At 51.3% G+C, this 235,000-nt stretch overlaps 1 protein-coding gene across 3 annotated transcripts; it reads right to left on the bottom strand.

Annotated features, from left to right (window-relative positions):
- Window positions 1-92,931: 92,931 nt before the first annotated feature.
- Window positions 92,932-213,529, bottom strand: LOC121269399 (ABC transporter G family member 27-like). 3 transcript variants are annotated; one of them, XM_041173997.1, is made up of 14 exons: window positions 213,378-213,529; window positions 211,675-211,823; window positions 128,689-128,858; window positions 128,090-128,195; window positions 112,818-112,918; window positions 107,252-107,413; window positions 106,892-106,985; window positions 104,465-104,528; window positions 103,357-103,481; window positions 100,121-100,341; window positions 96,932-96,989; window positions 94,777-94,991; window positions 93,998-94,206; window positions 92,932-93,173 (listed from the first exon to the last, which is right to left on the bottom strand). In XM_041173997.1, exons 1-14 carry the CDS (start codon window positions 213,428-213,430, stop codon window positions 92,969-92,971), a joined length of 1,932 nt encoding a protein of 643 aa, XP_041029931.1. In that variant the 5' UTR covers window positions 213,431-213,529; the 3' UTR covers window positions 92,932-92,968. The 3 variants fall into 3 exon arrangements, with proteins under 3 accessions (XP_041029931.1, XP_041029932.1, XP_041029933.1); XM_041173998.1 differs by lacking the exon at window positions 107,252-107,413; XM_041173999.1 differs by lacking the exon at window positions 93,998-94,206 and having other exon boundaries at window positions 93,040-93,173.
- Between the last annotated feature and the right edge of the window lie 21,471 nt (window positions 213,530-235,000).

Below are 235,000 nucleotides of genomic sequence, written 5' to 3'. Positions count from 1 at the left end.
ATCTCCCTCTTCCTGTTCTCTCAAGCAGAGACACACACAAACACTAACAATCTCCCCTCTGCTGCAATCTGTATCACTCTGTCCACACACACACACGCACTAACAATGTCCCCTGAGCTGGAATCTGTATCACACTGTCGACACACACTCATTAACAATCTCCTCTCTGCTGGAATCTGTATCACGCTGTCCACACACACACACACTAACAATCTCCCCTCTGCTGGAATCTCCCTTTTACTGTTCTCACACACACACTAACAATCTCCCCTCTGCTGGAATCTGTATCACACTGTCCACATACACACACACACACTAACAATCTCCCCTGTGCCGGAATCTGTATCACACTGTCCACACACACACACTAACAATCTCCCCTCGGCCGGACTATGTATCTCACTGTCCACACACGCACACACACACACACACACACACACGAACAATCTCCGCTCTGCTGGAATCTGTATCACATTGTCCACACACACACACTAACTATCTTCACTCCTCTGGAATCTGTATCACACTGACAACACACACACACACTAACAATCTCCCCTGTGCTGCACTCTATATCACATTGTCCACACACACACACTAACAATCTCCCCTCTGCTGGAATCTGTATCACACTGTCCACACACACACGCACACACTAACAATCTCCCCTCTGCTTGAATCTGTGTCACACTGTCCACACACACACACAAACAATCACCCCTCTGCTGGAATCTGTATCACACTGTCCACACACACTCAAACTCACAATTTCCCCTCTGCTGGAATCTGTATCACACTGTCCGCACGCACACACACACACACGCACACACTAACAATCTCCCCTCTGTTGGAATCTGTATCACACTGTACACACACAATCACACTAACAATCTCCCCTCTGCTGGAATCTGTATCACACTGTCCACGCACACACACACACACACACATTATCAATCTCCCTTCTGCTGGACTCGTTATCACACTGTCGTCACACACACACACACACACAAACACACACACACTCACTAACAATCTCCTCTCTGCTGGAATCTGTATCATACTGTCCACCCACACACACACTAACAATCTTCCCTCCGCTGGAATCTCCCTCTTACTGTTCACACACACACACACGCACTCACACACACACTAACAATCTCCCCACTGCTGGACTCTGTAACACACTGTCCACACACACACACACTCACAATCTTCCCTCCGCTGGAAACTCCCTCTTACTGTTCACACACACACACACACACACACACACACACAAACACTCTCCTCTCTGCTGGACTCGGTAACACACTGTCCACACACACACACACACACTAACAATCTTCCCTCTGCTGGAATCTGTATCACACTGTCCCCACACTTAAGCTAACCATCTGCCATCTGCTGGAATCTGTATCACACTGTCCACACACACACATTAACAATCTCCCCTGTGCTGGAAGCTGTATCACACTGTCCACACACACACATTTTAACAATCTCCCCTCTGCTGGAGTCTGTAACACACTGTCCCTATACACACACTAACACTCTCCCCGCGGCCGGACTATATATCTCACTGTCCACACACACACACACACACACGAACAATCTACCCTGTGCTGGAATCTCCCTCTTCCTGTTCTCTCAAACAGAGACACACACAAACACTAACAATCTCCCCTCTGCTGCAATCTGTATCACTCTGTCCACACACACACACGCACTAACAATCTCCCCTGAGCTGGAATCTGTATCACACTGTCGACACACACTCATTAACAATCTCCCCTCTGCTGCAATCTGTATCACACTGTCCACACACACACACACACTAACAATCTCCCCTGTGCCGGAATCTGTATCACACTGTCCCTACACACACACTAACAATCTCCCCTCGGCCGGACTATGTGTCTCACTGTCCACACACACACACGAACAATCTCCGCTCTGCTGGAATCTGTATCACATTGTCCACACACACACACTAACTATCTTCACTCCTCTGGAATCTGTATCACATTGTCCACACACACACACACACACACACTAACAATCCACCCTCTGCTGGAATCTGTATCACACTGTCCCCACACTTACGCTAACCATCTGCCATCTGCTGGAATCTGTATCACACTGTCCACACACACACACACACACACTAACAATCTCCCCTGTGCTGGAATCTGTATCACACTGTCCACACACACACATTTTAACAATCTCCCCTCTGCTGGAAACTGTATCACACTGTCCACACACACACAAACTCACAATTTCCCCTCTGCTGAAATCTGTATCACACTGTTCACACACACACACACTAACAATCTCACCTCTCCTGGACTCTCTATCTCACTGTCCCCATACACACGTTAACAATCTCTCCTCTGGACTCTCCATTACACTGTCCACACACACTCACTAACAATCTCCTCTCTGCTGGAATCTGTATCATACTGTCCACACACACACACACTAACAATCTCCCCTCCGCTGGAATCTCCCTCTTACTGTTCTCACACACACACGCACACACACAAACACTCTCCTCTCTGCTGGACTCGGTAACACACTGTCCACACACATACACACACACATTATCAATCAGCCTTCTGCTGGACTCATTATCACACTGTCCTCACACACACACACACACACAAACACACACACACACACACACACACACAAACACACACGCACACACTATCAATCTCCCCTATGTTGGAATCTGTGTCACACTGTCCACATACACACACAAACACTCTCCTCTCTCCTGGACTCGGTAACACACTGTCCACACACACACACACACACTAACAATCTCCCCTATGTTGGAATCTGTATCACACTGTCCCCACACTTACGCTAACCATCTGCCATCTGTTGGAATCTGTATCACGCTGTCCACACACACACACACACACACACACACAAACACACAAACAATCCACCCTCTGCTGGAATCTGTATCACACTGTCCACACACTTACGCTAACCATCTGCCATCTGCTGGAATCTGTATCACACTGTCCACACACGCACACATTAACAATCTCCCCTGTGCTGGAATCTGTATCACACTGTCCATACGCGCACACACTAACAATCTCCCCTCTGCTGGAATCTGTATCACACTGTCCACACACACACACACTAACAATCTCCCCTCTGCTTGAATCTGTGTCACACTGTCCACACACACACACAAACAATCGCCCCTCTGCTGGAATCTGTATCACACTGTCCACACACACTCAAACTCACAATTTCCCCTCTGCTGGAATCTGTATCACACTGTCCGCACACACACACACACACACACACACACACACAAACACACTAACAATCTCCCCTCTGCTGGAATCTGTATCACACTGTCCACGCACACACACAAACACACACATTATCAATCTCCCTTCTGCTGGACTCGTTATCACACTGTCGTCACACACACACACACACACACACACACACACACACACACTCACTAACAATCTCCTCTCTGCTGGAATCTGTATCATACTGTCCACACACACACACACTAATAATCTCCCCTCCGCTGGAATCTCCCTCTTACTGTTCACACACACACACACACGCACTCACACACACACTAACAATCTCCCCACTGCTGGACTCGGTAACACAATGTCCACACACACACACTAACAATCTCCCCTCCGCTGGAATCTCATCTTACTGTTCACACACACACACACACACACACACACACACACACACACACACACACAAACACTCTCCTCTCTGCTGGTCTCGGTAACACACTGTCCACACACACACACACACACTAACAATCTTCCCTCTGCTGGAATCTGTATCACACTGTCGACACACACTCATTAACAATCTCCTCTCTGCTGGAATCTGTATCACGCTGTCCACACACACACACACTAACAATCTCCCCTCTGCTGGAATCTCCCTTTTACTGTTCTCACACACACACTAACAATCTCCCCTCTGCTGGAATCTGTATCACACTGTCCACATACACACACACACACTAACAATCTCCCCTGTGCCGGAATCTGTATCACACTGTCCACACACACACACTAACAATCTCCCCTCGGCCGGACTATGTATCTCACTGTCCACACACGCACACACACACACACACACACACACGAACAATCTCCGCTCTGCTGGAATCTGTATCACATTGTCCACACACACACACTAACTATCGTCACTCCTCTGGAATCTGTATCACACTGACAACACACACACACACTAACAATCTCCCCTGTGCTGCACTCTATATCACATTGTCCACACACACACACTAACAATCTCCCCTCTGTTGGAATCTGTATCACACTGTACACACACAATCACACTAACAATCTCCCCTCTGCTGGAATCTGTATCACACTGTCCACACACACACACACACACTAACAATCTCCCCTCTGCTTGAATCTGTGTCACACTGTCCACACACACACACAAACAATCACCCCTCTGCTGGAATCTGTATCACACTGTCCACACACACTCAAACTCACAATTTCCCCTCTGCTGGAATCTGTATCACACTGTCCGCACGCACACACACACACACGCACACACTAACAATCTCCCCTCTGTTGGAATCTGTATCACACTGTACACACACAATCACACTAACAATCTCCCCTCTGCTGGAATCTGTATCACACTGTCCACGCACACACACACACACACATTATCAATCTCCCTTCTGCTGGACTCGTTATCACACTGTCGTCACACACACACACACACACACAAACACACACACACTCACTAACAATCTCCTCTCTGCTGGAATCTGTATCATACTGTCCACCCACACACACACTAACAATCTTCCCTCCGCTGGAATCTCCCTCTTACTGTTCACACACACACACACGCACTCACACACACACTAACAATCTCCCCTCTGCTGGACTCTGTAACACACTGTCCACACACACACACACTCACAATCTTCCCTCCGCTGGAATCTCCCTCTTACTGTTCACACACACACACACACACACACACACACACACACACAAACACTCTCCTCTCTGCTGGACTCGGTAACACACTGTCCACACACACACACACACACTAACAATCTTCCCTCTGCTGGAATCTGTATCACACTGTCCCCACACTTAAGCTAACCATCTGCCATCTGCTGGAATCTGTATCACACTGTCCACACACACACATTAACAATCTCCCCTGTGCTGGAAGCTGTATCACACTGTCCACACACACACATTTTAACAATCTCCCCTCTGCTGGAGTCTGTAACACACTGTCCCTATACACACACTAACAAACTCCCCGCGGCCGGACTATGTATCTCACTGTCCACACACACACACACACACACGACCAATCTACCCTGTGCTGGAATCTCCCTCTTCCTGTTCTCTCAAACAGAGACACACACAAACACTAACAATCTCCCCTCTGCTGCAATCTGTATCACTCTGTCCACACACACACACGCACTAACAATCTCCCCTGAGCTGGAATCTGTATCACACTGTCGACACACACTCATTAACAATCTCCCCTCTGCTGCAATCTGTATCACACTGTCCACACACACACACACACTAACAATCTCCCCTGTGCCGGAATCTGTATCACACTGTCCACACACACACACTAACAATCTCCCCTCGGCCGGACTATGTATCTCACTGTCCACACACACACACACACACACACACACACACGAACAATCTCCGCTCTGCTGGAATCTGTATCACATTGTCCACACACACACACTAACTATTTTCACTCCTCTGGAATCTGTATCACACTGACAACACACACACACACTAACAATCTCCCCTGTGCTGGACTCTATATCACATTGTCCACACACACACACTAACAATCTCCCCTCTGCTGGAATCTGTATCACACTGTCCACACACACACACACTAACAATCTCACCTCTGCTGGAATCTGTATCACACTGTCCGCACACACACATTATCAATCTGCCTTCTGCTGGACTCGTTATCACACTGTCCTCACACACACACACACACACACACACACACACACACACAAACACACACGCACACACTAACAATCTCCCCGATGTTGGAATCTGTATCACACTGACCCCAAACTTACGCTAACCATCTGCCATCTACTGGAATCTGTATCACGCTGTCCACACACACACACACTAACAATCTCCCCTGTGCTGGAATCTGTATCACACTGTCCACACACACACATTTTAACAATCTCCCCTCTGCTGGACTCTGTAACACACTGTCCCTATACACACACTAACAATCTCCCTGCGGCCGGACTATGTATCTCACTGTCCCCACACACACACACACACACGCACTAACAATTTCCCCTGAGCTGGAATCTGTATCACACTGTCGACACACACTCATTAACAATCTCCTCTCTGCTGGAACCTGTATCACGCTGTCCACACACACACACACACTAACAATCTCCCCTCTGCTGGAATCTGTATCACACTGTCCACATACACACACACACACTAACAATCTCCCCTCTGCTGGAATCTATATCACACTGTCCACACACACACACACTAACAATCTCCCCTCGGCCGGACTATGTATCTCACTGTCCACACACACACACACACACACACACACACGAACAATCTCCGCTCTGCTGGAATCTGTATCACATTGTCCACACACACACACACACTAACAATCTCCCCTGTGCTGGACTCTATATCACATTGTCCACACACACACACTAACAATCTCCCCTCTGCTGGAATCTGTATCACACTGTCCACACACACACACACTAACAATCTCCCCTCTGCTGGAATCTGTATCACACTGTCCACCCACGCACACACTAACAATCACCCCTCTGCTGGAATCTGTATCACACTGTCCACACACACTCAAACTCACAATTTCCCCTCTGCTGGAATCTGTATCACACTGTCCGCACACACACACACACACACACACACACACACACACACACACAAACACACACGCACACACTAACAATCTCCCCTCTGTTGGAATCTGTATCACATTGTCCACACACACACTAACAATCTCCCCTCTGCTGGAATCTGTATCACACTGTCCACGCACACACACACACACACACACATTATCAATCTCCCTTCTGCTGGACTCGTTATCACACTGTCGTCTCACACACACACACACACACACACACACACACACACACACACACACTCACTAACAATCTCCTCTCTGCTGGAATCTGTATCATACTGTCCACACACACACACACACACTAACAATCTCCCCTCCGCTGGAATCTCCCTCTTACTGTTCACACACACACACACACCCACGCACTCACACACACACTAACAATCTCCCCACTGCTGGACTCTGTAACACACTGTCCACACACACACACTAACAATCTCCCCTCCGCTGGAATCTCCCTCTTACTGTTCACACACACGCACACACACTCACACACAAACACTCTCCTCTCTGCTGGACTCGGTAACACACTGTCCACACACACACACTAACAATCTTCCCTCTGCTGGAATCTGTATCACACTGTCCCCACACTTAAGCTAACCATCTGCCATCTGCTGGAATCTGTATCACACTGTCCACACACACACATTAACAATCTCCCCTGTGCTGGAATCTGTATCACACTGTCCACACACACACATTTTAACAATCTCCCCTCTGCTGGACTCTGTAACACACTGTCCCTATACACACACTAACAATCTCCCCGCGGCCGGACTATGTATCTCACTGTCCACACACACACACGAACAATCTACCCTGTGCTGGAATCTCCCTCTTCCTGTTCTCTCAAACAGAGACACACACAAACACTAACAATCTCCCCTCTGCTGCAATCTGTATCACTCTGTCCACACACACACACGCACTAACAATTTCCCCTGAGCTGGAATCTGTATCACACTGTCGACACACACTCATTAACAATCCTCTCTCTGCTGGAATCTGTATCACGCTGTCCACACACACACACACACACTAACAATCTCCCCTCTGCTGGAATCTGTATCACACTGTCCACATACATACACACTAACAATCTCCCCTCTGCTGAATCTGTATCACACTGTCCACATACACACACACTAACAATCTCCCCTCTGCTGGAATCTGTATCACACTGTCCACACACACACACACACACTAACAATCTCCCCTGTGCCGGAATCTGTATCACACTGTCCACACATACACACTAACTATCTCCCCTCGGCCGGACTATGTATCTCACTGTCCACACACACACACACACACACGAACAATCTCCGCTCTGCTGGAATCTGTATCACATTGTCCACACACACACACTAACTATCTTCACTCCTCTGGAATCTGTATCACACTGACCACACACACACACACACTAACAATCTCCCCTGTGCTGGACTCTATATCACATTGTCCCCACACAAACACACTAACAATCTCCCCTCTGCTGGAATCTGTATCACACTGTCCCCACACAAACACACTAACAATCTCCCCTCTGCTGGAATCTGTATCACACTGTCCGCACACACACATTATCAATCTGCCTTCTGCTGGACTCGTTATCACACTGTCCTCACACACACACACAAACACACACGCACACACTAACAATCTCCCCTATGTTGGAATCTGTATCACACTGTCCCCACACTTACGCTAACCATCTGCCATCTGCTGGAATCTGTATCACACTGTCCCCACACACACATTAACAATCTCCCCTGTACTGGAATCTGTATCACACTGTCCACATACACACATTTTAACAATCTCCCCTCTGCTGGACTCTGTAACACACTGTCCACACACACACACTAACTATCTTCACTCCTCTGGAATCTGTATCACATTGTCCACACACACACACACACACACTAACAATCAGCCTTCTGCTGGACTCGTTATCACACTGTCCTCACACACACACACACACACACAAACACACAAACAATCCACCCTCTGCTGGAATCTGTATCACACTGTCCCCACACTTAGGCTAACCATCTGCCATCTGCTGGAATCTGTATCACACTGTCCACACACACACACACACACACACACTAACAATCTCCCCTGTGCTGGAATCTGTATCACACTGTCCACACACACACATTTTAACAATCTCCCCTCTGCTGGAATCTGTATCACACTGTCCACACACACACAAACTCACAATTTCCCCTCTGCTGGAATCTGTATCACACTGTTCACACACACACACACTAACAATCTCCCCTCTGTTGGAATCTTTATCACACTGTCCCCACACACAGACACACACACACTCACTTACTAACAATCTCACCTCTCCTGGACTCTCTATCTCACTGTCCCCATACACGCGTTAACAATCTCTCCTCTGGACTCTCCATTACACTGTCCACACACACTCACTAACAATCTCCTCTCTGCTGGAATCTGTATCATACTGTCCACACACACACACACTAACAATCTCCCCTCCGCTGGAATCTCCCTCTTACTGTTCTCACACACACACACACACACACGCACACACACAAACACTCTCCTCTCTGCTGGACTCGGTAACACACTGTCCACACACATACACACACACATTATCAATCAGCCTTCTGCTGGACTCATTATCACACTGTCCTCACACACACACACACACACACACACACACACACACAAACACACACGCACACACTATCAATCTCCCCTATGTTGGAATCTGTGTCACACTGTCCCCACACTTACGCTAACCATCTGCCATCTGTTGGAATCTGTATCACGCTGTCCACACACACACACACACACACACACACAAACACACAAACAATCCACCTTCTGCTGGAATCTGTATCACACTGTCCCCACACTTACGCTAACCATCTGCCTTCTGCTGGAATCTGTATCACACTGTCCACACACACACACATTAACAATCTCCCCTGTGCTGGAATCTGTATCACACTGTCCATACGCGCACACACTAACAATCTCCCCTCTGCTGGAATCTGTATCACACTGTCCACACACACACACACTAACAATCTCCCCTCTGCTTGAATCTGTGTCACACTGTCCACACACACACACAAACAATCACCCCTCTGCTGGAATCTGTATCACACTGTCCCCACACACACGCACACTAACAATCTCCCCTCTGCTTGAATCTGTGTCACACTGTCCACACACACACACAAACAATCACCCCTCTGCTGGAATCTGTATCACACTGTCCACACACACTCAAACTCACAATTTCCCCTCTGCTGGAATCTGTATCACACTGTCCGCACACGCACACACACACACACACACACACACACACACACAAACACACTAACAATCTCCCCTCTGTTGGAATCTGTATCACACTGTACACACACAATCACACTAACAATCTCCCCTCTGCTGGAATCTGTATCACACTGTCCACGCACACACACACACACACACATTATCAATCTCCCTTCTGCTGGACTCGTTATCACACTGTCGTCACACACACACACACACACACTCACTAACAATCTCCTCTCTGCTGGAATCTATCATACTGTCCACACACACACACACTAACAATCTCCCCTCCGCTGGAATCTCCCTCTTACTGTTCACACACACACACACACACACGCACTCACACACATACTAACAATCTCCCCACTGCTGGACTCTGTAACACACTGTCCACACACACACACTAACAATCTCTCCTCCGCTGGAATCTCCCTCTTACTGTTCACACACACACACACACACACACACACACACACAAACACGCTCCTCTCTGCTGGACTCGGTAGCACACTGTCCACACACACACACACACACTAACAATCTTCCCTCTGCTGGAATCTGTATCACACTGTCCCCACACTTAAGCTAACCATCTGCCATCTGCTGGAATCTGTATCACACTGTCCACACACACACATTAACAATCTCCCCTGTGCTGGAATCTGTATCACACTGTCCACACACACACATTTTAACAATCTCCCCTCTGCTGGACTCTGTAACACACTGTCCCTATACACACACTAACAATCTCCCCACGGCCGGACTATGTATCTCACTGTCCACACACACACACACACGAACAATCTACCCTGTGCTGGAATCTCCCTCTTCCTGTTCTCTCAAACAGAGACACACACAAACACTAACAATCTCCCCTCTGCTGCAATCTGTATCACTCTGTCCACACACACACACGCACTAACAATTTCCCCTGAGCTGGAATCTGTATCACACTGTCGACACACACTCATTAACAATCTCCTCTCTGCTGGAATCTGTATCACGCTGTCCACACACACACACACTAACAATCTCCCCTCTGCTGGAATCTCCCTTTTACTGTTCTCACACACACACTAACAATCTCCCCTCTGCTGGAATCTGTATCACACTGTCCACATACACACACTAACAATCTCCCCTCGGCCGGACTATGTATCTCACTGTCCACACACACACACACACACACACACACACACACACACACGAACAATCTCCGCTCTGCTGGAATCTGTATCACATTGTCCACACACACACACTAACTATCTTCACTCCTCTGGAATCTGTATCACACTGACAACACACACACACACTAACAATCTCCCCTCTGCTGGAATCTGTATCACACTGTCCACACACACACACACACACTAACTATCTCCCCTCTGCTTGAATCTGTGTCACACTGTCCACACACACACACAAACAATCACCCCTCTGCTGGAATCTGTATCACACTGTCCACACACACTCAAACTCACAATTTCCCCTCTGCTGGAATCTGTATCACACTGTCCGCACACACACACACACACACACACAAACACAAAAATACACGCACACACTAACAATCTCCCCTCTGTTGGAATCTGTATCACACTGTACACACACAATCACACTAACAATCTCCCCTCTGCTGGAATCTGTATCACACTGTCCACGCACACACACACACACACATTATCAATCTCCCTTCTGCTGGACTCGTTATCACACTGTCGTCACACACACACACACACACACACACACACACACAAACACACACACACTCACTAACAATCTCCTCTCTGCTGGAATCTGTATCATACTGTCCACACACACACACACTAACAATCTTCCCTCCGCTGGAATCTCCCTCTTACTGTTCACACACACACACACACATACACACGCACTCACACACACACTAACAATCTCCCCACTGCTGGACTCTGTAACACACTGTCCACACACACACACACTAACAATCTCCCCTCCGCTGGAATCTCCCTCTTACTGTTCACACACACACACACGCACACACACACACACACACAAACACTCTCCTCTCTCCTGGACTCGGTAACACACTGTCCACACACACACACACACACTAACAATCTTCCCTCTGCTGGAATCTGTATCACACTGTCCCCACACTTAAGCTAACCATCTGCCATCTGCTGGAATCTGTATCACACTGTCCACACACACACATTAACAATCTCCCCTGTGCTGGAATCTGTATCACACTGTCCACACACACACACATTTTAACAATCTCCCCTCTGCTGGACTCTGTAACACACTGTCCCTATACACACACTAACAATCTCCCCGCGGCCGGACTATGTATCTCACTGTCCACACACACACACGAACAATCTACCCTGTGCTGGAATCTCCCTCTTCCTGTTCTCTCAAACAGAGACACACACAAACACTAACAATCTCCCCTCTGCTGCAATCTGTATCACTCTGTCCACACACACACACGCACTAACAATCTCCCCTGAGCTGGAATCTGTATCACACTGTCGACACACACTCATTAACAATCTCCCCTCTGCTGCAATCTGTATCACACTGTCCACACACACACACTAACAATCTCCCCTCGGCCGGACTATGTATCTCACTGTCCACACACACACACACACACACACACACACACACACGAACAATCTCCGCTCTGCTGGAATCTGTATCACATTGTCCACACACACACACACTCACTATCTTCACTCCTCTGGAATCTGTATCACACTGACAACACACACACACACTAACAATCTCCCCTGTGCTGGACTCTATATCACATTGTCCACACACACACACTAACAATCTCCCCTCTGCTGGAATCTGTATCACACTGTCCACACACACACACACAAACAATCTCCCCTCTGCTGGAATCTTTATCACACTGTCTCCACACACACACACACTAACAATCTCCCCTCTGCTGGAATCTGTATCACACTGTCCACACACACACACACACACTAACAATCTCCCCTCTGCTGGAATCTGTGTCACGCTGTCCACACACACACAAACTCACAATTTCCCCTCTGCTGGAATCTGTATCACACTGTCAGCACACTTACGCTAACCATCTGCCATCTGCTGGAATCTGTATCACACTGTCCACACACACACACACACTAAAAATCTCCCCTCTGCTGGAATCTGTATCACACTGTCCACACACACTCAAACTCACAATCTCCCCTCTGCTGGAATCTGTATCACACTGTCAGCACACACACATTATCAATCTCCCTTCTGCTGGACTCGTTATCACACTGTCCTCACACACACACACACACACACACACACACAAACACACACACACACACTAACAATCTCCCCTCTGCTGGAATCCGCATCACGCTGTCTACACACACACACAAACACACTAACAATCTCCCCTCTGTTGGCACCTGCATCACACTGTCCACACACACTCACTAACAATCTCCTCTCTGCTGGAATCTGTATCATACTGTCAACACACACACACTAACAATCTCCCTTCTGCTGGAATCTGCATCACACTGTCCACACACACACACTAACAATCTCCCCTCCGCTGGAATCTCCCTCTTACTGTTCACACACACACACACACACACACACACACACACACAAACACGCTCCTCTCTGCTGGACTCGGTAGCACACTGTCCACACACACACACACACACTAACAATCTTCCCTCTGCTGGAATCTGTATCACACTGTCCCCACACTTAAGCTAACCATCTGCCATCTGCTGGAATCTGTATCACACTGTCCACACACACACATTAACAATCTCCCCTGTGCTGGAATCTGTATCACACTGTCCACACACACACATTTTAACAATCTCCCCTCTGCTGGACTCTGTAACACACTGTCCCTATACACACACTAACAATCTCCCCGCGGCCGGACTATGTATCTCACTGTCCACACACACACACACACGAACAATCTACCCTGTGCTGGAATCTCCCTCTTCCTGTTCTCTCAAACAGAGACACACACAAACACTAACAATTTCCCCTGAGCTGGAATCTGTATCACACTGTCGACACACACTCATTAACAATCTCCTCTCTGCTGGAATCTGTATCACGCTGTCCACACACACACACACTAACAATCTCCCCTCTGCTGGAATCTCCCTTTTACTGTTCTCACACACACACTAACAATCTCCCCTCTGCTGGAATCTGTATCACACTGTCCACATACACACACTAACAATCTCCCCTCGGCCGGACTATGTATCTCACTGTTCACACACACACACACACACACACACACACACACGAACAATCTCCGCTCTGCTGGAATCTGTATCACATTGTCCACACACACACACTAACTATCTTCACTCCTCTGGAATCTGTATCACACTGACAACACACACACACACTAACAATCTCCCCTGTGCTGGACTCTATATCACATTGTCCACACACACACACTAACAATCTCCCCTCTGCTGGAATCTGTATCACACTGTCCACACACACACACACACACTAACTATCTCCCCTCTGCTTGAATCTGTGTCACACTGTCCACACACACACACAAACAATCACCCCTCTGCTGGAATCTGTATCACACTGTCCACACACACTCAAACTCACAATTTCCCCTCTGCTGGAATCTGTATCACACTGTCCGCACACACACACACACACACACACACACACACACACACAAACACACACGCACACACTAACAATCTCCCCTCTGTTGGAATCTGTATCACACTGTACACACACAATCACACTAACAATCTCCCCTCTGCTGGAATCTGTATCACACTGTCCACGCACACACACACACACACATTATCAATCTCCCTTCTGCTGGACTCGTTATCACACTGTCGTCACACACACACACACACACACACACACACACAAACACACACACACTCACTAACAATCTCCTCTCTGCTGGAATCTGTATCATACTGTCCACACACACACACACTAACAATCTTCCCTCCGCTGGAATCTCCCTCTTACTGTTCTCACACACACACACACACACACACACACACGCACTCACACACACACTAACAATCTCCCCACTGCTGGACTCTGTAACACACTGTCCACACACACACACACTAACAATCTCCCCTCCGCCGGAATCTCCCTCTTACTGTTCACACACACACACACGCACACACACACACACACACAAACACTCTCCTCTCTCCTGGACTCGGTAACACACTGTCCACACACACACACACACACTAACAATCTTCCCTCTGCTGGAATCTGTATCACACTGTCCCCACACTTAAGCTAACCATCTGCCATCTGCTGGAATCTGTATCACACTGTCCACACACACACATTAACAATCTCCCCTGTGCTGGAATCTGTATCACACTGTCCACACACACACACATTTTAACAATCTCCCCTCTGCTGGACTCTGTAACACACTGTCCCTATACACACACTAACAATCTCCCCGCGGCCGGACTATGTATCTCACTGTCCACACACACACACACACGAACAATCTACCCTGTGCTGGAATCTCCCTCTTCCTGTTCTCTCAAACAGAGACACACACAAACACTAACAATCTCCCCTCTGCTGCAATCTGTATCACTCTGTCCACACACACACACGCACTAACAATCTCCCCTGAGCTGGAATCTGTATCACACTGTCGACACACACTCATTAACAATCTCCCCTCTGCTGCAATCTGTATCACACTGTCCACACACACACACTAACAATCTCCCCTCGGCCGGACTATGTATCTCACTGTCCACACACACACACACACACACACACACACACTCACTATCTTCACTCCTCTGGAATCTGTATCACACTGACAACACACACACACACTAACAATCTCCCCTGTGCTGGACTCTATATCACATTGTCCACACACACACACTAACAATCTCCCCTCTGCTGGAATCTTTATCACACTGTCTCCACACACACACACACTAACAATCTCCCCTCTGCTGGAATCTGTATCACACTGTCCACACACACACACACACACTAACAATCTCCCCTCTGCTGGAATCTGTGTCACGCTGTCCACACACACACAAACTCACAATTTCCCCTCTGCTGGAATCTGTATCACACTGTCAGCACACTTACGCTAACCATCTGCCATCTGCTGGAATCTGTATCACACTGTCCACACACACACACACACTAAAAATCTCCCCTCTGCTGGAATCTGTATCACACTGTCCACACACACTCAAACTCACAATCTCCCCTCTGCTGGAATCTGTATCACACTGTCAGCACACACACATTATCAATCTCCCTTCTGCTGGACTCGTTATCACACTGTCCTCACACACACACACAAACACACACACACACACTAACAATCTCCCCTCTGCTGGAATCTGCATCACGCTGTCTACACACACACACAAACACACTAACAATCTCCCCTCTGTTGGCACCTGCATCACACTGTCCACACACACTCACTAACAATCTCCTCTCTGCTGGAATCTGTATCATACTGTCAACACACACACACTAACAATCTCCCTTCTGCTGGAATCTGCATCACACTGTCCACACACACACACTAACAATCTCCCCTCTGCTGGAATCTGCATCACGCTGTCTACACACACACACAAACACACTAACAATCTCCCCTCTGTTGGCACCTGCATCACACTGTCCACACACACTCACTAACAATCTCCTCTCTGCTGGAATCTGTATCATACTGTCAACACACACACACTAACAATCTCCCTTCTGCTGGAATCTGCATCACACTGTCCACACACACACACTAACAATCTCCCCTCTGCTGGAATCTGTATCTCACAGTCCACACACACACACACTGGAACAATCTCCCCTCCACTGGAATCTCCCTCTTCCTGTTCACACACACAAACACAGACACACACAATAACAATCTCCCCTTGGCTGGACTCTGTAACACACTGTCCACACACTGACACTAACACTCTCCCCTCTGCTGGACTCTGTAACACACTGTCCCTACACACACACTAACAATCTCCCCTCGGCCGGACTATGTATCTCACTGTCCACACACAGACACACACGAGCAATGGCCCCTCTGCTGGAATCTCCCTTTTACTGATCTCACACACACACTAACAATCTCCCCTCTGCTGGAATCTGTATCACACTGTCTCCACACACACACACTAACAATCTCCCCTCTGCTGGAATCTGTATCACACTGTCCACACACACACTAACAATCTCCCTTCTGCTGGACTCTGTATCACACTGTGCCCACACACACACTAACAATCTCCCCTCTGCTGGAATCTGTATCAGACTGTCCACACACACACACACACACGCACACCCACAAACAATCTTTCCTCTGCTGGAATCTGTATCACACTGTACACACACACCCACACACACACACACACACACATACACACGCTAACAATTTCCCCTCTGCTGGAATCTGTATCACACTGTCCACACACACACACACACTAGCAATCTCCCCTCCGCTGGAATCTCCCTCTTACTGTTCACACACACACACACACAAACTAACACTCTCCCCTCTGCTGGACTCGGTATCACACTGTCCACATGAACACACTAACTAACTCCCCTCGGCCGGTCTATGTATCTCACTGTCCAAACACACACACACACACACACACGAACAATCTCCGCTCTGCTGGATTCTGTATCACACTGTCCACACACACACACCAGCTATCTCCATTCCTCTGGAATCTGTATCACGCTGTCCACATACACACACACTAACAATCTCCCCTCCTCTGGAATCTGTATCACACTGTCCACACACACACGAACAATCTACCCTGTGCTGGAATCTCCCTCTTCCTGTTCTCTCAAACAGAGACACACACAAACACTAACAATCTCCCCTCTGCTGCAATCTGTATCACTCTGTCCACACACACTAACAATTTCCCCTGAGCTGGAATCTGTATCACACTGTCGACACACACTCATTAACAATCTCCCCTCTGCTGGAATCTGTATCACACTGTCCACACACACACTCATTAACAATCTCCCCTCTGCTGGAATCTGTATCACACTGTCCACATACACACTCATTAACAATCTCCCCTCTGCTGGAATCTGTATCACACTGTCCACATACACACACACTAACAATCTCCCCTCTGCTGGAATCTGTATCACACTGTCTCCACACAAACACACATTAACAATCTCCCCTCTGCTGCAATCTCTCTATCAAACTGTCCACACACACTCTCAATCTCCCCTCTGCGGGACTCTGTATCACACTGTCCACACACACACTAACAATCTCCCCCCTGCTGGAATCTGTATCTTACTGTCCCCACACACAAACATTGACAATCTCCCCTCTGCTGCAATCACTCTATCAAACTGTCCACACAGTCTCTCAATCTCCCCTCTGCGGGACTCTGTAACACACTGTCCCCACACACAGACACACACACGCTCACTAACAATCTCCCCTCCGCTGGACTCTGTATCTCACTGTCCCCATACACACATTAACTATCTCTCCTCTGGACTCTCCATCACACTGTCCACACACACTCACTAACAATCTCCTCTCTGCTGGAGTCTGTATCACACTGTCCACACACACACACTAACAATCTCCCCTCTGCTGGAATCCGTATCACACTGTTCTCACACACACACACACACACACACACACACACACACACACACACACACACACACACACACACACACACACACACACACACACACACACACACACTAAAAATCTCCCCTCTGCCGGAATCTGTGTCACACTGCCCACACACACTAAAAATCTCCCCTCCGCTGGAATCTGTATCACACTGTCCACACACACACAAGCTAACAATCTCGCCTCTGCTGGAATCTGTATCTCACTGTCCCCACACACAAACATTAACATTCTCTCCCCTGCTGCAATCACTCTATCAAACTGTCCACACAGTCTCTCAATCTCCCCTCTGCAGGTCTCTGTAACACACTGTCCCCACACACAGCCACACACACACTCACTAACAATCTCCCCTCTGCTGGACTCTCTATCTCACTGTACCCATACGCACGTTAACAATCTCTCCTCTGGACTCTCCATTACACTGTCCACACACACTCACTAACAATCTCCTCTCTGCTGGAATCTGTATCATACTGTCCACACACACACACACTAACAATCTCCCCTCTGCTGGACTGTGTAACACACTGTCCACACACACACACTAACAATCTCCCCTCCGCTGGAATCTCCCTCTTACTGTTCACACACACACACTCACACACAAACTAACACTCTCCCCTCTGCTGGACTCGGTAACACACTGTCCACACACACACACTAACTAATTCCCCTCGGCCGGACTATGTATCTCACTGTCCAAACACACACACACACACACACGAACAATCTCCGCTCTGCTGGAATCTGTATCACACGGTCCACACACACACACTAACTATCTCCCCTCTGCTGGAATCTGTATCACACTGTCCACACACACACACTAACTATCTCCCCTCCTCTGGAATCTGTATCACACTGTCCACACACACATGAACAATCTACCCTGTGCTGGAATCTCCCTCTTCCTATTCTCTCAAACAGAGACACACACAAACACTAACAATCTCCCCTCTGCTGCAATCTGTATCACTCTGTCCACACACACTAACAATTTCCCCTGTGCTGGAATCTGTATCACACTGTCCACACACACACATTTTAACAATCTCCCCTCTGCTGGACTCTGTAACACACTGTCCCTACACACACACTGACAATCTCGCCTCGGCCGGACTATGTATCTCACTGTCCACACACACACACACTCATGAGCGATCTCCGCTCTGCTGGAATCTGTATCACATTGTCCACACACACTAACTATCTTCACTCCTCTGGAATCTGTATCACACCGTCCATACACACACACACTAACAATCTCCCCTCTGCTGGAATCTGTATCACACTGTCGGCACACACACGTTATCAATCTCCCTTCTGCTGGAATCACTATCACACTGTCCACACACACACACTAACAATCTCCTCTCTGCTGGAATCTCCCATTTACTGTTCTCACACACACACTAACAATCTCCCCTCCTCTGGAATCTGTATCACACTGTCCACACACACACGAACAATCTACCCTGTGCTGGAATCACCCTCTTCCTGTTCTCTCAAACAGAGACACACACAAACACTAACAATCTCCCCTCTGCTGCAATCTGTATCACTAGAGTGACACACACACACACACACACACACTAACAATTTCCCCTGAGCTGGAATCTGTATCTCACTGTCCCCACACACAAACATTAACAATCTCCCCTCTGCTGCAATCACTCTATCAAACTGTCCACACAGTCTCTCAATCTCCCCTCTGCGGGTCTCTGTAACACACTGTCCCCACACACAGACACACACACACTCACTAACAATCTCCCCTCTGCTGGTCTTTGTAACACACTGTCCCCACATACAGACACACACACACTCACTAACAATCTCCCCTCTGCTGGACTCTGTATCTCACTGTCCCCATACACACGTTAATTATCTGTCCTCTGGACTCTCCATCACACTGTCCACATACACACACTAACAATCTCCTCTCTGCTGGAATCTGTATCATATTGTCCATACACACACAGACACATTCTAACAATCTCCGCTCTGCTGGGATCTGTATCACACTGTCCACACACACACACATTAACAATCTCCCCTCTGCTGCAATCTCTCTATCAAACTGTCCACACACACTCTCAATCTCCCCTCTGCGGGACTCTGTAACACACTGTCCCTACACACACACAACAATCTCCCCTCGGCCGGACTATGTATCTAACTGTCCACACACACACGAACAATCTCCGCTCTGCTGGAATCTGTATCACACTGTCCACACACACACACTAACTATCTCCCCTCCTCTGGAATCTGTATCACACTGTCCACACACAAACACACACAGACACACACACAAGGACAATCTCCCCTGTGCTGAACTCTATATCACACTGTCCACACACACACTAAGACTCTCCCCTCGGCTGGATTCTGGAACACACTGTCCACACACACCCATTAACACTCTCCCCTCTGCTGCAATCTCTCAATCAAGCTGTCCACACTCACTAACAATCTCTCCTCTGCTGGGATCTGTATCACACTGTCCACACACAGACACTAACAATCTCCACTCTGCTGCAATCTCTCTATCAAACTGTCCACACACACTCACAATCTCCTCTCTGCAGGACTCTGTATCACACTGTCCACACACACACACTAACAATCTCCCCTCTGCAGGAATCTGTATCACACTGTCCACACACACACACTAACAATCTCCCCTCTGCTGGAATCTGTATCACACTGTCCACACACACACACTAACAATCTCCCCTGTGCTGGAATCTCCCTCTTACTGTTCTCACACACACACACACACACACACACACACACACACACACACACACACAAACTAACAACCTCACCTCTGCTGGACTCTGTAACACACTATCCACACACACACACTAACAATTTCCCCCTGCTGGAATCTGTATCACACTGTCCACACACTCTCACTAACAATCTCCCCTCTGCTGGAATCTCTAGCACACCGTCCACACACACACGCAAACAGTCTCCGGTCTGCTGTACTCTGTAACACAATGTCCACACACACACACACACACACACACACTAAAAATCTCCCCTCTGCTGGAATCTCTTTCTCACTGTCCTCACACACACACACTAACAATCTCCCCTCTGCTGAAATCTGTATCACACTGTCCACACACACACACTAACAATCTCCCCTCTGCTGGAATCTGTATCACACTGTCCACACACACACACTAACAATCTCCCCTGTGCTGGAATCTCCCTCTTACTGTTCTCACTCACACACACACACACACACACACACACACACACACACACAAACTAACAACCTCACCTCTGCTGGACTCTGTAACACACTATCCACACACACACACTAACAATTTCCCCCTGCTGGAATCTGTATCACACTGTCCACACACTCTCACTAACAATCTCCCCTCTGCTGGAATCTCTAGCACACCGTCCACACACACACGCAAACAGTCTCCGGTCTGCTGTACTCTGTAACACAATGTCCACACACACACACACACACACACACACACTAAAAATCTCCCCTCTGCTGGAATCTCTTTCTCACTGTCCTCACACACACACACTAACAATCTCCCCTCTGCTGAAATCTGTATCACACTGTCCACACACACACACTAACAATCTCCCCTCTGCTGGAATCTGTATCACACTGTCCACACACACGCACACTAACAATCTCCCTTCTGCTGGACTCGTTATAAAACTGTCCACACACACGCACATACACACACAAACACACACGCACACACTAACAATCTCCCCTCTGTGGGAACCTGCATCACACTGTCCACACACACTCACTAACAATCTCCTCTCTGCTGGAATCTGTACCAAACTGTCAACACACACACACTAACAATCTCCCCTCTGCTGGAATCTGCGTCACACAGTCCACACACACACACTAACAATCTCACCTCTGCTGGAATCTGTATCACACTGTCCACACACACACACTAACAATCTCCCCTTGGCTGGACTCTGTAACACACTGTCCACACACACACACTAACACTCTCCCCTCCGCTGGAATCTCCCTCTCACTGTTCACACACACCCACACACATTAACAATCTCCCCTTGGCTAGACTTTGTAACACACTGTCCACACACACACTAACAATCTCCCCTGTGCTGGAATCTGTATCACACTGTCCACACACAAGCACACGCACACATTAACAATCTCCCCTCTGCTGCAATCTCTCTATCAAACTGTCCACACACACTCTCAATCTCCCCTCTGCGGGACTCTGTAACACACTGTCCCTACACACACACAACAATCTCCCCTCGGCCGGACTATGTATCTAACTGTCCACACACACACGAACAATCTCCACTCTGCTGGAATCTGTATCACACTGTCCACACACAGACACTAACAATCTCCACTCTGCTGCAATCTCTCTATCAAACTGTCCACACACACTCACAATCTCCCCTCTGCAGGAATCTGTATCACACTGTCCACACACACACACGGACAATCTCCCCTGTGCTGGAATCTCCCTCTTACTGCTCTCACACACACACACAAACTAACAATCGCTGCTCTGCTGGGATCTGTATCACACTGTCCACACACACACACTAACAATCTCACCTCTGCTGGAATCTGTATCACACTGTCCACACACACACACTAACAATCTCACCTCTGCTGGACTCTGTAACACACTGTCCACACACACACACACTAACAATTTCCCCCTGCTGGAATCTGTATCACACTGTCCACACACACACTCACTAACAATCTCCCCTCTGCTGGAATCTCTAGCACACCGTCCACACACACACGCAAACAGTCTCCGGTCTGCTGTACTCTGTAACACAATGTCCACACACACACACACACACACTAAAAATCTCCCCTCTGCTGGAATCTCTTTCTCACTGTCCTCACACACACATACTAACAATCTCCCCACTGCTGGAATGTGTATCACACTGTCCACACACACACACACTAACAATCTCCCCTCGGCTGGAATGTGTATCACACTGTCCACACACACACACTAACAATCTCCGCTCTGCTGCAATCTGTATCACACTGTCCACACACACACACTAACAATCTCCCCTCTGCTGGAATCTGTATCACACTGTCCACTCACACACACACTAACAATCTCCCTTCTGCCTGACTCGTTATAAAACTGTCCACACACACGCACATACACACACAAACACACACGCACACACTAACAATCTCCCCTCTGTTGGAATCTGTATCACACTGCATACACACACACACACACTAACAATCTCCCCTCGGCTGGAATGTGTATCACACTGTCCACACACACACACTAACAATCTCCCCTCTGCTGGAATCTGTATCACACTGTCCACACACACTCACTAACAATCTCCTCTCTGCTGGAATCTGTACCATACTGTCAACACACACACACTAACAATCTCCCCTCTGCTGGATTCTGCGTCACACAGTCCACACACACACACTCGAACAATCTCCCCTCCGCTGGAATCTCCCTCTCACTGTTCACACACACCCACACACACTAACAATATCCCCTTGGCTGGACTTTGTAACACACTGTCCACACACACACTAACAATCTCCACTCTGCTGGAATCTGTATCACACTGTTCACACACAAGCACACGCACACATTAACAATCTCCCCTCTGCTGCAATCTCTCTATCAAACTGTCCACACACACTCTCAATCTCCCGTCTGCGGGACTCTGTAACACACTGTCCCTACACACACACAACAATCTCCCCTCGGCCGGACTATGTATCTAACTGTCCACACACACACGAACAATCTCCGCTCTGCTGGAATCTGTATCACATTGTCCATACACATACACACACTAACTATCTCCCCTCCTCTGGAATCTGTATCACACTGTCCACACACAAACACACACACACACACACACACAAGGACAATCTCCCCTGTGCTGAACTCTATATCACACTGTCCACACACACTAAGACTCTCCCCTCGGCTGGATTCTGGAACACACTGTCCACACACACCCATTAACACTCTCCCCTCTGCTGCAATCTCTCAATCAAGCTGTCCACACTCACTAACAATCTCTCCTCTGCTGGCATCTGTATCACACTGTCCACACACAGACACTAACAATCTCCACTCTGCTGCAATCTCTCTATCAAACTGTCCACACACACTCACAATCTCCCCTCTGCAGGAATCTGTATCACACTGTCCACACACACACACGAACAATCTCCCCTGTGCTGGAATCTCCCTCTTACTGTTCTCACACACACACACACACACACACACACACACACACACACACACACAAACTAACAATCGCTGCTCTGCTGGAATCTGTATCACACTGTCCACACACACACACTAACAACCTCACCTCTGCTGGACTCTGTAACACACTATCCACACACACACACTAACAATTTCCCCCTGCTGGAATCTGTATCACACTGTCCCCACACACACACTCACTAACAATCTCCCCTCTGCTGGAATCTCTAGCACACCGTCCACACACACACGCAAACAGTCTCCGGTCTGCTGTACTCTGTAACACAATGTCCACACACACACACACTAAAAATCTCCCCTCTGCTGGAATCTCTTTCTCACTGTCCTCACACACACATACTAACAATCTCCACCCTGCTGGAATCTGTATCACACTGTCCACACGCACACACTAACAAACTCCTCTCTGCTGGAATCTGTATCACACTGTCCACACACACACACACACTAACAATCTCCCCTCTGCTGGAATCTGTATCACACTGTCCACACACACACGCTAACAATCTCCCCTCTGCTGGACTCGTTATAAAACTGTCCACACACACGCACATACACACACAAACACACACGCACACACTAACAATCTCCCCTCTGCAGGAATCTGTATCACATTGTCCACTCACACACACGAACAATCTCCCCTCTGCTGGAATCTCCCTCTTACTGTTCACACACACAAACACACACACACACACTAACAATCTCCCCTTGGCTGGACTCTGTAACACACTGTCCACACACACACACTAACACTCTCCCCTCCGCTGGAATCTCCCTCTTACTGTTCACACACACCCACACACACTAACAATCTCCCCTTGGCTGGACTTTGTAACACACTGTCCACACACACACTAACAATCTCCACTCTGCTGGAATCTGTATCACACTGTCCACACACACACACTAACAATCTCCCCTCTGCTGGAATCTGTATCTCACTGTCCACACACGAACAATCTCCGCTCTGCTGGACTCTCTATCTCACTTTCCCCATACACACGTTAACAATCTCTCCTCTGGACTCTCGATTACACTGTCCACACACACTCACTAACAATCTCATCTCTGCTGGAATCTGTATCATACTGTCCACACACACACACACTAACAATCTCCCCTCCGCTGCAATCTCCCTCTTACTGTTCACACACACACACACACACACACACACACACACACTAACAATCTCCCTACTGCTGGACTCTGTAAGACACTGTCCACACACACACACTAACAATCTCCCCTCCGCTGGAATCTCCCTCTTACTGTTCTCACACACACACACACACACTAACACTCTCCTCTCTGCTGGACTCGGTAACACACTGTCCACACACACACACTAACAATCTCCGCTCTGCTGGACTCTCTATCTCACTGTCCCCATACACATGTTAACAATCTCTCCTCTGGACTCTCGATTACACTGTCCACACACACTCACTAACGATCTCCCCTCCTCTGGAATCTGTATCACACTGTCCACAAACACACACACTAACAATCTCCCCTCTGTTGGAATCTCTATCACACTCTCCCCACATACACACTCATTAACAATCTCCCCTCTGCTGGACTCTCTATCTCACTGTCCCCAAACAAACGTTAACAATCTCTCCTCTGGACTCTGTATCACATTGTCCACACACACACACACACACACACAAACAATCTCCCTTCTGCTAGACTCGTTATCACACAGTCTTCATACACACACACACACACACACACACACACACACACGCACACACTAACAATCTCCCCTCTGCTGGAATCTGTATCACACTGTCCACACACACACGCACTAACAATCTCCCCTCTGCTGGACTCGTTATCACACAGTCTTCACACACACACTAACAATCTCCCTTCTGCTGGATTCGTTATCACACAGTCTTCACACACACACGCACACAAACACACACGCACACACTAACCATCTCCCTTCTGCTGGAATCTCTACCTCACGGTCCACACACACACACTAACAATCTCCCCTCTGCCTGAATCTGTATCACACTGTCCCCACACACACACTAACAATCTCCCCTCTGCTGGAATCTGTACCACACTGTCTCCACACACACACACACACACACACACACACATACTAACAATCTCCCCTCTGCTGGAATCTGTATCACACTGTCCGCACACACACACTAACAATCTCCCCTCTGCAGGAATCTATATCACACTGTCTACACACACACACTAACAATCTCCCCTGTGCCGTAATCTCCCTCTTACCATTCTCACACACACACACACACACACACACACACACACACACGATCAATCTCCCCTCTGCTGGAATCTGTATCACACTGTCCACACACACACACACACACACACACACACACACACACTAACAATCTCCCCTCTGCTGGAATCTGTATGACACTGTCCCCACGCACAGACACACACACACTCATTAACAATCTCCGCTGTGTTGGAATTTGTATCACACTGTCCCCATACACAAGTTAACAATATCTCCTCTGGACTCTCCACCACACTGTCCACACACACTCACTAACAATCTCCCCTCTGCTGGAATCTGCATCACACTGTCCACACACACACACTAACACTCTCCCCTTTGCTGGACTCTGTAACACACTGTCCACACACACACACTAACACTCTCCCCTCGGCTGGACTAATTATCTCACTGTCCACACACACGCAAACACACGCACACACACTAACAATCTCCCCTCTGCTGGACTCTGTAACACACAGTCCACACACACACACTAACAATCTCCCTCTGCTGGAATCTGTATCACACTGTCCCCACACACACACACACACTAACAATCTCCCCTCTGCTGGACTCTGTATCACACTCTCCCCACACACACACACACTAACAATCTCCTCTCTGCTGGACTCTGTAACACACTGTCCACACACACACACTTAGAATCTCCTCTCTGCTGGACTCTGTATCATACTGTCCACACACACCCACTAACAATCGCCCCTCTGCTGGAATCTCCCTCTTACTGTTCTCACACACACTAACAATCTCCCCTCTGCTGGAATCTGTATCACACTGTCCACACACACACACACCAACAACCTCCCCTCTGCTGGAATCTGTATCACACTGTCCACACACATACACACAAACAATCCACCCTCTGCTGGAATCTGTATCACACTGTCCACACACACACTAACAATCCCCCCTCTGCTGGAATCTGTATCACACTGTCCACACACACACACACAAACAATCCACCCTCTGCTGGAATCTGTATCACACTGTCCACACACACACAAACAATCTCCCTTCTGCTGGTACCTGTATCAGACTGTCCACACACACACACTAACAATCTCCCTTCTGCCTGAATCTGTATCACACTGTCCACACACACACACTAACAATCTCCCCTCTGCTGGAAACTGTATCACACTGTCCACACACACGCACACGCACACATTAACAATCTCCCCTCTGCTGCAATTTCCCTATCAAACTGTCCACACACACTCTCAATCTCTCCTCTGCGGGACTCTGTAACACACTGTCCCCACATACAGACTCACACACACTAACAATCTCCCCTCTGCTGGAATCTGTATCACACTGTCCCCACACACACAAATTTTAACAATCTCCCCTCTGCTGGACTCTGTATCACACTGTCCACACACACACACACACACACACACACTAACAATCTCCCCTCTGCTGGAATTGTATCACACTGTCCACGCACACACGAACTATCTCCCTTGTGCTGGAAACTGTATCACACTGTCCACACATACACATAAAATCTCCCCTGTGTTGGAATCTCACTTACTGTTCTCACTCACACACACAAACACACACACACGCTAACAATCTCCCTTTTGCTGGAATCTGTATGACACTGTCCACACACACACACACACACACACTAACCATCTCCCCTCTGCTGGAATCTGTTTCACACTGTCCCCACACACACACACAAACACACACACAAACAATCTCTCCTCTGCTGGACTCTGTAACACACTGTCCCCACACACACACTAACACTCTCCCCTCTGCTGGACTCTGTCACACACAGTCCCTACTCACAGACTAACAATCTCCCCTCGGTCGGAAGATGTATCTCACTGTCCACACACACGCACACACACATACCCACTAACAATCTTCGCTCTGCTGGAATCTGTATCACACTGTCCCCACACACACATTAACTATCTCCCCTCCTCTGGAATCTGTATCAGGCTGTGCAAACACACACGAACAATCTCCCCTGTGCTGGAACCTCCCTCTTACTGTTCTCTCTCTCACGCACACACACACGCACACACGCTAACAATCTCCCTCTGCTGGAATCTGTATTAGACTGTCCACACACACACACACAGACTAACAATCTCCCCTCTGCTGGACTCTGTATCACACTCTCCCCACACACACACACTAACAGTCTTCTCTCTGCTGGACTCTGTAACACACTGTCCACACACACACTCACACCAACAATCTCCCCTCTGCTGGAATCTGTATCACACTGTCCACACACATACACACAAACAATCCACCCTCTGCTGGAATCTGTATCACACTGTCCACACACACACTAACAATCTCCCCTCTGCTGGAATCTATACCACACTGTCCGAACACACACACTAACAATCCCCCCTCTGCTGGAATCTGTATCACACTGTCCACACACATACACACAAACAATCCACCCTCTGCTGGAATCTGTATCACACTGTCCACACACACACAAACAATCTCCCTTCTGCTGGTACCTGTATCAGACTGTCCACACACACACACTAACAATCTCCCTTCTGCCTGAATCTGTATCACACTGTCCACACACACACACTAACAATCTCCCCTCTGCTGGAAACTGTATCACACTGTCCACACACACGCACACGCACACATTAACAATCTCCCCTCTGCTGCAATTTCCCTATCAAACTGTCCACACACACTCTCAATCTCTCCTCTGCGGGACTCTGTAACACACTGTCCCCACATACAGACTCACACACACTAACAATCTCCCCTCTGCTGGAATCTGTATCACACTGTCCCCACACACACAAATTTTAACAATCTCCCCTCTGCTGGACTCTGTATCACACTGTCCATACACACACACACACACACTAACAATCTCCCCTCTGCTGGAATTGTATCACACTGTCCACACACACACGAACTATCTCCCTTGTGCTGGAAACTGTATCACACTGTCCACACATACACATAAAATCTCCCCTGTGTTGGAATCTCACTTACTGTTCTCACTCACACACACAAACACACACACACGCTAACAATCTCCCTTTTGCTGGAATCTGTATGACACTGTCCACACACACACTAACAATCTCCCCTCTGCTGGAATCTATACCACACTGTCCGAACACACACACTAACAATCCCCCCTCTGCTGGAATCTGTATCACACTGTCTCCACACACACACACACACACCAACAATCTCCCCTCTGCTGGAATCTGTATCACACTGTCCACACACACACACACAAACAATCCACCCTCTGCTGGAATCTGTATCACACTGTCCACACACACACAAACAATCTCCCTTCTGCTGGTACCTGTATCAGACTGTCCACACACACACACTAACAATCTCCCTTCTGCCTGAATCTGTATCACACTGTCCACACACACACACTAACAATCTCCCCTCTGCTGGAAACTGTATCACACTGTCCACACACACGCACACGCACACATTAACAATCTCCCCTCTGCTGCAATTTCCCTATCAAACTGTCCACACACACTCTCAATCTCTCCTCTGCGGGACTCTGTAACACACTGTCCCCACATACAGACTCACACACACTAACAATCTCCCCTCTGCTGGAATCTGTATCACACTGTCCCCACACACACAAATTTTAACAATCTCCCCTCTGCTGGACTCTGTATCACACTGTCCACACACACACACACACACACACTAACAATCTCCCCTCTGCTGGACTCTGTAACACACTGTCCACACACACACACTTAGAATCTCCTCTCTGCTGGACTCTGTATCATACTGTCCACACACACCCACTAACAATCGCCCCTCTGCTGGAATCTCCCTCTTACTGTTCTCACACACACTAACAATCTCCCCTCTGCTGGAATCTGTATCACACTGTCCACACACACACACACACACCAACAATCTCCCCTCTGCTGGAATCTGTATCACACTGTCCACACACACACTAACAATCTCCCCTCTGCTGGAATCTATACCACACTGTCCGAACACACACACTAACAATCCCCCCTCTGCTGGAATCTGTATCACACTGTCTCCACACACACACACACACCAACAATCTCCCCTCTGCTGGAATCTGTATCACACTGTCCACACACACACACACAAACAATCCACCCTCTGCTGGAATCTGTATCACACTGTCCACACACACACAAACAATCTCCCTTCTGCTGGTACCTGTATCAGACTGTCCACACACACACACTAACAATCTCCCTTCTGCCTGAATCTGTATCACACTGTCCACACACACACACTAACAATCTCCCCTCTGCTGGAAACTGTATCACACTGTCCACACACACGCACACGCACACATTAACAATCTCCCCTCTGCTGCAATTTCCCTATCAAACTGTCCACACACACTCTCAATCTCTCCTCTGCGGGACTCTGTAACACACTGTCCCCACATACAGACTCACACACACTAACAATCTCCCCTCTGCTGGAATCTGTATCACACTGTCCCCACACACACAAATTTTAACAATCTCCCCTCTGCTGGACTCTGTGTCACACTGTCCATACACACACACACACACACTAACAATCTCCCCTCTGCTGGAATTGTATCACACTGTCCACACACACACGAACTATCTCCCTTGTGCTGGAAACTGTTTCACACTGTCCACACATACACATAAAATCTCCCCTGTGTTGGAATCTCACTTACTGTTCTCACTCACACACACAAACACACACACACGCTAACAATCTCCCTTTTGCTGGAATCTGTATGACACTGTCCACACACACACACACAATAACAATCTTCCCTCTGCTGTAATATGTATCACACTGTCTCCACACACATACACTAACAATCACCTCTCTGCTGGAATCTGTATCATACTGCCCACACACACATACACACTAACCATCTCCCCTCTGCTGGAATCTGTTTCACACTGTCCCCACACACACACACAAACACACACACAAACAATCTCTCCTCTGCTGGACTCTGTAACACACTGTCCCCACACACACACTAACACTCTCCCCTCTGCTGGACTCTGTCACACACAGTCCCTACTCACAGACTAACAATCTCCCCTCGGTCGGAAGATGTATCTCACTGTCCACACACACGCACACACACATACCCACTAACAATCTTCGCTCTGCTGGAATCTGTATCACACTGTCCCCACACACACATTAACTATCTCCCCTCCTCTGGAATCTGTATCAGGCTGTGCAAACACACACGAACAATCTCCCCTGTGCTGGAACCTCCCTCTTACTGTTCTCTCTCTCACGCACACACACACGCACACACGCTAACAATCTCCCTCTGCTGGAATCTGTATTAGACTGTCCACACACACACACACACACACACACACACACACTAACAATCTCCCTCTGCTGGAATCTGTATCACACTGTCCACACACACACACACAGACTAACAATCTCCCCTCTGCTGGACTCTGTATCACACTCTCCCCACACACACACACTAACAGTCTCCTCTCTGCTGGACTCTGTAACACACTGTCCACACACACCCACTAACAATCGCCCCTCTGCTGGAATCTCCCTCTTAATGTTCTCACACACACTCTAACAATCTCCCCTCTGCTGGAATCTGTATCACTCTGTCCACACACACACTCACACCAACAATCTCCCCTCTGCTGGAATCTGTAACACACTGTCCACACACACACACAAACAATCCACTCTCTGTTGGAATCTATATCACACTGTCCACACACACACTAACAATCTCCCCTCTGCTGGAATCTATATCACACTGTCCACACACACACACTAACAATCTCCCTTCTGCCTGAATCTGTATCACACTGTCCACACACACACACTAACAATCTCCCCTCTGATGGAATCTGTATCACAATGTCCGCACACACACACTAGCAATCTCCCCTCTGCAGGAATCTATATCACACTGTCCACACACACACACTAACAATCTCCTCTGTGCTGTAATCTCCCTCTTACCGTTCTCACACACACACACACACACACACACACACACACACAAATAAAACAATCTCCCCTCTGCTGGAATCTCTACCTCACTGTCCACACACACACTAACAATCTCCCCTCTGCTGGAATCTGTATCACACTGTCCACACACACACACAGACACACACTCTCTAACAATCTCCCCTCTGCTGGACTCTGTATCTCACCGTCCCCATACACAAGTTAACAATATCTCCTCTGGACTCTCCACCACACTGTCCACACACACTCACTAACAATCTCCCCTCTGCTGGAATCTGTATCACACTGTCCACACACGCACACTAACAATCTGCCTCTGCTGGACTCTGTATGACACCGTCCCCACGCACAGACACACACACACTCATTAACAATCTCCGCTGTGTTGGAATCTGTATCACACTGTCCCCACACACACAGACACACACTCTCTAACAATCTTCCCTCTGCTGGACTCTGTATCTCACTGTCCCCATACACAAGTTAACTATATCTCCTCTGGACTCTCCACCACACTGTCCACACACACTCACTAACAATCTCCCCTCTGCTGGAATGTGTATCACACTGCCTACACACACACACACTACAATCTCCCCTTTGCTGGAATCTGTATCAGGCTGTCCAGACACACACGAACAGTCTCCCTTGTGCTGGAAACTCCCTCTTACTGTTCTCTCACACACACATACACACACACACACTAACAAACTCACCTCTGCTGCAATCCAAATCACACTGTCCACACACAATAACAGTCTCCCCTCTGCTGAAATCTGTATCACACTGTCCACACACGCACTCACTAACATTCTCCCCTCTGCTGGAATCTCTATCACAACGTCCACACACACACACGCTAACAGTCTCCAGTCTGCTGTACTCTGTAACACGCTGTGCATACACATGTACAGTAACAATCTCCCCCTATGCTGCAATCTCTCTATCAAACTGTCCACACACACTCACAATCTCCCATCTGCTGGTCTATTTAAAACACTGTCCCCAAACACAGACACACACACACTAACAATCTCCCATCTGCTGGACTCTGTAACACACAGACCCTACACACACACTAACAATCTCCCCTCTGCTGGAATCTGTACCACAATGTCCACACACACACTAACAATTTCCCCTCTGCAGGAATCTATATCACACTGTCCACACACACACATTAACAATCTCCCCTGTGCTGTAATCTCCCTCTTACCGTTCTCACACACACACACACACACACACACACACACACACACACACACACACACTAACAATCTCCCCTCTGCTGGAATCAGTATCACAATGTCCACACACACACACTAACAACCTCCCCTCTGCTGAACTCTGTATCATACTGTCCCCACACACAGAGACACGCACTCACCAACAATCTCCCCTCTGCTGGAATCTGTATCACACTTTCCACACACACACACTAACAATCTCCCCTCTGCTGGAATCTTTATCAAACTGTCCGCACACAAACGCTAACAATCTCCCTTCTGCTGGAATCTGCATCACGCTGTCCACACACACACTAACAATCTCCCACGTGCTGGATTCTCACTCTTACTGTTCTCACTCACTCACTCAAACACACACACACACACATACAGTCAGACGCTAACAATCTCCCCTCTGCTGGAATCTGTATCACACTGTCCAAACACACACGCACTCACAATCTCCCCTCTGCGGGACTCGGTAACACACTGTCCACACACACAAACACACACACACACACACTAACTATCTCCCCTCCTCTGGAATCTGTATCAGGCTGTCCACACACACACACGAACAATCTCCTCTGTGCTGGAATCTCCCTCTTACTGTTCTCTCTCTCTCACACACACACGCACACACACTAACAATCTCCCTCTGCTGGAATCACTATCACACTGTCCACACACACACACACTAACAATCTCCCCTCTGCTGGACTCTGTATCACACTCTCCCCACACACACACACACTAACAATCTCCCCTCTGCTGGACTCTGTATCATACTGTCCACACAAACCCACTAACAATCGCCCCTCTGCTGGAATCTCCCTCTTACTGTTCTCACACACACTAACAATCTCCCCTCTGCTGGAATCTGTATCACTCTGTCCACACACACACTCACACCAACAATCTCCCCTCTGCTGGAATCTGTATCACACTGTCCACACACATACACACAAACAATCTCCCCTCTGCTGGAATCTATATCACACTGTCCACACACACCCACTAACAATCTCCCCTGTGCTGTAATCTCCCTATTACCGTTCTCACACACACACACACACACACGCACGCACACGATCAGTCTCCCCTCTGCGGGAATCTGTATCACACTGTCCACACACACACACACACACACACACACACACACACACACACACTAACAATCTCCCCTCTGCTGGAATCTGTATCACACTGTCTCCACACACACACAAACTAACAATCTCCCCTCTGCTGGAATCTGCATCATGCTGTCCACACACACACACACACTAACAATCTCCCACGTGCTGGATTCTCACTCTTACTGTTCTCACTCACTCACTCACTCACACACACACACACACACACACACACAGACGCGAACAATCTCCCCGCTGCTGGAATCTGTATCATACTGTCCACACACACACACTCACAATCTCCCCTCTGCGGGACTCTGTAACACACTGTCCACACACACGCACACTAACAATCTCCCCTCTGCTGGAATCTGTATCAGGCTGTCCACACACACACACGAACAATCTCCTCTGTGCTGGAATCTCCCTCTTACTGTTCTCTCTCTCACACACACACACACACACACACACGCACACACGCTAACAATCTCCCTCTGCTGGAATCTGTATCACACTCTCCCCACACACACACACTAACAATCTCCCCTCTGCTGGACTCTGTATCATACTGTCCACACACACCCACTACCAATCGCCCCTCTGCTGGAATCTCCCTCTTACTGTTCTCACACACACTCTAACAATCTCCCCTCTGCTGGAATCTGTATCACTCTGTCCACACACACACACTAACAATCTCCCCTCTGCTGGAATCTGTATCACACTGTCCACACACACACACAAACAATCCACCCTCTGCTGGAATCTGTATCACACTGTCCACACACACACACTAACAATCTCCCCTCTGCTGGAATCTGTATCACACTGTCCGCACACACACACTAACAATCTCCCCGCTGCAGGAATCTATATCACACTGTCCACACACACACATTAACAATCTCCCCTGTGCTGTAATCTCCCTCTTACCGTTCTCTCACACACACACACACACACACACACACGCACACGATCAATCTCACCTCTGCTGGAATCTGTATCACAGTGTCCCCACACACACACTAACAATCTCGCCTCTGCTGGAATCTGTATCACACTGTCCCCACACACACACTAACAATCTCCACTCTGCTGGAATCTCTACCTCACTGTCCACACACACACTAACAATCTCCCCTCTGCTGGAATCTCTACCTCACTGTCCACACACACACACTAACAATCTCCCCTCTGCTGGAATCTGTATCACAATGTCCGCACACACACACTAACACTCTCCCTTCTGCTGGAATCTGTATCACACTGTCCACACACACACTAAAAATCTCCCCTCTGCTGGAATCTGTATCACACTGTCCGCACACACACACTAACACTCTCCCTTCTGCTGGAATCTGTATCACACTGTCCACACACACACTAACAATCTCCCCTCTGCTGGAATCTCTACCTCACTGTCCACACACACACACACTAACAATCTCCCCTCTGCTGGAATCTCTACCTCACTGTCCACACACACACACTAACAATCTCCCCTCTGCTGGAATCTGTATCACACTGTCCACACACACACACTAACAATCTCCCCTCTGCTGGAATCTGTATCACACTGTCCACTCACACACACTAACAAACTGCCTCTGCTGGACTGTGTATGACACTGTCCCCACGCACAGACACACACACACTCATTAACAATCTCGGCTGTGTTGGAATCTGTATCACACTGTCCCCACACACACAGACACAAACTCTCTAACAATCACCCCTCTGCTGGACTCTGTAACACACAGTCCACACACACACACTAACAATCTCCCCTCCGCTGGACTCTCCCTCTTACTGTTCACACACACACACACACACACACACACACACATACACACTAACAATCTCCCCTTTGCTGGACTCTGTAACACACTGTCCACACACACACTCTAACACTCTCCCCTCGGCTGGACTAATTATCTCACTGTCCACACACACACGCACACTCACACACACACACACACACACACTAACCATCTCCCCTCTGCTGGAATGTGTATCACACTGTCTATACACACACACACTACAATCTCTCCTTTGCTGGAATCTGTATCAGGCTGTCCAGACACACACGAACAGTCTCCCTTGTGCTGGAATCTCCCTCTTACTGTTCTCTCACACACACATACACACACACACACTAACAAACTCACCTCTGCTGCAATCCAAATCACACTGTCCACACACAATAACAATCTCCCCTCTGCTGAAATCTGTATCACACTGTCCACACACACACTCACTAACAATCTCCCCTCTGCTGGAATCTCTATCACACCGTCCACACACACACGCGCTAACAGTCTCCAATCTGCTGTACTCTGTAACACGCTGTGCATACACAAGTACAGTAACAATCTCCCCCTATGCTGCAATCTCTCTATCAAACTGTCCACACACACTCACAATCTCCCATCTGCTGGTCTATTTAAAACACTGTCCCCAAACACAGACACACACACACTAACAATCTCCCCTCTGCTGGACTCTGTAACACACAGACCCTACACACACACTAACAATCTCCCCTCTGCTGGAATCTGTATAACACTGTCCACACACACACACTAACAATGTCCCTTCTGCTGGAATCTGTATGCCCCTGTCCACTCACACACACACACACCAACAATCTTCCCTCCTCTGGAATCTGTATCAGGCTGTCCACACACACACGAACAATCTCCCCTGTTCTGGAATCTCCCTCTTATTGTTCTCACTCACACACACACACACACACTAACAATCTCCCCTCTGCTAGAATCTGTATCACACTGTCCAAACACATACACACACACTAACATTCGCTCCTCTGCTGGAATCTGTATCACACTGTCCACACACAGACACTAACAATCTCCCCTCTGCTGCAATCTCTCTAACACACTGTCCACACACACTCACAATCTCCCCTCTGCGGGACTCTGTAATACACTGTCCCCACACACAGACACACGCACGCACACGAACAATCTCCCCTCTGCTGGAATCTGTAACATACTGTCCCCACACACACACTAACACTCTCCCCTCTGCTGGACTCTGTCACACACAGTCCCTACTCACAGACTAACAATCTCCCCTCGATCGGACGATGTATCTCACTGTCCACACACACACACACACACACACACACACACACACATACCCACTAACAATCTCCGCTCTATTGGAATCTGTATCACACTGTCCCCAAACACACATTAACTATCTCCCCTCCTCTGGAATCTGTATCAGGCTGTGCACACACACACACTAACAATCTCCCCTCTGCTGGAATCTGTATCTCACTGACCACACACACACACTAACAATCTCCCCTCTGCTGGACTCTGTATCACAATGTCCACATGCACACACTAACAATCTCCCCTCTGCTGGAATCTGTATCATGCTGTCCCCACACACACACTAACAATCTCCCCTCTGCTGGAATCTGTATCACATTGTCCACACACACACTAACAGTCTCCCCTCTGCTGGAATCTGTATCACACTGTCCACACACACACACACTAACAATCTCCCCTCTGCTGGAATCTGTATCACACTGTCCACTGACACACACACTAACAATCTCCCCTGTGCTGGAATCTGCATCACACTGTCCACACACACACACACACACACTCACACTAACAATCTCCCCTCTGCTGGAATCTGCATCACACTGTCCACACACACACACACACACACTAACAATCTCCCCTCTGCTGGAATCTGTATCTCACTGTCCCCGCATACACGCGCTAACAATCTCCCCTCTGCTGGAATCTGTATCACACTGTCCACACACACACTCACTAACAATCTCCCCTCTGCTGGAATCTTTATCACACCGTCCACACACACACACGCTAACAGTCTCCAGTCTGCTGTACTCTGTAACACGCTGTGCCTACACACGTACAGTAACAATCTCCCCCTATGCTGCAATCTCTCTATCAAACTGTCCACACACACACACTATCTCCCATCTGCTGGTCTATTTAAAACACTGTCCCCAAACACAGACACACACACACTAACAATTTCCCCTCTGCTGGAATCTGTATCACACTGTCCACACACACACACACAAACACACACACACACACTAACAATCTTCCCTCTGCTGGAATCTGTATCACACTGTCTCCACACACACACACACTTACAATCTCCCCTCTGCTGAAATCTGTATCACACTGTCCACACACACACACACACTAACAATCTCCCCTCTGCTGGAATCTGTATCACACTGTCCACACACATACACACATACACACACACACACACTAACAATCTCCCCTCTGCTGGAATCTGTATCACACTGTCCACACACACACACACTAACAATCTGCCTCTGCTGGACTGTGTATGATACTGTCCCCACGCACAGACACACACACACTCATTAACAATCTCCGCTGTGTTGGAATCTGTATCACACTGTCCCCACACACACACACACACACACATACACACTAACAATCTCCCCTTTGCTGGAATCTGTAACACACTGTCCACACGCACACACACACTAACACTCTCCCATCGGCTGGACTAATTATCTCACTGTCCACACACACGCACACACACGCACACACACTAACAATCTCCCCTCTGCCGGAATCTGTATCACACTGTCCACACACACACACTAACAATCTCCCCTCTGCTGGACTCTGTAACACACATTCCACACACACGCACTAAAAATCTCCCCTCCGCTGGACTCTCCCTCTTACTGTTCACACACACATACACACTAACAATCTCCCCTTTGCTGGACTCTGTAACACACTGTCCACACACACACTCTGACACTCTCCCCTCGGCTGGACTAATTATCTCACTGTCCTCACACACACACACACACACACACTAACTACCTCCCCTCTGCTGGAATCAGTATCACACTGTCCACACACACACACTAACTATCTCCCCTCTGCTGGAATCAGTATCACAATGTCCACACACACACACACACACTAACAACCTCCCCTCTGCTGAACTCTGTATCATACTGTCCCCACACACAGAGACACGCACTCACCAACAATCTCCCCTCTGCTGGAATCTGTATCACACTTTCCACGCACACACACTAACAATCTCGCCTCTGCTGAAATCTTTATCAAACTGTCCGCACACAAACGCTAACAATCTCCCTTCTGCTGGAATCTGCATCACGCTGTCCACATACACACTAACAATCTCCCACGTGCTGGATTCTCACTCTTACTGTTCTCACTCACTCACTCACACACACACACACACACACACACACACACACACACACACACACACACACAGACGCTAACAATCACCCCTCTGCTGGACTCTGTAACACACAGTCCACACACGCACACTAACAATCTCCCCTCCGCTGGGCTCTCCCTCTTACTGTTCACACACACACACACACACACCCACACACACATACACACTAACAATCTCCCCTTTGCTGGACTCTGTAACACACTGTCCACACACACACTCTAACACTCTCCCCTCGGCTGGACTAATTATCTCACTGTCCACACACACACGCACACTCACACACACACACACACACTAACAATCTCCCCTCTGCTGGAATGTGTATCACACTGTCTATACACACACACACTACAATCTCTCCTTTGCTGGAATCTGCATCACACTGTCCACACACACACACACACACACTCACACTAACACTTTCCCCTCTGCTGGACTCTGTCACACACAGTCCCTAATCACAGACTAACAATCTCCCCTCGGTCGGACGATGTATCTCACTGTCCACACACACATACACACACACATACCCACTAACAATCTCCGCTCTATTGGAATCTGTATCACACTGTCCCCACACACACATTAACTATCTCCCCTCCTCTGGAATCTGTATCAGGCTGTGCACACACACACACTAACAATCTCCCCTCTGCTGGACTCTGTATCACAATGTCCGCATGCACACACTAACAGTCTCCCCTCTGCTGGAATCTGTATCACACTGTCCACACACACACACTAACAATCTCCCCTCTGCTGGAATCTGTATCACACTGTCCACACACACACACTAACAATCTCCCCTCTGCTGGAATCTGTATCACACTGTCCCCACACACACACTAACAATCTCCCCTCTGCTGGAATCTGTATCACACTGTCCACACACACACACACTAACAATCTCCCCTCTGCTGGAATCTGCATCACACTGTCCACACACACACACACACACACTCACACTAACAATCTCCCCTCTGCTGGAATCTGCATCACACTGTCCACACACACACACACACACACACACACACACACACTAACAATCTCCCCTCTTCTGGAATCTGTATCTCACTGTCCCCACATACACGCACTAACAATCTCCCCTCTTCTGGAATCTGTATCACACTGTCCACACACACACTCACTAACAATCTCCCCTCTGCTGGAATCTCTATCACACCGTCCACACACACACACGCTAACAGTCTCCAGTCTGCTGTACTCTGTAACACGCTGTGCATACACTCGTACAGTAACAATCTCCCCCTATGCTGCAATCTCTCTATCAAACTGTCCACACACACTCACAATCTCCCATCTGCTGGTCTATTTAAAACACTGTCCCCAAACACAGACACACACACACTAACAATTTCCCCTCTGCTGGAATCTGTATCACACTGTCCACACACACACACACACACACACACACACATACACACTAACAATCTCCCCTCTGCTGGAATCTGTATCACACTGTCTCCACACACACACACACACTAACAATCTCCCCTCTGCTGAAATCTGTATCACACTGTCCACACACACACACACTAACAATCTCCCCTCTGCTGGAATCTGTATCACACTGTCCACACACATACACACATACACACACACACACACACACTAACAATCTCCCCTCTGCTGGAATCTGTATCACACTGTCCACACACACACACACTAACAATCTGCCTCTGCTGGACTGTGTATGATACTGTCCCCACACACAGACACACACACACTCATTAACAATCTCCGCTGTGTTGGAATCTGTATCACACTGTCTCCCCACTCACACACACAGACATACACACTAACAATCTCCCCTTTGCTGGAATCTGTAACACACTGTCCACACACACTAACACTCTCCCATCGGCTGGACTAATTATCTCACTGTCCACACACACGCACACACACGCACACACACTAACAATCTCCCCTCTGCCGGAATCTGTATCACACTGTCCACACACACACACTAACAATCTCCCCTCTGCTGGACTCTGTAACACACATTCCACACACACGCACTAAAAATCTCCCCTCCGCTGGACTCTCCCTCTTACTGTTCACACACACATACACACTAACAATCTCCCCTTTGCTGGACTCTGTAACACACTGTCCACACACACACACTCTGACACTCTCCCCTTGGCTGGACTAATTATCTCACTGTCCACACACACACACACACACACACTAACTATATCCCCTCTGCTGGAATCAGTATCACAATGTCCACACACACACTAACAACCTCCCCTCTGCTGAACTCTGTATCATACTGTCCCCACACACAGAGACACGCACTCACCAACAATCTCCCCTCTGCTGGAATCTGTATCACACTGTCCACACACACACACACACACACACACACACACACACTCACTAACAATCTCCCCTCTGCTGGAATCTGTATCACACTGTCTCCACACACACACACACACTAACAATCTCCCCTCTGCTGGAATGTGTATCACACTGTCTATACACACACACACTACAATCTCTCCTTTGCTGGAATCTGTATCAGGCTGTCCAGACACACACGAACAGTCTCCCTTGTGCTGGAATCTCCCTCTTACTGTTCTCTCACACACACATACACACACACACACACACTAACAAACTAACCTCCGCTGCAATCCAAATCACACTGTCCACACACAATAACAATCTCCCCTCTGCTGAAATCTGTATCACACTGTCCACACACACACTCACTAACAATCTCCCCTCTGCTGGAATCTCTATCACACCGTCCACACACACACGCGCTAACAGTCTCCAATCTGCTGTACTCTGTAACACGCTGTGCATACACAAGTACAGTAACAATCTCCCCCTATGCTGCAATCTCTCTATCAAACTGTCCACAAACACTCACAATCTCCCATCTGCTGGTCTATTTAAAACACTGTCCCCAAACGCAGACACACACACACTAACAAACTCCCCTCTGCTGGACTCTGTAACACACAGACCCTACACACACACTAACAATCTCCCCTCTGCTGGAATCTGTATCACACTGTCCCCACACACACACACACACACACACACACACACACTAACAATCTCTCCTCTGCTGGAATCTGTATAACACAGTCCACACACACACACTAACAATCTCCCTTCTGCTGGAATCTGTATGCCCCTGTCCACTCACGCACACACACACCAACAATCTTCCCTCCTCTGGAATCTGTATCAGGCTCCCCACATACACGCACTAACAATCTCCCCTCTGCTGGAATCTGTATCACACTGTCCACACACACACTCACTAACAATCTCCCCTCTGCTGGAATCTCTATCACACCGTCCACACACACACACGCTAACAGTCTCCAGTCTGCTGTACTCTGTAACACGCTGTGCATACGCACGTACAGTAACAATCTCCCCCTATGCTGCAATCTCTCTATCAAACTGTCCACAAACACACACAATCTCCCATCTGCTGGTCTATTTAAAACACTGTCCCCAAACAGAGACACACACACACTAACAATTTCCCCTCTGCTGGAATCTGTATCACACTGTCCACACACACAAACACTAACAATCTCCCCTCTGCTGGAATCTGTATCACACTGTCTCCACACACATACACACATACACACACACACACACTAACAATCTCCCCTCTGCTGAAATCTGTATCACACTGTCCACACACACACACACTAACAATCTCCCCTCTGCTGGAATCTGTATCACACTGTCCACACACATACACACATACACACACACACACACTAACAATCTCCCCTCTGCTGGAATCTGTATCACACTGTCCACACACATACACACATACACACACACACACACTAACAATCTCCCCTCTGCTGGAATCTGTATCACACTGTCCACACACATACACACATACACACACACACACACTAACAATCTCCCCTCTGCTGGAATCTGTATCACACTGTCCACACACACACACACACTAACAATCTGCCTCTGCTGGACTGTGTATGATACTGTCCCCACGCACAGACACACACACACTCATTAACAATCTCCGCTGTGTTGGAATCTGTATCACACTGTCCCCACACACACACACACACACATACACACTAACAATCTCCCCTTTGCTGGAATCTGTAACACACTGTCCAAACACACATTCTAACACTCTCCCATCGGCTGGACTAATTATCTCACTGTCCACACACGCGCACACACACGCACACACACTAACAATCTCCCCTCTGCCGGAATCTGTATCACACTGTCCACACACACACACTAACAATCTCCCCTCTGCTGGACTCTGTAACACACATTCCACACACACGCACTAAAAATCTCCCCTCCGCTGGACTCTCCCTCTTACTGTTCACACACACATACACACTAACAATCTCCCCTTTGCTGGACTCTGTAACACACTGTCCACACACACACACTCTGACAGTCTCCCCTCGGCTGGACTAATTATGTCACTGTCCACACACACACACACACACACACACACACACACTAGCTATCTCCCCTCTGCTGGAATCAGTATCACAATGTCCACACACACACACACTAACAACCTCCCCTCTGCTGAACTCTGTATCATACTGTCCCCACACACAGAGACACGCACTCACCAACAATCTCCCCTCTGCTGGAATCTGCATCACGCTGTCCACACACACACTAACAATCTCCCACGTGCTGGATTCTCACTCTTACTGTTCTCACTCACTCACTCACTCACACACACACACACAAACACACACACACACACACACACAGACGCTAACAATCTCCCCGCTGCTGGAATCTGTATCACACTGTCCACACACGCACACTCACAATCTCCCCTCTGCTGGAATCTGTATCAGGCTGTCCACACACACACACGAACAATCTCCTCTGTGCTGGAATCTCCCTCTTACTGTTCTCTCTCTCTCACACACACACACACACACGCTAACAATCTCCCTCTGCTGGAATCTGTATCACACTCTCCCCACACACACACACTAACAATCTCCCCTGTGCTGGACTCTGTATCATACTGTCCACACACACCCACTACCAATCGCCCCTCTGCTGGAATCTCCCTCTTACTGTTCTCACACACACTCTAACAATCTCCCCTCTGCTGGAATCTGTATCACTCTGTCCACACACACATTCACACCAACAATCTCCCCTCTGCTGCAATCTGTATCACACTTTCCACGCACACACACTAACAATCTCGCCTCTGCTGAAATCTTTATCAAACTGTCCGCACACAAATGCTAACAATCTCCCTTCTGCTGGAATCTGCATCACGCTGTCCACACACGCACTAACAATCTCCCACGTGCTGGATTCTCACTCTTACTGTTCTCACTCACTCACTCACACACACACACACACACACACACACACACACACAGACGCTAACAATCTCCCCGCTGCTGGAATCTGTATCACAATGTCCGCACACACACACACTAACACTCTCCCTTCTGCTGGAATCTGTATCACACTGTCCACACACACACTAACAATCTCCCCTCTGCTGGAATCTGTATCAAACTGTCCGCACACCCACACTAACACTCTCCCTTCTGCTGGAATCTGTATCACACTGTCCACACACACACTAACAATCTCCCCTCTGCTGGAATCTCTACCTCACTGTCCACACACACACACTAAAAATCTCCCCTCTGCTGGAATCTCTACCTCACTGTCCACACACACACTAACAATCTCCCCTCTGCTGGAATCTGTATCACACTGTCCACACACACACACTAACAATCTCCCCTCTGCTGGAATCTGTATCACACTGTCCACTCACACACACTAACAAACTGCCTCTGCTGGACTGTGTATGACACTGTCCCCACGCACAGACACACACACACTCATTAACAATCTCGGCTGTGTTGGAATCTGTATCACACTGTCCCCACACACACAGACACACACTCTCTAACAATCACCCCTCTGCTGGACTCTGTAACACACAGTCCACACACACACACTAACAATCTCCCCTCCGCTGGACTCTCCCTCTTACTGTTCACACACACACACACACACACACACACACACACACACTAACAATCTCCCCTTTGCTGGACTCTGTAACACACTGTCCACACACACACTCTAACACTCTCCCCTTGGCTGGACTAATTATCTCACTGTCCACACACACACGCACACACACACACACACACACACACACACACACTAACAATCTCCCCTCTGCTGGAATGTGTATCACACTGTCTATACACACACATACTACAATCTCTCCTTTGCTGGAATCTGTATCTGGCTGTCCAGACACACACGAACAGTCTCCCTTGTGCTGGAATCTCCCTCTTACTGTTCTCTCACACACACATACACACACACACACTAACAAACTCACCTCTGCTGCAATCCAAATCACACTGTCCACACACAATAACAATCTCCCCTCTGCTGGAATCTGTATCACACTGTCCACACACACACTCACTAACAATCTCCCCTCTGCTGGAATCTCTATCACACCGTCCACACACACACGCGCTAACAGTCTCCAATCTGCTGTACTCTGTAACACGCTGTGCATACACAAGTACAGTAACAATCTCCCCCTATGCTGCAATCTCTCTATCAAACTGTCCACAAACACTCACAATCTCCCATCTGCTGGTCTATTTAAAACACTGTCCCCAAACACAGACACACACACACTAACAATCTCCCCTCTGCTGGACTCTGTAACACACAGACCCTACACACACACTAACAATCTCCCCTCTGCTGGAATCTGTATCACACTGTCCCCACACACACACACACACACACACACACACACACTAACAATCTCCCTTCTGCTGGAATCTGTATGCCCCTGTCCACTCACACACACACACACGCCAACAATCTTCCCTCCTCTGGAATCTGTATCAGGCTGTCCACACACACACGAACAATCTCCCCTGTGCTGGAATCTCCCTCTTATTGTTCTCACTCACACACACACACACACTAACAATCTCCCCTCTGCTAGAATCTGTATCACACTGTCCAAACACATACACACACAGTAACATTCGCTCCTCTGCTGGAATCTGTATCACACTGTCCACACACAGACACTAACAATCTCCCCTCTGCTGCAATCTCTCTAACACACTGTCCACACACACTCACAATCTCCCCTCTGCGGGACTCTGTAATACACTGTCCCCACACACAGACACACGCACGCACACGAACAATCTCCCCTCTGCTGGAATCTGTAACATACTGTCCCCACACACACACTAACACTCTCCCCTCTGCTGGACTCTGTCACACACAGTCCCTACTCACAGACTAACAATCTCCCCTCGGTCGGACGATGTATCTCACTGTCCACACACACACACACACACACATACCCACTAACAATCTCCGCTCTATTGGAATCTGTATCACACTGTCCCCACACACACATTAACTATCTCCCCTCCTCTGGTATCTGTATCAGGCTGTGCACACACACACACTAACAATCTCCCCTCTGCTGGAATCTGTATCTCACTGACCACACACACACACTAACAATCTCCCCTCTGCTGGACTCTGTATCACAATGTCCACACGCACACACTAACAATCTCCCCTTTGCTGGAATCTGTATCACGCTGTCCCCACACACACACTAACAATCTCCCCTCTGCTGGAATCTGTATCACATTGTCCACACACACACTAACAGTCTCCCCTCTGCTGGAATCTGTATCACACTGTCCCCACACACACACTAACAATCTCCCCTCTGCTGGAATCTGTATCACACTGTCCACACACACACACACTAACAATCTCCCCTCTGCTGGAATCTGTATCACACTGTCCACTGACACACACACTAACAATCTCCCCTGTGCTGGAATCTGCATCACACTGTCCACACACACACACACACACACACTCACACTAACAATCTCCCCTCTGCTGGAATCTGCATCACACTGTCCACACACACACACACTAACAATCTCGCCTCTGCTGGAATCTGTATCTCACTGTCCCCACATACACGCACTAACAATCTCCCCTCTGCTGGAATCTGTATCACACTGTCCACACACACACTCACTAACAATCTCCCCTCTGCTGGAATCTCTATCACACTGTCCACACACACACACACATTAACAATCTCCCCTCTGCTGGAATCTCTATCACACCGTCCACACACACACACGCTAACAGTCTCCAGTCTGCTGTACTCTGTAACACGCTGTGCATACACACGTACAGTAACAATCTCCCCCTATGCTGCAATCTCTCTATCAAACTGTCCACACACACACACAATCTCCCATCTGCTGGTCTATTTAAAACACTGTCCCCAAACACAGACACACACACACTAACAATTTCCCCTCTCCTGGAATCTGTATCACACTGTCCACACACACACACACAAACACTAACAATCTCCCCTCTGCTGGAATCTGTATCACACTGTCTCCACACACACACACACTAACAATCTCCCCTCTGCTGAAATCTGTATCACACTGTCCACACACACACACACTAACAATCTCCCCTCTGCTGGAATCTGTCTCACACTGTCCACACACATACACACATACACACACACACACACTAACAATCTCCCCTCTGCTGGAATCTGTATCACACTGTCCACACACACACACTAACAATCTCCCCTCTGCTGGAATCTGTATCACACTGTCCACACACATACACACATACACACACACACACACTAACAATCTCCCCTCTGCTGGAATCTGTATCACACTGTCCACACACACACACACTAACAACCTCCCCTCTGCTGGAATCTGTATCTCACTGTCCCCACATACACGCACTAACAATCTCCCCTCTGCTGGAATCTGTATCACACTGTCCACACACACACTCACTAACAATCTCCCCTCTGCTGGAATCTCTATCACACCGTCCACACACACACACGCTAACAGTCTCCAGTCTGCTGTACTCTGTAACACGCTGTGCATACACACGTACAGTAACAATCTCCCCCTATGCTGCAATCTCTCTATCAAACTGTCCACACACACACACAATCTCCCATCTGCTGGTCTATTTAAAACACTGTCCCCAAACACAGACACACACACACTAACAATTTCCCCTCTCCTGGAATCTGTATCACACTGTCCACACACACACACACAAACACTAACAATCTCCCCTCTGCTGGAATCTGTATCAGGCTGTCCACACACACACACGAACAATCTCCTCTGTGCTGGAATCTCCCTCTTACTGTTCTCTCTCTCTCACACACACACACACACACGCACACACGCTAACAATCTCCCTCTGCTGGAATCTGTATCACACTCTCCCCACACACACACACTAACAATCTCCCCTCTGCTGGACTCTGTATCATACTGTCCACACACACCCACTACCAATCGCCCCTCTGCTGGAATCTCCCTCTTACTGTTCTCACACACACTCTAACAATCTCCCCTCTGCTGGAATCTGTATCACTCTGTCCACACACACATTCACACCAACAATCTCCCCTCTGCTGGAATCTGTATCACACTTTCCACGCACACACACTAACAATCTCGCCTCTGCTGAAATCTTTATCAAACTGTCCGCACACAAATGCTAACAATCTCCCTTCTGCTGGAATCTGCATCACGCTGTCCACATACACACTAACAATCTCCCACGTGCTGGATTCTCACTCTTACTGTTCTCACTCACTCACTCACTCACACACACACACACACACACACACACACACACACACACACACACACACACACACACACACACACACAGACGCTAACAATCTCCCCGCTGCTGGAATCTGTATCACACTGTCCACACACACACACTCACAATCTCCCCTCTGCGGGACTCTGTAACACACTGTCCACACACACGCACACTAACAATCTCCCCTCTGCTGGAATCTGTATCAGGCTGTCCACACACACACACACGAACAATCTCCTCTGTGCTGGAATCTCCCTCTTACTGTTCTCTCTCTCACACACACACACACACGCACACACGCTAACAATCTCCCTCTGCTGGAATCTGTATCACACTCTCCCCACACACACACACTAACAATCTCCCCTCTGCTGGACTCTGTATCATACTGTCCACACACACCCACTAACAATCGCCCCTCTGCTGGAATCTCCCTCTTACTGTTCTAACACACACTCTAACAATCTCCACTCTGCTGGAATCTGTATCACACTGTCCACACACACACACACACAAACAATCTCCCTTCTGCTGGAACCTGTATCAGACTGTCCACACACACACACTAACAATCTCCCTTCTGCCTGAATCTGTATCACACTGTCCACACACACACACACACAATCAATCTCCCCTCTGCTGGAATCTGTATCACACTGTCCACACACACACACACACACACTAACAATCTCCCCTCTGCTGAAATCTGTATCACACTGTCCGCACACACACACTAACACTCTCCCTTCTGCTGGAATCTGTATCACCCTGTCCACACACACACTAACAATCTCCCCTCTGCTGGAATCTCTACCTCACTGTCCACACACACACACTAACAATCTCCCCTCTGCTGGAATCTCTACCTCACTGTCCACACACACACACTAACAATCTCCCCTCTGCTGGAATCTGTATCACACTGTCCCCAAACACACACTAACAATCTCCCCTCTACTGGAATCTGTATCACAATGTCCGCACACACACACTAACACTCTCCCTTCTGCTGGAATCTGTATCACACTGTCCACACACACACTAACAATCTCCCCTCTGCTGGAATCTGTATCACACTGTCCGCACACACACACTAACACTCTCCCTTCTGCTGGAATCTGTATCACACTGTCCACACACACACTAACAATCTCCCCTCTGCTGGAATCTCTACCTCACTGTCCACACACACACACTAACAATCTCCCCTCTGCTGGAATCTCTACCTCACTGTCCACACACACACTAACAATCTCCCCTCTGCTGGAATCTCTACCTCACTGTCCACACACACACACTAACAATCTCCCCTCTGCTGGAATCTGTATCACACTGTCCACACACACACACTAACAATCTCCCCTCTGCTGGAATCTGTATCACACTGTCCACTCACACACACTAACAATCTCCCCTCTGCTGGAATCTGTATCACACTGTCCACTCACACACACTAACAAACTGCCTCTGCTGGACTGTGTATGACACTGTCCCCACGCACAGACACACACACACTCATTAACAATCTCGGCTGTGTTGGAATCTGTATCACACTGTCCCCACACACACAGACACACACTCTCTAACAATCACCCCTCTGCTGGACTCTGTAACACACAGTCCACACACACACACTAACAATCTCCCCTCCGCTGGACTCTCCCTCTTACTGTTCACACACACACACACACACACACACACACATACACACTAACAATCTCCCCTTTGCTGGACTCTGTAACACACTGTCCACACACACACTCTAACACTCTCCCCTTGGCTGGACTAATTATCTCACTGTCCACACACACACGCACACTCACACACACACACACACACACACACTAACAATCTCCCCTCTGCTGGAATGTGTATCACACTGTCTATACACACACACACACTACAATCTCTCCTTTGCTGGAATCTGTATCAGGCTGTCCAGACACACACGAACAGTCTCCCTTGTGCTGGAATCTCCCTCTTACTGTTCTCTCACACACACATACACACACACACACTAACAAACTCACCTCTGCTGTAATCCAAATCACACTGTCCACACACAATAACAATCTCCCCTCTGCTGAAATCTGTATCACACTGTCCACACACACACTCACTAACAATCTCCCCTCTGCTGGAATCTCTATCACACCGTCCACACACACACGCGCTAACAGTCTCCAATCTGCTGTACTCTGTAACACGCTGTGCATACACAAGTTCAGTAACAATCTCCCCCTATGCTGCAATCTCTCTATCAAACTGTCCACAAACACTCACAATCTCCCATCTGCTGGTCTATTTAAAACACTGTCCCCAAACACAGACACACACACACTAACAATCTCCCCTCTGCTGGACTCTGTAACACACAGACCCTACACACACACTAACAATCTCCCCTCTGCTGGAATCTGTATCACACTGTCCCCACACACACACACACACACACACACACACACACCCACACACACTAACAATCTCTCCTCTGCTGGAATCTGTATAACACTGTCCACACACACACACTAACAATCTCCCTTCTGCTGGAATCTGTATGCCCCTGTCCACTCACACACACACACACCAACAATCTTCCCTCCTCTGGAATCTGTATCAGGCTGTCCACACACACACGAACAATCTCCCCTGTGCTGGAATCTCCCTCTTATTGTTCTCACTCACACACACACACACACTAACAATCTCCCCTCTGCTAGAATCTGTATCACACTGTCCAAACACATACACACACACTAACATTCGCTCCTCTGCTGGAATCTGTATCACACTGTCCACACACAGACACTAACAATCTCCCCTCTGCTGCAATCTCTCTAACACACTGTCCACACACACTCACAATCTCCCCTCTGCGGGACTCTGTAACATACTGTCCCCACACACACACTAACACTCTCCCCTCTGCTGGACTCTGTCACACACAGTCCCTACTCACAGACTAACAATCTCCCCTCGGTCGGACGATGTATTTCACTGTCCACACACACACACACACACACACACACCCACTAACAATCTCCGCTCTATTGGAATCTGTATCACACTGTCCCCACACACACATTAACTATCTCCCCTCCTCTGGAATCTGTATCAGGCTGTGCACACACACACACACTAACAATCTCCCCTCTGCTGGACTCTGTATCACAATGTCCGCATGCACACACTAACAATCTCCCCTCTGCTGGAATCTGTATCACGCTGTCCCCACACACACACTAACAATCTCCCCTCTGCTGGAATCTGTATTAAATTGTCCACACACACACTAACAGTCTCCCCTCTGCTGGAATCTGTATCATACTGTCCACACACACACACTAACAATCTCCCCTCTGCTGGAATCTGTATCACACTGTCCACACACACACACTAACAATCTCCCCTCTGCTGGAATCTGTATCACACTGTCCCCACACACACACCAACATTCTCCCCTCTGCTGGAATCTGTATCACACTGTCCACACACACACACACTAACAATCTCCCCTCTGCTGGAATCTGTATCACACTGTCCACTGACACACACACTAACAATCTCCCCTGTGCTGGAATCTGCATCACACTGTCCACACACACACACACACACACACTCACACTAACACTCTCCCCTCTGCTGGAGTCTGTCACACACAGTCCCTACTCACAGACTAACAATCTCCCCTCGGTCGGACGATGTATCTCACTGTCCACACACACACACACACACACATACCCACTAACAATCTCCGCTCTATTGGAATCTGTATCACACTGTCCCCAAACACACATTAACTATCTCCCCTCCTCTGGAATCTGTATCAGGCTGTGCACACACACACACTAACAATCTCCCCTCTGCTGGAATCTGCATCACACTGTCCACACACACACACACACACACACACACACACACACACACTAACAATCTCCCCTCTTCTGGAATCTGTATCTCACTGTCCCCACATACACGCACTAACAATCTCCCCTCTGCTGGAATCTGTATCACACTGTCCACACACACACTCACTAACAATCTCCCCTCTGCTGGAATGTGTATCACACTGTCTATACACACACACACTACAATCTCTCCTTTGCTGGAATCTGTATCTGGCTGTCCAGACACACACGAACAGTTACCCTTGTGCTGGAATCTCCCTCTTACTGTTCTCTCACACACACATACACACACACACACTAACAAACTCACCTCTGCTGCAATCCAAATCACACTGTCCACACACAATAACAATCTCCCCTCTGCTGAAATCTGTATCACACTGTCCACACACACACTCACTAACAATCTCCCCTCTGCTGGAATCTCTATCACACCGTCCACACACACACGCGCTAACAGTCTCCAATCTGCTGTACTCTGTAACACGCTGTGCATACACAAGTACAGTAACAATCTCCCCCTATGCTGCAATCTCTCTATCAAACTGTCCACAAACACTCACAATCTCCCATCTGCTGGTCTATTTAAAACACTGTCCCCAAACACAGACACACACACACTAACAATCTCCCCTCTGCTGGACTCTGTAACACACAGACCCTACACACACACTAACAATCTCCCCTCTGCTGGAATCTGTATCACACTGTCCCCACACACACACACACACACACACACACACACACACCCACACACACTAACAATCTCTCCTCTGCTGGAATCTGTATAACACTGTCCACACACACACACTAACAATCTCCCTTCTGCTGGAATCTGTATGCCCCTGTCCACTCACACACACACACACCAACAATCTTCCCTCCTCTGGAATCTGTATCAGGCTGTCCACACACACACGAACAATCTCCCCTGTGCTGGAATCTCCCTCTTATTGTTCTCACTCACACACACACACACACTAACAATCTCCCCTCTGCTAGAATCTGTATCACACTGTCCAAACACATACACACACACTAACATTCGCTCCTCTGCTGGAATCTGTATCACACTGTCCACACACAGACACTAACAATCTCCCCTCTGCTGCAATCTCTCTAACACACTGTCCACACACACTCACAATCTCCCCTCTGCGGGACTCTGTAACATACTGTCCCCACACACACACTAACACTCTCCCCTCTGCTGGACTCTGTCACACACAGTCCCTACTCACAGACTAACAATCTCCCCTCGGTCGGACGATGTTTTTCACTGTCCACACACACACACACACACACACATACCCACTAACAATCTCCGCTCTATTGGAATCTGTATCACACTCTCCCCACACACACATTAACTATCTCCCCTCCTCTGGAATCTGTATCAGGCTGTGCACACACACACACTAACAATCTCCCCTCTGCTGGACTCTGTATCACAATGTCCGCATGCACACACTAACAATCTCCCCTCTGCTGGAATCTGTATCACGCTGTCCCCACACACACACTAACAATCTCCCCTCTGCTGGAATCTGTATTAAATTGTCCACACACACACTAACAGTCTCCCCTCTGCTGGAATCTGTATCATACTGTCCACACACACACAATAACAATCTCCCCTCTGCTGGAATCTGTATCACACTGTCCACACACACACACTAACAATCTCCCCTCTGCTGGAATCTGTATCACACTGTCCCCACACACACACTAACATTCTCCCCTCTGCTGGAATCTGTATCACACTGTCCACACACACACAAACTAACAATCTCCCCTCTGCTGGAATCTGTATCACACTGTCCACACACACACACACACACACACACACACACACACACTAACAATCTCCCCTCTTCTGGAATCTGTATCTCACTGTCCCCACATACACGCACTAACAATCTCCCCTCTGCTGGAATCTGTATCACACTGTCCACACACACACTCACTAACAATCTCCCCTCTGCTGGAATCTCTATCACACCGTCCACACACACACACGCTAACAGTCTCCAGTCTGCTGTACTCTGTAACACGCTGTGCATACACACGTACAGTAACAATCTCCCCCTATGCTGCAATCTCTCTATCAAACTGTCCACACACACTCACAATCTCCCATCTGCTGGTCTATTTAAAACACTGTCCCCAAACACAGACACACACACACTAACAATTTCCCCTCTGCTGGAATCTGTATCACACTGTCCACACACACACACACACACACACACACACACACACACTAACAATCTCCCCTCTGCTGGAATCTGTATCACACTGTCTCCACACACACACACACACTAACAATCTCCCCTCTGCTGAAATCTGTATCACACTGTCCACACACACACACACTAACAATCTCCCCTCTGCTGGAATCTGTATCACACTGTCCACACACATACACACATACACACACACACACACACTAACAATCTCCCCTCTGCTGGAATCTGTATCACACTGTCCACATACACACACACTAACAATCTCCCCTCTGCTGGAATCTGTATCACACTGTCCACACACACACACTAACAATCTGCCTCTGCTGGACTGTGTATGATACTGTCCCCACACACAGACACACACACAGTCATTAACAATCTCCGCTGTTTTGGAATCTGTATCACACTGTCCCCACACACACACACACAGACATACACACTAACAATCTCCCCTTTGCTGGAATCTGTAACACACTGTCCACACACACACACTAACACTCTCCCATCGGCTGGACTAATTATCTCACTGTCCACACACACACACTAACAATCTCCCCTCTGCTGGACTCTGTAACACACATTCCACACACACGCACTAAAAATCTCCCCTCCGCTGGACTCTCCCTCTTACTGTTCACACACACATACACACTAACAATCTCCCCTTTGCTGGACTCTGTAACACACTGTCCGCACACACACACTCTGACACTCTCCCCTTGGCTGGACTAATTATCTCACTGTCCACACACACACGCACACACACACACTAACTATCTCCCCTCTGCTGGAATCAGTATCACAATGTCCACACACACACACACTAACAACCTCCCCTCTGCTGAACTCTGTATCATACTATCCCCACACACAGAGACACGCACTCACCAACAATCTCCCCTCTGCTGGAAACTGTATCACACTTTCCACGCACACACACTAACAATCTCGCCTCTGCTGAAATCTTTATCAAACTGTCCGCACACAAACGCTAACAATCTCCCTTCTGCTGGAATCTGCATCACGCTGTCCACATACACACTAACAATCTCCCACGTGCTGGATTCTCACTCTTACTGTTCTCACTCACTCACTCACTCACACACACACACACACACACACACACACACACACACACACACACACACACACAGACGCTAACAATCTCCCCGCTGCTGGAATCTGTATCACACTGTCCACACACGCACACTCACAATCTCCCCTCTGCGGGACTCTGAACACACTGTCCACACACACGCACACTAACAATCTCCCCTCTGCTGGAATCTGTATCAGGCTGTCCACACACACACACGAACAATCTCCTCTGTGCTGGAATCTCCCTCTTACTGTTCTCTCTCTCACACACACACACACACACGCACACACGCTAACAATCTCCCTCTGCTGGAATCTGTATCACACTCTCCCCACACACACACACTAACAATCTCCCCTCTGCTGGACTCTGTATCATACTGTCCACACACACCCACTACCAATCGCCCCTCTGCTGGAATCTCCCTCTTACTGTTCTCACACACACTCTAACAATCTCCCCTCTGCTGGAATCTGTATCACTCTGTCCACACACACACTCACACCAACAATCTCCCCTCTGCTGGAATCTGTATCACACTTTCCACGCACACACACTAACAATCTCGCCTCTGCTGAAATCTTTATCAAACTGTCCGCACACAAATGCTAACAATCTCCCTTCTGCTGGAATCTGCATCACGCTGTCCACACACGCACTAACAATCTCCCACGTGCTGGATTCTCAATCTTACTGTTCTCACTCACTCACTCACACACACACATACACACACACACACACACACACACAGACGCTAACAATCTCCCCGCTGCTGGAATCTGTATCACACTGTCCACACACACACACTCACAATCTCCCCTCTGCGGGACTCTGTAACACACTGTCCACACACACGCACACTAACAATCTCCCCTCTGCTGGAATCTGTATCAGGCTGTCCACACACACACACGAAAAATCTCCTCTGTGCTGGAATCTCCCTCTTACTGTTCTCTCTCTCACACACACACACACACACGCACACACGCTAACAATCTCCCTCTGCTGGAATCTGTATCACACTCTCCCCACACACACACACTAACAATCTCCCCTCTGCTGGACTCTGTATCATACTGTCCACACACACCCACTAACAATCGCCCCTCTGCTGGAATCTCCCTCTTACTGTTCTCACACACACTCTAACAATCTCCCCTCTGCTGGAATCTGTATCACTCTGTCCACACACACACTCACACCAACAATCTCCCCTCTGCTGGAATCTGTATCACACTGTCCACACACACACACAAACAATCCACCCTCTGCTGGAATCTGTATCACACTGTCCACACACACACACACACACAAACAATCTCCCTTCTGCTGGAACCTGTATCAGACTGTCCAAACACACACGAACAATCTCCCCTGTGCTGGAATCTCCCTCTTATTGTTCTCACTCACACACACACACACGCACACACACTAACAATCTCCCCTCTGCTGGAATCTGTATCACACTGTCCGCACACACACACTAACACTCTCCCTTCTGCTGGAATCTGTATCACCCTGTCCACACACACACTAACAATCTCCCCTCTGCTGGAATCTCTACCTCACTGTCCACACACACACACTAACAATCTCCCCTCTGCTGGAATCTCTACCTCACTGTCCACACACACACACACTAACAATCTCCCCTCTGCTGGAATCTGTATCACACTGTCCCCAAACACACACTAACAATCTCCCCTCTGCTGGAATCTGTATCACACTGTCCACACACACACACTAACAATCTCCCCTCTGCTGGAATCTGTATCACACTGTCCACTCACACACACTAACAATCTCCCCTCTGCTGGAATCTGTATCACACTGTCCACTCACACACACTAACAAACTGCCTCTGCTGGACTGTGTATGACACTGTCCACACACACACACACACACACACACACACACACTAACAATCTCCCCTCTGCTGGAATCTGTATCACACTGTCCACACACACACTCACTAACAATCTCCCCTCTGCTGGAATCTCTATCACACCGTCCACACACACACACACGCTAACAGTCTCCAGTCTGCTGTACTCTGTAACACGCTGTGCATACACACGTACAGTAACAATCTCCCCCTATGCTGCAATCTCTCTATCAAACTGTCCACACACACTCACAATCTCCCATCTGCTGGTCTATTTAAAACACTGTCCCCAAACACAGACACACAAACACTAACAATCTTCCCTCTGCTGGAATCTGTATCACACTGTCTCCACACACACACACTAACAATCTCCTCTCTGCTGGAATCTGTATCATACTTTCCACAAACACACACACACTAACCATCTCCCCTCCGCTGGACTCTGTTTCACACTGTCCCCACACACACACACACACACACACACACACACACACACACACACACACACACTAACAATCTCTCCTCTGCTGGAATCTGTATAACACTGTCCAAACACATACACACACACTAACATTCGCTCCTCTGCTGGAATCTATATCACACTGTCCCCACACAGACACTAACAATCTCCCCTCTGCTGCAATCTCTCTAACACACTGTCCACACACATTCACAATTTCCCCTCTGCGGGACTCTGTAATACACTGTCCCCACACACACACTAACACTCTCCCCTCTGCTGGACTCTGTCACACACAGTCCCTACTCACAGACTAACAATCTCCCCTCGGTCGGACGATGTATCTCACTGTCCACACACACACACATACCCACTAACAATCTCCGCTCTATTGGAATCTGTATCACACTGTCCCCACACACACATTAACGATCTCCCCTCCTCTGGAATCTGTATCAGGCTGTGCACACACACACACTAACAATCTCCCCTCTGCTGGAATCTGTATCACGCTGTCCCCACACACACTAACAATCTCCCCTCTGCTGGAATCTGTATCACCTTGTCCACACACACACTAACAGTCTCCCCTCTGCTGGAATCTGTATCACACTGTCCACACACACACACTAACAATATCCCCTCTGCTGGAATCTGTATCACACTGTCCCCACACACACACTAACACTCTCCCCTCTGCTGGAATCTGTATCACACTGTCCACACACACACACACACTAACAATCTCCCCTCTGCTGGAATCTGTATCACACTGTCCACTGACCACACACTAACAATCTCCCCTGTGCTGGAATCTGCATCACACTGTCCACACACACACACACACACACACACACTAACAATCTCCCCTCTGCTGGAATCTGCATCACACTATCCACACACACACACTAACAATCTCCCCTCTGCTGGAATCTGTATCACACTGTCCACACACACACACACACACACACACACTAACAATCTCCCCTCTGCTGGAATCTGTATCACACTGTCCACACACACACTCACTAACAATCTCCCCTCTGCTGGAATCTCTATCACACCGTCCACACACACACACACGCTAACAGTCTCCAGTCTGCTGTACTCTGTAACACGCTGTGCATACACACGTACAGTAACAATCTCCCCCTATGCTGCAATCTCTCTATCAAACTGTCCACACACACTCACAATCTCCCATCTGCTGGTCTATTTAAAACACTGTCCCCAAACACAGACACACAAACACTAACAATCTTCCCTCTGCTGGAATCTGTATCACACTGTCTCCACACACACACACTAACAATCTCCTCTCTGCTGGAATCTGTATCATACTTTCCACAAACACACACACACTAACCATCTCCCCTCCGCTGGAATCTGTTTCACACTGTCCCCACACACACACACACACACACACACACACACACACACTAACAATCTCTCCTCTGCTGGAATCTGTATAACACTGTCCGCACACACACACTAACAATCTCCCTTCTGCTGGAATCTGTATGCCCCTGTCCACTCACACACACACACACACACCAACAATCTCCCCTCCTCTGGAATCTGTATCAGGCTGTCCACACACACACGAACAATCTCCCCTGTGCTGGAATCTCCCTCTTATTGTTCTCACTCACACACACACACACACACTAACAATCTCCCATCTGCTAGAATCCGTATCACACTGTCCAAACACATACACACACACTAGCAATCGCTCCTCTGCTGGAATCTGTATCACACTGTCCACAGACAGACACTAACAATCTCCCCTCTGCTGCAATCTCTCTAACACACTGTCCACACACACTCAAAATCTCCCCTCTGCGGGACTCTGTAATACACTGTCCCCACACACAGACACATGCACGCACACGAACAATCTCCCCTCTGCTGGAATCTGTAACATACTGTCCCCACACAAACACTAACACTCTCCCCTCTGCTGGACTCTGTCACACACAGTCCCTACTCACAGACTAACAATCTCCCCTCGGTCGGACGATGTATCTCACTGTCTCCACACACACACACACACACACACACACACACATACCCACTAACAATCTCCGATCTATTGGAATCTGTATCACACTGTCCCCACACACACATTAACTATCTCCCCTCCTCTGGAATCTGTATCAGGCTGTGCACACACACACACACTAACAATCTCCCCTCTGCTGGAATCTGTATCACACTGTCCACACACACACAAACACAAACAATCTCCCTTCTGCTGGAACCTGTATCAGACTGTCCACTCACACACACTAACAATCTCCCTTCTGCCTGAATCTGTATCACACTGTCCACACACACTCACACGATCAATCTCCCCTCTGCTGGAATCTGTATCACACTGTCCACACACACACACACACTAACAATCTCCCCTCTGCTGGAATCTGTATCACACTGTCCGCACACACACACTAACACTCTCCCTTCTGCTGGAATCTGTATCACCCTGTCCACACACACACTAACAATCTCCCCTCTGCTGGAATCTCTACCTCACTGTCCACACACACACACTAACAATCTCCCCTCTGCTGGAATCTCTACCTCACTGTCCACACACACACTAACAATCTCCCCTCTGCTGGAATCTCTACCTCACTGTCCACACACACACACTAACAATCTCCCCTCTGCTGGAATCTCTACCTCACTGTCCACACACACACTAACAATCTCCCCTCTGCTGGAATCTGTATCACACTGTCCACACACACACACTAACAATCTCCCCTCTGCTGGAATCTGTATCACACTGTCCACTCACACACACTAACAATCTCCCCTCTGCTGGAATCTGTATCACACTGTCCACTCACACACACTAACAAACTGCCTCTGCTGGACTGTGTATGACACTGTCCACACACACACACACACACACACACACTAACAATCTCCCCTCTGCTGGAATCTGTATCACACTGTCCACACACACACTCACTAACAATCTCCCCTCTGCTGGAATCTCTATCACACCGTCCACACACACACACACACGCTAACAGTCTCCAGTCTGCTGTACTCTGTAACACGCTGTGCATACACACGTACAGTAACAATCTCCCCCTATGCTGCAATCTCTCTATCAAACTGTCCACACACACTCACAATCTCCCATCTGCTGGTCTATTTAAAACACTGTCCCCAAACACAGACACACAAACACTAACAATCTTCCCTCTGCTGGAATCTGTATCACACTGTCTCCACACACACACACTAACAATCTCCTCTCTGCTGGAATCTGTATCATACTTTCCACAAACACACACACACTAACCATCTCCCCTCCGCTGGACTCTGTTTCACACTGTCCCCACACACACACACACACACACACACACACACACACACACTAACAATCTCTCCTCTGCTGGAATCTGTATAACACTGTCCAAACACATACACACACACTAACATTCGCTCCTCTGCTGGAATCTATATCACACTGTCCCCACACAGACACTAACAATCTCCCCTCTGCTGCAATCTCTCTAACACACTGTCCACACACATTCACAATTTCCCCTCTGCGGGACTCTGTAATACACTGTCCCCACACACACACTAACACTCTCCCCTCTGCTGGACTCTGTCACACACAGTCCCTACTCACAGACTAACAATCTCCCCTCGGTCGGACGATGTATCTCACTGTCCACACACGCACACACACACACATACCCACTAACAATCTCCGCTCTATTGGAATCTGTATCACACTGTCCCCACACACACATTAACGATCTCCCCTCCTCTGGAATCTGTATCAGGCTGTGCACACACACACACTAACAATCTCCCCTCTGCTGGAATCTGTATCACGCTGTCCCCACACACACTAACAATCTCCCCTCTGCTGGAATCTGTATCACCTTGTCCACACACACACTAACAGTCTCCCCTCTGCTGGAATCTGTATCACACTGTCCACACACACACACTAACAATATCCCCTCTGCTGGAATCTGTATCACACTGTCCCCACACACACACTAACACTCTCCCCTCTGCTGGAATCTGTATCACACTGTCCACACACACACACACACTAACAATCTCCCCTCTGCTGGAATCTGTATCACACTGTCCACTGACCACACACTAACAATCTCCCCTGTGCTGGAATCTGCATCACACTGTCCACACACACACACACACACACACACACTAACAATCTCCCCTCTGCTGGAATCTGCATCACACTATCCACACACACACACTAACAATCTCCCCTCTGCTGGAATCTGTATCACACTGTCCACACACACACACACACACACACACACTAACAATCTCCCCTCTGCTGGAATCTGTATCACACTGTCCACACACACACTCACTAACAATCTCCCCTCTGCTGGAATCTCTATCACACCGTCCACACACACACACACGCTAACAGTCTCCAGTCTGCTGTACTCTGTAACACGCTGTGCATACACACGTACAGTAACAATCTCCCCCTATGCTGCAATCTCTCTATCAAACTGTCCACACACACTCACAATCTCCCATCTGCTGGTCTATTTAAAACACTGTCCCCAAACACAGACACACAAACACTAACAATCTTCCCTCTGCTGGAATCTGTATCACACTGTCTCCACACACACACACTAACAATCTCCTCTCTGCTGGAATCTGTATCATACTTTCCACAAACACACACACACTAACCATCTCCCCTCCGCTGGAATCTGTTTCACACTGTCCCCACACACACACACACACACACACACACACACACACACACACTAACAATCTCTCCTCTGCTGGAATCTGTATAACACTGTCCGCACACACACACTAACAATCTCCCTTCTGCTGGAATCTGTATGCCCCTGTCCACTCACACACACACACACACACCAACAATCTCCCCTCCTCTGGAATCTGTATCAGGCTGTCCACACACACATGAACAATCTCCCCTGTGCTGGAATCTCCCTCTTATTGTTCTCACTCACACACACACACACACACTAACAATCTCCCATCTGCTAGAATCCGTATCACACTGTCCAAACACATACACACACACTAGCAATCGCTCCTCTGCTGGAATCTGTATCACACTGTCCACAGACAGACACTAACAATCTCCCCTCTGCTGCAATCTCTCTAACACACTGTCCACACACACTCAAAATCTCCCCTCTGCGGGACTCTGTAATACACTGTCCCCACACACAGACACATGCACGCACACGAACAATCTCCCCTCTGCTGGAATCTGTAACATACTGTCCCCACACAAACACTAACACTCTCCCCTCTGCTGGACTCTGTCACACACAGTCCCTACTCACAGACTAACAATCTCCCCTCGGTCGGACGATGTATCTCACTGTCTCCACACACACACACACACACACACACACACATACCCACTAACAATCTCCGATCTATTGGAATCTGTATCACACTGTCCCCACACACACATTAACTATCTCCCCTCCTCTGGAATCTGTATCAGGCTGTGCACACACACACACACTAACAATCTCCCCTCTGCTGGAATCTGTATCACACTGTCCACACACACACACACACAAACAATCTCCCTTCTGCTGGAACCTGTATCAGACTGTCCACTCACACACACTAACAATCTCCCTTCTGCCTGAATCTGTATCACACTGTCCACACACACTCACACGATCAATCTCCCCTCTGCTGGAATCTGTATCACACTGTCCACACACACACACACACTAACAATCTCCCCTCTGCTGGAATCTGTATCACACTGTCCGCACACACACACTAACACTCTCCCTTCTGCTGGAATCTGTATCACCCTGTCCACACACACACTAACAATCTCCCCTCTGCTGGAATCTCTACCTCACTGTCCACACACACACACTAACAATCTCCCCTCTGCTGGAATCTCTACCTCACTGTCCACACACACACTAACAATCTCCCCTCTGCTGGAATCTCTACCTCACTGTCCACACACACACACTAACAATCTCCCCTCTGCTGGAATCTCTACCTCACTGTCCACACACACACTAACAATCTCCCCTCTGCTGGAATCTGTATCACACTGTCCACACACACACACTAACAATCTCCCCTCTGCTGGAATCTGTATCACACTGTCCACTCACACACACTAACAATCTCCCCTCTGCTGGAATCTGTATCACACTGTCCACTCACACACACTAACAAACTGCCTCTGCTGGACTGTGTATGACACTGTCCACACACACACACACACACACACACACTAACAATCTCCCCTCTGCTGGAATCTGTATCACACTGTCCACACACACACTCACTAACAATCTCCCCTCTGCTGGAATCTCTATCACACCGTCCACACACACACACACGCTAACAGTCTCCAGTCTGCTGTACTCTGTAACACGCTGTGCATACACACGTACAGTAACAATCTCCCCCTATGCTGCAATCTCTCTATCAAACTGTCCACACACACTCACAATCTCCCATCTGCTGGTCTATTTAAAACACTGTCCCCAAACACAGACACACAAACACTAACAATCTTCCCTCTGCTGGAATCTGTATCACACTGTCTCCACACACACACACTAACAATCTCCTCTCTGCTGGAATCTGTATCATACTTTCCACAAACACACACACACTAACCATCTCCCCTCCGCTGGACTCTGTTTCACACTGTCCCCACACACACACACACACACACACACACACTAACAATCTCTCCTCTGCTGGAATCTGTATAACACTGTCCAAACACATACACACACACTAACATTCGCTCCTCTGCTGGAATCTATATCACACTGTCCCCACACAGACACTAACAATCTCCCCTCTGCTGCAATCTCTCTAACACACTGTCCACACACATTCACAATTTCCCCTCTGCGGGACTCTGTAATACACTGTCCCCACACACACACTAACACTCTCCCCTCTGCTGGACTCTGTCACACACAGTCCCTACTCACAGACTAACAATCTCCCCTCGGTCGGACGATGTATCTCACTGTCCACACACGCACACACACACACATACCCACTAACAATCTCCGCTCTATTGGAATCTGTATCACACTGTCCCCACACACACATTAACGATCTCCCCTCCTCTGGAATCTGTATCAGGCTGTGCACACACACACACTAACAATCTCCCCTCTGCTGGAATCTGTATCACGCTGTCCCCACACACACTAACAATCTCCCCTCTGCTGGAATCTGTATCACCTTGTCCACACACACACTAACAGTCTCCCCTCTGCTGGAATCTGTATCACACTGTCCACACACACACACTAACAATATCCCCTCTGCTGGAATCTGTATCACACTGTCCCCACACACACACTAACACTCTCCCCTCTGCTGGAATCTGTATCACACTGTCCACACACACACACACACTAACAATCTCCCCTCTGCTGGAATCTGTATCACACTGTCCACTGACCACACACTAACAAACTCCCCTGTGCTGGAATCTGCATCACACTGTCCACACACACACACACACACACACACACTAACAATCTCCCCTCTGCTGGAATCTGCATCACACTATCCACACACACACACTAACAATCTCCCCTCTGCTGGAATCTGTATCACACTGTCCACACACACACACACACACACACACACTAACAATCTCCCCTCTGCTGGAATCTGTATCACACTGTCCACACACACACTCACTAACAATCTCCCCTCTGCTGGAATCTCTATCACACCGTCCACACACACACACACGCTAACAGTCTCCAGTCTGCTGTACTCTGTAACACGCTGTGCATACACACGTACAGTAACAATCTCCCCCTATGCTGCAATCTCTCTATCAAACTGTCCACACACACTCACAATCTCCCATCTGCTGGTCTATTTAAAACACTGTCCCCAAACACAGACACACAAACACTAACAATCTTCCCTCTGCTGGAATCTGTATCACACTGTCTCCACACACACACACTAACAATCTCCTCTCTGCTGGAATCTGTATCATACTTTCCACAAACACACACACACTAACCATCTCCCCTCCGCTGGACTCTGTTTCACACTGTCCCCACACACACACACACACACACACACACACACACACACACACACACACACACTAACAATCTCTCCTCTGCTGGAATCTGTATAACACTGTCCAAACACATACACACACACTAACATTCGCTCCTCTGCTGGAATCTATATCACACTGTCCCCACACAGACACTAACAATCTCCCCTCTGCTGCAATCTCTCTAACACACTGTCCACACACATTCACAATTTCCCCTCTGCGGGACTCTGTAATACACTGTCCCCACACACACACTAACACTCTCCCCTCTGCTGGACTCTGTCACACACAGTCCCTACTCACAGACTAACAATCTCCCCTCGGTCGGACGATGTATCTCACTGTCCACACACACACACATACCCACTAACAATCTCCGCTCTATTGGAATCTGTATCACACTGTCCCCACACACACATTAACGATCTCCCCTCCTCTGGAATCTGTATCAGGCTGTGCACACACACACACTAACAATCTCCCCTCTGCTGGAATCTGTATCACGCTGTCCCCACACACACTAACAATCTCCCCTCTGCTGGAATCTGTATCACCTTGTCCACACACACACTAACAGTCTCCCCTCTGCTGGAATCTGTATCACACTGTCCACACACACACACTAACAATATCCCCTCTGCTGGAATCTGTATCACACTGTCCCCACACACACACTAACACTCTCCCCTCTGCTGGAATCTGTATCACACTGTCCACACACACACACACACTAACAATCTCCCCTCTGCTGGAATCTGTATCACACTGTCCACTGACCACACACTAACAATCTCCCCTGTGCTGGAATCTGCATCACACTGTCCACACACACACACACACACACACACACTAACAATCTCCCCTCTGCTGGAATCTGCATCACACTATCCACACACACACACTAACAATCTCCCCTCTGCTGGAATCTGTATCACACTGTCCACACACACACACACACACACACACACTAACAATCTCCCCTCTGCTGGAATCTCTATCACACCGTCCACACACACACACACGCTAACAGTCTCCAGTCTGCTGTACTCTGTAACACGCTGTGCATACACACGTACAGTAACAATCTCCCCCTATGCTGCAATCTCTCTATCAAACTGTCCACACACACTCACAATCTCCCATCTGCTGGTCTATTTAAAACACTGTCCCCAAACACAGACACACAAACACTAACAATCTTCCCTCTGCTGGAATCTGTATCACACTGTCTCCACACACACACACTAACAATCTCCTCTCTGCTGGAATCTGTATCATACTTTCCACAAACACACACACACTAACCATCTCCCCTCCGCTGGAATCTGTTTCACACTGTCCCCACACACACACACACACACACACACACACACACACACTAACAATCTCTCCTCTGCTGGAATCTGTATAACACTGTCCGCACACACACACTAACAATCTCCCTTCTGCTGGAATCTGTATGCCCCTGTCCACTCACACACACACACACACACCAACAATCTCCCCTCCTCTGGAATCTGTATCAGGCTGTCCACACACACATGAACAATCTCCCCTGTGCTGGAATCTCCCTCTTATTGTTCTCACTCACACACACACACACACACTAACAATCTCCCATCTGCTAGAATCCGTATCACACTGTCCAAACACATACACACACACTAGCAATCGCTCCTCTGCTGGAATCTGTATCACACTGTCCACAGACAGACACTAACAATCTCCCCTCTGCTGCAATCTCTCTAACACACTGTCCACACACACTCAAAATCTCCCCTCTGCGGGACTCTGTAATACACTGTCCCCACACACAGACACATGCACGCACACGAACAATCTCCCCTCTGCTGGAATCTGTAACATACTGTCCCCACACAAACACTAACACTCTCCCCTCTGCTGGACTCTGTCACACACAGTCCCTACTCACAGACTAACAATCTCCCCTCGGTCGGACGATGTATCTCACTGTCTCCACACACACACACACACACACACACACACATACCCACTAACAATCTCCGATCTATTGGAATCTGTATCACACTGTCCCCACACACACATTAACTATCTCCCCTCCTCTGGAATCTGTATCAGGCTGTGCACACACACACACACTAACAATCTCCCCTCTGCTGGAATCTGTATCACACTGTCCACACACACACAAACACAAACAATCTCCCTTCTGCTGGAACCTGTATCAGACTGTCCACTCACACACACTAACAATCTCCCTTCTGCCTGAATCTGTATCACACTGTCCACACACACTCACACGATCAATCTCCCCTCTGCTGGAATCTGTATCACACTGTCCACACACACACACACACTAACAATCTCCCCTCTGCTGGAATCTGTATCACACTGTCCGCACACACACACTAACACTCTCCCTTCTGCTGGAATCTGTATCACCCTGTCCACACACACACTAACAATCTCCCCTCTGCTGGAATCTCTACCTCACTGTCCACACACACACACTAACAATCTCCCCTCTGCTGGAATCTCTACCTCACTGTCCACACACACACTAACAATCTCCCCTCTGCTGGAATCTCTACCTCACTGTCCACACACACACACTAACAATCTCCCCTCTGCTGGAATCTCTACCTCACTGTCCACACACACACTAACAATCTCCCCTCTGCTGGAATCTGTATCACACTGTCCACACACACACACTAACAATCTCCCCTCTGCTGGAATCTGTATCACACTGTCCACTCACACACACTAACAATCTCCCCTCTGCTGGAATCTGTATCACACTGTCCACTCACACACACTAACAAACTGCCTCTGCTGGACTGTGTATGACACTGTCCACACACACACACACACACACACACACTAACAATCTCCCCTCTGCTGGAATCTGTATCACACTGTCCACACACACACTCACTAACAATCTCCCCTCTGCTGGAATCTCTATCACACCGTCCACACACACACACACACGCTAACAGTCTCCAGTCTGCTGTACTCTGTAACACGCTGTGCATACACACGTACAGTAACAATCTCCCCCTATGCTGCAATCTCTCTATCAAACTGTCCACACACACTCACAATCTCCCATCTGCTGGTCTATTTAAAACACTGTCCCCAAACACAGACACACAAACACTAACAATCTTCCCTCTGCTGGAATCTGTATCACACTGTCTCCACACACACACACTAACAATCTCCTCTCTGCTGGAATCTGTATCATACTTTCCACAAACACACACACACTAACCATCTCCCCTCCGCTGGACTCTGTTTCACACTGTCCCCACACACACACACACACACACACACACACACACACACACTAACAATCTCTCCTCTGCTGGAATCTGTATAACACTGTCCAAACACATACACACACACTAACATTCGCTCCTCTGCTGGAATCTATATCACACTGTCCCCACACAGACACTAACAATCTCCCCTCTGCTGCAATCTCTCTAACACACTGTCCACACACATTCACAATTTCCCCTCTGCGGGACTCTGTAATACACTGTCCCCACACACACACTAACACTCTCCCCTCTGCTGGACTCTGTCACACACAGTCCCTACTCACAGACTAACAATCTCCCCTCGGTCGGACGATGTATCTCACTGTCCACACACGCACACACACACACATACCCACTAACAATCTCCGCTCTATTGGAATCTGTATCACACTGTCCCCACACACACATTAACGATCTCCCCTCCTCTGGAATCTGTATCAGGCTGTGCACACACACACACTAACAATCTCCCCTCTGCTGGAATCTGTATCACGCTGTCCCCACACACACTAACAATCTCCCCTCTGCTGGAATCTGTATCACCTTGTCCACACACACACTAACAGTCTCCCCTCTGCTGGAATCTGTATCACACTGTCCACACACACACACTAACAATATCCCCTCTGCTGGAATCTGTATCACACTGTCCCCACACACACACTAACACTCTCCCCTCTGCTGGAATCTGTATCACACTGTCCACACACACACACACACTAACAATCTCCCCTCTGCTGGAATCTGTATCACACTGTCCACTGACCACACACTAACAATCTCCCCTGTGCTGGAATCTGCATCACACTGTCCACACACACACACACACACACACACACTAACAATCTCCCCTCTGCTGGAATCTGCATCACACTATCCACACACACACACTAACAATCTCCCCTCTGCTGGAATCTGTATCACACTGTCCACACACACACACACACACACACACACTAACAATCTCCCCTCTGCTGGAATCTGTATCACACTGTCCACACACACACTCACTAACAATCTCCCCTCTGCTGGAATCTCTATCACACCGTCCACACACACACACACGCTAACAGTCTCCAGTCTGCTGTACTCTGTAACACGCTGTGCATACACACGTACAGTAACAATCTCCCCCTATGCTGCAATCTCTCTATCAAACTGTCCACACACACTCACAATCTCCCATCTGCTGGTCTATTTAAAACACTGTCCCCAAACACAGACACACAAACACTAACAATCTTCCCTCTGCTGGAATCTGTATCACACTGTCTCCACACACACACACTAACAATCTCCTCTCTGCTGGAATCTGTATCATACTTTCCACAAACACACACACACTAACCATCTCCCCTCCGCTGGAATCTGTTTCACACTGTCCCCACACACACACACACACACACACACACACACACACACACACTAACAATCTCTCCTCTGCTGGAATCTGTATAACACTGTCCGCACACACACACTAACAATCTCCCTTCTGCTGGAATCTGTATGCCCCTGTCCACTCACACACACACACACACACCAACAATCTCCCCTCCTCTGGAATCTGTATCAGGCTGTCCACACACACATGAACAATCTCCCCTGTGCTGGAATCTCCCTCTTATTGTTCTCACTCACACACACACACACACACTAACAATCTCCCATCTGCTAGAATCCGTATCACACTGTCCAAACACATACACACACACTAGCAATCGCTCCTCTGCTGGAATCTGTATCACACTGTCCACAGACAGACACTAACAATCTCCCCTCTGCTGCAATCTCTCTAACACACTGTCCACACACACTCAAAATCTCCCCTCTGCGGGACTCTGTAATACACTGTCCCCACACACAGACACATGCACGCACACGAACAATCTCCCCTCTGCTGGAATCTGTAACATACTGTCCCCACACAAACACTAACACTCTCCCCTCTGCTGGACTCTGTCACACACAGTCCCTACTCACAGACTAACAATCTCCCCTCGGTCGGACGATGTATCTCACTGTCTCCACACACACACACACACACACACACACACATACCCACTAACAATCTCCGATCTATTGGAATCTGTATCACACTGTCCCCACACACACATTAACTATCTCCCCTCCTCTGGAATCTGTATCAGGCTGTGCACACACACACACACTAACAATCTCCCCTCTGCTGGAATCTGTATCACACTGTCCACACACACACACACACAAACAATCTCCCTTCTGCTGGAACCTGTATCAGACTGTCCACTCACACACACTAACAATCTCCCTTCTGCCTGAATCTGTATCACACTGTCCACACACACTCACACGATCAATCTCCCCTCTGCTGGAATCTGTATCACACTGTCCACACACACACACACACTAACAATCTCCCCTCTGCTGGAATCTGTATCACACTGTCCGCACACACACACTAACACTCTCCCTTCTGCTGGAATCTGTATCACCCTGTCCACACACACACTAACAATCTCCCCTCTGCTGGAATCTCTACCTCACTGTCCACACACACACACTAACAATCTCCCCTCTGCTGGAATCTCTACCTCACTGTCCACACACACACTAACAATCTCCCCTCTGCTGGAATCTCTACCTCACTGTCCACACACACACACTAACAATCTCCCCTCTGCTGGAATCTCTACCTCACTGTCCACACACACACTAACAATCTCCCCTCTGCTGGAATCTGTATCACACTGTCCACACACACACACTAACAATCTCCCCTCTGCTGGAATCTGTATCACACTGTCCACTCACACACACTAACAATCTCCCCTCTGCTGGAATCTGTATCACACTGTCCACTCACACACACTAACAAACTGCCTCTGCTGGACTGTGTATGACACTGTCCACACACACACACACACACACACACACTAACAATCTCCCCTCTGCTGGAATCTGTATCACACTGTCCACACACACACTCACTAACAATCTCCCCTCTGCTGGAATCTCTATCACACCGTCCACACACACACACACGCTAACAGTCTCCAGTCTGCTGTACTCTGTAACACGCTGTGCATACACACGTACAGTAACAATCTCCCCCTATGCTGCAATCTCTCTATCAAACTGTCCACACACACTCACAATCTCCCATCTGCTGGTCTATTTAAAACACTGTCCCCAAACACAGACACACAAACACTAACAATCTTCCCTCTGCTGGAATCTGTATCACACTGTCTCCACACACACACACTAACAATCTCCTCTCTGCTGGAATCTGTATCATACTTTCCACAAACACACACACACTAACCATCTCCCCTCCGCTGGACTCTGTTTCACACTGTCCCCACACACACACACACACACACACACACACACACACACACTAACAATCTCTCCTCTGCTGGAATCTGTATAACACTGTCCAAACACATACACACACACTAACATTCGCTCCTCTGCTGGAATCTATATCACACTGTCCCCACACAGACACTAACAATCTCCCCTCTGCTGCAATCTCTCTAACACACTGTCCACACACATTCACAATTTCCCCTCTGCGGGACTCTGTAATACACTGTCCCCACACACACACTAACACTCTCCCCTCTGCTGGACTCTGTCACACACAGTCCCTACTCACAGACTAACAATCTCCCCTCGGTCGGACGATGTATCTCACTGTCCACACACGCACACACACACACATACCCACTAACAATCTCCGCTCTATTGGAATCTGTATCACACTGTCCCCACACACACAATAACGATCTCCCCTCCTCTGGAATCTGTATCAGGCTGTGCACACACACACACTAACAATCTCCCCTCTGCTGGAATCTGTATCACGCTGTCCCCACACACACTAACAATCTCCCCTCTGCTGGAATCTGTATCACCTTGTCCACACACACACTAACAGTCTCCCCTCTGCTGGAATCTGTATCACACTGTCCACACACACACACTAACAATATCCCCTCTGCTGGAATCTGTATCACACTGTCCCCACACACACACTAACACTCTCCCCTCTGCTGGAATCTGTATCACACTGTCCACACACACACACACACTAACAATCTCCCCTCTGCTGGAATCTGTATCACACTGTCCACTGACCACACACTAACAAACTCCCCTGTGCTGGAATCTGCATCACACTGTCCACACACACACACACACACACACTAACAATCTCCCCTCTGCTGGAATCTGCATCACACTATCCACACACACACACTAACAATCTCCCCTCTGCTGGAATCTGTATCACACTGTCCACACACACACACACACACACACACACTAACAATCTCCCCTCTGCTGGAATCTGTATCACACTGTCCACACACACACTCACTAACAATCTCCCCTCTGCTGGAATCTCTATCACACCGTCCACACACACACACACGCTAACAGTCTCCAGTCTGCTGTACTCTGTAACACGCTGTGCATACACACGTACAGTAACAATCTCCCCCTATGCTGCAATCTCTCTATCAAACTGTCCACACACACTCACAATCTCCCATCTGCTGGTCTATTTAAAACACTGTCCCCAAACACAGACACACAAACACTAACAATCTTCCCTCTGCTGGAATCTGTATCACACTGTCTCCACACACACACACTAACAATCTCCTCTCTGCTGGAATCTGTATCATACTTTCCACAAACACACACACACTAACCATCTCCCCTCCGCTGGAATCTGTTTCACACTGTCCCCACACACACACACACACACACACACACACACACACTAACAATCTCTCCTCTGCTGGAATCTGTATGCCCCTGTCCACTCACACACACACACACACACCAACAATCTCCCCTCCTCTGGAATCTGTATCAGGCTGTCCACACACACATGAACAATCTCCCCTGTGCTGGAATCTCCCTCTTATTGTTCTCACTCACACACACACACACACACTAACAATCTCCCATCTGCTAGAATCCGTATCACACTGTCCAAACACATACACACACACTAGCAATCGCTCCTCTGCTGGAATCTGTATCACACTGTCCACAGACAGACACTAACAATCTCCCCTCTGCTGCAATCTCTCTAACACACTGTCCACACACACTCAAAATCTCCCCTCTGCGGGACTCTGTAATACACTGTCCCCACACACAGACACATGCACGCACACGAACAATCTCCCCTCTGCTGGAATCTGTAACATACTGTCCCCACACAAACACTAACACTCTCCCCTCTGCTGGACTCTGTCACACACAGTCCCTACTCACAGACTAACAATCTCCCCTCGGTCGGACGATGTATCTCACTGTCTCCACACACACACACACACACACACACACACACACATACCCACTAACAATCTCCGATCTATTGGAATCTGTATCACACTGTCCCCAAACACACATTAACTATCTCCCCTCCTCTGGAATCTGTATCAGGCTGTGCACACACACACACACTAACAATCTCCCCTCTGCTGGAATCTGTATCACACTGTCCACACACACACACACACAAACAATCTCCCTTCTGCTGGAACCTGTATCAGACTGTCCACTCACACACACTAACAATCTCCCTTCTGCCTGAATCTGTATCACTCTGTCCACACACACTCACACGATCAATCTCCCCTCTGCTGGAATCTGTATCACACTGTCCACACACACACACACACTAACAATCTCCCCTCTGCTGGAATCTGTATCACACTGTCCGCACACACACACTAACACTCTCCCTTCTGCTGGAATCTGTATCACCCTGTCCACACACACACTAACAATCTCCCCTCTGCTGGAATCTCTACCTCACTGTCCACACACACACACTAACAATCTCCCCTCTGCTGGAATCTCTACCTCACTGTCCACACACACACACACTAACAATCTCCCCTCTGCTGGAATCTGTATCACACTGTCCCCAAACACACACTAACAATCTCCCCTCTGCTGGAATCTGTATCACACTGTCCACACACACACTAACAATCTCCCCTCTGCTGGAATCTGTATCACACTGTCCGCACACACACACTAACACTCTCCCTTCTGCTGGAATCTGTATCACACTGTCCACACACACACTAACAATCTCCCCTCTGCTGGAATCTCTACCTCACTGTCCACACACACACACTAACAATCTCCCCTCTGCTGGAATCTCTACCTCACTGTCCACACACACACTAACAATCTCCCCTCTGCTGGAATCTCTACCTCACTGTCCACACACACACACTAACAATCTCCCCTCTGCTGGAATCTGTATCACACTGTCCACACACACACACTAACAATCTCCCCTCTGCTGGAATCTGTATCACACTGTCCACTCACACACACTAACAATCTCCCCTCTGCTGGAATCTGTATCACACTGTCCACTCACACACACTAACAAACTGCCTCTGCTGGACTGTGTATGACACTGTCCACACACACACACACACACACACACACTAACAATCTCCCCTCTGCTGGAATCTGTATCACACTGTCCACACACACACTCACTAACAATCTCCCCTCTGCTGGAATCTCTATCACACCGTCCACACACACACACACGCTAACAGTCTCCAGTCTGCTGTACTCTGTAACACGCTGTGCATACACACGTACAGTAACAATCTCCCCCTATGCTGCAATCTCTCTATCAAACTGTCCACACACACTCACAATCTCCCATCTGCTGGTCTATTTAAAACACTGTCCCCAAACACAGACACACAAACACTAACAATCTTCCCTCTGCTGGAATCTGTATCACACTGTCTCCACACACACACACTAACAATCTCCTCTCTGCTGGAATCTGTATCATACTTTCCACAAACACACACACACTAACCATCTCCCCTCCGCTGGACTCTGTTTCACACTGTCCCCACACACACACACACACACACACACACACACACACACACACACACACTAACAATCTCTCCTCTGCTGGAATCTGTATAACACTGTCCGCACACACACACTAACAATCTCCCTTCTGCTGGAATCTGTATGCCCCTGTCCACTCACACACACACACACACACCAACAATCTCCCCTCCTCTGGAATCTGTATCAGGCTGTCCACACACACATGAACAATCTCCCCTGTGCTGGAATCTCCCTCTTATTGTTCTCACTCACACACACACACACACACTAACAATCTCCCATCTGCTAGAATCCGTATCACACTGTCCAAACACATACACACACACTAGCAATCGCTCCTCTGCTGGAATCTGTATCACACTGTCCACAGACAGACACTAACAATCTCCCCTCTGCTGCAATCTCTCTAACACACTGTCCACACACACTCAAAATCTCCCCTCTGCGGGACTCTGTAATACACTGTCCCCACACACAGACACATGCACGCACACGAACAATCTCCCCTCTGCTGGAATCTGTAACATACTGTCCCCACACAAACACTAACACTCTCCCCTCTGCTGGACTCTGTCACACACAGTCCCTACTCACAGACTAACAATCTCCCCTCGGTCGGACGATGTATCTCACTGTCTCCACACACACACACACACACACACACACACACACACACATACCCACTAACAATCTCCGATCTATTGGAATTTGTATCACACTGTCCCCACACACACATTAACTATCTCCCCTCCTCTGGAATCTGTATCAGGCTGTGCACACACACACACACTAACAATCTCCCCTCTGCTGGAATCTGTATCACACTGTCCACACACACACACACACAAACAATCTCCCTTCTGCTGGAACCTGTATCAGACTGTCCACTCACACACACTAACAATCTCCCTTCTGCCTGAATCTGTATCACACTGTCCACACACACACTCACTAACAATCTCCCCTCTGCTGGAATCTCTATCACACCGTCCACACACACACACACGCTAACAGTCTCCAGTCTGCTGTACTCTGTAACACGCTGTGCATACACACGTACAGTAACAATCTCCCCCTATGCTGCAATCTCTCTATCAAACTGTCCACACACACTCACAATCTCCCATCTGCTGGTCTATTTAAAACACTGTCCCCAAACACAGACACACAAACACTAACAATCTTCCCTCTGCTGGAATCTGTATCACACTGTCTCCACACACACACACTAACAATCTCCTCTCTGCTGGAATCTGTATCATACTTTCCACAAACACACACACACTAACCATCTCCCCTCCGCTGGACTCTGTTTCACACTGTCCCCACACACACACACACACACACACACACACACACACACACACACTAACAATCTCTCCTCTGCTGGAATCTGTATAACACTGTCCAAACACATACACACACACTAACATTCGCTCCTCTGCTGGAATCTATATCACACTGTCCCCACACAGACACTAACAATCTCCCCTCTGCTGCAATCTCTCTAACACACTGTCCACACACATTCACAATTTCCCCTCTGCGGGACTCTGTAATACACTGTCCCCACACACACACTAACACTCTCCCCTCTGCTGGACTCTGTCACACACAGTCCCTACTCACAGACTAACAATCTCCCCTCGGTCGGACGATGTATCTCACTGTCCACACACGCACACACACACACATACCCACTAACAATCTCCGCTCTATTGGAATCTGTATCACACTGTCCCCACACACACATTAACGATCTCCCCTCCTCTGGAATCTGTATCAGGCTGTGCACACACACACACTAACAATCTCCCCTCTGCTGGAATCTGTATCACGCTGTCCCCACACACACTAACAATCTCCCCTCTGCTGGAATCTGTATCACCTTGTCCACACACACACTAACAGTCTCCCCTCTGCTGGAATCTGTATCACACTGTCCACACACACACACTAACAATATCCCCTCTGCTGGAATCTGTATCACACTGTCCCCACACACACACTAACACTCTCCCCTCTGCTGGAATCTGTATCACACTGTCCACACACACACACACACTAACAATCTCCCCTCTGCTGGAATCTGTATCACACTGTCCACTGACCACACACTAACAATCTCCCCTGTGCTGGAATCTGCATCACACTGTCCACACACACACACACACACACACACACTAACAATCTCCCCTCTGCTGGAATCTGCATCACACTATCCACACACACACACTAACAATCTCCCCTCTGCTGGAATCTGTATCACACTGTCCACACACACACACACACACACACACTCTAACAATCTCCCCTCTGCTGGAATCTGTATCACACTGTCCACACACACACTCACTAACAATCTCCCCTCTGCTGGAATCTCTATCACACCGTCCACACACACACACACGCTAACAGTCTCCAGTCTGCTGTACTCTGTAACACGCTGTGCATACACACGTACAGTAACAATCTCCCCCTATGCTGCAATCTCTCTATCAAACTGTCCACACACACTCACAATCTCCCATCTGCTGGTCTATTTAAAACACTGTCCCCAAACACAGACACACAAACACTAACAATCTTCCCTCTGCTGGAATCTGTATCACACTGTCTCCACACACACACACTAACAATCTCCTCTCTGCTGGAATCTGTATCATACTTTCCACAAACACACACACACTAACCATCTCCCCTCCGCTGGAATCTGTTTCACACTGTCCCCACACACACACACACACACACACACACACACACACTAACAATCTCTCCTCTGCTGGAATCTGTATGCCCCTGTCCACTCACACACACACACACACACCAACAATCTCCCCTCCTCTGGAATCTGTATCAGGCTGTCCACACACACATGAACAATCTCCCCTGTGCTGGAATCTCCCTCTTATTGTTCTCACTCACACACACACACACACACTAACAATCTCCCATCTGCTAGAATCCGTATCACACTGTCCAAACACATACACACACACTAGCAATCGCTCCTCTGCTGGAATCTGTATCACACTGTCCACAGACAGACACTAACAATCTCCCCTCTGCTGCAATCTCTCTAACACACTGTCCACACACACTCAAAATCTCCCCTCTGCGGGACTCTGTAATACACTGTCCCCACACACAGACACATGCACGCACACGAACAATCTCCCCTCTGCTGGAATCTGTAACATACTGTCCCCACACAAACACTAACACTCTCCCCTCTGCTGGACTCTGTCACACACAGTCCCTACTCACAGACTAACAATCTCCCCTCGGTCGGACGATGTATCTCACTGTCTCCACACACACACACACACACACACACACACACACATACCCACTAACAATCTCCGATCTATTGGAATCTGTATCACACTGTCCCCACACACACATTAACTATCTCCCCTCCTCTGGAATCTGTATCAGGCTGTGCACACACACACACACTAACAATCTCCCCTCTGCTGGAATCTGTATCACACTGTCCACACACACACACACACAAACAATCTCCCTTCTGCTGGAACCTGTATCAGACTGTCCACTCACACACACTAACAATCTCCCTTCTGCCTGAATCTGTATCACACTGTCCACACACACTCACACGATCAATCTCCCCTCTGCTGGAATCTGTATCACACTGTCCACACACACACACACACTAACAATCTCCCCTCTGCTGGAATCTGTATCACACTGTCCGCACACACACACTAACACTCTCCCTTCTGCTGGAATCTGTATCACCCTGTCCACACACACACTAACGATCTCCCCTCTGCTGGAATCTCTACCTCACTGTCCACACACACACACTAACAATCTCCCCTCTGCTGGAATCTCTACCTCACTGTCCACACACACACACACTAACAATCTCCCCTCTGCTGGAATCTGTATCACACTGTCCCCAAACACACACTAACAATCTCCCCTCTGCTGGAATCTGTATCACACTGTCCACACACACACTAACAATCTCCCCTCTGCTGGAATCTGTATCACACTGTCCGCACACACACACTAACACTCTCCCTTCTGCTGGAATCTGTATCACACTGTCCACACACACACTAACAATCTCCCCTCTGCTGGAATCTCTACCTCACTGTCCACACACACACACTAACAATCTCCCCTCTGCTGGAATCTCTACCTCACTGTCCACACACACACTAACAATCTCCCCTCTGCTGGAATCTCTACCTCACTGTCCACACACACACACTAACAATCTCCCCTCTGCTGGAATCTGTATCACACTGTCCACACACACACACTAACAATCTCCCCTCTGCTGGAATCTGTATCACACTGTCCACTCACACACACTAACAATCTCCCCTCTGCTGGAATCTGTATCACACTGTCCACTCACACACACTAACAAACTGCCTCTGCTGGACTGTGTATGACACTGTCCACACACACACACACACACACACACACACTAACAATCTCCCCTCTGCTGGAATCTGTATCACACTGTCCACACACACACTCACTAACAATCTCCCCTCTGCTGGAATCTCTATCACACCGTCCACACACACACACACGCTAACAGTCTCCAGTCTGCTGTACTCTGTAACACGCTGTGCATACACACGTACAGTAACAATCTCCCCCTATGCTGCAATCTCTCTATCAAACTGTCCACACACACTCACAATCTCCCATCTGCTGGTCTATTTAAAACACTGTCCCCAAACACAGACACACAAACACTAACAATCTTCCCTCTGCTGGAATCTGTATCACACTGTCTCCACACACACACACTAACAATCTCCTCTCTGCTGGAATCTGTATCATACTTTCCACAAACACACACACACTAACCATCTCCCCTCCGCTGGACTCTGTTTCACACTGTCCCCACACACACACACACACACACACACACACACACACACTAACAATCTCTCCTCTGCTGGAATCTGTATAACACTGTCCGCACACACACACTAACAATCTCCCTTCTGCTGGAATCTGTATGCCCCTGTCCACTCACACACACACACACACACCAACAATCTCCCCTCCTCTGGAATCTGTATCAGGCTGTCCACACACACATGAACAATCTCCCCTGTGCTGGAATCTCCCTCTTATTGTTCTCACTCACACACACACACACACACTAACAATCTCCCATCTGCTAGAATCCGTATCACACTGTCCAAACACATACACACACACTAGCAATCGCTCCTCTGCTGGAATCTGTATCACACTGTCCACAGACAGACACTAACAATCTCCCCTCTGCTGCAATCTCTCTAACACACTGTCCACACACACTCAAAATCTCCCCTCTGCGGGACTCTGTAATACACTGTCCCCACACACAGACACATGCACGCACACGAACAATCTCCCCTCTGCTGGAATCTGTAACATACTGTCCCCACACAAACACTAACACTCTCCCCTCTGCTGGACTCTGTCACACACAGTCCCTACTCACAGACTAACAATCTCCCCTCGGTCGGACGATGTATCTCACTGTCTCCACACACACACACACACACACACACACACACACACATACCCACTAACAATCTCCGATCTATTGGAATCTGTATCACACTGTCCCCACACACACATTAACTATCTCCCCTCCTCTGGAATCTGTATCAGGCTGTGCACACACACACACACTAACAATCTCCCCTCTGCTGGAATCTGTATCACACTGTCCACACACACACACACACAAACAATCTCCCTTCTGCTGGAACCTGTATCAGACTGTCCACTCACACACACTAACAATCTCCCTTCTGCCTGAATCTGTATCACACTGTCCACACACACTCACACGATCAATCTCCCCTCTGCTGGAATCTGTATCACACTGTCCACACACACACTAACAATCTCCCCTCTGCTGGAATCTGTATCACACTGTCCGCACACACACACTAACACTCTCCCTTCTGCTGGAATCTGTATCACACTGTCCACACACACACTAACAATCTCCCCTCTGCTGGAATCTCTACCTCACTGTCCACACACACACACTAACAATCTCCCCTCTGCTGGAATCTCTACCTCACTGTCCACACACACACTAACAATCTCCCCTCTGCTGGAATCTCTACCTCACTGTCCACACACACACACTAACAATCTCCCCTCTGCTGGAATCTGTATCACACTGTCCACACACACACACTAACAATCTCCCCTCTGCTGGAATCTGTATCACACTGTCCACTCACACACACTAACAATCTCCCCTCTGCTGGAATCTGTATCACACTGTCCACTCACACACACTAACAAACTGCCTCTGCTGGACTGTGTATGACACTGTCCCCACGCACAGACACACACACACTCATTAACAATCTCGGCTGTGTTGGAATCTGTATCACACTGTCCCCACACACACAGACACACACTCTCTAACAATCACCCCTCTGCTGGACTCTGTAACACACAGTCCATACACACACACTAACAATCTCCCCTCCGCTGGACTCTCCCTCTTACTGTTCACACACACACACACACACATACACACTAACAATCTCCCCTTTGCTGGACTCTGTAACACACTGTCCACACACACACTAACACTCTCCCCTCGGCTGGACTAATTATCTCACTGTCCACACACACACGCACACTCACACACACACACACACACTAACAATCTCCCCTCTGCTGGAATGTGTATCACACTGTCTATACACACACACACTACAATCTCTCCTTTGCTGGAATCTGTATCAGGCTGTCCAGACACACACGAACAGTCTCCCTTGTGCTGGAATCTCCCTCTTACTGTTCTCTCACACACACATACACACACACACACTAACAAACTCACCTCTGCTGCAATCCAAATCACACTGTCCACACACAATAACAATCTCCCCTCTGCTGAAATCTGTATCACACTGTCCACACACACACTCACTAACAATCTCCCCTCTGCTGGAATCTCTATCACACCGTCCACACACACACGCGCTAACAGTCTCCAATCTGCTGTACTCTGTAACACGCTGTGCATACACACGTACAGTAACAATCTCCCCCTATGCTGCAATCTCTCTATCAAACTGTCCACACACACTCACAATCTCCCATCTGCTGGTCTATTTAAAACACTGTCCCCAAACACAGACACACACACACTAACAATCTCCCCTCTGCTGGACTCTGTAACACACAGACCCTACACACACACTAACAATCTCCCCTCTGCTGGAATCTGTATCACACTGTCCATACGCACACACTAACAATTTCCCCTCCTCTGGAATCTGTATCACACTGTCCCCACACACACACACACTAACAATCTCCCCTGTGCTGGAATCTGTATGACACTGTCCACACACACAGGCACTACCAATCTTCCCTCTGCTGTAATATGTATCACACTGTATCCACACACACACACTAACAATCTCCTCTCTGCTGGAATCTGTATCATACTGTCCACAAACACACACACACTAACCATCTCCCCTCTGCTGGAATCTGTTTCACACTGTCCCCACACACACACACACACACACTAACAATCTCTCCTCTTCTGGAATCTGTATAACACTATCCACACACACACTAACAATCTCCCTTCTGCTGGAATCTGTATGCCCCTGTCCACTCACACACACACACACCAACAATCTTCCCTCCTCTGGAATCTGTATCAGGCTGTCCAAACACACACGAACAATCTCCCCTGTGCTGGAATCTCCCTCTTATTGTTCTCACTCACACACACATACACTAACAATCTCCCCTCTGCTAGAATCTGTATCACACTGTCCAAACACATACACACACACTAACATTCGCTCCTCTGCTGGAATCTATATCACACTGTCCCCACACAGACACTAACAATCTCCCCTCTGCTGCAATCTCTCTAACACACTGTCCACACACATTCACAATCTCCCCTCTGCGGGACTCTGTAATACACTGTCCCCACACACAGACACATGCACGCACACGAACAATCTCCCCTCTGCTGGAATCTGTAACATACATTCCCCACACACACACTAACACTCTCCCCTCTGCTGGACTCTGTCACACACAGTCCCTACTCACAGACTAACAATCTCCCCTCGGTCGGACGATGTATCTCACTGTCCACACACACACACACACACACACACACATACCCACTAACAATCTCCGCTCTATTGGAATCTGTATCACACTGTCCCCACACACACATTAACTATCTCCCCTCCTCTGGAATCTGTATCAGGCTGTGCACACACACACACTAACAATCTCCCCTCTGCTGGAATCTGTATCACAATGTCCGCATGCACACACTAACAATCTCCCCTCTGCTGGAATCTGTATCACAATGTCCACATGCACACACTAACAATCTCCCCTCTGCTGGAATGTGTATCACCTTGTCCACACACACACTAACAGTCTCCCCTCTGCTGGAATCTGTATCACACTGTCCACACACACACACTAACAGTCTCCCCTCTGCTGGAATCTGTATCACACTGTCCCCACACACACACTAACAATCTCCCCTCTGCTGGAATCTGTATCACACTGTCCATACACACACACACTAACAATCTCCCCTCTGCTGGAATCTGTATCACACTGTCCACTGACACACACACTAACAATCTCCCCTGTGCTGGAATCTGCATCACACTGTCCACACACACACACACACACTAACAATCTCCCCTCTGCTGGAATCTGCATCACACTGTCCACACACACACACACACACACACACTAACAATCTCCCCTCTGCTGGAATCTGTATCACACTGTCCCCACACACACACTAACAATCTCCCCTCTGCTGGAATCTGTATCACACTGTCCACACACACACACACTAACAATCTCCCCTCTGCTGGAATCTGTATCACACTGTCCACTGACACACACACTAACAATCTCCCCTGTGCTGGAATCTGCATCACACTGTCCACACACACACACACACACACACTAACAATCTCCCCTCTGCTGGAATCTGTATCACACTGTCCACACACACACTCACTAACAATCTCCCCTCTGCTGGAATCTCTATCACACCATCCACACACACACACACGCTAACAGTCTCCAGTCTGCTGTACTCTGTAACACGCTGTGCATACACACGTACAGTAACAATCTCCCCCTATGCTGCAATCTCTCTATCAAACTGTCCACACACACTCACAATCTCCCATCTGCTGGTCTATTTAAAACACTGTCCCCAAACACAGACACACACACTAACAATTTCCCCTCTGCTGGAATCTGTATCACACTGTCCCCACACACACACACTAACAATCTCCCCTGTGCTGGAATCTGTATGACACTGTCCACACACACAGACACTAACAATCTTCCCTCTGCTGTAATATGTATCACACTGTCTCCACACACACACACTAACAATCTCCTCTCTGCTGGAATCTGTATCATACTGTCCACAAACACACACACACTAACCATCTCCGTTCCGCTGGAATCTGTTTCACACTGTCCCCACACACACACACACACACACTAACAATCTCCCCTCTGCTGGAATCTGTATCATACTGTCCCCACACACACACACACACACGCACACACACACACACTAACAATCTCTCCTCTGCTGGAATCTGTATAACACTGTCCGCACACACACACTAACAATCTCCCTTCTGCTTGAATCTGTATGCCCCTGTCCACTCACACACACACACACCAACAATCTCCCCTCCTCTGGAATCTGTATCAGGCTGTCCACACACACACGAACAATCTCCCCTGTGCTGGAATCTCCCTCTTATTGTTCTCACTCACACACACACACACACTAACAATCTCCCCTCTGCTAGAATCTGTATCACACTGTCCAAACACATACACACACACTAACATTCGCTCCTCTGCTGGAATCTGTATCACACTTTCCACACACAGACACTAACAATCTCCCCTCTGCTGCAATCTCTCTAACACACTGTCCACACACACTCACAATCTCCCCTCTGCGGGACTCTGTAATACACTGTCCCCACACACAGACACACGCACGCACACGAACAATCTCCCCTCTGCTGGAATCTGTAACATACTGTCCCCACACAAACACTAACACTCTCCTCTCTGCTGGACTCTGTCACACACAGTCCCTACTCACAGACTAACAATCTCCCCTCGGTCGGACGATGTATCTCACTGTCCACACACACACACACACACACATACCCACTTAAAATCTCCGCTCTATTGGAATCTGCATCACACTGTCCCCACACACACATTAACTATCTCCCCTCCTCTGGAATCTGTATCAGGCTGTGCACACACACACACTAACAATCTCCCCTCTGCTGGACTCTGTATCACACTGTCCCCACGCACACACTAACAATCTCCCCTCTGCTGGAATCTGTATCACGCTGTCCCCACACACACACTAACAATCACCCCTCTGCTGGAATCTGTATCACATTGTCCACACACACACTAACAATCTCCCCTCTGCTGGAATCTGTATCACACTGTCCCCACACACACATTAACTATCTCCCCTCCTCTGGAATCTGTATCAGGCTGTCCACACACACACTAACAATCTCCCCTCTGCTGGAATCTGTATCACACTGTCCCCACACACACACTAACAATCTCCCCTCTGCTGGAATCTGTATCACACTGTCCCCACACACACACTAACAATCTCCCCTCTGCTGGAATCTGTATCACACTGTCCACACACACACTCACACACACTAACAATCTCCCCTCTGCTGGAATCTATATCACACTGTCCATACACACACACTAACAATCTCCCCTCTGCTGGAATCTGTATCACACTGTCCACACACACACTCACACACACTAACAATCTCCCCTCTGCTGGAATCTATATCACACTGTCCATACACACACACTAACAATCTCCCCTCTGCTGGAATCTGTATCACACTGTCCCCACACACACACTAACAATCTCCCCTCTGCTGGAATCTGTATCACACTGTCCACACACACACTCACACACACTAACAATCTCCCCTCTGCTGGAATCTATATCACACTGTCCATACACACACACTAACAATCTCCCCTCTGCTGGAATCTGTATCTCACTCTTCCCACATACATGCACTAACAATCTCCCCTCTCTTGGAATCTGTATCACACTGTCCACACACACACTAACAATCTTCCCTCTGCTGGACTCTGTATCACACTGTCCACTCACACACACACACTAACAATCTCCCCTCTGCTGGAATCTGTATCTCACTCTTCCCACATACATGCACTAACAATCTCCCCTCTCTTGGAATCTGTATCACACTGTCCACACACACACTAACAATCTTCCCTCTGCTGGACTCTGTATCACACTGTCCACACACACACACTAACAATCTCCCCTCTGCTGGAATCTGTATCTCACTGTCCCCACACACACACTACCAATCTCCCCTCTGCTGGAACCTGTATCACACTGTGCACAAACACACAGACACACACTTACAGTCTCCCCTCTGCTGGAATCCGCATCACGCTGTCCACACACACACACACTAACAATCTCCCCTCTGCTGGAATCTGTATCACACTGTCCGCATACACACACACTAACAATCTCCCCTCTGCTGGAATCTGTATCTCACTGACCACACACACACACTAACAATCTCCCCTCTGCTGGAATCTGTATCACATTGTCCACACACACTCACACACGCTAACAATCTCCCCTCTGCTGGACTCTAACACACAGACACACACACACTCACTAATAATCTCCGCTGTGCTGGTATCTGTATCACACTTTCCCCACACACAAACAATCTCCCTTCTGTTGAAATCTCTGTAATACAGTGTCAACACACACACACACTAACTACCTCCCCTCCTCTGGAATCTCTATCACACTGTCCACACAAACACACTAACAATCTTCCCTCTGCTGGACTCTGTATCACACTGTCCACACACACACACTAACAATCTCCTCTCTGCTGGACACTGTATCACACTGTCCCCACACACTCACTAACAATCTCCCCTCTGCTGGAATCTGTATCACACTGTCTCCACACACACACACACACACTTTAACAGTCTCTCCTCTGGACTGTCACACTGTCCACACACACACACTCACTAACAATCTCCCCTCTGCTGCAATCTGTATCACACTGTCCACACACACAAACAATCTCCCCTCTGCTGGAATCTGTATCACACTGTCCACTCACACACACACTTGAACAATCTCTCCTCTGGACTCTCACACTGTCCACACGCAAACACACACACACTCTAACCATCTCCCCTCTTCTGGACTCTCATTAACCACACACACACACCCATATGCACATTTTAACAATCTCTCCCCTGCTGGACTCTTTCACACGCTGTCCAGACACACGGGCGCGCAGAGGCTCTCCATCTCCCCTCTGGACATTGTAATAAGTTGTCCCCACGCACACATTAAACATACTCTCTCTACCCCCCCCACCCCCCCGACACCCTCCATTGCGGTCGGTATCACACTGTTCACCACCCCCCACACACACACACACAAACACCTTTCACAATCTCCCTCCGCTGAAACTCTCCATCACGTAACACCGTACACACGCACACGGCGAACGTTATCTCCTCGGTCCCTCCGCAGTCTCCCACCCGCTTCACAGAGAACGCACGAATGACTCAACAGCTCTCGAGATGAGTTTTAAAAAAAGGATCTTTTTATTGCACTGGTCTGGTACGGACTGACAAAACTCTATTCCTGGCTTGACTATCTCACAGCCGTCGCTCCGACTGGGTTCGTGCTGGACGTCTCGTACGTTCAAGGGGTTTTGGTTTGAGCGACATTCACAGATTAAAGTGCAGTTAAAGCCACCTCTCTAGCTGGAGCGTTGGGGTTTCGACAGTGCGGAAGGTCGGGTGTGGGGTGGGTGTTGGGGATGAAACCTCCATCCCAAGGCACGTTGATCGGGTCAAGTCCGGAACGTCTGACCGGTTTGTCGCTTTGGTGACCCCGCCAGTGTTTCCAACCCATCCTCGGAATCTAGACGTTCGGGTGGGTGGCGAGCTTCCGATTTCTCACCCCCGCCCGCACACCCGTTCCCCCTTCCGACCCCCTCTTCCTCGCCACCCCCTACCTCCCCAAACCACCCCCCCCCAACAAAACCAAACAGGGCCTGCCCTTCGCCCACTGCCCCTTTCCCTTCACTCCTCCCTCTCTCTGAAGAACTGCGGTGTAGGTTCCTGAAGAGATGGGTGATGGACGGGGCTCTACTGCTCCCTTCAAGAGCACTAGCTTGGACCCGATTTGGTGGGGACAGGGGTTGGGGTGGTGCAGACAGCGGGGATGCCAGAGACAACAGATTCCTGACCCCCCCACCCCCCCCTTCTTGGGCAAAGAGCTAATTGAATGTCGGAGCAGGCTGAAGGTTGAACGGTCCTCCTGTTCCTGTGTAACAGGCTCGAGGGGCTGAATGGGGCCTCCTCCTGTTCCTGTGTAACAGGCTCGAGGAGGAGGGGGGCTGAATGGGGCCTCCTCCTGTTCCTGTGTAACAGGCTCGAGGAGGGGGCTGAATGGGGCCTCCTCCTGTCCCTGTGTAACAGGCTCGAGGAGGAGGGGGGCTGAATGGGGCCTCCTCCTGTTCCTGTGTAACAGGCTCGAGGAGGAGGGGGGCTGAATGGGGCCTCCTCCTGTCCCTGTGTAACAGGCTCGAGGAGGAGGGGACTGAATGGGGCCTCCTCCTGTTCCTGTGTAACAGGCAACTGATTCTGTTCAGCGTTGAGTTCTCTTGTGACAGACAGGAGCGTGGGTGAGGTATATTCCCGCCCCGGGGTGGTCCCAGAGGGTGAAAGGTGAGGTCTGACCCACTCCCCTTCTTCGCCGCACCCCAACCCCCGACAACCCCGCTTCCCCGCCCCCCTCCCACCCCGCCCCCAACAAAAGGATCAAAAGGCGAGCAGGCCATGGTGAGGTTCACGGCTTGCGGTAGAATCTGAGGAGAAGGTAGCAGGCCACCCGAAAGGCCACCAGAAACAGGAGAAGAATTAAGACATCGGCCCAGATCGGGAGTGTGACCTCGAAATAGGCCAGGATCTCGTCCCTGGGGATGTAGACGGAGGCGTTGGTGGTGTTCCTGACCATGTTGCAGTGCCGATAGGCTGAGTTCTCCTCTTTACATCTGCAATGCAAGCAATCAAACGATTTAGGGACGGCCCCTAACTCTCCGGCAGGTAACCCCACCCTCCCCGGGCGAGGTAGGGTGCAAGTGTTTTGGGGACTGACCCTCACAGGGCACACGGAGGGGTGGTGGTTGAGCGAGCTGATTCCAGGAGCGCTTGCTTCGGGATTGGTCCCCATCTCGGCGCAAGGGAGTACGCGGAGTTGGGGTTTGAGGGGGGTGGGGGGGGATTGCGTGGAAACTTGATTCAGGCGTGCGAGAGATTTGATTGAGTGATGGTCCCTAACTGTCGCGGTGCACCGTGGGTGGGAGAAACTGAAGGAGGGGCCGGAGGTTGAGGGACGGGGTTCCTTGCTATCGGAGACAGGGGTGCAGTTGGCGAGAGCGAGCTGGTGGCGGGGTGGGGGGGGCGGGGAATGGACCCTCGGTGTCAGGTACAGGGGAGAATTGATTGAGGAGTGTGTGTGTGTGTGTGTTTAGGGACGGTCCCTAACCAGGGGTGCAGTTGCCGAAGGGTGAGGAGTGAGAAAGAGCTGGTGGGGGACGGTCCCTTGGTGTCAGGTACAGGGGAGAATTGATTGAGGAGTGTGTGTGTGTGTGTGTGTGTTTAGGGACGGTCCCTAACCGCTGGAGCGCAGGCAGGAGAGTGTGCGACAATTCGGAGAGGGTCCCTAACTGGAAAAGGTCGGTCGGAGGGTTGGGGGGGCGGGGGGAGGGCGGTGGAAGGAACGGACTGAGGAGGGTTTGCAGTGAGTTGAGTTGAGTTGAACTGAGGGCCAGTCCGCGACTTCACTCTGGGATTGGGGAGGGCCGCTGCTACTCACAGGATGGTGTGGTTATTGGAAAACTCAAAGCTCAGCATCACGTGGAAGGGGTAGATGACAAAAGCCAGGTAGCGAGCCCAGGTGAGCCAAGCCGGCAGCCGCTGGATGTAGAAGCCTCCGAGGAGCAGGGTGCTCAGCATGAAGATGGTGGCGAAGATGATGGACTGGTCAATCCTGAGGAAGAGAGCGCTGGCAAAGAGACCGATGGACTGCGGACAAATCGAGAGAGAGAGAGAGAGAGAGATGAGATGAGATGAGAGGAAGCATTAATCGCGAGGTCTTGCCACTATCTGGGGGCGATCAGAGGGATTCACTCTCCCCTCAAGGTTCGGAGGATGTCAGGCAGGTTAGAAGGTCCCTCGCCTGCGACACACCGACCCCCGACACACACACACACACACACACATAACCCCGAAATCTAAGGCCAGCACTCCTGTGAGACACTCGAGGGACTGTTTGGTCCCCCTTTCCTAAATTTTATATTCTAATTACACACCGTCAGTGTAATGTAGAGGGAGCTCTACACTGTATCTAACCCGTGCTATACCTGCCCTGGGAGCGCTCGATGCTGACAGTAGGTATAAAATGGGGGGAGGGACACACTGTCAGGGTAACGTAGAGGCAGCTCTACACTGTATCTAACCCGTGCTGTACCTGCTCTGGGAGCACTTGATGCTGACACTAGGTATAAAGTGGGGGGAGGGACACACACTGTCAGGGTAACGTAGAGGCAGCTCTACACTGTATCTAACCCGTGCTGTACCTGCCCTTTCACTTACTTGTGCTGTGATTGATCCGAGCATTATCATTGCCAAGCCGACAAAGTAAGCAATGACACCATTAAGACCACCCATCCAGAAGGCAATGGTCAGGCTGATGAGAGGCTGGATGATCGTCAGGGGCAACTCGCTTGTCATTTTGGCCAGATAGTAGGCGGAGAGGCGATAGGAGCCAGACAGCCTCTCCTTGTTGATGACTGGGCGTTCCAGTGGGACTGAAAGGCACAAGAGGAGTTGTGAGACATGCACACGCACAGCAGCAGCAGCAGCAACACACCCCACCATCCACTGAACCCACAATAACCGACAGCTCTCACACACACACTTGTATACACACTCAAATAAACACTGTCTCCCGCACACACACACACACACACACACTGACTCTCACTCACCGGAGCACTCAAACCTCCTCACACACCCCAATACCCACCCGCACTCTCAGACACACTCACTCTTACACACACGCACACACACACACACACACACACACACACACACACACTGACTCTCACTCACCGGAGCACTCAAACCTCCTCACACACTCCAATACCCACCTGCACTCTCAGACACACTCACTCTTACACACACACACACACACACACACACTGACTCTCACTCACCAGAGCACTCAAACCTCCTCACACACCCCAATACCCACCCGCACTCTCAGACACACTCACTCTTACACACACACACACACACACACACACTGACTCTCTCTCACCAGAGCACCCAAACTTCCTCACACACCCCAATACCCACCCGCACTCTCAGACACACACACACACATTTGCACAAGACAAACACACTCACTCACTCTTGCACACACTCAGACACAGTCACTTGCGCGCGCGCACACACACAAACACACTCAGACTCACAGACACTCGCACGCACTAACACACACACGGTCACTCTCACGCACACACTCAGTCTCACTCCCTCTCACCATAGCACCCAAACCTCTACACACACCCCAACACCCACCTGCACTCTCAGACACGCTCACTCTTGCGCTCACACACACCCACGCACACACACTCACTCAGACACACAGTCACTCGCACACATTAACAGTCACTCTCACGCGCACACACACACACACAAACTCGCGTGGGTGCACACACACGCAGACCAGTTGATACTTGATCTCGATGCACTGAGAAACGTTTTCGAAACAATAACAATCACAGCAAAAGGGCAAACCCATTGAGTCAGGCGCTGGCTGGCAAGGGACCATCGGCCTAATCCCGCTTCCCAGCCCTTGGTCCCGCAGGGTTAGGACACCTCACGTGCATCTCCCGGTGCTTTTTAAATGTGATGAGCGTTTACGCCTCTAATGCCCTTTCAGGCAGAGAGTCCCAGACCCTCGCCACCTCCGGGTGAGAAAAATCTCCCTCTCGGATCCCCTCTTGCCCTGAATTTTCCCTCCCACCGGGATATGAAGCCCTCGACTGAGGGGAATAGGCCCTTCCTACCCACTCGGAATTTAATGCCCCTCTGTTAAACCCTCCCCTCGGCCTCCTCTGCCCCAAAGCCCCTCCAGTCTGTCTCCTCCTCGCTGAAAACCTCCAATCCCGGCGACGACCCTCTGTAAGCCCCTTCTGTACCCTCTCCAGGGTGATCACGTCGCTCTGATAGTCCCGGTGACCGGGACTGTACACAGGACCCCAGCTGTGGCCTAACCAGTGTTTTATACACTTCAGGCATAACCCCCCCACCCCCCTCCGCCGGCCCTTAGATTCTGCACCTCGGCCTATGGAGGCATCTTCTCCACCTCCCAGTCCGCCTGTCCAGGCACCTTCAGGGATACAACACCACCACCCCCCCCTCCAAGGAGCCTCTGTCCCATCTACACTCCTCGGTGTCCCACCATTTACTGAACCTTGTTAGCCCTCCCCCAAATCCATTGACCCTCGCTTCCCCAGATTAAACTGCGTTGGCCGCTGCTCTGCCCTCCTGACCAGTCCACCGATACCGTCCGGCAGCCCACGGCTTCCCATCTCGGCCATCGGCCGCGCAGGTCGGCTTTTGCACTGTCCACAAAGTTTTCAGTCCTGCTGACCACATTTGAGTCTCCATAATTGACATACACCGCAACAGCCTTAGTACTGGGGTGCGCGACTGTGGTTAGTGTTGTCTTCATACTTACATGTGCTTAAGGTGTGGAAGATTGGGGTGAACGCCCAATAGAGCAGAATAAAATAAATCTAAAACAGCAAAAAAAAAGCACCAGGATTAGAAATGGAACATGTTCAAACTTACTCTACATTGTCCCCAGGTGACAATCCATCCACTCTGTGGGCGGACCACAGGTCAAATGCCTCTCGGTCCCTGAGGGTGAGGGTCAGTGTCTGTGTGAGGGAGACAGGAGCCTCTCGGTCCCTGAGGGTGAGGGTCAGTGTCCGTGTGAGGGAGACAGGAGCCTCTCGGTCCCTGAGGGTGAGGGTCACTGTCTGCGTGAGGGAGACAGGAGCCTCTCGGACCCTGAGGTTGAGGGTCAGTGTCTGTGTCAGGGAGACAGGAGTCTCTCAGTCCCTGAGGGTGAGGGTCAGTGTCTGTGTGAGGGAGACAGGAGCCTCTCGGTCCCTGAGGGTGAGGGTCAGTGTCTGTGTGAGGGAGACAGGAGCCTCTCGGTCCCTGAGGGTGAGGGTCAGTGTCTGTGTGAGGGAGACAGGAGCCTCTCGGTCCCTGAGGGTGAGGGTCAGTGTCTGTGTGAGGGAGACAGGAGCCTCTCGGTCCCTGAGGGTGAGGGTCAGTGTCTGTGTGAGGGAAACAGGAGCCTCTCGGTCCCTGAGGGTGAGGGTCGCTGTCTGTGTGAGGGAGACAGGAGCCTCTCGGTCCCTGAGGGTGAGGGTCACTGTCTGCGTGAGGGAGACAGGAGCCTCTCGGACCCTGAGGTTGAGGGTCAGTGTCTGTGTCAGGGAGACAGGAGTCTCTCAGTCCCTGAGGGTGAGGGTCAGTGTCTGTGTGAGGGAGACAGGAGCCTCTCGGTCCCTGAGGGTGAGGGTCAGTGTCTGTGTGAGGGAGACAGGAGCCTCTCGGTCCCTGAGGGTGAGGGTCAGTGTCTGTGTGAGGGAGACAGGAGCCTCTCGGTCCCTGAGGGTGAGGGTCAGTGTCTGTGTGAGGGAGACAGGAGCCTCTCGGTCCCTGAGGGTGAGGGTCAGTGTCTGTGTGAGGGAAACAGGAGCCTCTCGGTCCCTGAGGGTGAGGGTCGCTGTCTGTGTGAGGGAGACGGGAGCCTCTCGGTCCCTGAAGGTGAGAGTCAGTGTCTGTGTGAGGGAGACAGGAGCCTCTCGGTCCCTGAGGGTGAGGGTCAGTGTCTGTGTGAGGGAGACAGGAGCCTCTCGGGCCCTGAGGGTGAGGGTCAGTGTCTGTGTGAGGGAGACAGGAGCCTCTCGGTCCCTGAGGGTGTGGGTCAGTGTCTGTGTGAGGGAGACAGGAGCCTCCCGGTCCCTGAGGGTGAGGGTCAGTGTCTGTGTGAGGGAGACAGGAGCCTCTCGGTCCCTGAGGGTGAGGGTCAGTGTCTGTATGAGGGAGACAGGAGCCTCTCGGTCCCTGAGGGTGAGGGTCAGTGTTTGTGTGAGGGAGACAGGAGCCTCTCGGTCCCTGAGGGTGAGGGTCACAATTTGAGGGAGACAGGAGCCTCTCGGGCCATGGGGGTGAGGGTCAGTGTCTGTGTGAGGGAGACAGGAGCCTCTCGGTCCAAGGGTGAGGGTCACTGTGTGAGGGAGACAGGAGTCTCTCGGTCCCTGAGGGTGAAGGTCACTGTCTGTGTGAGGGAGACGGGAGCCTCTGGGTCCCTGAGGGTGAGGGTCAGTGTATGTGTGAGGGAGACAGGAGCCTCTCGGGCCCTGAGGTTGAGGGTCAGTGTCTGTGTGAGGGAGACAGGAGCCTCTCGGTCCCTGAGGGTGAGGGTCACTGTCTGCGTGAGGGAGACAGGAGCCTCTCGGACCCTGAGGTTGAGGGTCAGTGTCTGTGTCAGGGAGACAGGAGTCTCTCAGTCCCTGAGGGTGAGGGTCAGTGTCTGTGTGAGGGAGACAGGAGCCTCTCGGTCCCTGAGGGTGAGGGTCAGTGTCTGTGTGAGGGAGACAGGAGCCTCTCGGTCCCTGAGGGTGAGGGTCGCTGTCTGTGTGAGGGAGACAGGAGCCTCTCGGTCCCTGAAGGTGAGAGTCAGTGTCTGTGTGAGGGAGACAGGAGCCTCTCGGTCCCTGAGGGTGAGGGTCAGTGTTTGTGTGAGGGAGACGGGAGCTAATTTCTGGCAATCTCACAAAAATATCAATGAGATTGTGACAATGATCGCATTTCTAAGTGATATTTCTTGAGGTACATGAGATAGAAATCACTCATTCCTCCTCCTCCAATGTCGGTGGGTCAGGACTAAGGGAGCGCCGCACTGTCGGAGGGTCAGTGCTGTGGGAGTGCCGCACTGTCAGAGGGTCAGTACTGAGGGAGTGCCGCACTGTCAGAGGGTCAGTACTGAGGGAGTGCCGCACTGTCGGAGGGTCAGTGCTGTGGGAGTGCCGCACTGTCAGAGGGTCAGTACTGAGGGAGTGCCGCATTGTCAGAGGGTCAGTACTGAGGGAGCGCCGCACTGTCGGAGGTTCAGTACCAAGGGAGTGCCGCACTGTCAGAGGGTCAGTACTGAGGGAATGCCGCACTGTCGGAGGGTCAGTACTGAGGGAGTGCCGCACTGTCGGGTGTCAGTACTGAGGGAGTGCCGCACTGTCGGAGGGTCAGTACTGAGGGAGCGCCGCACTGTCGGGGGGTCAGTACTGAGGGAGCGCCGCACTGTCGGGGGGTCAATACTGAGGGAGTGCTGCACTGTCGGAGTGTCAGTACTGAGGGAGTGCCGCACTGTCAGAGGGTCAGTACTGAGGGAATGCCGCACTGTCGGAGGGTCAGTACTGAGGGAGTGCTGCACTGTCGGAGTGTCAGTACTGAGGGAGCGCCGCACTGTCAGAGGGTCAGTACTGAGGGAGCGCTGCACTGTCGGAGGGTCAGTACTGAGGGAGTGCTGCACTGTCAGAGGGTCAGTACTGAGGGAGTGCCGCACTGTCGGAGGGTCAGTACTGAGGGAGTGCCGCACTGTCGGAGGGTCAGTACTGAGGGAGTGCTGCACTGTCGGAGTGTCAGTACTGAGGGAGTGCCGCACTGTCGGAGGGTCAGTACTGAGGGAATGCCGCACTGTCGGAGGGTCAGTACTGAGGGAATGCCGCACTGTCGGAGGGTCAGTACTGAGGGAGCGCCACACTGTCGGAGGGTCAGTACTGAGGCAGTGTCACTACCCCTTTTGTATACTCATCTTTTGAAGTGATAGGGGGTGAGAGGGTGGACATACCAGTCCTGACCTGGCGTAGATCTGTTCTTCCACCTTCGGCAGCTGCCACCAGATGATGCCAGGGACAAACGCCATGGTCAATGTCTGGACGATATTCAGCCAGGAGAGGATCACTGCCCGTTGCTGCTTGAAGTTGCGTGAGGTCAGAGTGGAATACTGAGTCCAAAAGGAGGAGGGCCATTTTCTGCTCGAGTCCTTTTCTAAAGCCACAGAGTACTCACCTGGCCCAGGGAGTAGCAACGTGTTATTCATGCTCTTAGAAAAAAGGACAGGGTTCTGATACCCAGTGTCAGCATCGAGCGCTCCCAGGGCAGGTACAGCACAGGTTAGATACAGTGTAGATCTCCCTCTACATTACAAAAACAGAATTACCTGGAAAAACTCAGCAGGTCTGGCAGCATCGGCGGAGAAGAAAAGAGTTGACGTTTCGAGTCCTCATGACCCTTCGACAGAACTTGCGTTCGAGTCCAAGAAAGAGTTGAAATATAAACTGGTTTAAGGTGTGTGTGTGGGGGGCGGAGAGATAGAGAGACAAAGAGGTGGAGGGGGGGGCGGGGGTGTGGTTGTAGGGACAAACAAGCAGTGATAGAAGCAGATCATCAAAAGATGTCAACAACAATAGTACAATAGAACACATAGGTGTTAAAATTAAAGTTGGTGATATTATCTAAACGAATGTGCTAATTAAGAATGGATGGTAGGGCACTCAAGGTATAGCTCTAGTGGGGTTTTTTTTTTATTTATATAATGGAAATAGGTGGGAATCTTCACCATGGACATCCAATCCCTCTACACCTCCATCCCCCACCAGGATGGTCTGAGGGCCCTTAGCTTCTTCCTCGAACAGAGGCCCGAACAATCCCCATCCACCACTACTCTCCTCCGTCTGGCTGAACTTGTTCTCACACTGAACAACTTCTCCTTCAACTCCTCTCACTTCCTCCAAATAAAAGGTGTGGCTATGGGTACCTGCATGGGCCCCAGCTATGCCTGTCTCTTTATGGGGTATGTGGAACATTCCTTGTTACAGTCCTACTCCGGCCCCCTTCCACAACTCTTTCTCCGGTACATCGATGATTACTTCGGTGCCGCTTCATGCTCTCGTCAGGACTTGGAAAAACTTATTAATTTTGCTTCCAATCTCCACCCCTCCATCATTTTCACGTGGTCCATCTCTGACACTTCCCTTCCCTTCCTTGACCTCTCTGTCTCAATCTCTGGTGATAGACTGTCCACCAATATCCATTACAAACCCACCGACTCCCACAGCTATCTCGACTACAGCTCCTCACACCCCGCTTCCTGTAAGGACTCCATCCCATTCTCTCAGTTCCTTCGCCTCCGTCGCATCTGTTCCGATGATGCTACATTCAAAAACAGTTCCTCCGACATGTCCTCCTTCTTCCTTAACCGAGGTTTTCCACCCACGGTCGTTGACAGGGCCCTCAACCGTGTCCGGCCCATCTCCCGCGCATCCGCCCTCACGCCTTCTCCTCCCTCCCAGAAACATGATAGGGTCCCCCTTGTCCTCACTTATCACCCCACCAGCCTCCGCATTCAAAGGATCATCCTCCGCCATTTCCGCCAACTCCAGCATGATGCCACCACCAAACACATCTTCCCTTCACCCCCCTTATCGGCATTCCGTAGGGATCGCTCCCTCCATGACACCCTGGTCCACTCCTCCATCACCCCCTACTCCTCAACCCCCTCCTATGGCACCACCCCATGCCCACGCAAAAGATGCAACACCTGCCCCTTCACTTCCTCTCTCCTCACCGTCCAAGGACCCAAACACTCCTTTCAAGTGAAGCAGCATTTCACTTGCATTTCCCCCAACTTAGTCTACTGCATTCGTTGCTCCCAATGTGGTCTCCTCTACATTGGAGAGACCAAACGTAAACTGGGCGACCGCTTTGCAGAACACCTGCGGTCTGTCCGCAAGAATGACCCAAACCTCCCTGTCGCTTGCCATTTCAACACTCCACCCTGCTCTCTTGCCCACATGTCTGTCCTTGGCTTGCTGCATTGTTCCAGTGAAGCCCAACGCAAACTGGAGGAACAACACCTCATCTTCCGACTAGGGACTTTACAGCCTTCCGGACTGAATATTGAATTCAACAACTTTAGGTCGTAAGCTCCCTCCCCCATCCCCACCCCCTTTCTGTTTCCCCCTTCCCTTTTTTTTCCAATAATTTATAAAGATTTTCCTTTTCCCACCTATTTCCATTATATAAAAAAAAACCCCACTAGAGCTATACCTTGAGTGCCCTACCATCCATTCTTAATTAGCACATTCGTTTAGATAATATCACCAACTTTAATTTTAACACCTATGTGTTCTATTGTACTATTGTTGTTGACATCTTTTGATGATCTGCTTCTATCACTGCTTGTTTGTCCCTACAACCACACCCCCGCCCCCCCCCTCCACCTCTTTGTCTCTCTATCTCTCCGCCCCCCACACACACACCTTAAACCAGTTTATATTTCAACTCTTTCTTGGACTCGAATGCAAGTTCTGTCGAAGGGTCATGAGGACTCGAAACGTCAACTCTTTTCTTCTCCGCCGATGCTGCCAGACCTGCTGAGTTTTTCCAGGTAATTCTGTTTTTGTTTTGGATTTCCAGCATCCGCAGTTTTTTTGTTTTTATCCCTCTACATTACCCTGACAGTGTGTGTCCCCCACTTTATACCCAGTATCAGCATCGAGCTCTCCCAGGGCAGGTACAGCACGGGTTAGATACAGTGTAGAGCTCCCTCTACATTACCCTGACAGTGTGTCCGTCCCCAATTTATACCCAGTATCAGCATCGAGCGCTCCCAGGGCAGGTACAGCACGGGTTAGATACAGTGTAGAGCTCCCTCTACATTACCCTGACAGTGTGTCCCTCCCACTTTATACCCAGTGTCAGCATCGAGCTCTCCCAGGGCAGGTACAGCACGGGTTAGATACAGTGTAGATCTCCCTCTACATTACCCTGATAGTGTGTCCCTCCCCCCACTTTATACCCAGTGTCAGCATCGAGCGCTCCCAGGGCAGGTACAGCACGGGTTAGATACAGTGTAGAGTTCCCTCTACATTACCTTGACAGTGTGTGTCCCTCTCCCACTTTATACCCAGTGTCAGCTTCGAGCGCTCCCAGGACAGGTACAGCACGGGTTAGATACAGTGTAGATCTCCCTCTACATGACCCCGGCAGTGTGCCTGCAGTGTCCCCGGGAATATCCGTTACCTTGCTTCAGTGCGTATTTGGATAATTTCCATTGACCTTCCTTCTTGATAGTGAGACCGTTTGGACGTTTCTCATCGGGATCATCTGTGAACTCCGGGTCCAGAGGGGATTCCAAGCTGGTTTTCCTGGGAATGTGGATGAAGTGGGTCACTAACCGGAGTGTTGCTGCATGCATCGAATAGGCACAAGGATGAAATTGCACCTCAACATTAGGTCATTCTAACCCCTTGCAGAAGGCCGTGTCCTTCCTCAGCTGCAGTATTGTGTACAACTGTGGGCAACTGATCTAGGAATCGCTAATAGGGGCGCGGACAGGGAGTGAGGAGAGACCTGGCACGATTGGTACCAGTGAGACTCGAATCCGGTCAATGTGGAGAGGCTGGAAGAGGTAGGATTGTTCTCCTTGGAGAGACAGAGAGAGAGAGAGAGAGAGAGAGAGAGACTCCCTCTTTAAACAGGGTCCCCGAGGGAGAGACTCCCTCTTTAAACAGGGTCCCTGAGGGAGAGACTCCCTCTTTAAACAGGGTCCCCGACGGAGAGGCTCCCTCTTTAAACAGGGTCCCCGAGGGAGAGGCTCCCTCTTTAAACAGGGTCCCCGAGGGAGAGACTATCTCTTTAAACAGGGTCCCCGAGGGAGAGACTCCCTCTTTAAACAGGGTCCCTGAGGGAGAGACTCCCTCTTTGAACAGGGTCCCTGAGGGAGAGACTCCCTTTTTAAACAGGGTCCCCGAGGGAGAGACTCCCTTTTTAAACAGGGTCCCTGACGGAGAGACTCCCTCTTTAAACAGGGTCCCTGAGGGAGAGACTCCCCCTTTAAACAGGGTCCCCAAGGGAGAGACTCCCCCTTTAAACAGGGTCCCCGAGGGAGAGGCTCCCCTTTTAAACAGGGTCCCCGAGGGAGAGACTCCCTCTTTAAACAGGGTCCCTGAGGGAGAAACTCCCCCTTTAAACAGGGTCCCAGAGGGAGAGGCTCCCCGTTTAAACAGGGTCCCCGAGGGAGAGACTCCCTCTTTAAACAGGGTCCCCGAGGGCTGGTGAGTTTAGTGAGACAGGGGAGTGAAGGGCTGAATCCCGGAGGCGAGTAGTTAGCGAGAGGTCGGTAACTTACCGTAACTCATTTGCAGACGCCACTATTCTCCGTCTCACTTCAGAAGACTCCTTGACTTTATCCACTGTTGGGAATAATATTGGGAAAGGAGAGAGAGAGAGAGAGAGAGAGGTTAGCTGGGAATCGTTGTGCTGATACGAGCGTGGACGAGGTGTGCGCTGGGATTTAGCCCATGTTTTGTGCTTCGTCCCGATCTCTCCCTGTGTTTTCCTGAATTCTCAGGTTTCCCAGGTCTTGGTTTTCTAACTCTCTCCCAGCCCGAAAATTCCCAACCGCCGTGTGATTCAGCCTCCGGCAGAACAGCCGCTCGCTATCCCGAACCAGACTCACACCGAGTCCCGTTCACCCATCATCACCCAACCCCCCCTGCCACCTCCTAGTAGTGACCTCCACCGACTGCTGGATCAGCAGCACCTTGAGATAAAAACTCACATCCTCATTCCCGAATCCACACCTGGCCTCACTCCCCCTCCCTATCTCTATAACCTCCTCCAGCCCCTACACCCCTCCCTATCTCTGTAACCTCCTCCAGCCTCTACACCCCTCCCTATCTCTGTAACCTCCTCCAGCCCCTACACCCCTCCCTATCTCTGTAACCTCCTCCAGCCCCTACACCCCTCCCTATCTCTGTAACCTCCTCCAGCCTCTACACCCCTCCCTACCTCTGTAACCTCCTCCAGCCCCTACACCCCTCCCTATCTCTGTAACCTCCTCCAGCCCCTACACCCCTCCCTATCTCTGTAACCTCCTCCAGCCCCTACAACCCTCCCTGTCTCTGTAACCTCCTCCAGTCCCTACACCCCGCCCTATCTCTGTAACCTCCTCCAGCCCCTACACCCCTCCCTATCTCTGTAACCTCCTCCAGCCCCTACACCCCTCCCTATCTCTGTAACCTCCTCCAGCCTCTACACCCCTCCCTATCTCTATAACCTCCTCCAGCCCCTACACCCCTCCCTATCTCTTTAACCTCCTCCAGCCCCTACACCCCTCCCTATCTCTATAACCTCCTCCAGCCCCTACAACCCTCCCTGTCTCTGTAACCTCCTCCAGTCCCTACACCCCTCCCTATCTCTGTAATCTCCTCCAGCCCCTACACCCCTCCCTATCTCTGTAACCTCCTCCAGTCCCTACACCCCTCCCTATCTCTGTAACCTCCAACAGCCCCAACACCCCTCCCTATCTCTGTAACCTCCTCCAACCCCTACACCCCTCCCTATCTATGTAACCTCCACCAGCACCTACAACCCTCCCTATCTCTGTAACCTCCTCCAGACGCTACAGCCCTCCCTATCTCTGTAACCTCCTCCAGCCCCTACACCCCTCCCTATCTCTGTAACCTCCTCCAGCCCCTACAACCCTCCCTATATCTGTAACCTCCTCCAGCCCCTACAACCCTCCCTATATCTGTAACCTCCTCCAGCCCCTACAACCCTCCCTATCTCTGTAACGTCCTCCAGCCCCTACACCCCCTCCCTATCTCTGTAACGTCCTCCAGCCCCTACACCCCCTCCCTATCTCTGTAACCTCCTCCAACCCCTACACCCCTCCCTATCTCTGTAACATCCTCCAGCCCTTACAACCCTCCCTATCTCTGTAACCTCCTCCAGCCCCGACAACCACCCCACCTTTTCCAGATGTTAAGAGGAACAGGTAGGGTCGATGGAGAGAAACTATTCCCCTCGGTTGGGGAGTCGAGGACTGGGGGGCGTGGGTGGGATGGGGGGGCGGTGGGGGGGTGGTGTGGGGGGTTGGGGGGGGGTGGTCGTGGGGACTGGGGGGGGCTGGTCAGAGTCCGATAAATCCGAGCCGGATCTTCCCGGAGTGAAATTAGGAAACACGTCTCCACACAAGAGGGAGGCGGAAGTTTGGAACTCTTTCCCCCCCGGCAAACGGCAATCGACGCCGGATCGATTGTTCGTTTTAAATCCCAGATCGATGGGTTTTTGTTATCCGGAGGCGTTAAGGGATATCGGTTAGGGCACGGTCCGACCAGTGGAGGGAGGTGCTGGTGTAGCGATATTGTCCGGAACCCCAGGGGTAATGTTCCCGATGGTGGAATTTGAATCGTGCAGAGATCTGGAATTAAGATTCTGCTGGTGACCATGAAACTATTGTGGATTGTCGTAAAACCTCATTGAGGGAGGCGCAGCAGGAGGCAGCGCGAGACTCTTAAACGCCCAGTCGGACGAATAAACCCAGGAGAAGGATAAACCGAATGGCCGGGCTGCCTCGAGGAGGGGCTGAATGGCCTCCTCCTGTTCCCGGGCTCCGGGCTCCCACCACCACGACCGGCCACGTTGCGAGCTTCCCGAGTCTCTCTGATGGACCTGGCTGAGTTCCGATTCCCCAAAGGACAATTGCGGCCTGCGGCCCACCCCCATCAAACTGACCCGGGGGCTGGGCCAGGCCGGACATTCGGATACTCACAAATGAAGTCAGCGGGATTGTAGTGCGGGGTGCAATACAGGCCAAGGGCGGCAAAGAATTCCAGGATTTTGCTTGAAGCTCCATAGTAGGCAATCTAGGAAAGATTGGATCACAAATTACTCAATAATAATAATTATAATTATACAATGCTCACTGTATCTAACCCGTGCTGTACCTGCCCTGGGAGCGCTCGATGCTGACACTGGGTATAATTTGGGGGACACACTGTCAGGGTAATGTAGAGGGAGATCTACACTGTATCTAACCCGTGCTGTACCTGCCCTGGGAGCGCTCGATGCTGACACCAGGCCTGTTGGTGTTTGAGGCTCGGAGTTGACTCTGATGTGTAGGTGCACGTACCTCTCCCTCACTCATGAGAAGGAGTTTGTCGAACATGTGGTAAATCTGTGACGACGGCTGGTGGATCGATGAAACGACGGTCTTCCGATGCTTTTCCACGTATCGTTTCAGTGTAAAGCACAGGCTGTAGGCCGTACTCGAGTCCAGTCCCGAGGTCGGTTCCTGGAGAAGATCAGCAAGTGTCAGCTCACCCTTACAAACTCCGCTGCGAGATGGGGCAGCTGGGGACGCGGGACAAGGCATGAAGGACAGTCGTAGGGATATGTGCTGGTGGGGGGGGGGAGGAGTAAGAAGGGGAGAGCGAATGGGAGCGTGAGGGAGGGAAAGGCGGTGGAGAGATATAGGGGCCCGAACAAAGTTCATTACACAAAATAAGATTTCGGGTCTCATGGAGCTGGGGTGTGGGGGGAGGTAACAGATGGGCTTGAATAATGCGAAAGCAAAACACTGCAGATGCTGGATTCCCGAAATAAAAACTGGAAGCGCCGGGACAACTCAACAGGCTTGGCTGTACCCATGGAGCAAGAAACAGAGGTAACATCTCCAGTCCCTATGGCTCCACAGCCGAGCTGTTCTGTTCGAGGCACAGGCACTGGAAACGTTAGCTCTGCTTCTCACTCCACAGGCACTGTCCAGCCTGCTGAGTCATTCCAGCATTTCCTGTGTTTGATGTCACATGAACAAAGGGTCAGCGAGCTCACCGGAAACCGAGAGTAAGTATAAATGGGCCTTTTCTCAGGATGGTGAGCTGAGACAAGTGGAGTGCCCCAGGGATCGGGCGCTGGGGCCTCAGTTACTTACCCTCTCTATTAATGATTTGGATGAAGGGACCGAAGGAAGGGTTGCTAAATTGGCTGACGACGCCACAATAGGTGGGACAGTGAGTGGCAAAGAAGAGATAGAGAGTCTGCAAAGGGACGCAGACAGGTTAAGTGAGTGGGCAAAGGTCTGGCCGATGGAGTAGAATGTGGGTAAACGTGAACTCGTCCACTTTGGCAGGAAGAGTAGGAAAGCAGAATATTATTTAAGTGGGGAGTGATTGTAGGACTCTGAGGTGCAGAGGGATCTGGGTGTCCTAGTGCATGAATCATAAGAAGTTCGTATGCAGGTGCAGCGGGTGATTAAGGCAAATGGAGAGTTGGCCTTTATTGTGATGGGGGGGGTGGTGGTGGAGTATAAAAGTGGGGAAGTCTCACTCCGGCTGTACAGGGCATTGGTGAGACCGCTCCTGGAGCACCTGCGGACAGTTTCAGTCTCCTTACTTAAGGATCGATACACTCGCATCGGAGGCCGATCAGAGGAGGTTCACTCGGCCGATTCCTGGGACGAAGGGGGTTTGTCTTGTGAGGAGAGGGTGAGCAGGTTGGGCCCTGTACCCATTGGGGTTTAGAAGAATGAGGGGGTGGTCTTATTGAAACATATCAGATTCTGAGGGAGGGAGGGGGCTTGACAGGATGGATGCTGGGAGGGGGGGAATCTAGAACGAGGGGAGGGGGGCACAGTTTCAGAATGAGGGGTCTCCCATTGAAGAGGGAGACGAGGAGGAATTTCCTCTCTCGGAGGGTCGTGAGTCTGTGGAAATCCACCCCCCCGCCCCCCCCCCAACCTCCCACCCACCCAGAGAGCAGTGGAGGCCGGGTCACTGAATATATTCAAGGCTGAGTTAGACAGGTTTCTGATCGACAAGGTAGGGAGTCGAGGGTTATGGGGGGACAGACAGGAAATTGGAGTCGAGCCCACGATCAGATCAGCCCCGATCTTATTGAGCGGTGGAGCAGGCTCGAGGGGCTGAATGGCCTCCTCCTGGTCCTAAGCTCTTGTTCCTATGCAGGGATGGGAGAGGGAGGGAGTGGCTGAGGGAGGGATAGTGAAGGGCAAGGGGGTGGGGGTGGAGATGGAAAATGAAGGAGGGAAACAGTGAGGGAGGGAGACTGAGATGGGGAGGTAGCAGGAGAGGGAGGATTGAGCGTGAAGGAGGGGGGAGAGTGAAGGGGAGAGGGATTGAGGGAGGGAGGGAGGGAGGGAGAGAGAATGAAGATGAGGCAGAACACGGGAGGGTGAGCGGGAGGGAAAGAATGAGGGGGAGAGTGAGGTGGAGAGGGAGTGAGGGAGGGTGAAAGGGGAAGAGAGAGGAGAGGGAGGGAGGCAGTGAGAGGGAAGGAGGGAGAGAGTGAGGGAGGGGAGAGGGGAAAGTGAGGGGGAGGGAGGGAGGAGAGATGGAGAGGGGGAGCGAGAAAGCGAGGGAGAGAGGAGAGATGGAGAGGGGGAGAGAGAGAGGGAGGGAGGGAGGAGAGATGGAGAGGGGGAGAGAGAGAGGGAGGGAGGGAGGAGAGATGGAGAAGGGGAGAGAGAGAGGGAGGGAGGGAGGAGAGATGGAGAGGGGGAGCGAGAAAGCGAGGGAGAGAGGAGAGATGGAGAGGGGGAGAGAGAGGGAGAGAGGAGAGATGGAGGGGGGGAGAGAGAGAGAGGGAGGGAGGAGAGATGGAGGAGCTGGGGTAAGAAGGGGAGGAGAGCGAGAGAGGGTGCGGACTGGGGGTAGACGGAGGGAGGGGTCGAGGTGGGGGATGAGGAGGAGGGAGGGAGAAAGACGCACAAGGGGGAGATCAAAGGCAAGATATCAGGGTAAAGAGGGGAGAGGAGAAAGGAGGGATGTGTGAATGGGACAGAGAGAGTCAGAGATGGGGCAGTGGGAGAGAGAGAGAGAGAGAGAGAGGGGGAGTGAGGGAGAGGAGGAGTGAGAGAGTGAGTGAGAGAGAGAGAGGGGGAGTGAGGGAGAGGAGGAGTGAGAGAATGGGAGTGAGAGGGGAAGTGAGGGAGAAGGGCAAATGAGAGAGGGGTGAATTAGAAAGAGAGAGGGGGAGTGAGATAGAGAGGGAGAGTGAGAGAGAGAGAGAGTGAGTGAGAGAGAGAGGGGGAGTGAGAGAGAGAGGGGGAGTGAGAGAGAGAGAAGGGGAGTGAGGGAGAGAGAGGAGGAGTGAGAGAGAGAGAGAGGGGGTGAGTGAGAGAGAGGGGGTGAGTGAGAGAGAGGGGGTGAGTGAGAGAGAGGGGGAGTGAGAGAGAGGAGGAGTGAGGGAGAGAGAGGAAGAGTGAGAGAGAGAGGGGGAGTGAGTGAGAGAGAGGAGGAGTGAGAGAGAGAGGGAGTGAGTGAGAGAGAGGGGGAGTGAGAGAGAGAGGGGGAGTGAGAGAGAGAGGGGGGAGTGAGAGAGAGGGGGAGTGAGTGAGAGAGAGGGGGAGTGAGTGAGAGAGAGGGGGAGTGAGTGAGAGAGAGGGGAGTGAAAGAGAGAGAGGCGAGTGAGAGAGCGAGAGGGGGAGTGACAGAGAGGTGAGTGAGAGAGAGAGAGGAGGAGTGAGATAGAGAGGGGGGAGTGAGAGAGAGAGAGGGGGAGTGAGAGAGAGGGAGTGAGAGAGAGAGAGAAGGGTGAGTGAGAGAGGGGGAAGTGGGAGAGAGAGGGAGAGAGAGAGAGGGGGAGTGAGGGAGAGAGGGGGAGTGAGAGAGAGAGACGTGAGTGAGAGAGAGAGAGAGGTGAGTGAGAGAGATGTGAGAGAGAGAGAGAGGGAATGAGAGAGAGAGAAAGAGAAGGGTGAGTGAGAGGGGAAAGTGGGAGAGAGAGGGGGAGTGGGAGAGAGAGGTGAGTGAGAGAGAGGGGGTGTGAGGGAGGGAGTGAGAGAGAGAGGGAGAGTGTGGGAGAGAGGGGGAGTGAGAGAAGGGGGAGTGAGAGAGACAGGGGGAGTGAGAGAGAGAGGGGGGGAGTGAGAGAGGGGGGGAGTGAGAGAGAGGGGGAGTGAGGGAGAGAGGGGGAGTGAGAGAGAGAGGGGGAGTGAGAGAGAGAGAGGGGGAGTGAGAGTGAGAGGGAGTGAGAGAGAGGAGTAGTGAGAGAAAGAGAGAGTGAGAGAGAGAGAGGGAGAGAGAGAGAGTGAGAGAGAGGGAGTGAGAGAGAGAGAGGCGAGTGAGAGAGCGAGAGGGGGAGTGACAGAGAGAGGTGAGTGAGAGAGAGAGGAGGAGTGAGATAGAGAGAGGGGGAGTGAGAGAGAGAGAGGGGGAGTGAGAGAGAGAGGGAGTGAGAGAGAGAGGGAGTGAGAGAGAGAGGAGGAGTGAGATAGAGAGAGGGGGAGTGAGAGAGAGAGAGAGGGGGAGTGAGAGAGAGAGAGGGAGTGAGAGAGAGAGGGAGTGAGAGAGAGAGGGGGGAGTGAGAGAGAGGGGGTGAGTGAGAGAGAGGGAGTGAGAGAGAGAGAGAGAGAAGGGTGAGTGAGAGAGCGGGAAGTGGGAGAGAGAGTAGGAGTGAGAGAGAGGGGGAGTGACGGAGAGAGGGGGAGTGAGAGAGAGAGACGTGAGTGAGAGAGAGAGAGGTGAGCGAGAGAGGGAGGTGAGTAAGAGAGAGAGGGGGAGTGAGAGAGAGAGAGGGAGTGAGAGAGAGAGAGAGAAGGGTGAGAGAGAGAGGGGGAGTGGGAGAGAGAGGGGGAGTGAGAGAGAGAGGGGGAGTGGGAGAGAGAGGGGGAGTGAGAGAGAGAGGTGAGTGAGAGAGAGAGAGGTGAATAAGAGAGAGAGAGGGGGAGTGAGGGAGAGAGAGAGGGAAGGGTGAGTGAGAGAGGGGGAAGTGGGAGAGAGAAGGGGAGTGAGAGAGGGGGAGTGAGAGAGAGAGGAGGAGTGAGAGAGGGAGTGAGAGAGAAAGGGAGAGTGTGGGAGAGAGGCGGAGTGAGAGAGAGAGGGGAAGTGACAGAGGGGGAGTGAGAGAGAGAGACGTGAGTGAGAGAGAGGTGAGTGGGAGTGAGAGAGGGGAGTGTGGGAGAGAGGGGGAGTGAGAGAGAGAGAGTGAGAGAGAGAGAGTGAGAGAGAGGGGGAGTGAGGGAGGGGGAGTGAGAGAGAGAGACGTGAGTGAGAAAGAGAGAGGTGAGTGTGAGAGAGAGAGAGACGGGGAGTGAGAGAGAGCGAGAGGGAGAGTGTGGGAGAGAGGGGGAGTTGAGAGAGAAGGGGAGTGAGAGATAGACGGAGTGAGAGGGAGAGTGAGAGAGGGGGAGTGAGAGAGAGAGAGGAAGAGTGTGAGAGAGAGAGTGTGTCAGAGGGAGAGTCTGAGAGAGGGAGAGTGTGAGAGAGGGAGAGGGAGAGAGAGAGGGAGAGAGAGAGAGAGGCAGAGTGTGTTTGAGGGAGAGTGTGAGAGAGAGAGAGGGAGAGTGTGAGAGAGGCAGAGTGTGTCAGAGGGAGAGTGTGAGAGAGAGGGAGTGTGTTCAGAGGGAGAGTGTGAGAGAGGGAGAGTGTGAGAGAGAGAGGGAGAGTGTGAGAGAGGCAGATTGTGTCAGAGGGAGAGTGTGAGAGAGAGAGTGTGTCAGAGGGAGAGTGTGAGAGAGGGAGAGTGTGAGAGAGGGAGAGTGTGAGAGAGGGAGAGTGTGTCAGAGGGAGAGTGTGTCAGAGGGAGAGTGTGTCAGAGGGAGAGTGTGAGAGAGGGAAACAGAGGGGATGATGGGGAGAGGGAGAGTTGCACAGTGAAGGAGAATGGAAGGGGGGGACGAGAGGGAAATTGGGAGAGATGTAGAGTGAGAGAGAGTGAACGGGAGAAGGGGAGAGACTTACATCTAACAGCATGAGAGCAGGATCCGATAGCAGCTCGCAGGCAATATTAGCTCGTTTGCGTTCTCCTCCTGAGAGACCACGTAAATATTCATCACCAATAACTGTCAGCGAGAGGGAGAGGGAGAAAGAGACCAACATTAGAAACACAATGTCGGGGTTACATTATCGGAATAATAATCCAGGGTACAGTAGCGTAGGGGTTACGTTACTGGACTAATAATGCAGGGTACAGTAGTGTAGGGGTTACGTTACTAGACTGATAATGCAGGGTACAGTAGTGTAGGGGTTACGTTACTGGAGTAATAATCCAGGGTACAGTAGTGTAGGAGTTACGTTACTGGGACTAATAATCCAGTGTACAGTAGTGTAGGGGTTATGTTACTGGACTAATAATCCAGGGTACAGTAGTGTAGGGGATACATTACTGGGACTAATAATCCAGGGTACAGTAGTGTAGGGGTAACGTTACTGGGACTAATAATCCAGGGTACAGTAGTGTAGGGGTTACGTTACTGGACTAATACTCCAGGGTACAGTAGTGTAGGGGTTACGTTACTGGACTAATGATCCAGGGTACAATAGTGTAGGGGTTACGTTACTTGACTAATAATGCAGGGTACAGTAGTGTAGGGGTTACATTACTGGACTAATAATCCAGTGTACAGTAGTGGAGTGGTTACGTTACAGGAACTAATAATCCAGGGTACAGTAGTGTAGGGGTTACGTTACTGGACTAATAATGCAGGGTACAGTAGTGTAGGGGTTACGTTACTGGACTAATAATCCAGGGTACATTAGTGTAGGGGTAACGTTACTGGACTAATAATGCAGGGTAGAGTAGTGTAGGGGTTACGTTACTGGACTAATAATCCAGGGTACAGTAGTGTAGGGGTTATGTTACTGGACTAATAATCCAGGGTACAGTAGTGTAGGGGATACATTACTGGACTAATAATCCAGGGTACAGTAGTGTAGGGGTTACGTTACTGGGACTAATAATCCAGGGTACAGTAGTGTAGAGGTTACGTTACTGGAACTAATAATCCAGGGTACAGTAGTGTAGAAGTTATGTAACTGGACTAATAATCCAGGGTACAGTAGTGTAGGGGTTACGTTACAGGGACTAATAGTCCAAGATACAGTAGTGTAGGGGTTAAATTACTGGGACTAATAATCCAGGGTAAAGTAGTGTAGGGGTTACGTTACTGGACTAATAATCCAGGGTACAGTAGTGTAGGGTTACGTTACTGGGACTAATAATGCAGGGTACAGTAGTGTAGGGGTTATGTTACTGGACTAATAATCCAGGGTACAGTAGTGTAGTGGATACATTACTGGGACTAATAATCCAGGGTACAGTAGTGTAGGGGTTATGTTACTGGACTAATAATCCAGGGTACAGTAGTGTAGTGGATACATTACTGGGACTAATAATCCAGTGTACAGTAGTGTAGGGGTTATGTTACTGGACTAATAATCCAGGCTACAGTAGTGTAGGGGATACATTACTGGGACTAATAATCCAGGGTACAGTAGTGTAGGGGTAACGTTACTGGGACTAATAATCCAGGGTACAGTAGTGTAGGGGTTACGTTACTGGACTAATACTCCAGGGTACAGTAGTGTAGGGGTTACGTTACTGGACTAATGATCCAGGGTACAGTAGTGTAGGGGTTACGTTACTTGACTAATAATGCAGGGTACAGTAGTGTAGGGGTTACATTACTGGACTAATAATCCAGTGTACAGTAGTGGAGTGGTTACGTTACAGGAACTAATAATCCAGGGTACACTAGTGTAGGGGTTACGTTAATGGACTAATAATGCAGGATACAGTAGTGTAGGGGTTACGTTACTGGACTAATAATCCAGGGTACAGTAGTGTAGGGGTAACGTTACTAGACTAATAATGCAGGGTACAGTAGTGTAGGGGTTACGTTACTGGACTAATAATCCAGGGTACAGTAGTGTAGGTGTTACATAACTGGGACTAATAATCCAGGGTACAGTAGTGTAGGGTTATGCTACTGGACTAATAATCCAGGGTACAGCAGTGTAGGGGTTATTTTACTGGACTAATAATCCAGGATACAGTAGTGTAGGGGTTACGTTACAGGGACTAATAATCCAGGGTACAGTAGTGTAGGGGTTACATTACTGGGATCAATAATCCAGGGTAAAGTAGTGTAGGGGTTACGTTACTGGACTAATAATGCAGGGTACAGTAGTGGAGGGGTTACGTTACTGGACTAATGATCCAGGGTACAGTAGTGTAGGGGTTACGTTACTTGACTAATAATGCAGGGTACAGTAGTGTAGGGGTTACGTTACTGGACTAATAATCCCTTGTACAGTAGTGGAGTGGTTACGTTACAGGAACTAATAATCCAGGGTACACCAGTGTAGGGGTTACGTTACTGGACTAATAATGCAGGGTACAGTAGTGTAGGGGTTACGTTACTGGACTAATAATCCAGGGTACAGTAGTGTAGGGGTAACGTTACTGGACTAATAATGCAGGGTACAGTAGCGTAGGGGTTACGTTACTGGACGAATGATCCAGGGTACAGTAGTGCAGGGGTTATGTTACTGGACTAATAATCCAGGGTACAGTAGTGTAGGGGATACATTACTGGGACTAATAATCCAGGGTACAGTAGTGTAGGGGTTACGTTACTGGACTAATAATCAAGGATACAGTAGTGGAGTGGTTACGTTACAGGGACTAATAATCCAGGGTGCAGTAGTGTTGGGGTTACATTACTGGACTAATAATCCAGCGTACAGTAACGTAGGGTTACGTTACTTGACTAATAATCCAGGGTACAGTAGAGTAGGGGTTATGTTAATGGACTAATAATCCAGGGTACAGTAGTGTATGGGTTACATTACAGAAATAATAATCCAGGGTACAGTAGTGTAGGGGTTATGTTACAGGGACTAATAATCCAGGGTACGGTAGTGTAGGGGTTATGTTACTGGACTAATAATCCAGGGTACAGTAGTGTAGTGGATACATTACTGGGACTAATAATCCAGTGTACAGTAGTGTAGGGGTTATGTTACTGGACTAATAATCCAGGGTACAGTAGTGTAGGGGATACATTACTGGGACTAATAATCCAGGGTACAGTAGTGTAGGGGTAACGTTACTGGGACTAATAATCCAGGGTACAGTAGTGTAGGGGTTACGTTACTGGACTAATACTCCAGGGTACAGTAGTGTAGGGGTTACGTTACTGGACTAATGATCCAGGGTACAGTAGTGTAGGGGTTACGTTACTTGACTAATAATGCAGGGTACAGTAGTGTAGGGGTTACATTACTGGACTAATAATCCAGTGTACAGGAGTGGAGTGGTTACGTTACAGGAACTAATAATCCAGGGTACACTAGTGTAGGGGTTACGTTACTGGACTAATAATGCAGGATACAGTAGTGTAGGGGTTACGTTACTGGACTAATAATCCAGGGTACAGTAGTGTAGGTGTTACATAACTGGGACTAATAATCCAGGGTACAGTAGTGTAGGGTTATGCTACTGGACTAATAATCCAGGGTACAGCAGTGTAGGGGTTATTTTACTGGACTAATAATCCAGGATACAGTAGTGTAGGGGTTACGTTACAGGGACTAATAATCCAGGGTACAGTAGTGTAGGGGTTACATTACTGGGACCAATAATCCAGGGTAAAGTAGTGTAGGGGTTACGTTACTGGACTAATAATGCAGGGTACAGTAGTGGAGGGGTTACGTTACTGGACTAATGATCCAGGGTACAGTAGTGTAGGGGTTACGTTACTTGACTAATAATGCAGGGTACAGTAGTGTAGGGGTTACGTTACTGGACTAATAATCCCTTGTACAGTAGTGGAGTGGTTACGTTACAGGAACTAATAATCCAGGGTACTCCAGTGTAGGGGTTACGTTACTGGACTAATATTGCAGGATACAGTAGTGTAGGGGTTACGTTACTGGACTAATAATCCAGGGTACAGTAGTGTAGGGGTAACGTTACTGGACTAATAATGCAGGGTACAGTAGCGTAGGGGTTACGTTACTGGACGAATGATCCAGGGTACAGTAGTGCAGGGGTTATGTTACTGGACTAATAATCCAGGGTACAGTAGTGTAGGGGATACATTACTGGGACTAATAATCCAGGGTACAGTAGTGTAGGGGTTACGTTACTGGACTAATAATCAAGGATACAGTAGTGGAGTGGTTACGTTACAGGGACTAATAATCCAGGGTGCAGTAGTGTTGGGGTTACATTACTGGACTAATAATCCAGCGTACAGTAACGTAGGGTTACGTTACTTGACTAATAATCAAGGGTACAGTAGTGTATGGGTTACGTTACAGAAATAATAATCCAGGGTACAGTAGTGTAGGGGTTATGTTACAGGGACTAATAATCCAGGGTACGGTAGTGTAGGGGTTATGTTACTGGACTAATAATCCAGGGTACAGTAGTGTAGTGGATACATTACTGGGACTAATAATCCAGTGTACAGTAGTGTAGGGGTTATGTTACTGGACTAATAATCCAGGGTACAGTAGTGTAGGGGATACATTACTGGGACTAATAATCCAGGGTACAGTAGTGTAGGGGTAACGTTACTGGGACTAATAATCCAGGGTACAGTAGTGTAGGAGTTACGTTACTGGGATAATACTCCAGGGTACAGTAGTGTAGGGGTTACGTTACTGGACTAATGATCCAGGGTACAGTAGTGTAGGGGTTACGTTACTTGACTAATAATGCAGGGTACAGTAGTGTAGGGGTTACATTACTGGACTAATAATCCAGTGTACAGTAGTGGAGTGGTTACGTTACAGGAACTAATAATCCAGGGTACACTAGTGTAGGGGTTTCGTTACTGGACTAATAATGCAGGATACAGTAGTGTAGGGGTTACGTTACTGGACTAATAATCCAGGGTACAGTAGTGTAGGGGTAACGTTACTAGACTAATAATGCAGGGTACAGTAGTGTAGGGGTTACGTTACTGGACTAATAATCCAGGGTACAGTAGTGTAGGTGTTACATAACTGGGACTAATAATCCAGGGTACAGTAGTGTAGGGTTATGCTACTGGACTAATAATCCAGGGTACAGCAGTGTAGGGGTTATTTTACTGGACTAATAATCCAGGATACAGTAGTGTAGGGGTTACGTTACAGGGACTAATAATCCAGGGTACAGTAGTGTAGGGGTTACATTACTGGGACCAATAATCCAGGGTAAAGTAGTGTAGGGGTTACGTTACTGGACTAATAATGCAGGGTACAGTAGTGGAGGGGTTACGTTACTGGACTAATGATCCAGGGTACAGTAGTGTAGGGGTTACGTTACTTGACTAATAATGCAGGGTACAGTAGTGTAGGGGTTACGTTACTGGACTAATAATCCCTTGTACAGTAGTGGAGTGGTTACGTTACAGGAACTAATAATCCAGGGTACACCAGTGTAAGGGTTATGTTACTGGACTAATAATGCAGGGTACAGTAGTGTAGGGGTTACGTTACTGGACTAATAATCTAGGGTACAGTAGTGTAGGGGTAACGTTACTGGACTAATAATGCAGGGTACAGTAGCATAGGGGTTACGTTACTGGACGAATGATCCAGGGTACAGTAGTGCAGGGGTTATGTTACTGGACTAATAATCCAGGGTACAGTAGTGTAGGGGATACATTACTGGGACTAATAATCCAGGGTACAGTAGTGTAGGGGTTACGTTACTGGACTAATAATCAAGGATACAGTAGTGGAGTGGTTACGTTACAGGGACTAATAATCCAGGGTGCAGTAGTGTTGGGGTTACATTACTGGACTAATAATCCAGCGTACAGTAACGTAGGGTTACGTTACTTGACTAATAATCCAGGGTACAGTAGAGTAGGGGTTATGTTAATGGACTAATAATCCAGGGTACAGTAGTGTATGGGTTACGTTACAGAAATAATAATCCAGGGTACAGTAGTGTAGGGGTTATGTTACAGGGACTAATAATCCAGGGTACGGTAGTGTAGGGGTTACGTTATTGGACTAATAATCCAGGGTACAGTAGTGTAGGGGTTACATTACCGGACAAACAATCCAGGGTACAGTAGTGTAGGGGTTACATTACTGGACTAATAATCCAGGGTACAGTAGTGTAGGGGTTACATTACTGGACTAATAATCCAGGGTACAGTAGTGTAGGGGTTACGTTACTGGACTAATAATGCAGGGTAGAGTAGTGTAGGGGTTACGTTACTGGACTAATACTCCAGGGTACAGTAGTGTAGGGGTTACGTTACTGGACTAATGATCCAGGGTACAGTAGTGTAGGGGTTACGTTACTTGACTAATAATGCAGGGTACAGTAGTGTAGGGGTTACGTTACTGGACTAATAATCCAGTGTCCAGTAGTGGAGTAGTTACGTTACAGGAAGTAATAATCCAGGGTACAGTAGTGTAGGGGTTACGTTACTGGACTAATAATCCAGGGTACATTAGTGTAGGGGTAACGTTACTGGACTAATAATCCAGGGAACAGTAGTGTAGGGGATACATTACTGGGACTAATAATCCAGGGTACAGTAGTGTAGGGGATACATTACTGGGACTAATAATCCAGGGTACAGTAGTGTAGGGGTTATGTTACTGAACTAATAATCCAGGGAACAGTAGTGTAGGGGATACATTACTGGGACTAATAATCCAGGGTACAGTAGTGTAGGGGTTACGTTACTGGACTAATAATGCAGGGTACAGTAGTGTAGGGGTTATGTTACTGGACTAATAATCCAGGGTACAGTAGTGTAGGGGTAACGTTACTGGACTAATAATGCAGGGTAGAGTAGTGTAGGGGTTATGTTACTGGACTAATAATCCAGGGTACAGTAGTGTAGTGGATACACTACTGGGACTAATAATCCAGGGTACAGTAGTGTAGGGGTTATGTTACTGGACTAATAATCCAGGGTACAGTAGTGTATGGGATACATTACTGGGACTAATAATCCAGGGTACAGTAGTGTAGGGGTTATGTTACTGGACTAATAATCCAGGGTACAGTAGGGTAGGGGATACATTACTGGGACTAATAATCCAGGGTACAGTAGTGTAGAGGTTATGTAACTGGACTAATAATCCAGGGTACAGTAGTGTAGGGGTTACGAAACAGGGACTAATAATCCAGGGAACAGTAGTGTAGGCGTTACATTACTGGGACTAATAATCCAGGATGAAGTAGTGTAGGGGTTACGTTACTGGACTAATAATCCAGGGTACAGTAGTGGAGTGGTTACGTTACAGGGACTCATAATCCAGGGTACAGTAGTGTAGGGGTTACATTACTGGGACTAATAATGCAGGGTACAGTAGTGTAGGGGTTACGTTACTGGACAAATAATCCAGCGTACAGTAGTGTAGGGGTTATGTTACTGGACTAATAATCCAGGGTACAGTAGTGTAGGGGTTACGTTACTGGACTAATAATCCAGGGTACAGTAGTGTAGGGGTTAATTTACTGGACTAATAATCCAGCGTACAGTAGTGTAGGGTTATGTTACTGGACTAATAATCCAGGGTACACTAGTGTAGGGGTTACGTTACTGGACTAATAATGCAGGGTACAGTAGTGTTAGTGGATACATTACTGGGACTAATAATCCAGAAAACAGTAGTGTAGGGGATACATTACTGGGACTAATAATCCAGGGTACAGTAGTGTAGGGGTTACGTTACTGGACTAATAATGCAGGGTACAGTAGTGTAGGGGTTACGTTACTGGACTAATAATCCAGGGTACAGTAGTGTAGGGGTAACGTTACTGGACTAATAATGCAGGGTAGAGTAGTGTAGGGGTTATGTTACTGGACTAATAATCCAGGGTACAGTAGTGTAGTGGATACATTACTGGGACTAATAATCCAGGGTACAGTAGTGTAGGGGTTATGTTACTGGACTAATAATCCAGGGTACAGTAGTGTATGGGATACATTACTGGGACTAATAATCCAGGGTACAGTAGTGTAGGGGTTATGTTACTGGACTAATAATCCAGGGTACAGTAGGGTAGGGGATACATTACTGGGACTAATAATCCAGGGTACAGTAGTGTAGAGGTTATGTAACTGGACTAATAATCCAGGGTACAGTAGTGTAGGGGTTACGTTACAGGGACTAATAATCCAGGGAACAGTAGTGTAGGCGTTACATTACTGGGACTAATAATCCAGGATGAAGTAGTGTAGGGGTTACGTTACTGGACTAATAATCCAGGGTACAGTAGTGGAGTGGTTACGTTACAGGGACTCATAATCCAGGGTACAGTAGTGTAGGGGTTACATTACTGGGACTAATAATGCAGGGTACAGTAGTGTAGGGGTTACGTTACTGGACTAATAATCCAGCATACAGTAGTGTAGGGGTTATGTTACTGGACTAATAATCCAGGGTACAGTAGTGTAGTGGATACATTACTGGGACTAATAATCCAGGGTACCGTAGTGTAGGGTTTACATTACTGGGACTAATAATTCAGGGTACAATAGTGTAGGGGTTATGTTACTGGACTAATAATCCAGGGTACAGTAGTGTCGGGGTTAATTTACTGGACTAATAATCCAGCGTACAGTAGTGTAGGGGTTATGCCACTGGACTAATAATCCAGGGTACAGTAGTGTAGTGGATACGTTACCTGGACTAATAATCCAGGGTACAGTAGTGTAGGGGTTATGTTACTGAACTAATAATCGAGGGAACAGTAGTGTAGGGGATACATTACTGGGACTAATAATCCAGGGTACAGTAGTGTAGGGGTTACATTACTGGACTAATAATGCAGGGTACAGTAGTGTAGGGGTTACGTTACTGGACTAATAATCCAGGGTACAGTAGTGTAGGGGTTATGTTACTGGACTAATAATCCAGGGTACAGTAGTGTAGTGGATACATTACTGGGACTAATAATCCAGGGTACAGTAGTGTAGGGGATACATTACTGGGACTAATACTCCAGGGTACAGTAGTGTAGAGGTTATGTAACTGGACTAATAATCCAGGGTACAGTAGTGTAGGGGTTACATTACTGGGACTAATAATGCAGGGTACAGTAGTGTAGGGGTTACATTACTGGACTAATAATCCAGCGTACAGTAGTGTAGGGGTTATGTTACTGGACTAATAATCCAGGGTACAGTAGTGTAGTGGATACATTACTGGGACTAATAAACCAGGGTACAGTAATGTAGGGGTAACGTTACTGGGACTAATAATCCAGGGTGCAGTAGGGTTGGGGTTACTTTACTGGACTAATAATCCAGGATACAGAAGTGGAGTGGTTACGTGACAGGGACTAATAATCCAGGGTGCAGTAGTGTTGGGGTTACATTACTGGACTAATAATCCAGGGCACAGTAGTGTAGGGTTACGTTACTTGACTAATAATCCAGGGTACAGTAGAGTAGGGGTTATGTTAATGGACTAATAATCCAGGGTAAAGTAGTGTAGGGGTTACGTTACTGGAATAATAATCCAGGGTACAGTAGTGTAGGGGTTATGTTACAGGGACTAATAATCCAGGGTACAGTAGTGTAGGGGTTACGTTATTGGACTAATAATCCAGGGTACAGTAGTGTAGGGTTTACATTATCGGACTAATAATCCTGGGTACAGTAATGTAGGGGTTACATTACCGGACTAATAATCCAGGGTACAGTAGTGTAGCGGTTATGTTACTGGACTAATAATCCAGGGTACAGTAGTGTAGGGGTTATGTTACTGGACTAATAATCCAGGGTACAGTAGTGTAGGGGTTACGTTACTGGGACTAATAATCCAGGGTACAGTAGTGTAGGGGTTATGTTACTGGACTAATAATCCAGGGTACAGTAGTGTAGGGGTTATGTTACTGGACTAATAATCCAGGGTACAGTAGTGTACGGGTTACGTTACTGGACTAATAATCCAGAGTACAGCAGTGTAGGGATTATGTTACTGGGACTAATAATCCAGGGTACAGTAGTGTAGGGGTTATGTTACTGAACTAATAATCGAGGGAACAGTAGTGTAGGGGATACATTACTGGGACTAATAATCCAGGGTACAGTAGTGTAGGGGTTACATTACTGGACTAATAATGCAGGGTACAGTAGTGTAGGGGTTACGTTACTGGACTAATAATCCAGGGTACAGTAGTGTAGGGGTTATGTTACTGGACTAATAATCCAGGGTACAGTAGTGTAGTGGATACATTACTGGGACTAATAATCCAGGGTACAGTAGTGTAGGGGATACATTACTGGGACTAATACTCCAGGGTACAGTAGTGTAGAGGTTATGTAACTGGACTAATAATCCAGGGTACAGTAGTGTAGGGGTTACATTACTGGGACTAATAATGCAGGGTACAGTAGTGTAGGGGTTACATTACTGGACTAATAATCCAGCGTACAGTAGTGTAGGGGTTATGTTACTGGACTAATAATCCAGGGTACAGTAGTGTAGTGGATACATTACTGGGACTAATAAACCAGGGTACAGTAATGTAGGGGTAACGTTACTGGGACTAATAATCCAGGGTGCAGTAGGGTTGGGGTTACTTTACTGGACTAATAATCCAGGATACAGAAGTGGAGTGGTTACGTGACAGGGACTAATAATCCAGGGTGCAGTAGTGTTGGGGTTACATTACTGGACTAATAATCCAGGGCACAGTAGTGTAGGGTTACGTTACTTGACTAATAATCCAGGGTACAGTAGAGTAGGGGTTATGTTAATGGTCTAATAATCCAGGGTAAAGTAGTGTAGGGGTTACGTTACTGGAATAATAATCCAGGGTACAGTAGTGTAGGGGTTATGTTACAGGGACTAATAATCCAGGGTACAGTAGTGTAGGGGTTACGTTATTGGACTAATAATCCAGGGTACAGTAGTGTAGGGTTTACATTATCGGACTAATAATCCTGGGTACAGTAATGTAGGGGTTACATTACCGGACTAATAATCCAGGGTACAGTAGTGTAGCGGTTATGTTACTGGACTAATAATCCAGGGTACAGTAGTGTAGGGGTTATGTTACTGGACTAATAATCCAGGGTACAGTAGTGTAGGGGTTACGTTACTGGGACTAATAATCCAGGGTACAGTAGTGTAGGGGTTATGTTACTGGACTAATAATCCAGGGTACAGTAGTGTAGGGGTTATGTTACTGGACTAATAATCCAGGGTACAGTAGTGTACGGGTTACGTTACTGGACTAATAATCCAGAGTACAGCAGTGTAGGGATTATGTTACTGGGACTAATAATCCAGGGTACAGTAGTGTAGGGGTTACGTTATTGGACTAATAATCCAGGGTACAGTAGTGTAGGGGTTACGTTACTGGACTAATAATGCAGGGTACAGTAGTGTAGGGGTTACGTTACTGGACTAATAATCCAGGGTACAGTAGTGTAGGGTTATGCTACTGGACTAATAATCCAGGGTACAGCAGTGTAGGGGTTACGTTACAGGGACTAATAATCCAGGGTACAGTAGTGTAGTGGTTACATTACAGGGACTAATAATCCAGGGTAAAGTAGTGTAGGGGTTACGTTACTGGACTAATAATCCAGGATACAGTAGTGGAGTGGTTACGTTACTGGGACTAATAATCCAGGGTGCAGTAGTGTTGGGGTGACGTTACTGGACTAATAATCCAGGGTACAGTAGTGTAGGGTTACGTTAAATGACTAATAATCCAGTGTACAGTAGAGTAAGGGTTATGTTAATGGACTAATAATCCAGGGTACAGTAGTGTAGGGGTTACGTTATTGGACTAATAATCCAGGGTACAGTAGTGTAGGGGTTACATTACCGGACTAATAATCCAGGGTACTGTAGTGTAGGGGTTACATTACCGGTCTAATAATCCAGGGTACAGTAGTGTAGGGGTTATGTTACTGGACTAATAATCCAGGGTACAGTAGTGTAGGGGTTACGTTATTGGACTAATAATCCAGAGTACAGCAGTGTAGGGGTTATGTTACTGGGACTAATAATCCAGGGTACGGTAGAGTAGGGGTTACGTTATTGGACTAATACTCCAGGGTACGGTAGTGTAGGGGTTACATTACTGGACTAATAATCCAGGGTACAGTAGTGTATGGGTTACATTACTGGACTAATAATCCAGGGTACAGTAGAGTAGGGGTTATGTTACTGGACTAATAATCCAGGGTACAGTAGTGTAGGGGTTATGTTACTGGACTAATAATCCAGGGTACAGTAGTGTAGGGGTTACGTTATTGGACTAATAATCCAGGGTACAGTAGTGTAGGGGTTACATTACCGGACTAATAATCCAGGGTACTGTAGTGTAGGGGTTACATTACCGGTCTAATAATCCAGGGTACAGTAGTGTAGGGGTTATGTTACTGGACTAATAATCCAGGGTACAGTAGTGTAGGGGTTACGTTATTGGACTAATAATCCAGAGTACAGCAGTGTAGGGGTTATGTTACTGGGACTAATAATCCAGGGTACGGTAGAGTAGGGGTTACGTTATTGGACTAATACTCCAGGGTACGGTAGTGTAGGGGTTACATTACTGGACTAATAATCCAGGTACAGTAGTGTATGGGTTACATTACTGGACTAATAATCCAGGGTACAGTAGAGTAGGGGTTATGTTACTGGACTAATAATCCAGGGTACAGTAGTGTAGGGGTTATGTTACTGGACTAATAATCCAGGGTAAAGTAGTGTAGGGGTTATGTTACTGGACTAATAATCCAGGGTACAGTAGTGTAGGGGTTACGTTACTGGACTAATAATCCACAGTACAGCAGTGTAAGGGTTATGTTACTGGACTAATAATCCAGGGTACAGTAGTGTAGGGGTTACGTTACCGGACTAATAATCCAGGATACAGTAGAGTAGGGGTTATGTTACTGGACTAATAATCCAGGCTACAGTAGTGTAGGGATTATGTTACTGGACTAATAATCCAGGGTAAAGTAGTGTAGGGGTTATGTTACTGGACTAATAATCCAGGGTACAGTAGTGTAGGGGTTACGTTACTGGACTAATAATCCACAGTACAGCAGTGTAAGGGTTATGTTACTGGACTAATAATCCAGGGTACAGTAGTGTAGGGGTTACATTACCGGACTAATAATCCAGGATACAGTAGAGTAGGGGTTATGTTACTGGACTAATAATCCAGGGTAAAGTAGTGTAGGGGTTATGTTACTGGACTAATAATCCAGGGTACAGTAGTGTAGGGGTTATGTCACTGGACTAATAATCCACAGTACAGCAGTGTAGGGGTTACGTTACTGGACTAATGATCCAGGGTATAGTAGTGTAGGGGTTACATTACTGGGACTAATAATCCAGGGTACAGTAGTGTAGGGGTTACGTTACTGAACTAATAATCCAGGGTACAGTATTGTAGGGGTAACGTTACTGGACTAATAATCCAGGGTACAGTAGTGTAGGGGTTACGTTACTGGACTAATAATCCAGAGTACAGCAGTGTAGGGGTTACATTACCGGACTAATAATCCAGGATACAGTAGAGTAGGGGTTATGTTACTGGACTAATAATCCAGGGTAAAGTAGTGTAGGGGTTATGTTACTGGACTAATAATCCAGGGTACAGTAGTGTAGGGGTTACGTTACTGGACTAATAATCCGGGGTACAGTAGTGTAAGGGTTATGTTACTGGACTAATAATCCAGGGTACAGTAGTGTAGGGGTTACATTACTGGGACTAATAATCCAGGGTACAGTAGTGTAGGGGTTACGTTACTGGACTAATAATCCAGGGTACAGTAGTGTAGGGGTTACGTTACTGGACTAATAATCCAGGGTACAGTAGTGTAGGGGTTACGTTACAGGATTAATAATCCAGGGTACAGTAGTGTAGGGGATACATTACTGGACTAATAATCCAGGGTACAGTAGTGTAGGGGTTACATTACTGGACTAATAATCCAGGGTACAGTAGTGTAGGGGTTACATTTCTGTACTAATAATCCAGGGTACAGTAGTGTAGGGGATACATTACTGGACTAATAATCCAGGGTACAGTAGTGTAGGGGATACATTACTGGACTAATAATCCAGGGTACAGTAGTGTAGGGGTTACATTTCTGTACTAATAATCCAGGGTACAGTAGTGTAGGGGTTACATTACTGGACTAATAATCCAGTGTACAGTGGTGTAGGGGTTACATTACTGGACTAATAATCCAGGGTACAGTAGTGTAGGGGTTACGTTACTGGACTAATAATCCAGGGGACAGTAGTGGAGGGGTTACGTTACTGGACTAATAATCCAGGGTACAGTAGTGTAGGGGTTACATTTCTGTACTAATAATCCAGGGTACAGTAGTGTAGGGGTTACATTACTGGACTAATAATCCAGTGTACAGTGGTGTAGGGGTTACATTACTGGACTAATAATCCAGGGTACAGAAGTGTAGGGGTTACGTTACTGGACTAATAATCTAGGGTAAAAGTAATGCATGTTTTATGTACCTCTTGCAGTCCCTACAACCCTCGCTATCTCTGTAACCTCCTCCAGCCCCTACAACCCTCCCTATCTTTGTAACCTCCTCCAGCCCCTACAACCCTCCCTATCTCTGTAACCTCCTCCAGCCCCTACACCCCTCCCTATCTCTGTAACCTCCTCCAGCCCCTACAACCCTCCCTATCTCAGCAACCTCCTCCAGCCCCTACAACCCTCCCTATCTCTGTAACCTCCTCCAACCCCTTCACCCCTCCCTATCTCTGTAACCTCTTCCAGCCCCTACACCTCTCCCTATCTCTGTAACCCTCCTATGACCCTCCGAGATCTCTGCGCTCCTCCAATTCCGGCCTCTTGACCATCCCCCCGATTTTAATCGCTCTACCATTGGCGGCTGTGCCTTCAGCTGCCTGGGGTCCCTGAGCGCTGGAATTCTCTCCTTGAACTTCCCCACCTCCCTCTTTCTCTTTCTCGCTCTCTCTACTCCTTTAGAACCTCCACATTTGACCAAGCTATCGGTCACCAGTCCTCCTGTCTCCTTCTGAGTGTCAGCTGTCATATTGCATCGCTCCTGTTGATGTGCCCAGTGCTGCTCCTTGACACGCAGTCATTGAATGAATTGACTGCTCTTGCCTCATACTCAAGTGCCCTCAGTCAGGGCAAGAACCCTGATCTCCTTTTCTCTGCTCTTGGATTTGAGATTCAGTCCCCTGTCTGAGATCAACGGGATCTCCTTGCCTGGCGGACGGCCGGTACTTACTGGTGTTGTAGCACTTCTTGATGTCCAACTCTTCGACAAGGTTGGTCACAATCTGCTCCTTCTCCTGCAGCTTCATCGAGCTGGGCAATTTCAGGTGGGCCTGGTACTGTAAGGGTTAAAAGGATGACAAAGAGGCAAGGAGTCAGCGCGGCATCACACCGCAGGAAAACCCCAGGCTTCATTTCTGGCCTAGTTAGCCAGATTCCGCCCTCTGTGTACCACAGAGCAAAAATGGCCCATACGCAGACTTTACCTTTGTGGCCTACAGCTGTGGTTAGCCTGATCTCACACCCAATGTATATGTGGTACTGACCTCCCCACACGAACCGAGCAGGAAAAGCCCAGGCTTCATTCGCGGCCTAGTGAATTAGCTGTGATTCCTCATGCACTTGTTGTGGTTGAGGCCCACACCAGCTGAACAGGAAAAGCCCAGGCTTCACTTGCGGCCTAGTGGATTAGCCGTGATTCCACACGCACTCGACGTGGTCGAGACCCCGCACCAGCTGAGCAGGAAAAGCCCAGGCTTCACTTGCGGCCTAGTGGATTTCACACACCCCCTTCCCACCCCGCAGCTCCCATGCCCCGGCCCTCCCACTCACCATGAGCGTGTCCTTGAGCGTCAGGTTGGGGAAGAAGATGTCTTGCTGCATGACGTAGCAGATAGTGCGGCGCAGTTGTTTGTTGAGCGGCACCCCGTTCACCTTGATAGTGCCCGACTTCACGGGCTGCCTCCCGGAGAGGGCACTGAGGAGTGTGGTCTTACCCGAGCCTGCAAACGAACGATGCGTCAACGGTCAATGGTGAGAGCCACAGCTCCTCGTCCCCGACCCCACTCACCACCCCCCACCGGCTCCCACCCACCCCCCAATCTCCCACCCAACCCGGCCCTCTTGCTCCCCACCTCCCTCCCTCCCCCCAACCCCAGCATCACTCTTCCTCCCCTACCTCGCTCCCACGTTCCCTACTCTTTTCCCCCTTCTCCCCACCACCCCCCCACCCCCCACTTACTTGTGCCCCTCCCCACATGACTTCCCACCCCCCCACCCCTCCTCCTCCAAACAGCCGGCCATTCAGCCCATCTTCGTTGCTTCTTTGGCTGGGCTAGCCCGGCAATTAAGTCGCGCGTTCCCCATCCCCCTGCAAATTTTTCCCCCTTCAAGTATCGAGGCAGGTCCCCCATGTCGAGGCGTCCCTATCGAATCTGCTTCCGCCGCCCTTTCGGGCAGTGCCTCCCAGATCACAACAACTCGCTGTGTGGGTGAAAAAACATCTCTCCTCATCTCCAACCCCCAACCCCGCCCCCCACCCCATTCCGGTTCTATCCCATAAATCCCTAAGACATAGTAGCATGACCTCATCGAACAGTGGAGCAGGCTCAATGGTCCTCTCTGACAACGCTCAACTCTACTTTCCTGCCTCCTCCCCATAACTCTCGATTCCCTGACTGATTAATAATCTCTCTCTATCTCAGCCTTGAATATACTCAATGACCCAGCCTCTACAGCTCTCTGCGGTAAAGAATTCCACACATTCACTACCCTCTGAGAGAAGAAATTCCTCCTCATCTCTCTCTTAAATGGGTGACCCCTTACTCTGAGATTATGCCCTCTGGTCCTAGACTCTCCCACAAGGGGAAACAACCTCTCAGTATCTACCCTGTCAAGCCCCCTAAGAATCTTCTATGTTTCAATAAGGTCGCCTCTCATTCTTCTAAACTCCAATGAGTACAGGCCCAACCTACTCAACCTCTCCTCATAAGAAAATCCCTCCATGCCCGGGATTAACCTAGTGAACCTTCTCTGGATTGTCTCCAATGCCAGTATATCTTTCCTTAGATAAAGGGACCAAAACTGTTCACAGTATTCTAGATAAAAACAAAAAAACTGCGGATGCTGGAAATCCAAAACAAAAACAGAATTACCTGGAAAAACTCAGCAGGTCTGGCAGCATCGGCGGAGAAGAAAAGAGTTGACGTTTCGAGTCCTCATGACCCTTCGACAGAACTAGGTGTGGTCTAACTAGTGCCTTGTATAGTTTTAGCAAGACTTCCCCATCTTTATACTCCATTCCCTTTGAAATAAAGGCCAACATTCCACTTGCCTTCCCTATTACCTGCTGAACTGGTAAGTTAGCTTTTTGGGATTCATGCACGAGGACCCCCAAATCCCTCTGTGCTGCAGCTTTCTGCAGTCTTTCTCCATTTAAATAATATTCAGCTCCTCTATTCTCTTATTCAAGCTCTTACTCCTATCTGAATGGTGCAGTAGCCGAATGGCCTACTCCTGCTCCTAGTTTCTATGTTTCTTCAATCTGAGTCCCCCCCACACCCACCCCACCCAAACCAACCACACCACCCCACCCCCCACCGACCCCCCCAACACTCTGCACCCCGATACCCCACCCCACCCTGGTGACCAAGCCCCTCCCTAGGTTTCTCCCTGCTTTACCCGATCGAAAAACCTTCGCCATTCGTCACGCCTCGACTCAATCTCCCCCTTGACCTTCTCTGCTCCCCGGCAGAACCACCCCGGACTCTCCACGTTGACTGGAGAGTCCCCCAACCCCCCACCCCACCGGCAGCCCCCCTCCCCCCCTCCCCCCCACCCCCCAACACCCCCACCCACCCCCCCCACACCCCGTGTCTCATCGCTGGTGCCTTTCTGGTTGCGCATCCTCTCTGAGGCCTTGACAACCCTCCTGAAGCGGGCTGCCCGGAAGCGGGGGCAGGTTTGGCCGTGGATTTGATGCCCGCCTCTGAGGGGGAGGGGGGGGTGAATGGGCACTCGCTCAGTGCCTGTGACGACGGAACCACCGCAGCAGAAAGGCGGAGTTGGGGGTAGGGGTGGGAGGGAGCGTTGACAGGCAGTCCCCCTGCCCTCGTTGCCGATTTCATCCCTCCCACCACACGGACAAAACCCTGGAACTCCCTGCCTAACAGCGCTGTGGGATGTCTGGCCCACCGCCCCCAACAAAGCCTGTCCACCATCTACAAGGCACAAGTCAGGAGTGGGATGGGACACTCCCCACTTGCCTGGATGAGTTGCAGCTCCCGCAACACTCAAGAAGCTCGACACCGTCCAGGACAAAGCAGCCCCGCTTGATCGGCCCCCCATCCACAAACATTCACTCCCTCCCCCACCGACGCACAGTAGCAGCAGCGTGTGTACCATCTACAAGATGCACTGCAGCAACTCACCAAGGCTCCTTCGACAGCGCCTTCCAAACCCACCACCTCTACCATCTAGAAGGACAAGGGCAGCAGACACATGGGGAACACCCACCGCCTGGAAGTTCAAATCAGAGCCGCTCACCATCCCGACCTGGAAATATATCGGCCGTTACTTCACTGTCGCTGAGGTCAAAATCCTGGGACTCCCTCCCTAACAGCGCTGTGGGTGTACCTACACCACACGGGACAAAATCCTGGAACTCCCTCCCTAATAGCACCGTGGGTGTATCTACACTACACGGACAAAATCCTGGAACTCCCTCCCTAACAGCACTGTGGGTGTACCTACACCACACGGGACAAAATCCTGGAACTCCCTCCCTAATAGCACCGTGGGTGTATCTACACTACACGGACAAAATCCTGGAACTCCCTCCCTAACAGCACTGTGGGTGTACCTACACCACACGGGACAAAATCCTGGAACTCCCTCCCTAACAGCGCTGTGGGTGTACCTAAACCACACGGGACAAAATCCTGGAACACCCTCCCTAACAGCGCCGTGGGTGTACATACACCACACGGGGACAAAATCCTGCAACTCCCTCTCTAACAGCGCTGTGGGTTTACCTACACCTCATGGATAAAATCCTGGAACTCCCTCCCTAACAGCGCTGTGGGTGAACCTACACCACACGGACAAAATCCTGGAACTCCCTCCCTAACAGCGCTGTGGGTATACCTACACCACACAGCGGACAAAATCCTGGTACACCATCCCTAACAGCACTGTGGGTGTACCAACACCACAGGGACAAATTCCTTGAACACCCTCCCTAACAGCACTGAGGGAGTACCTAAACCACACGGACAAAATCCTGTAACTCCCTCCCTAACAGCGCTGTGCGTGTACCTACGCCACACGGACAAAATCCTGGAACTCCCTCCCTAACAGCGCCGTGGGTTTAACTACACGACACGGGAAAAGATCCTGGAACTCCCTCGCTAACAGTGCCGTGGGTGTACCTACAACAAACGGACAAAACCCTGGAAATCCCTCCATAACAGCGCCGTGGGTGTACCTACAACACACACAGGGACAAAATCCTGGAACACCCTCCCTAACAGCGCTGTGGGTGTACCTACACTACACGGACAAAATCCTGGAACACCCTCCCTAACAGCGCCGTGGGTGTACCTACACCACAGGGGACAAAATCCAGGAACACCCTCCCTAACAGCGCCGTGGGAGTACCTACACCACATGGACAAAATCCTGGAACTCCCTCCCTAACAACACTTTGGGTGTACCTACAACACACGAGACAAAATCCTGGAACTCCCTCCCTAACAGCACTGTGGGTGTACCTACACCACACGTGACAAAATCCTGGAACTCCCTCTCTAACAGCGCCGTGGGAGTACATACACCACACGGGGACAAAATCCTGCAACTCCCTCTCTAACAGCGCTGTGGGTTTACCTACACCTCACGGACAACATCCTGGAACTCCCTCCCAAACTGCGCCGTGGGTGTACCTACACCACACGGGACAAAATCCTGGAACTCCCTCCGTAACAGCGCTGTGGGTGTACCTACACCACACGGACAAATTCCTGGAACTCCCTCCCTAACAGCGCTGTTGGTATACCTACACCACACAGCGGACAAAATCCTGGTACACCCTCCCTAACAGCACTGTGGGAGTACCAACACCACAGGTACAAATTCCAGGAACACCCTCCCTAACAGCACTGACGCAGTACCTAAACCACACGGACAAAATCCTGTAACTCCCTCCCTAACAGCGCTGTGGGTGTACCTAAACCACACGGACAAAATCCTGGAACTCCCTCCCTAACAGCGCAGTTGGTGTACCTACACCACACGGGACAAGATCATGGAACTCCATCCCTAACAGCGCTGTGGGTGTACCTACACCACACAGACAAAATCCTGCAACTCCCTCCCTAACAGCGCTGTGGGTGTACCTACACCACACGGGACAAAATCCTGGAACTCGCACACTAACAGCGCCGTGGGTTTACCTACACCACACAGGGGACAAAATCCTGGAACTCACTCCCTAACAGCACTGTGGGTGTACCTACACCTCAAGGACCAAACCCTGGAACTCCCTCCTTAACAGCACTGTGGGTGTACCTACACCACACAGACAAAATCCTGGAACTCCCTCCCTAACAGCGCTTTGGGCGTACCTACACCACAGGGACAAAATCCTGGAACTCCCTCCCTAACAGAGCTGTGGGTGTACCTACACCACAGGGACAAAATCCTGGAACTCCCTCCCTAACAGAGCTGTGGGTGTACCTACACCACAGGGACAAAATCCTGGAACTCGCTCCATAACAGCGCCGTGGGTGTACCTACACCACATGGGGACAAAATCCTGGAACACCCAGCCTAACAGCGCCGTGGGTTTACCTACACCACACGGGACAAAATCCTGGAAATCCCTCGCTAACAGTGCCGTGGGTGTACCTACACCACACAGAAAAAATCCTGGAACTGTCTCCCTAACAACACTGTGGGTGTACCTACACCACAGGGACAAAATCCTGCAACACCCTCTCTAACAGCGCTGTGGGTTTACCTACACCACACGGACAAAATCCTGGAACTCCCTCCCTAACAGCGCCATGGGTGTACTTACACCACACAGGACAAAATCCTGCAACTCCCTCCCTAACAGCGCTTTGAGTGTACCGATACCACAGGGACAAAACCCTGGAACACCCTCCTTAACAGCGCTGTGGGTGTACCTACACCACACGGACAAATTCTTGGAACTCCCTCCCTAACAGCGCTGTGGGTGCACCTACACCACACGGACAAATTCCTGGAACTACCTACCTAACAGCGCTGTGGGTGTACCTACACCACACGGACAAAACCCTGGAAATAGCTACCTAACAGCGCCGTGGTGTACCTACACCACAGGCAGAAAACCCCGGAACACCATCCGTAATAGCGCTGTGGGTGTACCTACACCACAGGGACAAAATCCTGGAAACCCTCCCTAACAGTGCCGTGGGTGTACATACACCACACGGGGACAAAATCCTACAACTCCCTCTCTAACAGCGCTGTGGGTTTACCTACACCTCATGGATAAAATCCTGGAACTCCCTCCCTAACAGCGCCTTGGGTGTACCTAAACCACACGGGACACAATCCTGGAACTCCCTCCCTAACAGCATTGTGGGTATACCTACACCACACAGCGGACAAAATCCTGGTACACCCTCCCTAACAGCACTGTGGGTGTAACTACACCACATGGACAAAATCCTGGAACTCCCTCCCTAACAGCACTGTGGGTATACCTACACCACACAGCGGACAAAATCCTGGTACACCCTCCCTAACAGCACTGTGGGTGTACCAACACCACAGGGACAAATTCCTGGAACACCCTCCCTAACAGCACTGAGGGAGCACCTAAACCACACGGACAAAAACATGTAACTCCCTCCCTAACAGCGCTGTGCGTGCACCTACACCACACGGACAAAATCCTGGAACTCCCTCCCTAACAGTGCCGTGGGTTTAACTACACGACACGGGAAAATATCCTGGAACTCCCTCCCTAACAGCGCTGTGGGTGTATCTACACCACACGGGGACAAAATTCTGGAACTCCCTCGCTAACAGTGCCGTGGGTGTACCTACAACACACGGACAAAACCCTGGAACTCCCTCCCTAACAGCGCTGTGGGTGTACCTACAACACACACAGGGACAAAAACCTGGAACACCCTCCCTAACAGCGCTGTGGGTCTACCTACACCACAGGGATAAAATCCTGGAACTCCCTCCCTAACAGCGCTGTGGGTGTACCTACACTACACGGACAAAATCCTGGAACTCCCTCCCTAACAGCACCGTGGGTGTATCTACACTACACGGACAAAATCCTGGAACTCCCTCCCGAACAACACTGTGGGTGTACCTACAACACACGGACAAAATCCTGGAACTCCCTCCCTAACAGCGCCGTGGGTGTACCTACACCACAGGGGACAAAATCCTGGAACTCCCTCCCTAACAGCGCCGTGGGTGTACCTACACCACATGGACAAAATCCTGGAACTCCCTCCCTAACAACACTGTGGGTGTACCTACACCAAACGTGACAAAATCCTGGAACTCCCTCTCTAACAGTGCCGTGGGTGTACATACACCACACGGGGACAAAATCCTGCAACTTCCTCTCTAACAGCGCTGTGGGTTTACCAACACCTCACGGACAACATCCTGGAACTCCCTCCCTAACTGCTCTGTGGGTGTACCAACAACACAGGGACAAATTCCTGGAACGCCCTCCCTAACAGCACTGACGGAGTACCTAAACCACACGGACAAAATCCTGTAACACCCTCCCTAACAGCGCTGTGCGTGTACCTACACCACACGGACAAAATCCTGGAACTCCCTCCCTAACAGCGCAGTGGGTGTACATACACCACACGGGGACAAAATCCTGCAACTCCCTCTCTAACAGCGCTGTGGGTTTACCTACACCTCATGGATAAAATCCTGGAACTCCCTCCCTAACAGCGCCGTGGGTGTACCTGAACCACACGGGACAAAATCCTGGAACTCCCTCCCTAACAGCGCTGTGGGTGAACCTACACCACACGGACAAAATCCTGGAACTCCCTCCCTAACAGCACTGTGGGTATACCTACACCACACAGCGGACAAAATCCTGGTACACCCTCCCTAACAGCACTGTGGGTGTACCAACACCACAGGGACAAATTCCTGGAACACCCTCCCTAACAGCACTGAGGGAGTACCTAAACCACACGGACAAAATCCTGTAACTCCCTCCCTAACAGCGCTGTGGGTGTATCTAAACCACACGGGGACAAAATTCCGGAACTCCCTCGCTAACAGCGCCGTGGGTGTACATACACCACACGGGGACAAAATCCTGTAACTCCCTCTCTAACAGCGCTGTGGGTTTACCTACACCTCACGGACAACATCCTGGAACTCCCTCCCTAAATGCGCTGTGGGAGTACCTACACCACACGGACAAATTCCAGGAACTCCCTCCCTAACAGCGCTGTTGGAATACGTACACCACACAGCGGACAAAATACTGGTACAACCTCCCTAACAGCACTGACGGAGTACCTAAACCACACGGACAAAATCCTGCAACTCCCTCTCTAACAGCGCTGTGGGTTTACCTACACCTCATGGATAAAATCCTGGAACTCCCTCCCTAACAGCGCCGTGGGTGAACCTACACCACACGGACAAAATCCTGGAACTCCCTCCCTAACAGTGCCGTGGGTGTACCTACACCACAGGGACAAATTCCTGGAACACCCTCCCTAACAGCACTGTGGGTATACCTACACCACAGGGACAAATTCCTGGAACACCCTCCCTAACAGCACTGAGGGAGTACCTAAACCACACGGACAAAATCCTGTAACTCCCTCCCTAACAGCGCTGTGCGGGTACCTACACCACACGGACAAAATCCTGGAACTCCCTCCCTAACAGTGCCGTGGGTTTAACTACACGACACGGGAAAAGATCCTGGAACTCCCTCCCTAACAGCGCTGTGGGTGTATCTACACCACACGGGGACAAAATTCTGGAACTCCCTCGCTAACAGTGCCGTGGGTGTACCTACAACACACGGACAAAACCCTGGAACTCCCTCCCTAACAGCGCTGTGGGTGTACCTACAACACACACAGGGACAAAAACCTGGAACACCCTCCCTAACAGCGCTGTGGGTCTACCTACACCACACAGATAAAATCCTGGAACTCCCTAACAGCACCGTGGGTGTATCTACACTACACGGACAAAATCCTGGAACTCCCTCCCGAACAACACTGTGGGTGTACCTACAACACACGGACAAAATCCTGGAACTCCCTCCCTAACAGCGCCGTGGGTGTACCTACACCACAGAGGACAAACTCCTGGAACTCCCTCCCTAACAGCGCCGTGGGTGTACCTACACCACGTGGACAAAATCCTGGAACTCCCTCCCTAACAACACTGTGGGTGTACCTACACCAAACGTGACAAAATCCTGGAACTCCCTCTCTAACAGCGCCGTGGGTGTACATACACCACACGGGGACAAAATCCTGTAACTCCCTCTCAAACAGCGCTGTGGGTTTACCTACACCTCACGGACAACATCCTGGAACTCCCTCCCTAAATGCGCTGTGGGTGTACCTACACCACACGGACAAATTCCTGGAACTCCCTCCCTAACAGCGCTGTTGGAATACCTACACCACACAGCGGACAAAATCCTGGTACAACCTCCCTAACAGCACTGTGGGTGTACCAACACCACAGGGACAAATTCCTGGAACACCCTCCCTAACAGCGCTGTGGGTGTACCTACACCACACGGACAAAATCCTGGAACTACCTCTCTAACAGCGCTGTGGGTGTACCTACACCACAGACAAAATACTGGAAATCCCTCCCTAACAGCACTGTGGGTGTACCTACACCACACGGACAAAATCCTGGAACTCGCTCCCTAACAGCACCATGGGTGTACTTACACCACACGGGACAAAATCCTGCAACTCCCTCCCTAACAGCGCTGTGAGTGTACCTATGCCACAGGCACAAAACCCTGGAACTCCCTCCTTAACAGCCCTGTGGGTGCACCTACACCACACGGACAAAACCCTGGAACTCCCTCCTTAACAGCCCTGTGGGTGCACCTACACCACATGGACAAAACCCTGGAACTCCCTCCCTAACAGCGCTGTGGGTGTACCTACACCACAGGCAGAAAAACCCGGAACACCATCCGTAATAGCGCTGTGGGTGTACCTACACCACAGGGACAAAATCCTGGAAACCCTCCCTAACAGCGCCGTGGGGGTACCTACACCACACGGGGACAAAATCCTGGAACTCCCTCCCTAACAGCACTGTGGGTGTACCTACACCAAATGGACAAAATCCTGGAACTCCCTCGCTAACAGCACTGTGGGTGTACCTACACCACAAGGGACAAAATCCTGGAACTCCCTCCCTAACAGCGCCGTGGGTGTACATACACCACACGGGGACAAAATCCTGCAACTCCCTCTGAAACAGCGCTGTGGGTTTCCCTACACCTCACGGACAAAATCCCAGAACTCCCTCCATAACAGAGCCGTGGGTGTACCTACACCACGCGGGACAAAATCCTGCAACTCCCTCCCAAACAGCGCTGAGGGTGAACCTACACCACACGGACAAAATCCTGGAACTCCCTCACTAACAGCGCTGTGGGTATACCTACACCACACAGCGGACAAAATCCTGGTACACCCTCAATAACAGCACTGTGGGTGTACCAACACCACAGGGACAAATTCCTGGAACTCCCTGCCTAACAGTGCAGTGGGAGTACCTACACCACACAGGGACAAAATCCTCGAACAACCCCCCTAACAGCGCCATGGGTTTACCTACACCACACGGGACAAAATCCAGGAACTCCCTCCCTAACAGCGCCGTGGGTTTACCTACACCACACAGGGGATAAAATCCTGAAACTCACTCCCTAACAGCACTGTGAGTGTACCTATACCACAGGGACAAAACCCTGGAACTCCCTCCTTAACAGCGCTGTGGGTGTACCTACACCACACGGACAAATTCTTGGAACTCCCTCCCAAACAGCGCTGTGGGTGCACCTACACCACACGGACAAAACCCTGGAACTCCCTCCCTAACAGCGCCGTGGGTGTACATACACCACACGGGGACAAAATCCTGCAACTCCCTCTCCAACAGCGCTATGGGTTTACCTACACCTCATGGATAAAATCCTGGAACTCCCTCCCTAACAGCGCCGTGGGTGTACCTAAACCACACGGGACAAAATCCTGGAACTCCCTCCGTAACAGCGCTGTGGGTGAACCTACACCACACGGACAAAATCCTGGAACTCCCTCCCTAACAGCGCTGTGGGTATACCTACACCACACAGCGGACTAAATCCTGGTACACCCTCCCTAACAGCACTGTGGGTGTACCAACACCACAGGGACAAATTCCTGGAACACCCTCCCTAACAGCACTGAGGGAGTTCCTCCACCACATGGGACAAGATCCTGCAACTCTATCCCTAACTGCGCTGTGGGTGTACCTACACCACAAGGACAAAATCCTGGAACTACCCCCTAACAGCGCTGTGGGTGTATCTACACCACACAGACAAAATCCTGGAACTCCCGCCTAACAGCGCTGTGGGTGTACCTACACCACACAGACAAAATCCTGGAACTCACTCCCCAACAGCACTGTGAGAGTACCTACACCACACGGACAAAAACCTGGAACTCCCTCCCTAACAGCGCCGTGGGTGTACTTACACCACAAGGGACAAAATCCTGCAACTCCCTCCCTAACAGCGCTGTGGGTGTACCTACAACACACGGGACAAAATCCTGGAACTCGCACCCTAACAGCGCGGTGGGTTTACCTACACCACACAGGGGACAAAATCCTGGAACTCACTCCCTAACAGCACTGTGGGTGTACCTACACCAGACGGACAAAATCTTGGAACTCCATACCTAACAGCGCTGTTGGTGTACCTACACCACACGGACAAAACCATGGAACTCCTTCCCTAACAGCGCTGTGGGTCTACCAACACCACACGGGGACAAAATCCTGGAACACCCTCCCGAACAGCGCTGTGGATGTACCTACACCACAGGGACAAAATCCTGGAACTCCCTGCCTAACAGTGCAGTGGGAGTACCTACACCACACAGGGACAAAATCCTCGAACAACCCCCCTAACAGCGCCATGGGTTTACCTACACCACACGGGACAAAACCCAGGAACTCCCTCCCTAACAGCGCCGTGGGTTTACCTACACCACACAGTGGATAAAATCCTGAAACTCACTCCCTAACAGCACTGTGAGTGTACCTATACCACAGGGACAAAACCCTGGAACTCCCTCCTTAACAGCGCTGTGGGTGTACCTACACCACACGGACAAATTCTTGGAACTCCCTCCCAAACAGCGCTGTGGGTGCACCTACACCACACGGACAAAACCCTGGAACTCCCTCCCTAACAGCGCCGTGGGTGTACATACACCACACGGGGACAAAATCCTGCAACTCCCTCTCCAACAGCGCTATGGGTTTACCTACACCTCATGGATAAAATCCTGGAACTCCCTCCCTAACAGCGCCGTGGGTGTACCTAAACCACACGGGACAAAATCCTGGAACTCCCTCCGTAACAGCGCTGTGGGTGAACCTACACCACACGGACAAAATCCTGGAACTCCCTCCCTAACAGCGCTGTGGGTATACCTACACCACACAGCGGACTAAATCCTGGTACACCCTCCCTAACAGCACTGTGGGTGTACCAACACCACAGGGACAAATTCCTGGAACACCCTCCCTAACAGCACTGAGGGAGAACCTAAACCACACGGACAAAATCCTAAAACTCCCTCCCTAACAGCGCTGTGGGTGTACCTACACCGCACGGACAAAATCCAAGAACTCCCTCCCTAACAGCGCTGTGGGTGTACCTACACCGCACGGACAAAATCCAAGAACTCCCTCCCTAACAGCGCTGTTGGTGTACCTACACCACACGGCACAAAATCCTGGAACTACATCCCTAACAGCACTGTGGGTGTACCTACACAACATGGACAAAATCCAGGAGCTCCCTCTCTCACAGCGCTCTGGGTGTACCTACACCACACAGACAAAATCCTGGAACTCCCTCCCTAACAGCGGCATGGGTGTACCTGCACCACAAGGACAAAATCCTGGAACTCCCTCCCTAACAGCGCTGTGGGTGTACCTACACCACACGGACAAATCCTGGAACTACCTCTCTAACAGCGCTGTGGGTGTACCTACACCACAGACAAAATCCTGGAAATCCCTCCCTAACAGCACTGTGGGTGTACCTACACCACAAGGACAAAATCCTGGAACTCGCTCCCTAACAGCGCCATGGGTGTACTTACACCACACGGGACAAAATCCTGCAACTCCCTCCCTAACAGCGCTGTGAGTGTACCTATGCCACAGGGACAAAACCCTGGAACTCGCACACTAACAGCGCCGTGGGTTTACCTACACCACACAAGGGACAAAATCCTGGAACTCACTCCCTAACAGCATTGTTGGTGTACCTATACCACACGGACAAAATCTTGGAACTCCATCCCTAACAGCGCTGTGGGTGTACCTACACCTCACGGACCAAACCCTGGAACTCCCTCCCTAACAGCACTTTGGGTGTACCTACACCACAGGGACAAAATCCTGGAACTCCCTCCCTAAAAGCGCTGTGGGTGTACCTACACCACAGGGACAAAATCCTGGAACTCACTCCATAACAGCGCCGTGGGTGTACCTACACCACACGGGGACAAAATCCTGGACCACCCTGCCTAACAGCACCGTGGGTTTACCTACACAACACGGGGACAAAATCCTGGAAATCCCTCGCTAACAGTGCCGTGGGTGTACCTACTCCACACAGAAAAATTCCTGGAACTGTCTCCCTAACAACACTGTGGGTGTACCTACACCACACGGACAAAATCCTGGAACTCCCTCCCTAACAACACTGTGGGTGTAGATACACCACACGGGACAAAATCCTGGAACTCCATCCCTAACAGCACCCTGGGTGTACGAAAATCACATGGACAAAATCCTGGAACTCCCTCCCGAACAGCACTGTGTGTGTACCTACACCACACGGACAAAATCCTGGAACTCCCTCCCTAACAGTGCTGCGGGTATAACTACACCACACAGCGGACAAAATCCTGGAACACCCTCCCTAACAGCACTTTGGGTGTACCAACACCACAGGGACAAATTCCTGGAACACCCTCCCTAACAGCACTAAGGGAGAACCTAAACCACACGGACAAAATCCTAAAACTCACTCCCTAACAGCGCTGTGGGTGTACCTACACCGCACGGACAAAATCCAAGAACTCCCTCCCTAACAGCGCTGTTGGTGCACCTACACCACACGGACAAAATCCTGGAACTCCATCCCTAACAGCACTGTGGGTGTACCTACACAACATGGACAAAATCCAGGAGCTCCCTCTCTCACGGCGCTCTGGGTGTACCTACACCACACAGACAAAATCCTGGTACTCCCTCCCTAACAGCGCCGTGGGTGTACCGACACCACACAGACAAAATCCTGGAACTCCCTCCCTAACAGCGGCGTGGGTGTACCTACACCACAAGGACAAAATCCTGGAACTCCCTCCCTAACAGCACTGTGGGTGTACCTACACCACACGGACAAAATCCTGGAACTCCCTCTCTAACAGCGCTGTGGGTGTACCTACACCACAGACAAAATCCTGGAAATCCCTCCCTAACAGCACTGTGGGTGTACCTACACCACACGGACAAAATCCTGGAACTCGCTCCCGAACAGCGCCATGGGTGTACTTACACCACACGGGACAAAATCCTGCAACTCCCTCCCTAACAGCGCTGTGAGTGTACCTATGCCACAGGGACAAAACCCTGGAACTCCCTCCTTAACAGCCCTGTGGGTGCACCTACACCACACGGACAAAACCCTGGAACTCCCTCCTTAACAGCGCTGTGGGTGTACCTACACCACAGGGACAAATTCCTGGAACTACCTACCTAACAGCGCTGTGGGTGTACCTACACCACATGGACAAAACCCTGGAACTCCCTCCCTAACAGCGCTGTGGGTGTACCTACACCACAGGCAGAAAACCCCGGAACACCATCCGTAATAGCGCTGTGGGTGTACCTACACCACAGGGACAAAATCCTGGAAACCCTCCCTAACAGCGCCGTGGGGGTACCTACACCACACGGGGACAAAATCCTGGAACTCCCTCCCTAACAGCACCGTGGGTGTACCTACACCAAATGGACAAAATCCTGGAACTCCCTCGCTAACAGCACTGTGGGTGTACCTACACCACAGGGGACAAAATCCTGGAACTCCCTCCCTAACAGCGCCGTGGGTGTACACACACCACACGGGGACAAAATCCTGCAACTCCCTCTGAAACAGCGCTGTGGGTTTCCCTACACCTCACGGACAAAATCCCAGAACTCCCTCCCTAACAGAGCCGAGGGTGTACCTACACCACGCGGGACAAAATCCTGCAACTCCCTCCCAAACAGCGCTGTGGGTGAACCTACACCACACGGACAAAATCCTGGAACTCCCTCACTAACAGCACTGTGGGTGTACCTATACCACACAGACAAAATCCTGGAACTCACTCCCCAACAGCACTGTGAGAGTACCTACACCACACGGACAAAAACCTGGAACTCCCTCCCTAACAGCCCCGTGGGTGTACTTACACCACAAGGGACAAAATCCTGCAACTCCCTCCCTAACAGCGCTGTGGGTGTACCTACAACACACGGGACAAAATCCTGGAACTCGCACCCTAACAGCGCAGTGGGTTTACCTACACCACACAGGGGACAAAATCCTGGAACCCGCACCCTAACAGTGCCGTGGGTGTACCTACACCAGACGGACAAAATCTTGGAACTCCATCCCTAACAGCGCTGTTGGTGTACCTACACCACACAGACAAAACCATGGAACTCCCTCCCTAACAGCGCCGTGGGTTTACCTACACCACATGGGACAAAATCCTGGAACTCCCTCCTTAACAGTGCTGTGGGTTTTCTACAACACACGGGGACAAAATCCTGGAAATGCCTCGCTAACGGTGCCGTGGGTGTACCTACACCACACGGACAAAACCCTGGAACTCCCTCCCTAACAGCGCTGTGGATGTACCTACACCACAGGGACAAAATCCTGGAACTCCCTGCCTAACAGCGCTGTGGGAGTACCTACACCACACAGGGACAAAATCCTCGAACAACCCCCCTGACAGCGCCATGGGTTTACCTACACCACACGGGACAAAATCCAGGAACTCCCTCCCTAACACGCCGTGGGTTTACCTACACCACACAGGGGATAAAATCCTGAAACTCACTCCCTAACAGCACTGTGAGTGTACCTATACCACAGGGACAAAACCCTGCAACTGCCTCTCTAACAGCGCTATGGGTGTACCTACACCTCATGGATAAAATCCTGGAACTCCCTCCCTAACAGCGCCATGGGTGTACCTAAACCACACGGGACAAAATCCTGGAACTCCCTCCGTAACAGCGCTGTGGGTGAACCTACACCACACGGACAAAATCCTGGAACTCCCTCCCTAACAGCACTGTGGGTATACCTACACCACACAGCGGACTAAATCCTGGTACACCCTCCCTAACAGCACTGTGGGTGTACCAACACCACAGGGACAAATTCCTGGAACACCCTCCCTAACAGCACTGAGGGAGTACCTAAACCACACGGACAAAATCATGTAACTCCCTCCCTAACAGCGCTGTGCGTGTACCTACACCACAAGGACAAAATCCTGGAACTCCCTCCCTAACAGCGCAGTGGGTTTAACTACACGACACGGGAAAAGATCATGGAACTCCCTCCCTAACAGCGCTGTGGGTGTATCTACACCACACGGGGACAAAATTCTGGAACTCCCTCGCTAACAGTGCCGTGGGTGTACCTACAACACACGGACAAAACCCTGGAACTCCCTCCCTAACAGCGCTGTGGGTGTACCTACAACACACACAGGGACAAAAGGCTGGAACACCCTCCCTAACAGCGCTGTGGGTGTACCTACACCACACGGATAAAGTCGTGGAACTCCCTCCCTAACAGCGCTGTGGGTGTACCTACACTACACGGACAAAATCCTGGAACTGCCTCGCTAACAGCGCTGTGGGAGTACCTACACCACACGGACAAAATCCTGGAACTCCCTCCCTAACAGCGCCGTGGGTGTACCTACACCACACACGGGGACAAAATCCTGGAACTCCCCCCCTCACAGCGCCGTGGGTGTACATACACCACACAGACAAAATCCTGGAACTCCCTCCCTAACAGCACTGTGGGTGTACATACACCACACGGACAAAATCCTGGAATTCCCTCCCTAACAGCGCAGTGGGTGTACCTACACCACACGGACAAAACCCTGGAACTCCCTCCCTAACAGCGCTGTGGGTGCACCTACACCACAGGGAAAATATCCTGGAACTCCCTCCCTAACAGCGCCGTGGGTTTACCTACACCACACAGGGGATAAAATCCTGGAACTCACTCCCAAACAGCGCTATGGGTGCACCTACACCACACGGACAAAACCCTGGAACTCCCTCCTTAACAGTGCTGTGGGTGTACCTACACCACAGGGACAAATTCCTGGAACTACCTACCTAACAGCACTGTGGGTGTACCTACACCACACGGACAAAACCCTGGAACTCCCTCCCTAAGAGCGCTGTGGGTGTAGCTACACCACACGGACAAAACCCTGGAACTCCCTCCCCAACAGCGCTGTGGGTGTACCTACACCACAGTCAGAAAATCCTGGAACTCCCTCCCTAACAGCGCCGTGGGTGTACCTACTACACATGGGGACAAAATCCTGGAACTCCCTCCCTAACAGCACCGTGGGTGTACCTACACCACATGGACAAAATCCAGGAACTCCCTCGCTAACAGCACTGTGGGTGTACCTACACCACACGGAGACATAATCCTGCAACTCCCTCTGAACCAGCGCTCTGGGTTTACCTACACCTCACGGACAAATTCCTGGAACTGCCTCCCTAACAGCACCCTGGGTGTAACTACACCACACGGACAAAATCCTAGAACTCGCTCGCTAACAGCGCCATGGGTGTACTTACACAACACGGGAAAAAATCTTGCAACTCGCTCCCTAACAGCGCTGTGAGTGTACCTATACCACAGGGACAAAATCCTGGACCTCCCTCCTTAACAGCGCTGTGGGTGTACCTACACCACACGGACAACATCCTGGAACTCACTCCCTAACAGCACTGTGTGTGTACCTATACCACAGGGACAAAATCCTGGACCAAATAGCCAAGTGGTTATGGTACTGGGTTTATAACCCCGAGATCAAGAGTTCAAATCTCACAAAGGCAAACTATGAAACAATGTAACTTCATCTGAAACAGATGGAAACAGGTTTGTACTCAAAAGAGTTACACCACACGGACAAAACCCTGGAACACCCTCCCTAAGAGCACTGTGGGAGTACCTACACCACACAGACAAAATCCTGGAACTCTCTCCCTAACAACACTGTGGGTGTACCTACACCACACACGGGGACGAAATCCTGGAACTCCCTCCCTAACAGCGCCGTGGGTGTACCTACACCATACGGTCAAAATCCTGGAACTCCCTCCCTAACAGCACTGTCGGTGTACCTACACCACACGGTCAAAACCCTGGAACTCCCTCCTTAACAGCATTGTGGGTGTACCTACACCACAGGGACAAAATCCTGCAACTCCCTCCCTAACAGCGCTGTGGGTTTACCTACACCTCACGGACAAAATCCTGGAACTCCCTCCCTAACAGCGACGTGGGTGTACCTACACCACACGGACAAAACCCTGGAACTCCCTCCCCAACAGCGCTGTGGGTGTACCTACACCACAGTCAGAAAATCCTGGAACTCCCACCGTAACAGCGCTGTGGGTGTACATACACAACAGGGACAAAATCCTGGAACACCATCCCTAACAGCGCCGTGGGTGGACCTACACCTCACGGGGACAAAATCCTGGAACTCCCTCCCTAACATCACCGTGGATGTACCTACACCACATGGACAAAATCCACGAACTCCCTCGCTAACAGCACTGTGGGTGTACCTACACCACACAGACAAAATCCTGGAACTCCCACAATAACAGGGCCGTGGGTTTACCTAAACCACACGGGACAAAATCCTGGAATTCAATCCCTAAACGCCCTGTGGGTGTATCTACACCGCACGGGGACAAAATCCAGGAACACCCTCCCTAACAGTGCCGTGGGTGCTCCTACACCACATGGACAAAACCCTGGAACACCCTCCCCAAGAGCGCTGTGGGAGTACCTACACCACACAGACAAAATCCTGGAACTCTCTCCCTAACAACACTGTGGGTGTACCTACACCACACACGGGGACGAAATCCTGGAAGTCCCTCCCTAACAGCGCCGTGGGTGTACCTACACCATACGGTCAAAATCCTGGAACTCCCTCCCTAACAGCGCCGTGGGTGTACATACATGACACGGGGACAAAATCCTGCAACTCTCTCCCTAACAGCGCTGTGGGTTTACCTACACCTCACGGACAAAATCCTGGAACTCCCTCCCTAACAGTGACGTGGGTGTACCTAAACCACACGGACAAAATCCTGTAACTCCCTCCCTAACAGCGCTGTGGGTGTACCTACACCACACGGACAAAATCCTGGAACTCCCTCCCTAACAGCGCCGTAGGTGTACCTACACCGCACGGACAAATCCCTGGAACTCCCTCACTAACAGCGCTATGGGTGTATGTACTCCACACAGAAAAAATCCTGGAACTCTCTCCCTAACAACACTGTGGGTGTACCTACACCACACGGGACAAAATCCTGGAACTCCCTCCCTAACAGCACCCTGGGTGTAACTACACCACATGGACAAAATCCTGGAACTGCCTCGCTAACAGCGCTGTGGGAGTACCTACACCACACAGACAAAATCCTGGAACTCCCCCACTAACAGCGCCGTGGGTGTACATACACCATACGGGGACAAAATCCTGCAACTCCCTCTCTAACAGCGCTGTGGGTTTACCTACACCACACGGACAAAATCCTGGAACTCCCTCCCTAACAGCGCCGTGGGTGTACCTACACCACACACGGGGACAAAATCCTGGAACTCCCTCCCTCACAGCGCCGTGGGTGTACCTACACCATACAGTCAAAATCCTAGAACTCCCTCCCTAATAGCGCTGTGGGTGCATCTACACCACACAGACAAAATCCTGGAACTCCCTCCCTAACAGCACTGTGGGTGTACATACACCACACGGACAAAATCCTGGAATTCCCTCCCTAACAGCGCTGTGGGTATACCTACACCACAGGAAAAAAATCCTGGAACTCCCTCCCTAACAGCGTCGTGGGTTTACCTACACCACACGGGACAAAATCCTGGAACTCCCGCCCTAACAGCGCTGTGGGTGTACCTACACCACACAGGGGACAAAATCCTGGAACTCGCTCCCTAACAACACTGTGGGTGTACCTACACTACACGGACAAAATCCTGGAACACCCTCCCTAACAGTGCCGTGGGTGTACCTACACCACACAGACAAAATCCTGGAACTCGCTCCCTAACAACACTGTGGGTGTACCTACACTACACGGACAAAATCCTGGAACACCCTCCCTAACAGTGCCGTGGGTGTACCTACACCACACGGACAAAACCCTGGAACTCCCTCCCTAACAGCGCTGTGGGTGTACCTACACCACAGGCACAAAATCCTGGAACTCCCAACCTAACAGCGCTGTGGGTGTACCTACACCACGGGGACAAAATCCTGGAACTCCCTCCCTAACAGCACTGTGGGTGTACCTACACCACACGGACAAAACCCTGGAACTCCCTCCCCAACAGCGCTGTGGGTGTACCTACACCACAGTCAGAAAATCCTGGAACTCCCTCCGTAACAGCGCTGTGGGTGTACCTACACCACAGGGACAAAATCCTGGAAAACCCTCCCTAACAGCGCCGTGGGTGTACCTACTACACACGGGGACAAAATCCTGGAACTCCCTCCCTAACAGCACCGTAGGTGTACCTACACCACATGGACAAAATCCAGGAACTCCCTCGCTAACAGCACTGTGGGTGTACCTACACCACACGGAGACAAAATCCTGCAACTCCCTCTGAACCAGCGCTCTGGGTTTACCTACACCTCACGGACAAATTCCTGGAACTGCCTCCCTAACAGCACCCTGGGTGTAACTACACCACACGGACAAAATCCTAGAACTCGCTCGCTAACAGCGCCATGGGTGTACTTACACAACACGGGACAAAATCTTGCAACTCGCTCCCTAACAGCGCTGTGAGTGTACCTATACCACAGGGACAAAATCCTGGACCTCCCTCCTTAACAGCGCTGTGGGTGTACCTACACCACACGGACAACATCCTGGAACTCACTCCCTAACAGCACTGTGAGTGTACCTATACCACAGGGAGAAAATCCTGGACCTCCCTCCTTAACAGCGCTCTGGGTTTACCTACACCTCACGGACAAATTCCTGGAACTGCCTCCCTAACAGCACCCTGGGTGTAACTACACCACACGGACAAAATCCTAGAACTCGCTCGCTAACAGCGCCATGGGTGTACATACACAACACGGGACAAAATCTTGCAACTCGCTCCCTAACAGCGCTGTGAGTGTACCTAAACAACAGGGACAAAATCCTGTACCTCCCTCCCTAACAGCGCTGTGGGTGTACCTGCACCACACGGGACAAAATCCTGCAACTCCCTCCCTAACAGCGCCGTGGGAGTACCTACACCACACAGGGGACAAAATCCTGGAACTCACTCCCTAACAGCACTGTGGGTGTACGTAAACCACAGGGACAAAATCCTGGAACTCCCTCCCGAACAGCGCTGTGGGTGTACCTACACCACACGGGACAAGATCCTGGAACTCCCTCCCTAACAGCACTGTGGGTGTACCTACACCACACGGACAATATCCTGGAAGTCCCTCCCTAACAGCGCTGTGGGTGTACCTACACCACAGGGACAAAATCCTGGAACTCCCTCTCTAACAGCGCCGTGGGTGTACCTACACCACACAGGGGACAAAATCCTGAAACTCCCTCCCTCACAGCGCCGTGGGTGTACCTACACCACACGGACAAAATCCTGGAACTCCCTCCCTAACAGCACTGTGGGTGTACCTACACCACACGGACAAAATCCTGTAACTCCCTCCCTAACAGCGCTGTGGGTGTACCTACACCACATGGACAAAATCCTTGAACTCCCTCCCTAACAGCGCCGTGGGTGTACGTAAACCACACGGACAAAATCCTGGAACTCCCTCCCTAACAGCGCTGTGGGTGTACCGACGTCACACAGACAAAATCCTGGAACACCCTCCCTAACAGCGCCGTGGGGGTACCTACACCACACGGGACAAAGTCCTCGAACTCCCTCCACAACAGCGCCGTGGGTGTACCTACACCACACGGACAAAATCCTGGAACTCCCTCCCTAACTGGGCCGTGGGTGTACCTACACCACACAGGGGAAAAAATCCTGGAACTCCCTCCCTAACAGCACTGAGGGAGTACCAACACCACTGGGACAAAATCCTAGAACTCCCTCCCTAACAGCGCTGTGGGTGTTCCCACACCACATGGACAAAATGCTGGAACTCCCTCCCTAACAGCGCTGTGGGTGTACCTACACCACACGGACAAAATCCTGGAACTCCCTCCCTAAATGCGCCGTGGGTGTAGCTACACCACACAGGGGACAAAATCCTGGAACTCCCTCCCTAACAGCACTGTGGGTGTTCCTACACCACATGGACAAAATCCTGGAACTCCCTCCCTAATAGAGCCGTGGGTGTATCTACACCACACGGACAGAACCCTGGAACTCCCTCCCTAACAGCGCTGTGTGTGTACCTACACCACACGGACAAAATCCTGGAACTCCCTCCCTAACAGCACTGTGGGTGTACATACACCACACGGACAAAATCCTGTAACTCCCTCCCTAACAGCACTGTGGGTGTACCTACACCACACTGACAAAATCCTGTAACTCCCTCCCTAACAGCGCCGTGGGTGTACCTACACCACACGGGACAAAATCCTGCAACTCCCTCCCTAACAGCGCTGTGGGTGTTCCAACACCACACGGGACAAAATCCTGGAACTCCCTCCCTAACAGCGCTGTGGATGTACCTACACCACACAGGGGACAAAATCCTGGAACTCACTCCCTAACAGCACTGTGGGTGTACCTACATCACAGTGACAAAATCCTGGAAAACCCTCCCTAACAGCGCCGTGCGTGTACCTACTACACATGGACAAAATCCAGGAACTCCCTCGCTAACAGCACTGTGGGTGTACCTACACCACACGGAGACAAAATCCTGCAACTCCCTCTGAACCAGCGCTCTGGGTTTACCTACACCTCACGGACAAATTCCTGGAACTGCCTCCCTAACAGCACCCTGGGTGTAACTACACCACACGGACAAAATCCTAGAACTCGCTCGCTAACAGCGCCATGGGTGTACTTACACAACACAGGACAAAATCTTGCAACTCGCTCCCTAACAGCGCTGTGAGTGTACCTATACCACACGGGACAAAATCCTGGACCTCCCTCCTTAACAGCGCTGTGGGTGTACCTGCACCACACAGACAAAGTCCTGCAACTCCCTCCCTAACAGCACTGTGGGTGTAACTACACCACACGGGACAAAATCCTGGAACTCCCTCCCTAAAGGCGCCGTGGGTGTACCTACACCACACATGGGACAAAATCCTGGAACTCACTCCCTAACAGCACTGTGGGTGTACGTAAACCACAGGGACAAAATCCTGGAACTCCCTCCCTAACAGCGCTGTGGGTGTACCTACACCACACGGGACAAGATCCTGGAACTCCCTACCTAACAGCACTGTGGGTGTACCTACACCACACAGACAATATCCTGGAAATCCCTCCCTAACAGCGCTGTGGGTGTACCTACACCACAGGGACAAAATCCTGGAACTCCCTCTCTAACAGCGCCGTGGGTGTACCTACACCACACAGGGGACAAAATCCTGAAACTCCCTCCCTCACAGCGCCGTGGGTGTACCTACACCACACGGACAAAATCCTGGAACTCCCTCCCTAACAGCACTGTGGGTGTACCTACACCACACGGACAAAATCCTGGAACTCCCTCCCTAACAGCACTGTGGGTGTACCTACACCACACGGACAAAATCCTGTAACTCCCTCCCTAACAGCGCTGTGGGTGTACCTACACCACATGGACAAAATCCTTGAACTCCCTCCCTAACAGCGCCGTGGGTGTACGTAAACCACACGGACAAAATCCTGGAACTCCCTCCCTAACAGCGCTGTGGGTGTACCGACGTCACACAGACAAAATCCTGGAACACCCTCCCTAACAGCGCCGTGGGGGTACCTACACCACACGGGACAAAGTCCTCGAACTCCCTCCACAACAGCGCCGTGGGTGTACCTACACCACACGGACAAAATCCTGGAACTCCCTCCCTAACTGGGCCGTGGGTGTACCTACACCACACAGGGGAAAAAATCCTGGAACTCCCTCCCTAACAGCACTGAGGGAGTACCAACACCACTGGGACAAAATCCTAGAACTCCCTCCCTAACAGCGCTGTGGGTGTTCCCACACCACATGGACAAAATGCTGGAACTCCCTCCCTAACAGCGCTGTGGGTGTACCTACACCACACGGACAAAATCCTGGAACTCCCTCCCTAAATGCGCCGTGGGTGTAGCTACACCACACAGGGGACAAAATCCTGGAACTCCCTCCCTAACAGCACTGTGGGTGTTCCTACACCACATGGACAAAATCCTGGAACTTCCTCCCTAATAGAGCCGTGGGTGTATCTACACCACACGGACAGAACCCTGGAACTCCCTCCCTAACAGCGCTGTGTGTGTACCTACACCACACGGACAAAATCCTGGAACTCCCTCCCTAACAGCACTGTGGGTGTACATACACCACACGGACAAAATCCTGTAACTCCCTCCCTAACAGCACTGTGGGTGTACCTACACCACACTGACAAAATCCTGTAACTCCCTCCCTAACAGCGCCGTGGGTGTACCTACACCACACGGGACAAAATCCTGCAACTCCCTCCCTAACAGCGCTGTGGGTGTTCCAACACCACACGGGACAAAATCCTGGAACTCCCTCCCTAACAGCGCTGTGGGTGTACCTACACCACACAGGGGACAAAATCCTGGAACTCACTCCCTAACAGCACTGTGGGTGTACGTACATCACAGTGACAAAATCCTGGAACTCCCTCCCTAACTGCGCTTTGGGTGTACCTGCACCACACGGACAAAATCCTGGAACTCCCTCCCTTACAGATCTGTGGGTGTACCTACACAACACGGACAAAACCCTGGAACTCCCTCCTTAACAGCACTGTGGGTGTACCTACACCACAGGGACAAAATCTTGGAACTCACTTTCTAACAGCGCTGTGGGTGTACCTACACCATACGGACAAAATCCTGGAAAACCCTCCCTAACAGCGCCGTGTGTGTACCTACTACACATGGACAAAATCCAGGAACTCCCTCGCTAATAGCACTGTGGGTGTACCTACACCGCACGGAGACAAAATCCTGCAACTCCCTCTGAACCAGCGCTCTGGGTTTACCTACACCTCACGGACAAATTCCTGGAACTGCCTCCCTAACAGCACCCTGGGTGTAACTACACCACACGGACAAAATCCTAGAACTCGCTCGCTAACAGCGCCATGGGTGTACTTACACAACACAGGACAAAATCTTGCAACTCGCTCCCTAACAGCGCTGTGAGTGTACCTATACCACACGGGACAAAATCCTGGACCTCCCTCCTTAACAGCGCTGTGGGTGTACCTGCACCACACAGACAAAATCCTGCAACTCCCTCCCTAACAGCGCTGTGGGTGTACCTACACCACACGGGACAAGATCCTGGAACTCCCTCCCTAACAGCACTGTGGGTGTACCTACACCACACGGACAATATCCTGGAAATCCCTCCCTAACAGCGCTGTGGGTGTACCTACACCACAGGGACAAAATCCTTGAACTCCCTCTCTAACAGCGCCGTGGGTGTACCTACACCACACAGGGGACAAAATCCTGAAACTCCCTCCCTCACAGCGCCGTGGGTGTACCTACACCACACGGACAAAATCCTGGAACTCCCTCCCTAACAGCGCCGTGGGTGTACCTACACCACACGGACAAAATCCTGTAACTCCCTCCCTAACAGCGCTGTGGGTGTACCTACACCACATGGACAAAATCCTTGAACTCCCTCCCTAACAGCGCCGTGGGTGTACGTAAACCACACGGACAAAATCCTGGAACTCCCTCCCTAACAGCGCTTTGGGTGTACCGACGTCACACAGACAAAATCCTGGAACACCCTCCCTAACAGCGCCGTGGGGGTACCTACACCACACGGGACAAAGTCCTCGAATTCCCTCCACAACAGCGCCGTGGGTGTACCTACACCACACGGACAAAATCCTGCAACACCCTCCCTAACTGGGCCGTGGGTGTACCTACACCACACAGGGGAAAAAATCCTGGAACTCCCTCCCTAACAGCACTGAGGGAGTACCAACACCACTGGGACAAAATCCTAGAACTCCCTCCCTAACAGCGCTGTGGGTGTTCCCACACCACATGGACAAAATGCTGGAACTCCCTCCCTAACAGCGCTGTGTGTGTACCTACACCACACGGACAAAATCCTGGAACTCCCTCCCTAACAGCACTGTGGGTGTACATACACCACATGGACAAAATCCTGCAACTCCCTCCCTAACAGCACTGTGGGTTTACCTACACCACACGGACAAAATCCTGGAACTCCCTCCCTAACAGTGCCGTGGGTGTACCTACACCACACAGGGGACAAAATCCTGGAACTCCCTCCCTAACAGCGCCATGGGTTTACCTACACCACAATGGACAAAATCCTGGAACTCCCTCCCTAACAGCGCCGTGGGTGTACCTACACCACACAGGGGACAAAATCCTGGAACTCCCTCCCTAACAGCGCCATGGGTTTACCTACACCACAATGGACAAAATCCTGGAACTCCCTCCCTAACAGCACTGTGGGAGTACGTACACCACACGGGAGAAAATCCTGGAATTCCCTCCCCAACAGCGCCGTGGGTGTACGTAAACCACAGGGACAAAATCCTGGAACTCCCTCCCTAACAACACTGTGGGTGTACCTACACCACGCCGGACAAAATCCTGGAACTTCCTCCCTAACGGCACTGTGGGTGTACCTACACCACACGGACAAAATCCTGGTACTCCCTCCCTAACAACACTGTGGATGTACCTACACCACACGGGACATAATCCTGGAAATCCCTCCCTAACTGCGCTGTGGGTGTACCTACACCACACAGGGGACAAAATCCTGGAACTCACTCCCTAACAGCACTGTGGGTGTACCTACATCACAGTGAAAAAATCCTGGAAAACCCTCCCTAACAGCGCCGTGCGTGTACCTACTACACATGGACAAAATCCAGGAACTCCCTCGCTAACAGCACTGTGGGTGTACCTACACCACACGGAGACAAAATCCTGCAACTCCCTCTGAACCAGCGCTCTGGGTTTACCTACACCTCACGGACAAATTCCTGGAACTGCCTCCCTAACAGCACCCTGGGTGTAACTACACCACACGGACAAAATCCTAGAACTCGCTCGCTAACAGCGCCATGGGTGTACTTACACAACACAGGACAAAATCTTGCAACTCGCTCCCTAACAGCGCTGTGAGTGTACCTATACCACACGGGACAAAATCCTGGACCTCCCTCCTTAACAGCGCCGTGGGTGTAGCTACACCACACAGACAAAATCCTGCAACTCCCTCCCTAACAGCGCTGTGGGTGTACCTGCACCACACAGACAAAATCCTGCAACTCCCTCCCTAACAGCGCTGTGGGTGTACCTACACCACACGGGACAAAATCCTGGAACTCCCTCCCTAACAGCGCCGTGGGTGTAGCTACACCACACATGGGACAAAATCCTGGAACTCACTCCCTAACAGCACTGTGGGTGTACGTAAACCACAGGGACAAAATCCTGGAACTCCCTCCCTAACAGCGCTGTGGGTGTACCTACACCACACGGGACAAGATCCTGGAACTCCCTCCCTAACAGCACTGTGGGTGTACCTACACCACACGGACAATATCCTGGAAATCCCTCCCTAACAGCGCTGTGGGTGTACCTACACCACAGGGACAAAATCCTGGAACTCCCTCTCTAACAGCGCCGTGGGTGTACCTACACCACACAGGGGACAAAATCCTGAAACTCCCTCCCTCACAGCGCCGTGGGTGTACCTACACCACACGGACAAAATCCTGGAACTCCCTCCCTAACAGCACTGTGGGTGTACCTACACCACACGGACAAAATCCTGTAACTCCCTCCCTAACAGCGCTGTGGGTGTACCTACACCACATGGACAAAATCCTTCAACTCCCTCCCTAACAGCGCCGTGGGTGTACGTAAACCACACGGACAAAATCCTGGAACTCCCTCCCTAACAGCGCTGTGGGTGTACCGACGTCACACAGACAAAATCCTGGAACACCCTCCCTAATAGCGCCGTGGGGGTACCTACACCACACGGGACAAAGTCCTCGAACTCCCTCCACAACAGCGCCGTGGGTGTACCTACACCACACGGACAAAATCCTGGAACTCCCTCCCTAACTGGGCCGTGGGTGTACCTACACCACACAGGGGAAAAAATCCTGGAACTCCCTCCCTAACAGCACTGAGGGAGTACCAACTCCACTGGGACAAAATCCTAGAACTCCCTCCCTAACAGCGCTGTGGGTGTTCCCACACCACATGGACAAAATGCTGGAACTCCCTCCCTAACAGCGCTGTGGGTGTACCTACACCACACGGACAAAATCCTGGAACTCCCTCCCTAAATGCGCCGTGGGTGTAGCTACACCACACAGGGGACAAAATCCTGGAACTCCCTCCCTAACAGCACTGTGGGTGTTCCTACACCACATGGACAAAATCCTGGAACTCCCTCACTAATAGAGCCGTGGGTGTATCTACACCACACGGACAGAGCCCTGGAACTCCCTCCCTAACAGCGCTGTGTGTGTACCTACACCACACGGAGAAAATCCTGGAACTCCCTCCCTAACAGCACTGTGGGTGTACATACACCACACGGACAAAATCCTGTAACTCCCTCCCTAACAGCACTGTGGGTGTACCTACACCACACTGACAAAATCCTGTAACTCCCTCCCTAACAGCGCCGTGGGTGTACCTACACCACACGGGACAAAATCCTGCAACTCCCTCCCTAACAGCGCTGTGGGTGTTCCAACACCACACGGGACAAAATCCTGGAACTCCCTCCCTAACAGCGCTATGGGTGTACCTACACCACACAGGGGACAAAATCCTGGAACTCACTCCCTAACAGCACTGTGGGTGTACCTACATCACAGTGACAAAATCCTGGAACTCCCTCCTTAACAGCACTGTGGGTGTACCTACACCACACGGACAAAATCCTGGAACTCCCTCCTTAACAGCGCTGTGGGTGTACCTACACCACACAGGGGACAAAATCCTGGAACTCACTCCCTAACAGCACTGTGGGTGTACCTACATCACAGTGACAAAATCCTGGAACTCCCTCCTTAACAGCGCTGTGGGTGTACCTACACCACACAGGGGACAAAATCCTGGAACTCCCTCCCTAACAGCACTGTGGGTGTACCTACACCACAGGGACAAAATCTTGGAACTCACTTTCTAACAGCGCTGTGGGTGTACCTACACCATACGGACAAAATCCTGGAAAACCCTCCCTAACAGCGCCGTGCGTGTACCTACTACACATGGACAAAATCCAGGAACTCCCTCGCTAACAGCACTGTGGGTGTACCTACACCGCACGGAGACAAAATCCTGCAACTCCCTCTGAACCAGCGCTCTGAGTTTACCTACACCTCACGGACAAATTCCTGGAACTGCCTCCCTAACAGCACCCTGGGTGTAACTACACCACACGGACAAAATCCTAGAACTCGCTCGCTAACAGCGCCATGGGTGTACTTACACAACACAGGACAAAATCTTGCAACTCGCTCCCTAACAGCGCTGTGAGTGTACCTATACCACACGGGACAAAATCCTGGACCTCCCTCCTTAACAGCGCTGCGGGTGTACCTGCACCACACAGACAAAATCCTGCAACTCCCTCCCTAACAGCGCTGTGGGTGTACCTACACCACACGGGACAAAATCCTGGAACTCCCTCCCTAACTGCGCCGTGGGTGTACCTACACCACACATGGGACAAAATCCTGGAACTCACTCCCTAACAGCACTGTGGGTGTACGTAAACCACAGGGACAAAATCCTGGAACTCCCTCCCTAACAGCGCTGTGGGTGTACCTACACCACACGGGACAAGATCCTGGAACTCCCTCCCTAACAGCACTGTGGGTGTACCTACACCACACGGACAATATCCTGGAAATCCCTCCCTAACAGCGCTGTGGGTGTACCTACACCACAGGGACAAAATCCTGGAACTACCTCTCTAACAGCGCCGTGGGTGTACCTACACCACACAGGGGACAAAATCCTGAAACTCCCTCCCTCACAGCGCCGTGGGTGTACCTACACCACACGGACAAAATCCTGGAACTCCCTCCCTAACAGCACTGTGGGTGTACCTACACCACACGGACAAAATCCTGTAACTCCCTCCCTAGCAGCGCTGTGGGTGTACCTACACCACATGGACAAAATCCTTGAATTCCCTCCCTAACAGCGCCGTGGGTGTACGTAAACCACACGGACAAAATCCTGGAACTCCCTCCCTAACAGCGCTGTGGGTGTACCGACGTCACACAGACAAAATCCTGGAACACCCTCCCTAACAGCGCCGTGGGGGTACCTACACCACACGGGACAAAGTCCTCGAACTCCCTCCACAACAGCGCCGTGGGTGTACCTACACCACACGGACAAAATCCTGGAACTCCCTCCCTAACTGGGCCGTGGGTGTACCTACATCACACAGGGGAAAAAATCCTGGAACTCCCTCCCTAACAGCACTGAGGGAGTACCAACACCACTGGGACAAAATCCTAGAACTCCCTCCCTAACAGCGCTGTGGGTGTTCCCACACCACACGGACAAAATGCTGGAACTCCCTCCCTAACAGCGCTGTGGGTGTACCTACACCACACGGACAAAATCCTGGAACTCCCTCCCTAAATGCGCCGTGGGTGTAGCTACACCACACAGGGGACAAAATCCTGGAACTCCCTCCCTAACAACACTGTGGGTGTTCCTACACCACATGGACAAAATCCTGGAACTCCCTCTCTAATAGCGCCGTGGGTTTATCTACACCACACGGACAGAACCCTGGAACTCCCTCCCTATCAGCGCTGTGTGTGTACCTACACCACACGGACAAAATCCTGGAAGTCCCTCCCTAACAGCACTGTGGGTGTACATACACCACACGGACAAAATCCTGAAACTCCCTCCCTAACAGCACTGTGGGTGTACCTACACCACACTGACAAAATCCTGTAACTCCCTCCCTAACAGCGCCGTGGGTGTACTTACAGCACATGGACAAAATCCTGGAACTCCCTCCCTAACAGCACTGTGGGTTTACCTACACCACACGGACAAAATCCTGGAACTCCCTCCCTAACAGCGCCGTGGGTGTACCTACACCACACAGGGAACAAACTCCTGGAACTCCCTCCCTAACAGCGCCGTGGGTGTACCTAAACCACAGGGACAAAATCCTGGAACTCCCTCCCTAACAACACTGTGGGTGTACCTACACCACGCCGGACAAAATCCTGGAACTTCCTCCCTAACGGCACTGTGGGTGTACCTACACCACACGGACAAAATCCTGGAACTCCCTCCCTAACAGCACTGTGGGTGTACCTACACCACACGGACAAAATCCTGTAACACCCTCCCTAACAGCGCTGTGGGTGTACCTACACCAAATGGACAAAATCCTGGAACTCCCTCCCTAACAGTGCCGTGGGTGTACCTACACCACAGGGACAAAATCTTGGAACTCCCTTCCTAACAGCGCTGTGGGAGTACCTACACCACACGGACAAAATCCTGGAACTCCCTCCCTAACAGCGCTGTGGGTGTACCTACACCACACGGCCAAAATCCTGGAACTCCCTCCCTAACAGCGCAGTGGGTGTACCTACACCACACTGGACAAAATCCTGGAACTCCCTCCCTAACAGCACTGTGGGAGTACCTACACCACACGAGAGAAAATCCTGGAATTCCCTCCCTAACAGCGCCGTGGGTGTACCTAAACCACACGGACAAAATCCTGGAACTCCCTGCCTAACAACACTGTGGGTGTACCTACACCATACCGGACAAAATCCTGGAAATCCCTCCCTAACGGCACTGTGGGTGTACCTACACCACACGGACAAAATCCTGGAACTCCCTCCCTAACAACACTGTGGGTGTACCTACACCACACGGGACATAATCCTGGAACTCCATCCCTAACTGCGCTGTGGGTGTACCTACACCACACAGGGGAAAAAATCCTGGAACTCCATCCCTAACAGCACTGTGGGTGTTCCTACACCACACGGACAAAATCCTGGAACTCCCTCCCTAACAGCGCCGTGGGTTAACCTACACCACACGGACAAAATGTTGTAACTCCCTCCCTAACAGCGCTGTGGGTGTAACGACACCATATGGACAAAATCCTGGAACTCCCTCCCTAACAGCACCATGGGTGTACGTAAACCAAACGGACAAAATCCTGGAACTCCCTCCCTAACAATGCCGTGGGTGTACCTACACCACAGGGACAAAATCTTGGAACTCCCTCCCTAACAGCACTGTGGGTGTACCTACACCATACGGACAAAATCCAGGAACTCCCTCGCTAACAGCACTGTGGGTGTACCTACACCGCACGGAGACAAAATCCTGCAACTCCCTCTGAACCAGCGCTCTGGGTTTACCTACACCTCACGGACAAATTCCTGGAACTGCCTCCCTAACAGCACCCTGGGTGTAACTACACCACACGGACAAAATCCTAGAACTCGCTCGCTAACAGCGCCATGGGTGTACCTACACCACACGGACAAAATCCTGGAACTCCCTCCCTAACAGCGCTGTGGGTGTACCGACGTCACACAGACAAAATCCTGGAACACCCTCCCTAACAGCGCCGTGGGGGTACCTACACCACACGGGACAAAGTCCTCGAACTCCCTCCACAACAGCGCCGTGGGTGTACCTACACCACACGGACAAAATCCTGGAACTCCCTCCCTAACTGGGCCGTGGGTGTACCTACACCACACAGGGGAAAAAATCCTGGAACTCCCTCCCTAACAGCACTGAGGGAGTACCAACACCACTGGGACAAAATCCTAGAACTCCCTCCCTAACAGCGCTGTGGGTGTTCCCACACCACATGGACAAAATGCTGGAACTCCCTCCCTAACAGCGCTGTGGGTGTACCTACACCACACGGACAAAATCCTGGAACTCCCTCCCTAAATGCGCCGTGGGTGTAGCTACACCACACAGGGGACAAAATCCTGGAACTCCCTCCCTAACAGCACTGTGGGTGTTCCTACACCACATGGACAAAATACTGGAACTCCCTCTCTAATAGCGCCGTGGATGTATCTACACCACACGGACAGAACCCTGGAACTCCCTCCCTAACAGCGCTGTGTGTGTACCTACACCACACGGACAAAATCCTGGAACTCCCTCCCTAACAGCACTGTGGGTGTACATACACCACACGGACAAAATCCTGTAACTCCCTCCCTAACAGCACTGTGGGTGTACCTACACCACACTGACAAAATACTGTAACTCCCTCCCTAACAGCGCCCTGGGTGTACTTACAGCACATGGACAAAATCCTGGAACTCCCTCCCTAACAGCGCCGTGGGTTTACCTACACCACACGGACAAAATCCTGGAACTCCCGCCCTAACAGCGCCGTGGGTGTACCTACACCACACAGGGGACAAAATCCTGGAACTCCCTCCCTAACAGCACCGTGGGTGTACCTACACCACACGGACAAAATCCTGGAACTCCCTCCCTAACAGCACTGTGGGAGTACCTACACCACACGGGAGAAAATCCTGGAATTCCCTCCCCAACAGCGCCGTGGGTGTACCTAAACCACAGGGACAAAATCCTGGAACTCCCTCCCTAACAACACTGTGGGTGTACCTACACCACGCCGGACAAAATCCTGGAACTTCCTCCCTAACGGCACTGTGGGTGTACCTACACCACACGGACAAAATCCTGGTACTCCCTCCCTAACAACACTGTGGATGTACCTACACCACACGGGACATAATCCTGGAACTCCCTCCCAAACTGCGCTGTGGGTGTACCTACACCACACAGGGGAAAAAATCCTGGAACTCCCTCCCTAACAGCTCTGTGGGTGTACCTACACCACACGGACAAAATCCTGGAACTCCCTCCCTAACAGCACTGTGGGTGTACCTACACCACACGGACAAAATCCTGTAACTCCCTCCCTAAGAGCGCTGTGGGTGTACCTACACCACACGGACAAAATCCTGGAACTCCCTCCCTAACAGCGCTGTGGGTGTACCTACACCACACGGACAAAATCCTGGAACTCCCTCCCTAACAGCGCAGTGGGTGTACCTACACCACACAGGGGACAAAATCCTGGAACTCCCTCCCTAACAGCGCCGTGGGTGTACCTACACCACACGGGAGAAAATCCTGGAATTCCCTCCCTAACAGCGCCGTGGGTGTACCTAAACCACACGGACAAAATCCTGGAACTCCCTGCCTAACAACACTGTGGGTGTACCTACACCACACCGGACAAAATCCTGGAAAGCCCTCCCTAACGGCACTGTGGGTGTACCTACACCACACGGACAAAATCCTGGAACTCCCTCCCTAACAACACTGTGGGTGTACCTACACCACACGGGACATAATCCTGGAACTCCATCCCTAACTGCGCTGTGGGTGTACCTACACCACACAGGGGAAAAAATCCTGGAACTCCATCCCTAACAGCACTGTGGGTGTTCCTACACCACACGGACAAAATCCTGGAACTCCCTCCCTAACAGCGCCGTGGGTTAACCTACACCACACGGACAAAATGTTGTAACTCCCTCCCTAACAGCGCTGTGGGTGTAACGACACCACATGGACAAAATCCTGGAACTCCCTCCCTAACAGCACCATGGGTGTACGTAAACCAAACGGACAAAATCCTGGAACTCCCTCCCTAACAATGCCGTGGGTGTACCTACACCACAGGGACAAAATCTTGGAACTCCCTCCCTAACAGCACTGTGGGTGTACCTACACCATACGGACAAAATCCTGGAAAACCCTCCCTAACAGCGCCGTGCGTGTACCTACTACACATGGACAAAATCCAGGAACTCCCTCGCTAACAGCACTGTGGGTGTACCTACACCGCACGGAGACAAAATCCTGCAACTCCCTCTGAACCAGCGCTCTGGGTTTACCTACACCTCACGGACAAATTCCTGGAACTGCCTCCCTAACAGCACCCTGGGTGTAACTACACCACACGGACAAAATCCTAGAACTCGCTCGCTAACAGCGCCATGGGTGTACTTACACAACACAGGACAAAATCTTGCAACTCGCTCCCTAACAGCGCTGTGAGTGTACCTATACCACACGGGACAAAATCCTGGACCTCCCTCCTTAACAGCGCTGTGGGTGTACCTGCACCACACAGACAAAATCCTGGAACTCCCTCCCTAACAGCGCCGTGGGTGTACCTATACCACACATGGGACAAAATCCTGGAACTCACTCCCTAAAAGCACTATGGGTGTACGTAAACCACAGGGACAAAATCCTGGAATTCCCTCCCTAACAGCGCTGTGGGTGTACCTACACCACACGGGACAAGATCCTGGAACTCCCTCCCTAACAGCACTGTGGGTGTACCTACACCACACGGACAATATCCTGGAAATCCCTCCCTAACAGCGCTGTGGGTGTACCTACACCACAGGGACAAAGTCCTGGAACTCCCTCTCTAACAGCGCCGTGGGTGTACCTACACCACACAGGGGACAAAATCCTGAAACTCCCTCCCTCACAGCACCGTGGGTGTACCTACACCACATGGACAAAATCCTGGAACTCCCTCCCTAACAGCACTGTGGGTGTACCTACACCACACGGACAAAATCCTGTAACTCCCTCCCTAACAGCGCTGTGGGTGTACCTACACCACATGGACAAAATCCTTCAACTCCCTCCCTAACAGCGCCGTGGGTGTACGTAAACCACACGGACAAAATCCTGGAACTCCCTCCCTAACAGCGCTGTGGGTGTACCGACGTCACACAGACAAAATCCTGGAACACCCTCCCTAACAGCGCCGTGGGGGTACCTACACCACACGGGACAAAGTCCTCGAATTCCCTCCACAACAGCGCCGTGGGTGTACCTACACCACACGGACAAAATCCTGCAACACCCTCCCTAACTGGGCCGTGGGTGTACCTACACCACACAGGGGAAAAAATCCTGGAACTCCCTCCCTAACAGCACTGAGGGAGTACCAACACCACTGGGACAAAATCCTAGAACTCCCTCCCTAACAGCGCTGTGGGTGTTCCCACACCACATGGACAAAATGCTGGAACTCCCTCCCTAACAGCGCTGTGGGTGTACCTACACCACACGGACAAAATCCTGGAACTCCCTCCCTAAATGCGCCGTGGGTGTAGCTACACCACACAGGGGACAAAATCCTGGAACTCCCTCCCTAACAGCACTGTGGGTGTACCTACACCACATGGACAAAATCCTGTAACTCCCTCCCTAACAGCGCTGTGGGTGTACCTACACCACATGGACAAAATCCTTGAACTCCCTCCCTAACAGCGCCGTGGGTGTACGTAAACCACACGGACAAAATCCTGGAACTCCCTCCCTAACAGCGCTGTGGGTGTACCGACGTCACACAGACAAAATCCTGGAACACCCTCCCTAACAGCGCCGTGGGGGTACCTACACCACACGGGACAAAATCCTCGAACTCCCTCCACAACAGCGCCGTGGGTGTACCTACACCACACGGACAAAATCCTGGAACACCCTCCCTAACTGGGCCGTGGGTGTACCTACACCACACAGGGGAAAAAATCCTGGAACTCCCTCCCTAACAGCACTGAGGGAGTACCAACACCACTGGGACAAAATCCTAGAACTCCCTCCCTAACAGCGCTGTGGGTGTTCCCACACCACATGGACAAAATGCTGGAACTCCCTCCCTAACAGCGCTGTGGGTGTACCTACACCACACGGACAAAATCCTGGAACTCCCTCCCTAAATGCGCCGTGGGTGTAGCTACACCACACAGGGGACAAAATCCTGGAACTCCCTCCCTAACAGCACTGTGGATGTACCTACACCACATGGACAAAATCCTGGAACTCCCTCCCTAACAGCGCAGTGGGTGTACCTACACCACAGGGACAAAATCTTGGAACTCCCTTCCTAACAGCGCTGTGGGAGTACCTACACCACACGGACAAAATCCTGGAACTCCCTCCCTAACAGCGCTGTGGGTGTACCTACACCACACGGACAAAATCCTGGAACTCCCTCCCTAACAGCGCAGTGGGTGTACCTACACCACACAGGGGACAAAATCCTGGAACTCCCTCCCTAACAGCGCAGTGGGTGTACCTACACCACACCGGACAAAATCCTGGAACTCCCTCCCTAACAGCACTGTGGGAGTACCTACACCACACGGGAGAAAATCCTGGAATTCCCTCCCTAACAGCGCCGTGGGTGTACCTAAACCACACGGACAAAATCCTGGAACTCCCTGCCTAACAACACTGTGGGTGTACCTACACCACACCGGACAAAATCCTGGAAAGCCCTCCCTAACGGCACTGTGGGTGTACCTACACCACACGGACAAAATCCTGGAACTCCCTCCCTAACAACACTGTGGGTGTACCTACACCACACGGGACATAATCCTGGAACTCCATCCCTAACTGCGCTGTGGGTGTACCTACACCACACAGGGGAAAAAATCCTGGAACTCCATCCCTAACAGCACTGTGGGTGTTCCTACACCACACGGACAAAATCCTGGAACTCCCTCCCTAACAGCGCCGTGGGTTAACCTACACCACACGGACAAAATGTTGTAACTCCCTCCCTAACAGCGCTGTGGGTGTAACGACACCACATGGACAAAATCCTGGAACTCCCTCCCTAACAGCACCATGGGTGTACGTAAACCAAACGGACAAAATCCTGGAACTCCCTCCCTAACAATGCCGTGGGTGTACCTAAACCACAGGGACAAAATCTTGGAACTCCCTCCCTAACAGCACTGTGGGTGTACCTACACCATACGGACAAAATCCTGGAAAACCCTCCCTAACAGCGCCGTGCGTGTACCTACTACACATGGACAAAATCCAGGAACTCCTTCGCTAACAGCACTGTGGGTGTACCTACACCGCACGGAGACAAAATCCTGCAACTCCGTCTGAACCAGCGCTCTGGGTTTACCTACACCTCACGGACAAATTCCTGGAACTGCCTCCCTAACAGCACCCTGGGTGTAACTACACCACACGGACAAAATCCTAGAACTCGCTCGCTAACAGCGCCATGGGTGTACTTACACAACACAGCACAAAATCTTGCAACTCGCTCCCTAACAGCGCTGTGAGTGTACCTATACCACACGGGACAAAATCCTGGACCTCCCTCCTTAACAGCGCTGTGGGTGTACCTGCACCACACAGACAAAATCCTGCAACTCCCTCCCTAACAGCGCTGTGGGTGTACCTACACCACACGGGACAAAATCCTGGAACTCCCTCCCTAACAGCGCTGTGGGTGTACCTACACCACACATGGGACAAAATCCTGGAACTCATTCCCTAACAGCACTGTGGGTGTACGTAAACCACAGGGACAAAATCCTGGAACTCCCTCCCTAACAGCGCTGTGGGTGTACCTACACCACACGGGACAAGATCCTGGAACTCCCTCCCTAACAGCACTGTGGGTGTACCTACACCATACGGACAATATCCTGGAAATCCCTCCCTAACAGCGCTGTGGGTGTACCTACACCACAGGGACAAAATCCTGGAACTCCCTCTCTAACAGCGCCGTGGGTGTACCTACACCACACAGGGGACAAAATCCTGAAACTCCCTCCCTCACAGCGCCGTGGGTGTACCTACACCACACGGACAAAATCCTGGAACTCCCTCCCTAACAGCACCGTGGGTGTACCTACACCACACGGACAAAATCCTGTAACTCCCTCCCTAACAGCGCTGTGGGTGTACCTACACCACATGGACAAAATCCTTGAACTCCCTCCCTAACAGCGCCGTGGGTGTACGTAAACCACACGGACAAAATCCTGGAACTCCCTCCCTAACAGCGCTGTGGGTGTACCGACGTCACACAGACAAAATCCTGGAACACCCTCCCTAACAGCGCCGTGGGGGTACCTACACCACACGGGACAAAGTCCTCGAACTCCCTCCACAACAGCGCCGTGGGTGTACCTACACCACACGGACAAAATCCTGGAACTCCCTCCCTAACTGGGCCGTGGGTGTACCTACACCACACAGGGGAAAAAATCCTGGAACTCCCTCCCTAACAGCACTGAGGGAGTACCAACACCACTGGGACAAAATCCTAGAACTCCCTCACTAACAGCGCTGTGGGTGTTCCCACACCACATGGACAAAATGCTGGAACTCCCTCCCTAACAGCGTTGTGGGTGTACCTACACCACACGGACAAAATCCTGGAACTCCCTCCCTAACAGCACTGTGGGTGTTCCTACACCACATGGACAAAATCCTGGAACTCCATCTCTAATAGCGCCGTGGGTGTATCTACACCACACGGACAGAAACCTGGAACTCCCTCCCTAACAGCGCTGTGTGTGTACCTACACCACACGGACAAAATCCTGGAACTCCCTCCCTAACAGCACTGTGGGTGTACATACACCACACGGACAAAATCCTGAAACTCCCTCCCTAACAGCACTGTGGGTGTACCTACACCACACTGACAAAATCCTGTAACTCCCTCCCTAACAGCGCCGTGGGTGTACTTACAGCACATGGACAAAATCCTGGAACTCCCTCCCTAACAGCGCCGTGGGTTTACCTACACCACACGGACAAAATCCTGGAACTCCCTCCCTAACAGCGCCGTGGGTGTACCTACACCACACAGGGGACAAAATCCTGGAACTCCCTCCCTAACAGCACTGTGGGTGTACCTACACCACACGGACAATATCCTGGAAATCCCTCCCTAACAGCGCTGTGGGTGTACCTACACCACAGGGACAAAATCCTGGAACTCCCTCTCTAACAGCGCCGTGGGTGTACCTACACCACACAGGGGACAAAATCCTGAAACTCCCTCCCTCACAGCGCCGTGGGTGTACCTACACCACACGGACAAAATCCTGGAACTCCCTCCCTAACAGCACTGTGGGTGTACCTACACCACACGGACAAAATCCTGTAACTCCCTCCCTAACAGCGCTGTGGGTGTACCTACACCACACGGACAAAATCCTTGAACTCCCTCCCTAACAGCGCCGTGGATGTACGTAAACCACACGGACAAAATCCTGGAACTCCCTCCCTAACAGCGCTGTGGGTGTACCGACGTCACACAGACAAAATCCTGGAACACCCTCCCTAACAGCGCCGTGGGGGTACCTACCCCACACGGCACAAAGTCCTCGAATTCCCTCCACAACAGCGCCGTGGGTGTACCTACACCACACGGACAAAATCCTGGAACACCCTCCCTAACTGGGCCGTGGGTGTACCTACACCACATAGGGGAAAAAATCCTGGAACTCCCTCCCTAACAGCACTGAGGGAGTACCAACACCACTGGGACAAAATCCTAGAACTCCCTCCCTAACAGCGCTGTGGGTGTTCCCACACCACATGGACAAAATGCTGGAACTCCCTCCCTAACAGCGCTGTGGGTGTACCTACACCACACGGACAAAATCCTGGAACTCCCTCCCTAAATGCGCCGTGGGTGTAGCTACACCACACAGGGGACAAAATCCTGGAACTCCCTCACTAACAGCACTGTGGGTGTACCTACACCACATGGACAAAATCCTGTAACTCCCTCCCTAACAGCGCTGTGGGTGTACCTACACCACAGGGACAAAATCCTTGAACTCCCTCCCTAACAGCGCCGTGGGTGTACGTAAACCACACGGACAAAATCCTGGAACTCCCTCCCTAACAGCGCCGTGGGTGTACCGACGTCACACAGACAAAATCCTGGAACACCCTCCCTAACAGCGCCGTGGGGGTACCTACACCACACGGGACAAAATCCTCGAACTCCCTCCACAACAGCGCCGTGGGTGTACCTACACCACACGGACAAAATCCTGCAACACCCTCCCTAACTGGGCCGTGGGTGTACCTACACCACACAGGGGAAAAAATCCTGGAACTCCCTCCCTAACAGCACTGAGGGAGTACCAACACCACTGGGACAAAATCCTAGAACTCCCTCCCTAACAGCGCTGTGGGTGTTCCCACACCACATGGACAAAATGCTGGAACTCCCTCCCTAACAGCGCTGTGGGTGTACCTACACCACACGGACAAAATCCTGGAACTCCCTCCCTAAATGCGCCGTGGGTGTAGCTACACCACACAGGGGACAAAATCCTGGAACTCCCTCCCTAACAGCACTGTGGATGTACCTACACCACATGGACAAAATCCTGGAACTCCCTCCCTAACAGTGCCGTGGGTGTACCTACACCACAGGGACAAAATCTTGGAACTCCCTTCCTAACAGCGCTGTGGGAGTACCTACACCACACGGACAAAATCCTGGAACTCCCTCCCTAACAGCGCTGTGGGTGTACCTACACCACACGGACAAAATCCTGGAACTCCCTCCCTAACAGCGCAGTGGGTGTACCTACACCACACAGGGGACAAAATCCTGGAACTCCCTCCCTAACAGCGCAGTGGGTGTACCTACACCACACCGGACAAAATCCTGGAACTCCCTCCCTAACAGCACTGTGGGAGTACCTACACCACACGGGAGAAAATCCTGGAATTCCCTCCCTAACAGCGCCGTGGGTGTACCTAAACCACACGGACAAAATCCTGGAACTCCCTGCCTAACAACACTGTGGGTGTACCTACACCACACCGGACAAAATCCTGGAAAGCCCTCCCTAACGGCACTGTGGGTGTACCTACACCACACGGACAAAATCCTGGAACTCCCTCCCTAACAACACTGTGGGTGTACCTACACCACACGGGACATAATCCTGGAACTCCATCCCTAACTGCGCTGTGGGTGTACCTACACCACACAGGGGAAAAAATCCTGGAACTCCATCCCTAACAGCACTGTGGGTGTTCCTACACCACACGGACAAAATCCTGGAACTCCCTCCCTAACAGCGCCGTGGGTTAACCTACACCACACGGACAAAATGTTGTAACTCCCTCCCTAACAGCGCTGTGGGTGTAACGACACCACATGGACAAAATCCTGGAACTCCCTCCCTAACAGCACCATGGGTGTACGTAAACCAAACGGACAAAATCCTGGAACTCCCTCCCTAACAATGCCGTGGGTGTACCTAAACCACAGGGACAAAATCTTGGAACTCCCTCCCTAACAGCACTGTGGGTGTACCTACACCATACGGACAAAATCCTGGAAAACCCTCCCTAACAGCGCCGTGCGTGTACCTACTACACATGGACAAAATCCAGGAACTCCTTCGCTAACAGCACTGTGGGTGTACCTACACCGCACGGAGACAAAATCCTGCAACTCCGTCTGAACCAGCGCTCTGGGTTTACCTACACCTCACGGACAAATTCCTGGAACTGCCTCCCTAACAGCACCCTGGGTGTAACTACACCACACGGACAAAATCCTAGAACTCGCTCGCTAACAGCGCCATGGGTGTACTTACACAACACAGCACAAAATCTTGCAACTCGCTCCCTAACAGCGCTGTGAGTGTACCTATACCACACGGGACAATATCCTGGACCTCCCTCCTTAACAGCGCTGTGGGTGTACCTGCACCACACAGACAAAATCCTGCAACTCCCTCCCTAACAGCGCTGTGGGTGTACCTACACCACACGGGACAAAATCCTGGAACTCCCTCCCTAACAGCGCCGTGGGTGTACCTACACCACACATGGGACAAAATCCTGGAACTCATTCCCTAACAGCACTGTGGGTGTACGTAAACCACAGGGACAAAATCCTGGAACTCCCTCCCTAACAGCGCTGTGGGTGTACCTACACCACACGGGACAAGATCCTGGAACTCCCTCCCTAACAGCACTGTGGGTGTACCTACACCATACGGACAATATCCTGGAAATCCCTCCCTAACAGCGCTGTGGGTGTACCTACACCACAGGGACAAAATCCTGGAACTCCCTCTCTAACAGCGCCGTGGGTGTACCTACACCACACAGGGGACAAAATCCTGAAACTCCCTCCCTCACAGCGCCGTGGGTGTACCTACACCACACGGACAAAATCCTGGAACTCCCTCCCTAACAGCACCGTGGGTGTACCTACACCACACGGACAAAATCCTGTAACTCCCTCCCTAACAGCGCTGTGGGTGTACCTACACCACATGGACAAAATCTTTGAACTCCCTCCCTAACAGCGCCGTGGGTGTACGTAAACCACACGGACAAAATCCTGGAACTCCCTCCCTAACAGCGCTGTGGGTGTACCGACGTCACACAGACAAAATCCTGGAACACCCTCCCTAACAGCGCCGTGGGGGTACCTACACCACACGGGACAAAGTCCTCGAACTCCCTCCACAACAGCGCCGTGGGTGTACCTACACCACACGGACAAAATCCTGGAACTCCCTCCCTAACTGGGCCGTGGGTGTACCTACACCACACAGGGGAAAAAATCCTGGAACTCCCTCCCTAAAAGCACTGAGGGAGTACCAACACCAATGGGACAAAATCCGAGAACTCCCTCACTAACAGCGCTGTGGGTGTTCCCACTCCACATGGACAAAATGCTGGAACTCCCTCCCTAACAGCGCTGTGGGTGTACCTACACCACACGGACAAAATCCTGGAACTCCCTCCCTAACAGCACTGTGGGTGTTCCTACACCACATGGACAAAATCCTCGAACTCCATCTCTAATAGCGCCGTGGGTGTATCTACACCACACGGACAGAACCCTGGAACTCCCTCCCTAACAGCGCTGTGTGTGTACCTACACCACACGGACAAAATCCTGGAACTCCCTCCCTAACAGCGCTGTGGGTGTACCTACACCACACGGACAAAATCCTGAAACTCCCTCCCTAACAGCACTGTGGGTGTACCTACACCACACTGACAAAATCCTGTAACTCCCTCCCTAACAGCGCCGTGGGTGTACTTACAGCACATGGACAAAATCCTGGAACTCCCTCCCTAACAGCGCCGTGGGTTTACCTACACCACACGGACAAAATCCTGGAACACCCTCCCTAACAGCGCCGTGGGTGTACCTACACCACACAGGGGACAAAATCCTGGAACTCCCTCCCTAACAGCGCCATGGGTTTACCTACACCACAATGGACAAAATCCTGGAACTCCCTCCCTAACAGCACTGTGGGAGTACCTACACCACACGGGAGAAAATCCTGGAATTCCCTCCCCAACAGCGCCGTGGGTGTACCTAAACCACAGGGACAAAATCCTGGAACTCCCTCCCTAACGGCACTGTGGGTGTACCTACACCACACGGACAAAATCCTGGTACTCCCTCCCTAACAACACTGTGGATGTACCTACACCACACGGGACATAATCCTGGAACTCCCTCCCTAACTGCGCTGTGGGTGTACCTACACCACACAGGGGAAAAAATCCTGGAACTCCCTCCCTAACAGCACTGTGGGTGTACCTACACCGCACGGACAAAATCCTGGAACTCCCTCCCTAACAGCACTGTGGGTGTACCTACACCACACGGACAAAATCCTGTAACTCCATCCCTAACAGCGCTGTGGGTGTACCTACACCACATGGACAAAATCCTGGAACTCCCTCCCTAACAGTGCCGTGGGTGTACCTACACCACAGGGACAAAATCTTGGAACTCCCTTCCTAACAGCGCTGTGGGAGTACCTACACCACACGGACAAAATCCTGGAACTCCCTCCCTAACAGCGCAGTGGGTGTACCTACACCACACCGGACAAAATCCTGGAACTCCCTCCCTAACAGCACTGAGGGAGTACCTACACCACACGGGAGAAAATCCTGGAATTCCCTCCCTAACAGCGCCGTGGGTGTACCTAAACCACACGGACAAAATCCTGGAACTCCCTGCCTAACAACACTGTGGGTGTACCTACACCACACCGGACAAAATCCTGGAAAGCCCTCCCTAACGGCACTGTGGGTGTACCTACACCACACGGCCAAAATCCTGGAACTCCCTCCCTAACAACACTGTGGGTGTACCTACACCACACGGGACATAATCCTGGAACTCCATCCCTAACTGAGCTGTGGGTGTACCTACACCACACAGGGGAAAAAATCCTGGAACTCCATCCCTAACAGCACTGTGGGTGTTCCTACACCACACGGACAAAATCCTGGAATCCCTCCCTAACAGCGCCGTGGGTTAACCTACACCACACGGACAAAATGTTGTAACTCCCTCCCTAACAGCGCTGTGGGTGTAACGACACCACATGGACAAAATCCTGGAACTCCCTCCCTAACAGCACCATGGGTGTACGTAAACCACACGGACAAAATCCTGGAACTCTCTCCCTAACAATGCCGTGGGTGTACCTACACCACAGGGACAAAATCTTGGAACTCCCTCCCTAACAGCACTGTGGGTGTACCTACACCACACGGACAAAATCCTGGAACTCCCTCCCTAACAGCGCTGTGGGTGTACCTACATCACACGGACAAAATCCTGGAACTCCCTCCCTAACAGCACTGTGGGTTTACCTACACCACACGGACAAAATCCTGGAACTCCCTCCCTAACAGCGCCGTGGGTGTACCTACACCACACGGGACAAAATCCTGTAACTCCCTCCCTAAGAGCGCTGTGGGTGTACCAACACCACACGGGACAAAATCCTGGAACTCCCTCCCTAACAGCGCTGTGGGTGTACCTACACCACACAGGGGACAAAATCCTGGAACTCACTCCCTAACAGCACTGTGGGTGTACCTACATCACAGTGACAAAATCCTGGAACTCCCTACCTAACAGCGCTTTGGGTGTACCTGCACCACACGGACAAAATCCTGGAACTCCCTCCCTTACAGATCTGTGGGTGTACCTACACAACACGGACAAAACCCTGGAACTCCCTCCTTAACAGCACCGTGGGTGTACCTACACCACAGGGACAAAATCTTGGAACTCACTTTCTAACAGCGCTGTGGGTGTACCTACACCATACGGACAAAATCCTGGAACTCCCTCCCTAACAGCGCTGTGGGTGTACCTACACCACACGGACAAAATCCTGGAGCTCCCTCCCTAACAGCCCCATGGGTGTACCTACACCACACGGACAAAATCCTGGAAGTCCCTCCCTAACAGCGCCATGGGTGTACCTACACCACACGGGACAAAATCCTGCAACTCCCTCACTAACAGCGCTGTGGGTGTACCTACACCACACGGGACAAAATCCTGGAACTCCCTCCCTAAGAGCGCCTTGGGTGTACCTACACCACAGAGGGGACTAAATCCTGTAACTCCCTCCCTAACAGCAATGTGGGTGTACCTACACCACACTGACAAAATCCTGTAACTCCCTCCCTAACAGCGCCGAAGGGTGTACTTACAGCACATGGACAAAATCCTGGAACTCCCTCCCTAACAGCGCCGTGGGTTTACCTACACAACACGGACAAAACCCTGGAACTCCCTCCTTAACAGCACTGTGGGTGTACCTACACCACAGGGACAAAATCTTGGAACTCACTTTCTAACAGCGCTGTGGGTGTACCTACACCATACGGACAAAATCCTGGAACTCCCTCCCTAACAGCACTGTGGGTGTACCTACACCACCGGACAAAATCCTGGAACTCCCTCCCTAACAGCCCCGTGGGTGTACCTACACCACACGGACAAAATCCTGGAAGTCCCTCCCTAACAGCGCCGTGGGTGTACCTACACCACACGGGACAAAATCCTGCAACTCTCTCCCTAACAGCGCCGTGGGTGTACCTACACCACACGGGACATAATCCTGGAACTCCCTCCCTAACAGCGCTGTGGGTGTACCTACACCACACGGGACAAAATCCTGGAACTCCCTCCCTAACAGCGCCGTGGGTGTACCTAAACCACACGGACAAAATCCTGGAACTCCCTCCCTAACAGCACTGTGGGTGTACCTACACCACACGGACAAAATCCTGGAACTCCCTCCCTAACAGCGCCGTGGGTGTACCTACACCACACGGACAAAATCCTGGAACTCCCTCCCTAACAACACTGTGGATGTACCTACACCACACGGGACATAATCCTGGAACTCCCTCCCTAACTGCGCTGTGGGTGTACCTACACCACACAGGGGAAAAAATCCTGGAACTCCCTCCCTAACAGCACTGTGGGTGTACCTACACCACACGGACAAAATCCTGGAACTCCCTCCCTAACAGCGCCGTGGGTGTACCTACACCACACGGACAAAATCCTGGAACACCCTCCCTAACAGTGCCGTGGGAGTACCTACACCGCACGGACAAAATCTTGGAACTCCCTTCCTAACAGCGCTGTGGGTGTACCTACACCACACGGACAAAATCCTGGAACTCCCTCCCTAACAGCGCTGTGGGTGTACCTACACCACACGGACAAAATCCTGGAACTCCCTCCCCAACAGCGCTGTGGGTGTACCTACACCACACAGGGGACAAAATCCTGGAACTCCCTCCCTAACAGCGCCGTGGGTGTACCTACACCACACCGGACAAAATCCTGGAACTCCCTCCCTAACAGCGCTGTGGGGGTACCTACACCACACGGGAGAAAATCCTGGAATTCCCTCCCTAACAGCGCCGTGGGTGTACCTAAACCACACGGACAAAATCCTGGAACTCCCTGCCTAACAACACAGTGGGTGTACCTACACCACACCGGACAAAATCCTGGAAATCCTTCCCTAACGGCACTGTGGGTGTACCTACACCACACGGACAAAATCCTGGAACTCCCTCCCTAACAACACTGTGGGTGTACCTACACCACACGGGACATAATCCTGGAACTCCATCCCTAACTGCGCTGTGGGTGTACCTACACCACACAGGGGAAAAAATCCTGGAACTCCCTCCCTAACAGCACTGTGGGTGTACCTACACCACACGGACAAAATCCTGGAACTCCCTCCCTAACAGCGCTGTGGGTGTACCTACATCACACGGACAAAATCCTGGAACTCCCTCCCTAACAGCACTGTGGGTTTACCTACACCACACGGACAAAATCCTGGAACTCCCTCCCTAACAGCGCCGTGGGTGTACCTACACCACACGGGACAAAATCCTGCAACTCCCTCCCTAACAGCGCTGTGGGTGTACCAACACCACACGGGACAAAATCCTGGAACTCCCTCCCTAACAGCGCTGTGGGTGTACCTACACCACACAGGGGACAAAATCCTGGAACTGACTCCCTAACAGCACTGTGGGTGTACCTACATCACAGTGACAAAATCCTGGAACTCCCTCCCTAACAGCGCTTTGGGTTTACCTGCACCACACGGACAAAATCCTGGAACTCCCTCCCTTACAGATCTGTGGGTGTACCTACACAACACGGACAAAACCCTGGAACTCCCTCCTTAACAGCACTGTGGGTGTACCTACACCACAGGGACAAAATCTTGGAACTCACTTTCTAACAGCGCTGTGGGTGTACCTACACCATACGGACAAAATCCTGGAACTCCCTCCCTAACAGCACTGTGGGTGTGTACCTACACCACACGGACAAAATCCTGGAACTCCCTCCCTAACAGCCCCGTGGGTGTACCTACACCACACAGACAAAATCCTGGAAGTCCTTCCCTAACAGCGCCGTGGGTGTACCTACACCACACGGGACAAAATCCTGCAACTCCCTCACTAACAGCGCTGTGGGTGTACCTACACCACACGGGACAAAATCCTGGAACTCGCTCCCTAACAGCGCCGTGGGTGTACCTACACCACAGACGGGAAAAAATCCTAGAACTCACTCCCTAACAGCACTGTGGATGTACGTAAACCACAGGGACAAAATCCTGGAACTCCCTCCCTAACAGCACCATGGGTGTACCTACACCACACGGGACAAGATCCTGGAACTCCCTCCCTAACAGCACTGTGGGTGTACCTACACCACACGGACAAAATCCTGGAACTCCCTCCCTAACAGCGCTGTGGGTGTACCTACACCACAGGGACAAAATCCTGGAACTCCCTCTCTAACAGCGCCGTGGGTGTACCTACACCACACAGGAGACAAAATCCTGAAACTCCCTCCCTCACAGCGCCGTGGGTGTACCTACACCACACGGACAAAATCCTGGAACTCCCTCCCTAACAGCACTGTGGGTGTACCTACACCACACGGACAAAATCCTGTAACTCCCTCCCTAAAAGCGCTGTGGGTGTACCTACACCACATGGACAAACTCCTTGAACTCCCTCCCTAACAGCGCCATGGGTGTACGTAAACCACACGGACAAAATCCTGGAACTCCCTCCCTAACAGCGCTGTGGGTGTACCGACGTCACACAGACAAAATCCTGGAACACCCTCCCTAACAGCGCCGTGGGGGTACCTACTCCACACGGGACAAAGTCCTCGAACTCCCTCCACAACAGCGCCGTGGGTGTACCTACACCACACGGACAAAATCCTGGAACTCCCTCCCTAACTGGGCCGTGGGTGTACCTACACCACACAGGGGAAAAAATCCTGAAACTCCCGCCCTAACAGCACTGAGGTAATACCAACACCACTGGGACAAAATCCTAGAACTCCCTCCCTAACAGCGCTGTGGGTGTACCTACACCACACGGACAAAATCCTGGAACTCCCTCCCTAAATGCGCCGTGGGTCTAGCTACACCACACAGGGGACAAAACCCTGGAACTCACTCCCTAACAGCACTGTGGGAATAAACACACCACACGGACAAAATCCTGGAACTCCCTCCCTAACAGCGCTGTGGGTGTTCCCACACCACACTGACAAAATCCTGTAACTCCCTCCCTAACAGCGCCGTGAGTGTACTTACAGCACATGGACAAAATCCTGGAACTCCCTCCCTAACAGCGCCGTGGGTTTACCTACACCACACAGAAAAAATCCTGGAACTCACTCCCTAATAGCGCCGTGGGTGTACCTACGCCACACAGGGGACAAAATCCTGGAACTCCCTCCCTAACAGCACTGTGGGAGTACCTACACCACACGGGAGAAAATCCTGGAATTCCCTCCCCAACAGCGCAGTGGGTGTACCTAAACCACACGGACAAAATCCTGGAACTTCCTCCCCAACGGCACTGTGGGTGTACCTACACCACACGGACAAAATCCTGGTACTCCCTCCCTAACAACACTGTGGATGTACCTACACCACACGGGACATAATCCTGGAACTCCTCCCTAACAGCACTGTGGGTGTACCTACACCACACGGACAAAATCCTGGAACTCCCTCCCTAACAGCGCCGTTGGTGTACCTACACCACACGGACAAAATCATGGAACTCCCTCCTTAACAGCACTGTGGGTGTACCTACACCACACGGACAAAATCCTGTAACTCCCTCCCTAACAGCGCTGTGGGTGTACCTACACCACATGGACAAATTCCTGGAACTCCCTCCCTAACAGCGCCGTGGGTGTACCTACACCACACGGACAAAATGTTGCAACTCCCTCCCTAACAGCGCTGTGGGTGTACCTACACCACATGGACAAAATCCTGGAACTCCCTCCCTAACAGCACCATGGGTGTACATAAACCACACGGACAAAATCCTGGAACTCCCTCCCTAACAGTGCCGTGGGTGTACCTACACCACAGGGACAAAATCTTGGAACTCCCTTCCTAACAGCGCTGTGGGTGTACCTACACCACACAGACAAAATCCTGGAACTCCCTCCCTAACAGCGCTGTGGATGTACCTACACCACACGGACAAAATCCTGGAACTCCCTTTCTAACAGCGCCGTGGGTGTACCTACACCACAGAGGGGACAAAATCCTGGAACTCCCTCCCTAACAGCGCCGTGGGTGTACCTACACCACACCAGACAAAATCCTGGAACTCCCTCCCTAACAGCACTGTGGGAGTACCTACACCACACGGGAGAAAATCCTGGAATTCCCTCCCTAACAGCGCCGTGGGTGTACCTAAACCACACGGACAAAATCCTGGAACTCCCTCCCTAACAGCGCTGTGGGTGTACCTACACCACAGGGAGAAAATCCTGGAACTCCCTCCCTAACAACACTGTGGGTGTACCTACACCACACGGACAAAATCCTGGAACTCCCTCCCTAACAGCACTGTGGGTGTATCTACAACACACAGACAATGTCCTGTAACTCCCTCCCTAAAAGCGCTGTGGGTGTACCTACACCACGTGGACAAAATCCTGGAACTCCCTCCCTAACAGCGCCGTGGGTTTACCTACACCACACGGACAAAATCCTGGAACACCCTCCCTAACAGCGCCGTGGGAGTACCTACACCACACAGGGGACAAAATCCTGGAACTCCCTCCCTAACAGCACTGTGGGTGTACCTACACCACTCTGACAAAATCCTGTAACTCCCTCCCTAACAGCGCCGTGGGTGTACGTAAACCACACGGACAAAATCCTGGAACTCCCTCCCTAACAGCGCTGTGGGTGTACCGACGTCACACAGACAAAATCCTGGAACACCCTCCCTAACAGTGCCGTGGGGGTACCTACACCACACGGGACAAAGTCCTCGAACTCCCTCCACAACAGCGCCGTGGGTGTACCTACACCACACGGACAAAATCCTGGAACTCACTCCCTAACTGGGCCGTGGGTGTACCTACACCACACAGGGGAAATAATCCTGGAACTCCCTCAATAACAGCACTGAGGGAGTACCAACACCACTGGGACAAAATCCTAGAACTCCCTCCCTAACAGCGCTGTGGGTGTTCCCACACCACATGGACAAAATGCTGGAACTCCCTCCCTAACAGCGCTGTGGGTGTACCTACACCACACGGACAAAATCCTGGAACACCCGCCCTAAATGCGCCGTGGGTGTATCTACACCACACGGACAGAAACCTGGCACTCCCTCCCTAACAGCGCTGTGTGTGTACCTACACCACACGGACAAAATCCTGGAACTCCCTCCCTAACAGCACTCTGGGTGTACATACACCACACGGACAAAATCCTGTAACTCCCTCCCTAACAGCACTGTGGGTGTACCTACACCACACTGACAAAATCCTGTAACTCCCTCCCTAACAGCGCCGTGGGTGTACCTACAGCACATGGACAAAATCCTGGAACTCCCTCCCTAACAGCGCCGTGGGTTTACCTACACCACACGGACAAAATCCTGGAACTACCTCCCTAACAGCGCCATGGGTTTACCTACACCACAATGGACAAAATCCTGGAACTCCCTCCCTAACAGCACCGTGGGAGTACCTACACCACACAGGGAACAAACTCCTGGAACTCCCTCCCTAACAGCGCCGTGGGTGTACCTAAACCACACGGACAAAATCCTGGAACTCCCTCCCTAACAACACTGTGGGTGTACCTACACCACGCCGGAAAAAATCCTGGAACTTCCTCCCCATCGGCACTGTGGGTGTACCTACACCACACGGACAAAATCCTGGTACTCCCTCCCTAACAACACTGTGGGTGTACCTACACCACACTGACAAAATCCTGTAACTCCCTCCCTAACAGCGCCGTGGGTGTACGTAAACCACACGGACAAAATCCTGGAACTCCCTCCCTAACAGCGCTGTGGGTGTACCTACACCACAGGGACAAAATCTTGGATCTCCCTTCCTAACATCACTGTGGGTGTACCTACACCACACGGACAAAATCCTGGAACTCCCTCCCTAACAGCGCTGTGGATGTACCTACACCACACGGACAAAATCCTGGAACTCCCTCCCTAACAGCGCCGTGGGTGTACCTACACCACACAGGGGACAAAATCCTGGAACTCCCTCCCTAACAGCGCCGTGGGTGTACCTACACCACACCGGACAAAATCCTGGAACTCCCTCCCTAACAGCACTGTGGGAGTACCTACAACACACGGGAGAAAATCCTGGAATTCCCTCCCTAACAGCGCCGTGGGTGTACCTAAACCACACAGAGAAAATCCTGGAACTCCCTGCCTAACAACACTGTGGGTGTACCTACACCACACCGGACAAAATCCTGGAACTCCCTCCCTAACGGCACTGTGGGTGTACCTACACCACACGGACAAAATCCTGGAACTCCCTCCCTAACAACACTGTGGGTGTACCTACACCACACGGGACATAATCCTGGAACTCGCTCCCTAACTGCGCTGTGGGAGTACCTACACCACACAGGGGAAAAAATCCTGGAACTCCCTCCTTAACAGCACTGTGGGTTTACTTACACCACACGGACAAAATGTTGTAACTCCCTCCCCAACAGCGCTGAGTGTACCTACACCACATGGACAAAATCCTGGAACTCCCTCCCTAACAGCACCATGGGTGTACGTAAACCACACGGACAAAATCCTGGAACTCCCTCCGTAACAGCGCTGTGGGTGTACCTACACCACACAGGGGACAAAATCCTGGAACTCCCTCCCTAACAGTTCCGTGGGTGTACCTACACCACACCGGACAAAATCCTGGAACTCCCTCCCTAACAGCACTGTGGGAGTATCTACACCACACGGGAGAAAATCCTGGAATTCCCTCCCTAACAGCGCGTGGGTGTACCTAAACCACATGGACAAAATCCTGGAACTCCCTGCCGAACAACCCTGTGGGTGTACCTACACCACACCGGAAAAAATCCTGGAACTCCCTCCCTAACGGCACTGTGGGTGTACCTACACCACACGGACAAAATCCTGGAACTCCCTCCCTAACAACACTGTGGGTTTACCTACACCACACGGGACATAATCCTGGAACTCCCTCCCTAACTGCGCGGTGGGTGTACCTACACCACACAGGGGAAAAAATCCTGGAACTCCCTCCCTAACAGCACTGTGGGTGTACCTACACCACACGGACAAAATCGTGGAACTCCCTCCCTAACAGCGCCGTGGGTTAACCTACACCACACGGACAAAAAGTTGTAACTCCCTCCCTAACAGCGCTGTGGGTGTACCTACATCACACGGACAAAATCCTGGAACTCCCTCCCTAACAGCGCTGTGGGCTAACCTACACCACACGGACAAAATCCTGGAACTCCCTCCCTAACAGCGCCGTGGGTGTACCTACACCACACGGGACAAATTCCTGCAACTCCCTCCCTAACAGTGCTGTGGGTGTACCAACACCACACGGGACAAAATCCTGGAACTCCCTCCCTAACAGCGCTGTGGGTGTACCTACACCACACAGGGGACAAAATCCTGGAACTCACTCCCTAACGGCACTGTGGGTGTACCTACACCACAGTGACAAAATCCTGGAACTCCCTCCCTAACAGCGCTGTGGGTGTACCTGCACCACACGGACAAAATCCTGGAACTCCCTCCCTTACAGATCTGTGGGTGTACCTACACAACACGGACAAAACCCTGGAACTCCCTCCTTAACAGCACTGTGAGTGTACCTACACCACAGGGACAAAATCTTGGAACTCCCTCCCTCACAGCGCTGTGGGTGTACCTACACCACACGGACAAAATCCTGGAACTCCCTCCCTAACAGCCCCGTGGGTGTACCTACGCCACACGGACAAAATCCTGGAACTCCCTCCCTAACAGCGCCGTGGGTGTACCTACACCACACAGGACAAAATCCTGCAACTCCCTCGCTAACAGCGCTGTGGGTGTACCTACACCACACGGGACAAAATCCTGGAACTCCCTCCCTAACAGCGCCGTGGGTGTACCTACACCACACAGGGGACAAAATCCTGGAATCACTCCCTAACAGCACTGTGGGTGTACGTAAACCACAGGGATAAAATCCTGGAACTCCCTCCCTAACAGCGCTGTGGGTGTACCTACACCACACGGGACAAGATCCTGGAACTCCCTCCCTAACAGCACTGTGGGTGTACCTACACCACACGGACAATATCCTGGAACTCCCTCCCTAACAGCGCTGTGGGTGTACCTACACCACAGGTACAAAATCCTGGAACTCCCTCTCTAACAGCGCCGTGGGCGTACCTACACCATACAGGGGACAAAATCCTGAAACTCCCTCCCTAACAGCGCCGTGGGTGTACCTACACCACACGGACAAAATCCTGGAACTCCCTCCCTCACAACACTGTGGGTGTACCTACACCACACGGACAAAATCCTGGAACTCCCTCTCTAACAGCGCTGTGGGTATACCTACACCACAGGGACAAAATCCTGGAACTCCCTCCCTAACAACACTGTGGGTGTACCTACACCACACGGACAAAATCCTGGAACTCGCTCCCTAACAGCACTGTGGGTGTACCTACAACACACAGACAATGTCCTGTAACTCCCTCCCTAACAGCGCTGTGGGTGTACCTACACCACGTGGACAAAATCCTGGAACTCCCGCCCTAACAGCGCCGTGGGTTTACCTACACCACACGGACAAAATTCTGGAACTCCCTCCCTAACAGCGCCGTGGGTGTACCTACACCACACAGGGGACAAAATCCTGGAACTCCCTCCCTAACAGCGCCATGGGTGTACCTACACCACACGGACAAAATCCTGGAACTCCCTCCCTAACAGCGCCGTGGGTGTACCGACGTCACACAGACAAAATCCTGGAACACCCTCCCTAACAGCGCCGTGGGAGTACCTACACCACACGGGACAAAGTCCTCGAACTCCCTCCACAAAAGCGCCGTGGGTGTACCTACACCACACAGACAAAATCCTGGAACTCCCTCCCTAACTGGGCCGTGGGTGTACCTACACCACACAGGGGAAAAAATCCTAGAACTCCCTCCCTAACAGCACTGAGGGAGTACCAACACTACTGGGACAAAATCCTAGAACTCCCTCCCGAACAGCGCTGTGGATGTTCCCACAACACATGGACAAAATGCTGGAACTCCCACCCTAACAGCGCTGTGGGTGTACCTACACCACACGGACAAAATCCTGGAACTCCCGCCCTAAATGCGCCGTGGGTGTAGCTACACCACACAGGGGACAAAATCCTGGAACTCTCTCCCTAACAGCGCCGTGGGTGTACCTACACCACACAGGGGACAAAATCCTGGAACTCCCTCCCTAACAGCGCCGTGGGTCTACCTACACCACACCGGACAAAATCCTGGAACTCCCTCCCTAACAGCACTGTGGGAGTACCTACACCACACGGGAGAAAATCCTGGAATTCCCTCCCTAACAGCGCCGTGGGTGTACCTAAACCACATGGACAAAATCCTGGAACTCCCTGCCGAACAACCCTGTGGGTGTACCTACACCACACCGGAAAAAATCCTGGAACTCCCTCCCTAACGGCACTGTGGGTGTACCTAGACCACACGGACAAAATCCTGGAACTCCCTCCCTAACAACACTGTGGGTTTACCTACACCACACGGGACATAATCCTGGAACTCCCTCCCTAACTGCGCGGTGGGTGTACCTACACCACACAGGGGAAAAAATCCTGGAACTCCCTCCCTAACAGCACTGTGGGTGTACCTGCACCACACGGACAAAATCGTGGAACTCCCTCCCTAACAGCGCCGTGGGTTAACCTACACCACACGGACAAAAAGTTGTAACTCCCTCCCTAACAGCGCTGTGGGTGTACCTACATCACACGGACAAAATCCTGGAACTCCCTCCCTAACAGCGCTGTGGGCTAACCTACACCACACGGACAAAATCCTGGAACTCCCTCCCTAACAGCGCCGTGGGTGTACCTACACCACACGGGACAAAATCCTGGAACTCCCTCCCTAACAGCGCTGTGGGTGTACCTACACCACACAGGGGACAAAATCCTGGAACTCACTCCCTAACAGCACTGTGGGTGTACCTACACCACAGTGACAAAATCCTGGTACTCCCTCCCTAACAGCGCTGTGGGTGTACCTGCACCACACGGACAAAATCCTGGAACTCCCTCCCTTACAGATCTGTGGGTGTACCTACACAACACGGACAAAACCCTGGAACTCCCTCCTTAACAGCACTGTGAGTGTACCTACACCACAGGGACAAAATCTTGGAACTCCCTCCCTCACAGCGCTGTGGGTGTACCTACACCACACGGACAAAATCCTGGAACTCCCTCCCTAACAGCCCCGTGGGTGTACCTACGCCACACGGACAAAATCCTGGAACTCCCTCCCTAACAGCGCCGTGGGTGTACCTACACCACACGGGACAAAATCCTGCAACTCCCTCGCTAACAGCGCTGTGGGTGTACCTACACCACACGGGACAAATTCCTGGAACTCCCTCCCTAACAGCGCCGTGGGTGTACCTACACCACACAGGGGACAAAATCCTGGAATCACTCCCTAACAGCACTGTGGGTGTACGTAAACCACAGGGACAAAATCCTGGAACTCCCTCCCTAACAGCGCTGTGGGTGTACCTACACCACACGGGACAAGATCCTGGAACTCCCTCCCTAACAGCACTGTGGGTGTACCTACACCACACGGACAATATCCTGGAACTCCCTCCCTAACAGCGCTGTGGGTGTACCTACACCACAGGTACAAAAACCTGGAACTCCCTCTCTAACAGCGCCGTGGGCGTACCTACACCATACAGGGGACAAAATCCTGAAACTCCCTCCCTAACAGCGCCGTGGGTGTACCTACACCACATGGACAAAATCCTGGAACTCCCTCCCTCACAACACTGTGGGTGTACCTACACCACACGGACAAAATCCTGGAACTCCCTCTCTAACAGCGATGTGGGTATACCTACACCACAGGGACAAAATCCTGGAACTCCCTCCCTAACAACACTGTGGGTGTACCTACACCACACGGACAAAATCCTGGAACTCGCTCCCTAACAGCACTGTGGGTGTACCTACAACACACAGACAATGTCCTGTAACTCCCTCCCTAACAGCGCTGTGGGTGTACCTACACCACGTGGACAAAATCCTGGAACTCCCGCCCTAACAGCGCCGTGGGTTTACCTACACCACACGGACAAAATCCTGGAACTCCCTCCCTAACAGCGCCGTGGGTGTACCTACACCACACAGGGGACAAAATCCTGGAACTCCCTCCCTAACAGCGCCATGGGTGTACCTACACCACACAGACAAAATCCTGGAACACCCTCCCTAACAGCGCCGTGGGAGTACCTACACCACACGGGACAAAGTCCTCGAACTCCCTCCACAAAAGCGCCGTGGGTGTACCTACACCACACAGACAAAATCCTGGAACTCCCTCCCTAACTGGGCCATGGGTGTACCTACACCACCAAGGGGAAAAAATCCTGGAACTCCCTCCCTAACAGCACTGAGGGAGTACCAACACTACTGGGACAAAATCCTAGAACTCCCTCCCGAACAGCGCTGTGGGTGTTCCCACAACACATGGACAAAATGCTGGAACTCCCTCCCTAACAGCGCTGTGGGTGTACCTACACCACACGGACAAAATCCTGGAACTCCCGCCCTAAATGCGCCGTGGGTGTAGCTACACCACACAGGGGACAAAATCCTGGAACTCTCTCCCTAACAGCACTGTGGGTCTTCCTACACCACATGGACAAAATCCTGGAACTCCCTCCCTAATAGCGCCGTGGGTGTATCTACACCACACGGACAAAACCCTGGAACTCCCTCCCTAACAGCGCTGAGTGTGTACCTACAGCACACGGACAAAATCCTGGAACTCCCTCCCTAACAGCACTGTGGGTGTACATATACCACACGGACAAGATCCTGTAACTCCCTCCCTAACAGCACTGTGGGTCTTCCTACACCACATGGACAAAATCCTGGAACTCCCTCCCTAATAGCGCCGTGGGTGTATCTACACCACACGGACAAAACCCTGGAACTCCCTCCCTAACAGCGCTGAGTGTGTACCTACAGCACACGGACAAAATCCTGGAACTCCCTCCCTAACAGCACTGTGGGTGTACATATACCACACGGACAAGATCCTGTAACTCCCTCCCTAACAGCACTGTGGGTCTTCCTACACCACATGGACAAAATCCTGGAACTCCCTCCCTAATAGTGCCGTGGGTGTATCTACAACACATGGACAAAATCCTGGAACGCCCTCCCTAACAGCGCCGTGGGTTTACCTACACCACATGGACAAAATCCTGGAACTCCCTCCCTAACAGCGCCGTGGGTTTACCTACACCACAATGGACAAAATCCTGGAACTCTCTCCCTAACAGCACTGTGGGAGTACCTACACCACACGGGAGAAATTCCTGGAATTCCCTCCACAACAGCGCCGTGGGTGTACCTAAACCACAGGGACAAAATCCTGGAACTCCCTCCCTAACAACACTGTGGGTGTACCTACACCACACCGGACAAAATCCTGGAACTTCCTCCCTAACGGCACTGTGGGTGTACCTACACCACATGGACAAAATCCTGGAACTCCCTCCCTAACAACACTGTGGGTGTACATACACCACACGGGACATAATCCTGGAACTCCCTCCCTAACTGCGCTGTGGGTGTACCTACACCACACAGGGGAAAAAATCCTGGAACTCCCTCCCTAACAGCACTGTGGGTGTACCTACACCACACGGACAAAATCCTGGAACTCCCTCCCTAACAGCCCCGTGGGTGTACCTACGCCACACGGACAAAATCCTGGAACTCCCTCCCTAACAGCGCCGTGGGTGTACCTACACCACACGGGACAAAATCCTGCAACTCCCTCGCTAACAGCGCTGTGGGTGTACCTACACCACACGGGACAAATTCCTGGAACTCCCTCTCTAACAGCGCCGTGGGTGTACCTACACCACACAGGGGACAAAATCCTGGAATCACTCCCTAACAGCACTGTGGGTGTACGTAAACCACAGGGACAAAATCCTGGAACTCCCTCCCTAACAGCGCTGTGGGTGTACCTACACCACACGGGACAAGATCCTGGAACTCCCTCCCTAACAGCACTGTGCGTGTACCTACACCACACGGACAATATCCTGGAACTCCCTCCCTAACAGCGCTGTGGGTGTACCTACACCACAGGTACAAAATCCTGGAACTCCCTCTCTAACAGCGCCGTGGGCGTACCTACACCATACAGGGGACAAAATCCTGAAACTCCCTCCCTAACAGCGCCGTGGGTGTACCTACACCACACGGACAAAATCCTGGAACTCGCTCCCTAACAGCACTGTGGGTGTACCTACAACACACAGACAATGTCCTGTAACTCCCTCCCTAACAGCGCTGTGGGTGTACCTACACCACGTGGACAAAATCCTGGAACTCCCGCCCTAACAGCGCCGTGGGTTTACCTACACCACACGGACAAAATCCTGGAACTCCCTCCCTAACAGCGCCGTGGGTGTACCTACACCACACAGGGGACAAAATCCTGGAACTCCCTCCCTAACAGCGCCATGGGTGTACCTACACCACACGGACAAAATCCTGGAACTCCCTCCCTAACAGCGCCGTGGGTGTACCGACGTCACACAGACAAAATCCTGGAACACCCTCCCTAACAGCGCCGTGGGAGTACCTACACCACACGGGACAAAGTCCTCGAACTCCCTCCACAAAAGCGCCGTGGGTGTACCTACACCACACAGACAAAATCCTGGAACTCCCTCCCTAACTGGGCCGTGGGTGTACCTACACCACACAGGGGAAAAAATCCTGGAACTCCCTCCCTAACAGCACTGAGGGAGTACCAACACTACTGGGACAAAATCCTAGAACTCCCTCCCGAACAGCGCTGTGGGTGTTCCCACAACACATGGACAAAATGCTGGAACTCCCTCCCTAACAGCGCTGTGGGTGTACCTACACCACACGGACAAAATCCTGGAACTCCCGCCCTAAATGCGCCGTGGGTGTAGCTACACCACACAGGGGACAAAATCCTGGAACTCTCTCCCTAACAGCACTGTGGGTCTTCCTACACCACATGGACAAAATCCTGGAACTCCCTCCCTAATAGCGCCGTGGGTGTATCTACACCACACGGACAAAACCCTGGAACTCCCTCCCTAACAGCGCTGAGTGTGTACCTACAGCACACGGACAAAATCCTGGAACTCCCTCCCGAACAGCACTGTGGGTGTACATATACCACACGGACAAGATCCTGTAACTCCCTCCCTAACAGCACTGTGGGTCTTCCTACACCACATGGACAAAATCCTGGAACTCTCTCCCTAACAGCGCCGTGGGTGTACCTACACCACACAGGGGACAAAATCCTGGAACTCCCTCCCTAACAGCGCCGTGGGTCTACCTACACCACACCGGACAAAATCCTGGAACTCCCTCCCTAACAGCACTGTGGGAGTACCTACACCACACGGGAGAAAATCCTGGAATTCCCTCCCTAACAGCGCCGTGGGTGTACCTAAACCACATGGACAAAATCCTGGAACTCCCTGCCGAACAACCCTGTGGGTGTACCTACACCACACCGGAAAAAATCCTGGAACTCCCTCCCTAACGGCACTGTGGGTGTACCTAGACCACACGGACAAAATCCTGGAACTCCCTCCCTAACAACACTGTGGGTTTACCTACACCACACGGGACATAATCCTGGAACTCCCTCCCTAACTGCGCGGTGGGTGTACCTACACCACACAGGGGAAAAAATCCTGGAACTCCCTCCCTAACAGCACTGTGGGTGTACCTACACCACACGGACAAAATCGTGGAACTCCCTCCCTAACAGCGCCGTGGGTTAACCTACACCACACGGACAAAAAGTTGTAACTCCCTCCCTAACAGCGCTGTGGGTGTACCTACAACACACGGACAAAATCCTGGAACTCCCTCCCTAACAGCGCTGTGGGCTAACCTACACCACACGGACAAAATCCTGGAACTCCCTCCCTAACAGCGCCGTGGGTGTACCTACACCACACGGGACAAAATCCTGGAACTCCCTCCCTAACAGCGCTGTGGGTGTACCTACACCACACAGGGGACAAAATCCTGGAACTCACTCCCTAACAGCACTGTGGGTGTACCTACACCACAGTGACAAAATCCTGGTACTCCCTCCCTAACAGCGCTGTGGGTGTACCTGCACCACACGGACAAAATCCTGGAACTCCCTCCCTTACAGATCTGTGGGTGTACCTACACAACACGGACAAAACCCTGGAACTCCCTCCTTAACAGCACTGTGAGTGTACCTACACCACAGGGACAAAATCTTGGAACTCCCTCCCTCACAGCGCTGTGGGTGTACCTACACCACACGGACAAAATCCTGGAACTCCCTCCCTAACAGCCCCGTGGGTGTACCTACGCCACACGGACAAAATCCTGGAACTCCCTCCCTAACAGCGCCGTGGGTGTACCTACACCACACGGGACAAAATCCTGCAACTCCCTCGCTAACAGCGCTGTGGGTGTACCTACACCACACGGGACAAATTCCTGGAACTCCCTCCCTAACAGCGCCGTGGGTGTACCTACACCACACAGGGGACAAAATCCTGGAATCACTCCCTAACAGCACTGTGGGTGTACGTAAACCACAGGGACAAAATCCTGGAACTCCCTCCCTAACAGCGCTGTGGGTGTACCTACACCACACGGGACAAGATCCTGGAACTCCCTCCCTAACAGCACTGTGGGTGTACCTACACCACACGGACAATATCCTGGAACTCCCTCCCTAACAGCGCTGTGGGTGTACCTACACCACAGGTACAAAAACCTGGAACTCCCTCTCTAACAGCGCCGTGGGCGTACCTACACCATACAGGGGACAAAATCCTGAAACTCCCTCCCTAACAGCGCCGTGGGTGTACCTACACCACATGGACAAAATCCTGGAACTCCCTCCCTCACAACACTGTGGGTGTACCTACACCACACGGACAAAATCCTGGAACTCCCTCTCTAACAGCGATGTGGGTATACCTACACCACAGGGACAAAATCCTGGAACTCCCTCCCTAACAACACTGTGGGTGTACCTACACCACACGGACAAAATCCTGGAACTCGCTCCCTAACAGCACTGTGGGTGTACCTACAACACACAGACAATGTCCTGTAACTCCCTCCCTAACAGCGCTGTGGGTGTACCTACACCACGTGGACAAAATCCTGGAACTCCCGCCCTAACAGCGCCGTGGGTTTACCTACACCACACGGACAAAATCCTGGAACTCCCTCCCTAACAGCGCCGTGGGTGTACCTACACCACACAGGGGACAAAATCCTGGAACTCCCTCCCTAACAGCGCCATGGGTGTACCTACACCACACAGACAAAATCCTGGAACACCCTCCCTAACAGCGCCGTGGGAGTACCTACACCACACGGGACAAAGTCCTCCAACTCCCTCCACAAAAGCGCCGTGGGTGTACCTACACCACACAGACAAAATCCTGGAACTCCCTCCCTAACTGGGCCATGGGTGTACCTACACCACCAAGGGGAAAAAATCCTGGAACTCCCTCCCTAACAGCACTGAGGGAGTACCAACACTACTGGGACAAAATCCTAGAACTCCCTCCCGAACAGCGCTGTGGGTGTTCCCACAACACATGGACAAAATGCTGGAACTCCCTCCCTAACAGCGCTGTGGGTGTACCTACACCACACGGACAAAATCCTGGAACTCCCGCCCTAAATGCGCCGTGGGTGTAGCTACACCACACAGGGGACAAAATCCTGGAACTCTCTCCCTAACAGCACTGTGGGTCTTCCTACACCACATGGACAAAATCCTGGAACTCCCTCCCTAATAGCGCCGTGGGTGTATCTACACCACACGGACAAAACCCTGGAACTCCCTCCCTAACAGCGCTGAGTGTGTACCTACAGCACACGGACAAAATCCTGGAACTCCCTCCCTAACAGCACTGTGGGTGTACATATACCACACGGACAAGATCCTGTAACTCCCTCCCTAACAGCACTGTGGGTCTTCCTACACCACATGGACAAAATCCTGGAACTCCCTCCCTAATAGCGCCGTGGGTGTATCTACACCACACGGACAAAACCCTGGAACTCCCTCCCTAACAGCGCTGAGTGTGTACCTACAGCACACGGACAAAATCCTGGAACTCCCTCCCTAACAGCACTGTGGGTGTACATATACCACACGGACAAGATCCTGTAACTCCCTCCCTAACAGCACTGTGGGTCTTCCTACACCACATGGACAAAATCCTGGAACTCCCTCCCTAATAGTGCCGTGGGTGTATCTACAACACATGGACAAAATCCTGGAACGCCCTCCCTAACAGCGCCGTGGGTTTACCTACACCACATGGACAAAATCCTGGAACTCCCTCCCTAACAGCGCCGTGGGTGTACCTACACCACACAGGGGACAAAATCCTGGAACTCCCTCCCTAACAGCGCCGTGGGTTTACCTACACCACAATGGACAAAATCCTGGAACTCTCTCCCTAACAGCACTGTGGGAGTACCTACACCACACGGGAGAAATTCCTGGAATTCCCTCCACAACAGCGCCGTGGGTGTACCTAAACCACAGGGACAAAATCCTGGAACTCCCTCCCTAACAACACTGTGGGTGTACCTACACCACACCGGACAAAATCCTGGAACTTCCTCCCTAACGGCACTGTGGGTGTACCTACACCACATGGACAAAATCCTGGAACTCCCTCCCTAACAACACTGTGGGTGTACATACACCACACGGGACATAATCCTGGAACTCCCTCCCTAACTGCGCTGTGGGTGTACCTACACCACACAGGGGAAAAAATCCTGGAACTCCCTCCCTAACAGCACTGTGGGTGTACCTACACCACACGGACAAAATCCTGGAACTCCCTCCCTAACAGCCCCGTGGGTGTACCTACGCCACACGGACAAAATCCTGGAACTCCCTCCCTAACAGCGCCGTGGGTGTACCTACACCACACGGGACAAAATCCTGCAACTCCCTCGCTAACAGCGCTGTGGGTGTACCTACACCACACGGGACAAATTCCTGGAACTCCCTCTCTAACAGCGCCGTGGGTGTACCTACACCACACAGGGGACAAAATCCTGGAATCACTCCCTAACAGCACTGTGGGTGTACGTAAACCACAGGGACAAAATCCTGGAACTCCCTCCCTAACAGCGCTGTGGGTGTACCTACACCACACGGGACAAGATCCTGGAACTCCCTCCCTAACAGCACTGTGCGTGTACCTACACCACACGGACAATATCCTGGAACTCCCTCCCTAACAGCGCTGTGGGTGTACCTACACCACAGGTACAAAATCCTGGAACTCCCTCTCTAACAGCGCCGTGGGCGTACCTACACCATACAGGGGACAAAATCCTGAAACTCCCTCCCTAACAGCGCCGTGGGTGTACCTACACCACATGGACAAAATCCTGGAACTCCCTCCCTCACAACACTGTGGGTGTACCTACACCACACGGACAAAATCCTGGAACTCCCTCTCTAACAGCGCTGTGGGTATACCTACACCACAGGGACAAAATCCTGGAACTCCCTCCCTAACAACACTGTGGGTGTACCTACACCACACGGACAAAATCCTGGAACTCCCTCCCTCACAACACTGTGGGTGTACCTACACCACACGGACAAAATCCTGGAACTCCCTCTCTAACAGCGCTGTGGGTATACCTACACCACAGGGACAAAATCCTGGAACTCCCTCCCTAACAACACTGTGGGTGTACCTACACCACACGGACAAAATCCTGGAACTCGCTCCCTAACAGCACTGTGGGTGTACCTACAACACACAGACAATGTCCTGTAACTCCCTCCCTAACAGCGCTGTGGGTGTACCTACACCACGTGGACAAAATCCTGGAACTCCCGCCCTAACAGCGCCGTGGGTTTACCTACACCACACGGACAAAATCCTGGAACTCCCTCCCTAACAGCGCCGTGGGTGTACCTACACCACACAGGGGACAAAATCCTGGAACTCCCTCCCTAACAGCGCCATGGGTGTACCTACACCACACGGACAAAATCCTGGAACTCCCTCCCTAACAGCGCCGTGGGTGTGCCGACGTCACACAGACAAAATCCTGGAACACCCTCCCTAACAGCGCCGTGGGAGTACCTACACCACACGGGACAAAGTCCTCGAACTCCCTCCACAAAAGCGCCGTGGGTGTACCTACACCACACAGACAAAATCCTGGAACTCCCTCCCTAACTGGGCCGTGGGTGTACCTACACCACACAGGGGAAAAAATCCTGGAACTCCCTCCCTAACAGCACTGAGGGAGTACCAACACTACTGGGACAAAATCCTAGAACTCCCTCCCGAACAGCGCTGTGGGTGTTCCCACAACACATGGACAAAATGCTGGAACTCCCTCCCTAACAGCGCTGTGGGTGTACCTACACCACACGGACAAAATCCTGGAACTCCCGCCCTAAATGCGCCGTGGGTGTAGCTACACCACACAGGGGACAAAATCCTGGAACTCTCTCCCTAACAGCACTGTGGGTCTTCCTACACCACATGGACAAAATCCTGGAACTCCCTCCCTAATAGCGCCGTGGGTGTATCTACACCACACGGACAAAACCCTGGAACTCCCTCCCTAACAGCGCTGAGTGTGTACCTACAGCACACGGACAAAATCCTGGAACTCCCTCCCGAACAGCACTGTGGGTGTACATATACCACACGGACAAGATCCTGTAACTCCCTCCCTAACAGCACTGTGGGTCTTCCTACACCACATGGACAAAATCCTGGAACTCCCTCCCTAATAGTGCCGTGGGTGTATCTACAACACATGGACAAAATCCTGGAACGCCCTCCCTAACAGCGCCGTGGGTTTACCTACACCACACGGACAAAATCCTGGAACTCCCTCCCTAACAGCGCCGTGGGTGTACCTACACCACACAGGGGACAAAATCCTGGAACTCCCTCCCTAACAGCGCTGTGGGAGTACCTACACCACACGGGAGAAATTCCTGGAATTCCCTCCACAACAGCGCCGTGGGTGTACCTAAACCACAATGGACAAAATCCTGGAACTCTCTCCCCAACAGCACTGTGGGAGTACCTACACCACACGGGAGAAATTCCTGGAATTCCCTCCACAACAGCGCCGTGGGTGTACCTAAACCACAGGGACAAAATCCTGGAACTCCCTCCCTAACAACACTGTGGGTGTACCTACACCACACCGGACAAAATCCTGGAACTTCCTCCCTAACGGCACTGTGGGTGTACCTACACCACATGGACAAAATCCTGGAGCTCCCTCCCTAACAACACTGTGGGTGTACATACACCACACGGGACATAATCCTGGAACTCCCTCCCTAACTGCGCTGTGGGTGTACCTACACCACACAGGGGAAAAAATCCTGGAACTCCCTCCCTAACAGCACTGTGGGTGTACCTACACCACACGGACAAAATCCTGGAACTCCCTCCCTAACAGCGCCGTGGGTTAACCTACACCACACGGACAAAATCCTGGAACCCCCTCCCTAACAGCGCTGTGGGTTTACCTATACCACACGGACAAAATCCTGGAACTCCCTCCCTAACAGCGCCGTGGGTGTACCTACACCACACGGGACAAAGTCCTGCAACTCCCTCCCTAACAGCGCCGTGGGTGTACCTACACCACACGGGACAAAGTCCTGCAACTCCCTCCCTAACAGTGCTGTGGGTGTACCAACACCACACGGGACAAAATCCTGGAACTCCCTCCCTAACAGCGCTGTGGGTGTACCTACACCACACAGGGGACAAAATCAAGGAACTCACTCCCTAACAGCACTGTGGGTGTACCTACACCACAGTGACAAAATCCTGGAACTCCTTCCCTAACAGCGCTGTGGGTGTACCTACACCACACGGACAAAATCCTGGAACTCCCTCCCTTACAGATCTGTGGGTGTACCTACACCACACGGACAAAATCCTGGAACTCCCTCCCTAACAGCGCCGTGGGTGTACCTACACCACACGGGACAAAATCCTGCAACTCCCTCCCTAACAGCGCTGTGGGTGTACCTACACCACACGGGACAAAATCCTGCAACTCCCTCCCGAACAGCGCCGTGGGTGAACCTACACCACACAGGGGACAAAATCCTGGAACTCCCTCCCTAACAGCGCTGTGGGTGTACCTACACCACACGGGACAAGATCCTGGAACTCCCTCCCTAACAGCACTGTGGGTGTACCTACACCACACGGATAATATCCTGGAACTCCCTCCCTAACAGCGCTGTGGGTGTACCTACACCACAAGCACAAAATCTAGGAACTCCCTTCCTAACAGCACTGTGGGTGTACCTACATCACACGGACAAAATCCTGGAACTCCCTCCTTAACAGCGCTGTGGGTGTACCTACATCACACGGACAAAATCCTGGAACTCCCTCCCTAACAGCGCTGTGGGTTTACCTACACCACACGGACAAAATCCTGGAACTCCCTCCCTAACAGCGCCGTGGGTGTACCTACACCAAACTGGACAAAATCCTGCAACTCCCTCCCTAACAGTGCTGTGTGTGTACCAACACCACACAGGGGACAAAATCCTGGAACTCACTCCCTAACAGCACTGTGGGTGTACCTACACCACAGTGACAAAATCCTGGAACTCCCTCCCTAACAGCGCTGTGGATGTACCTGCACCACACGGACAAAATCCTGGAACTCCCTCCCTTACAGATCTGTGGGTGTACCTACACAACACGGACAAAACCCTGGAACTCCCTCCTTAACAGCACTGTGGGTGTACCTACACCACAGGGACAAAATCTTGGAACTCCCTTCCTAACAGCGCTGTGGGTGTACCTACACCATATGGACAAAATCCTGGAACTCCCTCCCTAACAGCGCTGTGGGAGTACCTACACCACACGGACAAAATCCTGGAACTCCCTCCCTAACAGCCCCGTGGGTGTACCTACACCACACGGACAAAATCCTGGAACTCACTCCCTTACAGCGCCGTGGGTGTACCTACACCACACGGGACAAAATCCTGCAACTCCCTCCCTAACAGCGCTGTGGGTGTACCTACACCACACGGGACAAAATCCTGGAACTCCCTACCTAACAGCGCCGTGGGTGTACCTACACCACACAGGGGACAAAATCCTGGAACTCCCTCCCTAACAGCGCTGTGGGTGTACCTACACCACACGGGACAAGATCCTGGAACTCCCTCCCTAACAGCACTGTGGGTGTACCTACACCACACGGACAATATCCTGGAACTCCCTCCCTAACAGTGCTGTGGGTGTACCTACACCACCGTGACAAAATCCTGGAACTCCCTCCCTAACAACACTGTGGGTGTACCTACACCACACGGACAAAATCCTGGAACTCCCTCCCTAACAGCACTGTGGGTGTACCTACAACACACAGACAATGTCCTGTAGCTCCCTCCCTAACAGCGCTGTGGGTGTACCTACAACACGTGGACAAAATCCTGGAACTCCCTCCCTAACAGCGCCGTGGGTTTACCTACACCACACGGACAAAATCCTGGAACTCCCTCCCTAACAGCGCCGTGGGTGTACCTACACCACATAGGGGACAAAATCCTGGAACTCCCTCCCTAACAGCGCCATGGGTGTACCTACACCACACGGACAATATCCTGGAACTCCCTCCCTAACAGCACTGTGGGTGTACCTACACCACACGTACAAAATCCGCTAACTACCTCCCTAACAGCGCTGTGGGTGTACCTACACCACATGGACAAAATCCTTGAACTCCCTCCCTATCAGCGCCGTGGGTGTACGTAAACCACACGGACAAAATCCTGGAACTCCCTCCCTAACAGCGCTGTGGGTGTACCGACGTCACACAGACAAAATCCTGGAACACCCTCCCTAACAGCGCCGTGGGGGTACCTACACCACACGGGACAAAGTCCTCGAACTCCCTCCACAACAGCGCCGTGGATGTACCTACACCACACGGACAAAATCCTGGAACTCCCTCCCTAACTGGGCCGTGGGTGTACTTACACCACACAGGGGAAAAAATCCTGGAACTCCCTCCCTAACAGCACTGTGGGAGTACCAACACCACTGGGACAAAATCCTAGAACTCCCTCCCTAACAGCGCTGTGGGTGTTCCCACACCAAATGGACAAAATGCTGGAACTCCCTCCCTAACAGCGCTGTGGGTGTACCTACACCACACGGACAAAATCCTGGAACTCCATCCCTAAATGCGCCGTGGGTGTAGCTACACCACACATGGGACAAAATCCTGGAACTCCCTCCCTAACAGCACTGTGGGTGTTCCTACACCACATGGACAAAATCCTGGAACTCCCTCCCTAATAGCGCCGTGGGTGTATCTACACCACACGGACAAAACCCTGGAACTCCCTCCCTAACAGCGCTGCGTGTGTACCTTCACCACATGGACAAAATCTTGGAACTCCCTCCCTAACAGCACTGTGGGTGTACATACACCACACGGACATAATCCTGTAACTCCCTCCCTAACAGCGCCGTGGGTTTACCTACACCACACGGACAAAATCCTGGAACTCCCTCCCTAACAGCGCCGTGGGTGTACCTACACCACACAGGGGACAAAATCCTGGAACTCCCTCCCGAACAGCGCCATGGGTTTACCTACACCACAATGGACAAAATCCTGGAAGTCCCTCCCTGACAGCGCCATGGGTTTACCTACACCACAATGGACAAAATCCTGGAACTCCCTCCCTAACAGCACTGTGGGAGTATCTACACCACATGGGAGAAAATCCTGTAATTCCCTCCCCAACAGCGCCGTGGGTGCACCTAAACCACACGGACAAAATCCTGGAACTCCCTCCCTAACAACACTGTGGGTGTACCTACACCACGCCGGACAAAATTCTGGAACTTCCTCCCTAACGGCACTGTGGGTGTACCTACACCACACGGACAAAATCCTGGTACTCCCTCCCTAACAACACTGTGGATGTACCTACACCACACGGGACATAATCCTGGAACTCCCTCCCTAACTGCGCTGTGGGTGTACCTACACCACACAGGGGAAAAAATCCTGGGACTCCCTCCCTAACAGCACTGTGGGTGTACCTACACCACACGGACAAAATCCTGGAACTCCCTCCCTAGCAGCGTTGTGGGTGTACCTACACCACATGGACAAATTCCTGGAACTCCCTCCCTAACAGCGCCGTGGGTGTACCTACACCACACGGACAAAACGTTGCAACTCCCTCCCTAACAGCGCTGTGGGTGTACCTACACCACATGGACAAAATCCTGGAACTCCCTCCCTAACAGCACCATGGGTGTACGTAAACCACACGGACAAAATCCTGGAACTCCCTCCCTAACAGTGCCGTGGGAATACCTAGACCACAGGGACAAAATCTTGGAACTCCCTTCCTAACAGCGCTGTGGGTGTACCTACACCACACGGACAAAATCCTGGAACTCCCTCCCTAACAGCGCTGTGGATGTACCTACACCACACGGACAAAATCCTGGAACTCCCTCCCTAACAGCGCCGTCGGTGTACCTACACCACACAGGGGACAAAATCCTGGAACTCCCTCCCTAACAGCGCCGTGGGTGTACCTACACCACACCGGACAAAATCCTGGAACTCCCTCCCTAACAGCACTGTGGGAGTACCTACACCACACGGGAGAAAATCCTGGAATTCCCTCCCTAACAGCGCCGTGGGTGTACCTAAACCACACGGACAAAATCCTGGAACTCCCTGCCTAACAACACTGTGGGTGTACCTACACCACACCGGACAAAATCCTGGAACTCCCTCCCTAACGGCACTGTGGGTGTACCTACACCACACGGACAAAATCCTGGAACTCCCACCCTAACAACACTGTGGGTGTACCTACACCACACAGGGGAAAAAATCCTGCAACTCCCTCCGTAAAAGCACTGTGGGTTTACCTACACCACACGGACAAAATGTTGTAACTCCCTCCCTAACAGCGCTGTGAGTGTACCTACACCACATGGACAAAATTCTGGAACTCCCTCCCTAACGGCACTGTGGGTGTACCTACACCACATGGACAAAATCCTGGAACTCCCACCCTAACAACACTGTGGGTGTACCTACACCACACAGGGGAAAAAATCCTGCAACTCCCTCCGTAAAAGCACTGTGGGTTTACCTACACCACACGGACAAAATGTTGTAACTCCCTTCCTAACAGCGCTGTGAGTGTACCTACACCACATGGACAAAATTCTGGAACTCCCTCCCTAACAGCACCATGGGTGTACGTAAACCAAACGGACAAAATCCTAGAACTCCCTCCCTAACAGCGCCGTGGGTGTACCTACACCACACGGACAAAATCCTGGAACTCCCTCCCTAACAGCGCCGTGGGTGTACCTACACCACACAGGGGACAAAATCCTGGAACTCCATCCCTAACAGCGCCGTGGGTGTACCTACACCACACCGGACAAATTCCTGGAACTCCCTCCCTAACAGCACTGTGGGAGTACTTACACCACACGGGAGAGAATCCTGGAATTCCCTCCCTAACAGCGCCGTGGGTGTACCTAACCCACACGGACAAAATCCTGGAACTCCCTGCCTAACAACACTGTGGGTGTACCTACACCACACCGGACAAAATCCTGGAACTCCCTCGCTAACGGCACTGTGGGTGTACCTACACCACATGGACAAAATCCTGGAACTCCCTCCCTAACAGCACCATGGGTGTACGTAAACCACACGGACAAAATCCTGGAACTCCCTCCCTAACAGTGCCGTGGGAATACCTAGACCACAGGGACAAAATCTTGGAACTCCCTTCCTAACAGCGCTGTGGGTGTACCTACACCACACGGACAAAATCCTGGAACTCCCTCCCTAACAGCGCTGTGGATGTACCTACACCACACGGACAAAATCCTGGAACTCCCTCCCTAACAGCGCCGTCGGTGTACCTACACCACACAGGGGACAAAATCCTGGAACTCCCTCCCTAACAGCGCCGTGGGTGTACCTACACCACACCGGACAAAATCCTGGAACTCCCTCCCTAACAGCACTGTGGGAGTACCTACACCACACGGGAGAAAATCCTGGAATTCCCTCCCTAACAGCGCCGTGGGTGTACCTAAACCACACGGACAAAATCCTGGAACTCCCTGCCTAACAACACTGTGGGTGTACCTACACCACACCGGACAAAATCCTGGAACTCCCTCCCTAACGGCACTGTGGGTGTACCTACACCACACGGACAAAATCCTGGAACTCCCACCCTAACAACACTGTGGGTGTACCTACACCACACAGGGGAAAAAATCCTGCAACTCCCTCCGTAAAAGCACTGTGGGTTTACCTACACCACACGGACAAAATGTTGTAACTCCCTTCCTAACAGCGCTGTGAGTGTACCTACACCACATGGACAAAATTCTGGAACTCCCTCCCTAACAGCACCATGGGTGTACGTAAACCACACGGACAAAATCCTAGAACTCCCTCCCTAACAGTGCCGTGGGTGTACCTACACCACAGGGACAAAATCTTGGAACTCCCTTCCTAAAAGCGCTGTGGGTGTACCTACACCACACGGACAAAATCCTGCAACTCCCTCCCTAACAGCGCTGTGGGTGTACCAACACCACATTGGACAAAATCCTGGAACTCCCTCCCTAACAGCGCTGTGGGTGTACCTACACCACACAGGGGACAAAATCCTGGAACTCCCTCCCTAACAGCGCCGTGGGTGTACCTACACCACACAGGGGACAAAATCCTGGAACTCCCTCCCTAACAGCGCCGTGGGTGTACCTACACCACACGGACAAAATCCTGGAACTCCCTCCCTAACAGCGCCGTGGGTGTACCTACACCACACAAGGGACAAAATCCTGGAACTCCCTCCCTAACAGCGCCGTGGGTGTACCTACACCACACGGACAAAATCCTGGAACTCCCTCCCTAACAGCGCCGTGGGTGTACCTACACCACACAGGGGACAAAATCCTGGAACTCCATCCCTAACAGCGCCGTGGGTGTACCTACACCACACCGGACAAATTCCTGGAACTCCCTCCCTAACAGCACTGTGGGAGTACTTACACCACACGGGAGAGAATCCTGGAATTCCCTCCCTAACAGCGCCGTGGGTGTACCTAACCCACACGGACAAAATCCTGGAACTCCCTGCCTAACAACACTGTGGGTGTACCTACACCACACCGGACAAAATCCTGGAACTCCCTCGCTAACGGCACTGTGGGTGTACCTACACCACACGGACAAAATCCTGGAACTCCCTCCCTAACAACACTGTGGGTGTACCTACACCACACGGGACATAATCCTGGAACTCCCTCCCTAACTGCACTGTGGGTGTACCTACACCACACAGGGGAAAAAATCCTGGAACTCCCTCCCTAACAGCGCTGTGGGTGTAACGACACCACATGGACAAAATCCTGGAACTCCCTCCCTAACAGCACCATGGGTGTACGTAAACCACACGGAGAAAATCCTGGAACTCCCTCCCTAACAATGCCGTGGGTGTACCTACACCACAGGGACAAAATCTTGGAACTCCCTTCCTAACAGCGCTGTGGGTGTACCTACACCACACGGACAAAATCCTGGAACTCCCTCCCTAACAGCGCTGTGGGTGTACCTACATCACACGGACAAAATCCTGGAACTCCCTCCCTAACAGCGCCGTGGGTGTACCTACACCACACGGGACAAAATCCTGCAACTCCCTCCCTAACAGCGCTGTGGGTGTACCTACACCACACGGGACAAAATCCTGCAACTCCCTCCCGAACAGCGCCGTGGGTGAACCTACACCACACAGGGGACAAAATCCTGGAACTCCCTCCCTAACAGCGCTGTGGGTGTACCTACACCACACGGGACAAGATCCTGGAACTCCCTCCCTAACAGCACTGTGGGTGTACCTACACCACACGGATAATATCCTGGAACTCCCTCCCTAACAGCGCTGTGGGTGTACCTACACCACAAGCACAAAATCTAGGAACTCCCTTCCTAACAGCACTGTGGGTGTACCTACATCACACGGACAAAATCCTGGAACTCCCTCCTTAACAGCGCTGTGGGTGTACCTACATCACACGGACAAAATCCTGGAACTCCCTCCCTAACAGCGCTGTGGGTTTACCTACACCACACGGACAAAATCCTGGAACTCCCTCCCTAACAGCGCCGTGGGTGTACCTACACCAAACTGGACAAAATCCTGCAACTCCCTCCCTAACAGTGCTGTGTGTGTACCAACACCACACAGGGGACAAAATCCTGGAACTCACTCCCTAACAGCACTGTGGGTGTACCTACACCACAGTGACAAAATCCTGGAACTCCCTCCCTAACAGCGCTGTGGATGTACCTGCACCACACGGACAAAATCCTGGAACTCCCTCCCTTACAGATCTGTGGGTGTACCTACACAACACGGACAAAACCCTGGAACTCCCTCCTTAACAGCACTGTGGGTGTACCTACACCACAGGGACAAAATCTTGGAACTCCCTTCCTAACAGCGCTGTGGGTGTACCTACACCATATGGACAAAATCCTGGAACTCCCTCCCTAACAGCGCTGTGGGAGTACCTACACCACACGGACAAAATCCTGGAACTCCCTCCCTAACAGCCCCGTGGGTGTACCTACACCACACGGACAAAATCCTGGAACTCACTCCCTTACAGCGCCGTGGGTGTACCTACACCACACGGGACAAAATCCTGCAACTCCCTCCCTAACAGCGCTGTGGGTGTACCTACACCACACGGGACAAAATCCTGGAACTCCCTACCTAACAGCGCCGTGGGTGTACCTACACCACACAGGGGACAAAATCCTGGAACTCCCTCCCTAACAGCGCTGTGGGTGTACCTACACCACACGGGACAAGATCCTGGAACTCCCTCCCTAACAGCACTGTGGGTGTACCTACACCACACGGACAATATCCTGGAACTCCCTCCCTAACAGTGCTGTGGGTGTACCTACACCACCGTGACAAAATCCTGGAACTCCCTCCCTAACAACACTGTGGGTGTACCTACACCACACGGACAAAATCCTGGAACTCCCTCCCTAACAGCACTGTGGGTGTACCTACAACACACAGACAATGTCCTGTAGCTCCCTCCCTAACAGCGCTGTGGGTGTACCTACAACACGTGGACAAAATCCTGGAACTCCCTCCCTAACAGCGCCGTGGGTTTACCTACACCACACGGACAAAATCCTGGAACTCCCTCCCTAACAGCGCCGTGGGTGTACCTACACCACATAGGGGACAAAATCCTGGAACTCCCTCCCTAACAGCGCCATGGGTGTACCTACACCACACGGACAAAATCCTGGAACTCCCTCCCTAACAGCACTGTGGGTGTACCTACACCACACGTACAAAATCCGCTAACTACCTCCCTAACAGCGCTGTGGGTGTACCTACACCACATGGACAAAATCCTTGAACTCCCTCCCTATCAGCGCCGTGGGTGTACGTAAACCACACGGACAAAATCCTGGAACTCCCTCCCTAACAGCGCTGTGGGTGTACCGACGTCACACAGACAAAATCCTGGAACACCCTCCCTAACAGCGCCGTGGGGGTACCTACACCACACGGGACAAAGTCCTCGAACTCCCTCCACAACAGCGCCGTGGATGTACCTACACCACACGGACAAAATCCTGGAACTCCCTCCCTAACTGGGCCGTGGGTGTACTTACACCACACAGGGGAAAAAATCCTGGAACTCCCTCCCTAACAGCACTGTGGGAGTACCAACACCACTGGGACAAAATCCTAGAACTCCCTCCCTAACAGCGCTGTGGGTGTTCCCACACCAAATGGACAAAATGCTGGAACTCCCTCCCTAACAGCGCTGTGGGTGTACCTACACCACACGGACAAAATCCTGGAACTCCATCCCTAAATGCGCCGTGGGTGTAGCTACACCACACATGGGACAAAATCCTGGAACTCCCTCCCTAACAGCACTGTGGGTGTTCCTACACCACATGGACAAAATCCTGGAACTCCCTCCCTAATAGCGCCGTGGGTGTATCTACACCACACGGACAAAACCCTGGAACTCCCTCCCTAACAGCGCTGCGTGTGTACCTTCACCACATGGACAAAATCTTGGAACTCCCTCCCTAACAGCACTGTGGGTGTACATACACCACACGGACATAATCCTGTAACTCCCTCCCTAACAGCGCCGTGGGTTTACCTACACCACACGGACAAAATCCTGGAACTCCCTCCCTAACAGCGCCGTGGGTGTACCTACACCACACAGGGGACAAAATCCTGGAACTCCCTCCCGAACAGCGCCATGGGTTTACCTACACCACAATGGACAAAATCCTGGAAGTCCCTCCCTAACAGCGCCATGGGTTTACCTACACCACAATGGACAAAATCCTGGAACTCCCTCCCTAACAGCACTGTGGGAGTATCTACACCACATGGGAGAAAATCCTGTAATTCCCTCCCCAACAGCGCCGTGGGTGCACCTAAACCACACGGACAAAATCCTGGAACTCCCTCCCTAACAACACTGTGGGTGTACCTACACCACGCCGGACAAAATTCTGGAACTTCCTCCCTAACGGCACTGTGGGTGTACCTACACCACACGGACAAAATCCTGGTACTCCCTCCCTAACAACACTGTGGATGTACCTACACCACACGGGACATAATCCTGGAACTCCCTCCCTAACTGCGCTGTGGGTGTACCTACACCACACAGGGGAAAAAATCCTGGGACTCCCTCCCTAACAGCACTGTGGGTGTACCTACACCACACGGACAAAATCCTGGAACTCCCTCCCTAGCAGCGTTGTGGGTGTACCTACACCACATGGACAAATTCCTGGAACTCCCTCCCTAACAGCGCCGTGGGTGTACCTACACCACACGGACAAAACGTTGCAACTCCCTCCCTAACAGCGCTGTGGGTGTACCTACACCACATGGACAAAATCCTGGAACTCCCTCCCTAACAGCACCATGGGTGTACGTAAACCACACGGACAAAATCCTGGAACTCCCTCCCTAACAGTGCCGTGGGAATACCTAGACCACAGGGACAAAATCTTGGAACTCCCTTCCTAACAGCGCTGTGGGTGTACCTACACCACACGGACAAAATCCTGGAACTCCCTCCCTAACAGCGCTGTGGATGTACCTACACCACACGGACAAAATCCTGGAACTCCCTCCCTAACAGCGCCGTCGGTGTACCTACACCACACAGGGGACAAAATCCTGGAACTCCCTCCCTAACAGCGCCGTGGGTGTACCTACACCACACCGGACAAAATCCTGGAACTCCCTCCCTAACAGCACTGTGGGAGTACCTACACCACACGGGAGAAAATCCTGGAATTCCCTCCCTAACAGCGCCGTGGGTGTACCTAAACCACACGGACAAAATCCTGGAACTCCCTGCCTAACAACACTGTGGGTGTACCTACACCACACCGGACAAAATCCTGGAACTCCCTCCCTAACGGCACTGTGGGTGTACCTACACCACACGGACAAAATCCTGGAACTCCCACCCTAACAACACTGTGGGTGTACCTACACCACACAGGGGAAAAAATCCTGCAACTCCCTCCGTAAAAGCACTGTGGGTTTACCTACACCACACGGACAAAATGTTGTAACTCCCTCCCTAACAGCGCTGTGAGTGTACCTACACCACATGGACAAAATTCTGGAACTCCCTCCCTAACGGCACTGTGGGTGTACCTACACCACACGGACAAAATCCTGGAACTCCCACCCTAACAACACTGTGGGTGTACCTACACCACACAGGGGAAAAAATCCTGCAACTCCCTCCGTAAAAGCACTGTGGGTTTACCTACACCACACGGACAAAATGTTGTAACTCCCTTCCTAACAGCGCTGTGAGTGTACCTACACCACATGGACAAAATTCTGGAACTCCCTCCCTAACAGCACCATGGGTGTACGTAAACCACACGGACAAAATCCTAGAACTCCCTCCCTAACAGCGCCGTGGGTGTACCTACACCACACGGACAAAATCCTGGAACTCCCTCCCTAACAGCGCCGTGGGTGTACCTACACCACACAGGGGACAAAATCCTGGAACTCCATCCCTAACAGCGCCGTGGGTGTACCTACACCACACCGGACAAATTCCTGGAACTCCCTCCCTAACAGCACTGTGGGAGTACTTACACCACATGGGAGAGAATCCTGGAATTCCCTCCCTAACAGCGCCGTGGGTGTACCTAACCCACACGGACAAAATCCTGGAACTCCCTGCCTAACAACACTGTGGGTGTACCTACACCACACCGGACAAAATCCTGGAACTCCCTCGCTAACGGCACTGTGGGTGTACCTACACCACATGGACAAAATCCTGGAACTCCCTCCCTAACAGCACCATGGGTGTACGTAAACCACACGGACAAAATCCTGGAACTCCCTCCCTAACAGTGCCGTGGGAATACCTAGACCACAGGGACAAAATCTTGGAACTCCCTTCCTAACAGCGCTGTGGGTGTACCTACACCACACGGACAAAATCCTGGAACTCCCTCCCTAACAGCGCTGTGGATGTACCTACACCACACGGACAAAATCCTGGAACTCCCTCCCTAACAGCGCCGTCGGTGTACCTACACCACACAGGGGACAAAATCCTGGAACTCCCTCCCTAACAGCGCCGTGGGTGTACCTACACCACACCGGACAAAATCCTGGAACTCCCTCCCTAACAGCACTGTGGGAGTACCTACACCACACGGGAGAAAATCCTGGAATTCCCTCCCTAACAGCGCCGTGGGTGTACCTAAACCACACGGACAAAATCCTGGAACTCCCTGCCTAACAACACTGTGGGTGTACCTACACCACACCGGACAAAATCCTGGAACTCCCTCCCTAACGGCACTGTGGGTGTACCTACACCACACGGACAAAATCCTGGAACTCCCACCCTAACAACACTGTGGGTGTACCTACACCACACAGGGGAAAAAATCCTGCAACTCCCTCCGTAAAAGCACTGTGGGTTTACCTACACCACACGGACAAAATGTTGTAACTCCCTTCCTAACAGCGCTGTGAGTGTACCTACACCACATGGACAAAATTCTGGAACTCCCTCCCTAACAGCACCATGGGTGTACGTAAACCACACGGACAAAATCCTAGAACTCCCTCCCTAACAGTGCCGTGGGTGTACCTACACCACAGGGACAAAATCTTGGAACTCCCTTCCTAAAAGCGCTGTGGGTGTACCTACACCACACGGACAAAATCCTGCAACTCCCTCCCTAACAGCGCTGTGGGTGTACCAACACCACATTGGACAAAATCCTGGAACTCCCTCCCTAACAGCGCTGTGGGTGTACCTACACCACACAGGGGACAAAATCCTGGAACTCCCTCCCTAACAGCGCCGTGGGTGTACCTACACCACACAGGGGACAAAATCCTGGAACTCCCTCCCTAACAGCGCCGTGGGTGTACCTACACCACACGGACAAAATCCTGGAACTCCCTCCCTAACAGCGCCGTGGGTGTACCTACACCACACAAGGGACAAAATCCTGGAACTCCCTCCCTAACAGCGCCGTGGGTGTACCTACACCACACGGACAAAATCCTGGAACTCCCTCCCTAACAGCGCCGTGGGTGTACCTACACCACACAGGGGACAAAATCCTGGAACTCCATCCCTAACAGCGCCGTGGGTGTACCTACACCACACCGGACAAATTCCTGGAACTCCCTCCCTAACAGCACTGTGGGAGTACTTACACCACACGGGAGAGAATCCTGGAATTCCCTCCCTAACAGCGCCGTGGGTGTACCTAACCCACACGGACAAAATCCTGGAACTCCCTGCCTAACAACACTGTGGGTGTACCTACACCACACCGGACAAAATCCTGGAACTCCCTCGCTAACGGCACTGTGGGTGTACCTACACCACACGGACAAAATCCTGGAACTCCCTCCCTAACAACACTGTGGGTGTACCTACACCACACGGGACATAATCCTGGAACTCCCTCCCTAACTGCACTGTGGGTGTACCTACACCACACAGGGGAAAAAATCCTGGAACTCCCTCCCTAACAGCGCTGTGGGTGTAACGACACCACATGGACAAAATCCTGGAACTCCCTCCCTAACAGCACCATGGGTGTACGTAAACCACACGGAGAAAATCCTGGAACTCCCTCCCTAACAATGCCGTGGGTGTACCTACACCACAGGGACAAAATCTTGGAACTCCCTTCCTAACAGCGCTGTGGGTGTACCTACACCACACGGACAAAATCCTGGAACTCCCTCCCTAACAGCGCTGTGGGTGTACCTACATCACACGGACAAAATCCTGGAACTCCCTCCCTAACAGCGCTGTGGGTTTACCTACACCACACGGACAAAATCCTGGAACTCCCTCCCTAACAGCGCCGTGGGTGTACCTACATCACACCGGACAAAATCCTGCAACTCCCTCCCTAACAGCGCTGTGGGTGTACCAACACCACATTGGACAAAATCCTGGAACTCCCTCCCTAACAGCACTGTGGATGTACCTACACCACAGGGACAAAATCCTGGAACTCACTCCCTAACAGCACTGTGGGTGTACCTACACCACAGTGACAAAATCCTGGAACTCCCTCCCTAACAGCGCCGTGGGTGTACCTACACCACACGGGACAAAATCCTGCAAGTCCCTCCCTAACAGCGCTGTGGGTGTACCAACACCACACGGGACAAAATCCTGGAACTCCCTCCCTAACAGCGCTGTGGGTGTACCTACACCACACAGGGGACAAAATCCTGGAACTCACTCCCTAACAGCGCTGTGGGTGTACCTACACCACACGGACAAAATCCTGGAACTCCCTCCCTAACAGCGCCGTGGGTGTACCTACACCACACGGACAAAATCCTGGAACTCCCTCCCTTACAGCGCTGTGGGTGTACCTACACCACACGGGGACTGCAGCAGCTCAAGAAGGCATCTCACCCCCCCCCACCACCTTCGCAAGGGGGCAATTGGGGGCAGGGTAATAAACGCTGGGCCCAGTCAGTGAAGCGCATGTTCCCGTGAGTGGATTTTTAAACAAATTCAGCCCATCTTCCTGAAAAGGAGTGTGGCAGGGCGCTCCGGACGATGGGTGAGACTCCACCGTGAACTCGTGTCCAATCAGGGGTCCATGGAAGACTTTAACAATCTTTGGCTGTAATTGTTCCCTCCTCCTTCCCCCACTTGAGCGGGAGCACCACAAATGTCCACTGGATGGGATTTCGCGATGGGGTGTGGGGGGGGGGCGTAATTATCCTGCGAGTTGGGATTGAGGGGAATGGGGCCGATATTGCATCCGCCCACCCCTCAGAGAACGAGGGGCGATCCTGTAGAAAGCCGTAAAATTCGTGGGAGGGTTTGACGTGGTCAATGTGGAGAGGATGTTTCTCCTCGCCCCTCACCCCCCTCCGGCCACAGAGTCTAGAACCGGGGGGGTAAGGGGGGGAGGGTCAGATTCCCAGGATAAGGGGGTCTAGAACCGGGGGAGAGGTGGGCAGGGTCAGATTCCCAGGATAAGTGGGTCTAGAACCGGGGAGAGGGGGGGAGGTTCAGATTCCCAGGATAAGGGTGTCTAGAACCGGGGGAGCGTCAGATTCCCAGGATAAGGGGGTCTAGAACCGGGGGAGAGGGGGGGAGCGTCAGATTCCCAGGATAAGGGGGTCTAGAACCGGGGGAGAGGGGGGGAGCGTCAGATTCCCAGGATAAGGGGTGTCGGCCATTTTGGACGGAGACGAGGGAGGAATTTCTTTGCTGGGAGGGTCATGAATCTTTGAGGTTCTCTACCCCCCCCACCCCACCCCTCACCCCTCACCCCCCCACCTTGAGCGTTACCGCTCCCCAAATTCCCCCCCCCCCCCACATCCAGTTACCGCTAGGCCCCATGACGGCCAGGAGCTCCCCAGGTTGGACCGTCCCCGACACGTTGCACAGGATCGCCCGGCCTTTGATCTGCATGTTGAGCCCCCGGAATTTCAGCTCCAGGCCAGCTCTCCGTCTCACTTCAGCTGTCTCAGGGTCTCTGCACAGACACAACACAGCACGGTGATGGACGTTCACTCTCCTTCATCATCCCTCATCTCTCTCTCTCTCTCTTGCTCACCCTTTCCATCTGGCTCACTCTGGCTCTCTGTATCTCTCCATCTCACTTTATGTCTCTCCCTCTATCTCTGTCTTTCTCTCTTTGTCTCTCTCTCTCTCTATCTTTCTCTCTGTCACCCTCTCTCTCTCCCTCTGACTCTCTCTCTCTCTCTCTGTCACCCTCTCTCTCTCCTTAACTCTATCTCTCTTCGTCTCTCTCTCTCTGTCTCCCTCTCTCTCTCTTTCCCTGACTCTCTCTCTCTCTGTATCTCTCCATCTCTCTTATGTCTCTCCCTCTCTCTCTGTCTCTCTCTCTTTGTCTCTCTCTCTCTCTGTATCTTTCTCTCTGTCTCCCCCTCTCTCTCTCCCTCTGACTTTCTCTCTCTCTGTCACCCTCTCTCTCTCCCTCTGACTCTCTCTCTCTCTCTCTCTGTCACCCTCTCTCTCCTTAACTCTATCTCTCTTCGTCTCTCTCTATGTCTGTCTTCCCCCTCTCTCTCCTTAACTCTGTCTCTCTCTCTCTGTCTCCCTCTCTCTCTCTTTCCCTGACTCTCTCTCTGTATCTCTCCATCTCTCTTATGTCTCTCCCTCTCTCGCTTTGTCTCTCTCTCTGTATCTTTCTCTCTGTCTCCCTCTCTCTCTCTCCCTCTGACTTTCTCTCTCTCTCTCTGTCACCCTCTCTCTCTCCCTCTGACTCTCTCTCTCTCTCTCTCTGTCACCCTCTCTCTCTCCTTAACTCTATCTCTCTTCGTCTCTCTCTATGTCTGTCTCCCTCTCTCTCTCCTTAACTCTGTCTCTCTCTCTGTCTCCCTCTCTCTCTCCCTGACTCTCTCTCTCTCTGTATCTCTCCATCTCTCTTTATGTTTCTCCCCCTCTCTCTGTCTCTCTCTCTGTATCTCTCCATCTCTCTTATGTCTCTCCCTCTCTCTCTGTCTCTCTCTCTTTGTCTCTCTCTCTGTATCTTTCTCTCTGTCTCCCTCTCTCTCTCCTTAACTCTATCTCTCTTCATATCTTTCAATGTCTGTCTCCCTCTCTCCTTAACTCTGTCTCTCTCTCTGTCTCCCTCTCTCTCTCCCTGACTCCCTCTGTATCTCTCTCTCTCTGTCTCTCTCTTTTTCTCTCTGTCTCCCCCTCTCTCTCCCTGTCTCCCTCTCTCTCTCTCTCCCTGACTCCCTCTGTATCTCTTTGTCTCTCTCTTTTTCTCTCTGTCTCCCCCTCTCTCTCCCTGACTCTCTCTCTGTCTCTCTCTCCCTCTCTTTGTCTCTCTCTCTCTGTCTCCCTCTCTCTCTCTCTCAACTCTGTGTCTCTCTCTCTCTGTCTCCCTCTCTCTCTCTCTCAACTCTGTCTCTCTCTCTCTCTGTATCTCTCTTGGTCTCTACCTCTCTCTGTCTCACTCTAACTCTCTCTCTCTCTCTCTCTCTGACCCTCCCTCCCTCTCTCCCTCCTTCCCCCTTCCCTCCCTCTGAGGAGCTGCAGGCGAGGGCTGAGTACTCACTCCGGTGGCCGGCCAGAGAGTAAAGCCTCCTCTGCAGCTGGTCCTTCCAGCATCCTGAATCAGCCGGCGATGGGAGCGGGGGGAAGAGCTATTGAAACTGACGGGGCTGGAGATGCTGGGGAGGGGGTGAACTGGCTGGAGGGGGTGGTGGTGGTGGGAGGGGGGGGGCGGTGGTGAAGTAGTGAGAAGGTAGGGTGGGGGTGAGGGTGGGGGAGGCGAGGGTCAGAAGGTGGAGAAAGCGACGGGAGGTAGAACAAGAGAGGGGAAGAAGGGAGAAGGGACGGGCGGAGAGAACAGGAGAGTCGGATAAGGCAGGGGGAGGGGGAATTGAAGGCAGGTGGTGCTAATCCAGGCCAGGTTCTCCTGGGCCCTAGTGCTCGTATACATACAGCAATCCAGAGACATGGCGGTATCGTCACTGGTCTATTAACCCAGAGGCGAATGCTCTGGGGAGTGGGGGAAACACGGGTTCAAATCCCACACAGGATATAAAAGCAGGGATGTGCTGCTGAGGCTTTACAAGGCTCTGCTCGGACCACATTTAGAATATTGTCAGCAATTTTTGGGGCCCCGTATCTCAGGAAGGATGTTCTGGCCCTGGAGAGGGGTCCAGAGGAGGTTCACGAGAACGATCCCAGGAATGAAAGGCTTCACATTAAGAGGAACGTTTGAGGACTCTGGGTCTATACTCGATGGAGTTTAGAAGGATGAGGGGAGGGGGGATCTGATTGAAACTTACAGAATATTGAAAGGCCTGGATAGAGTGGACGTGGGGAAGATGTTTCCATGAGTAGGAGAGACTAGGACCCGAGGGGCACAGCCTCAGAGTAAAGGGAAGACCTTTTAGAACAGAGATGAGGAGAAACTTCTTTAGTCAGAGAGTGGTGAATCTATGGGATTCATTGCCACAGAAGGCGGTGGAGGCCGGGTCATTGAGTGTATTTAAGACCGAGATAGATAGGTTCTCGATTGGTAAGGGGGGTCAAAGGTTACGGGGAGAAGGTGGGAGAATGGGGGTTGAGAAACTTATCAGCCGTGATTGAATGGCGGAGCAGACTCGATGGGCCGAATGGCCTAATTTCTGCTCCTACGTCTTATGGTCTTACACAGCAGACGGTGGACTTTAAATTCGATGAATAAATGATTTTTTTTTTTAAACGAAAGCCACACTCTGGTCCAAACCCCAACTGGGCCAAGAGGGAATCTGCCTCCCTTACCTGGCTGCGGACCCCCCGGTGGTGTGGTTGACTCTCAGACGCCAAACCACCCCCCCACCCCCTCTCAAATGGCCAAGCAGCAACACCCAGCCGTGCCAGACCCACGAGTGCCGAACCCCGGACGGACCGCCCAGCATCGACCCAGGTACCGGCAAACTCAGCCCCATCCCACCCTGCAGAACGCCCCTCCGCACTGACCTCTGGGGGGAGAGGCTGGTGCCGAAATGGGGAGGGCCGTCTCACGGACTAGTCAAGCCTGACACAGTCACCACCGCCCCCCCCCACCCCGCCCAGGGAACCGTCCCTTACAGATAACGTCCCGGACTCCACCGTCACCACCCCTGGGTGTGTCCTGTCCCACCGGCAGGACACACCCAGCAGAGGTGGCGAGACACAGCGGGGATACAGTCGGGAGGGACGTTACCCTGGGAGTCCTCGACATCGACTCCCCGACCCCATGAGGTCTCGCGGCATCAGGTCAAACACGGGCAAGGAAACCTCCTGCTGGTTACCACGTCCCACCCTCCCTCAGCTGATGGATCAGTGCCCCCTCCACGTGGAACACCACTTGGAGGAAGCACTGAGGGTGGCGAGGGCGCAGAATGTACTCTGGGTGGGGGGACTTCAGTGTCCATCTCCAAGAGCGGCTCGGAAGCACCACTACTGACCGAGCTGGCCGAGTCCTAAAGGACGTAGCTGCTAGACTGGGTCTGCAGCAGCTGGTGAGGGAAACATACTTGACCCTCATCCTCACTGACCTGCCTGTCACAGTTGCATCTGTCCATGACAGTATCAGTAGGAGTGACCACCACACACAGTCATTGTGGAGACGCAGTCCCACCTTCACACTGAGGATTCCCTCCATCGTGTTGTGTAGCACCACCACCCTGCTAAATGGGATAGGTTTCGAATAGACCTAGTAACTCAAGACTGGGCACCCATGAGGTGCTGTGGGACATCAGCAGCAGCAGAATTGTACTCAAACACAATCTGTAACCTCATAACCCGGCTTATCCCCCCACTCTACCATTACCATCAAGACAGGGGATCAACCCTGGTTCAGTGAAAAGTGCAGGAGTACATGTCAGGAGCAGCACCAGATATACCTAAAAATGAGGTGTCAACCTGGTGAAGCTATAACACAGGACTACTTGTGTGCCAAACAGCATCAGCATCAAGTGATGGACAGAGCTAAGCGATCCCACAACCAACGGATCAGATCTAAGCTCTGCAGTCCTGTCACATCCAGTTGTGAATGGTGGGGGACAATTAAACAACTCACTGGAGGAGGAGGCACCACAAATATCCCCATCCTCAATGATGGAGGAGCCCAGCACATCAGTGCACAGAGCTTAGATCTGATCCGTTGGTTGTGGGATCGCTTAGCTCTGTCCATCACTTGATGCTGATGCTGTTTGGCACACAAGTTGTCCTGTGTTATAGCTTCACCAGGTTGACACCTCATTTTTAGGTATGCCTGGTGCTGCTCCTGACATGTCCTCCTGCACTCTTCATTCGCAACAATCTTCAGCCAGAAGTGCCGAGTGGATGATCCATCTCGGCCTCCTCCGGACGTCCCCAGCATCACAGATGCCAGTCTCCAGCCCATTCACTTCACCTCCACGTGATATCAAGAAACAGCTGAAGGCACTGGATACTGCAAAGGCTACGGGCCCTGACGATATTCTGGCAATAGTACTGAAGGCTTGTGCTCCAGAACTGGCTGTGCCCCTAGCCAAGCTGTTCCAGTACAGCTACAACACTGGCACCTACCCAGCTATGTGGAAAATTGCCCAGGTATGTCCTGTACACAAAAATCAGAACAAATCCAACCCGGCCAATTACTGCCCCATCAGTCTACTCTCCATCATCAGTAAAGTAATGGAAGGGGTCATCAACAGTGCTATCAAGTACTAAACAAGCACTTGTTTAGCAACAACCTGCTCACTGATGCCCAGTTTGGGTTCTGCCAGGGCCACTCAGCTCCTGACCTCATTACAGCCTTGGTTCAAACATGGACAAAAGAGCTGAACTCCTGAGGAGAGGTGAGAGTGATTGCCCTTGGCATCAAGGCAGCATTTGACCGAGTGTGGCATCAAGGAGCCCCAGCAAAACTGGACTCAACGGGAATCAGGGGGAAAACTCTCCGCTGGTTGGAGTCATACCGAGCACAAAGGAAGATGGTTGTGGTTGTTGGAGGTCAGTCATCTCAGCTCCAGGACATCACTGCAGGAGTTCCTCAGGGTTAGTGTCCTCGGCCCAACCATCTTCAGCTGCTTCATCAATGACCTTCCTTCCATCATAAGGTCAGAAGTGGGGATGTTCACTGATGGTTGTACAATGTTCAGCACCATTCACAACTCCTCAGATACTGAAGCCAGTCCGTGTCCAAATGCAGCAAGACCTGGACAATATCCAGGCTCAGGGCTGACAAGTGGCAAGTAACATTCACACCACACAAGTGTCAGGCAATGGCCATCTCCAACAAGAGAGAATCTAACCATCGCCCCCTTGACATTCAATGGCATCACCATCGCTGAATCCCCCACTATCAACATCCTGGGGGTTACCATTGACCAGAAACTGAACTGGACCAGCCATATAAATACTGTGGCTACAAGAGCAGGTCAGAGGCTGGGAATCCTGCGGTGAGTAACTCACCCCCTGACTCCCCAAAGCCTGTCCACCATCTACAAGGCACAATTCAGGAGTGTGATGGGACACTCCCCACTTGCCTGGATGAATGCAGCTCCCACAACACTCAAGAAGCTCGACACCGTCCAGGACAAAGCAGCCTCGCTTGATCGGCCCCCCATCCACAAACATTCACTCCCTCCACCACCGACGCACAATAGCAGCAGGGCTGACAAGTGGCAAGTAACATTCACACCACACAAGTGTCAGGCAATGGCCATCTCCAACAAGAGAGAATCTACAAGATGCACTGCAGCAACTCACCAAAGCTCCTTCGACAGCACCTTCCAAACCCACCACCTCTACCATCTAGAAGGACAAAGGCAGCAGACACATGGGGAACACCTCCAGGTAGAGGCCCATTCCGCCCCACCTCAAACCTGTCACACAGAGGCAGGAGGAGGCCTGTTGAGCCCCTTCTCAGACCCGGACAGAGGGGCTGAATGGGAGATCCCAAAGTAAGCAAGCGTTTGTAGTGCATTCATATAGCACCGCTCCGCAACCTCAGCACATTCCCAAATCGCTTTGCGGCCAATGAAGCACCTCTTCCCGGGGCGCAGTGCTCACCGTTCCGCTGTGGGCAAAACGCGGAAGCCAACTTGCGCACAGCAAGATCCCACAAACAGCCGATTGTGATGAATCACCAGGTCCTTTTTTTTTTGGGAATTGATATTGGTTGAGGGATAAATATCGGGGCCTGGGACACCAGGGGAAAGACCCCCATCACCCTCAGCAGCGCCGCTCCCCTTCCATCAGAGGGGGCAGGGACGGGGGCTTGGTCTGGCGTCCCTTTAGCTGGGCTGGTGGGGCGTGGGCAAGGCCCACACTTTGCTACCCGTCCCCGACTGCCCTTGAGAACTGAGCGGCTCGCTCGGCCTTTTCAGAGGGCGGTTAAGAGTCAGCCGCATGGCTGTGGGGTCTGGAGTCATGTGTAGGCCCAGACCAGGTAAGGAGGGCAGATTTCCCTCCCTTAAAGGCGGGGTGGGGTTTGTTGGGGGGGCGCTTAGTGAAGCTGATGGGTTTTTAACGCCAATTGGCGATGGTTTCACTGTCACCACGAGTCTCCTCATTCCAGATTTTTAATTGGATTCAAATCCCACCATCTGCCGGTGGTGGGATTCGAACCCAAAGCATTACCCCAGGATTCCATAGATACTAGGAGCAGGAGTAGGCCATTCGGCCCCTCGAGCCTGCTCCTCCATTCATCATGATCATGGCTGATCATCCAACTCAACACCCTGCTCCCGCTTTCTCCTTATACCCTCTGATCCCTTTCACCCCAAGAGCTATATCTAACTCCTTCTTAAAAACATACAATGTTTTGGCCTCAACTACTTTCTGTGGTGATGAATTCCACAGCCTCACCACTCTCTGGGTGAAGACATTTCTCCTCATCTCAGTCCTAAATGGTCTACCCCGTATCCTCAGACTGTGACCCCTGGTTCTGGACTCCCCCACCATCAGGAACATCCTTCCTGCATCTACCCTGTCTAGTCCTGTTAGAATTTTATAGGTTTCTATGAGATCCCCCCTCATTCGTCTGAACTCCAGTGAATATAATCCTAACCGATTCCATCTCTTCTCTTACGTCAGTCCCACCATCCCAGGAATCAGTCTGGTAAACCTTCGCTGCACTCCCTCTATAGCAAGAACATCCTTCCTCAGATAAGGAGACCAAAGCTGCACACAATATTCCGGGTGGGGTCTCACCAAGGCCCTGTACAATTGCAGCAAGACATCCCTGCTCCTGTATTCGAATCCTCTCGTTATGAAGGCCAACATACCATTTGACACTGTTACCACCTGCTGCACCTACATGCTTACCTTCAGCGACTGGTGTACAAGGACACCCAGGTCTCGTTGCACATTCCCCTCTCTCAATTCATAGCCATTCAGGTAATAATCTGCCTTCCTGTTTTTGCTACCAAAGTGGGTAACCTCACATTTATCCACATTATACTGCATCTGCCATGTATTTGCCCACTCACTCAGCTTGTCCAAATCACACTGAATCATCTCTGCACCCTCCTCACAGCTCACCCTCCCACCCAGCTTTGTGTCATCTGCAAATTTGGAGATATTACATTTAGCTCCCTCATCTAAATGATTAATGTATATTGTGAATAGCTGGGGTCCCTGCACCGATCCCTGCAGTACCCCACTAGTCACTGCCTGTCATTCGGAAAAAGACCCGTTTATTCCTACTCTTTGTTTCCTGTCTGCCAACCAGTTTTCTATCCATCTCAATAAACTACCCCCAATCCCATGCGCTTTAATTTTACACGCTAATCTCTTATGTGGGGCTTTGTTGAAAGCCTTCTGAAAGTCCAAATAAATCACATCCACTGGCTCCCCTTCATCAACTCTACTAGTTACATTCTCAAAAAATTCCAGTAGATTTGTCAAGCATGATTTCCCTTTCATAAGTCCATGCTGACTCTGTCTGATTCTGCCACTGTTTTCCATGTGCTCAGCTATTAAATCCTTTATAATGGACTCTAGAATTTTCTCCACTACCGAAGTCAGGCTGACTGGTCTACAATTCCCTGTTTTCTCTCTGCCTCCCTTTTTAATATGATCCCTCTCACTCTGTCTGTCTGTCTCTCTCTCTCGCTCTCTCTGTCTCCCTCTGTTACTCTCTGTGTCTCCCTGTCACTTTCTCTGTCTGTTTATCTCTCTCTCTCTCTGTCTCCCTCTGTTACTCGGTGTCTCCCTGTCACTTTCTCTGTCTGTCTGTCTCTCTCTCTCTCTGTCTCCCTCTGTTACTCTGTGTCTCCCTGTCTTTCTCTGTCTGTCTGTCTCTCTCTCTCTCCATCACTCTATCTCCTCTCTCTCTTTCTGTCAATCTCTCTCTCTGTCAATCTTTCTCCTCTCTCTCTCTCTCTCTCCCCCTCTGTGTCTCTCTTTCTCTCTCCCTCTCTGTCACTCTCTCTCCCCTCCCTCACTCTCTGTCAATCTCTCTCTCTCACTCTTTCTCCTCTCTCTCTCCTCCCTCTCTGTCCCTCCCTCTGTTACACTCTCTCCTCTCTGTCACTCTCTCTCAGTCTGTCTCTCTCTGTCACTCTCCCTCTTTCCTCCCTCTCGTGTTTCTCACATGTCGGTGCAGACTTGATGGGCCAAAGGGCCTCTTCTGCACTGTGATTCTGTCCCTTTATCTCTCCCTCCATCTCTCTCTCTCCTCCCTTTCAGTCACTCTCTCTCTCCCCCTCTCTCTCTCTCTCTCTGTCACTCTTTCTCCTCTCTCTCCCCCTCTGTCTCTTGTTCTCTCTCTCCCTCTCTCTTTGTCAATCTTTCTCCTCTTTCTGCCCCTCTGTCTCTCATTCTCTCTCTCCCTCTCTGTTACTCTCTCTCTCCTCCCTCTGTCTCTCTCTCTCTCTCTGTTTGTCACTCTTTCTCCTCTTTCTCCCCCTCTGTCTCTCGTCCTCTCTCTCCCTCTCTATCTGTCAATCTTTTCCTCTGTTGCTCTTTCTCCTCTCTCTCCCCCTCTGTGTCTCTCTCTCTCTTTCTCTCGCTCCCTCTCTGTCTCTTTCTCTCTCTCTTTTTCTCTCTGTCTCTGTCTCTGTATCTCTCTCTCTCTCTCTCTCACTCTCTCTCCCCGTCTCAGGCTGAAATGGCCGACCCCATATCCAAAGGCCGTGACCCTTAGTCCTAGACCCTCCGGTCGATGGGGTAGGGGGAGGGGGCTGGGTGGGTGGAGGAAGTGCTTGAGGGCAAACAGCCTCTCAGCCTGTCAAGCCTCTTGAGAATTTTATACCTCTCGTGCTGCAAAACTCCAGGGAATATCGGCCCATTCTACTCAATCTCTCCCTCTTGGGACAATGCCCCTCATCCCAGGACCCAGTCCAGTGAACATCCACTGCGCTCCCTCTTGGACAAATATATCCTCCCTTCAGAACCGTACACTTAATAAACTGGGCCGAGATCCTGGAACGCTCTCCCTAACAGCACCGGGCTGGGTGTACCTACACCACACACGGGGACCGCAGCGGCTCAAGAAGGCGGCTCACCCCACCCACCCACCCACCTTCTCAAGGGGGCAATTAGGGTCAGGCAGCAAATGACACCCACGTCCCCCACGGAATAGGAGCACAAAGGTCACTAATAAAACAGAGATATCCACTTTTTAAAACTTGGTGAGCAAGGTCATGCACCGGGCAAGGTTAGAACAAAGATTACTGGTTTATAATCTCGAGGGATAGGCACCGGACTCATTCAAGAGCAGATAGCTGCGGTACAAAGAATGCTGTTAAAGGCTGCCAAGAGAGGGGGAACTCAGGATAACCTGCATCTTTAAATCTACGCCCCCTGGTTATTGACCCCCCTATTCATGGAAAAAGTGCCTTGCTATCCACCCCATCTATGCCCCTCATCATCGTATACACCTCGATCAGGGTCCCCTCTCAACCTTCGCTGCTCCAAGGGAAACAACCCCAGCCGATCCAATCTTTCCTCATAGCTCAGACTCTCCAGCCCCAGGCAGCCTCCTGGTGAATCTCCTCCGCACCCCCTCCATGTACAATCACGTCCTTCCTACAATGTGGTGACCAGAGCTGCACACAGTACTCCAGCTCTGGCCTCACCAGCGTCTTAGACAGTTCCGGCCTAACCTCCAGTTGGAGAGTCAGAAAGTCAGCACTGAGGGAGCGCCGCACTGTCGGAGGATCAGTACTGAGGGAGTGCAGCGCTGTCGGAGGGTCAGTGCTGAGGGAGCGCCGCACTGTCGGAGGGTCAGTGCTGAGGGAGCGCCGCACTGTCGGAGGGTCAGTACTGAGGGAGTGCAGCACTGTCGGAGGGTCAGTGCTGAGGGAGCGCCGCACTGTCGGAGGGTCAGTGCTGAGGGAGCGCCGCACTGTCGGAGGGTCAGTACTGAGGGAGTGCAGCACTGTCGAAGGGTCAGTGCTGAGGGAGCGCCGCACTGTCGGAGGGTCAGTACTGAGGGAGTGCAGCACTGTCGGAGGGTCAGTGCTGAGGGAGCGCCGCACTGTCGGAGGGTCAGTGCTGAGGGAGCGCCGCACTGTCGGAGGGTCAGTACTGAGGGAGTGCAGCACTGTCGGAGGGTCAGTGCTGAGGGAGCGCCGCACTGTCGGAGGGTCAGTACTGAGGGAGTGCCGCACTGTCAGAGGGTCAGTACTGAGGGATTGCCGCACTGTCAGAGGGTCAGTACTGAGGGAGAGCCGCACTGTCGGAGGGTCAGTACTGAGGGAGTGCCGCACCGTCGGAGGGTCAGTACTGAGGGAGTGCCGCACTGTTGGAGGGTCAGCGCTGAGGGAGCGCCGCGCTGTCAGAGGGTCAGTACTGAGGGAGTGCCGCGCTATCGGAGGGTCAGTACTGAGGGAGTGCCGCACTGTCGGAGGGTCAGTGCTGAGGGAGCGCCGCACTGTCGGAGGGTCAGTACTGAGGGAGTGCCGCACTGTCGGAGGGTCAGTACTGAGGGAGTGCCGCACTGTCGGAGGGTCAGTGCTGAGGGAGCGCCGCACTGTCGGAGGGTCAGTACTGAGGGAGTGCCGCACTGTCGGAGGGTCAGTACTGAGGGAGTGCCGCACTGTTGGAAGGTCAGCGCTGAGGGAGCGCCGCGCTGTCAGAGGGTCGGTGCTGAGGGAGCGCCGCACTGTTGGAGGGTCAGCACTGAGGGAGCGCCACGCTGTCAGAGGGTCGGTGCTGAGGGAGCGCCGCACTGTCGGAGGGTCAATACTGAGGTAGTGCCACACTGTCGGAGGGTCAGTACTGAGGGTGTGCCGCACTGTCGGAGGGTCAGTGCTGAGGGAGTGCCGCACTGTCGGAGGGTCAGTACTGAGGGAGTACCGCACTGTTGGAAGGTCAGCGCTGAGGGAGCGCCACGCTGTCAGAGGGTCGGTGCTGAGGGAGCGCCGCACTGTCGGAGGGTCAATACTGAGGTAGTGCCACACTGTCGGAGGGTCAGTACTGAGGGAGTGCTGCACTATTGGAGGGTCAGTGCTAAGGGAGTGCCACACTGTTGGAGGGTCAGTACTGAGGGAGTGCCGCACTGTCAGAGGGTCAGTACTGAGGGAGTGCCACACTGTCGGAGGGTCAGTACTGAGGGAGTGCCGCACTGTCGGAGGGTCAGTACTGAGGGAGCGCCGCACGGTCGGAGGGTCAGTACTGAGGGAGAGCCACACTGTCGGAGGGTCACTACTGAGGGAGAGCCACACTGTTGGAGGGGCAGTACTGAGGGAGTGCCGCACTGTCGGAGGGTCAGTACTGAGGGAGAGCCACACTGTCGGAGGGTCAGTACTGAGGGAGAGCCGCGCTGTCGGAGGGTCAGTACTGAGGGAGTGCCACACTGTCGGAGGGTCAGTACTGAGGGAGTGCCGCACTGTCAGAGGGTCAGTACTGAGGGAGCGCCACACTGTCGGAGGGTCAGTACTGAGGGAGTGCCGCACTGTTGGAGGGTCAGTGCTGAGGGAGCACCGCACTGTCGGAGGGTCAGTACTGAGGGAGAGCTGCACTGTCGGAGGGTCAGTACTGAGGGAGTGCCGCACTGTCGGAGGGTCTGTACTGAGGGAGTGCCACACTGTCGGAGGGCCCACTTTCTCCCAGTAACCCTGCACATTCCTCCTTTTCAAACTGTGGTCCAATTTCCTTTTGAACAGCACTGGTCTCCTTATCTAAGGAAGGATGTAACTGTGTTGGAAACCGTTCAGAGAAGGTTTACCAGACTAATCCCAGGAATGGGGGGTGGGTTGTCTCATGAGGAAAGGCTGGACAGGTTAGACTCGTATCCGCTGGAGTTTAGAAGAGTGAGAGGCGACTCGATTGGAACCTTTAAGATCCTGAGAGGGTCTTGGACAGGGGTGGATGTGGAGAGGGTGTTTCCTCTTGTGGGAGAATCTAGAACGAGGTGGGGGGGGTCACTGTTCAAAAATAAGGGGGTCACCCATGTAAGACAGAGATGAGGAGAAATGTTTTCTCTCTGAGGGGGGGGGAGACTTTGGAAATCTCTCCCTCAACAGGCAGCGGAGGTAGAGTCTGTGAATATTTTTAAGGCCGAGCGAGATAGATTCTTAGGACGTACGGCGCAGAGAGAGAGAGAGAGAGAGAGAGAGGCCATTCAGCCCATTGTGTCCCTGCCGGCCGAGAGAGAGAGAGAGGATAACGAAACAAGCCGCTTCGCTTTAATCCCGCTTCCTGAGCCCCTGGTCTGTACCCTTGCGGGTTCCAGCGCTCCGCATGCAGGGCCAGGTACCGTTTATAAACGCGTGGAGGGTTTCAGGCAGTGAATTCCAGACGCCCACCAGCCTCTGGGGTGAATAAGCGTTTCCTCACCTCCCCTCTAATCCTACTACCAATCCTTTAAATCTGTCCCCCCTCCACCCCCCACCAACCCCCTGGTAATTGGCCCCTTGGCTAGAGGAAACAGGTCTTTCCTGTCCACCGTCTCTAGGCGCCCCCTCATCATTTTGGTGGTGGGGGGAGTGGGGGGTGGGGGGCGGTGAATGATTATTTGGTGGTGGTGGTGGGGGTGGGGTGCAGGTACCCAAATCGCGGGACGTTGACATGCATTGAAGTGCGCTTTGGAAGGCGAGAGCGAGGAAGCCTTGTCACAATTATACCGTAAGACCATAAGACATAGGAGCAGAAATGAGGCCATTCGGCCCACCTGGTCTGTTCTGCCACTCAATCACGGCTTAGAGGTTTCTCGAACCCCTCCCCCCCGCCCCATTCTCCCCGCTTCTCCCCACGGTCTGTCCGAGGGCGGAGGAGACGAAGGTTCACCGGGCCGCTCCCCGGTGGTGGTGGGGGGGTGGGGGGTGGGGTGGGGGAGAATGGTGTTGAGGGGCTCTCCTTCGGGCGAGAGATCGAGCGGAAGGGGCCAGCGTTCCCCGGAGGTTGGAGGGACGGGAGGCGATCGCGACGAAAGGGACAGAGTCTTTGGAGCGTGGTGGAATGGGGTGGGGTGGGGGGGGGCAGGGAAGCGGAGCCGAGGGAGGAGGGTCGGCCATGGTCGTGTCGAATGGGAGAGCAGGAGGGGGGCCGAACGGCCTCCTCTCCCCGCTCCTGCTTCTTTGCCTCTCACACCCTCTGAGCCCAGCCCTCTGGGTTAGCAGGCGGCACTAGCACGGAGGTACCCACCTTGTCAGTCGAAGAGTGGATTTTGAGGGGTGACTGATCTCTATGGCGAGCTCTTGCGCTGGTTCATCCAGTGTCAGCGCCGGATTGGAGTAGGCGTGATGGTCTTGAGTGCCCATCGCTCGTCTCACTTACCCTGCTCTCCGAGCTCCCTCCCTTTCGAGTATTCGCCCCCCCGCCCCCCCACCCCACCCCACTTGCCTCTCCTTTGCTCTCTCCCTCTCTGTGTTCCTCTCTCTGCGCAATTGTGTCTCTGTCTCCTCCGCTCCCGCTCGTTCACAGTCCTGACTGATGTCCAGTACGCTGCTCTCTGGTCGTCTGTATCTCCCCCTCCCGCCCTCTCTCTCTCTCTCTCTGTTCCTTCTCTTTCTCTCTGTCTCTATCTCAGTGGCTGTTCCCCTCTCTCTCAGTCCCTCCGCTCACTCTCTTCTCTCAGTCCCTCCGCTCACTCTCTTCTCTCAGTCCCTCCGCTCACTCTCTTCTCTCAGTCCCTCCGCTCACTCTCTTCTCTCAGTCCCTCCGCTCACTCTCTTCTCTCAGTCCCTCCGCTCACTCTCTTCTCTCAGTCCCTCCGCTCACTCTCTTCTCTCAGTCCCTCCGCTCACTCTCTTCTCCCCCCACCTCCCCCCCCAAACCACCCCCGCTCTCTTTCTGTCGGTTTTTCTGTGTCTCTGTCTCTTTCTCTCACTCTGACCCACTCTGTCACTGCTCCTCTCAGTCTCTGCGTACCCTCTCGGTTCGTCTGAATCTCTCTCCCTCTCTTTACCCACCACCCCACCCACCACCCCCCCCACCTCTCAATCTCAGTCACCCTCGCAGCCTGACCCTTTCTGTCCCTCTCCCTCCGTCTCTCTACCTCCTACTTTCTCCCAGACCCGAGTCAAGTGAAGATCGAGAGAGAGAGAGAGAGAGAGAGTGTGAAAGGGAGAGAGAGAGAGAGAAAGAGAGAGTGAGCGATCTCGTGGACTGTCAGCTATATATCGATATTCCGAGTCTAAACTTCCAGATTAATGATAAACCTTGGGTAAATATGAACTGAAAACGCTGGAAACAGTCAGCAGGTCAGGCAGCATCTGTGGAGAGAGAGAGAGAGAGAAAGACAGAGAGGCAGAGTTAACGATTCAAGTCAATGACCTGTCGGCCAAACTGGAAGAGGTGAGAGGCGGAATAGGTTTTAGCAGGTGAATAGCCAAGGTGGGGAGGGTTGGGTTCAAGAACAAAAGCGAAGATCGGTGATAGGCTGAAGGTGGGAGAGATTGAACAACAAAATGCCGTGGTACAAGAGCCAAAAGGAGTGGTAACAGGGACAAGCAAAGGAACAAAAGATGGGTCCAGAGGACGTGCAAATAGCAACAGTGGAGCCCACGATGAGATCTTCCTGTCCAAATAAACAGGAGCGGTGGCTATGACCTGAGATTGAGCTCAAGGCGGAGTACAGTGGGCGCTGTCCCTCCAGCTCGTGTTGGGACCTGCCGCAGGCCGAGGGCAGAGAGGTCAGAGGGCGAGAGCGGAGCTGGCTGGGCCACCGGGGTCGCTCTGGTGGACCCAGGGGCGGGGTCCTGCAAAGACGCGGGCATACCCGCGTCTGCGCTTGGTCTCCCCGGCGTAGAGGAGGCTGCCACTGTGGGCAGCCGGATGCCGTCGGCTAAGTTGAAAGGGGGCGCACGTAAATTGGTGTTTCGCTTGGAAGGGGTCTTTGGGCCCCGGACAGCGGGAAGGGAAGGGGTTGGGGGGGTAAAAAGGGGCAGGTGTTATGTAAGGGCATAAGAGTTAGGAGCAGGGGGGAGGCCATTCAGTCAAGACAATCATGGACGATCTCCCACCTCAACTCCTCTTTCCCGGCCCCCCCCTTTCCCATATCGCTTAAATCCCTCCGTGTCCAAGGAACTCTCCATCTCTCTCTCTCTCTTGAATAAACTCAATGACGGAGCATCCACGGCTCCCTGGGGTAGTGAATTCCAAAGATTCCCAAGTGAAGAAGTTCTTTCTCGTCTCCGTCCAAAATGGCCGACCCCCTTATCCTGAGACTGAGACCCTCTAGACTCGCCAACGGGGGTTGGGTGTCAGAGGAACATCCGGTCAGCGCTTACCCTCCAAGAATTTTACACGTACCGATTCTCGTTCTTCGAAAATCCGGGGATTATCGGCCCATTCAACTCAATTTCTCCTCGAAGGACAATCTGTTGCATCCCAGGATCCAGTCCAGTGAATCTCTGCTTGCACTCCCTCCCTCCTCCAGTAAGGAGATCATAACCATCCGCTAATCCAGGTGTGGTCTAGGCCCCCCTAGACCCTGTCGTGGTTCTGGGACGGAGGGAGGGGAAGGGGTGAGGGGCAGAGGTGAGGGAGATGGGTCAGACGTGGTTCTGTCAAAGGGTCATGAGGACTCGAAACGTCAACTCTTTTATTCTCCGCCGATGCTGCCAGACCTGCTGAGTTTTTCCAGGTAATTCTGTTTTTGTTGTGGTTGAGGGCCCTGTCCACCACAGGGCGAGGTGGTGGGGGGTTGGTGGGTGGGGGGGATGAATCCTCTGTTGAAGGAAAAGTAAGATGTCAGAAGCACCACTTTTGGAAGGTAGCATCATCGGAACAGACACGACGGAGGTGAAGGAATTGAGAGAATGGGATGGAGTCCTTACAGGAAGCTGGGAGTGAGGAGCTGTAGTCCAGGTAGCTGTGGGAGTCGGTGGGTTTGTAATGGATATTGGTGGACAGTCTATCAGCAGAGATTGAGACAGAGAGGTCAAGGAAGGGAAGGGAAGTGTCAGAGATGGACCACGTGAAAATGATGGAGGGGTGGAGATCGGAAGCAAAATTAATAAATTTTTCCAAGTCCCGACGAGAGCATGAAGCGGCACCGAAGTAATCATCGATGTACCGGAGAAAGAGTTGTGGAAGGGGGCCGGAGTAGGACTGGAACAAGGAATGTTCCACATAACCCATAAAGAGACAGGCTTAGCTGGGGCACGTGCGGGTACCCATAGCTACACCTTTTATTTGGAGGAAGTGAGAGGAGTTTTAAGGAGAAATTGCTCAGCGAGAGAACAAGTTCAGCCTCCCGGCCAAAGAAGTGGGGATGCTCCCAAAGGCTGCGGAAGATGAGTTCTGCACTGTGCCGCGCTCGGGATTCGCTGAGGTGGTGGGGGCGGGGGGGGGAGGTGGGGGGGGGGCGAGGCCTTTCCGGAGGGCGGGGGCAGAGAGAGAGGAGGGTCAGAGGTGACGGTGGAGAGGTTATGGTAGAGGAGGGGTGGAAGGAAGTAGAGGGGGCGGGCGGGTACACGAGACCTTCCGAAACTCGCCTCTGAGAGGAAGGTGAACTGTTCAATGAGGTGAGGGTTGGTATGGAGACTGTGGATCATGATGGCTGCAAAATAACGTGGGCCACAGGGAGCAGGAGTGGGCCATTCAGCCCCTCAAGCTGGCACAGCCCATTAATATGAGAACGTTTCATCTTCTATCTCAACTCTACTATCTTGCCGCTTCGCTGGCTTATGCCCCTTGAGAAGGTGGTGATGAGCCTCCTTCTTGAGCCGCTTCAGTCCCCGTGTTGTGTAGGTACACCCACATCGCTGTTAGGGAGGGAGTTCCAGGATTTTGTCCGTGTGGTGTAGGTACACCCACAGCGCTGTTAGGGAGGGAGTTCCAGGATTTTGTCCCCGTGTGGTGTAGGTACACCCACAGCGCTGTTAGGGAGGGAGTTCCAGGATTTTGTCCCTGTGGTGTAGGTACACCCACGGCGCTGTTAGGGAGGGAGTTCCAGGATTTTGTCCACGTGGTGTAGGTACACCCACAGCGCTGTTAGTGAGGGAGTTCCAGGATTTTGTCCCTGTGGTGTAGGTACATCCACGGTGCTGTTAGGGAGGGAGTTCCAGGAATTTGTCCGTGTGGTGTAGGTACACGAAAGTGCTGTTAGGGAGGGAGTTCCAGGATTTTGTCTGTGTGATGTAGGTACACCCAGAGCGCTGTTAGGGAGGGAGTTCCAGGATTTTGTCTGTGTGGTGTAGGTACACGCACAGTGCTGTTAGGGAGGGAGTTCCAGGATTTTGTCCGTGTGGTGTAGGTACACGCACAGCGCTGTTAGGGAGGGAGTTCCAGGATTTTGTCCGTGTGGTGTAGGTACACCCACGGCGCTGTTAGGGAGGGAGTTCCAGGATTTTGTCCCGTGTCGTGTAGGTACACTCATGGCGCTGTTAGGGAGGGAGTTCCAGGATTTTGTCCCGTGTGGTGTAGGTACACCCACGGCACTGTTAGGGAGGGAGTTCCAGGATTTTGTCCGTGTGGTGTAGGTAAACCCACGGCGCTGTTAGGGAGGGAGTTCCAGGATTTTATCCCCTGTGGTGTAGGTACACCCACGGCGCTGTTAGGGAGGGAGTTCCAGGATTTTGTCCGTGTGGTGTAGGTAAACCCACGGCGCTGTTAGGGAGGGAGTTCCAGGATTTTGTCCGTGTGGTGTAGGTACACCCACAGCGCAGTTAGGGAGGGAGTTCCAGGATTTTGTCCCCTTGTGGCGTAGGTACACCCACGGCGCTGTTAGGGAAGGAGTTCCAGGATTTTGTCCGTGTGGTGTAGGTACACTCACAGCGCTGTTAGGGAGGGAGTTCCAGGATTTTGTCCGTGTGGTGTAGGTACACCCATAGCGCTGTTAGGGAGGGAGTTCCAGGATTTTGTCCCCGTGTGGTGTAGCTACACCCACGGCGCTGTTAGGGAGGGGGTTCCAGGATTATGTCCATGTGGTGTAGGTACACTCACAGCGCTGTTAGGGAGGGGGTTCCAGGATTATGTCCATGTGGTGTAGGTACACTCACAGCGCTGTTAGGGAGGGGGTTCCAGGATTATGTCCATGTGGTGTAGGTACACTCACAGCGCTGTTAGGGAGGGGGTTCCAGGATTATGTCCATGTGGTGTAGGTACACTCACAGCGCTGTTAGAGAGGGAGTTCCAGGATTTTGACCCCAGCGACAGTGAAGGAACGGCCGATGTATTTCCAAGTCGGGATGGTGTGTGGCTCGGAGGGGAACTTCCAGGTGGTGGGTGTTCCCCATGTGTCTGCTGCCCTTGTCCTTCTAGATGGTAGAGGTGGTGGGTTTGGAAGGTGCTGTCGAAGGAGCCTTGGTGAGTTGCTGCAGTGCATCTTGTAGATGGTACACACGCTGCTGCTACTGTGGGTCGGTGGTGGAGGGAGTGAATGTTTGTGGATGGGGTGCCGATCAAGCGGGGCTGCTTTGTCCTGGACAGTGTCGAGCTTCTTGAGTGTTGTGGGAGCTGCAACTCATCCAGGCATGTGGGGAGTATCCCATCACACTCCTGACTTGTGCCTTGTAGATGGTGGACAGGCTTTGGTGAGTCAGGGGGTGAGTTACTCTCTGCAGGATTCCCAGCCTCTGACTTGCTCTTGTAGCCACAGTATTTATATGGCTGGTCCCAGTTAAGTTTCTGGTCAATGGTAACCCCCAGGATGTTGATAGTGGGGATTCAGCGATGGTGATGCCATTGACCTTCAAGGGGTGATGGTTAGATTCTCTCTTGTTGGAGATGGTCATTGCCTGACACTTGTGTGGTGTGAATGTTACTTGCCACTGGTCAGCCCTGAGCCTGGATATTGTCCAGGTCTTGCTGCATTTGGACATGGACTGGCTTCAGTATCTGAGGAGTTGTGAATGGTGCTGAACATTGTGCAATCATCAGCGAACATCCCCACTTCTGACCTTATGATGGAAGGAAGGTCATTGATGAAGCAGCTGAAGGTGGTTGGGCCGAGGAGACAAGCAACACACTTGAGGCACCTTCTCACTCAGCGTTGAAGGCTGCTGCAGGAGTAAAGTGTACGGCTTGCAAAGAGGGTCTTCTGCAGAAGTATTTGCTTCGCGAGATGATAGGCAAGTTACAGTTTTGCGTAACATACTTGGTTCATAAAATCTCTGAAAGAATGTTTCAAAATGACCATCACAAACAGTGCAATAATGTTCAAGGTTTCTACACAGATCATGTTGCACCGTGAGGCACTTCAGTACAATCAAAGTAACATTACAGACATTTCAACTACAGACAGTCAGACAGCGCAGTGGTATTATAAGTTGTCTACTCAGATCATGTTGCGCTCTGAGGTGTTTCAGTACAATTGTGACACATGTCGTATTCACTGCAGACATTCATTGTGAGCTGTACAGCCTGAGGGGCTCTCAACAGTTCCCAGCCCCTCGGTGCGCTGTGGGCAGAAAGGTCTTAAACAGCGACCCTTCCCCATTGGGCCTTTGCAGTTTCTGCCCCAAGCTTTAGTGCGTCCCTCAGCACGTAGTCCTGGACTTTGGAATGTGCCAGTCTGCAACACTTGCTCGGGGACAACTCTTTGCGCTGGAAGACCAACAAGTTTCGGGCAGACCAAAGAGCATCTTTCAACGAGTTGATGATCCTCCAGCTGCAGTTGATGTTTGTCTGGGTGTGTGTCCCTGGGAACAGCCCCTAGAGCACAGAGTCCTGTGTCACACAACTGCTCGGGATGAACCTGGACAGAAACCACTGCATCTCTCTCCAGACCTTCTCTGCAAAGGCCCAATCTACAAGGAGGTGAACAACGGTCTCGTCCCCACCACAGCCACCTTGAGGGCAACGTGCAGAGGGGGTGAGACTCCTGGCGTGTAGGAGGGATCTGACGGGGAGGGTCTTTCTCACCACCAGCCAAGCTACGTCTTGGTGCTTGTTGGAAAGTTCTGGCGATGAGGCATTCTGCCAAATGACTCTGACAGTCTGCTCGGGGGAACCATCCCACAGGATCCACCCCCTCTTTTTCCCTCAGGGCCTCTAGGAAGTTCCGTGCCGGCCACTGCCTGATGGACTTGTGGTCAAAGGTGTTTCCCTGCATCATTTTTTCCACAAGCCAGGAAGTAAGTCCCATGCTTTTCATCTGACACAGGCTCGGCAGTTTCCTGTTCCCTTTCATAACAGCGCCAGGGTCTACAACAGGTTGTTCACCGTTTGAGCTAGTGTTTAAACATACGTCTAGGACAGGGTTTAGTTCACTTAAGACTGACGTCCACATCAAGGCACGAGAAAGTGAAGATGAGTCATGATACACCAGGCATGAAACTGAGAGTCCAGTGCTGGCCAGGAGGTCATAATGAGAAACGAGCGAGGTGTTAAGGAATAGCACGTGATTGGGAGTAGCTGTAAAGGTGTATTTACCTATTGAGTGAAGACTGGCGAGAGATTCAGCCAGTTCCACGTAGATCATTTGCTTGAAAGAGGAAATCTGAGAAAGGGAGAGCATGATTAACCTCATATAGTCCAAACTGTTACATGTAAATAACTTCGGTAATTTCGGTGCTGATTTGCGTAAAAATCAATATGTAACACAACCTGTTAAATTTCAGATATTGTTCATGTTCGTTTACTCATGTCCATTCAGGTACGTGTCCAATTTTACACTTCAATCCACAGGTTGCTTTTGAAAAGTGGGGAGGCGGTGCAATAGCCAAGCGTTTTGATTTATCTCTCACCCTGTTGCCCTTTCTGTCTGGGAAATATAAATAAAGTTGTTTTTTGTTCCACAATGTGGTCAATGCTGGCTAGATCAGCATTTATTGCCTGTCCCTAATTGCCCCCTTGAGAAGGTGGTGGGTGGGTGAGCTGCCTTCTTGAGCCGCTGCAGTTCCCGTGTGATTTAGGTACACCCACAGCGCTGTTAGGGAGGGAGTTCCAGGATTTTGTCCGTGTGGTGTAGGTACACCCACGGCGCTGTTAGGGAGGGAGTTCCAGGATTTTGTCCGTGTGGTGTAGGTACACCCACAGCGCTGTTAGGGAGGGAGTTCCAGGATTTTGTCCATGTGGTGTAGGTACACCCACGGTGCTGTTAGGGAGGGAGTTCCAGGATTTTGTCCGTGTGATGTAGGTACACCCATGGCGCTGTTAGGGAGGGAGTTCCAGGATTGTGTCCCGTGTGGTGTAGGTACACCCACAGCGCTGTTAGGGAGGGAGTTCCAGGATTTTGTCCGTGTGGTGTAGGTACATTCACGGTGTTGTTAGGGAGGGAGTTCCAGGATTTTGTCCCCGTGCGGTGTAGGTACACCCACGGTGCTGTTAGGGAGGGAGTTCCAGGATTTTGTCCCCGTGTGGTGTAGCTACACCCACAGCGCTGTTAGGGATGGAGTTCCAGGATTTTGTCCCTGTGTGGTGTAGGTACACCCACAGCGGTGTTAGGGAGGGAGTTCCTGGATTTTGTCCATGTGGTGTAGGTACACGCACAGCGCTGTTAGGGATGGAGTTCCAGGATTTTGTCCGTGTGGTGTAGGTACACACACGGTGCTGTTAGGGAGGGAGTTCCAGGATTTTGACCCAGCGACAATGAAGGAACGGCCGATATATTTCCAAGTCGGGATGGTGAGCTTCCAGGAGGGGAACTTCCAGGCGGTGGGTGTTCCCCATGTGTCTGCTGCCCTTGTCCTTCTAGATGGTAGTGGTTATGGGTTTGGCAGGCACAGTATGCTGGTCTTACTTACACAACAGACACACTCCCAAAGACCCCCTCTAAATACTGACACACTCCCCGGGACCCCCTATAAATACTGACACACTCCCTGGGGACCTCCCTGTAAATACTGACACACTCCCTGGGGACCCCTGTAAATACTGACACACTCCTTGGGGACCCCCTGTAAATACTGACACACTCCCCGGGGACCCCTGTAAATACTGACACACTCCCCGAAGACCCCCTGTAGATACTGACACACTCCCCGGGGACCCCCTGTAAATACTGACACACTCCCCGGGTACCCCCTGTAAATACTGACACACTCCCCGGGGACCCCCCTGTAAATACTGACACACTCCCCGGGGACCCCCTGTAAATACTGACACACTCCCCGGGGACCCCCCTGTAAATACTGACACACTCCCCGGGGACCTCCCTGTAAATACTGACACACTCCCCGGGGACCCCCCTGTAAATACTGACACACTCCCCGTGGACCCCCTATAAATACTGACACACTCCCCGGGGACCCCCTGTAAATACTGACACACTCCCCGGGGACCGCCTGTAAATACTGACACACTCCCCGTGGACGCCCTATAAATACTGACACACTCCCCGGGGACCCCCTGTAAATACTGACACACTCCCCGGGGACCCCCTGTAAATACTGACACACTCCCCGTGGACCCCCTGTAAATACTGACATACTCCCCGTGGACCTCCTGTAAATACTGACATACTCCCCGTGGACCCCCTATAAATACTGACACACTCCCCGGGGACACCCTGTAAATACTGACACACTCCCCGGGGACCCCCTGTAAATACTGACACACTCCCCAGGGACCCCCCTGTAAATACTGACACACTCCCCGGGGACCCCCCTGTAAATACTGACACACTCCCCGGGGACCCCCCTGTAAATACTGACACACTCCCGGGGACCCCCCTGTAAATACTGACACACTCCCCAGGGACCCCCCTGTAAATACTGACACACTCCCCGTGGAGCCCCTGTAAATACTGACACACTCCCCGTGGACCTCCTGTAAATACTGACACACTCCCTGTGGACCCCCTATAAATACTGACACACTCCCCGGGGACCCCCTGTAAATACTGACACACTCCCCGGGGACCCCCTGTAAATACTG

The sequence above is a fragment of the Carcharodon carcharias genome, chromosome 24, assembly GCF_017639515.1.
Source record: "Carcharodon carcharias isolate sCarCar2 chromosome 24, sCarCar2.pri, whole genome shotgun sequence".
Lineage (NCBI taxonomy): Eukaryota > Metazoa > Chordata > Chondrichthyes > Lamniformes > Lamnidae > Carcharodon > Carcharodon carcharias.
Note: the sequence above shows the minus strand (reverse complement) of the source record. Positions and strands in the feature narration are given on the sequence as shown.

Bases quoted from the DNA above. Each gene is read 5' to 3' on its own strand.
- LOC121269399 (XM_041173997.1), bottom strand. From the start codon at position 213,430: ATGCTGGAAGGACCAGCTGCAGAGGAGGCTTTACTCTCTGGCCGGCCA. The intron at 211,824-213,377 runs GTGAGTACTCAG...GTGTCTGTGCAG, and splicing joins CTCTCTGGCCGGCCACCGGA to AGACCCTGAGACAGCTGAAG. The intron at 93,174-93,997 runs GTGAGTAGCAGC...CTTGCATTGCAG, and splicing joins TCCAATAACCACACCATCCT to ATGTAAAGAGGAGAACTCAG.